This window comes from Miscanthus floridulus, chromosome 5, assembly GCF_019320115.1.
Source record: "Miscanthus floridulus cultivar M001 chromosome 5, ASM1932011v1, whole genome shotgun sequence".
Lineage (NCBI taxonomy): Eukaryota > Viridiplantae > Streptophyta > Magnoliopsida > Poales > Poaceae > Miscanthus > Miscanthus floridulus.
In genome coordinates, this window is record NC_089584.1 from 51,174,863 (window position 1) to 51,453,132 (window position 278,270).

Sequence of the window (278,270 nt, forward strand, 5' to 3'; positions counted from 1 at the left end):
TCATATTTGATCCAAGTGTCTTTTCGCTGCTTAGCACGGCGCTGACGTCCTTGTTTTAATTTGTTCTTTCTCTCTCTAGCTTGCCTCTGATTCTCAGTCTCACCATCGTGCCCCTGGATAAATGGTGATATGTTGGATTTGGATTCATCTAAAGACCTCACGTTGGGTGCTTCTGGGGGATCAATGGTGATCGAGGATGGTGAATCATGAATACTTCTCTAGCGTGAGTTGTTCTATCATCGTCGTTGATTTTTGTACCGCTAGAGCTGTTGATAACTTCAGTAGAGGTTTCAAGGTCATAGACTAAATCTCCTTCTTGATAGGGTAGAATTGCTGTTGTCATATCGTCGACTAGTTGGGTGTCGTCATCCTCAGGAATGGTACCTGGCTAGTGAACGATGCAGTCCTGAGATATTATAGTTAAAACAAGACCTTCCTGGGCTCCCTTCAGTGGCATTCTGAGCATCGGATCGAGGAATCCTTCGGGCCGTGTCTGATTAGATGTCGCCATGTTGTGGGGTCCGAACGGAAGGGGACCCGACTTCTTTGAAGTATTCTGAGTGTACTCCGAGTAGTATTCTTGATAGGTTGACGTCACGTTCCGGATCTTTGTCAAAAAAGAACTCGGTTTTCCGAAAGAACTCGGATAAGACTTCGTTTCGGAAGCGGAACTTGAGTTTGAATCGGATGCGTGAAGTCACGAAATCCGAGTCGGGTTGGACATTACGAGCTGTGCGAATCTTCCGGCCAGTTGATCTGTCGTTGTCGCCGAAATGGAAAAGTCCTGATGATGATCTGGATCTTTGAGGAGACGACCTTGGAGCTTGCCATCGTCGCCTGCCTCGCAGATCCATGAACCGAAGATGAAGGTCGATCCCTTCGAGAAGATCATGTTGTCGAGGTCCATCGAGCTCTTGGATGCAAAGTCACCGAAAGCCCCTACCTAGCGCGCCAGTTGTCGATGTTTTACCACCAATAGCCTGCCACGGGGGTACCCGGGGCAGTATGTCCGAGCTTCAGCGTATGCAGAACTCGATGGTTAACGTAAGAGACAGTCGATTTATCCTGGTTCGGGCCCTCGATCGTAGATCGAGTAATAGCCCTACATCCAGTCGGCGTTAGCCTTTGCGTTGGATTGATTGTAAAGTGTTGTATTGTACAATTGTTGTCTTCCCCCCTGATCCAAGGAGCCCTGCCCTCCTTTATATAGTCAGGAGGCCAGAGTCCTAGTCGGTTTACAATGAGAGTTCCTAGTAGGATTACAGAGTAATACTGCTACTAAGATTACAGGAGAAGGATCCTAATTAGACTAGGTCTTCTCCCTTCCTTACGGGGTATCCCGTGGGTCCCGCACCGACAGTCTCCAAATTCCTCTAAGTCCAAACGGACTCCTCACTTCTCTTTCAGGATCCAAACCTTCTTGGTGCTCTTCATATTTGAAATGATTTCCTTTGGTACTCAAAAGCGTTTGACCCCATTGTTGACTTGCTTGTTCACCTTGATGGCCACCACCTTGTCATTTTTCTTCTTTTTAATAAGTATGGTGTGGAGGCCTTCTTGTCCACCTTGTTGGTGTAGGTGTTAGAGAGCTTGCTTGTTTCCTTTTTGTTTTTTCTCTTTCTTATTAGCTCCTCCCCCATTCTTCACCTTGCACTCATAGGACTTGTGGCCTTCCTTGTGACACACATAGCAAACCACAGTTTGTCCATCATCAAGCTTCTTCACTCCCTTAACGGTGTTATCTTGATGATGTTGGGCTTGTTCTGTTTTGCCTTTTACTTGAGTCAAGTCCTTGGTAAGATGAGCCACTTCTTGCTTGAGTTGCTTATTCTCCATTGCGACCTCTTGTGTGCATGTATCTACAACAACTTTCTTAACACAAACTTGGTTGCACAAGGGTGAGTCTAAATATAAATCATTGTAAGAAGTTGAGGCATCCTTTTTAGGCATATCAAAAATTGAATTTTTCTTTTTAGATGCCCCGGTGGGGGTAGTATCGACGGCTTCAAACTTAGCAACTTTATTAGTTAGCTCATCACAATGTTTGCATATGGTTTCCATTTTAGCAAGCAAACTTTTATAAGCATCTTGTGAGTTAGCTAACTTTTTCTTTAATTTTTCATTTTTCTTTACAAGTTGCTCATCATTGATTGTGCAATTATTTGTCTTTGCACTAGTCTCAAGTTGCTCAATTTTAGTAGATAGCTCCATATTAAGATTGGCAAAAGTTTCATATTGTTCAAGCAATGTAGCATAAGCTTGTTGTGAGCTATCTAGTTTTTCTTTTAATTTTTCAAGCTTCTTTTGTTGACTAGTGCAAACTTTAGTAAAGTTAAGATTTTCTTGCACAATTTCATCAAAAGAAGGTAGCTCATCATCACTATCACTATCATTGTCACTATCACTAGGGATAGGCTTTTTGTTACCTCGTGTCATAAGGCACACACATGAGGTGCTTGATGATGAGTGCTTGTGCCCTCGCCTCTTGTGATGGTCTTCTTCTTCACTTGAAGAATCATCCCATGACCTTATTGATGTGAATGCTTTGTTCTTGCATGCCTTCTTCTTTGTCTTGGGTGTGGGCTTGTTTGGACAAACTTCCACAAAGTGCTCCAACTCGCCGCATCCATAGCATCCTTTCTTTCTTTGCTCATTTCTTTGATTGGTGAAGATGAAATCTTGAATTTAGATGGGCACACCCTTGACATTGAGCCTTTGAATCATCTTCTCCACCTTGTTGATAAGTTTGATTGATTCTTCATCAAGGTCGGAGGTGGAGGGGAAAGATTGATCATCATCACTTGAATCTTCATCATCATCTTCTTCTTCATCTTCACTTGAGGAGTTTGAGCTTGAGCTTGTCTCAACTTGCTTGCCCTTCATCTTCTTTTTCTCACTACATGTGAGAGCTTTGCCTTTGCTTGATGAAGAGACTTCTTCTTGACCCATCTCGCGTGATATTTCAAATGCCACTATCTTGCCAATGACTATGGCCGGGGTCATGGTGCTCAAGTCCTCCATGTTGTGAAGGATGGTGATGATGCTTGCATATTTCTTATTTGGTAGCATGGAGATGATCTTCCTCACGATATCTGCATCATCTAGCTTTGTTAATCCTATTGAATGGAGCTCATTGATAATTAGATTCAAACGTGAATACATATCACGAACAAGCTTATCATCATTCATTTTAAAGGAATCATAATTTTATTTAGCTAGACAATGTTTTTACTCACGGACATTAGTTGTGCCGTCATGGAGCTCTTGGAGTTTTAACCAAATTTCATGTGCTGTATTTAAAGTGAACACTTGGTTAAACACATCCATGCTAAAAGATTCAAACAAGCAATTTTTAGCTCTAGCATTGAAATGAATTTCTTTTTCTTCACTCTTTGTGGGTTTATCGGGATTCTTAATGGGTTTCATCCCGTCACAAGTGACTCTCCAAACACCTAAATCTACCGCCTCAAGGTGACAAGCCATTCTAGCTTTGTAGTAGGGGAAGTTAGTGCCGTCAAAGTGCGGAGGCTTAGAGGTGTCCATCCCGACCACTCTAAATAGCGTCGGCTCAACAGCGGTGAAGCCAAAGGTTCAAATTGAGCCAACCGGCTCTGATACCAATTGAAAGGGGACCATGATGCCTAAGAGGGTGGGTGAATTAGGCAACTTAAAACTCTAACTCTAAACTATGGCTACCTTTTCTATTCTTAGCAAAACCTATGCAAAAGATAAACTATCTAGATGTGCAACTACGGTTTTGCTAGTGTGTTGCTATCTCTACCACAAAAGGAGTTATGCAAACAATGCAAATGCAGAAATTAAAGAGTAAGGTAGAGATATGCAAACTCCTATCGATGACTCCGGTATTTTTACTGAGGTATCGAGAAGTGCGCAAGCTTCCCCCTAGTCCTCATTGGAGCCCCTTACAAGGAATCCCTCGCAAGGGCAAGCTCCTGATCGGGTGACTCCACGGATTGCCCCGGGCCTTCCCCATGTGCAAGTGGGTCTGGAACCTCCGTGTTTTCAGTGTGACTCCATGGACATGCCACCGAATGTGTCCGGTCGCAACTACGCCGCTCTGGAACCTCTCTAGACTCAATCGGACGATGCACTTCGTGCGTCCGGTTGTCCAGTCTGCTGCGTCTGGTCACGCTAAAAACACTGCCATGACGATGAATAATGTCACCGGTGCGTTCGGTCACTGCTTCGCTCAGCGTCCGGTCACTGCTGCTCATCGTCCGATCATAGCTGCCGACGCCTGGTGTTGCTGAGCACCGGTGCGTTCGGTCACTCATAGAACCACGTCCGGTCACCTCTGCTAGGCTCGTTTCTTTGCGATTTTGCATCCGGCTTGGTTCCAATCTTCGTGCTTAGACTTTGCTTGACCTTGTATGTCTTCTATGCATGTTCACATGTCTTTCTTGAGGTGTTGATCGTCGGATCATCACGTCACCTTCATCCAAGTCACGTCTTGTACCCTATTAAACTACAAAATAATCACTTGCAAATTTATTAGTCCAATTTGGTTGTGTTGGTCATCAAACACTAAAATCCAAAGTAAATGGGCCTAGGGTCCATTTTCCTTACATTGGCGACTCGGCGGGAGGCACCCAGGAGGATGACATCGAGTTCCCCGAGGCCGAGCGCTGCCTCATGATCTTCGGGGGCTCCCACGCCTACGAATGCCGCCGATAGTGTCGCATCACCAAATAGGAGGTGAACGCCGTTCACACCCTCACCGCTCTGACATGGCTCTGATGGTCCTAGACGGCCATCACCTTTGACTAGGAAGACCACCCCGATCGCATCCCTCATTTGGGGCGCTACCCACTCGTGGGCATCACATGTCTCACCAAGGTGCTGATGGACGGGGGCAGCGGCCTCAACATAATCTATGGCAGCACCCTCAACAAGATGGGCATCCCCCGCAGCAACCTGCGCCCCAGCATGGCGTCGTTCTATGAGATTTTGTCAGGGAAGGAAGCCATGCCCCTCGAGCGCATCCGACTCAATGTCACCTTCGGGCAGCCAGACAATTTCTACAAGGAGCCACTCACCTTCGACGTGGTTGACTTCCCTGATGTCTACCACTCCCTCCTCGGTCAACTGTGATTCGCCAAGTTCATGGCCGTCCCCAACTACACCTACCTGAAGCTCAAGATGCCCGGCCTGAAGGGGGTCATCACCATCAAGGGCAGCTTCGAGCAAGCCTACTACTGTGAGAAAGACTACGTCACCAAGTGGCCACACTCGTCGCCCCCTGCGCTCTCGATAGTTAGGCGATCACTTGGACGTTGAGCCTGCTGTAGCAATTGGTAGATCTCAAAACTCCAAGAGCTCTGTCCAGCGGTCCCTAAGATTGTTGAGAAGTACTGAGTCAAGGCTCTGGTTTTTGCTTCATGGTTTGCTACCAGGACACCACCAACTTCAATATGACAGATAATATTCCTTCTTAGCCGCTGAGTTGCCTGAGGCCCTGTTTGGTTGAGCTGTGGCTGTGGGAAAAAGCTGCTGTGGGCTGTGAGCTGTGGAAAAGCTGCTGTGGGCTGTGAGCTGTAGAAAAGCTGAAAGCTGTTTGGTTAAACAAGTATAAAATATACCTTTTATCTTTATCTCTCTTGAAACAACTATGGAAGAGCTTTTTATTCCACTAATTTCGAAAAGCAGAAAGCCAAAAGCCAAAAGCAGGGTCAACCCAGCTTTCAAAAATGAACTACGGAAAAGCAGCTGCTTCTGAAAAAGCACCCTCCAAAAGCAGCCCCTTTGGTTGGGCTTTTGGCTTTTGGGGCCAAAAGCCAAAGCCAAAAGCCCAACCAAACAGGGCCTGAGCATGGTGATATGCAGTGTTTGCGTCCCCCTCCTTGATTGCCCTTTGCTTGCTACGCTGCTTCCAGTAGGCTGCACGTGCCTCGATCACTTCCGCCAGGTGTTGGCGAAAGCTGTCTCGAACCTGCATCTCCTCCAGAGAAAGGGGGCGGTTTTCCTCAAAGTAGTCAAACATGGTGATAATGAATTTGTAGTTTTGTATGAAGAAAGGTGGTGCCCTATAACGCCTTGCCCAAACCTTTGCCGCCGCCCTGGTCGACTTGAGGCAGCACGCCAGTTTACCAGCCGCATCGCTCGCCATGGAACCACATGGCCAGGCATCGAGAATGGAAGGAAGGAAAAGATTGTTGTGAAGCCAATAATTTTCAAAACGGAAGATTGTGGACTTCGGGAGGTTGGTGGATAGAGTTGTGAGGATGGGCGTATGATCGGAAGTAGGCCGAGGGAGAGAGGACAGGGAAGCCGAGGGGAAAACAAGATTTAAGTCATTGTTAACGAAGACCCTATCAAGACGCGCAAGAATCAGCGGAGATTGGCTGTTCGTCCAAGTGAATTTCCTGTCTAGCAGGGGAAGTTCCTGAACGGCCAGCGCATTGATCGCATCGTTGAAGGCTTTGACGAGAGTAGTGTTGACGATGCCATTGCTCTTATCATCCGCAGATCGGACAAGATTAAAATCACCCACAAATAACCATGGGCCGGAGATCAATGGAATGAGAGAGAGCAGTTCTTCTAGGAAAGCATTGGTCTTGCGGTGGTCAGCAGGAGCAAAAACATTGGTGATGGAGACTGACAAATCAGATGCTGTAGAGGAGAGCAAGGTAGTTTGGGAGAAACGACGGGCAATTGTGGATTCGAGGGACAAGGCAGAGGCATCCCAAGAGGTTAAGATCCCTCCCCGCGAACCATCACTGCAGTTAAAATAGAAAGAGGACGAGAGATGTGGAGGTAGAAAGGTTTTTGCTTTGAAGGAGGTAATGTCTTGGAGTTTCGATTCTTGTAAGCAAGCAACAGAAGGAGCAGCGGCGTGAATTGCGTCTCACACAATACGACACTTGTCCGGGTCGCCCAAACCACACACATTCCAAGACAAGACCGACAAAGTTCTTGCATTAGAGCTTAACATAAAGCAGTTCACAACACCAATGTGTCTGCATAAGGCCGAGCACCTGAACCAAATAACAGACGACACAACAACCAGTTACTGCAGCAACACGCCTAGCAACCACCCCGGGCTTCGACACAACCCACAAGTACAACAACAGCAACCTACAAGGATTTGACGGCGGCATGAGCGGCTGTAGGGCTCATGATCCGCAGGAGTTTGCTGTGAGGCGATCATTCGGCAAGGTTCACAACCACCCCCACAGTCCGTGCGGCGGCCCAGACTAGTCGCAGAGATAAGTTTGCACAGCTCACTAGGTCCCAGAGGCAACTTGTTCCTGGAGAGGATGTTCGTTTTGTTGATATGTTTCTTGAGCTTGTCAGAACATCCTGACAGTTAGTTGAGGAGTGCCTGTTAGGTTTCTTTTAGTCATGTTCATCAGATCGAGATGTATTGGTAGTAGGAATAGGTGTTCAGGATCACAGAGAGACAGAGAGAAAGGAGGTGATAGGTTGCAAACCATCAAATGCCGTAGTTGTCGAAGCTCCGGCTGGGGTTTCATTGACGGACGCCATCTGCGCGCCGGCAGCGACGTTCGGTGGAGAGGGAGTCGGCGCTGTGGCGTCCTCGGCGGCGGCGTGTACGTCGGGGTGGCGTTGCCGGCGTCGGTGGTGCTTCCCGTCGCTGGCAGCGCCCATTCTCAAGATCGGGTCTAGGGTTAGGATGTTGGTGGGGTGACTGGTGGCGCGGTGAACCTCGTACCACGAGCCCCGGCTCCCACCTTTCCTTTATAGCGCTGTGCGACGGGGCCCACCAACCATATAGGGTTGGGCGCCCCCGATCAGGGCGCGAGGACAAGGCCCAGTTAGGCCGTTGGGCCTAACTGGCGGGAGATCAATCCTAACATTCTCTCCCTTGATCTCTCATCTATTCTTCGTTCTTTAAATTCATACTCAAAACTTTCAATTCATAATTTTCTTGCTTCCATCCTATTTCATCACAGATTAGTGTATAGAACTGTCCCATCGTCACAGCAATTAGTGCCGTTAGACTAACAGCCACAATACACTTCTCCGTTTTGAAATGTAAACTTTCTTTGGGCCCTTCGTATGTTCGGGAATCATAGGCTTTCCCTTAAACCTATGCCGGCTACGTGTTCTCTGAACACGTTGGGTGGTAAGCCCTTTGTGAGCGGATCCGCGAGCATTTTCTCTGTACTTATATGCTCAAGATTTATTATATGATCCCGAACTTTATCTTTCACAACATAGTACTTTATGTCAATGTGTTTGGCAGCACCACTTGACCTATTGTTGTAAGCATACTATACCGCTGGATTGTTATCACAATACAATCTCAGTGGTTCATTTATATCATCAATCACTTTCAATCCGGGTATGAATTTCTTCAGCCAATTCACCTGCCCCGTTGCCTCATAGCATGCTACAAACTCGGCATACATTGTCGAGGATGTAGTCACGGTTTGTTTGGAGCTTTTCCACGATATAGCCCCTCCTGCGAGAGTAAATACATATCCTGACATGGATTTTCTTTCATCTCCCGCATAATCAGAATCTGAATACCCCTCTATCTGCAGGGAATCAGATCTTCTATACGTAAGCATGAGGCCTTTCGTACCCTGCAAATAACGCAGGACTTTCTTCACTAATTTCTAATGTTCAATTCCTGGATTCTTTTGATATCTGCCAAGTAACCCAGTAACAAAAGCTAAGTCAGGGCGTGTACATACTTGAGCATATTGTAAACTTCCAACAGCTAAAGCATACGGTATCGCTTTCATTCGGTGAATTTCATATTGGTTCTTGGGACACTGATGTTCCCCAAATCTATCGTCCTTGACTATAGGAGCAGGTGAAGGACTGCACGCATGCATACTAAATTTCTTCAGGACCTTTTCTATGTATGCCTTTTGCGATAATCCTAGAACCCCTTTTCTCATGTCTCGGTGAATCTCTATTCCCAAAACGAACGAGGCCTCACCGAGATCTTTCATATCAAAGTTTGAGGACAAGAATTTCTTCGTTTCCATCAGTAGATTGATATCACTACTAGCAAGCAAGATATCATCCACATACAAAATTAGGAATATGTACTTTCCATTCCTGAACTTTGCATAAACGCAATTGTCCTCAACATTTTCTTCAAACCTAAAACCTTTTATCGTTCTATCAAACTTCAAATACCACTGTCTTAAAGCTTGCTTTAATCCGTAGATTGATTTCTTCAGGCGGCATCCCATATTTTCCTTTCCTTTTACGACAAAACCTTTCGGTTGTGCCATATAAACATTTTCTTCCAAATCCCCATTTAGGAAAGCCGTCTTTACATCCATTTGATGTAACTCCAAATCATAGTGGGCTACAAGTGTCATTATAATTCTGAAGGAATTTTTACATGAGACTGGAGAAAACGTCTCATTGTAATCAATCCCTTCTCTTTGCGTGAAGCCTTTCGCCACAAGTCGCGCTTTAAATCTTTCTATATTCCCCTGGGAGTCATATTTCGTTTTGTAGACCCATTTACAGCCTACTGTTTTGGCTTCTTTAGGAATATTTTCTAAGTCCCAAACTTTATTGGTACTCATTGATTTCAATTCATCTTCCATGGCCTTAAGCCACTTTGATGAGTGGTCGCTTCTCATGGCTTCTTCAAATAAGGTGGGATCATCCCCCATCTGACATTCTTCTGTTTTATAAACTTCATAGTCATCAGTAATAGCTGATCTTCTTATTCTTTGAGACCTTATAGGTGCCTCCGACACTTGTTCCACATTGGGCTGTTGTTGTTCTTCCTCATGTGCAACATTTGGTTCTATAGGTTCCTCAAGGATAGGTTCCTCAAGGACAGGTTCCTCATGTTCATTTATTGTTGCCATGGGAGAACTTGCAACAGGTGTTGGCACTGCAGTGTCCTGCACTGTCGGTGCAACAGCAGCAGGTAGCGTGAAGAATGGTTCTTCAACCATCGGAGTGGGTACATGTACCCGCTTCTCCTGTAGGCTGATTTCTCGTGCTACCATGCTCCCCCTGATCATGTTATCCTCCAAGAACACAGCGTGTCTTGTTTCTACAATCTTCGTATGTCTGTCAGGACAATAGAAGCGATATGCTTTCGATCTTTCTGGATAGCCAATAAAATGACAGCTGACTGTCTTAGAGTCTAACTTTCCTATGTTTGGGTTAAACACTTTTGCCTCAGCTGGACAGCCCCACACACGCAAATGGTTAAGTGAGGGTTCCCTTCCTGTCCATAATTCATACGGTGTTTTAGGCACCGATTTACTTGGTACTCGATTAAGTATGTGAATGGCGGTTTTCAGTGCCTCCATCCATAAACTAATCGGTAATGTGGAGTAACTCATCATGCTTCTTACCATATCCATTAAGGTACGGTTACGTCTTTCAGCCACTCCATTCTGCTGAGGCTCCCCCGGTGTGGAGTACTGAGCAACTATGCCATTTTCCTATAGGAACCTTGCGAATGGTCCAGGAATTTGGCCATATGGGGTATGTCGCCCATAGTACTCTCCACCTTGGTCTGATCGTACTATCTTGATTTTTTTATTGTGCTGATTTTCAACTTCAGCTTTAAATATTTTGAATTTATCCAATGCTTCCGATCTTTCTTTAATTGGATAAATATTGCCATAACGAGAGTAGTCGTCTGTGAATGTTATAAACGAGTCATAACCATCCACACTTTTCACAGGAAAAGGACCACATATATCTGTGTGGATTATTTCTAAAATTCCTGTGCTTTGTTTGGCATCTTTCTTAATTTTCTTGACATACTTTCCTTTGATGCAATCAATACATTATTCTAAATCTGAAAATTCTAAGTGCGAGAGAATTGATTCCTTAACCAATCGTTCCATTCTCCCCCTCGAAATATGGCCCAAGCGACAATGCCATAATTTCGAAGAGACAGTATCAATTCTCTTCCGCTTCTTAGTTACATCCGTAGATGGGGAATCATTCACATTCTCATCACATACATTGTTCGCATTCTCAGCAAGAGATAATAAATAAAGCTTGTCTTGTCGGAAGGCAAGACCAACACATTTATTATTAACCAGTATCTTACACTTGCCATCACCAAAATGGCAATCAATTTCATCATCATCAAGTTTCGAAACACTTATCAAATTTCTAAGCAAAGAGGGAACATAAAGTACTTCTTTAAGTCTAAGTACAAAAGCATTATTTAATTCTAAAGAAAAAACTCCAATGGCTTCAACATTGGCTTGCACTCCATTTACAACTTTAATCGTTCTTTCTCCTCTTTGCAAGGTTCTCGTCCCACTTAACCCCTGTAAAGAATTTGCAACATGAGTAGTTGCTCCTGAATCAACCCACCAAGTGGATTTATCATAACATAAATACAGGGATTCATCTACAAATGTAATAAATTCATCACCTTTCTTTAGCAGAGATTTCAGGAAGTCTGGACAATCCCTCTTGTAGTGTCCCTTCTTGAAGCAGTGCTTGCACTGATCTTTTTCAGCTCCACCATACTGCTGATTCTCAGAATCCTGGGGTTTCTTTCCCTGTGAACTGGAGGAAGAGGTCTTATCCCACTTAGGTTTCCCTTGTGGTTTAGAATTCTTTCCATTAAAGTTCTTTCTTTTGTTGTCCTTCACAAAATGAGCAGATTCACCTTGTGAGGACTTTATCCTCTCCTCTTCTTGAGCACACATTGAGATGAGTCTTTCTATGCCCCATCTTTCAGGCTGCATATTATAGTTCACAATGAAGGTGTCATATTCTTTTGGCAAAGAAGCAAAAATCAAATGAATCAGGAAATCCTCCTCCTTCAAATTCATTTCTTTTAGCTTAGATGCTGTAGTGTTCATCTTCAAAATGTGCTCTCTTATGCTACCACCAGTGAATTTCTCATTCACAAGCTTCTTAATCAGTGAACTTGCTATGGCCTTGGTAGACCCAGTAAACTGACTCTTGATTTTCTCAAGATATTCTTTGGCAGTAGCACATTCAGGGATTGAGCCTCTTATCTGTTCTTCTATGGTGGCTTTGGCTACCAACAGGCACTTGCGGTTGGAGAGAGTCCATTGCCTATGTTCAAGGTCATATTTCATTCTTATTTCAGCATGATCACGCTTCCGAGAAGCGAAATCAGCGTCAGATTTATTGTCACCTCTCACCGGGTCCTCTGGCTCAGTAGGACACGGTGAGGTGATGGCAAAATCGACCTCTCCCAATGCAAGTTCCAATTTATACTTCTTCCGCCACACACGGTGATTGGTTCCGTTGAGTGTCGGGATGTTGGCAATATTCACAATGCATTTGCCTCCTGAAATCACACCAGAGTAAGTAAGAAACATTTATACATAAAATTCCATGCTTTAACTCAACGTTGGTCAAATTAAAACTTATAATTCATCCATGCAAACATTTTACATCACCGTTGGGCAGAAGTAAAATTAATGCACAATTTCTAATGGATCAAAAATTATAATATTGTTATTAACAACGTTGGTCAGAAAATAACAATATCATAATCGCATCAAAATTATCAGAAATTCATTTCTCTCAAAATTAAATTATCCCGTTGGTTCAAATTTAATCAAAGAGAACAATAATTATCATGCACAGCGAAAACATTAATAATCTTTTCATATTATTATTTTCCAGAAGCACTAAAAAATTCATTGTTTTCTGAGCAAAATATCGTTGGATAAAATTTGCACAGAAAATTGTGTCAAAATCATTCAAATTCATAAAATATGCATTTAAAATTGTTCCTGGAAAATAATAAGAAAAATTTTCTTCTTCTTTCATTTTCAGCCCAGCGCGGCCCAAAACGCGCTGAAAACCGGCTCGGCCCAGCAGCGCGGCCCGGCCAGCAGCGCGCGCTGCAGCGGCCCAAGACAGCCCAACGTCCGCGCGCTCGCCCAGGCCACACCCAGGCCGCAACCTGGGCCTGGGCCGGCAAAGCACCTCGGCAGCGCACCCCTGCCTGGGCCTCGAGTTGGCCCAGCGCATCTCGAGCGTCCGTCTCGATCCGACGGCCAGGCGCACGTTTCGCCGAGTATAAAACCTCAACGCCGCGCCCGATCGAGCAAACCCCGGGTCATTTCATTCGGTCTCTCTCTCTCTTCGCCTCACTGCTCTCTCTCTCTTCTCCTTTCTCAGTCGCAGCACAACCGAGTGACCGAGAGCGAAGGAACGGGCGCTCCATGGCGCCGTCGCCGGCCCCCTCGCCGGCGTGCGTGCTCCCCAATGGGTGAGCACGCCACCATCGAGCGGCCTGGCCGCGGCGCCCCTTGGCCTAGCCCAGCGAGCAGCGAGCCGAATCGGCCCTTCTTCTCCTGCGCCGGCGAAAAAACCGGTTCGGCTCTTCTTCTTCCGCGCCGGTGATGGTTCATCCGACGAACCCTAACCCTAACGCATTTTCCCCTTTCTGATTTTGGGTTTGTTCTTTTCGGGTTTATCCGAATGGGAAAAACTAGGGTTAGGGTTAGGGTTCGTTCTTGCCGATTCGATTTCTTTGCTTTCGTTTCTTTCTTTTCGTTCATCCGAATGGAAAACTGGGATTAGGGTTAGGGTTCGACCCTTCTTTCTTTCTTCTTCCCCTTTTCTCTCTTTCGGATTTGCGTCTAGGGTTCTCGGAATCCGACCCTCCCTTTTTCCTTCTTCAATCCTTTCTTCAGATTTGATTTGGGGAATTAGGGTTAGGTCTTAGGGTTCGGTTTTCTATTTTCTTTCCCGATCCGCATCAGATCGGTCGGTTTCACTTCCCCGATCTGATTTCTTGTCGAACCGTGGCTCCGGTACCATTGTTAGGTTTCTTTTAGGCATGTTCATCAGATCGGGATGTATTGGTAGTAGGAATAGGTGTTCGGGATCACAGAGAGACAGAGAGAAAGGGGGTGATAGGTTGCAAACCATCAAATGCCGTAGTTGTCGAAGCTCCGGCTGGGGTTTCATTGACGGACGCCATCTGCGCGCCGGCAACGACGTTCGGTGGAGAGGGAGTCGGCGCTGTGGCGTCCTCGGCGGCGGCGTGTACGTCGGGGTGGCGTTGCCGGCGTCGGTGGTGCTTCCCGTCGCTGGCAGCGCCCCTTCTCAAGATCGGGTCTAGGGTTAGGATGTTGGTGGGGTGACTGGCGGCGCGGTGAACCTCGTACCGCGAGCCCCGGCCCCCACCTTTCCTTTATAGCGCTGTACGACGGGGGTCCACCAACCATATAGGGTTGGGCGCCCCCGATCAGGATGCGAGGACAAGGCCTAGTTAGACCGTTGGGCCTAACTGGTGGGAGATCAATCCTAACAATGCCGTCCTCTGAATTGCCATTGTAGACTTGTCAACGAACGTGGTAGGAGCACGGGCAGCAGTGCGAGCACTCTGACGCAGCTTAACTGCAGTCACCTTCTTCTGGCGGCCTCCAAGGCGCTGCACCGCTTGGCTCTAAGTGGCTACCACCGGTGACGGGTGTGGGCCATTAGGAGAAACATGCTCAATCTCATACTGGTGTTTAGGCTCAGTCTCAGGCTACTGGATTGCAGGAGACGGTTTTGGAGATTTGTTGACTGTCAGGCTTGGCAAGCTGGCAGTGTTTGTAGTGGTGTTTTGGGATGTCACAACGGACACAGTAGGTGACATAAAGTGGGCAAAGGCAGTTGCTAAGCCAAGGACAAGCGCTGCTAAAGGAAGGTTGCTGCTTTGAGGAGCAGCACTCGGAGGGAAACACCCATGGCTGGGCAGCACAGAGTCAGGCGAAGCAGAGGTTGACATGAAGATGGGGTCGTAGGCGGCGGTCGGGGCGAGGTGATGTTCTGTGGAGGAAGGCGGGGTCTGGTGCGCGGCTCACCAAAAGGGATGGCAAGGACGGTGCGCGACGCCGACACAGGCTTGCGGCGCGAGTTGAGCAGCTGGCCAAGCAACTTGCAGTCACGTGCGCGGTGTCCGGAGACCCGGCAGGTTTGGTAGCGCAGAGGGTCCCTGCAGTCCCGGACGAGGTGGTCGGTGGAAAGGCAGCGGAAACAAGCGCATTTCACTGGAAGCGGCTGAAGCAGCAGGGTTTTGCGAGCCGAAGGTTTGGGGGCAAGAGAGCTGCTTAGAGGTAGGAGCGAGGTAACTTTGACTGTCCAGTATAAACACCCACCATACCGGGATGGGATGGTATGCCTGGGCCTGGCCGGTGGAGACAAGACCTGGCATTGAAGCCGGTACGGGAAGCAAGCCAGCGTGACAGTCAACCGAGTCAAAACCATTCAAGCACAGCGAAGCTGTATCCAGCTGAAAAACTTTTTTCAGGGGTGCCTGGAGAGAAAGCTATCCTCGAGCCTTGTGTGGGTCCAGGGAGGCAGGAACAGGAGTAATAACTGAGGTAGTTGAGCTACAAATAACTGCATCTTCTTCCACCGACGTTTGAAGCAAAGGCAAGCTGCTGAACGCGCGCATGGCGGCCTCCATGGACGAATGGAGGTGAACAAACGAGGACCCAAGCTGCAAGTGCAAGGTGCTCATAACGACGAGGGCATTTGCCACATTCTTGCTAGCGACCGAGACTCTAAATACCCCATGCGAACACATAGAAACCTTAAGGCGACCCGGACTCGTGGCGAGACGAAACTAGAGAGCATTGCGCATGAAAAAGATGTTGAACGGGGTTCACGAGAGGGAGGTGTAACCCAAACTGGCGAAGGGGACGGGGAAGGAATGAGCATGGAAGGGACGATGAAGGAGGGGAAGTCGCGGAGGAAATGGTCTAGAATCGGGATGTCATACCTGGACGTGGAGGTTCCATGTCGGGAGGCTAGGCAGCACGGATACGGATATGCGTATCGGTACTGGAAGAATACGGATACGCAGATACGGTAATTTAAAAAAAACCGATATACGGATACGTTTTACTATTTAAAAAAAATATAATAGCGCATATTAAAATTGTGAAAGACCGAAAGTAGTAAATTACCTTGCAATAGCAATTGCGAGCCAAAGCAGAAGCATCTCCATTCTTCAATTGTCCATTCTCGAGTTCTCCAAGACTCCAAGTCCAGAATTTGCACAGAAAAACCAGCTATCAATCAATTTATTACTAAAACTTGAGTATTCAGTAATCAGTAGTAGTTCAGTACATCACCTTCTACTACTAGTGTACTGGAGTCTGAAGACCCTGAAGTAGACAGGAGAGGAGAGGACAAAGGAGTATTGTTATTTAAAACTGATAACAATAAAACATTGCAATTAACCACTTAAATGTACTATTATTACAATACAACAAGTTCCTATTCCTCATTTGTTTCATTGTCATTCACAACATGAACCTGCGGATCATCTAAACCAAAAGACACAGCTTGCAATTAAGGTTCATCAAGGGACAGGTCAGCCACTTCAAGAATGCCAATACCCCCAAGTGAATCAAAAAGAATCTCCTCCTATATCCCACATCCTTGTCTCTCCTATCTTGCATGCATCAGTTCTTCTAGACGGATGCCTCAGATTTGAGTGCACAAAGACCAAATCTTCAGCACGCTCTAGAGTTAAGGCATTTCTTTTGACACTATGGACAAAGCTATAGGTGCTCCAGTTTCTTTCACAACAAGAAGATGAGGCTGGTTGGCTAAGCAATTTCATGGCCAAACTCATCGATAAGGGAGCAGATTGTCCACGATTTGTCCACCAAGTCATATGGGAAACAACCCATCTATCATGGATTGAGTTAGAATCATTAAATTCTTCTGAACAACTAGAGAACCTTGAGTACTCTTCTTTTACTTTAGCCAATTCTTCTGGCATGGGAAAGAACTTCTTAAAGCAAACCATTCTCATTTTCGATACCTATTTATCCTTATGGGGTGGTTCACGGCCAACAACTTCGTCAAGCCACTTTTTGCTATAATATCTGCAATTTGGCATTATGATTTTAGTGAATGGAAAAAATCTGAATGACACAATTAAATGGACAAAATCTGAATGGCAGTTTGTAATTTTGTACCTTGGATTAAGTGAATGAGCTAAACAATGTAGTGGATTATTTCCTTTTGTCCACCTAACAATCAATATGTCATAAATAACCGAGTACAGACTTGACTCCTCATCTTCTTGCTTGCCCTCATATCGATATATGACTTTCTTGACTTTCTCTATCATTGAATCCCACATCTCATAAACTAAGTGAAGACATGGTGTGTTGGTGTCTGTCATATGAATCATTTCATATATAGGAGTAGTAATCCTAAGAATGTAGTCTATTTTGTCCCACCATACATCACTAAGTATCAAGTCCTTGATAATTTGTGCTGTTGGAGTTGGAGAATCATCTCTAACTTCTCTGTGTACACTCCATTTGTCACTAATCACCATTTGTTGGAGGGTTGTTTTTACCTCAACAAACCGCTTCAACATATATACAACAGAGGCAAATCTAGTTTCAGCAATAGAAAGTAACTTCAAATGACTGAACTCATTGAACATTGAAAGCCGCATGCCATGATTCATTATGAAATTCTTTATCATAGCAGCCTCATTTTTAACATCATGTATAAATTCAAGTTCCCCCAAGCAAATATTTCTTCATCAGAAGGGTTGTTTCCTATTTTAGGTTCACACATACTTTTCATAGCAAGATTGAGGATATGCACAACACATGGTGTCCAAAATATGTTATCATACTCAGATTCTATTATGAGACCAGCACCTTTGCAATTTGCAGCATTGTCTGTAATGATTTGTACTACATTATGTCGACCTACTTCTTCAATTGTACCCCTCAACTTCTTAGCAATGTATTCTTTTGATTTGTACTGACCTTCACAATTATCAGCCCTCAAGAACATAGGTGCCTTGTCAGAAACAACAACAAAATTGATGATTGGTCGCCTTTGAGGATCTGACCAACCATCAGAGCAGATTGTGACTCCCTTCTCTGCCCATGTGCTCTTTGTGCTCTCCAACAAAGTCTCTATGTGCCTTCTTTCTTGCATTAGAAGTCCCTCCCTAACTCTGTTGTAACCAGGAATCACATAACCTTGCATATTGCGGCTGCAAGCAAAGGTAAAGGCTTCTCGAAGATATGGATTTCTCAGAAAATTGAAAGATAACCCTCCATAATATTGCTCTACTTATTAAAGCATCCAAGTGCTTACGGTCTTCCAATGCCCAAGCTTTTTCCAATGCAGAAATAGGCCCCCTCTTGTTCCTCTTGTTGTTGTCAGCAGTATTGCTTGAGGAAGAAGCGATAGGTAAAGAAACAATTCTTGACTTGGATCTTTCCACTAGATTCTTGCACCTTTCAATTTCCTTCCTCATTTCACTAAGCATTTCATATGTAACATTAGGACATTGACCTATTCTCCTTCCTCCCTTCTGCAGCAAATGAGCTTCAACTCTAGTGTACCTACTCAGTTTTTGCATTGGACAGTACTTGCAGCGCCACATAGCATTTCCTCCACCAGTTTTAGGCTTCTATAGAATAGTTACATGACCCCAAAGTGGAGCCTTGATGTCTGTTGTGTTTGTGGCTGTAGATCCTACGCTACCACTAGCACTGCTCATATTTGGAGACGCCATCTACTGCATACAAGCAACAAGAACTCACTAACTGCACTGCAAAAATAGAAGACGAAGGGAGGAAGGGGGAGACGAAGTGGGGATGCGGCATGGGGAGCAAAGAAATCAAGCAACAACCGGCTATGAACTGAAGAAGAAGAGGAGATCAAGAACAGGGAAGGAGATTAACTCACGGGATCCACATCGCAGGGCGAAAACTCGTCGCTGGTGGCCGACGAGTAGGGACGGAGGCTCATCGCCGGCGAGCGGAGGCGGAGGCTCGTCATCGGCAAGCGGAGGTGGAGGCGGAGGCTCGTCGCCGATAGCTGACGACCGGCGAGCAGGGTTGCGGCTTCACTGCGCGGGGATGCAGCGCTCATAGCGGGCACAGCCGTGCGAGACTGCGGACATCGAACGCTAGGGCATCGGGGCATAGGGATAAAGTTATGTCTGCCTGGGCTTCTTACTGGGCTGGGCCGTATCGGCAGGCTAGATATATGTCGGATGGCATATCCAATTTGCACGAAAATAATAAAAAAATAGATACTCCGAGGATACGTATCCTGGGCGTATCGGACATGTATCCGATACGTGATACGTGGCTTTAGGGACGTATCCGTGTAACGTAGTCGGGAGGCGCAATCGAGCTGGCGGCGGCGCTCAGGACAGCCGACGGTTGCCGGTGCAGGTGCAGGGCAAGATGAGTCTGGGTCAGTGGCAGGAGGTGGTGGTGGTAGCGGCAGTGGGGCAGGCGGCGTTTGCTTGCCTACAGCGCTAAGGTCAGGCGAGTCGCCAAGGTCGCTAGGGGCGCTCATCTTGTCCCTCCTGTTCACACAGCTATTCGCGTAGCCTTTAGGACCAGTTGCTGATTTTCTGCTCTTGCCTACATGAGTAGCACAAACAATCTACGACTCAAAATCTTGACAAAGATGGTGACAAGATCCTAACATATGGGTATGTTAAGCCTCGGAACCAATGGTTCCTGACCAAAGAGGAACCCCCGATCGACCCCTTCATGATCACCCGGGGGCTCGGAGGCTATGCCCATCGGACACGCTCACACGCACCCTTTGGCAAAGAGACCCGGCTAAGCCTGACTTGGCCACGACCTCCACCTGGGGCTCGGGGGCTCGCCCGAGCCCTAGGCACCTGATCTATGGCATATCCGGACCCAGCCCTTGGCTCTTGCCCGGCTAAAGACGCTAGCCAAGGCCTAGGCGTAAGAAGACAAGCCCAAGCTACCGATGCTCGGGGGCTCCCTGGTGCCGCTCCCTAGGCGTGGCCCTACCAACTGCTTGTAACAGAACCGACCAATTATACGAAATTAAGTAAGAAAATCATCCACCAGAGCAGACGATTGAACAAACTTAAGCCCGTATAACCCGGTAGTCCGTGAAATCACGAAGGATTTCAAACCAACTCGTGTCCCAGCCATGATCGTAATAAGTTTAGCGGTCACCATCACATATTACATAAAAGTTCGCAATCTCAAATACATCAGAGTTTCAACATAGTTATTACAAACCAGTTCGAATGAAAGTAGCGGAAGTCATTTGTTCAAACCACACACACACACGCGGAGTTTAAATAGAGCGCCAGCGAATGATCATCTCCAACAAAAGCATCAGACGAGACGTAAGGAATGACCACGCCCATGGTCCTAAGCATCACCCATCGCAGGATAAAGGCAGTTGATACAGTAGCCGTAATACATCTGCCCATCTGCAACAAGTGGGAATAAAACCCTGAGTACGAGAAGGTACTCAGCTAGACTTACCCGACATAACCGAAAATAAATGACACCAAGGATTATGAAGGGCTTTATAGTAGGGTAGCTGACTCATTTGCAAAAAGAAGCATTTTTAGCATTTCAAGAACCTTTCTAAAAGCATTATTGCCAAGTTAATTATTATTAACCTGTCAACTAGATTTGCACCTATACTAGAGTAAACATGTGATTAAGCAGATAATGATAACCAATGATCATTAAACAACTTCCATACTATCATATTCATTATAACTGTCCAAGTGTTCCATAACATTTACTACGATGAAGTAACTCAAGTCAAGTGCTCACTATCCAGGAGCGATGGCGATTCGAATCGATTCCTAACCAGCTGGTGATTTATTCTTTACACAAACCTCACTCACCCGCTAAAGTGAGATATTGATCATCGAGTCAACTTTCCAGGAATCTCGAGTTTGCCAGGAACCACATGTACCCGGGGGCCGACCGACTGCACTTTGGTCTTATCATCCCGCCCCCGTGTCCTACCACACCTGCTCCGGCACAGTGCGCTACGGGCAATCTACTCGGCCCGAAAAATCTCCCAGCTTCGCGGTCGGAAGGTACTTTATCCGGCCAGCTAAATGTAAGGCATACGTTCAACATGACTCAAGGCCCAACAACGGTCGGTCCTTAATCGACACAGACGGAAACACTATAGTCCGAAACTCTGCAAGTCTCCGTCCGGTCTCAACTTCATTTAACACTTAGTTATACCATGACTTCATAGTCATCCAAGCAGATCCAGGTAACCACCTATAGCTCGCAGGTGACAGGAAATCACCCGACTTCTACCGGTCTAAGCCATCTAAGCATTGACTCGACTGCGGATACCAGGGTAACAAGGATATAGTATAACAAAGGTAACAAGGTATAATGCAGCAACGGTTGCAAACAACTCCTGAACGTAATGCATCAATTAAAGTAAAGCATTTAATTAAATAATCGCAAACCGGGAGAAAAATGCTCCGGGGCTTGCCTCTCTCGAAGGAGCTCGGACGGTGATCGGGACACTCCGGAAGTTCCTCAACGTCCTCCTCGTCGGCTTCTGGCACTTCCTGCTGCTGCACCTCGAGCTGCTCCTCTGGCTCCTCGGGTATGACGACTAGGTTCTCGGTTTGCGATCCTGTATGATGCAATGCGCGTAAGTGATTATGCAAACGGTGCATCGAAGGAGATAAATGCAATGGATATGTTGAAATGCAAGGTAGTCAACATCATCCAAGAAACTATACTATAAGCACATGTCATCTACTGCATTCTCTTCTACTACTAATATGTTAAGTCAACATATTTTATTAAATGCTTCAAAGATACACCAAAGCTTTACTAATTTCTTAATCACACTTAAAGCAACACTTACTTAAACCCTAATTAATAATAGGTTTGAATAGCAACATATATTTCTGATGCTCCTAAAAATCTGAGAAAATTACAGTAGCATAATACTATCCTAAACAGACTACCATAGAAATTTCATGACATTTGGATAAGTAAACTATCCTACACAAAAATGACAAGCTATAGCATAAAAATGAGCATGAAATTACTTTGTACTATGAAAAGTGTCAAACAACAGAATTAATATTTTTCCTAGGTTCTTCATAGCATATAATGACTGTCCAAAAATTATCACATGCATGTTTTATACAAAATTTGTTCTCTAGCAAAAATAACAAAAATCAGCCATTAAAGGTACTTGAACCACACCTCAAAATTTTCTCACAGCACATGCATGAAACATATTTTTCCTAAGAAGTACATGACACAAGAAAATTAACAAACTTGGAATCATATTTTTCTGAAGCCTATAGATTTTTCTACATATTTTTCAAGTTATCAGCAATATACATGATTAAATAGAATCCTACAGAAAAGTATCCCAAAAATGACATGCAATAATTTTTTCCAAGTAGATCTGATGATAAGGAACCTAGCAAAATTTGTTTCAACAAATTTGGAGCAAGTTTGATCACCCAAACATTTTTCAAACCATTTTAGATTTCAAATAATAAAGAATAAAGGGAAATCAAATCACTTAAACGTTACTGGGCCAGCCCGAACGGCTTAGGCGGCCCACGACTGTGCGCGCACACGGCCCAGAACGGCGCAGCCCAGCACCGGCTTCCTCTCAGCAGCGGCGACTGGCAAATGGGACCCGCACGTCAGCGAGAGAAAACAGGGGACGGAGGGAGACGACGGCGCGGCAGCTGCGAAATTCACCGACGGCGAGTTCTCCGGTGAACCCGACGGCACCGGCGTGCTCCCCACAACTATGCGCACCCATCCATACCTTCATTTCAACCTCTACCGTACCCTAGCAACGACGGCGTCAGCAACGGCGGGTGGCAGCGAGATCGCTGCGGCACTCCGGCGACGGCGAACTCACATTGCCACAACCAAGCTTGGTACAAGCTTTACTAGACTACTACGGAGCTATCTAAGCAACTAGAAGAAGACGTAAGAGTCCCAAGCTACCCCAACCACGGCGGCCTCAACTCCGGTGAGGACACGCGCATGGCGGCGGTGTCGGGAACGGACAATGCGCCCTTACCAAAACTCAGACGGTGCAGCCAAGGGGTGGAGGAGGTAGAAGAGAACAAGGCGGCACTGCGATGAAGATGTAGTGAGCGATTTTGCGACGGCGAGCAAGAGCGAGCTCGTCGGAGTTGCTGCGGCTGCTGCGGTGGAGCTGTGAGTGAGCGAAGAAGGCGAATGAAAACGAAAAACGAGCGGTGAACGGGTCGGGCAGGCGCGCGGGGGCTTAAGGCGAGGCCAGCGGTGCCAGAACGGCCGCGGCGCGTGGCCTGCGCGAGCAGAAGACCGGCAACGCGCGGCATCCACGCGGCGGTGAACTTCTGAACCGGTCGGGTACTATAGCTGCGATTCAGAGAACAACAGTGCTGACTGACAGCGCCAAAAGATGACGCTCGATCTCCTAATCCGTTGAGTGTTAGCGAAAGAAATCAAAACGAAAGTTGTACACCTACATGCCAGCTACAAAACTCATTGAGAGATCACTGTCTAATTCGCAAAGGACAGAGAGTAAAATCATGCCAAAGTCGTGTTTAAGAAACGGAAAACTGGAGTTTATACTTAGAAATTTCTAAGTGTTGAACTCAACACAATTTCTGACTTGTGGGACCATTTTGAGCATGTTGTGCACATTTTCATGACTTGGTCACAAAATACTTTTTGTTCCTCATATACTTTTCTACAACTTTGTTTTAGGTTGCTCAGACATGCAAACATTCTAAGTGGTACTTTTTGAACAGTCAAACCAAAAAGTCCTAGGGTCGAAACAAGTCAAACCATGATTTGGAAATCTTAATTAGGCAAAATGATCAACATGAACATTGTTCCTAATGACTTTCTAAGCATAGCTAAGATGTTTAACAATGTATTTAGCCATACCACACATTGGTCGTACAATAATCAAGCACTAAAGGTACTGAAACGATGAAAAACAATTGAAATGATACTTTTGTTTCAAAGTCATGTTTCCCATGTTTCAAGTGATATATGCTCATGAATGGATGAATGATGCGCATGATCAGGAAATGCAAGTGCAATTAGGCAAGACTAACACCAGGGGTGTTACAGCCCTCCCCCCTTATAAAAATCTCGTCCCGAGATTTGGGTTACGAACCATTTGTTATAAAATTCTTCATAAGCTTTTTGTAGATACTCTCCTGTTTCCCAAGTTGCATCTCCCTCATCATGATGATCCCATTGTATCTTGTATGTTTTTACCACACTATTCCGAGTAGCACGTTCCTTCGTGTCTAACACCCGGACTGGCTGTTCACGATACACCAAATCTGATTTGAGTTGAATACCTCGAGGTTCTATTCTTTCCTCTGGAACACGCAAACATTTCTTGAGATGGGATACATGGAAAACTGGGAAAACGGTACTCATTGTTTCAGGTAACTCTAACTTGTAGGCTACCGGACCTCTTTGTTCCAAGATCTTGTATGGTCCTACGAATCTCGCGGCAAGCTTTCTTCGGATTCCAAACCTTTTCTTCTTCATTGGCGTGACTTTCAGATAAACATAGTCACCAACTTCAAACACAAGGGGTCTCCTTCTTTTGTCTGCATAGCTTTTCTGACGTGATTGGGCCGCTTTCATATTCTGCTGAATAATATGAACTTTCTTCTCGGCTTCTTCTACAAAGTCAATGCCATAATACCTTCTATCACCAGGCTCGACCCAATTCAATGGTGTTCTACATTTTCTGCCATATAAAGCTTTGAATGGGGCCATCTTGATGCTTTCTTGATAACTATTATTATAAGAAAACTCGGCTAATGGTAACCATGACTCCCATGATCCCTTAGAAGATAATACACAGGCTCTTAACATATCCTCCAAAACAGCATTCACTCGTTCAGTCTGACCATCTGTCTGAGGATGATAAGCGGTACTATGAATCAAACTAGTTCCTAAGCCTTTGTGTAAATGTTCCCAAAAGTGAGCCGTGAACTGTGAGCCTCTATCAGATACTATGGTCTTTGGTATACCATGCAACTTCACAATTTCTGCGATATATCTCTCGGCATATTGAGGTGGTCGATAATCTGTTTTGACAGGCAAGAAATGAGCGGTCTTGGTAAGACGGTCCACAATTACCCAGATCGAATCATGTCCTTTTTGAGTAGTGGGCAAACCCGTGATAAAATCCATACTGATATCGTCCCACTTCCAACTAGGGACTGATAAGGGTTGCAACATACCGGTAGGTTTCATGTGAATTGCTTTCACTCGACAACATGTGTCACATCTGACAACATATGCTGTAATTTCTTTCTTCATTTTGGTCCACCAATAACGAAATCTTAGTTCTTGATACATCTTACTACTTCCAGGATGGATAGATAGCTTAGAAAGGTGAGCTTCATCCATGAGTTTATTCCTAAGCTCTCGATCCTTGGGAACCACAAGACGGTCGTCAAACCACAACACGCCCTGTTCATCCACTTTGAAGTGTTGAGACGGCTTTTCTTTTATTTTCTCTTTGATGTGGAATATCCCCTTGTCGGTTTTCTGGCCTTCTATTATCTTACTCTCCAAAGAGCAACTAATCTGAATACTATGTAACACAGCAGGATGCATTAGATCGAACCCATCTTAAAGTAATGGCTGCACATTCAAGTAATGTGACTTTCTGCTCAAAGCATCTGCCACTACATTGGGTTTACCAGGATGATATTGCACATTCAAGTTGTAATCCTTTATCAATTCCAACCATCTGCGCTGTCTCATGTTTAGCTCTGGTTGGGTAAAGATATACTTAAGACTCTTGTGATCCGTGAAAATATTGCACACATTACCAAGTAGATAATGTCTCCAAATTTTTAGGGCGTGCACAACTGCAGCAAGTTCAAGATCATGTGTTGGATAATTGACCTCGTGCTTTCTCAATTGACGTGATGCATAAGCAATGACTCTCCTTTCTTGCATAAGAACACAGCCCAATCCAGTCTTCGATGCGTCGCAAAACACATCAAATGGTTTCTCGATATCTAGTTGTGCTAGAACAGGAGCAGTGGTCAACAGTTTCCGCAAAGTGTGGAAAGCTGCTTCACACTCCTCTGTCCACACAAACTTGTGATCCTTCTGTAGGAGACTCGTCATCGGTTTGGCAATTTTTGAGAAATCTGGTATAAAGCGACGGTAATAACCCGCTAGTCCTAAGAAACTCCTAATCTCAGGAACTGTGGTCGGTGCTTTCCAATTCATAACTTCTTGCACCTTACTTGGATCGACTGAAACTCCATTTTCTGACAGAATGTGACCAAGGAACGGAACTTCCTTCAACCAAAATTCGCATTTGCTAAACTTAGCATACAATTGATGATCTCTAAGTCTGGTCAAGATAGTTCTCAGATGCTCTTCGTGGTCCTTCTCATTCTCGGAGTACACTAGAATGTCATCGATGAACACTACCACAAACTTATCCAATTCTGGCATGAAAACTGTATTCATCAAAAACATAAAGTATGCAGGAGCATTTGTCAAGCCAAAAGACATGACAAGATACTCATACAACCCGTATCTGGTGGAAAATGCAGTTTTTGGTATATCCTGTGGCCTAATCTTAATCTGATGATAACCGGATCTCAAATCTATTTTTGAGAACACCTTGGCCTTGGATAATTGGTCAAACAGAACATCAATATGAGGCAAGGGATATTTATTCTTGATGGTCACAGCGTTGAGTGGCCTATAATCTACGCACATTCTCAACGTGCCCTCTTTCTTCTTTTTCACAAATAAGGCGGGACATCCCCATTCAGACTTGCTTGGCCGAATAAACCCCTTTTTTGACAAATCTTCTAATTGCTTCTTCAGCTCAGCTAACTCATCTGGAGGCATCCGATAGGGTCTCCTTGAAATCAGAACTGTTCCGGGGACTAGCTCAATTCCAAACTCAATCTCCCTATCTGGCAGAAGACCAGGTAGCTCATCCGGGAATACGTCCGGGAATTCACACACTACCGGAATCTGATGAATAGGAATGACTGCCGTAGCACATGTAACACTTATAAGGTCTGTTCTTTGAGGCAATGGTACTTGGAAAGTACCCTCACCCAGGGGATCCTTAAGGGTAAGTACTCGACTTCCCGTATCTATGACTGCTCCCCAATCCTTCATCCAATTCATCCCTATAATGACATCCAAGACTAACCCAGGCATAACTATCAAGTTCACTCAGAACTTCCTGCTACCTAATTCAAGGGTTGCCCCTCGAACCATCCGGTTGGTCAAAACATCAGCCCCTGTTGAACTTATACGGTACCCATAACCCAATTCTGTGCATAGTTGTCCATGTTTCTGTGCAAATGCTTGACTCATAAAAGAATGCGATGATCCAGAATCAAATAGAACAACTGCAGGGTTTTCGTTGATAGGAAACTTACCAGCAGTGACGGGCTCTCCCTTAGGAATCTCATCCATAGTTGTGCTATGCACTCGAGCATTATAGGTCTGTTGCTTCTTCTTGGGTGGATAAGGGCAAAACCTCGAGAAATGGCCGGGTTGATCACAGTTATAGCAAGGTCCTCTTACTGTCCCAGCAGATCCCACAGCTCCCTTGGAACTGCCTTGTACCGCAGTTGCGGCTGCTTTGTTGGGTTGTACTGCCATCTTGTACGGCTTTTGAGGTCCACGGAAATTCTGACTTCTTGGCTAAGGTGGCCTAAACCTAGCACCAGGTGCCGATGGGCGATATGGAGGACGACCTCCCATAGGTGCTCTAGCTTGAGACGGCCCACCTTCGAAGGCTCTCTTGCGTGTCTTGGCTACGGTGCTGGCGTTGTTATTCTTCTCCTGCTTCAGACAGTCGCTGATGAAGTCATTGAATCTGACGCGGTTGTTGGTACCAACATGCTTCATCATTTTTGGATTGAGACCCCTCTTAAAACTGGCTATCCTTTTGGCATCTGTGTCAACCATGTTGGGAGCATAGCGACACAAGTTGTTGAAGGCATGCAGGTATTGCATCACGGTTTTGGTACCCTGGTTCAATGCTAGAAACTCTCCCAACTTCATTTCGGTCAGCCCGGGTGAAATATAGACTCCGCGGAAGGCCTCAGCAAACTCTCTCTAAGAAATCTGAGCATTTGGAGGAAAGGTGGTGCGATGGTGCTTCCACCACATTCCCGCCGGTCCTTGCAATTGAAGTGCAGCATATTCCGTTTTCAGCACCTCAGTCATCCTCAACACACGGAATTTATCTTCCATCGTGTTGATCCATTTCTCAGCATCGAGTGGCTCTGTTGCTTCCTTGAATACTGGCGGCCTGGTGTCCATGAAATCTTTGAAGCTGCTGTATTGGTTCACTCCCATTCCACCACCTTGATTGTTACCACGTTGCACGTTGTTGGCGATGGTGCGCAGAAAATCTTCCATGTTCTTCTGAGATTGTTCCGCGTTGTGCTGACTCCCGAGCAGCTGTGCGAGGAACATCTCGGGGGTAAACGGGGGAGGAGGTGGCAAATGTGGTTCATGGGGAGGTTCATTGTTGTTGCCGTGGTTTCCACCACCACCACCACCACCAGTCCCCGCACCGTTAGCACCGGGCTCAGCGGCCTCATACGTGGTTCGGCGAGTGTTTGTCATCTGCATATTTTAGCTACCGATGCTCGGGGGCTCCCTGGTGCCGCTCCCTAGGCGTGGCCCTACCAACTGCTTGTAACAGAACCGACCAATTATACGAAATTAAGTAAGAAAATCATCCACCAGAGCAGACGATTGAACAAACTTAAGCCCGTATAACCCGGTAGTCCGTGAAATCACGAAGGATTTCAAACCAACTCGTGTCCCAGCCATGATCGTAATAAGTTTAGCGGTCACCATCACATATTACATAAAAGTTCGCAATCTCAAATACATCAGAGTTTCAACATAGTTATTACAAACCAGTTCGAATGAAAGTAGCGGAAGTCATTTGTTCAAACCACACACACACACGCGGAGTTTAAATAGAGTGCCAGCGAATGATCATCTCCAACAAAAGCATCAGACGAGACGTAAGGAATGACCACGCCCATGGTCCTAAGCATCACCCATCGCAGGATAAAGGCAGTTGATACAGTAGCCGTAATACATCTGCCCATCTGCAACAAGTGGGAATAAAACCCTGAGTACGAGAAGGTACTCAGCTAGACTTACCCGACATAACCGAAAATAAATGACACCAAGGATTATGAAGGGCTTTATAGTAGGGTAGCTGACTCATTTGCAAAAAGAAGCATTTTTAGCATTTCAAGAACCTTTCTAAAAGCATTATTGCCAAGTTAATTATTATTAACCTGTCAACTAGATTTGCACCTATACTAGAGTAAACATGTGATTAAGCAGATAATGATAACCAATGATCATTAAACAACTTCCATACTGTCATATTCATTATAACTGTCCAAGTGTTCCATAACATTTACTACGATGAAGTAACTCAAGTCAAGTGCTCACTATCCAGGAGCGATGGCGATTCGAATCGATTCCTAACCAGCTGGTGATTTATTCATTACACAAACCTCACTCACCCGCTAAAGTGAGATATTGATCACCGAGTCAACTTTCCAGGAATCTCGAGTTTGCCAGGAACCACATGTACCCGGGGGCCGACCGACTGCACTTTGGTCTTATCATCCCGCCCCCGTGTCCTACCACACCTGCTCCGGCACAGTGCGCTGCGGGCAATCTACTCGGCCCGAAAAATCTCCCAGCTTCGCGGTCGGAAGGTACTTTATCCGGCCAGCTAAATGTAAGGCATACGTTCAACATGACTCAAGGCCCAACAACGGTCGGTCCTTAATCGACACAGACGGAAACACTATAGTCCGAAACTCTGCAAGTCTCCGTCCGGTCTCAACTTCATTTAACACTTAGTTATACCATGACTTCATAGTCATCCAAGCAGATCCAGGTAACCACCTATAGCTCGCAGGTGACAGGAAATCACCCGACTTCTACCGGTCTAAGCCAGCTAAGCATTGACTCGACTACGGATACCAGGGTAACAAGGATATAGTATAACAAAGGTAACAAGGTATAATGCAGCAACGGTTGCAAACAACTCCTAAACGTAATGCATCAATTAAAGTAAAGCATTTAATTAAATAATCGCAAACCGGGAGAAAAATGCTCCGGGGCTTGCCTCTCTCGAAGGAGCTCGGACGGTGATCGGGGCACTCCGGAAGTTTCTCAACGTCCTCCTCGTCGGCTTCTGGCACTTCCTGCTGCTGCACCTCGAGCTGCTCCTCTGGCTCCTCGGGTATGACGACTGGGTTCTCGGTTTACGATCCTATATGATGCAATGCGCGTAAGTGATTATGCAAACGGTGCATCGAAGGAGATGAATGCAATGGATATGTTGAAATGCAAGGTAGTCAACATCATCCAAGAAACTATACTATAAGCACATGTCATCTACTGCATTCTCTTCTACTACTAATATGTTAAGTCAACATATTTTATTAAATGCTTCAAAGATACACCAAAGCTTTACTAATTTCTTAATCACACTTAAAGCAACACTTACTTAAACCCTAATTAATAATAGGTTTGAATAGCAACATATATTTCTGATGCTCCTAAAAATCTGAGAAAATTACAGTAGCATAATACTATCCTAAACAGACTACCATAGAAATTTCATGACATTTGGATAAGTAAACTATCCTACACAAAAATGACAAGCTATAGCATAAAAATGAGCATGAAATTACTTTGTACTATGAAAAGTGTCAAACAACAGAATTAATATTTTTCCTAGGTTCTTCATAGCATATAATGACTGTCCAAAAATTATCACATGCATGTTTTATACAAAATTTGTTCTCTAGCAAAAATAACAAAAATCAGCCATTAAAGGTACTTGAACCACACCTCAAAATTTTCTCACAGCACATGCATGAAACATATTTTTCCTAAGAAGTACATGACACAAGAAAATTAACAAACTTGGAATCATATTTTTCTGAAGCCTATAGATTTTTCTACATATTTTTCAAGTTATCAGCAATATACATGATTAAATAGAATCCTACAAAAAAGTATCCCAAAAATGACATGCAATAATTTTTCCCAAGTAGATCTGATGATAAGGAACCTAGCAAAATTTGTTTCAACAAATTTGGAGCAAGTTTGATCACCCAAACATTTTTCAAACCATTTTAGATTTCAAATAATAAAGAATAAAGGGAAATCAAATCACTTAAACGTTACTGGGCCAGCCCGAACGGCTTAGGCGGCCCACGACTGTGCGCGCACACGGCCCAGAACGGCGCAGCCCAGCATCGGCTTCCTCTCAGCAGCGGCGACTGGCAAATGGGACCCGCGCGTCAGCGAGAGAAAATAGGGGACGGAGGGAGACGACGGCGCGGCAGCTGCGAAATTCGCCGACGGCGAGTTCTTCGGTGAACCCGACGGCACCGGCGTGCTCCCCACAACTATGCGCACCCATCCATACCTTCATTTCAACCTCTACCGTACCCTAGCAACGACGGCGTCAGCAACGGCGGGCGGCAGCGAGATCGCTGCGGCACTCCGGCGACGGCGAACTCACATTGCCACAACCAAGCTTGGTACAAGCTTTACTAGACTACTACGGAGCTATCTAAGCAACTAGAAGAAGACGTAAGAGTCCCAAGCTACCCCAACCACGGCGGCCTCAACTCCGGTGAGGACACGCGCATGGCGACGGTGTCGGGAACGGACAATGCGCCCTTACCAAAACTCAGACGGTGCAGCCAAGGGGTGGAGGAGGTAGAAGAGAACAAGGCGGCACTGCGATGAAGATGTAGTGAGCGATTTTGCGACGGCGAGCAAGAGCGAGCTCGTCGGAGTTGCTACGGCTGCTGCGGTGGAGCTGTGAGCGAGCGAAGAAGGCGAATGAAAACGAAAAACGTGCGGTGAACGGGTCGGGCAGGCGCGCGGGGGCTTAAGGCGAGGCCAGCGGTGCCAGAACGGCCGCGGCGCGTGGCCTGCGCGAGCAGAAAACCGGCGACGCGCGGCATGCACGCGGCGGTGAACTTCTGAACCGGTCGGGTACTGTAGCTGCGATTCAGAGAACAACAGTGCTGACTGACAGCGCCAAAAGATGACGCTCGATCTCCTAATCCGTTGAGTGTTAGCGAAAGAAATCAAAACAAAAGTTGTACACCTACATGCCAGCTACAAAACTCATTTAGAGATCACTGTCTAATTCGCAAAGGACAGAGAGTAAAATCATGCCAAAGTCGTGTTCAAGAAACGGAAAACTGGAGTTTATACTTAGAAATTTCTAAGTGTTGAACTCAACACAATTTCTGACTTGTGGGACCATTTTGAGCATGTTGTGCACATTTTCATGACTTGGTCACAAAATACTTTTTGTTCCTCATATACTTTTCTACAACTTTGTTTTAGGTTGCTCAGACATGCAAACATTCTAAGTGGTACTTTTTGAACAGTCAAACCAAAAAGTCCTAGGGTCGAAACAAGTCAAACCATGATTTGGAAATCTTAATTAGGCAAAATGATCAACATGAACATTGTTCCTAATGACTTTCTAAGCATAGCTAAGATGTTTAACAATGTATTTAGCCATACCACACATTGGTCGTACAATAATCAAGCACTAAAGGTACTGAAACGATGAAAAACAATTGAAATGATACTTTTGTTTCAAAGTCATGTTTCCCATGTTTCAAGTGATATATGCTCATGAATGGATGAATGATGCGCATGATCAGGAAATGCAAGTGCAATTAGGCAAGACTAACACCAGGGGTGTTACACTGCTCCCTCAACAGGGTCAAGTCCGAGGCTTGACACAAGAAGACAAAGCTTTCCCTCGGCCTCCAGGGGCTCAGGGGCTTTCGGGCCTATGCATCAGCCCCTAGAGCCGACCTCCTTTGCCACCAACAAACTCCAAAAGGTCCACCTGTGGGAGGCCGGTCCAAGCCGACATAGCCTGACACGTAGAGTATCAGAACAAAGCAACCAGACAACGCCCAAGGCTTCTTTAGCTCCAAGACACCGCCACGGTCCACGGCGCACCGCTGCAAGACCCTTCTAGACTCCGGCGCACGTAGACCGTAGACTAGTTCCCCCAAACCGCCATGTAGCTGACCTATCTCATTATATATGGGATAAGGTCGGACCTAGGAGGGGGAGGATCCCAGATCGATCACTAGACACTCTATTCCATTCCATCCACCTCCGCTCTGCACCGAGAGCAAGGCAACCCAGAGAGAGGCACCGAGAGCTCCTCCATCGTACCCCGTCGTCTTCCTCCTCTCTAATAAGGGGGAAGGTTCCACTGACGGCGAGGCATCCTTAGGATTAGCACCGAGCTAACCCCCTACCAAATATCTCTTTGCACTCTGTTGTAACCCCTGATTTTGGGTGTTCTTGAGTATAAGGATCATCAGCCGCTAGACGTAGGGATTGAATTGACCCGAACCAGGATAAACCGTTACGTCTTCTCTGTGTGATTCTTGTGTTCTTGAGTCCACCCGAGCCACCGGTGACCCGTACTCTGACACCGACTCAAACAACTATGCTTGTCGTGGTTCCGACCCCGCGACATGATGGGATAAAATACAGTTCACTTTACTGAAAAGCCAGGCTAAAAAGTATTGTTCGCTGATTTATTGTGAGAAAAAAATATTATACCATAGCTGATAAGTTCAAGCGAACAGGTCGAGCGGTTTTTTAATTTATGACCAGAAACCAGATCCAATCTATCACCTCGAAGCCTCGTCACTTTTAGCGTAGTTACTTGGTCTTGTTCGAGGCCCAGTAATATACGCGAAGCATGGAGATAAAACTATCTATTTTCTTGGCTGTGCACATAGAATAAATAATGGAGCCGAAAATATAAAAACACGTATATAAAATATACAAACAAATAATTGGTATAATCGTATAATATATGGTAAATATGTACAAAGGTACAATGAACATCCATAAAAGTAGGTCAAACTATCGACAAAAAAACTGGCATACATACATACATACATACATACATACATACATACATACATACATATATATATATATATATATATATATATATATATATATATATATATATATATATATATATAGGGAAGCGCTGTCGCCCGGACGTCCGATGGATACGGCTCCATCGGACTGTTCTGTGGACGCACTCCCCCAGCGTGCCCTCCTCCTTCCCAATTCCGCACCACAAGCTACCAGCACACCCTCCCATGATGCACGCAAGAAGTGGACCCGCTGACAATGGTACGAGGCCGGGGCAGCCGCATGGACCGCCGTCGCCGCCCTAAGATCGTGCGCCCGCACGAACTGCCGCTGCTGCGTCTTCGTCGAACGAAGAGCCCCGCTAACACCGATGAACCCACGACCTACGATGCCTACGAAGAGCCCCGCTAGCCTCTATGTCGTGCGAGTCCGCACGCCCCCAGATCGCCCCCGCAGACTGTCGCGTCTGCCCCACGCCGTGATGAGCATGTTGCATGCCCAGCGCTCCCAACGGCCACAGCACCCCACGTCCGCCGGCCCCAGCACCTCCGCTCGCTAGGCCCCGACGAACCACGCACCCCCGTCCATCCCGGCTCGCCCCTCTCTGGCCGAACAACATAGAAAGCTGGAATAAAACACGTGCAACAACACGGAAAACAACTACTGCAACATTAGGCTGAAACACCATGAACATATACATTGCAACAACAAGGAACAACAGCTACAACATTAGGATGAAGAAGTTGAAATACCATGAACATATTATTGCAACAACATCTGAAACATTAGGCTGAAGCAGCTGAAACACCATGAATATATTATTGCAACAACACGGAACAAACTGCTAGGTTGAAGGAGCTGAAATATTTGGAACATATTATTGCAACAACACCGAACAAACTACTGCAACAAATAGATTGAAGGAGCTAAAACATTTAGAACATATTATTGCAACACTGGTGTGAAGCATATGAAACAACGCTCGAAATAAAAACACTTGCAACAACATGGAACAACTACTGCAACATGAGATTGAAGCAACTGAAACGTACTGCAACATCTCAAGTAGTACTATTGCAACATCGTAAAAACATCTGTTGCAACAACAAAAAAAACCAATTGAAACATTCGAAATCATCTGTTGCAACAAAAAAAAATCATTACAACACGGCAAGATCTAACCCCCCGAGAGCTCGCCGGAACCCTAGCCACCGCCGCATCCCCTAGATCTAGAGGAGGAGGAGGAGGAGGAGGAGGGCTCAGATCCAGAGGTGGAGGAGGGAGGAGGGCTTAGATCCAGACCCAGAGGAGGAGAAGCAAGGCCTCAGCTAGAGGAGGAGCAAGGCCTCAGATCCAGATCCCTCCTCAACCTACCTCGTCGGAGCCGCGCCGTCATCCTCGTCTCCGGTGGGGTACGGGAACCGGGTCGCAGGGAGAGTGGGGGTGTGCATGGAGGTCATGGAGGGCGAGGGACGGAGGGAGGAAGGGAGCACGGGCAGTCGGACGCGCAGCGAGCTCACGTGCAGAGGGAGGGAGGGAGGTCGCGGAGGGGCGAGGGATGGAGGGAGGGAGGGAGCTCGCGTGGCAACGGCGCGAAGAGCGGGTAGGAAAGCGGCCCGGAGAGCGAGTGCAGGAGAGAGCGAGGGTGGGGGAACGGGCGGAGTGCAACTGCGGGAGAGAGTGACTGCGGGGCAGCGGGCGGAGCGGGTGAAGTGCGAGTGCGGGGGAGCGGATGAAGTGAAGCGGTGTTGGGCGGGCGGATAAGACGAGGTGCGGTCGGTGAAGTCGTTAATGGTAGTCTGACGCGTGTCCGACGCGTCGGAGGTACGCGTCATAGCATTTCCGATATATATAATATGAAATGAATATTGAGAGCACACAGTAGGTAATATAATGACGATAACTAATGGTGGTGTTGGTGTCCGTGCTTCTTGGCCTCTTTCGTCTTATGGTGCTCGTGGATGGCGAACCCCGCACTGCCGGCGGCAATGGTGGCTGCAATCTCTTCCTTGATCCTGTGCGACCGTGCGTGCTTGGGGTCTTTCTTGGCCTTGTGCTTCTCGTGCACGGCGTATGCTCCGGCGGCGGCGGCGCCGAGCTGGGCCAGCTGCTCCATGTGCTTGTGGTGCTTCTCCTCATTGCGCCATTCGCCGGCGCCGGCGCCGGCGGCCTGCTCGGACTTGTTCTGCTTGTCGTGGTGGTGGTGACCCATTGCTACAGGTTAATTAGCGGTGCAACAACGACGACGACGATGTATATGTCGTAGCGCTAGCAGTATGTGTTGCGAATTGTGTGTTGCGTTGTGATTAATTGTACGAAGACGATGATGTATAGAGAGATGGTTGGGATATGAGATGCCACCCGCATGCATCGATGATCTACTTATATAGGTCCTGTTTGCTTACTTATTAGCCATACCGTTTCAGCGAAATAACAACGTTTTTCTTTCACAACAAATTAGCATTAACATCAGCCGTCATTTTTTCAGCCAGCCGAACAGGGCCATAGCTAATGTTGGCGCAGAAACTATCTAGAATTACTACTCCTGTTAGAAGCGAACGCGGATTTGCATGCATACGGAATTCACACGCATACACCATCGTATCTGCCGGTCTGCATGCCCTTTGCCCTTGCACCAAAGCTAAGTAATCGATCGAGCAAATCGCCACGCGTTTTGTTGACTTAGTCCATCGGGGACGCGGATCACCCTCCACGTACGGCAATTTCCATACACAGACATACTCCAGCTGCGTGCGTACACATACTCCAATTAAATATCAGCAAAAATGATCAAATTTAACTAACCAACTGTTAGCCAAAATAGGATTGGCAAGTAGATGATAGATTGAAAAACGCATATATGTAAACTAAAAAAAAGCAAAAATGATCAAATTTGGAGCGATATGGGCTAATTTAGAGTTGTCCAGGAAACTATCCTAGGCCGGTTTTGGCAAGGTGCTTGTAGTGTTTAGTAGAAATCGGCCTGATCCGGTTTCAGTCTTAAAAAAACTCATCTGATCTCGTAGTAAACATGTAAAATGCGTGTTGAAAAAGTTTTCTACGAGGATAAAATCATCGTCTCTATTTATATGAGAGTTGAGAGGATCGTAACCGATTAAAAGATCCATCTATTCAATTGGCAAAAAAACAAGATACTATATTTTTTTTTACCTTTTTTTCATCTAGTACTGCTGGCTTTTCCTTCTCCGTTGCTGCTGAAGGCTGGTGGTTCAACGACGACGAAGTTCTTGAGCCATCGGGCCGGCTAGGACGTTACATATCCGTCGCACGGTCCCTCCTAGGCATGTGGGGGTTTTAGGTTTCAAGAGAGCTCGTCGATAAGTTTTGCGTATCGCGCACCCAGCAAAGCTCCTCTATTGACGCGTCTTGTATTTGCATATTACGCTCAACACGGGAGGCACCAAGTAAGTGTTTGTGTGCGAACATGCTGTTAGGGGATGACTGACTTTAAAGTCGGCTAGGCTGATCTTATGCTCGTCTCTATGGAGCGATCTAATTCTTTAATTTGTTGTTGTGTGACCTACAATAATTAGCATTAACACTAACAGTTAACAGTTTTTTTAATATTAACTAGCTAATTATTAGCACTAGTATAATGCCCGTGCTAACGCTACGCTGACATTTGGTAATCCAAATCAAACAACAAAAAGTGATTTACCTGCATAATACTTAGTATCCTAGTGGTTAGGTCCCTGCTCTTGCAACCGAGAGGTTCGTGGTTTGATTCCCAGTAGCGGCAAATTTTTTTGCACATTTAGCTTCCTCACCGACAGGTAGGTCCCACCTTCCCTGTTTACATCCCTCACCGACAGGTAGGTCCCACCTGCCCAGCGCCAGCCCCTTGTCTCCCAGTCTCGGATCAGCATGACACGTTGGATGTTGGTTCTGTGACCTCCCACATGAGTCCTTCATAGATGACTACGGAGGTACCAAAATGATCGGTGACGTCCAGCCATGACAATAATTTAACTAATCGTCATATATCTATCACCTTGGATTTGGACCGTCACAGATGACTACATTCTGTTATGATTTGTTGGAAGGTCACGGGTAAACCGTCATGTATAAGGGTATTTCTTGTAGTGTCTCCACGAAGCGGCAAGCTCGCTGCCGAGGGGCAGATCCCAAGTCACCCCTGCCCTGCCGCTGGATCTATTGGAAGACGAGTTGGGCGATGGACGGTGACGGAGGAAAACTAGGGATCGAAACGGAGAAGGAAATCCCCCATGCATGAGCAGGAGGTCCTCAGAGCTAGCGGAGATTGCGGGCGGACAGGTATGCTACCATGGGTACGGGAGGGATCCATGGTGTCCTCGACGCGTCCATCGGCGGCGGCGGTGTTGAGCGTTTGGAGTCGGGCCTTTTCCGTGATCGCCGGGTGCGTGTGATTTCTTTCTTCCGTGATCGCAGCGTGCGTGGGTGAGAAGCCTGCATCACGCATGGAACATTGGCCGTCGGATTTGGTTTGAGTGATTTATTAGCCCGTAATTTTAATACGAAATTCTGTGCTGCGTACACAATGGTCGAAAGCTCTCGGTGGAGGATGTTTTCTTTAGAGGACCTGGTATAATTTTGATTTATCCATCGTAGTAGAGACTAATGAGACCTAACTTTAGACTTCATGGCACCAGTTTGCGGCGAAGCTGTGGAAGTCGGCCGCCACACCTTAAGGACGGAAGAGGTCATGCAAGCACGCGTACACGTACGGTCGAGTTGCTTAACCGTGTCGACCGAACGACCCCCACCAGGCAGGCAGGCACCAGCACGTACGGGGCGTAGCACCTGGATGGCTGATCGGCCGTCACTGATTTGCATACTTTTTTTTTTGTCACCGTTGGACTGAGAAATAAAAGTCTTGTTCAGTCCGTCCGCGGGATTGCTTTGCACACTGACACGTACGTACATAACAGCAAACAGAGCCGTGGACACGCCAAGCAAACCTTCCTAGGAACCTTCCTCCTGTTGGACAGGATGACTAGGATTCGTTCCGAAGCAACCAGCAGCTAACTATACGACGCCTGTGGTGATCCATTTTATCGATAATGACTTGTACAAGCAAAACAAAAATCTTGTACGCGATTACGCGTGAACGAAATTCACCAAAATCCATCTATGAGCCTTCAATTCCGATCCTATATAAACACGAGCAGGTTCCATCCATTTATTGTATCATCAAATACATCCATGCATCAACGCACCGGCAAGCATCAGCAGATCATCATCAAGCAGATCGAACCCCAAGGCAAGCACCGGCCGGCGACTAGCTAGCGCAACTCGATCGATCGAAACAATGGCGCACCACTTCTTGGGCAGCAAGCACCATGGAGAAGAGGCGTCCAAGGTGACCGACTGGCGCAAGGAGGAGAAGCACCACAAGCACATGGAGCAGCTCGGCCAGCTCGGCGCCGTCGCCGCAGGAGCCTACGCCATGCACGAGAAGCACAAGGCGAAGAAGGACCCGGAGCACGCGCACTCGCACAAGATCAAGGAAGGGGTCGCCGCCGCCGTCGCCGTGGGCAGCGCCGGCTTTGCCTTCCACGAGCACCACCAGAAGAAAGACGCCAAGAAGCACCGCCGCCATGGACACCACCACTAGTTATTATTGATTACTTTCATTTACCAGGCGCGCATGCCAAACTCGTTCTATATGTACCGCCGATTCATATAGCATTTTTAGTATACAAATAAATGGGTTCTCCATGTATGACCTATGTTTGATTTTTGAATTTGATTTATTATTGTATATATCTTTTTGTTCGGTTCTTTATGTACACTATGACATAGGTTATTTCATCCTTGCTATTTACTATAACTACAAAATAGCAATCACTACTGGACTATCAATACTGGTTGTATCACTCCCAGTTTATGGCTACGATTGATAGCGATATGGCTACAATTGACAGCGATATGCACTAATAAATCGCTGTTGGTTATAGACTTATAGCCACAAACTGATGGACCTACACTGCCAGTTCGTTGCAAAATGTATCGCTTGTTTTGTAAAAAAAAATCATAACTTTTTCACACGAAGTTGGATTAAGACAAACTTTATATCAAAATTATAGGCATCAAAGAGATCTAAAAACTTGTAGTTGAAAACTTTTTAATTTGAGATGATTTATATGTCCCAATATTAAATATAAGTCCTTGGATTGGATTTGAGATGGCTGACAATCTCGAATACAGATAAAGTCAACATTAAAGTGGTAGTACTCAATGAGATGCATCTCTCGATCTCCCATTGGCATGGCTCGACGTCCCCACGGCATCTCTTGATCTCCCACGGTATGGCTCGAAGTTTCCCGCAGCATCTCTCATTCTCCTATGGCATGGCTCATCCTCCTCGTGACATCCTCAATCTCTCATGCCGTGGCTTGATGCCCCTACGTCGTCTCTCGTTCTCTCGTGGCGTGGCATGACTCGACATCACCATGACATCTATCCGACTATCCCTCTTCCGTGATGTCACTTGATGTCCCTGTGGCATCTCTCGATCTCTCGTGGTAAGAACATTGTTGGGGGCTACACCTAATAAGATGAACTTCAAACAGGCTACATCGTTGGCTACGACCAATCGACCATGTCTGCTGCTACAACCGCTCGGGCACTCCGTCGATGGCCTTCACCGAGTCGGTCATTCTGCCATCGACAATGTCTCCACCTACGACTACTCGGGCACACCATCGACGCACCCCTGAGTCAGTAATGCCACCTCCGGCAACGTCATTAACCACCACAACTCGAGCATGCCATTGATGGGCTCGCTCAAGTCAATCTTGCCACAAACGACCATGTCTCCGTCTACGATTAGTCGAGCACACCGTCGACGGGCTCTCATGAGTTGGTCACACCTCCACTGGCAACGTCCTCGACTATGATTGCTCGGACACACTACTGTCATTCCTGACCTGAATCATCACTAGGTATGCTCGACGCGTGCTCAGAATAAGAAGACAATGAATTCAAGTTTACCCTTCAAATGATTCTCCAATTTTAATTTGTACCATTACTTTGGGTCGGCAATTTGGTTGAGTAAAAATGATGTTGTATTCAAAAGAACCATACCTAACTCATTTTTGCGAGTCATCTTCATGGGGATATATTGGATTAGTCAATGGTCACGGCATTCTAAAGAGAAAGCAAGATTCTGCATTAAAGGACGGATGCAAAATGTTGAAAGTGATGGAGTTGGAGTTCTTCAACAAGTTTGGATGGAGAAACAAGAGCCAGATTGAGGTTTGAGTTTGTAATTCTTGTGTCTGAGTTATATACTTCGGCATTGCCTTTTGGAGGAATGTAGTCTAAGTACTCAGTATTTCGACATTTGTATCAAAGGGCTATACTCATTCCCTAGTGGATGTGGAAAACCGGAATACTTCATATTCCTTAACCTAAAAATATATATCTAGCACATCAAAATACTCTCACTAAATCAAACTTTAAATGTGCATTGATAATAAATTTATTTGGTTTTGTAAAACATATTTGTGTATAGTCTTAGTAAAAAAGACAAATTTGACTTACAACAGAACTAAAATAAATTACAATTTAGAACAGAGCTAGTAGAATCTTACATGAGGGCCCGTGCTTCAAGTTAATTGATAAACTAACAATGTTAGCTAAAATTGTAATCTACAATAGCATGAAAAGGTGTTTGTTGTGTGTGTATGTGTGGAATGGGTCACAAAAGTTTAGTTTTGTGATAGTATTTACCATTGCCACCACTGGTTTAGGTTCTGCATTATTATTTCTTCAATATTTTGTAGTGCTGACATAGCTTACGGCTTACACGCATGCTTAAATAAATTTTGAATTGCTAATATAAGAGTGAAGTATTAGAATATACTCAATGCGTGGCTCCGTTTGTTCATCATATAATGGCATATATTCAGCAACATCCCTGAATCCAACGTGTCTGATCCTTTAGAGCTTGTTTGGATGCACCCATATCTCCAACAATTCACCTGTGTTGGGAGTAGATTAGGGGCAATCATCTACTCCCAACCAAACTACACAAGTGGACTGATGTGCATACATTTACATCCAAACAAGGCGTCAATCATACCGTTACAAACTGGTGGATGCCAATTTTTATTTCAAACAAAGCCTAACTACACATATGGATGCCAGTTCTTGTTTTTTTCAGAGATACCACATGGTATCTAGGTCTGCCAGAAAGTGTCAACACTGTTCTTTCATGGCATGTAGTGTTTGGGCAAACCTCTTTACCAATGTGAGCACAAGTGCACAACCAAACGTTGGGGGAACGATCTGTCCAGATAAAAGGCGGTAGGTAGTATGTTAACCAAAACTGCAAACGATCTCAGTTTCTCGCCAGCTAAACTACCAACTTTCAACCATAAAGGCAAAATAGACATGATCGAACTTTAAAATCTGGAAGTCAAACGAGGCTGGCACTTTGATTCATAAACTTACAAAACATGCAAGGAGGACACATTGCACAGAATAATAGAGGAACCATCAAGCTGGTCTTACGAAGTTGTAGATAACTGGTGACAAGAATGGCAGTTTGAGCTCATTAATCCAGTTCCTGAGCGCACCATTAATGATATACACTGGTCCCTGTATAAGAGGACATGGATACTATGCAGTTGCAATAGTTGCACCATACCATCAACAAAAGAGTCCAGATTTGCACAAATACTGTAGCAGCTCGTTTGGTGTGTCGATTCTGGAACTGATCAGATTATTGTGCGGTCCTTGTGGTGCAGTTGTAGCAGCAACTACACCTATGATCCTTTGACATGTAAGACTAAGTCAACTGATTGTAAAGTTAAAACCTAAAACTGCACCTACTGATCCTTTTGCCCTGTAAGACTAAGTCAACTGATTGCAAAGTTAAAACTCTATAATATTAGTATACAGTTAGCATTTAGCAATAGTAATTGTCGGGTTCATAAACCCGGGGTCCCTCGTGGACCGACTTCCCAACAAAGGCTCGGCCCAAGCAGATAATGCGCAACTTATGAGCCGGCCCAAGTATCTAAACAACAGACCAGGAGGGCGATCCAATCACCGACCGGAAGGTCTGGCCAAGGAGGAACGGCGCCCGTTTTCCAACTCCGGCCCACCTCTCCGACCGGAGCGCTCGTTTCGGTCTCCGGACTCTCCGACCGGAAGGCCTGGCCAAAGCACTACTTCTGACTCTGACCCGCGTCTCCGACCGGGGATGCGACAAGCCCTGCTCACTGCTCTTCTCCGACTGGCGTGGTTAGAGCCGACTGGGACTAACCGACCGGGGACACCAGCTCGGTAAGGATCAGGAAACGGATGGCAAGGTAAGGCAGGGCGCACAAGTCAAACCGTAATACCGGGGTCCGTACCCTGTACACCTGCGGAAACAGTACTCTGCGACCTCCCTGGCACGTTAGAACCCAAGCAGTGTTGTAGGCGCCGACATTTTCCCCTATAGTATTATGGGCGCCATTAACTCCCATACGGTAAGGCTCCCCCACATGCCTCTGGGTATCGACAGTGTTGTGGGCGCCGACATTTACCGTACCAGGCGAACATGGTAAAACCCCTTGTATGCCTCCAGGTATCAACAGTGTGGCGGGCGCCGACGTCTGCCATACCCGAAGAAGACAATACAACCTCCCACGTGCATCTGGCATCCAACAGTGTTGTGGGCGCCTACCATCATCCTGTACCCGGCGGCGTGGGCAACAAGGCTTAGAAGCATACGTACTCTCTCCCTCTCACTTGTAAGGCCATCCCCTTCATCTATAAAAGGGGATGCGCTCTCTCCAAAAAAACTCAGTTCATCCAAGTTCATTAAGCTCGGTCAGATTCATTAGATCGATCAAGTTCACTAGTTCACAACCACAGAACCGCCAGGTTCGAACCACAAGCACACGCTTGAACACTTAGCCCATAACGGGCTCCCATCACTCTCGGCCCTTCCGACCGGAGTCCGAACGGACCTCTTGTACCCCCATCTTCCTCCTTCTCGTTTGTAACCCCATTGCAAACTTCGAGCACCTAGGCTCAGGAATAAAGCCACCAACCGACTCAAATTGGACGTAGGGCACGTTGTCTGAACCAGTATAAACCCTGTGTCATCGAGTGCTAGGCCACCTCCGATCACAACGTACGGCACAACTACAAATATTTACTTGTTGGTCACTTTCTGCACCGATAGTTGGCGCTGTCTGTGGGGAAGACGTTGTACGTTCAACACTTTTTGGTCATTGGATGGCCCATTTTTCCACCACCTTCGCCATGGCGGGCTCAAGCGATACTACTCGCTTTGGCTCACTAGAGTTTCCCGCACTCCCACCTGTTGGGATGTGGGTTCCACCCATGTTCAAACCGTCCCGGGCCTTCCTCTTTGGAAGCCTGGACTTCGTCGCCTATCGGCTCAGTGCACTACACTTCCACGAGGAGGCTCTCGTTCCAACGCCCATCGGAGAGGCGCCCTCCATCGGCTCTGGGACGCACGACGACTTCATTGACGAGGCATCTGCACTTTATTCCAAACAAACTCTCTGCTCAAACCCCACTGTGAGTAATATGCATATTGTTATTTACTCTCTATTTACTATCTCCCACCGATTGTCCGGAGGGACCGTATTGACCGTGCCACGAACATCGTATGATCGGTTCGCCTACGGCCTCACATCTCCCGTGGATGTGTAGGCTCGGGGGCTCTGAAGGATGCTGGCGCCATCCCCCTCACATCCGAATTCGTGGGAATGGTGAGCTATGCTCCTACCACTTTCCACAAACTCCCGGATGACGAGGGTGAGAGCGACGGCTCCAGCATCGGCGACCGGGCACCTAGCCACTGTCCATCCTGGGAGTGTGCTATGGCGGACGCTCCAGGACAGCCACCAGTGGTTGTGGAGTCCGTGCAGACTCACACCCCTCCGGATCCGCGTGTGGGGGCCCTCGCGTTTGTGCAAGAGCACGCCAAGTAATTACAACAACGGCGGCAGAACTAGCCGTCGCATGCGTTGGCGCACTCGGTGCAGCACGTTGCGCCCCATGCGCATGACCCGGCGGGCGGCGCCCGGGGTCACGCCCGCTAGGTCCAACATGACATCGTGAACGAGGGGAATGATCTCCCACAGTTCGCTGGGGTTGGCCAGAACATCACTGCTGCGGCAATGCTTCTACGCGGCGTTCCCGAGCTCGTCGACCCCCAAGAGCGGGCAGTCTACCGAAACCTCGAGGTGCTGGTAGAAGCCGCCGCCGTTCAACAGGCGAAAAGCTCTGCATCGTGACTCTGACACACGCCCTCTCTCCCCACCGGGGGAGTGGGGACACGCCAGACGGATCGTTGCATCCGCTCGCCGCTACAACCGCTGAGTGCAGCTCGAGAGGCAACAGCTAGGTCATGGTATGACCTGGTGCCTACTCCGCACCGACCGCCGGTACACGAATGGCTCGGTCCACACCAAGACGCTCGCAACGTCGTCAGCAACCGGCATCGCGCCCGGCGTGATGATGACGTCCACCGAGCGGTGGTGAGAGCAGGCGACACGGATCCCGGACGAATCATTGAGGGGAGCGATGAAACACGCCCTAGGCACGATCGCCGGCCAGACGACCGGAGTCCCAGCCCTGAGGTCCTAGGACCACGGGCCTTTGACTGGCGTATTCGGAGAGCGTCGTTCCCACAGCGCTTCCGACTACCCACCAACATCACCAAGTACACCGGGGAGACAAACCCTGGTATTTGGCTCGAGGACTTCTGGCTCGCCTGCCGAGCCGGAGGGGTGGATGATGACTTTTTCATCATTCAGTATCTCCCCATCTACGTGGGGGAACATGTTTGGCCATGGCTTGAATTCCTCCCGCACGACAGCATCTGCAACTAGGCGGACCTCAAAAGGGTCTTCGTCGGAAATTTCCAGGGAACGTATGTCTGCCCTGGTAACTCCTGGGACCTCAAGAGCTGCCAGCAGGAGTCCAGCGAGTCCCTGTGGGATTACATCCATAGGTTCTCCCAACGATGCAACTCCCTCCCTGATGTCGTCGATGGGGACGTCATCAGCGCATTCCTCTCCGGGACGACCTGTGAGTCCCTGATCCACAAGCTTGGCTGCCTGAAGCCCTGTACCACCCGCGACCAACTCGACGTCGCCACTAACCATGCCTCCGGCGAGGAGGCTATCGGAGCGGTCTTCAATGGAGGCCAGGACAAAGCCAAGGCAAAGTGAATGGACCAAGATGAGGGCCCCTCCACATAGAGGGGCAAGAAGAACAAAAAGGATTGGTGTCGATCGGACAATACCACATTGGTCGCCACGGCTGATCGCATGGGCAAGCAGCCCCAACAGGGCCTACCGGACCACTTCAACAAGCTCATGGATAGCCCGTGCACCAACCACGCCTACCCTGTCAAACACCTCTACAAGGACTACGAGCTCATCAAACATTTCCTACGATAGGCCGGTGGGCCGAAAGAAGGAGACGGCAAAGAGGCAGCAGCCAAGAAAGGAGGCGCGGCGGGCAAGGACAGAGACGGCTTCCCTGACCCTGAGGAATGCATCATGATCTTTGGCGGATCCAATGCCATCTGGTCTAAGCACTAGCACAAGGTGCGCTATAGAGAGGCATGTGCCGCCGAGACGGCTGTCCCCTCCTTCCTCGGCTGGTCAGAATATCTGATCACCTTCGATCAGAAGAACCATCCCTCCCACCTCACGAGATCGGGACGTTACCTGCTCATCGTCGACCCCATCGTCCGCAATAAGCACCTCACCAAGGTGCTGATGGACGGAGGTAGTGGCCTCAACATCCTCTACGTCGACACCCTCAATGCCTTGTGCATCCCCCGGTCAGAACTCTGCCTGGCAGGCTCTCCCTTCCATGGGTTGATCCCTAGAGTGTAGGCATACCCGCTCGGGCAGATCGACCTACCCGTCATGTTTGGCAACCAAGCCAACTTCTGCTCAGAGGTCCTCACCTTCGAAGTGGTGGAATTCCTAGGGTCCTACCATGCTATCTTGGGGCGGCCATGCTACGCCAAATTCATGGCAATCCCCAACTACACCTACCTCAAGCTGAAGATGCCAGGATCGAACGGTGTCATCACTATGAGCAGCGCTTTTTCTCACGCCTTCACGTGTGACACGAGCATTTCAAGCTCCCCACCGTGGTCATCAACTCGTCTGAGCTTCTGTGGCTCGAGGAGTCATCGACCCCAGCAGTCCTAGACTACAACAAACCAACCTCCTCGACAACCTTTCGCTCGCTCGAGGAAACCAAGGCGGTGGGAATCGACTCCACCGACCCAACCAAAATGGTGCAGATCTAGACCCAGCTCTCGGCCAAATAGGAATGTGTGCTCGTCGACTTCCTGCGCGCTAATTGTGATGTCTTCGCATGGTAGCCTTCTGACATGCTGGGCATACCGTGGGAGGTCGCTGAGCACGCACTACGCCTCATCCCGAGCTCGAAGCCCACCAAGTAGTGCCGGCGTCGCTTCGACGACGAGAGGTGCAGGGCCATAGGTGAAGAGATCGCCAAACTCCTGGCAGCTGGATTCATCAGAGAGGTATTCCACTCCAACTGCCTTGCCAATCCCGTTCTTGTTAAAAAGAAGACCGGGAAGTGGAGAATATGTGTTGATTATACTGGCCTCAATAAAGCGTGTCCAAAGGATCACTTTCCTTTGCCACGCATAGATCAGATAGTTGACTACACCTCAGGTTGTGAGATCCTCTCCTTTCTGGATGCCTACTCAGGCTATCACCAGATCGCGATGAAAGAGTTCGATCAGCTCGCGACCTCATTCATCACCCCGACCATGCCTTTCGGCTTGAAGAACGTAGGCGCCACCTACCAAAGGTGCATGCAGCAATGCTTCGCCGACCAAATCAACCCGCTCGATCAGCTTGATCAAGCCGAGTGGCCAAGACCAACGATCGCCGTCTATGTTGATGACATAGTGGTCAAAGCGGCTCAAGCTTGCGACCTGATTGCAAACTTGGCCGCAACATTCGCAAACCTCTGAAAGTTCAACATCAGGCTAAATCCTGAAAAGTGTGTTTTTGGGGTTCCAAAGGGGAAGCTGTAACACCCCAGGTGTTTGTCACCAGTTAAGCAATGGGTTTAAGCTCAACCTTGACATGTTAAGTGGTGATGGAGATGTTAGGTCAAACATATGAAAATGAGCCACCACTTAAACTTAGACCATGCACCATTGCTTACATGTTGCCTTTTCTAAAAAGTATGCTTGAGTAATGCTAGATGTACTTGTTTCATGTGTCTCGCATCAATATCCATCTGTATTGATCCATGGAAAAGTTTCATGAAGTTTGGAATCAAAAAGTCACATGAAATGATAAGTCATATATTTGCATGAATTGCTTTATCAAGTGGATGGAAACCTATGAAGTCAACCAAACTTTGGTACCTTGCTCAAACAACTCTACTTGCACTCATGAACAAAAGTTATGAAGGGTTCATGTTGAGCAGGTGGCCAGAAAATGCTCCAATAGATCAAAAAGGGTGATTTAAGCTTTATAGTGATGCTACTTTGACTTGGTTTGAGCTGCAGCTTAGATTGTTTGCATGGCAGTGGAACCTAAATCAAAGTTGGAGTCCATGTTATGTACAACAAACTTTATGTTTGGACCAAGAGCTAGATCAGCTTGTAAGCAAGTCAAACCGAGGCTCAAACTTTGAATCAGCAGCTGTTTTCAGCACTTGAAATTTTTCTAAGTCTGGGAACGGGAATTTCAGTTTCAGGTTAGCTTATTTGGTGCTCTGTATATCCCAAACTAGGCCGAACCAGTTCATGAACTTTTAATAGAAGTTGTAGTACTCCCTTAGATATACAACTTGTATTACTGAGGTTTTTGCTTAAACTGCTTGGATTATGGTGTATAAGGGGGCGAAGAATGCAGTTTCAGTCAGCCGGTAACTGAACTGCAGAATTTGGTTTTGAGGTACCTTACTTTGAAGATCCATATCTCCAAATCTAGGACGAGTTAGCTCTTGATCCTTAAAGCAATGTTGTTCAACTCAGAAAGATATACAACTTTGACTCTTGCGCCGTGATCACAGGACCACCGGATCGACAGTTAGAAGATGCGAAATTGGGAGCTTCAGTCGTATTTTTGCGGTGGTATTTCTAAATCAGCCGAAGCAGCAGCAGCAATGTCTGTCCGATCGCATAGGGTTTCGACTCCGCGTGGCTCCCTCGGCTCGCTTCGCTCGACACCTCGCTCGCTGCATGCGCGCCAACTCGCACTCGCTCGTGTTTTAGAGGCCGAGCCCGAGCCCTTGCTCCCTGCGTTCTCCATTCTCCCCCTCCCTCTCATTCTATCTCTATCTCTCGCCGCCATGGACGCCGTAGCCGAGCTCGCCGTCGCTGCCGTTCCCTAGCTTCCGAGCCCCCTCATGACCAACCACGTGAACCAACAGCTTCGCCTATTCCTCCTCTACCCAGCGCACCCCTCCCCGGCCTCTCCTCGCTGCCGTAGCGCACGGCCGCCGGTGCCGTGGCCGCCGCGGGCGCCTGTGCGCGTGGCCAGGAGGCCACGGGCAGGCTCTGGCCGAGCCGAAGCCACCTTCGGGTGCGTACAGGTGCCTCGGACCTCGCCGGCCCATCCTCCGCCGCCGACGAGCCTCCTTTGGCCGGCAACAGCAAGTCTGGCATGCTCCTCTGCTTTTAATTCCGACCAGGGGCCTCGGGCTCAAATTTGACAAAATGGAAGGGTCTAACTGCAAAGTCTGTGACTCAAATGAATAGTGCCAATAAGGACCTATTTGCAGTAAATTTGCTGAATCTTTCGAAATTCATAGTAATTCATAGAAAATTCGTAAAATAGCAAATGAGGACTTTTTCGAATCCTTGTGAAATTCTCTATGCATTAGATCTATAATATGGCATGTTTTAGTTTCAATATTTTGCGGTAAAAATAGATTTGTGCAGTAAGGTTGTAATGCTAGTTGAATTTGTTATTTTCCATAACTGCAGATCTAGGGCTCCAAATGAAGTGAAATTTTTGTGGCATGCTACTTATGTGGTAGTTGATGTGTGGTAAAAATTTCATGAGTATTGGATGAAGTATGAGTGAGTTATTGGTTTATCTTGCTCTCACATGATTTCTTGCTTTAGCAACTTGTCTTTTTCATAGAGGTTGCTATACATATTCAAATGGAGTGAAATTTGTACAGTAGACTATTGAGAGGATATGTGAGCCACTGTAATTTTTGTAGAATTTATTGTATACTTTTGGTATATGTTCATTAAGTCACCTTGTTATCTAAAATAAATTAAGAAATGCATTAAAAGAATTTATTTGGTCATGGACACTAGGTTTTCTGGTGTTCTTTAGTCATGTGTGAAATGTTGGTAAAGTTGGTTTTGCCCAATTATGAATTTGCAACATAAGTTAATAATTATTTTCTTGCCGATGTGGTTTATTGACAGATCTGGGAACTTAGCAAAGTTCTTCATGACAATGTGCTTTGTTGTGAAACTTGTTTATACAAAAGTTGTAGATAATTTATGTATCTAGCTACTGTTAAAATTTGGTATCATTTGGCTAAGTAGTGTTTGAGTTACAACTGTTTAAAGTTAGAATACAGGATTTGTTGCTCTCTGTTTTGTATGAACCAGTTTCTGTAAAGGTATAATTTCAACCTACTTAACTTGGGAATCATGCTGTGATGGTTATAGATGAAATGTAGATAATTTCATAAGCTTTCCAAAATGTCTTCTTGCAAGTTATTTGGATTTGTGTAACTCCAGTTATAGCTAAATCTTGTAGTTGTTGTTTGCATGTCCAGAAATTGGCAGATTCAAATTATAGTGTTTGCTTGTATATTGTTAAGTGTGACTTATGCCTTGAATGATGACTGAGTTAGAGCACCTGAGATCTTGGGAAACTTGTGTCATGCTTGGTGTTGTCATCTTCTTTGCGATCGTGGGATGATAAGTTGTGCGATATTTAAAGTAGGCAATGCGAAGTGCTTGTGCGTGTTAATGTAACCTTGTGCTTGTCTTACTTACTGCATGCGATGCATCGTCTATTGCACTTCTATGTATTCATACACTTGCATATTGCATCTCATCTAGGTACGCTAGATGCACCACGTGAAGGATGAGATGTTGGAGCCAAACCCGAAGACGGTGTTTGGTGGATATATCCCGAAGATGGAAGGACTAAGCAAGTGCTAGGACCTGGGATGTCACCAGGACGGTGCAAGCTAACTGAACTGACTTGTGTCGGATCCCAGGCAAGCCCTGAAGCATATTAAGCCTCCTAATTTCCGAAATGCAGTTAAAGTATTATTGTTACATATATATATTGTTGCATTAAGTTTAGGTGTTGGATGCAAACACTTGCTGCATTGGTTATCTAATCCTTGTCCAGATATTGATACCCTGAATCCTATGTAGCTCAGGCTCATGTAGTGCTTAGTCCTGCTTAAACGCGGTAGAAGTCAGGTGATTTCATGTCACCTGCGAGATATAGGAATATACATATGGCACGGTTGGCTATATTTGCTATCGTGGAAAAGAACCTGTCTTAATTTGAAATGAAGACCGGGCGGAGGCTTGCCGGTTTGCAGTGACTCCGTCTGTGTCGCTTAAGGACTGAATCTTGAAGCCTTTCCTGTTCATGTTGAACGCATGCCTCTCTCTTAGTTGGCCGTGTCTGAAGACCGACCGCGAAGCCGAGTAGCTCACCTCAGACCGGGAGTCGATAAGTATAAAGTGCGCCTCGGAAGGGAGCCGTAGGCATGAGTCCAAGGGCAGGTGATTTAAAAGTCCTGATCGTCCTGGCAGAAGGGTAATCCCTGAGAGTGCTGGCGCTAATCGAACCCGCGAATTTGGTTCCTGAGTTGTTCCAAAGGTGACCCACGGCTACCCTTGCAAAGTATGCCAGGGTGAGAGTTAGGAATACCCCCTCAGCTGAGTTGTAATTCGATTCGAGTCGCCATCTCTCCCGGTTAGTGAGAACTTGACGGGCTTATCTCCAAAGTAGATACACTAAATAACATAATGGTTGAGAAATGATGATATGATGATGACAGCCTTATTATACCTGCTATGGTTAATATTGTTTGCTCCTAATAAGTGAGTGCTCTAGTACAGGTGCTAATCTAGTGGACAGGTAAATGATGATAAGCTTGATGCTAAGTTTTAATTGGTCACTATATTCATAAGCTCTTTTATGCAACTGTGTTAAGCTAGCCCACCTTATAAGCCTTGCATGACCCTTGGTGTCCTTTATTTCTGGTTTTGACGGGTAAGTCTAGCTGAGTATATTCTCATACTCAGGGTTTATCCCACCATGTTGCAGGTGGAGTTCTCGGCCTGTTGAAGATGGTGGCTAACCGCCGATGGGCTCGGTGATTCTATAGTTATTTCTCATCTATATGCTTTTGTCGGATGATGTCACTTATGCTAGCAATGTATTTGGAACATATATTAATGTAATCTTTTGAAAGCTATGTTGTTTTCACTAATCGGTTTTGAAACCCAAACTTGTACTATTATTTGTGAATCCATTTGTAATATTATTTTCCGCTGCAACCCTGTGTATGTGATGTGTATTTGCTTAATCATGCGATCTTGGTTGTGATGTTGATTTACCGAGGTCTTTCGGGACACTCGGCGGACTACCAGGTTTATATGAGTGAAAGTATGTATGTGTCAACGTGTTAGCGGGGACAGCCGTACTTGATCTTGTATAAATTAGGCGGTTCTGTTACAGAAGCTGCTAGGATACATTGTGTTCGAGCGTGGCATCAAGGCCAACCCCAAAAAAATCACGGTCATCTCCAACATGGGCCCCATACGCAATGTCAAGGGCGTGCAAAGGCTCACCAGTTGTCTGGCTACCCTAAGCCGATTCATCTCCTGGCTCGGCGAACGGGGATGCCACTCTACAAGCTCCTCAAAAAGACGGACACTTTCGTCTAGACTCTAGAGAGCCTCAAAGTGTCCTTGACGTCAGCCCTAATCCTCATCACTCCCAAATAGGGAGAACCCCTTCTCCTCTACATCGTAGCCAGCAACCATGTGGTAAGCGCCGCGCTGGTCATCGAAAGGGAGGAGCTGGGACACCATCTTAAGGTCTAGTGGCCCGTATACTTCATCGGGGAAGTACTCACCGACGCCAAGGTCCGGTACCCCCAGGTGCAGAAACTCCTATACGCCATGCTAATGGCAACCCGGAAGCTCCTGCACTACTTCATCGACCATGAAGTCGCGGTCGTCACTTCATACCCGCTCGGGGACATCATCCGCAACTGCAACACCGTGGGATGGATCTCTAAGTGGGCACTCGAACTCATGGGCCACGACATGAGGTACATCCCCTGTACCACCATTAAATCTCAGACTCTCATGGATTTTGTCACCGAATGGACAGAGGTGCAGCTACCGACCCCGGACGTCACCCACGAGTGCTGGACAATGTACCTCGATGAGTCCGTAATGGTGCCCGGCTTGGGGGCTAGAGTGGTTCTTATCTCTCTAGACAAGAGTAGGCTCCACTATGCCATCCGCCTCCACTTTTTAGCCTCAAACAACACCGCAGAGTACAAGGCCCTCATCAACGGACTACGCATCGCCATTGAGCTTAGTGCTACGTGACTCTACGTTCGCAGTGACTCGGAGTTGGTCGTTGATCAGGTCATGAAGGAGTCCTCCTGCAAAAGCCCCCTCATGGCATCATACTATCAAGAGGTGCGCAAGATCGAGGACAAATTCTAGGGGATTGAGCTGCATCATGTCCCCCGAAAGGACAACGATGCCGCCGATTTTCTTGCAAAATTGGCCGCCAGGTGGGATCCATCCCCAAGCGGAGTCTTCATCAACAACGTCCATGAGCCATCCTCCCATATCCTGGAAGGACCGGTCCAGACACACCTCGACACCCAGCCGATGCCCAGGGGCTCCGACCCCGATGCCAAGCCAGCGCCCGAGGGCTCCGACCCCAACGCTAAGCTAGCGCCCAGGGGCTTCGATACTAGTACCTCCATGACGATGTCACCCGCTAACATCACCGTATTGGCACTCGATCAAACCGACTGGCGAGCGCTGCTACTCGCCTATGTCCTCAAGGAGGTTCTCCCACCCGAAAGGACTGAAGCTCGATGGATCGCTCGACGTGCCAAGACCTTCGTCGTGCTCGGTGATGAACTCTACAAACGAAGTCCATCAGGGGTGCTCATGAAGTGCATCCCCACCAACCAGAGGAAGCAACTCCTCCTCGAGGTCCATGCTGGGATTTGTGGACATCACACGGCCCCAAGGTCGCTGGTCAGAAAAGCCTTTCGCTAAGGTTTTTACTGGCCCACTACGCTACAAGATGCAGAGGAGGTCGTCCGCAGGTATGAAGGATGCAAGTTCTACGCTCGGCAAACCCATTTGCTGGCACAGGAGCTCTAGACCAACCCCATCACCTGTCCATTCGCGGTCTGGGGCCTCGACATGGTGGGACCCCTCAAAAAGTGCCTAGGCGGTTTCACTCACCTACTCGTAGCAGTCGACAAGTTCACCAAGTGGATAGAGGCCAAGCCCATCACCAACATCCGCTCGGAAGAGGCGGTCAAATTCTTCCTCGACATCATCTACTGGTTCGGCGTTCCTAACTGCATCATCACTGACCACAGGACTAACTTCACCGAGAAGAAGTTCCTGGACTTCAGTGATGGATACGGCATTAGAATCGACTGGGCCTCGGTCGGACACCCGTGTACTAACGGTCAGGTCGATCGTGCCAATGGCGTGGTCCTCCAAGGACTCTAGTCATGCATCTTCGACCGACTCAACAAGTACGCCAGACGATGGGTTGCAAAGGTCCCAGCGATCCTCTAGAGCCTGAGAATGACCCCGAACCGATCCACAGGGTTCACACCCTTCTTCCTAGCCTATGGAGCTAAAGTAGTATTGCTATCCGACCTCGACCACGGTGCCCCAAGAGTGAAGGCTTTCGACCACGACCGAGCCGCGGAGGCTCAGCAAGACGCAGTCGACCTGCTCGAAGAGGCCCATGAGATGATCGTCATCCGCTCTGCTCGCTACTAGCAAACTCTCCGCAGGTACCACGAAAGGAAGATCAGGGGGAGGATACTTGAAGTTGGCGATCTCGTACTCCGGAGGACCCAATCAACGAAGGAAAACACAAACTTTCTCCGCCATGGGAAGGACCCTATACGGTGATCGAAGTGATCCGACCGGGCACCTACCAACTGGAGGACGACAACAACAACGTTCTCACCAACACTTGGAACATTGAACAACTACATCGTTTTTCCCCTAATTTTGGTTTAACCGCTTTTTTAGTAAACACTTGCTCCTGTAAAGCACCCTAGCCTGAACACTTTCAGCCCGGGTCGCTCGGGGGCTCCATGAGGGTACAACACTAAATACTACCTCTCTTTTTTACTATCACATGGTAAACAACTTTGTCCCCGAATGGAAGTGCATTCCATTCCTTTGATTGCCCTACGTGACTTTGTTCTTACTCCTAACCGAACGCACCCTGCCACGACCTATGGTTACGAGCAGCCGAGCCTCGCGGGCCATGCCTAGGTTCTTAATGGCTGTAGCCTATGGAATTAACGAGTTGGTACGAAAAAGAAAGGATAAAAACAAAAGTTATGCTAGGATAAAAAACAAGGAACGGATAGTGGTTCTATCACAAGAACAGAACTGATGGATTCATTGATACAAAAATTGTTCACACGGGGGCTCACCCACGAACTCAACTATTACATTTTCTAACTACTTCTATTCCAAATACTATTGTGGCCGCTCAACGACATCGCCTGACGCCAAAGGAGAGGCCACGGCCCACGCCGCCGGACATAACCACCACCACAGGGGCCCCGCCCGGTTCCGCTCCCTCGACTTCGATGAGCACAATGGGTACCTCAAGGGACCCACCCGGTTCCGTTCCCTCAACTTCGGCGAGCGCAATGGGTACCTCAAGGGCGTCGCACCCATAGATGCTCAACAGAAGAGCATGGAGCTCCTGACCTTCTCATGCAGTCGAGGCAGCTCCTGGGCAGGGACACTGCTACCAAGGTATGGCAGCCATGGCTGGAAGAGATCTCATCAAACCTTATGAACTAGCCAACCTAAGCAACTGCAGGCACAGAACCCTCCACCAGCACGATCTTGGGCAACTTCCCCTTCGACAAGGCGCACCCGATGTAGGTCCACCGGAGAAAATCCACACACGGCTCCATCCCAAAAAAGGCCTCACAGATGAATCCAGCATGCCACCTCCTTCGGCGAAAGCCGCCCCTGCTCAGGCAAAGATGGCCAGCACCGCCCCGTGCAGCCTCCAGCTTGACATCGCACTCCAGATTCATGAAAGGATCTATAAGTCCTCCCCCTCGCTTACCCTCTTTCTCACTTAGGAACCGCCGTGGCATACATGCACTCTCGGTGAGGAGGAAGAAGGAGGAGAGACAATAGTTGGAGAATAGGCAAAAGACTACGACAAAAAGCCCTCTCCCTCCCCCTATTTAAGGAGGAAACACGACAGCTAAAGAGGGGCAAAAGATCAGAGCCGAAAACTCTCTCCCTTCCCCCATTCAATGCGGATGGGAAACAATGGGACGCACACTGACCGACGGAACGACGCCTGGTCAGACGGAACGCCGCCTAGTATGATAGGATGTGGCCTGGGTATGACCCACCACTACCGCAAGCTGGGCGCAAAAACCAAAGCGTCACCACGCAGGCGGCTCTCCACCTCCCCAGGTGGGACTTGGAAAAACACAGAACGGGATCTCCGCCAGGAGAGACCACCGGGCTTCCTATAGTCGATCGAACGGCTAAGAATAAAACACCGAGAGACAGGTAAGGAGCAAAGGGGTGCCCCATGTAGGCCATGCCGACTCCATCACGAACAACGAGCATGGGTCCCGATCGAACATTTCCAATTGGAGCTCTTCAAACCCCGTCACTCGAGTCACCAAGGTAACACAACCGACCCCGCTATTTCTTTATAATCATTTCATACATCCATACACGCATTCATTTCATACGCCCATGCCCCTTGGGTGATTCAGGCCCTGAACCGCCTAGGGGCTCGGGAACTTAGCATCGCACGTGCAGCGAAATGCATCACAATGCTCAGTGTTGCGTCACGAAGCGACAGTTGCCTCATTCGACATGAGCAACGACCGACTGGGGTTCGAAGGCCGGCCCACGAAGGGCTCAAGGACGCCCCACGTCAAACAGAGCTAGGGGAGAAAACACAGATGAGCCCCGTGCGGCCCTCGCCCCGTCTGCCCAAAAGCAGACATGGTCATCTCAACCTTCTCATTCGATCCTAAGCCTCTGCCAAGCCCATAGAATCTCCATCGAGGGGAGGCCATTAGGCCACCTGGGTCGGTCTCCGAAATGACCCAGGCATCTACCGGGTTGCAGGTAAACGAGTAGTGTAATATCACAAGAGGGCTATGCCGACCCCGTCATGAACGACGGACCCGGATTCCACTCGATCATACCCGTTAGCGAACTCACCGAGCGCGTCACTCAAGCTCGAGCGATTGAGGCAAGCGACAAAGCTCAGCCCCTCCGGTTGTGAGAAACCAAGGACGGGGTAACGCACACAACTCAAACCGACCCCTACCAAGGCCCAACGGGGCTTGGGGGCTCAAGACACCAAAACACCTAGGTCTGCGACCCCGAACTAGCCTCATCCATCGGCTATGCTTCGACTGCACACCAAACGCCTGGGTCTGCGACCCCGGACTTGCCCCATCCATTGGTTACGCTTCGACTGCACACCAAAAACGCTTGGGTCTACGACTCCGAACTCGCCCCATCAGGATCCGCGAACTCCGGCTCGCCCGATCCCTAAACTAACTAACTAACTGTCGTGGCTGCACGGGCTGCACCGAGGCTAGGATCCATGACTCTGACTTGCCCGACCCCACGACGCACACCGACGCCAGGACTCGCGAGCTCTGTCTCGTCCGATCCCTAAACTAACTGCCTCGCCCGATCCCACGGCGCGCACCGATGCCAGGATCCACAAGCACTACTTCCGACTCCGACCCACGTCTCCGACCGGGGATGCGCCAAGCCCTGCTCACTGCTCTTCTCCGACTGGCGCGGTCATTGCCACTACAAAAGCGATGCATTGGTTTAACTTTATCTTATCTGTAACAAATAAGCTGAACATCACACTTCCAACATGAATAAATGTGCACAGGCTTGAACATTTTCTTTTTGTGCCATGACCGCAACTGACAGATGGGATGCTTTTGTGCAATGACCATATTTCACTGAATGATAATACCAACTTGTAAAAACTTGACCTGCGGGGGGTTATGACGGCCCCCGGGTTTCCCTTTAAGAAGAAGATCTTCTCACACAGATCAAGAAAACCCCCGAACCCCCGCCCCCATCCTGACGCAGGAGGTACCGTTACCCTGTGAGAACCGGGTCGGGACCTTCTACTGCGCTTTGGCACCTGGGGACGGGCGAGGGGATTTTTTTAACCTCAGCCTGAAATCCGCTCCCACGGAGAGTCGAACCCAGGACCTGAGGAGTGCCGCTGGGTCACCTAACCGTTTGAGCTAGGCGCCCTTTGGCATAATACCAACTTGTACTCCCTATGTTCTATTTACAAGTCCTTTTGGACATGAACACAGCTCATAAAGCTTACGGCTTATGCAAAAGCTGCAGATGAATTGATAGCATTGTATAATAATTGCAAAATGAGTTGAGTTGAAGGGAAACCACAAAACAGTAATGAGAGTAATTCTAAAGAACCACTTAAAACATATTTCACTGTTATAGGTCAATAGGCATATTCGGATGACTTCAATTAGTTACACATATAGGGTTCAGGTAAATGACTCATGCAAAGTGACCTTAGTTACTACCATAACAACCAAGATTCAACCATTAGTTACCAGTGATTGCAAGAAAAAGTTATTTCAGCTCTAAACTCAAAATTTAAGCAAGCTAGGTAGGGAAATTAAACCATGGGCTGTTACCTGACATGAAAAAGTTTTTAGAAATCTTTATCCAGAGCTTTGATCGTCAATAAAGATTTTCCCTAATAGACCATAGAACATAGAAAGTAATACTGGCCAGTAAGCTATACAAAGTAGTCATATACACATAGTAAAGAATGGATCAAAGCTGTCTAAATTAGCAAAACCTTGCAGTAAAGAGATATGAATATATGTTTGTCCGTTTTCTCCCAAACAAATTTCCAATAACCCATAACTAACTGTCTGGGTTAGCCTTCCAAGGCTTCACATGACTGGTGTAACTATTTTGGTGGTGCACCAAAAGACAGTGCAAGACAGTATGATAGACTTGATGCATGACAGTATTGTGGAAAGCCTCAAGGTAAATTAAATGCCTCAAGCTTGGCAATACAACTTTTACTGATATACATGGATAAGGAACGAACAAATTGTTAAAGAAATAAAAGTAATGAAAAACTGTTCACCATCATTTGCTCTTAGTAAAATTGGTATGAACTTGAATTTTTCAAATTTATATAAAAGTTACTAGTTATTGCTCCTCCATCCACAAAAGGATGCAAGTGCCACTTTTCGAGGAGTCAAACGATTTGAAGTTTGACCAAAGTTATATAAAAAAGTACTAGCATTTATGATACAAAATAAGTAACACTAAATTAATTATGAAATATATTATCATAGTAAACCTAGTTGGAGACATAAATTCTAATATTATTCACTACAAACTTGGTCAAAGTTAAGCTAGTTTGACTTGCACAAATCCCATAGTTGCATACTTTTTGGGACGGAGGGAGTACATGCCCTCATTCCAAATTGTAGGTCATTTTGGTTTTGTCCGAAGTCAAATTAGTCTAGCTTTGACCAAGTTTACCAGAGAATGCAAATGCATCAACATCTAGCACATCAAATTAGTTTCATTAAATCAACCTTGAAATATGTATTGATAATACATTTATTCAGTATTGTAAATGTGAATATATTTATCTATAAACTTGAGACAAAGTTAGAGAAATTTGACTTAGGACAAAACTAAAATCACTTACAATTTAAAACGGAGGGAGTAGTATCTGTGGCATAACTAAGTGTTACAAAAAAGTCAAAAAAAAACACACAAGTGTTTATGCGTGTTGAGAAACCATATACCATTGATGTTAGTGAAATGACAAATAATAATGTCAGGCACAATGGACTCCTAAGTGTTTAATTTAAATTTCAGGCACACCGGACTCTCTTAAGTGTTTGTTAATTTAAAATCCTCCCAAGTGTTGAATTTAAACTTAAGCATACATAGCATCATTCTACACAGAGAGGAAGTGGATAGCGTTATTCTCTATGGATCTGGTTTCTCTATATTGGTAGGAAAATCCTCTATTGATTTGAAGTGTCACTATTTCTGAATTGGTAGGGAGGGAAATGACTGATGATCTGCAGCTGCAAACAGTCATCTACCCAGTGAGTCACCATCCAATTTCAATATACCCAAACAGCAAGGTAAATTGGACTCCAAAGCCCCTAAATGCAACCAAAAAAAAAGGAAGATAATCAATGTGAGGTGTAGTTTGGACAGGTTAATATACATGTGCAACTGTACTCAAAACGAAATGAACATTTTACTCCATTTAAATTAGGTTTGTACAATTATCTTTCAGAATTTGTAAAAGATAGCCAACAGTGAGCTAAAGGATTGAAGAGATATTTAATGTCATTTGCATGGTTCCCACAGTCCAACAATTTGACAGTCAACCTTGAAATTCAAATCAATATGAGTAGTGTTGTCTCAAAGCAGCAAATGGAAATCTGTATCTTCTATTAAAACAAACAATTCATAACTACTTTTAAAATAAATAAACCAACCGAGGAGAAAGGAAGCTTTATATTAAGGACTTAGGGAAAAACTAGACATGCTATGGCAAGGACTAGAACTTAGATCGTCTAGGTGTGCCTCCACACCCTTCACCAACTCAGGCAGGTTCAGTTTCTAAATCCTAATGTGTTGCTACTTATGAAGTAATCACTTCCAAGCAGTATCAAGTTACAAGGCTTTGTTGAACTCTTACCAAAGTTTACCTTTACAACTTTCAAATATATGTATTAAGTCACTTGTTACCAACAGTAAGGAACTGGAGGGAGGAAATAAAAGCATCCCTATCTTCTGAAGAAAAATATAAAATAGTGACCTTAGCAAGCACTTTCTCCTCACAGGCAAAAATAACCATTATGACATACTATATCTCGATCATATAGTAAATGGGAAAAAGAATCAACAGGAACATATCCACATATGAAACATAGAATCTAACAACAGCAAAATTACAGCATAAGATTAACGACTGAAATAGGCATAACACAAACCAGATACAGACTATTTCACGAAAATAAGAGGATGTGAGAAGCCAGTTGCATGTATAGTATCTTACAGCAGGGAGGATATCTAACTGGCTTCTCTGAGCCGCTTGATCAGGGTATCCAGAGATTTCTTCTTTGGGTTCTGGCTGGCACCCCTTGTCCCAAACGTTGAGAAATAACTCTCTGAGGTATCTCTAAACTTCTCTGAGATGATTGCAACCTGTCTATAATCTAGCTTGTTATAGCTCTTTTCACGGATCACTGGATTTAAGAAATTCTCTGGACTATAGCTCATAAGAAGATTCACTAGCTGCCTTGCTTCCACTAGTGCACCCTCCATTTCATTTTTTGCAGATTCTTGACCTGAGTCCACAAACAGGCTAGACATGCCCTCTGCAAATGTCTCAAACATTTTGAGATCAGTATCTATACCAGTGACCGCATTGGCATTGAACCGCTTTACTGAATCGTTCAAGAAGAGCTCGATGACCCTTTCAGACATGTGGGCAAGCACTGCCACAAGTACATGGCGGAGCACGGGAAGGGGAAATAACAGTGTACTTATCAGCCGTACCGTTTCAGCGAAATAACAGTGTTTTTCTCTAACAACAAATCAGCATCAGCTGTTTTTTCAGCCAGCCGAACAGGGCCATAGCTAATGTTGGTGCAGAAACTACTCCTGTTAGGAGCGAACGTGAATTTGCATGCATACAGAATTCACACACATACACCATCATATCTGCCGGTCTGCATGCCCTCTGCCCTTGCACCAAAGCTAAGTAATCGATCGAGCAAATCGCCACGCGTTTTGTTGACTTAGTCCATCGGGGACGCGGATCACCCTCCATGTACGGCAATTTCCCTACACAGATATACTCCAGCTGCGTGCATACATATACTCCAATTAAATATCAGCAAAAATGATCAAATTTAACTAACCAACTGTTAGCCAAAATAGGATTGGCAAGTAGATGATAGATTGAAAAACGCATATATGTAAACTAAAAAAGAGCAAAAATGATCAAATTTCGAGCGATATGGGCTAATTTAGAGTTGTCCAGGAAATTGTCCTAGGCCGGTTTTGGCAAGGTGCTTGTAGTGTTTAGTAGAAATCGGCGTGATCCGGTTTCAGTCTTAAAAAAACTCATCTGATCTCGTAGTAAACATATAAAATGCGTGTTGAAAAAGTTTTCTACTAGGATAAGATCATCGTCTCTATTTATATGAGAGTTGAGAGGATCATAACCGATTAAAAGATCCATCTATTCAATTGGCAAGAAAACAATGTACTATATATTTTTTACCTTTTTTCATCTAGTACTGCTGGCTTTTCGTTCTCCGTTGCTGCTGAAGGCTGGTGGTTCAACGACGACGAAGCTCTAGAGCCATCGGGCTGGCTAGGACATTACATAGTCGACGCACGGTCCCTCCTAGGCATGTGGGGGTTTCAGGTTTCAAGAGAACTCATCGATAAGTTTTGCGTATCGCGCTCCTAGCAAAGCTCCTCTGTTGACGCGTCTTGTATTTGCATATTACGCTCAACACGGGAGGCACCAAGTAAGTGTTTGTGTGCAAACATGCTGTTAGGGGATGACTGACTTAAAAGTCGGCTAGGCTGATCTTATTCTCATCTCTACGGAGCCATATAATTTTTTAATTTGTTGTTGTGTGACCTACAGTAATTAGCATTAACACTAACAGTTAACAGTTTTTTAATATTAACTAGCTAATTATTAGCTCTAGTATAATGCCCGTGCTAACGCTATGCTGACATTCCGTGCTAACGGTACGCTGACATTTGGTAATCCAAATCAAACAACAAAAAGTGATTTACCTGCATAATACTTAGTTTGAAAAGATCTAGATCCAATATTACTATGGAAACACCCATCCCTTTGTCAAAGAGAGCTTTATTACCACGAATTCAACAATATCATTACAAGACTGGAAACAATACTCAGTCTTTGAAATGACATATTGGCAAAGCATGCAGGCTCATGCACAACTTTATTTCGCTCCACTCGAAACTTCTCAATTCTTGAGTGTCGATAGAATATCGTCGGTAGTTCTCCGAGGAGTATCCCACGAAGGTAGATTGATCGGCAGTGGTGCGTGTAATCAAGAACAAGAAGGCACCAGAGACACAAGAGTTAGACATGTTCGGGCTGTTTGCACGATATAAGGAGTTAGACATGTTCGGGCTGTTTGCACGATATAATACCTTACTCATGTGGTATGTTGGTTTGTATTGGCTATCGTATGATATTGCGTGTATTTTGAGGGGGTCCCCTACCCGCCTTATATAGCTAGGGGATAGGGTTACAAGTCGGTTAGATCTAGGAGATAACCGGTAAGTAATAACAGATTACAGGAATCACGGGATATCCTAACAGATCTCATAGCATCTTAAAGATATCGCCATTGACGTCTTGCGGTACACGTTGAGCAGTACCGTACACCGTAAGTCTTCATCTTGTGAGCTGGACCACCTCTGGCGGCGCAGCCCATGTAGTCTGTCGTGGGTATCCGGGGTCATACCCCCCACATTGAGCTTTGCAGCTACTGGCCTTCCTGTTGAGCTCATGGGCGATCGATGCCACCAAGGAGCGATCAGGTTGTACTTGCACGTGTCAACAAAAGACAAAAATAAAGAAAACTCACGAATGGTTAGACTCGAGCATGTTGTAGCTTCTGTTCCAGCTTTCTACCGTATCCCCTCCAAGCATGTTGCAGCTTTTGCTTCCTCAACATCCCTGTGATGTTACACAGATCACGCCACCCAATTAATTTTGGTAGCCCATCTCTTATCTCCAGACTATAGTGTCTATTACACTCAATAGCAGCCAGATAAGCTAGAATTTGTTTGCATTATTTTTGCACTCCATAATTGCAGAAAAGAAAATTCCTAGTTGCCATTTAAAACACTAACAAGTTATCCAATCACACGCTCTACCACAAACTTATACACGCATGAAGGAACCAACTCTCATGTACACGAGCAATTGCACCTTTTACACATAATTTGCTAATTAATGTACAACAACAACAATAAAGCTTTTTAGTCCCAAGCAAGTTAGGGTAGGATGCTAATTAACGTACCAAAGAAAAAAAATATTATCAGAAGGTGTTTTAAAAAAATAGCTAGCACTAGTTTCTACCGAGGAACAATTAATGCAATGGTATTGATTTTGAAAATAGAAACAAACATTACTTTCGCACGGGCGCTAATTCAACAACAACCACGGCAATACTACGTGATTGCACACATTTGTTTCGCATAGAGTAGGGCAAGAGATTATATATTTTGCCAAAGTTCAATATAGGGCAAACCAAAAAAAATACTGCCCCAACGGAGACCTTGCCGTGGAGGGATGGTTAGGCATCAAACCTGTACACCCTCCTCCGCACCACAAGGTCCTCAATTCTTTCTAGGCCTTCGATTATGCAAAAGCTGTACCAAATAAACTTAATTGAGCCTATAAGATAGAGGCAGTATTGAAATGACAGTATTTGGGAATGCCTCGAACTTTCGTGGGGCTCTGTGGACTGTTCCTCCATGACAAGCACCACTTCATCCACGTTAGGATCATTGCAGCTCTTAACCAAAACAACTGCAGATCCTGTGGTTGCATCAGAAGAATCAGCGAAATAAGATCAATGACTGCTTAGGAACAATACCTAGCTGTAAATTTTGAATTAGAGTGCAAAAATAACAGATAGAGTGCAAAAATAAATTTCAGAAAATTTCACCTTCCTCACCCTCCTCAAGTTCGTCATCTTTGTTGTCTCCTTCAAAAACATTCTGCAACGCCATTACCAAGCTAACACAATAGTACTACTATCGAACAATCGATTCTTTTCATGTCATCATTGATCCATTATTTGTGGCAACTCACAAACAAAGTACCAAGAGATTTACCAGTTTCAAAAAACAGCAAGCATTTATGCTCCTGAGATCCCCTATCTACACCTAACGTTACCCTTCCAAGAAAGAAATGAAAAAAAAAATATATCCTCCTAGAGAATTCAAACCATCGAACTACCGTGACTTCAAACAAAAAAGGAAAACCAAAAGGAATTAGCACAAATGAGAACTCACAGCTGCTTCTCCTCGACGACGATGAAGTCGGCGAAGGACCTGAGGTCGGCAAAGGAGCCGGCACTGTCGCCGGGCCCGACTGCGTAGACCACGCTAGAGTAGTCGGATCCAGGCACCAACGGCAGCGGGGGCCGCTCCAAGTACTTGACCTACACCTGGAGGAACGTGGCGAAGTTGAGGCTAGTCGCCGCGACTCGTACTCGTACTCGGACAGCCATCGGCGACGAGATCTCCGGCAACGGGGAGGCTTGAGCCGAACAATGCGGCCGGGGCGGCCCGCGCTGCCTAGGAAGCCGCACGCGGAGGTGGCGGCACGTGGGCGGGCCGGCAAGCGCGGCTCCGCGCGACCTGGAGAGGGCCGCTGCTGCGTGCCCTGGGCAGCCTGGGGAGGGCCGCCGAGCGGCCTGGAGATGGGCGGCGAGCGCCACTAGCGGAGAAGATCCGACGGGGCGGCGGCAGGGAACCCTAGTCGCGAGTCACGGGACGGGGAGGGGAGAGGATGATGTTTCATTTTTTCGGAGACGAATTCATATTGAAATTTTCTAGGTGCACAATGATTGGAGGCTCTCAACGGAGGACGTTTTCCTGGGGGACCTAGTATCCAACAAGTTCTGCCTCAAATACCTCTCCTGTCACTAAGCTTGGCACCAAACTTACATTGGGACTGCAGACGAACCAACAACCTCAAATACCTCTCCTGTCACTAAGCTTGGCACCAAACTTACATTGGGACTACAGACGAACCAACAAACACCACTATAGACATAGATCCTAACATTCTTTTGTCTGAAGCACATAAATAGTCCCTAATGTTGCGTATTAGCATACACATACTGTAATTCTGACCTGCTTTGTTAGGTTCTGACATAACCTCATTATTAATAGTATTCAGCAACTAATCATAAATAAATATTTCCAATGCGATGTAATTCTAAGATGGAAAATTTACTACTTTTCTTCTTGTAATAAGTGCAACAATATGGACTGACATAAACAGTTTGCATCCTAATCAAAGGCCATAGTATCAGAAAGAATGAAAAGAAGAACAAATGATAAATCAAATTCGTAATTAGCAAACAGATATGTTAACGTTGGTCCACAAGCATGAAAAATTAACATTTGCCATAATAACTAACCTACATATGTAAAACCATCCAGACGATAAATAATGGATAACAGTTACCTAAGCCACGGTGGAGTGCTTTGGTCCATCAGTATGCAAGGTTCCCCATCAGTACCTTGTCACCAGTGCCAATCTGAAATTTCAGAAATTAAAAAGCATAAACAAGCAACAAGATCCACTGTGGTCAGTCGACCAACAAGCTAGCAGGAGCAGATGGAGTAGTTGTACTCGGTCGCGCCGAAGAGGAAGCATTCGGCCTGGCAGAACATGGCGCGGAAGGCCTCGAGCGGCCCTGACGGGGACGCGGCGCGAGGACAGGGAGCCGAGCCTGGCAACCTCGACGTAGGACCTCCACCACGGCGCCTGCAGGCCGCCGCCTCCACACTCGCCGAGCGCCGCGGCATTGGGAGGTCTCGAGTCTCCACGAAGCGGCAAGCTCGCTGCCGAGGGGCAGATCCCAAGTCACCCTGCCCTGCCGCTGGATCTGTTGGAAGACGAGTTGGGCGATGGACGGTGACGGAGGAAAACTGCGCGGGGGTGAGAACCCTGCATCACGCCTCCAAACATTGGCCGTTGGATTTGGTTTGAGTGATTTATTAGTCCGTAATTTTAATACGAATTTCTGTGTTGCGTATGTAACGGTCGAAAGCTCTCGTTGGAGACCTAACTTTAGACTTCATGGCACCGGTTTGCGGCGAAGCTGTGGAAGTCGGCCGCCACACCTTAAGGACGGAAGAGGTCATGCAAGCACGCGTACACGTACGGTCGAGTTGCTTAACTGTGTCGACCGAACGACCCCCACCAGGCAGGCAGGCACCAGCACGTACGGGGCGTAGCACCTGGATGGCTGATCGGCCGTCACTGATTTGCATACTTTTTTTTTTGTCACCGTTGGACTGAGAAATAAAAGTCTTGTTCAGTCCGTCCGCGGGATTGCTTTGCACACTGACACGTACGTACATAACAGCAAACAGAGCTGTGGACACGCCAAGCAAACCTTCCTCCTGTTGGACAGGATGACTAGGATTCGTTCCGAAGCAACCAGCAGCTAACTATACGACGCCTGTGGTGATCCATTTTATCGATAATGACTTGTACAAGCAAAACAAAAATCTTGTACGCGATTACGTACGCGTGAACGAAATTCACCAAAATCCATCTATGAGCCTTCAATTCCGACCCTATATAAACACGAGCAGGTTCCATCCATTTATTGTATCATCAAATACATCCATCCATCAACGCACCGGCAAGCATCAGCAGATCATCATCAAGCAGATCGAACCCCAAGGCAAGCACCGGCCGGCGACTAGCTAGCGCAACTCGATCGATCGAAACAATGGCGCACCACTTCCTGGGCAGCAAGCACCATGGAGAAGAGGCGTCCAAGGTGACCGACTGGCGCAAGGAGGAGAAGCACCACAAGCACATGGAGCAGCTCGGCCAGCTCGGCGCCGTCGCCGCAGGAGCCTACGCCATGCACGAGAAGCACAAGGCGAAGAAGGACCCGGAGCACGCGCACTCGCACAAGATCAAGGAAAGGGTCGCCGCCGCCGTCGCCGTGGGCAGCGCCGGCTATGCCTTCCACGAGCACCACCAGAAGAAAGACGCCAAGAAGCACCGCCGCCATGGACACCACCACTAGTTATTATTGATTCCTTTCATTTACCAGGCGCACATGCCAAACTCGTTCTATATGTACCGCCGATTCATATAGTATTTTTAGTATACAAATAAATGGGTTCTCCATGTATGACCTATGTTTTATTTTTGAATTTGATTTATGAGTTAAATGCACCAGAAGTTCATTAACTTGTGAGGAGGTTTCGGTTAGGTGCATCAACTTCTAAAGTGGCTTTTTGGGTCTATAAACTTTGTACGCCATACCACCTACGTCCATACCTCTTCACGTTGGCTTCTCGTGCTGACGTGGCACGATGCCGTAGCCATACAGGTCAGCCACAGCCCCGCGGGCGTGCGAGCAGAAGCATGTGGACGGTGCCGCGCCACTCCACTTTGGAAGCTTGTATCTCTTCAACCAGACCGCATTAGACTTTGACACTTTAAGCAAAGTTGGAGATCTCGCGTAGCTCTACAACATTTGTTACTACCTCTTATGTCAAAACTAAACGGATTCAGAGTTAAGAGAGACAAAGATCGATGTCTCCGTGTATTTTGCGGTAGTACCTTCAGGATTGAGAAACGAAATGGCGCTGCTGTGTTCCCGGAGAGGTCGAGCGCCTTGAGGTCGGACAGCGCTGCGAGCTGCGCCGGGATGGTGCTGGAGCCGTCAGTGTAGTTGACGGCGTAGCCGCACTGACCGCCTCTGGAGCAGCCACTGGCGTACTGAGCACCGAGCCGCGCGCAGGCAGGGGAGCCGCAAGGGATGGAGGCGAAGGTGGACGACTTGCTCGGGTCGAAGACGGCGTCCTTCTGTCAATGAGCACGGTCTGGTGGACCGCCGGCGTGCCTAGACCCACGGTGACGACGTACTCCAGCGTGTTCACTGAGGTTCCAACGTCGTGTAGGTCCGTCGTCTACTCCTCCTCCTGCTCCCGGCGGAGTGGGACGACGACGACGGCGAGCACGGGCCGTGCCAGTGGTGCAACGGCAACCACGTGACGTTGGAGGGCGGAGACGCTGCATGCATTCGTTCGAGTCGATCATCAGTTTTTCGAAGTTAGTTACAACAATTTGAAGGAGGAGTGCGAGCTTCCAATAGCTAGCTAGCAGCATTCTTACCCCTGAGTCCGGAGCAGACGCCGCGTTGCTTGAGCGAGTCTCCATGGCGAACTTCTGCGTGAGCAACCGCAGAGTAGTAACTGGCTGAGGGTAGGAGGAAGAGTAAAATGCGCGCGGCCTCGGCGTAGCCGCCGCGCTCGGCTGCGGCCCGCGCCAGAGCCATGTCCTCCGCCGCCTCCACGCGCACGCACTCCCGACGTCCGCGTAGAGCTCGCCGACGTCCACCGTGGCGTCGATGCGGATCTCGTAGCTGCCGGACTTGACCTCCCGGACGCGCACGCCGGGGTGCAGGCACTCGAGGGAGATGCGCGCCTTCTGCACGGCGACGGAAAGGAGCCCGCCGATGCACTGCGCGAACGCGTCCTGGATGACAGTGTGGTTCTCGATGTAGGAGAAGGTGCCGCCTGTGACCTCCGAGATGAAGTGCATGGCCGCCGCGTCGTGGTCAGTGCCGAACCCGAACGTGTGCACCGGCGCGCATCGGTCGTCGCTGCCGGCGGTGGGCCTGATAGACGGTGGCACAAGGACGTCGTAGGTGTTGGCCGTGTTGAATCTATTGTAAGGACGGAAGCCGGCATGCTGCCTGCTCTGGTTGTCTTGATCGTTGGAGAGGAGGATGACGCTGGCGACGGCGTTCTTGTGCCGGCGGCCGTCGAGCACCATAGCGGCCACGTCGAGTCCGTCGCGGATGTTGGTAGAGCCGGACGCGGCGAGAGACTCCACCGTGCGCTTGGCCGCGGCCTTCCCGTCCTCGGACATGCGCGTCAGCCGGATGACACTGCGCCCGTCGTCTGAGAAGGCGACGACGCTGAGGCGGTCGCCGGAGCCAAGGTTGTCGATGAGGAACCCCATGGCGCGCTTCACCAGCTCCAGCTTGTGGCCCTCCATGCTCCTGCTGACGTCGAGCCATCACGAGATCCAGCGGCGCTCGCGCCGAGGACGACTCCGCCGCCACGGCGGCCGCGGGCGCCTTGGTGTGCACGAGCACCGCGAACTCGTCGCTGCGCGAGCTGAGCCATTTTTGTGTCCGACGAGAGGGAGTACCGGGAGAGTGGCCGAGCTGGGCAAGCTGAGCCAGCGACGCTCCAGCACCACCGGCACGTACAGCTCCGACACCCTCACGATGACGTCCTCCGGCTCCGGCGGCGTGGTCAGCGGCGGCTTCACGGGGCTGTAGCCACTCCGAGCCAGGCTTCTCCGACCCTGACCGGACAGACAGGATCCTCGGGATTGGCGGCGGCGAGTAGTCTCTGGTGTCGCAGATCCGTAGAAGAGTTCAGAAAAATCCCCACCTTCTACGTCGTGATCAAGGTTTTTTTTTAACGGCCGAAATTCACGGTCCAATAAAATTTGACATCGACCAAATTTTTTCCTTTTTTCCTACTTCCACACAGATAACTCAAATTCAGCCGTACGACAATCCCACACTATAATGTTTTATTCTTGTTTTTATCCGTGAACAAGTGATGTTTAATAGCTTAGGAATAGTTTCAAGTCAAATTCTACGGAATTTTTTCAAAACAATTTGAATTTTTTTTGAATTTGGTCCGATATTTCCGATATATCTTGCTTATCCTATTTATCCATGACCTCCGATAAATTTGTATTTCCGATAATGAAAACCTTGGTCGTGATCCAGCAGGCCATCACCGTGGCCGGACGGCGGCTCGACGTGGCCCCCTCCATGTTCTCCGCGGGCTCCATCATGGATTCGGGCACCATCATCACCCGGCTGCCGCCGACTGCGTACAACGCGCTACGGGCGGCGTTCGGGGACGCCTTCTTCGGCGCGCTCGCGGACCAGCAGGACGACGCCGCCGCCGCCGCCGGGGTGGACGGCGGCAAGGGTGGCGAGGAGGACGAGCAGGAGATGCGAGAGGCGTTCAAGGTCTTCGACGTCGACGGCGACGGCTTCATCTCCGCCGCCGAGCTACAGGAGGTGCTCAAGAAGATGGGACTCCCTAAGGCCAGCAGCATGGACTGGGCGGCCGACGCTCTCCCGCCAAATCTAACCTGGATGCCACGATGGACAGCCACATCGGTTAAAAAATTAAAACAAAGCGGTATGGGTCATGCATGCGCCACTAACAAAGATTATGGACCCAAAAACCCACTTTCAGAGTTGATGGATCTAAGTGAAACTAGAGCGCAAGTTGATGTACCACCCATGCATTTAACTCTTAATTTATTATTGTATATATCTTTTTGTTGGGCTCTTTATGTACACTATGACATAGGTTATTTCATCCTTGCTATTTACTATAACTACAAAATAGCAATCACTACCGGACTATCAATACTGGTTGTATCACTCCCAGTTTGGCTGCGTTCGCTGGTCTGGTTTTATCAGACCAGCCGGCTACTCCTCCTCACAACAACCAGCTAGTTTCAGCCGCTACAGTGTTTCTCTCTCACAACAACCAGCCAAGTTTCAGACCAGCGAACGATTGATAGGGATATGGCTACAATTGACAGCGATATGCACTAATAAATCGTTGTTGGTTATAGACTTATAGCCACAAACCGAGGGTGAAAACTTACCTACACTGCTAGTTCATTGCAAAATGTATCGCTTGTTTTGTAAAAAGAAAATCATAACTTTTTCACACGAAGTTGGATTAAGACAAACTTTATATCAAAATTATAGGCATCAAAGAGATCTAAAACTTGTAGTTGAAAACTTTTTAATTTGAGATGATTTATATGTCCCAATATTAAATATAAGTCCTCGGATTGGATTTGAGATGGCAGACAATCTCGAATGCAGATAAAGTCAACATTAAAGTTGTAGTACTAAATGAGATGCATCTCTCGATCTCCCATTGGCATGGCTCGACGTCCCCACAGCATCTCTTGATCTCCCACGGTATGGCTCGACGTTTCCTGCAGCATCTCTCGTTCTCCTATGGCATGGCTCGTCCTCCTCGTGACATCCTCAATCTCTCATGGCATGGCTTGATGCCCCTACGTCGTCTCTCGTTCTCTCGCGGCGTGGCATGACTCGACGTCACCATGATATCTATCCGACTATCCCTCTCCCGTGATGTCACTTGATGTCCCTGTGGCATCTCTCGATCTCTCGTGGTAAGAACATTGTTGGGGGCTACACCTAATAAGATGAACTTCAAACATGCTACATCGTTGGCTACGACCACTCGACCATGTATGCTGCTACAACCGCTCGGGCACTCCGTCGATGGCCTTCCCCGAGTCGGTCATTCTGCCATCGACAATGTCTCCACCTACGACTACTCGGGCACACCATCGACGCACCTCTGAGTCAGTATTGCCACCTCCGGCAACGTCATTAACCACCACAACTCAGGCATGCCATTGATAGGCTCCCTCAAGTCAATCTTGCCACAAACGACCATGTCTCCGTCTACGATTAGTCGAGCACACCGTCAACGGGGCTCTCATGAGTTGGTCACACCTCCACTGGCAACGTCCTCGATTGCTCGGACAAACTACTGTCATTCCTGACCTGAATCATCACTAGGTATGCTCGACGCGTGCTGAGAATAAGAAGAAGACAATGAATTCAAGTTTACCCTTCAAATGATTCTCCAATTTTAATTTGTACCATGACTTTGGGTCGGCAATTTGGTTGAGTAAAAATGATGTTGTATTCAAAAGAACCATACCTAACTCATTTTTGCGAGTCATCTTCATGGGGATATATTGGATTAGTCAATGGTCACGGCATTCTAAAGAGAAAGCAAGATTCTGCATTAAAGGACGGATGCAAAATGTTGAAAGTGATGGAGTTGGAGTTCTTCAACAAGTTTGGATGGAGAAACAAGAGCCAGATTGAGGCTTGAGTTTGTAATTCTTGTGTCTGAGTTATATACTTCTGCATTGCCTTTTGGAGGAATGTAGTCTAAGTACTCAGTATTTTGACATTTGTATCAAAGGGCTATACTCATTCCCTGGTGGATGTGGAAAACCGGAATATTTCATATTCCTTAACCTAAAAATATATATCTAGCACATCAAAATAGTCTCACTAAATCAAACTTTAAATGTGCATTGATAATAAATTTATTTGGTTTTGTAAAACATATTTGTGTATAGTCTTAGTAAAAAAGACAAATTTGACTTACAACAGAACTAAAATAAATTACAATTTAGAACAGAGCTAGTAGAATCTTACATGAGGGCCCGTGCTTAAGTTCATTGATAAACTAATAATGTTAGCTAAAATTGTAATCTATAATAACATGAAAAGGTGTTTTTGTGTGTGTGTGTGGAATGTGTCACAAAAGTTTAGTTTTGTGATAGTATTTACCATTGCCACCACTGGTTTAGGTTCTGCATTATTATTTCTTCAACATTTTGTAGTGCTGACATAGCTTAGCGCTTACACGCATGCTTCAAAAAATTTTGAATTGCTAATATAAGAGTGAAGTATTAGAATATACTCAATGCGTGGCTCTGTTTGTTCATCATATAATGGCATATATTCAGCAACATCCCTGAATCCAACATGTCTGATTCTTTTGGGGAACATGTCTGATCCTTTAGGGCTTGTTTGAATGCACTCGTATCTACATCAATTCACCTGTGTTGGGAGTATATTAGGGGCAATCATCTACTCCCAACCAAACTACACAAGTGGACTGATGTGCATACATTTACATCCAAACAAGGCCTCAATCATACCGTTACAAACTGGTGGATGCCAATTCTTATTTCAAACAAGGCCTAACTACACATATGGATGCCCGTTCTTGTTTTTTTTCAGAGATACCACATGGTATCTAGGTCTGCCAGAAAGTGTCAACACTGTTCTTTCACGGCATGTAGTGTTTGGGCAAACCTCTTTACCAATGTGAGCACAAGTGCACAACCAAACATTGGGGGAACGATCTGTCCATATAAAAGGCGATAGGTAGTATGTTAACGAAAACTGCAAACTATCTCAGTTTCTCGTCAGCTAAACTACCAACTTTCAACCATAAAGGCTAAATAGACATGATCGAACTTTAAAATCTGGAAGTCAAACCAGGCCGGCACTTCTGATTCATAAACTTACAAAACATGCAAGGACACATTGCACAGAATAATAGAGGAACCATCAAGCTGGTCTTACGAAGTTGTAGATAACTGGCAACAAGAATGGCAGTTTGATCTCATTAATCCAGTTCCTGAGCGCACCATTAATGATATACACTGGTCCTGTATAAGGCCAGTCTCAATGGAGAGTTTCACCTCCCAGTTTCCAACACGTGAAACTTTGATATGAAACGGGTCTCTCCCACAGTGCAAAGTTTCATGGCACGGTTTCATCCCTTATTTTACTATTCACGGGTCCCACCTATCCCTATCATCCCTCTCTTCCCCGCGTGGTCCCGGAGAAGAAAAGTCGCGATGAAACGAAGGAAGGGCCTCAGTGCAGGTTTCACGGCGTTTCCAAAGTTTTGGAAACAGTGCGGATAAGTTTCATGGCCATGAAACGAATCTCTTCTCTCTCCTCCCAGTTTCATGCAAAAACTGACGTGGCACCTTATTAATTGTGCATGAAACCCCCCATGAAACTCCATTGAGACTGGCCTAAGAGGACAGGGATCCTACGCAGTTGCAATAGTTGCACCATACCATCAACAAAAGAGTCCAGATCTGCACAAATATTGTAGCAGCTCGTTTGGTGTGTCGATTCTGGAACTGATCAGATTTGCACAAATACTGTAACACCTATGATCCCTTTGACCTGTAAGACTAAGTCAACTGATTGTAAAGTTAAAACCTAAAACTGCACCTACTGATCCCTTTGCCCTGTAAGACTAAGTCAACTGATGCAAAGTTAAAACTCTATAATATTAGTATACAGTTAGCATTTAGCAACACTAATACATGGCAAAACTAAGAGATTTCCACCTTGATGTTGATGTGTGTGCCTTTGTCGGATGAGTTAAAAGCAATACACAACCAAACATTAGTAATGGTTTGTAGTATTGCTAATATGACAATTTCATTGATTTCATCAATTTCAAGCACAAAAAAAAAGTGTCAAAATGTAGAAAATATAGATGAAAATCAACAATTCATATTTAAAGAAAAATTCAACAAATCTTGCCACTACAAAAGCGATGCGTTGGTTTAACTTTATCTTATCTGTAACAAATAAGCTGAACATCACACTTCCAACATGAATAAATGTGCACCGGCTTGAACATTTTGTGTTTGTGCCATGACCACAACTGAAAATTATGTGCACAGATGGGATACTTTAGTGCAATGACCATATTTCACTGAATGATAATACCAACTTGTACTCCCTATGTTCTATTTACAAGTCCTTTTGGACATGAACACAGAACACAGCTCATAAAGCTTATGGCTTATGCAAAAACTGCAGATGAATTGATAGCATTGTATAATAATTGCAAAATGAGTTGAGTTGAAGGGAAACCACAAAACAGTAATGAGAGTAATTCTAAAGAACCACTTAAAACATATTTCACTGTTATAGGTCAATAGGAATTTTCGGATGACTTCAATTAGTTACACATAGGGTTCAGGTAAATGACTCATGCAAAGTGACCTTAGTTACTATCATAACAATCAAGATTCAACCATTAGTTACCAGTGATTGCAAGAAAAAGTTATTTCAGCTCTAAACTCAAAATTTAAGCAGGCTAGGTAGGGAAATTAAACCATGGGCTGTTACCTGACATGAAAAAGTTTTTAGAAATCTTTATCCAGAGCTTTGATCATCAATAAAGATTTTCCCTAATAGACCATAGAACACAGAAAGTAATACTGGCCAGTAAGCTATACAAAGTAGCCATATACACATAGTAAAGAATGGATCAAAGCTGTCTAAATTAGCAAAACTTTGCAGTAAAGAGATATGAATATATGTTTGTCTGTTTCTCCCAAACAAATTTCCAATAACCCATAACTAACTGTCTGGGTTAGCCTTCCAAGGCTTCACATGACTGGTGGAACTATTTAGGTGGTGCACCAAAAGACAGTGCAAGACAGTATGATAGACTTGATGCATGACAGTATTGTGGAAAGCCTCAAGGTAAATTAAATGCCTCAAGCTTGGCAATACAACTTTTACTGCTATACATGGATAAAAACAAACAAATTGTTAAAGAAATAAAAGTAATGAAAAACTGTTCACCATCATTTGCTCTTAGTAAAATTGGTATGAACTTGAATTTTTCAAATTTATATACAAGTTATTAGTTATTACTCCCTCCATCCACAAAAGGATGCAAGTGCCACTTTCGAGGAGTCAAACGATTTGAAGTTTGACCAAAGTTATATAAAAAAGTACTAGCATTTATGATACAAAATAAGTAACACTAAATTAATTATGAAATATATTATCATAGTAAACCTAGTTGGAGACATAAATTCTAATATTATTCACTACAAACTTGGTCAAAGTTAAGCTAGTTTGACTTGCACAAATCCCATAGTTGCATACTTTTTGGGACGGAAGGAGTACATGCCCTCATTCCAAATTGTAGGTCGTTTTGGTTTTGTCCTAAGTCAAATTAGTCTAGCTTTGATCAAGTTTACCAGAGAATGCAAATGCATCAACATCTAGCACATCAAATTAGTTTCATTAAATCAACCTTGAAATATGTATTGATAATACATTTATTCAGTATTGTAAATGTGAATATATTTATCTATAAACTTGGGACAAAGTTAGAGAAATTTGACTTAGGACAAAACTAAAATAACTTACAATTTGAAGCGGAGGGAGCAGTATCTGTGGCATAACTAAGTGTTACAAAAAAGTCAAAAAAAAACAAGTGTTTATGCGTGTTGAGAAACCATATACCATTGATGTTAGTGAAATGACAAATAATAATGTCAGGCACAATTGACTCCTAAGTGTTTAATTTAAATTTCAGGCACACCGGACTCTCTTAAGTGTTTGTTAATTTAAAATCCTCCCAAGTGTTGAATTAAAACTTAAGCATACATAGCATCATTCTACACAGAGAGGAAGTGGATAGCGTTATTCTCTATGGATCTGGTTTCTCTATATTGGTAGGAAAATCCTCTATTGATTTGAAGTGTCACTATTTCTGAATTGGTAGGGGGGGAAATGACTGATGATCTGCAGCCCGCAAACAGTCATCTACCCTGTTAGTCACCATCCAATTTCAATATACCCAAACAGCAAGGTAAATTGGACTCCAAAGCCCCTAAATGCAACCAAAAAAATGGAAGATAATCAATGTGAGGTGTAGTTTGGACAAGTTAATATACATGTGCAACTGCCAGTCAACCTTGAAATTCAAATCAATATGAGTAGTGTTGTCTCAAAGCAGCAAATGGAAATCTGTATCTTCTATTAAAACAAACAATTCATAACTACTTTTAAAATAAATAAACCAACCGAGGAGAAAGGAAACTTTATATTAAGGACTTAGGGAAAAACTAGACATGCTATGGAAAGGACTAGAACTTAGATCGTCTAGGTGTGCATCCACACCCTTCACCAACTCAGGCAGGTTCACTTTCTAAATCCTAATGTGTTGCTACTTATGAAGAAATCACTTCCTAGCAGTATCAAGTTACAAGGATTTGTTGATCTCTTACCAAAGTTTACCTTTACAACTTTCAAATATATGTATTAAGTCACTTGTTACCAACAGTAAGGAACTGGAGGGAGGAAATAAAAGCATCCCTATCTTCTGAAGAAAAATATAAAATAGTGACCTTAGCAAGCACTTTCTCCTCACAGGCAAAATTAACCATTATGACATATTATATCTCGATCATATAGTAAATGGGAAAAAGAATCAACAGGAACATATCCACATATGAAACATAGAATCTAACAACAGAAAAATTACAGCATAAGATTAACGACTGAAACAGGCATAACACAAACCAGATACAGACTATTTCACGAAAATAAGAGGATGTGAGAAGCCAGTTGCATGTATAGTATCTTACAGCAGGGAGGATGTCTAACTGGCTTCTCTGAGCCTCTTGATCAGGGTATCCAGAGATTTTTTCTTTGGGTTCTGCCTGGCACCCCTTGTCCCAAACGTTGAGAAATAACTCTCTGAGGTATCTCTAAACTTCTCTGAGATGATTGCAACCTTTCTATAATCTAGCTTGTTATAGCTCTTTTCACGGATCACTGGATTTAGGAAATTCTCTGGACTATTGCTCATAAGAAGATTCACTAGCTGCCTTGCTTCCACTAGTGCACCCTTCATTTCATTTTTTGCAGATTCTTGACCTGAGTCCACAAACAGGCTAGACATGCCCTCTGCAAATGTCTCAAACATTTTGAGATCAGTATCTATACCAGTGACCGCATTGGCATTGAACCGCTTTACTGAATCGTTCAAGAAGAGCTCGATGATCCTTTCAGAGATGTGGGCAAGCACTGCCACAAGTACACGGCGGAGCACGGGAAGGGGAAGGATCTGCTGTGCAGTTGATGTGAGCGTCTCAAGGTAGATGATGACCTCGTTCGCATACTCATTGCCGCCAGGAGGAGGGTCATCAGCCATCCAGTTGACACCATCAGATTGACGCATAAACTCGTCAGCCTTGGCACGCAGAAGCCGCAGCAGGAGTGCCTCCGCAGCATCACGTGACCTGCGAAGTGGGAAGTCCCGCCGACCACGCTCCACAGCACGCAGCGGCACACCACACAGTTGCGCAGCATGGCGTGTGAAGAACTCGCATGCCCGCTCCATCACAGACATGTTAGCACCAACCTGCATTGCCTGGGACACACTTAGACCACTGCCTGAATCCACAAGCTTTTGAATCGAAGCATCCACCACCTCAGAGAGGATACGACCAAGGTACTTCTTCACTGCTGCATAGGTATCCCCACCACCCCCATGCGCCATGAAGCTCACAGAATCTTCAATGAATGAACGAACAATACGGCAAATGTCTGGGACAGTGCATGAAAACGGTGCAACATATGGGAAAGCTGGGGTGATGTCTGAGCTCTGAATTCCAAACGCAAGGACATTCATTGAGTACTCATACTCCTTTCTCATGAGCATCTGATCAAACTTATCTGCAGCCAGTGCCTCTGCCACCTGCCTACGGCAATCTGCAAGCAGCAAATCATGGTACTTGTCTCTGTGCTTAGCCAGCACATCGAGCAGCATCCCTACTGGATAACCATACCGCCGCATTGTGGCAGAAAGCAAAGCAGCATAATCAGTGATGAGAAGCAAGTGGTTTGCTGTCTGCATCCTGGAGAAGTTGTCTTCCATCACAGAGACCATCTTCCCCACTGCGGCATCCCAAAGTGCATCTACATCTGGCCGAGATGTGAGCCCACCCCCTGTTCTAAACACACGGTCCTCAACAATAAAGAACCCAGCAATCTGCGAGAAAAACACCTGGTGGGACTCGAGGAATGGCGTCGCCGCAATTACATCAAAGTCCGATGTTAGCTGCAGCTTCCTGTTTTCCAAGTAGTACTTCTTGAACCGCTCACCCAGCGCCAGCGTCTGGTTTATATGCATCGCTCGATAGAGCGGTGTAAGGTCAAAAGAGGCCGCAGCAGCACCATCTGCTGCGTCAGCTGTTGCCGCAGCTGCCGCAAAATCATCGAGGTCACCAACTCCATCATCATCCAAGGTGATGCACTCCTCCAGCAGGCGGCGCTTGGAGCGGAGCTCCTCCTGGCGCTGCCTGGCAGCAGCCGAGCGGCCGATGGCCACCTGGCCGAGGTGCCTCGAAGCAGCGCGGATGCTAACCATCCAGTCGGAGAACTCCCTGGAGATCTCGCGCTCGGCATGCGCGCGCACCGCAGGGACGACGCTGAGCAGCATGAGGCGGAGCGTGGGTAGCGGCAGCGGCTCGGGTCCCGAGGCGAGATCACGGTCGATGGCGTCGACGGCGCGCAGGGCGAGGTAGAGCCCATGGTTGCCGGCCTGGAGGTGCGCGTTCGCCCGCGCCGCGAGCGCGAGCAGCCGCACGCACCGGCGGGAGGAGGCTAGCGCGGAGGAGAGGTTTCCCGCTAGCGAGCGCGCGGCGAGGAAGGACTCAAGGGAGGCGAGCAGCGGGGCCGCCGAGGAGAGAAGCGCGGAGTGGGACGCCGAGAGGGAGCCCTTGAGCGCGTCGGCGTCGGCCAGGAGGGACCGGAGGTCGTCGACGGCGCGGATGAAATCGTGGAAGTGCGCGCGGCAGAGCTCCTCGATCTCGGCCTCGCGGTCCCGCGCCGCGCCGCGGAGCGAGGCGAGCAGCGGCTCGGGGCGGCCGCACGCGAAGGCCCGGCGCACGAAGGGGCCCAGGTCCTCCCCGGCCGCGATGGCGGCGGAGAGCTGCGCGAGGTCCGCCTCGGACGGCGCGGATGCGGACGACGCATGACCGGCCCCCACCGCCGACAGCGGCGCGTCGCCGGGGAGCCTGCGCCGCATCGAGATCTGAGGCAGCCAGGCAGGCAGTAGGGATGGTAAGCAACCTGGTTGGAGGCAGCACAGCAGTTGCCGAGTTGTGAAGAGGAAAGAAAAAAATTGGAGATTAGTCGACAGAAACGAACGGAACAGGAGGGGGCGGTCGGAGAAGGTGGGTTGGGTGGCCGGAAGTGGGTCCGGCACGTCGGTGAGTGGTTGGAAGGAAAGCCAAGTGCTCGCGTGACGGTGACGGGACGGAGGAAGCGCAGGTGACTGCGTATCGTTGAACGCACACCGTGGTTACTGGTACGGCATTGGACAGTTGACCCATGAGAGAGCTTCTGGCCGGTCGTCGGCCGGTAAAAAGAGACTGCCGAGAGCCTGAGACCGAGCAGACAGCGCAGTTAGGGCATGCATGTGTGAGGCTTATTAAAGCCGGCTAAAGTTGTTTTGTTGTGAGAGAAAAACACTGTAGATTCTAGCTGATAAGCCGACTGATAAGTTCAAGCGAACAGCCGGACTCTAGGCTTCGTTGGTCCGAGGCATGTCGGACCCTAGGGCAGTGGACCATGTGTCATGCTGGCCGTTGGACGACAACGGCTATATTCAAACGGTCAGTGACACGTGGTAGCTTCTAAGGGCGTTGGGCCCTTCGCCGATGATCCGACGGTGGGCGCGGCCGGTTCAACGACCCCGTTTTCACTGTGAGACACAACGGCTAGTTGGCTTCTTGAGATGTTATAAATAAACATTGGTCGGCATTCGGCCAGCTCTCTTGGCACTCTAACTTTGTTAAACACCCTTTGAGCCTAAGCAAACACCTCCGGTCATCTTTGCCTATTGCTTGATCTAAATTGAGATCGGGAGTGGTTCTAGTTTATTTTGCATTGAGTTGTTACATCTAATGGTGCTAGTGATCGAGTTGAGTTACGGGGTTCTTGTTACTCTTGGTAGTTACCACCACCTAGACGGCTTGGTGATAGTGGAAGATCATTGAGCGGTTTTGGTTATTGTTGCCGGCTCCAATCAAATGATTGTAAGGCCTCCTGCCTCCTAGAGTTTAGATTGAAAAACCTTGGGGTCCATTTGTCAATGTTGGCGATATTTATGGGTGTCATTTTCCTCCTCGAAGGTATGTCATTGTGATCACCCCTGATCCCCAAAGCTCTTTGCTTGTTTGTTACAGCTTGGAAGGACGCCTGCTTGCCAATGCTTTGGTGGCTTGTTGGCCATGTATTATGTTGTGGTTGTTGTTGCTTTGGTGGCTTGTTGGCCATGTATTATGTTGTGGTTGTTGTTTGCCAATGCTTTGGTGACTTGTTGGCCATGTATTATGTTGTTTCTCTCATTGTGATGGTGGTGTTCTTTGTTTTGTTTTGTGATACTATAAGTTGCTTCTTCTCTATTAATACATGTCCGATAAATTTCATGCCTATAGCTTTTCAAAAGAAAATATGCTTACTTAGTGTGCGTTTGGTAGGGTTATAGATTCTCCTAAAAACGTTTTTGATCCAGATTCTCTCTAAAAAATGTTTCTCTGCAGATCTAGACTCACTTTATAGAATCGTTTGGCTCGCTCGCTAAATTCTGAAATTAGAACTAGAATCAGAAGAGACAAGGTGTTACATATTTATCTAGACTAGTAAAAAAACAAGAATTGGTTTCAAGTGATCCTCTCTGAGGTTGTGAGGACTCCTGAACCCCGCGTCGTCTCCTCTGTGAGGTGACTCGGGGGGGGGGGCGACTGGCCTGTGGCAGAACTGTCTAAAATAACATGCTTTTGGAGGCGCTCGTCTTTCACTAGACACTAAGCACACCGAAAGTTATCTATATCGGACAGTTTCGTCGAGTCCACCCCAAGGGAGAACTCGAAACAATCCACGTTTTACATCCAGAATCCAATAATGTGTACGAGCTTACAATACTTAGTCCATTTCATACAACAAGAGTTCTTAGAAATTATTTATTACAATACCAGAGTTCAGAGTGCGATAATTAAACAATGGAATAAAAATAAACATATAGCGAAAACGATACAAGGATACGTCTGTGCCCACTAGAAGAATCCTCCACACAAGAGCTACTCCTCAAGCTGCATCTGCAACAGGGGTAAAATAAACCCTGAGTACACAACGTACTCGCAAGACTTATCCGACTAGTGAGAATAGTTTTCCGGCTCTCAAGGATATGATAGGCAATATGGGTTTGTTGTTTTCTTTTTGTTTGCGAAAAGCATTACTAGGAGTACATCCTTAAGATCAAGTTTTATTAGCAGTCATGATTACTTCATTAGCTAACCATTCTAAGTAAGCACATGTTCTACTTTCAAGCAAAGGTTGAGCAATCAGAACCATTTCACCATCTTTCATCTTCCAGTTCTTACTACGGTGTTAGACCATAGCCAAGTCGTACTGTCTCACGGAAACGATGATTCACGAACCAATGTATCCTAGCTAGGTACCCCAAAACACACGCCTCATTTGTGCTCCAGGCACAAACAAGACCAACCCATTCCACTCCTGTCACGGGGTCCAGGTCCCCGTCCAAACTTGGACTCCAAGCCTCCACACTTGAGACCCGGTCTCAGTATGGTGCTTAGACCTCCACCTTTCCCAGCTCCAATCAGTCGGTCCAGAAAGAGCTGGAACCCATGACAAGAGCGTAACGAGTCTTTCCGCTCCCATAAGCAATTATGTGCTCAGGATAATAAGTCTGTGACCTGACTACCATCCACAGCAACGGACGATCCTTAATCGACACGAATAGGGAAAACAGTGTAACCAAACTAAGCTCCGTTGGCCATGGGACACAACCTGTTACACCAACCAATACCCATACCATATCCCTGCCCTGTCTCCATTTTTCCTTTCATCATTTTATTATGAGAGTAATAATAATAATCACCTATTGTGAGTAATGGCAGGTTACTCACGCTATCGAAAACCTATGCAGAGCAGCTACTCGAACCTGCACTAGTAAGATTCATAGGATAGATATATCTATGCATGTGGTTTCCATAAAATTCCTGTAACGTAAATGCACGTAACATATTGTAACACCCTCGGTGTTACCGCTTGAACAACTTGCTAAACTATGTCATGAGCATCATGTTTATGTGTCAATGCATGAGATAAAGTGTGTAGATCAATTTTCGTAACTCAAAACGATCAACAAAAGTGCTAAATGAAAGTTGATTCAATAGTCATGTTATATCACTTAGGGTTTAAAACCAATTTTTATTAAGCAAAAATACTATAGAACATGTATGTGACACTTAAATAAAGTTGGAAGTACAAACTTGGTAGATGACAATGCAACTTTAACTTTTGGAAAATAGATGTTGTTAACTAGTGTTTTGGGAGCTCTAAAATCAAACTTGACGTTAAGGTAAGCTCTTTTCGTTAAGTCGGCAAACACTTGAACTATTGTTAAAATACTATTTTAGCAAATTATATTGAGCAAAATAGTTAAATAGTGCTTAAATATTTTGCTCCCGCGGGTTAGTATAAGGTATGGACTCTAGCATGAAGTATTTTTTGTTGAGGTTAGCAAGGTTTAGATCTATTAAAAATTGCGACAAAAGAGTTAATGGTTACTTGGTCCTAACCGAAAACCTTAATGTTTCTAAGTATGAAGGATGGTAAACAATTGTAAGATCGAGATGGCGACTAGAGGGGGGGTGAATAGTCATTACTAAAACTTAATCGCGTTGGCTAACCGAAATAAGTGCAGAATTAAAACTATCAGTATAGCCAAGACTACACCCCTCTATCTATGTTCTCTAACACCTCGCTAAGATCCTAATTAAGCAACAAAGGTGCTGGGCTAGCTAGAGCTCACCTAACTAATTCTAGGAGCAAGGTCACATAAACCTATGCCACTAGTACTTCAAGCAAAAAGGGAGCTCCTACACATGCTAGAAGCAAAAACACAAAGCCAACTAAGCTCACTAGCAATGCTCAATAACAAGGCAACCAATGTCAAATTAGAGAGCGCAAATACTTAGCTACACAAACTAAGCAATGTGACTAACAAGGTTACACAAACCAAATTAGCCACACGAGTGAGCCACTTCTATGCTACACAAGCAAGAAGGTAACTAGTGAGCTACACAAGCTTAACTAAATACAAGAGCAACTACACAAGCACAATGTATATGAAAGTTATTACAAGCTTGTGTAATCGAGGATGCAAACCAACAGGAAGAACAAGGTTGACACGGTGATTTTTCACCCAAGGTTCACGTGCTTGCCAACACGCTAGTCCCCGTTGTGTCGACCGCTCACTTGGTGGTTTGGCGGCTAATTGGCATCACCCGCCAAGCCCGCACGTCGGGCAACGCAAGAACCTACCCCGAAAGTGAGGGTAGCTCAATGACACGCTCAACTAGAGTTGCTCTTTGCGGCTCTCGTGGGTCGAGCACAATGCCCCTCACAAAGCTCTTCTCCGGAGCACCGCACAAGCTTCTTGTGGGCTACAACGGAGACAACCACCAAGCCGTCTAGGAGGTGGTAACCTCCAAGAGTAACAAGCACCATCGGCTTGCAACTTGATCACCTAGTGCTACTCGATGCAACCTCATGATGCAATCACACTAGAATCGCTCTCTCACACAATCGGATGATCACAATCAATCATATGTGAGATGGAGGGCTCCCAAGCATTCTCAAGCATGGACACAAAGTCCCCTAAGGTGCTCAGCACATGCCATGGCCGAGGCCACCTTCTATTTATAGCCCCACGGGCTAAACTAGCCGTTACCCCTTCACTGGGCGTTTTTTGGGTTGACCGGACGTAGGACCTCAGCGTCCGATCAACGGATGCTCGCCACGTGTCACCTTCGTTCAACCTCAATCACTTGATCTCAACGGTCAAGTGATGACCGGGCGTAGCTGCACAAACTGACCAGACGCAACAACCCCAACGTCCAGTCATTTCCAATAAGCACCCAGACACGATCGGACGCGTCCGATCGATCATGATCGGACACAGCATCAGCGTTTGGTCCTTCTCCAACTTCTCTGCGTTGCCTACGTCACCGTATGTCAGCCTGACCGGACGCACCCTGCCAGCGTCCGGTCACTTACAGCGCTAGCGTCCGGTCGAAGACCGATGCCTGCATGCTCTCTACCACCACTGACCGGACGCAGGACCCCAGCGTCCGGTCACCACATAACCAGCATCCGGTCCACTCTATGAGACCCTATCTTTTCTGTATAGGGTGCCGGTGGCACTGTCAGACTGTCCGCACTCTACGGACGGACACTCCATTGGTGGAGTTTCAAACCCTTCTCACCTTTGTTCCATCGCCGAGTTGATCCACATCAACTCTAACTTCATCTCCTTTGGAAATGTGCCAACACCACCAAGTGTACACCGCTATGTGTATGTGTGTTAGCATTTTCACAATCATTTTCCAAAGGATTAGCCACTCAACTTGCCACACCACTCAATCCTAGCAATGATGCAAAGTTAGATCACTCGAGTGGCACTTAGATGACCGATATGCAAACAAGTTTACCCCTCTTGATAGTACGACCATCTATCCTAAACCTGGTCATCAACTTCTCTACACACCTATGACCGGTGAAATAAAATGCCCTAGGTTATACCTTTGCCTTGCGCATTCCATTCCATCTCCTCTAATGTCGATGCAACACATGCACCAACACAATCAACAATTATATGATCCACTTCATATCATCACATGATCATATTGGTTCATCGATCTTGACTTCACTTGCTTTTCACCGTTGCCTTCGTCCATCGGCGCCAAGTCTTGCTTAAGTTTCACCATCACGTGGTCCATCACTCTAAAGCCTCCAACTTGCCCTTCACGCTTGCAACCGGTCCATCAAGCCAAGTCTTGTCTTGATCTTCTTCACCTTGATCACATGACTCAATGTCATGTCTCATGTGCAATAAGCTCCTTTATCATCACATGTGTGAGCTTTGCAACATTTCCAAACCATTTTCACCTTCACAGCATATGTTGCTCACACACATGTACTTGTGGACTAAATTACCAAAACCACACAAGGTCCTTTCAATCTCCCCCTTTTTGGTAATTGATGACAACTCTACAAAGATATGGAAATTAAGCTATTTTGGATTCATGTTGCTTGCCCAAGCAATTTTACCATGTGTAAATGATTTTGGACAAGTACCACAAACCCGAGATGGTAGTATTAGCTCCCCCTACATATGTGCTAGAGTGTTTGGTTTGAAGTTCGCACATATGCATAGATTGGAAATGTAGAAGAGTAATTACTACCAAATGATGCTAAGGTGTATAGAGTAAACCTTTGAAGCGTGATAGCAATCGGAGTTGCACCTTTAAGTTCATCCTTAGCACCATGGTTAGCTAGATAACACTTGGAAATAAAAAGCACTAGATACCTCATGAGATCAACATTAAAAATAAGGTACTAGCATTACTTGAAAAGCATACCAAGTGTCTAGCTATCATCCTATGCATGCTAGTTTTCATTTCATCAATTAAATCCTATAATTAGCATACATCACACAAGCATTCATATTTAATTTAAGAACTTATGCAATGCAAACAAGCACATGAATATGCACATATCAAATGCAATCAATCAAAGTTCATGAGCTTGCTCCCCCTACTTGTGTGCTTCTCTTGTCCAAGAATTTTGATCCATCTCTTTTCTTCAATGTTGCTCCCTCTTTGTCCATGTCCATGTCCAACCTCTACTTCTTTGAGCTTTTATATCTTATCTCTCCCCCTTGTACAATCTCAATCTCAAAACTTTCATATCTTTGTACAATCTCTCCCCCTTTGTCATCAATTTTCATAAAATGTGTGCTTCTCATTGATGCAAAGGTATGCATTTGGGGTAGATGGTTGAGGCTTGAATCTTGCATTTTTGATGGACGTCACTTGATTGTTGGAATGACACCATTTGTAAATACCACTTGTAACTTGTACCACTTGTATCTTGTGTAGGGCTTCTTGAGATACCACACATAAGATTTTTGATCTTAAGATCAATTTGTGGGACATCTCCCCCTATGTGATAGCATGGGTCATCCATTTGATACACTTGAGCTCTTGTAGGTGAAGGATGCATTCTTCATATGATGATCACTTAAAGTTGAGGATCACTTGTGGAACCATCGTCTTGCATGATTGATACCATGTGTAGATATGATATCACTTGAAAGAATTTTCTAGTATAGAACCACTTGTTGGATTTATCAATAAAAAACATTTCTTGAACATTTGCTATCTTCATGAGTACCACTTATAGGATATCACTTGTGAGTTGATCTAGACATCACTTGTAGATTCTTGATGAAATACTTGAGTCTAGATACCACTTGTAACAAACAAACTAGATATCCATTTGCATTGTTGTCTTGTGCTTATACTCTTATCACTATCATGAGCTTCTATGGTTGACTTGAATTAAATTGATTTGCCTAAGCTTTCAAGTCCGGTTTGAACCAATGACAAGCTTCTTCACACCTCTTGCAAGGGTTATCTTGCCAATGTTGTACTTGTCACTTGTTAGCAATCCAAATTAAGTCAAGTAATTTGGTTCACTAGCTCATGAACAAATTCATATACTAACCACTAGATCAAGTAATCATTCAAGCAATAGTGGTAGGCTATGAATTTAAACATTTCATTTGTTATGCATGATCCTATGAAGCATGTACTATATGCACTAACCGCATACTAGTAAGGGATGAAATGATCATGCACATTACAATGATACCTTTGCTATGTTGGAGTAGATGATAGTCACATAGATTCCAATTCATTACTCCAATAGCAATGTGAAGTCCAATTATAAGCTTGGTGAAGACTAATAGATACCATGTTGAATTCTATTCTTCACCCATATGAAATGAATACCACTTATGATCAAGTGCACTTTCTTGTTGTGGTTGGCTTGCTTCATCTTTTGATCAATGCTTGCATGAGAGCATCAATTTGAGAATACCACTTGAAATATCACGATTAGCTCTCTTTTTGGGTGTTGCTTGCTTTTCTTGATCAATCCTTTTAATTGCTTCAACTAAGCATCTCAAATGTCCCTCGAATCACCACTTTCATGTTAGCCTTCCAAGTACCACACTTGGTTTACGTACTCATAGGCGGCAAGCCCCTACACTAGGGAGAAGTGACCTCTCTCCAAGAACCATTCTTGACACTCACTTGAAATAACTTGATTGATTGATCCAAGTGATGGACTTAACTTGATGAGTAACCTTGATTCCTTCTTTAAGTTCTTTTCTTTCTACCAAATTATTTCCAATAGTCACTAGAACTTAAATTTTATCTTTATCTTAAGTTTGATCTTGATCTTCTAATTTTAGTACCGAATGTGTGCAAAGTACACTCCACAATCAAATGGCCCTATACTCTTTTCTTGTCATGCTTATAGATCATCTCAAAACCAAACTTAGGTGCCTCAATTACTTATAAATATGTTTCCAACTTGAGGACCTTTCAATCAAATGACTCTAGATCAATCCAACATTTGTCACTTTTCTAATAGATTTTGTACCCTTCAAAGGAATAAGCATATTTCCCAAAGTATAAATCCAAATACCACGAAATTTGGTGGAGGTGTGCATCACTAAGTTATCTAGCAGCTGTAAAAAATTTAGCTTTATTTGACTTCTAGATTGCTACCAGATTTCAATTTTTCCACCACTGCTATATGGTGAAAACTATTGCACTATAGCTGACAAGAACTACTCCAAAACCGAAGCATTTCTTATCCAATTTTCATGAAATTTCTACAGCATCTCATACCATAAGTCTAGAGCATGTACACCAATTTTTATGCCAATCCAATAAGTTTTGATTTCTCAAACATAGCTAAGATCACATCTCACTCAGATTTTCAATATAGGACAGATTTCAATCACTTGAGCTATACTTCATCAAATATGAATCAAACTTGAAACTAACTCATTTGAATACTTTCACAAGACATAAATCCATTCAATCCATTTACTAAATGTCATCTTGTGAACTTATCCAACACAAATTAATCCAAACTTGACTACTAATCAATTATTCATTCAATCAACTCATATGCATCCAAATAAAATGATCAACAAGAGATATACCTTGGTTAGCTCATGATCATCCAACTAGCAAGCTTCAACTCAATTATTTGCAAGTCATCAAATATATCCAATGAATCACCAACAACTTGAATTATAGCACTTGTATGTTGATAGCACTTGGACTTCACTTAATTTTCACTTAGCATTGGGTTTGGATGTGCACTAGGCTTCATATCTTGACTCAACATATGATGATCAATACGAAATCAATTGAATTAAGTCTCCAATGCTGATGGTACCTACAATCAATCATCCACTTTTTGATGGTACCTAAACAAGTTTGGGTCCTCTCAAGTTAGGAGCAACATACTTAGGCATAGCCTTAGTATGAATAGCGGGATATTTTGCAATAGCAACCATAGAGGTACTATTTCCATCCTTCCTAAGCATAGAATCATCATCAATTGAAATAGGCTTAGGAGTGTTACCTAGGGGACATGAATATGACATGTGTCCCCTTTCCCAGCATGAGTAGCTCTTTCTCTTTGATTGAGCCTTCTCTTCCTTGCTCATGTGGTGCTTCTCATTGCCTTGTCTCTCATGGATTGCTTGATCCTTCTTCTCAAGCTTGATAAGACACTTAGAGACAAAGTGTCCCATACTCCCACACTTGAAGCACTTGATGTGAGCATAATCTTCTTCTTATCTTCAATCTTGCTCATCATCTTGGCATCTTGAGTTTGCATTGGATGCCTTGTCTTTCCACCCCTTCTTGTTTTTTTCTTCTTTATCATCAAATCACCACCATCTTCATGGTTGATCTTGATTTGCTCTAGGGGTGTCTTCTCTTGCTCAACTTGTGGCTTTGGTTGGGGCTTCATTTGTTGCTTCACCAATTGCTTGGTTGGGCACATTGAGGTAAGATGACCTCAAGTGCGGCACTTGAAACACTTCACATGCCTTAGCCTCTCTTCTTCTTTCTTCAACTTGAGCTTTTCTTCATTAGGGCAACCATTTTCAAGATGTCCCACTTCATGGCACTTGAAGCACATGAAATGAGAGAGCTTCTCTTGTTCTTGCTTCTTCATCTCTCTTTCATATCTTCTTTTGCCCCATCTTTTGGCCTTGATTTTGCTCTTGTTGAAGCCAATGCCACTTATGTCATTGCGGCTTTCTTGATGATTGACTTTGCTAGTCTTGAAGCCGACTTCACTCTTGTCACTAAAGTTCCTTTGAGTCTTCAACATATGCTCAAAGGTGACTTGAGAGTTGTAGCACCTCTCTAACTTGTTGCTCAATTTCTTCACTTGTTCATTTAGCTCATTGTTCTCCTTCAAAAGGTTAGTCTCACAAGACATAGAAGTAGAACAAGTATCTATATGTGAAGAGCATGGCATATCTAATAAATCATCACAAGAGGTGGATACATGCTTCTTGCCTACATCACAAGGGTTAGCAACAATATGTGATTGATCAATTGACCCATGTGATGAGCTCTCATTATTTTTAAGTTTCTTTGTAAACAATTTAATTAGAGAAGCATGTTGTTCTAATAATTCATCATGAGATGCAAGTAGTGTCTCATGATTCAATTTTAGCTCATCATGTGAAGATTTGAAAGCATCAAGTAGTTTCTTATGTTCTTCACAAGAGTTCTTTAGAAATGAGTTTTTGTTTTCCAATTTTAATATTTTAGCTTTCTCATTTTCTAAAGACATGGTCATGCTAGCAAGTCTACTAACAAGCTCATCATATGAATCAACATGATCAACCACATTATCATTTGATACCTTGGTGTCACCTTGTGACATGAGACAATGCGGTGTAGTTGGAGAGATTGTAGTAGCATCATCATCATGGCTTGAGCATGAACCAACATCACCATCAAGTGTGCATAGGGTAGCATCATCATTTGCAACACTTGTGGCATCATCATCAACCTTGTTAAGTGAACTTGTAGTGAATCGATCATCATCATCATCACTTGACTATGAGGTGGAGCAATCTTTCTCAATCACCAAATTGTGATCATGCTCAACACACTCATGCGCCTCCTTCTTAGGCTCATCCTCCTTGAATTTGCCATCATCCCATGTGGAGGAATCATCGAAGGTGTCCTTGATGGACTCCCATATCTTACGAGCAGTTCTCGTGTAGTTTACTTGTTTCATCAAATCAAAACTCAATGCATCCATTAGAAAACAACAAGCATGTGCATCAAGTTTATAGAGAACTATTTGAACTTTGGTGAGATTTCTATGGTCCAAGACATGAGTGAGACCACTAGTGACAATCCACCAAAACTTAGGTCCCTTTGCACGAAAATGATCAGCCATGTGATTTTTCCAAAGTGCAAAGTTTGTGCCATAAAAAATGTGTGTCTCACAAACATCTAGCCCACTAGACGCCATCCTCTCGGGTCGGTGAAGACCACAAATGAGAGACCTAGCTCTGATACCACTTGTAAGGTCGAGATGGCGACTAGAGGGGGGGTGAATAGTCATTACTAAAACTTAATCGCACCAGCTAACCGAAACAAGTGCGAAATTAAAACTATCGGTATAGCCAAGACTACACCCCTCTATCTATGTTCTCTAACACCTCGCTAAGATCCTAATTAAGCAACAAAGGTGCCGGGCTAGCTAGAGCTCACCTAACCAATTCTAGGAGTAAGGTCACACAAACCTATGCCACTAGTACTTCAAGCAAAAAGAGAGCTCCTACACATGCTAGTAAGCAAAAACACAAAGCCAACTAAGCTCACTAGCAATGCTCAATAACAAGGCAACCAATGCCAAATTAAAGAGCGCAAATACTTAGCTACATAAACTAAGCAATGTGACTAACAAGGTTACACAAACCAAATTAGCCACACAAGGGAACCACTTCTATGCTACACAAGCAAGAAGGTAACTAGTGAGCTACACAAGCTTAACTAAATACAAGAGCAACTACATAAGCACAATGTATATGAAAGTAATTACAAGCTTGTGTAATCGAGGATGCAAACCAACGGGAAGAACAAGGTTGACACGGTGATTTTTCTCCCAAGGTTCACGTGCTTGCCAACACGCTAATCCCCGTTGTGTCGACCGCTCACTTGGTGGTTCGACGGCTAATTGGCATCACTCGCCAAGCCCGCACGTCGGGCAACGCAAGAACCTACCCTGAAAGTGAGGGTAGCTCAATGACACGCTCAACTAGAGTTGCTCTTCGTGGCTCCCGCGGGGCGAGCACAATGCCCCTCACAAAGCTCTTCTCCGGAGCACCGCACAAGCTTCTTGCGGGCTTCAACGGAGACCACCACCAAGCCATCTAGGAGGTGGCAACCTCCAAGAGTAACAAGCACCACCAGCTTGCAACTCAATCACCTAGTGCCACTCGATGCAACCTCATAATGCAATCACACTAGAATCGCTCTCTCACACAATCGGATGATCACTATCAAGCATATGTGAGATGGAGGGCTCCCAAGCACTCTCAAGCATGGACACAAAGTCCCCCGAGGTGCTCAGCACCCGCCATAGCCGAGGCCACCTTCTATTTATAGCCCCACGGGCTAAACTAGCTGTTACCCCTTCACTGGGCATTTTCTGGGTTGACCGGACGCGCCGGTCATATTGACCGGATGCAGGACCTCAGCGTCCGGTCGACGGATGCTCGCCACGTGTCACCTTCGTTCAACCTCAGTCACTTGATCTCAATGGTCAAGTGATGACCAGACGCAGCTGCACAAACTGACCGAACACAGCAACCCCAGCGTCCGGTCGTTTTCAGTAAGCACCTAGACGCGACCGGACGCGTCCGATTGGTCATGATCGGACACAGCATCAGCGCCTGGTCCTTCTCCAACTTCTCTACGTTGCCTACGTCACCGTACGTCAGCCTAACCGGACGCACACTATCAACGTTCGGTCACTTCCAGCGCCAGCATCCGGTCGAAGACCGACGCCTACATGCTCTCTGCTGCCACTGACCAGACGCAGGACCCCAGTGTCCGGTCACCACGTGACCAGCGTCTGGTCCACTCTGTGAGACCTTATATTTTCTATATAGGGCGCCGGTGGCACCGTCGGACTGTCCGCACTCTATGGGCGGACACTCCGTCGGTGGAGTTTTGAACCCTTCTCACCTTCGTTCCATCGCCGAGTTGATCCACATCAACTCCAACTTCATCTCCTTTGGAAATGTGCCAACACCACCAAGTGTACACCGCTATGTGTATGTGTGTTAGCATTTTCACAATTATTTTCCAAAGGATTAGCCACTCAACTTGTCATGCCACTCAATCCTAGCAATGATGCAAAGTTAGATCACTCGAATGGCACTTAGATGACTGATATGCAAACAAGTTTGGCCCTCTTGATAGTATGGCCATCTATCCTAAACCCGGTCATCAACTTCTCTACACACCTATGACCGGTAAAATGAAATGCCCTAGGTTATACCTTTGCCTTGCACATTCCATTCCATCTCCTCCAATGTCGATGCAACACATGTACCAACACAATCAACAATGATATGATCCACTTCATATCATCACATGATCATATTGGTTCATCGATCTTGACTTCACTTGCTTTTCACCATTGCCTTCGTCCATCGGCGCCAAGTCTTGCTTAAGCTTCACCATCACATGGTCTATTGCTCCAAAGCCTCCAACTTGCCCTTCACGCTTGCAACCGGTCCATCAAGCCAAGTCTTGTCTTGATCTTCTTCACCTTGATCACATGACTCAATGTCATGTCTCATGTGCAATAAGCTCCTTCATCATCACATGTGTGAGCTTTACAACATCTCCAAACCATTTTCACCTTCATGGCATATGTTGCTCACACACATGTACTTGTGGACTAATCACCTGTGTATCTCACATAAACACAATTAGTCCACCTAGGTTGTCACTCAATTACCAAAACCACACAAGGACCTTTCAACAATACTATTTTGGCATTTAATTTCTAAGAAAAATGTTTAAACACTAGTTGCATGTTTTGGTGTTGTTGATTCCATCAAAGTGAGTGCTTGAGTGTGGCATGGGTCGATATTGTGTTGGATGTCACATTGTCTGCTCTAAAATTGCCCTAACTTCACTAGAATGCACTGTCGGGGTTGTGTCGGGTTTCGTTCATAAACCAGCATTCTACGCGACGAGCTCATTGTAAGGGACCATGACGCCTAAGAGGGGGTGGTGAATTAGGCAACTTAAAACTCTAACTCTAAACTATGGCCTCTTTTTCTATCCTTAGCAAAAACCTATTCAAAAGATAAACTATCTAAATGTGTAACTACGGTTTTGCTAGCGTGTTGCTATCTCTACCGCAAAAAGGAGTTATGCAACCTAGGTTCCAAACCTATCAACTAGCCTATCACTAATATAGAAAAGTAAAGTACAAACCAAGTTTGCAATGTAAATGCGGAAGCTAAAGAGTAAGGTAGAGATAAACAAACTCCCGTTGATGACTCTGGTATTTTTACCGAGGTATCGAGAAGCGCGCAAGCTTCCCCCTAGTCCTCGTTGGAGCCCCTCGCAAGGAATCCCTCACAAGGGCTAAGCTCCCGGTCGGGTAACTCCGTGGATAGCCCCGGGCCTTTCCCATGTGCAAGTGGGTCTCCGGTGTGCCTTCCAGCAAGCCTCTCCGTGACTTCTTCCCGCCGTCTTCACTATCAAGGTTCTGGCCAAAACACTGTGGGCCTTGTTCCCTCCGGTACACGGTGGCGGCCACACCACAAATGCGGTTGGTGTGATCTCGCAAGACTACAAGCCCCTCTGATGTGCAACAATGGTGCGCGCAAGCACCGAGTGGTAAGAGGTATGCAAACCTCACTAAACAGTAGGCCTAAACCTAGAGCAAGCACATAAGAGGTGGTCTAATCAACCTAAGCACTTCGCAAAGCTCCTACGCTAATCACATAATGAATCACTAAGCACTATGCAAGTGGAGATCACTAAAATTGTGTATCAACACCCTTGGTATGTTTTCTCAACTCTCCACTACTCAAATGGCTAGTTGGAGCGTGCGCGTTGATCGGACTTTGGGCCAAGTCTGGTCTCACTCGATCGGACGTGTCCAGTAATGCTGGTGCCGCTCAGGAACCTTTCTGGACATGATCGGACGCTATTTCTTGGTGCGTCCAGTCGTCCTATCGTCGCGTCCGGTCACGCTGAGAACGTTGCCGTTGACGATGAACAGTGAAGTCCGTGTGTCCGGTCACTGTCTCGCTCAGTGTCCGATCACTGTTGTTGACGCCTGCTATTGTCGAGCAACTGATTAGACCTATTCAGTCCTCATAGGGCCGTGTCCGGTCACCTCTATCGAGCTCGGTTCTTTGCGATCTTGCGTCTGGCTTGGTTCCCATCTTCGTGCTTAGACTTTGCTTGATACATTGGGTCTTCTCTTGTGCTTCTAGGGTCTTGCTTATGGTGTTGATTGTGGGATCATCATGTCACCTTCATCCAAGTCACGTCTTGCACCCTATTGAACTACAAAATAATTACTTGCAAATTCATTAGTCCAATTTAGTTGTGTTGGTCATCAAACACCAAAATCCAAAGTAAATGGGCCTAGGGTCAATTTTCCTTACAATCTCCCCCTTTTGGTGATTGATGACAACATGACCAAAGCAAGCAAATAATAAAAATTTTGGAATTTAAAAACTATTTACTTGCTAGGATGCAATGCAAAGGGCAAGGTTATATGATGCTAAAAGATACCACATGTAAACATCTTTAGAAACTTATCTTGCCCTTACAAATGTCCCCATGTGGTATTATGGATTTAAGCCTCCTCCTAACTCCATAATCCACTATCCTCCCTTTCTCGGATCATTACCACTTGTAAATTATTATGATCGGGCTTGCTTTTTGTCCTACAAATTCTCCCCCTTTGGAATCAAACACCGAAAAGGAAGACATTAGTAGCACAAGGAAGGGTCAAACTTTGTGATCCTTTGTATGTGGAGTGGAATAGGTCATAAAATTTGACTCTCACATTACATAGACTAAGCCCCCCTAAATATATGCATACATATGATGGAGAATGTAGTTTATGCATAATTGGCAAATTAATGCTCAAGGGAGTCTAATCTATATAATGCATGGAGAAAGCATATAAATACCAAAGTGAAATCAACATGATGATATCGGTTTAGAAATACCATATGTGAAAACTAATTTGATTTATACCACTTGCCATAGGTGGTGGATATTTGAAGTATGATGCTTAACTCCGGGGACTCTATTTTCCTTGCAATGAGACTACTACACACATGATAAGCTTGAAAAGGTGTTAGTCTCAAAGCATCCAACTTGTAGAGTAACCTCCCCCTAAATTTGTGCACACAAGTATAGAATACTTGTAGGAGACATGCACATTGATTTTAGAATAAAAATACCACTTGAAAGATGACATCACATGAATGTGAGAATCATTTTTGAAAGTGATATTTGGGAGAAATTATCTACAATTTGGACTTTGGCACATATTAGATGAACAATTGTAAAATAGGCTATGTGCCGTGCTCCTAAACAATTTAAACCAGGTAGGTTTGCTCCAAGGGTTAAGAGTGAAACCAAGCAAGCCTACCATAAGATATACCTAGTGTATGCAAGACAAAAGATTAAACATGTAAATACACACCTAGGCATGAAAAAGAACTAGATGCTAATTGAAATTGCAAGAAATTGAATCTAGTTACATAACATGGGAAGGAGAATTTGGGTCCATAGTATTCACTAACCCACTTGGCAATTACCTTGTCCATAATGATGCACCCCATGAAATGCACCCATACTTTGCCAAGTCTCCAAATTCCTGAAGTCTATCAGACTTATCAGTTCCCTTTCGGGGTCCAAACCTTCTTGGTGCTCTTCATGTTGGAAATAATCTCCTTTGGCACCCAATGCATTTGGCCCCATTGTTGGCTTGCTTGTTCACCTTGATGACCACCACCTTGTTATTTTTCTTCTTCTTCAAGAGATAAGGTGTGGAGGCCTTTTTGTCCACCTTGTTGGTGTAGGTGTTGGAGAGCTTGCTTATTTTCTTTTTGTTTTTCTCTTTCTTCTTAGCTCCTCCGCCATGCACTTATAGGACTTGTGGCCTTCCTTGTGGCACACGTAGCAAACCACGGTTTGTCCTTCATCAAGCTTCTTCACTCCCTTAACGATGTTATCTTGATGATGTTGGGCTTGCTCTATTTTGCCTTTTACTTGAGTCAAGTCCTTGATAAGGCGAGCCACTTCTTGCTTGAGTTGCTCATTCTCCATTGCGACCTCTTATGTGCATGTATCTACAACAACTTTCTCAACACAAACTTGGTTGCACAAGGGTAAGTCTAAACATAAATCATTGCAAGAAGTAGAAGCATCTTTTTAGGCATGTCAAAGGTAGAATTTTTCTTTTTAGGTGCCTTGGTGAGGGTTGTACCGATGGCTTCAAAATTAGCAACTTTATTAGTTAGCTCATCACTATGTTTGCACATGGTTTTCATTTTAGCAAGCAAACTTTTATAAGCATCTTGTGAGCTAGCTAACTTTTCTTTTTAAATTTTCATTTTTCTTTACAAGTTGCTCATCATTGATTGTGCATGCATTTGTTGTTGCACTAGCCTCAAGTTGCTCAATTTTAGTAGATAGTTCAATATTAAGATTAACAAATGTCTCATATTGTTCAAGCAAGGTTGTATATGCTTCTTGTGAACTATCTAGCTTTTCTTGCAACATTTTTAGCTTCTTTTATTGGCTAGTGCAAGCCTTAGCATATTTAAGATTTTCTCACACAAGTTTATTAAGAGAAGGCATTTCATCATCACTATCACTCTCACTAGAGGATGAGCTTTTGTTACCTCATGCCATAAGGCACACACGATAAGAGCTTAATGACGAGGGCTTGTGGCCTCACCTCTTGTGATGGTCTTCTTCTTCACTTAAAGAATCATCCCATGACCTTATTGATGTAAGTGTTTTGTCCTTGAACGCCTTCTTTGTCTTGGGTGTGGGCTTGTTTGGACAAACTTCCGCAAAGTGCCCCAACTCGCCGCATCCATAGCATCCTTTCTTTCTTTGCTCATTTCTTTGATTGGTGAAGATGAAGTCTTGAATTTGGATGGGCACACCCTTGACATTGAGCATTTGGATCATCTTCTCCACCTTGTTGATAAGTTTGATTGATTCTTCATCAAGGTCAGAGGTGGGGGAGGAAGATTGATCATCATCACTTAAATCTTCATCATCATTATCATCATCCTCATCCTCATCTTCTTCTTCATCTTCACTTGAGGAGCTTGAGCTTGAGGTTGTCTCAACTTGCTTGCCCTTCATCTTCTTTTTCTCACTACATGCGAGAGTTTTGCCTTTGCTTGATGACGAGGCTTCTTCTTGATCCATCTTCCGTGACATTTCAAATGCCACTATCTTGCCAAAAACTATGATCGGGGTCATGGTGCTCAAGTCCTCCATGTTGTGAAGGATGGTGATGATGCTTGCATATTTCTTTTATGGTAGCATGGAGATGATCTTCCTCACGATGTCCGCACCATCTAGCTTCGTTAATCCTATTAAATGGAGCTCATTGATAATTAGATTCAAATGAGAATAGATATCACGAACAAGCTCATCATCATTCATTTTAAAGGAGTCATAATTTTGTTTAGCTAGATAATGTTTTTACTCATGGACATTATTTGTGCTATCATGGAGCTCTTGGAGTTTTAACCAAATTTCATGTGCCGTATTTAAAGTGAACACTTGGTTAAACACATCCATGCTAAAAGATTCAAATAAGCAATTTTTAGCTCTAGCATTGAAATGCTCTTCACTCTTTGTGGGTTTATCAAGATTTTTAATGGGTTTCATCCCGTCACGAGTGACTTTCCAAACACCCAAATCTACCGCCTCAAGGTGACAATCCATTCTAACTTTATAGTAGGGAAAGTTAGTGCCGTCAAAGTGTGGAGGCCTAGAGGCATCCATCCCAACCACTCTAAATAGCATCAGCTCAACGACGGTGAAGGCAAAGGTCCAAATTGAGCCAACCGGCTCCGATACCACTTGTATGGGACCATGACGCCTAAGAGGGGGGGGGGTGAATTAGGCAACTTAAAACTCTAACTCTAAACTATGGCCTCTTTTTCTATCCTTAGCAAAAATCTATGTAAAATATAAACTATCTAAATGTGCAACTATGGTTTTGCTAGTGTGTTGCTATCTCTACCGCAAAAAGAAGTTATGCAACCTAGGTTCCAAACCTATCAACTAGCCCATCACTAAGCTAGAAAAGTAAAGCACAAACCAAGATTGCAATGTAAATGCCAAAGCTAAAGAGTAAGGTAGAGATATGCAAACTCCCATTGATGACTCCAATATTTTTACCGAGGTATCGAGAAACGCACAAGCTTCCCCCTAGTCCTCGTTGGAGCCCCTCGTAAGGAATCCCTCACAAGGGCTAAGGTCCCGATCGGGTAACTCCATGGATAGCCCCAGGCCTTCCCCACGCGCAAGTGGGTCTCCGGTGTGCCTTTCAACAAGTCTCTCCCTGGCTGCTCCCCGCCGTCTTCACTATCAAGGTTCCGCTCGAAATGCCGCGGGCCTTGTTCCCTCCGGTACATGGTGGCGGCCACACCACAAACGCGGTTGGTGTGATCTCACAAGACTACAATCCCATCCGGTGTAGAACAATGGTGCGCGCAAGCACCGAGTGGTAAGAGGTATGCAAACCTCACTAAACACTAGGCCTAAACCTAGAGCAAGCGCATAAAAGGTGGTCTAATCAACCTAAGCACTTCACAAAGCACCTACACTAATCATCTAATGAATCACTAAGCACTATGCAAGTGGTGATCACTAAAATGGTGTATCAACACCCTTGGTATGTTTTCTCCACTCTCCACTACTCAAATGGCCGGTTGGAGGGTCTATTTATAGCCCCACAAGTGAGAACTAGCCGTTGGACGTGAGACACAACTTTCCGCTAGTGACCGGACGCTGATCATGTCCTGATCGGATGCATTTGGTCCTGTCGACCATTGAAGAGTGCGCTTTGATCGGACTCTGGGTCGAGTCCGGTCTCACTTGATCGGACGCGTCCGATCGCACTAGCGCGCTCTAGAACCTTTCTAGACATAATCGGACGCTACTTCTTTATGCGTCTAGTCGTCCTGCTGTCGCGTCCAGTCACACTGAGAACGTTGCCGTTGATGATGAACAGTGAAGTCCGTGTGTTCGGTCACTGCCTTGCTTAGCATCTGGTCACTGTTGTTGATGCATGTTGTTGTCGAGCAACTGATCGGACACGTTCGATCCTCATAGGGCTGTGTCCAGTCACCTCTACCGAGCTCGTTTCTTCGCGATCTTGCATCTAGCTTGGTTCCCATCTTCGTGCTTGAACTTTGCTTGATATCTTGGGTCTTCTCTTGTGCTTCTAGGGTCTTGCTTATGGTGTTGATCATGGGATCATCATGTTGCCTTCATCCAAGTCACGTCTTCCACCCTATTGAACTACAAAATAATTACTTGCAAATTCATTAGTCCAATTTGGTTGTGTTGGTCATCAAACACCAAAATCCAAAGTAAATGGGCCTAGGGTCCATTTTCCTTACACTCATGTTGGCATCCTTCTATTCCCCTCTCTAGTTGCTCTCGGGTCATGTCGATGGCTTTGTTGGGTCGCTAGTCATCTTGACTTTAGGATAGGGGATTAGTTGGGCCTCAATTGTGATCGTTGGTAGTTTTTGCTTTGCTTTAAAATGCGTGCACGTCACCTATAGCAGCCATTCAAACTAGGTTCGTGATCACCATGGGCACTGCATGGTGGTGTCGGGGTCATGTTGCGACCATGCCGTGGACGCCGACTGCGTGTGTGCTAGGCCCATGCCTGTGCGTCCTAGTCTAGTGTGGCCCGACCTAGTTGGCAGTGGTCTGATCACCTAGTCGCGGTGTGCGCGCACCAACGCTAGCCATGCGTAGGGCCATCGATGGGGCCATGGTAGGGCGGTGGCTGTCACCGCTTTGCCAACATGGCGCTCGTCTCGCCCTTCATCCTACCTACCACGTCGAATCTTTGGACATGTGCCGCTATCACCGTGCCTCGGTCGCTGTGATGACGAGATGCTTCCCTGCCTTGCCGCTAGCCGATGCTAGTGAGCCCCGCTCGGATGTTGCCGCTCCACTCAAACACGTCGCGCCAAGCCCATAAACCATCATCGCGCGCACGTGTTCGAGCAACCATCATCAAATGGAGCCGCCCCGTCTTAATCCGCTCGCCCACACTCAGGTGCACTCTCTATGGTAGGGCCATGGCTAGAGCTATGCTTTTCTGCCCTCCAATTGCCTAGCGCCAGTGACTTCGCTGTTCAATTCCTCGCTCTCACAGGAAGCTTAGGAAGTAGGCTAGTTGTATACTTCCCCTCAAGCTCAGTTATGCCCTATCGACCGGCAATTTGGTGTTTCGCTCGCCTGCCGGCCATGGGCGCTGTCGAATCGGTTGGTTGGGAGGGTGCTCAATGTCGGTGGGGTGATGCACCGGTGTTCTTCGCGTAGTGTCGCCGCCCCACTCAGTCGCCCGTGGCCAGACCGCCGCAGCGCTCCCCAGCTTCAATCGTCAGTTGGGCATGCACCACGATGTGCTATGGATGCTCCTCCGCCATCTCTACCTTTTTTGTGAGGGCGTAGGCTCACCGGAACAGTCGTGTCACCATCGTGGATCGCCGCTCACCGCTGCAGCCCACGACAGGGCATCTCCAAGTCCCTAACCACCGCATCTCCTTGCGTGTGTTTGCTGTAGATGGTGGTCGGCCACTCACTTCCGTCATATCGAGCCTAGTTTGCCCGGCGTAACCGCCTTGTGTCATCGATCGCTGCGCCGGCCCATGCGGGGATCCCAGGGACCTCCCCATGGTAATGGCGAAGACATCCGAGGGTATAATTGCTAGATTACTGATGGTAGGAATAGTGCTCATAGTAGTCATGTTATTATGTAGAAGCATGGGGGTTTTTTCTGCAAAGCCGCCATCGCGCGCAGGCGCCCCGGCCATGGGCCGTTGCTGGGCCGCCATGGCGCACGCGCAGCCGCGCCGCGCTGGACTGTCGGGCTTGAAGGGTCGTTGCCGGCCCTTTCCTTTTTCTAATTTAGTTTCTAAGGTAAACTTGTAAATTCAATATAAAATTATGTGGTTAACCAAAAATTGTGAAACCAATTTTGTTAGGTTTCTAAAATCATGGCCTATCTGCTAATGTATTTTGTTCATTTAGTTTCATAGAATTTTCAAGAGTAGACTAATTAATTTGAAGCACTTAAAATGGGTAGAACATGAACTTGTAGGAATTATTATGATGAATTGGTAGTAGTACTGGCCCTGAAATTTTTACAGTAGATTCCTAACATTATTAGGTGCTCACTGTAATTTTTGTAGCTCCGTAGGAATTAGTTTGTTAAGGTAACTAAATGAGCCCAAGTACGAATATATATATATATTTAATAAATCAAATATAAAAAATGGGGGTTTGTAGAACAAAAACATTTTCCGGAAACAAGCCTTACTTGGCGACGTGGATACGTAGACTAGTACGTTAGTCATTAAGCTTGCTCGTTAGCTCACAGAGCGCAATCGTATTATAGAGTTGCAGTTACCATTGATTAATTGCGTCTCTGCGTTGCATCCACGTATATCATAATAGAAACAATGATGGATCTTGGAGATGACTAAAGTAGCAGAAAAGATAGTGTCTTGATGATCGTGTCACCATGATGGAATGCTAACTTTTGGTCATATCTTACCCAAGCATGCCCCGGTGCATAATCCCTATTATTCTGCACTTTATTTTATGCTTGTGCATTAAGTTTAAGGAGTTAAATGAAACCCACTTGCATATATATACCCTTATCCTATGAGTTTTACTAGTATGACAGGATTGTGTAGATTACTATGCTACAGGACTTTGGTAAAAGTCGAGTGATTGCCTGTCACTCGTGAGAGATAGGAAAGATATTATTATTGTTATTATATTACTATCATTTGGAATATATATGAATGATAAATGGAGACCGAACAGGGATATGGTATGGGTATTAGTGGGTGTAAGAGGTTGTGTCCCGTGGCCAATGGGGCATGGCTTGGTTACACTATTTTCCCTGTCCGTGTCGGTTATGGACCAGCCGTTGCATTGGATTCTAGTCAGGTCACATACTTATTATCCTGAGCACATACTTGCTTATGGGAGCAGGAAGGCTCGTTGCTCTCTTGTCAAGGGTTCCGGCTCTTTTCGAACCGACTAATTGGAGGCTGGGATGGTGGAGGTCTAAATACCACACTAAGTTTAGGACTCAGGTGTGGGGGTTTGAGTCTAAGTTTGGATGGGGACCTGGACCCCTTGATAGGAGAGTAGTGGGTTGGTCCTGCTTGGGTCTGGGATACAAACGGGGCATGTGTTTTGGGGTACCCAGCTGGGCTATATTGGTTCACGAATCACCGTGTAATATGATACGACTTGTTTACGATCTAGCACCGTAGTAAGAACTGAAATATGAAAGATGGTAAAATATTTCTAATTGCTTACCACCTGCTTAAAAGTAGCATAGGTGCTTACATAGAATGGTTAGTTAATGAACTAATGATGACTGCTAATAAAATTGAATATAAGGATGCACTCTTAGTAATGCTTCCTACAGATGCAATAACCCACAAGCTAGATAGCCTTCCATATCCTTGGAGTATTTTCTTTCCTCATGATGGGTAAGCCTTGTGGAGTACAATTGAGTACTCAGGGTTTGTTCTACCCTGTTGTAGGTGACAGGAACATTTGGAGCTGACGCTTGTATGTGGAAACCTCCTGGTGGGCTCAGCGAGGATTTCCTTAATGTAGCAGACATAGAGTTTATTTAAAACTTCCACCCAAAATGTTTTACAATGGAAAAACTTATAACATGTTATGATGTATATGACGGATCATCATGTTAATGTTTGACTGGTCATTAAATGATTTTATTTCTGCTGAAACTCTAATAACATGGTGATATTCTGCTGTTATAAACAATAAATATTATACTCTGATGTTGCATGAAAATTGATGTAAGAAATGGCTAAAATATTGTAAGCTTTATTCTTCCATTTATGATCCTGTTGAAAAATATGGATTTTCGGGCTCTCCATGGGGTGTGCTCTACTGAACTACCTAATGTAGCTCAACTTTAGGGTGCTTAGTGTTTAGTAGAAGATAAGCACCTCCATAAGTATGTTATTTTGGGTGGTTTGGTCATCGATCGCTGCGCCGGCCCATGCGGGGATCCCAGGGACCTCCCCATGGTAATGGCGAAGACATCCGAGGGTATAATTGCTAGATTACTGATGGTAGGAATAGTGCTCATAGTAGTCATGTTATTATGTAGAAGCATGGGGGTTTTTTCTGCAAAGCCGCCAACGCGCGCAGGCGCCCCGGCCATGGGCCGTTGCTGGGCCGCCATGGCGCACGCGCAGCCGCGCCGCGCTGGACTGTCGGGCTTGAAGGGTCGTTGCCGGCCCTTTCCTTTTTCTAATTTAGTTTCTAAGGTAAACTTGTAAATTCAATATAAAATTATGTGGTTAACCAAAAATTGTGAAACCAATTTTGTTAGGTTTCTAAAATCATGGCCTATCTGCTAATGTATTTTGTTCATTTAGTTTCATAGAATTTTCAAGAGTAGACTAATTAATTTGAAGCACTTAAAATGGGTAGAACATGAACTTGTAGGAATTATTATGATGAATTGGTAGTAGTACTGGCCCTGAAATTTTTACAGTAGATTCCTAACATTATTAGGTGCTCACTGTAATTTTTGTAGCTCCGTAGGAATTAGTTTGTTAAGGTAACTAAATGAGCCCAAGTACAAATATATATATATATTTAATAAATCAAATATAAAAAATGGGGGTTTGTAGAACAAAAACATTTTCCGAAAACAAGCCTTACTTGGCGACGTGGATACGTAGACTAGTACGTTAGTCATTAAGCTTGCTCGTTAGCTCACAGAGCGCAATCGTATTATAGAGTTGCAGTTACCATTGATTAATTGCGTCTCTGCGTTGCATCCACGTATATCATAATAGAAACAATGATGGATCTTGGAGATGACTAAAGTAGCAGAAAAGATAGTGTCTTGATGATCGTGTCACCATGATGGAATGCTAACTTTTGGTCATATCTTACCCAAGCATGCCCCGGTGCATAATCCCTATTATTCTGCACTTTATTTTATGCTTGTGCATTAAGTTTAAGGAGTTAAATGAAACCCACTTGCATATATATACCCTTATCCTATGAGTTTTACTAGTATGACAGGATTGTGTAGATTACTATGCTACAGGACTTTGGTAAAAGTCGAGTGATTGCCTGTCACTCGTGAGAGATAGGAAAGATATTATTATTGTTATTATATTACTATCATTTGGAATATATATGAATGATAAATGGAGACCGAACAGGGATATGGTATGGGTATTAGTGGGTGTAAGAGGTTGTGTCCCGTGGCCAATGGGGCATGGCTTGGTTACACTATTTTCCCTGTCCGTGTCGGTTATGGACCAGCCGTTGCATTGGATTCTAGTCAGGTCACATACTTATTATCCTGAGCACATACTTGCTTATGGGAGCAGGAAGGCTCGTTGCTCTCTTGTCAAGGGTTCCGGCTCTTTTCGAACCGACTAATTGGAGGCTGGGATGGTGGAGGTCTAAATACCACACTAAGTTTAGGACTCAGGTGTGGGGGTTTGAGTCTAAGTTTGGATGGGGACCTGGACCCCTTGATAGGAGAGTAGTGGGTTGGTCCTGCTTGGGTCTGGGATACAAACGGGGCATGTGTTTTGGGGTACCCAGCTGGGCTATATTGGTTCACGAATCACCGTGTAATATGATACGACTTGTTTACGATCTAGCACCGTAGTAAGAACTGAAATATGAAAGATGGTAAAATATTTCTAATTGCTTACCACCTGCTTAAAAGTAGCATAGGTGCTTACATAGAATGGTTAGTTAATGAACTAATGATGACTGCTAATAAAATTGAATATAAGGATGCACTCTTAGTAATGCTTCCTACAGATGCAATAACCCACAAGCTAGATAGCCTTCCATATCCTTGGAGTATTTTCTTTCCTCATGATGGGTAAGCCTTGCGGAGTACAATTGAGTACTCAGGGTTTGTTCTACCCTGTTGTAGGTGACAGGAACATTTGGAGGTGACGCTTGTATGTGGAAACCTCCTGGTGGGCTCAGTGAGGATTTCCTTAATGTAGCAGACATAGAGTTTATTTAAAACTTCCACCCAAAATGTTTTACAATGGAAAAACTTATAACATGTTATGATGTATATGACGGATCATCATGTTAATGTTTGACTGGTCATTAAATGATTTTATTTCTGCTGAAACTCTAATAACATGGTGATATTCTGCTGTTATAAACAATAAATATTATACTCTGATGTTGCATAAAAATTGATGTAAGAAATGGCTAAAATATTGTAAGCTTTATTCTTCCATTTATGATCCTGTTGAAAAATATGGATTTTCGGGCTCTCCATGGGGTGTGCTCTACTGAACTACCTAATGTAGCTCAACTTTAGGGTGCTTAGTGTTTAGTAGAAGATAAGCACCTCCATAAGTATGTTATTTTGGGTGGTTTTGCCATATATATATAAACAATGATTATAAAAAATAAGGGGTTATGCACCGGGGCTTGCCTTGGGCAGGCGCGGTGTCAGCTGAGTCTGTCAGTGGCGTCTCTAGGACCTCCTCCTGCACGAGAATCTCCTCGTACTCCTGGACGATCTCCTCGAACTCATGATCGCCAGTGGTCACTATCTCCACCAACTCATTCTCTACATACATGTGACGATGATGCAACACTTAGTATTTATGCAACAGCAACTCTTAAAATAAGAATACGCATACTAAGCTACTAAACTAGCTCTAATGACTAAGATACTAAGCTAACTATCATTTTCATCAAGCAAGGTGTTGGATTCAACTAACAAACACTTAGCTTTATAAATTAAGGATATATCTTTATTTCTACTAATGATTTAATGTATATTTGAAACAAAGAGCATTTAACTACCCTAATGTTTAGTCTATTCTAAGGCTACAAAAATTACAGTGAGCACATAATAATCCAATAAAGCTACCATAAAAATTTCAGGACCAAATCTATCACTAATTTACCACAAAAATTCTTACAATATTTAACCTAATAATATTGAGCACTCTCAAATGATTTAATAGCTCCTGGTATGAACATGCATATATATGAACTAAATACACTAATAGACATACCACAATTTTAGGAACCAAACAAAATTTGTTTCACAATTTTTGGATACCTACATGATTTTATATGATTTACCAAAGATTAGCTCAAAAATTAAATTAGAAAAATATTTCTAATTCCTTAGGAAAAGAAAAAAAACGAAATCTCCCGCGTGGCCCACTTGCACGGCCCGCGCGACACAGCGCGCGCAGTGGCCCACATGAGGCCAGCCCGGTCGTGAGGCGACCCACGATGGGGAAATCCCGTGCACACTGGCGCTTTTGCAAAATAGACCTTGCACTTCTCCTGAATTACAACTAAGTCCTAACGTTATTTCCCCTTCTCACAAGACTTCTCACCTAACCCCCTAACTTTCATGGAATTCCCCCACACGCACCCTCAGCTAGCCCATGCCCGGCGACACGGTGAGCTATGGCATGGTGTGGCCACGCCGGCCACTAGAGACCCGCACTGGCTTGTCGGTTTGGTCGACACTCAACTATGGTCCAATCGCCTACACTGAGCAACAACACGGGGCGACGGGACGCACTAGAGTGAGCTACGGTGGTGCGCGGCCATCCATGATGGTGACGTGACTGCTCCAGCGAACTAGGGCACCTAAGGACCTAACCGGCTAGTGAGTGAGCATTAGTAGACTACCAAGAACCTAGTCGAGGTGACTATTGTGGAGGATGGCAGAGAAGGGCTGGCCACGTGGGGCCGAGTCATGCGGCGGCGCACCACGGCGGCACAATCGCATCAATGATGACAGGGAGGCGGTAGCGGTTTGGCTAAGGCGCGCAGGGTGAAGAGGGAGTCAAGGCGATGCTAGTGGTGCAGGTGAATTGGCTCAAGAGGGACGGTAGGAGGGCTGCCCACATCCACGACCGGACACAACCTTTTTGGCACGGCGGCGGGGAAACTCCAAAATTGGAGCTTGGCATTGCCTTCTTCATGGTTGGGTGGGGTCGGGTAGCGAGAGCACTGATGGTGAAGATGTGGATGCGCTGAATTGAATGGAGGTGATCGCTCGCTAGGTAATTTGATGGTGTGGCTCATGGCAGTAGCAGAGGGAGAAAGAGAGAAAGAGATAGACAGGGTGCGGCAGGTGGGCTCATCTCATCCTTGCCTTGGCGGGATGTGGTCGGCGTGATCGTGGAGGCCCATGTGTAGGCGCTAGCAGACAGCCGCGCAAGCAGCAGCAACGGCGGGACCGGTGGCAGCATCGCCCGACTGCGCAAGCAGCAGCAGTGGCTCCGCGTGCTAGGAGCCAGCGCCGTCCAGGCCATAGCTTGGCCAAAGTAGCCATGGCCGACCACGCGCGGCAGTACGTGTGTGCGCGAGATAGTCAGCGTGGCGATGCCGAGCGCCCGAGCACGGTGACCGCGCCCACGCGGCCAACCAGCCCCAGACCGTGTCGTACATGAATTTTAAAGCACCTATAAAAACTAAACAGTTACTTCTAGAACTTAACCATCTTCACCATACTCAAGATGGCATATGAGACTAACAAATTGAGCTATAACACTACACAACCCCTTAACCCATCTCAAAATAATTTGCTAAACATAGCAATGTCTAGCTGTGGACAAACTTGGAAATTTTCTAAGTTTTTGAGCTGAACATGATTTCAATTTGCAATTTCTAGGCAAGTAGAAATATTAGCTAGTAATATCATTTTTCAACAGCAATTATTTCACTGTCATCTACAAAGTTTGTACTTCAAACTTTATTTAAGTATCACACACATATTCTATAGTATATTTGCTTAATAAAAATTGGTTTTCAACCCTACTTGATATACATGAGCTATTGAATCAACTTTCATTTAGCATTTTTATTGATCATTTTAAGTTACAAGAAATTTATCTACACATTCTATCACATGCATTAACATATAAACATGATGCTCATGACATGTTTTAGTAAATGATTTATGGTGTAACACCGAGGGTGTTACACGGCCCTCCGCCGAACCCACTCCCCACCACCGGCTGCTCTCGGGCCACCGTCGCTGCTCTCCGGCGGGTGGCGGCGGCGGCCACGGTGGTCCTCCAAACAGGAGGCCATTCGCAGCACCTTCATCCGCTCCTCGCTCCTCTCTCCACCCCTCTAGCCCTGATCCAGTCGTCTTCCTCGCCGCCGGTGTGCTCGTTGCCAGCCACCAGGGGCTAGATCCAGCCATGCCTCCACTCGATCTACCCTTCCTGGTGCTGGATCTAGCCTCCCTCACCTTCCTATGCCTTGGAGAGGCTATACGACGTTTTCCAGTAAGGGGCGACGGCTGGCTTGCGGGTGCCTCGCTACCGCTGCGCTCAGCTCTAGCCGGCGTGGTGGCAACTGTCAGGCTCGCTCATGTCTCAGGTGGCGGTCAGGGGTGCTCCGGCTCTGCACCTCTGCCCTCCACGCACTGGTGACGGGCAGGGGTACGGGCTCGCTGCGTCTGCATGACTTTCGGTCCAAGGCGACGGCCAGCCTGAGCGCGCTCGCACCCTTCACTCGGCTGTGGGCGTCACTCTCCTCGCCCATGGCTGGGTGGCGGCTAGGAGCTGTGCTAGCTGCCTGATTTGCTCGGCCTCATGGCTCCTGCCCATGGCTGTGTCTTGCGCTGGCTGCTAGGAGCATGCCTGCCCCTTTGCTTAGCCTCCTGGCTGCCTGCTGCCTATGGCGCGGTGTCCCACGTGGTGGTTGTTGTGGTCCGGTGGTTGCGCCGGTGTCAACCAGTTCCGAGTCTAAACACGGCTCCTGAGCATCTGCTCGTGGGCTGCGTCTTGGTAGTTGAGTGCTAGGCAAAAGCCTTGCTGTCTAGTCAACAGTGGTGACGTCCTTTGGACGCCATTGTCCTCCTTGGAGGCATATGTTGTTGCACCTTCCTTACCTCCCGGCGTGGATCTACTGGGTGAAAACCTCGTCCTTGCTGGGCAGGTAGCGGCGGCACAGTCCGCGTCCAAGGAGGTGTTGTCTATGTAGTTCCATGGCCCGGCCGCGCTTGGGAGCTACCTTCCCCCTCTCCCTCTCCTCGGTGCTGCACATGGTAGTCGCTATCGCTTGTGCTTCTGTCGAGTCATCCGATTGGCGGTGGATTTTTTGGCTGTGCCTATGCGCGCTTCATGTCCTTCATGGCTTCAACACCCGTGTTTGTCCTACAGTGTGGTCGCTTCTCTGGCGGATGCTTAGCCGCTTCCTTTGTTGCTTCTCCGGTGGATGCTTTGCCGCCAATGTTCATGGTTATCGCTGAGCGGATGCTTTGTCACTTCCTTTGTTGCTTCTCCGGTGGATGCTTTGTCGCCAATGTTCCTGGTTATCGTTGAGCGGATGCTTTCCCACTGCAGCCTGTTGATCGCCCGCCGTGGTTTCGGCTTTCGTAGCCCGCCGCGCTACTGGATCGTCGTCTTTGTGGATGCTTTACCGTTGCACTGTTGTTCCAGTAGATACTTGGTCGTCGTGGTATTCTTCTCTAGCGGATACTTTGCCGCTATTGTTCCTTGGCAGATGCTTTGCCGCCAAGGTTGCTTGATCTTTCTAGGGCGGATGCTTCTTCGCCACTGTTGTTCGAAGCTCGCCTCGTCGCCATTGCAGTTTCACTACACTGTTGGCTACCGTTGTGTTGTCTTCTTGTAATAGGCTCAGTCGGTTGGGGTCTTGAGGTAGAGGGTCTCCCCCACCCTCGTATTTTCTTGTTGTTTGTTTGTGTCTGTGAATTGCGTGGGTAATCCTTGGATTACTTGCGGGTTCTGTGTAACATTTAAACTCTACTTCTGCTTAATGAAAAATGTGCCATAGGGTACGATCTAAAAAAAGTGATCCTCTCTCCAAGCGACTCTAGTGATTCTAGTGAGAATCTAAAACGTTTCTCGTTGCCGAACACGGTCCATTGCCCACAGTAAGTTTTCTTAAGATAGGTTGATTATGCTCCAATCTAACCCATGAGCAACATACAGATTTCTTAGTCTTTAGATAGTTTGCACTAGTTTTACCTTCTATCTTTTGTGCCCAAGTCTAAAGAATAGGACAAACTCCCATCCATGCCTCCATTTGTATTGGTATAATCTTACATTGTTATCATGCATAAGTGCACCTACTAAGTGGACGTGCAAGAAACATATGACCCTTATCTCATGATCTATTGTTGTTGGCTCAGACAAGGATTTCTGAAATTACAATGGCATTATGAATTATTCATTCAAGTATCTGAGGTCAAGATTTCATAGTGCCTAGAGTATCTTTTTAAGGGTCCACAATTTTATGATCTGTTGAAAAACTACAGAGGCCATGTTAGTTTTAGCTTGCGGATAGTTTGAACCTTATTAGGTCTATATGGTTCTTCGGATTTACATGCATGGAACATGTTAAAAAAACTAATACGCCAGTAAATGGAAGATATAAGGCAAAATTTGCTAGAGGACACCGTTAAAACGTGGCTTTTGCTATAGGCCATAAAAAAGCCTGTCTTTGCCAAAAGACATCCAAAATTTAGACAAATATGCTACAAGACACCAAGCTCATTATTATATTTGATTTTAATAGACAGCCACATGATATGACAAATATGCCCTTTTATCTTGTTCCTGAACAACCGTGCAGCCTGACTCGGCTTGAAAAAAAAAGACAGTAGCAAAAGATCATGCGATTATTAGTCACCCTGGGCATTCGGTTAGACCGAACCGATCGGTTCGGTTCCTCGGTCATTTGGTCAGTTCGGTCATCAGAAATCTGGGACCGATCGGTCTTTGCAAAAAACGAAGACCGAGGAAGTTCGGTCTCGGTTAGTTCGGTTCGGTCTCGGTCACGACCGAACTAACCGGACCTGAGTAGCAGCCACAAACAATAGCAGAATCTATAACAATTTTCAACAGCATGCTTGCTATTTGAAGGCAAAAAAATAACAACACAATATATAAAACAAACCACACATTATTATGACAAGTTCTAGCACACAACTTTCTCAGTTCTCACAAATCACAATCACACATTACGAACGAAGTCTACAGAACTACGGTCAGTTCGGTCACTTCGGTTAACCGACACATATGACCGAACTTCTATCGGTTACTTCGATTAGTTGGGAGCCAGGACCGAATTTATGACCGAACTTTTCGGTCTCGGTCTTTTTAGTCTCGGTCTCGGTCTCGGTCTTCGGTCTTCGGTTAATTATGCCCAGAGTGAATTATTAGGTGCCCAGATTAGATCAAATCGAAAGGAGACGAGTCAACAATCCAGACCCAATCCTGCGATGATCCGGCAACTAAGCAACTCACGAGAATGCAGTGGGCGGAGATTCCTGTGACCCTCCTGCGGCCTCCTGTGCACGTCCGCCCACCGGCAGGAGCAGCAGCGTCCTCGCCAACACGTACACGCCGCCGCCCCAAGCCGAAGTGGGGTTGCGGAACGGGTCGCCTGGGGACAGCCCTCGGTCACGCAGCAGTTGATCCTCCGAGAGGAACACGAACAGGTCCCGCCGCCGTCGTCGCACACGGAGGCCGCGGCACCATCGTTGCTGTCGTAGGTGTCAGTGGTAAGCGTGCCTGTTGGCGGTGTGGATGGCCACAACGGAGAGCAAGGGCGTGGAGAGGGAGGTCAGCCTAGAGCTTGCAAAGGCCATGGACGACGAGGCGGTCGCCGGGCTCGCGGGATCACAGTTCGCAGAAGTCAGGTCACACAGGCGTTCGGGAAAGTAGATAAAAGGCAAGGCCACACTCATCATTACTTGTGTCTATCTATTCATATCAAATATAATAATGAGTTTAGTGTCTTGTAGCATATTAGTCCAGATTTTGGATGTCTTTTGGCAAAGACTGTCTTTTTTTAGTGGTCTGTGGCAAGTCACACTTTAATAGTGTACTGTAGCAAATTTTGCCAAGATATAACTACATGGAAGTTGGATTGCGATGGATCATATACACACTCAGCATTAGTCATCAACGGGGCTGGAAGCTTGAAACCAAAATCGAAATGCAAAGACTACCAACTAGCCTGTTCGCTTGGTCGTATTTAGCTTATCAGCCAACGAGCAGTATTTTTCTCTCACACCAAACCAACCAATAGTACTTTCAGCCATGGCTTATCAGCTAAACAAGTCCAAACGGTCATCCTCATTTTCTAAGCAGATGTTCTGCCAAGGAAGATCTCGGCAACACCTTCAGCTCTTTGCAACAGGCCAACATCTACCGTCTCTTGAAGTTGAAGTTAACAAGTAGGACATACCGCATTCTTATCTGATCTACGTTGTACACTATGTACTCGTTGTAAAGCAAACCACCCTGCAACCAGAGAGCAAGTATTTTCACAGTTACGGTGCTTCCCATATGGGATTTGCATTTGGAAATATATAACCATGTAAATGCAGCACGGGAATGTACACACCCTTTTGGTAGGTTCCTGTTTAGGTTTGCCAAGGGGAACAACCACACCATCGTCAGTGATCTTAGACTCGACTATGTCAGGTGCTGTTTGACCAACTCCCTTCGTGCTGCACAAAAATAATTGCAACCAAATCTTGTTCATATCAGCAGCAAGCATAATACTTTCAGCCACTAGCAAGCAATTAGTCCATTCTCTTGTATCGTTTTCATGCAATTTTAAAATTCAAAAAGGAAATAGATGAGGGACGTTACAGTAGTATATATTAAATGGAGCATAAAAAATATCTTCCAATCTTGCGCCATTATATGTACTGAGTTAACATCAGGAATTGGCCACAAGAAAAACACAAGCAAACAATGATTTAGGAAAAATATTGTCTTCCATTCTTGCATACTATCATTTACCATTAGGAATTGGCCAATACATATAGAAAATGATTTAGGGGGAGAAAAGAAGGTGCTATAATCAAAAGAAATTGCATCAGTAACTGACCTTAATTTTCCCTTCGGCAGGTTATTAGCATCGTAATCTGCATTTAGTAGCTCATTCATATCGCCCAATGCAACCTGGTAAATTGAAGTTAAATAGCTCACTCGTAATCTGCATTTACCCTGAACTCAGCAAATACCTTAGCTTTGTCTCTATATGACAAAGCTAGTGTAACAAACAAAATAATTGGGACATGCACATATGACAATCAAGTGATCAACCAGTGTAACAAATAGATAAAATACCACACAATCTGAAGCTAGTAAAATCATGCATGGATACTCAGTAGGCAGCAGACCTCACATAAAAGCAGTACTCCAGATCTACATGCTTCTGAAGCGCAGCAATAGTTTGCACTCTTTGAAAACATGTCAGCAAAGTAAACAACCTTGCCGAACATGTAACCACTAACAAGTGCTTCAGGAGGAGAGATTCGCAGACCTGGGAGATAGTAATTCAAGACAAGAACCATCACCTATCAAAGTGCCAATTCTCAAAGAGCACAAAAGGTAACACAAGCTGAATTTAGCTTTTTCCATATGAATGAACAAACTTTGCTAGACACTAACTACACAAGCGTTAAAAACGTGAAGAAAAGCACCATAACAAATTCTCACAAAAATGAAGCATTCAATTCATGCTGATAAATTTAACATTGAAATTTCAGCAGTCCCACTAGGCCACTACGAACTAGATGCTGATCTTGTGAGCTCCAGGACAAGTAGATAGCAGGAAGTATCTCATCAACTTAGAAAGCAGAGTGAAGCCATGTATAGAAGTGGTAGTAAATAATTTTAGATAGCATGAATTACCCTGAGAAAGGATCCCAGTCCAGTTGCTCAACCGAGAACCATGCCACAAAAGCATCCTATTTCTTGTACTAGCAAACTGCATGCACATGTTGAAAATTAGTCATGTGACACAGTCCAATCTTTTGGGTTGTGCAGATAATAACAGTACAGAAATATCTCACTTTCTGAAATCGCTCTGTTTCACCATGCCTTGAAACCTTAAATATTTGCACTATGTCCACCGTAGAACCAGAGTGAGTTTTTCCATGTGTATTCCTCAAATATGTTTTTATCTGGATAGCAGATATTTTTGTAAATAATTAAAAACTTCAGATGAGCAATTTGCCAAAAACAGCGGACAAGAATAAAGACACCACTCCATGTTGCATAAGAATGTTTTCACACATTTATTTATAAGGTTGAATCCCCATATCCAAAAGAAAATATGTAAGATTGAGATGTAAATATGTTAGCTTGAAATGCGAAAGAATCCTTTTGAGCTACAGACTCGAACGTCCACAATATATGTATGTATATTGTTGGTAGGAAAATTACCATAGAGTACTCATCTGAATCAGCTTCAAGAGGTGTGAGATCACAATGAAGTTGCTTGTATCGAGCATATAGCGGATCAACCTACATTTTCAATCATGTTATGCTTATGTTTAAAAATATGCAAGGGTATGAAGCATGGAAACTATTATTTTAGTTACCCAAACAAATCAAAATGTGCCGCCAACTCCAGAAACAAGTGAAAGTTGCATATTCACGATTAGATTAAATTCACACAATTACACAATTTTCCACATAACTCCCAGAAAACTACACAATTTAGTTCAATTCGATGTGTAAGATTTCAATAAAACCACATCTGAAGATTCATGATAAATGCAACAGAATCTGACAAGTAAGATCCAATATGTAGACTGAGTTCTATGAAGCGTGCAGTTTTCTGATGGTTCACATGATGTGTGTTCGAGGAAAAAAAAAGATAGTTCACATTCACATATATGTATGTTTTTGTAGATTCACTAAACAATAATCAAAATCAATGAAAAATAAATAAATTATTTATTTTATAGTGATATATACTCCCGCCATTCCAAATTATAGTTCACTTTGGCTTTTGTCCCAAGTCAAACTTCTGTAACTTTGATGACATTTTTAGAAAAATATATCAACATATATAACTCCAAACAAATGCTTAATTTAAACATATTCATGACTAATTTGATTTCTAGAGTCAGTGTATTTTTCTATAAACTTTTCTAAGTCAAAAGAGGTTTAACTTGAGACAAATCTAAAGTGAACTATAATTTGGAAGAGATGGTATATAAAAAGGTACAACAAAACATATTTAGGGCATATCTTTTAAGGAAGAGATGGCATCAGCCCAGGCAAATGGAACTTGTGGCCAGACTGTTAATGGCATATAACTGATTCATTTTTTTTAAAGCCAATGAGACATAACATGATCAATTTCCTTATATGCCACTGAGAAAACTCACAATCCCTGATATGCCATCACTGACCCCCACAGTCACTGACAGTACCATATAAAGGATTTAAGGTATAGTCGGTAGCATATAAGGAATTATTCCTAAAAAAAAACTTGACCCATTAGTGAAATGGAATACCTGGTCACTTGAATCATCCTCCAAAAGTTTAGTAGCAATTTCAATCTCACCAAGGGCTTCAACCTAGTGCAAGAAAACAAGGTGAGCAGATTCTACACAAACATCAGCCATAGAGGACAATATACAGTCGTATGCTGCATCATACAAATAAGGGGCATGACTGTGAATCTCCATCAATAAGAGATGTGAATAACAATAATATGAAACTTAAATCAATTCAGCTACTCTGATTGAACTTGCATAAGAATGACAGATATGTTTCCCAATTCGGCATCGCTGGCAATGTCGGAGCACCAAAAAGCGAGGAGTCCCCGGCGTCGCTGGTGATGTTCGAGCACTAAGGAGTTCCCGTCTAGCTAGCGATGTCCGAGCACCGAGGAGCGAGGAGTCCCTAGTGTCACTGGTGATTTTCGAGCACCGAGGAGCGAGGAGTCCCCGACGTTGTTGACGATGATCGAGCACCGAGGAGCGAGGAGTCCCCAGCGTCGCTGGTGATGACCGAGCACCGAGGAGCGAGGAGTCCCCGACGTCACTGGCGATGTCCGAGCACCGAGGAGGGAGGAGTCCCCAGCGTCACTGGCAATGTCCGAGTACCGAGGAGCGAGGAGTCCCTGTCGGCGCTGGCGACGACCAAGCACCAAGGAGTGAGGAGTCCCCGGCGTCGCTAGCGATGTTCGCAAGGTGAAGTGTGCCCAACAGTCTGGTCAACTGATCTCGACAGAATATCGTCGGTAGTCCTCCGAGGGGTATCCCACGAAGGTAGATTGGTCGTAGAGGTGAGCGAGATCAGGAGCGAGATGGTAATACAAGCACCAAGACACAAGATTTAGACCGGTTCGGTCGTCAATATGACATAATACCTACATCCTGTGTTCTGATGTATTACATTAAGATGTATTGATCGTGTCCACTAGGGGACCCCTGCCTCTCCTTATACACTCTGGAGGGGTAGGGTTACAAGGAAAGTAGCCTATTTGGTACTATACAATATCTTGCGGTGCACGCCGAGCAGCGCCGTGCACGCCTTGATCTTATGGGCTAGGCCACCTCTGATGGTGTGGCCCATGTCTTGTCTTGTGGATACCGGGGGCCATACCCCCACAGCTAGTCCCCGAGCCTGACAGTAGGTAATGTAGTCACGTGGTGCCAGGGTTAGAAAGTAGAAGACTAGCTGAGCAGGCAGCCAATCCCTAGGCATAGCCACGAGATGAGAAAAGCACACATTCACCGCAAGGTGAAGTGTGCCCACATAGTCCCTGAGCCTGCTAGAACATGAAGAATGAATCTTATAGCAGGGTCAAAGAAAAAGAAGTCTGAAAGCTTACCGACGTCGTCTGACATGCACGTATCAAGACCCCAGACGTGCTGCCCAAGATCAGCACCTTGATTCGAACAACATGGAGTAGCTTGATAGCACACCGATGAGACATAGCAAGATCCGAGCACCGAGGAGTCCCCGACGTCGCTGGCGATGTCCAAGCACCAAGGAGCGAGGAGTCCCAACATCGCTGGCGATGTCCGAGCACCGAGGAGCGAGGAGTCCCCGGTGTCGCTGGCGATGTCCGAGCACCGAGGAGTCCCCAACGTCACTAGCAATGACCGAGCATCGAGGAGCGAGGAGTCCTCGACGTCGCAGGAGATGTCCGAGCACCAAGGAGCGAGGTGTCCCCGGCGTCACTGGTGATGACCGAGCACCGAGGAGCGAGGAGTCCCCGGCGTCACTGGCGTTGACCGAGCACCAAAGAGCGAGGAGTCCCCAGCATCGCTGGCGATGTTCGAGCACCGAGGAGCGAGGAGTCCCGACGTCGCTGGCGATGTCCAAGCACCAAGGAGTGAGGAGTCCCTGGTGTCGCTGGTGATGTTCGAGCACCAAGGAGTCCCCGACGTAGCTGGCGATTTCCGAGCACCGAGGAGCGAGGAGTCCCCGACGTTACTGGTGATGTTTGAGCACCGAGGAGCGAGGAGTCCCCGACGTCGCTAGCGATTACCAAGCACTGAGGAGCGAGGAGTCCCCGGCGTCGCTAGCGATGACCGAGCACCGAGGAGCGAGAAGTCCTCGGCGTCGCTGGCGATGTCCGAGCACCGAGGAGGGAGGAGTCCCCGGTGTCGCTGGCGATGTCCGAGCACCAAGGAGCAAGGAGTCCCTAGCGTCGCTGGTGACGACCGAGCACCGAGGAGCGAGGAGTCCCCGGCATCGCTAGCGATGTCCGCAAGGTGAAGTGTGCCCACTTAGTCTTTAAGCACGAAGAATCTGAGTGCCGTGGAGTAACCGACGTATCTGGCGATGAAGCACGAGCGACAAATAGTCTGGTCAACTGATTGGCGGTGAAATGAGCATTGAGTAGAAGCGACCGGCGAACAGTCCGATCAACTGGTCGGCGACGAAGTTGATGATTCTAGTGGTCCGACCAGTTGATCGGTGAAGTCCAAGCACTAGGTGATCCGATCACCTAGATAATGATCCTGCAATACAAATATGTAGAACGGGTAGTACATGATGTACAAATATATGAACTCCAGAGAAAAATCAGCAATGGTGATGAAATAGCGTAAGTAGCTCAACGATTAGTTGGTGTGAAGATGCATTTAATATAAACCACCCAAACAGTTAGTATGTAGTTGAGTCTCTAGCCCTAGCTAGCCTATACCATAACGCGGAGCGCGGAGCCCATGCACGTGTAGGAGGAACAAGCATCGCTAAGGAGCCGCTGCCGACCACCCATAACGTAGAGGGTAGACGCTCATGCACGTGTAGGGAGGAGTCAGAGACAGGGCCATCTCTAGAGGCGTCCAAGCATCAACAGGACTATTCGGGGGTTCAGAGAATCGTTTGGAGAGCAAACATGGAGAAAACTGCTCGAAGAAACATCATGGCGATTAACGAAGATTGGAGAATATTTAGAAAAATATTAAAGTGTGACTTAGCTTTAGACAGAACGACTGGTCGGCGGTGTATGGCGTTATCTGGTCGGTGAGAGGATGGACGTCTTCAACCTTGTCGGCGAATCTACCCCTTAGGGCATGTTGGTAAGCGGCGGCAGCGTTGGTGAACCCAAAGGGTAGGGCCGTAACTCCTAGAGTTTCTTGAGCAGCCTTTGATAGATCTAGATCGGAGGTTGGTCGACGCTGAACCAGAGTGTCCAAAGCCAATTCAGCGATAGAGAGGCAATCGGTGAGCTTCAGACCAACCCGATCGATGGATACGATCAGATCGTCGTTGTTGATCTGCCTCCTCTGGTAGCAAGGAAGCGGGCGATGAGTTGTTGATGAATGTGACCTCAGAGGTGGTTTCGAGATCGGATCTGCTATCATGGGGGCTGATGTAGCTAGCGATGAATCGTCGTCATGGACCAGCATGGATCTCCATGAGATTGATGATGAGAACATGCTGTTGATTTGAGGTCCATCTGACTCACCATGGATCAAGTGCACACCCCTACCTGGCGTGCCAACTATCCACAAAAGATGCTCGACAGTCCACCGAGGGGTATCCCACGATGGTAGATTTGTCATAGAGGTGAGCGAGATTAGGAGCGAGATGGTAATACAAGCACCAAGACACAAGATTTAGACAGGTTTGGCCATCAGTATGACGTAATACCTACATCCTATGTTATGATGTATTGTATTAAGATGTATCGATCGTGTCCACTAGGGGACCCCTGCCTCTCCTTATATACTCTGGAGGGGTAGGGTAACAAGGAAAGTAGCCTATTTGGTACTATACAATATCTTGTGGTGCACGCCGAGCAGTGTCGTGCACGCCTTGATCTTGTGGGCTGGGCCACCTCTGATGGTGTGGCCCATGTCTTGTCTTGTGGATATCGGGGCCATACCCCCACACGGATGCTTATATTCTACCGTTAGATGTTTATTGTAATTCCGCTGTTTAAATTCCATACTCTAAACTTAGTATTGTCATAATGTACTTCTAAGAACTCTTGTTGTATGAAATGGACTAAGTATTGTAAACTCATTCGCATTATTGGATCCTAAAGGAAAAACGTGGATTATTCGAGTTCTCCCTTGGGGTGTGCTCGACGGAATCCGTCCGATGTAGCTTGCTTTTGGGGTGCTTAGTGTCTAGTGGAAGATGGGCACCTCTAGAAGCGTGCTATTTTGGGCGGTTCTACCACATTAGGGCCGCTTGGTTTCCAATTGGCAAGCAGATGTAGGAACCTCCTTTTGAATGATACAATTTCTTCACGGCTATACACATAGGAACATATGTTGTCCTATACCCATCATGTTAAGCCCCTTTTGCGCCTTTTCAAGTAACCACTAACAAGCTAGAAAAGGTCCACATACTTGACTAAAGCTAGAGCCATGTGGCCCTCACAGTTGTACTATAAGTCCTGGTGACCACTTACAGATAAGTCCTTAGGGGGAGGAATCTAGAGCACCATAAAACCCAATGCTGGAGCCCTCTTAAGCCAAGTTGCTAAAAACATATTTTGACATTTATTGCATATACCATTAGTCATGTTACAAGATCATGGTTTTAGTTGAGCACTAGCATCACTACCCAATGCAATATCCCACGGGGTATCAAGGAATCCAAGATATCAAACAACTAGGAAGTTTACTATGGTTGCCAAGGTATACACATGCGTATAATTAAGTTGTTATTAAAGTGAATAGGACAACAAGGATGATCCCATGCTATACTTGCCTTTTACTCTTGCTTTCCACTAAATGTATAGCTACTCAGATTCTTTAGGCTTCATCTTCAACTTCGAGTCTCCAGCGCTTACGGACGGTTCACTTCTACTCATAGCAAACACCAGGCACATACACAAACATACAAGCATACAAACAAACAAACTAAGAATAGCACACCACCCAGGAAAACAACCTACTAAAAGAGAGCTAGTTCTACGGTCACAAGATTACAAAACACCAAGAACGAGTCTACGATTAAAAAGAAAACGACCATTGGGAGTTTTATATTATAAAAGAAAAGCCTACATGCTTGATTTATTTGAAGTAACCAAAATCATTTGAAACTACTAGTTTAGACTAGTCAAATTATATATCTAATTTAGAAATATGAGTTAAACTAATCATATTTTAATTGTAAACATGTGTGTATTATTTAATCCATTCAAACTTTAACAACGTAAAAGAGAAAAGCATGTGAGCCTCTAACACGAATTTTGTACATGGAACATGTTTAATCTAAGTATATTATAATTTAAAACATATAAGTTAACATTAATCCAATTAACATTTGCTTATGAAAGGCCAAAGTTTACTTACATTGTTTTTTTAATTATAAAACTAGCCCTGTATAAACTAATTAAATTAATTATTTAATTATATACTAAAAACATGTGACATGAAAAACATTAGTACTGCTGCGTAGAGCGCGATGCTACAAAACTAACGTAACTAAATCGGAATTAGGATGATCAAATAGCAGATACTACGAACAAGTGGCAGAACAGTAAATACGTCACCTTTCTACTTGTGCAGCAGACTGGTGGCAAACTTGTAAATATGTTTTCTTCTTCCTCCATCTACGTCACAAACAAGAGGGAGGGAGCTTGGCTGTAGGGGGCTAGGCGAGGCCAGACTGGGGCGGCACTAGCCCGTATGCTGGTGCGGCGCGGTGGAGCACGACCGGTCCAATCACGTGGGGTGGCGCAGTCACGTACGGGTGCTTGGAGGCACGGCGCTGCAACAGAGCTGTCGCTCCGGTGGAGGTGGCCTGCTACTTGCGCAGAGGCGCACGAAGGTGGCCGAGGCGCAAAACGTGGGCGGCGCTAGTGGCGGAGACACGGGAGGCATTCTTCACGGACACCATGTTGCCGGTTGCGAGCAACAGAGAAGAACAGAGAGCACCAATGGAGAAGCTCACCGAAAAACCACGTCGGAAAAAAGAAAAGCAAGGGAAATAGTCATACGATGGTAGATTTGCAAAAAGGAGAATACCACGGTATAGAGGACGATGAGAAGAACCTTGTGGTGGTGTTCTCGTTAGAGATGCTCTAGCTGACCAGAAAGAGCTCGCCGGAGGAGTCATTGGAGTTGGCCGACGGTGATAAGAAGAGAGAAAATTCTATTTTACTAAACGAGGGATTTACCTAACTAGGAGCTCCCTTTACGATAGTTTTGGTGTGGTTTGTCCGATGGGTTGGTACATATATATATGGAGGACAACTCCCCATAAGTACATCAATTAGTAATACGGTACTAATTGATGTTGCACGCTCCACCTCCATTAATGAGCGTAATTAATCATTAAAGCCCATTAGTAATTAAATGCATAGGCATTTCAGATTTATTAGGATTATTGCACACGGGCTTTGGTGGAAAAAGGAAATATTTTATTATTTTCAAAATTAATTAATTTTGTGAATAAAATAATTCTAGAAAAGTCAAGAATTATTATTTAACCTATGAAAAATACTCCGAAAGCTCTGAAAATTTGGGGAAAATTCTCAGAGACATTTTGAAACATGAGGAACCCAAATAAAATATTTGGAGCTCTTGAAAATATATTTTGGAGCATCTAAAAAAAATTAGATTATACTCATAGAAAAGTGAGAACAAGTTCCAAGAAAAGTCAAAAAAATTCCAGAGAAGTTTCTAGAAATTGATCGACGGACGAGAAGCTGAAAGGAGTGATTTGGGTTACAAAGAAATTTTTTTGAGAGGCTCTAAATGAAAGCTTGAGCTGAGAAATAAGGAATTTGATTACAAAAAACGATAAAGACGTGACGGAGAAGGAAGATCAATCTACTAAACGCATTTTAAAGACTTTGTTCACTCTCACACACAAAGAAACAACAAGCAAACATCACATCAAGCAATATCCCATTAAATTTATTCAGAAAAGTTTGAAGATTCACATTTTTCCTATAACTAATTGACGCTAGCTTAAACTAAACTTAAATTTTTTTATCCAAATATCAAAACATTTATTTTAATTTGTGTTTTCTATGCATAAACCAAAATTAGAAATTTTAGGGTGTGACAGTTTCTCTAAAGTCAAGACCTTCAACTTGAGTGTAACCTTGAGCCACTAATCTTGCTTTGTTCCTTACAACCGTCCTATCTTGATCTTGCTTGTTGCGAAAGACCCATTTGGTTTCTATCACATTATGATCCTTAGGTCTCTCAACTAACTCCCATACTTGATTTCTTATGAAGTTGTTTAGCTCTTCATGCATAGCATTCACCCAATCAATATCCAACAAGGCTTCATCTATCTTCTTAGGTTCAATGAAAAACACAAATGAGAAGTGTTCACAAAATGATGCCAATCTTGATCTTGTTTATACACCTCTTGAGATATCACCAATGATAGAATTCAATGGATGATCTCTTGCAACAGTGGTTGGTTAGAGCACTTGAACTTGATTGCTTCCATTTGATTGATCAATTGGTTGAGATGATGAACTAACCACTTGTTGTTGATCTTACACTTTGTCATCACTAGCACTTGCTTGATCATGATCATGAGAACCACTAGCTTGCATATTTGAGTTAGAGAGCACTTGATTCTTATTATCTTCAACATCAATCATCTCTCTAGGCCTTATATCACTAATGTCAATGTTCTTCATTGCATTGACCAATTAAGTTCCTCTCACATCATTTAGATTCTCATCTTCCTCTTAGGAACTATTGGTTTCATTAAATTCCACATCATGAACCTCCTCAAGTGTACCACTAGCTAAATTCCAAACTCTATAAGCCTTGCTAGTAGTGGAGTAACCAAGAAAGAAACCTTCATCATATTTCTTCTCAAACTTACTCAATCTTGTGCCTTTCTTCAATATATAGCATTTGCAACAAAAACCCAAAAGTATACAATGTTGGGCTTTCTTCCATTCAAGAGCTCATAAGGTGTCTTCTCCATCATGGGGTGACAATAGCGTCGGTTGCTATAGTAGCAAGCTATGTTGATTGCTTTGGCCCAAAATGAATGACTCACATTATACTCACTCAACATTGATCTTGCCATGTCAATCAAGGTTCTATTCTTCCTCTCAACTAGGCCATTTGATTGATGAGTGTACTTGGCCGAGAATTGATGCATAGTTTCAAACTCATCACAAAGCTCATAAATTATTGTATTCTTGAACTCACTTCCATTGTCACTTCTCACTTTTTTTATGGTTGTTACAAACTCATTGTGAATTCTCTTGATGAAAGTTTTGAAGGTTGCAAACATATCACTCTTGTCAATAAGAAAGAACACCCATGTATATCTAGTGAAATCATCCACAATCACAAATCTATTTTTTGTTTCCACCAATGCTAGTGTAAGTGGTTGGTCCAAACAAATCCATATGCAACAACTCAAATGCCTTAGATGTACTCATCATGCTCTTTCTTAGGATGTGTGTTGCCAACTTGCTTTCTAGCTTAACATGCACTACAAAAGCTTATCCTTCTCAAATATGACATCTTTCAAGCCTCTAACTAGATCATGCTTAATCAACTTGTTCAATTGTTTTATTCCAACATGACCAAGCCTTTTATGCCATAACCAACCAATGCTAGACTTTGTGAGCAAACATGTTGACAATTGAACTTCTCTAGCATTGAAATCAACCAAGTATAGATTCTCATATCTAAATCCTTTGAATATCAAGTTAGAGCCATCTACACTTATGATCTCTACGTCATCCACAACAAATATGCACTTGAAACCAAGATCACAAAGTTGAGCTACTGACAAAGTTGAGCACATTGGAAATGCTTAAGTCATTGGATATTACAATCTTACCAAGACCTTTGACCTTGCCTTTGCCATTGTCACCAAATATGATACTATCATTCCCATTGCTCTCATTCTCGTTGATTGAATTGAACATTCTTAAATCACTGGTCATGTATTCTATGCACCCACTATCAAGCACCCAATGCCTTCCTTTGGCTTTATAATGGACCCACAAAAGAAGATCAATTCTTTTTAGGTACCTAAACTTTCTTGGGTCCTTGAAGGTTAGTTACCAAGGTCTTTGGTACCCAAATGGCCTTCTTCTTTGGGCCCATAATTGGTGTACGAATGAACTTATCCTTCACACCATTGGTACCCTTAACAAGCATGTAACAAGAATCAAATTTAATTGAGGATACACTAGGTTGCTTGTTTTTGTTAGTCTTGCAATATTGCTCTATATGCCAAACTTGCTTGCATCTATTACAAAACCGACCATTGCCCTTCACAAAGCTACCTTTGGGAGTGACAAAGGCCGTATTGCCTTTCTTGGGTGTATAGCCCAACCCCTCTTTGTTTAGAAAAAACCTTTGGCTACCCAAGCACTTTAGCAAGCGGGCATCTCCACCATAGGCATTGCCTAATGCACGAGTGAGCTCATTCACCTCTTTCTTGTGGGTCTCATTTTCCACCATTAGTGAGGCATTACAAGTGAAACCATCACTCAAAGGTGAAGTGGAAGTAGTAGTGCTACAAGGGTTAGTGGGAGCAACAATAATGGGCTTATAAAAGGATTCATCAATAATATCACATGTTAGTCCCACATCACATGACATAATCACTTGCTCCTTCTTGGCTTCTTCCTCCTTGACTTGCTTGAGGAGAGATGAGTGAGCCTTTTCAAGCTTAGAGTGAGCTTTGCCAAGCATCTCATGGTCTTCCCTTAGACTCTCATGAGAGGCATTTAGCTCGTCAAAGGTTTGCTCAAGAGATTTGATCTTCTTACGTAATTCTTTGCACTCCTTTCTCTTCATCTCAAAGCAAGTGTGCACTTGCTCACACATGTCCATGAGCTCCTCCTTGGTGTACTCCTCCTCATCACTCCTACAATCATCACTTTCATAATCATCATCACTCACATCATATTTTACCTTGGTAGGCTTTGCCATGTGTAACACCCTAAAATTTGCATCATTTAAAAATAGGTGAATTTGATTTAATTATGCATTTTGTGAGCATTTAAATTTAGAAAAATAATAACTTTGTTAAAATTAAAATTAAATATAAGGTCTACATACATGTATGTGCATACATGCTGCTGCATATTTTTTTTGTGATGCTTTGGTTTGATTGAAATTTGTAAATGAATTTGAATTTGACTTGAAATTGGATTTGAAATTGTCTTTAAGAAAATAGGAAAAAATAATTTTTATTTTTCCTTTCTTTCTCTTGAATCTGGCCTGCTCTAGCTTTCTCTCCTGCCGCTGCCTAGTTGAACTTGCAGGCTGGCCCAGTTCTTCTCCGCCGAACCCGCTTTTCCCTTTCGGCCCATATCTCCACGCGGCCCGCTTCTTTGTTTCAGCCCAGCCGAGGAGCATGCCCGTGCTGCGTTTCTCTCCTTCCACGCCCTATGACGCTAATGAGCCGGTCCTGCATGTCAGCGCTTTCCCCCACCTCTAGCTCGTGGCTGAGTCGGACACCACCGCTGGGACTCTACTCCGCCCACGCCTCCTCTCTTGGCGAGCGCCCCACGTTTTCCCCAGCCATAAATACCAAGCCGCATCGCGCCGTCTATCTATCCCACCCTACAGCAAGTTTTGCCATGTCCCAAGTCATCGCAGCCACCACAAACCCTAGCGCCGCCATCGTCGTCTGCCATCCCGAGCTGCTTCCATCCGTCGTCGACTGCTGTAAGCTGCCTTGGCGAGTTTGTTGTTTTCTTCTCTTGCTCCCTGTGCTTTCCGTTCATCTTTTGATGGCCGGTAGCGACGTATTGACAAACACCGGTGAGGTCTCTCGCTTCTAGCCATGGCACCGCCGCACCGGTTTCTTCTCCGGCCGGCAGGCTCTCTCTCTCCCCCTCCCATTTGATCTGCACCATTCAATCTTGATCCAATGATCCAGAAAACATGATACTGGTTCGACCGACCTTTTTGCTAAAGAGCCCCTCGAGTTCTTTATATTCGAACCCATAGTCCATAGCATATTTTTACAATACGTTTTCCTATTCTGAAAGCGTAGTTTCCTTCTAGTAGATTCAAAATTCTTTGTCAGCTATTTATAGTTTTGCCACTAATCTTGTTTTAGCCATAAAATCTTCGTTTTAACTCCGATTTGATCTGTTCAAGTTATGTTAGGTTCATAATTGAGAAATCTACATGTTCATACTACTGTTAAGTATATTTTAAACTTTTAAAATTCAAGGTTAGATTTAATCTATTATTTTAATAAAGGAAATCTTATTTAGTTCATATTTTTTTTGTTTTAGCTCCGATTTTCGTGATCTTCGCGTCTGTGTGTTCATAGCGAGACGTAGAATCATTTTACAAACTTTTCATCTTGATTATATGCTGATTGGTGTAATGTTCTAATCTATAACTTTTGTTTGCTATGCATGATTGCTTCTGGATGCTTGTATGTTGTTGTGATTATCGAGTATAGACGGTGAGCAATTCGTGGGTGATCAAGAGTACTACTTTGATGAGCGGGATCAGTAGGAACACTTTGTTCAAGGCAAGTATAGCATGGGATTATCCTTGTTTCCTATCAACTTTAATACATTTAATCCATATTTGCATGTGTCACCTTTATAGGGATTCCCTAGAATTGAACTTATACCTTGTCTCCTATGGGATATGCATTGGGTAGCTTTGCTAGTGCTCAACTAAACCATGATCTTGTAACTTAACTAATGGTATATGCAATAAACATTAAAACATGACTTTTTAGCAACTTGGAAACAGGGGGCTGGAGGGTTTAGCTACTTTCTAAATGCTTCAGATTCCTCTTTCTAAGGACTTATTTGTAAGTGATCATCCAGGACTTATAGTATAGCTATGAAGGACACATGGCTCTGGCTTGAGCTCAGTATGAGAAAATTTTCTAGCTTGTTAGTGGTTACCTTTATGGTGTAAGAATGGTTTGACGAATCAGGTATAGGACAACCTCTACTCTTATGTGTATAGCCATGATGGAATTGTGCCATTCGACAGGGGGGTTCCTGTGTTTGTTTGTTGAGTGAATCTAATGCCCCTAACTTGGTAGATGATCCTTTGAAAGGCTTCATAGTGAACCCTGTCTGCTCACCATGGAAGTGTTTTGGGAGTAATTAGCCCAGGCATATGGGTGTCATGACTCACAGTGAAAGTGTACAACCTCTACTTTCATGCACATTAGCCCCAGGGCAATGTGATGTCCCCTAAAGGCTAACTTAAATTGCTCCCATGTGACCTGTGTGTTGGTAGGTAAAGAGGATAGGATTTGGGTCCACCATATTCTGACCGGTCCCTGCAGCTGATGGGACACATATTCTGCCTTCTGATGTTCCGTGACCCTCAATAGATGAAACTTTTGCTTAATTGTGTTTAGCCATTCATCCGCCTGGAGTGGTTCTTTGGCCACCTTAAAGATAGGAGGCTTGGTGTCTAGGAAATCCTTGAAAGAGCTGTATTGATTTGGCTCAGGCCCTTGATGTTGCTGATGGGCGTGAGCAGTGTTCTACATGATGAGGCATAGGGTTTCCTCCATTGTTCTCTGACTACCCAAGAACTGTGCAAAGAATTCATTCGCAGACGGTGGTGGCGGTGGTGGTAAGTCACCGTCGTTGCCACCTTGGCTGTTGCTAGCTTCGGTGTGAGTGCGAGTCATCTGCAAAGTTGCAACAATAAGTGATTATTGGCTGATGTCAAGAGATTGCAGATGAATTGTATAATCATGCCAAACTGAAATTACTAGAAAGAATCTTAAACTCATATAATAAAATAGAGACATAATAACTCATTCTCGCAACATGACATCACCAAGTTGATCACTTATCATGCTCGCAATGTGTTAACATGCATGTCATAATCCACCAGTAAAACAGAACTGGAATTTCATTAAAGTTCAACCCATGGCAAAACAACATGCAGAGTGCCAATATTACGCGAAAGTCAAATCACGGATTCCAAACTCCAAGCTACAAGTCCGTTATATGAATAACAGGGATACATCTAGCACTTTAACTAGTCACTAGGTGATTCTAATCTTCCACGTGTTCGCTATCAAGGTCGGAGATAGGATCGTCCTCATCCTCTAGTTCTACTTTTTCCTCCCAATCGTCATCCTCGACCAACATCTCTAGATCTTCTTCTTCCTCATTAAGGATCGGGTGCAGTTGATTGTTCAGGAAATGCACCTCATGCTAAAGATCAACCACCATGTTCTAGATTTGTGCAAGCTGCTAGTGCAAGTCCCTTTCGACATAGTCCTGCTGCATGCTCAAGGCATGGGTCCGGTCTTGTTCTGCTTCTGCCATAGCTGCACGGTTGTTTGCTAGGATCCGCTGGCGCGTAGCTATGAACGCCTTGGCATGGGCGGCCTCCAGCTGCTCTCGTAGTCCTGCTAACACTGCTTGATCATCTGCTCTTGCCTCTTAGGTGGCAGCTCTCTACCGATCAACTTGCTCCATTTGGGTGTGGAGATTTCCTAAAGATAAGCTTGATCAGTTTCCCATCGAGCCTCACTTGCTGCCTTTTTGTGCTTGTGCACACGCTTCTTTAGCTTACGCTATGCAGCTTTGGCTTTCATGAGCTTATCCATACAAGTGGTATAGGACTCCTGCCAGAAGTCCCTTGTGTCCTGACAAGTGTAGAACATCTTCATTACTACAAATATGGCGCTCATAGCGGGACTAGAACTGTCTGCCCGCTCATCCCGATCTCAGATCAATGCATTGCTATTGCACTGTGCCCATACTGTTGTGGATGGATCCACCCAAGGAAAAGTACCAGCGGCACTGCCAGTAAGCTCATCCCCATGCTGCTGACAAATCTGACTCAGTACCTCAAAGGCTACTACTTGGGCAGCCTCCTAAGGAGTTCTTCCTTCAGATTCCACCTTCCATTCCTACCAGAAAGGTGCTTGGTTACGAGCTAGTATGGTCAGCTATACTTCATACCATGGTTGTCCCTCCAGGTATACTTCATTCCAGTAATAGAGGGGTGGTTTGTAATACCCCGCATAAGGCAAGACTCTCCAAAGTAGGGCAGGAGTTCCAAACATCAACATGAAATTCTCACTTCCAGCCGGTGCTGCCATCTATACCAACAACATGTGCAACTCTCATGAGACAAGGTCATAATGGATAAGAGTTACTTAACCGAGTAAGAGATTTATAAGGGGAGGAACAATGCAAGTATGAATAATGATTTATCATGATGCATGCACATTCCGTACGTCCTTATAAACTTAGGAAAACATATTTCTAACGACATACACGGTGGCATACATACGTTCTCTCATATATAGCGTAACTAGTCAGGCTACATGTTTTGTTGTTAGTGTACCTACACAAGGATTTCATTTCAGCCCAACCCCCTAAGTATATATGCAGAATGTAAATCTAGGCTCTAAGTTGCAATCTAAATACTTCCATATATATATACCCATATATATATACTTCCATATCAAAGCTACCCGAAAGTAAATACGTCCTATATATACATATAAATATGCATACACAGTCGTATCAAAGCTAACCCACAATTAAATACTTCTGTATATATGAGGCATATCTACACTTCAGTATCAAAGCTAACTCTCCCCATTAGACCGCACGCTCACAACTTGTGGTCATGCCACCATGATGATGATTGGCATCTTACCTTGGGCGTAGAGGCATTTGATCCATACATTACCACTCAAATGAATGGCATCCATACAATAGCATGCCGTATGGACGACGAAAAGGAAAACCCCCAAGTTAGTACTTAATTAGCCACCTGAAGTCCTTAACTGGGCATAAAGGAAGTGATCACTAGCACACTTTAGATTCAAACTCTAGGTTTTAAAACATCTATATATATAGGTATAAGTTGCTAGAAACTGGTTTTGGAAAACAAAAACCTTTGTTTTAAATATACATGTGGCAATTAATGTTGAATCTTGCTCTAATGCCAGCTATCGCAGAACCGACCAATTTATAAGAGCACAAGTACAATGGCAGCCCGCAAGTGGTTGTACTATCATACTTGAGCCCATATAAACCTGATAGTCCATTGAGTACAATGACGGGTCTCGATTAACCATCAACATACAACCAAGATCGTACATGATTCAACATACATGTCACATGTTACATAAAGTTCACAAATATAGTTCATTCATCAGAGTACAAATTAAGGTTATTACAAACCAAGTTGAAACTGCACTTCAAGATGAAACTAACAAAATTTGGTTCACCAAAATTGGACACTCCTAGCTTGAGATATGAATTTTTGAAACATGCATTCAAATATGTGAAATAAATCAAAAAATCAAATATTATACACACTGACAGCTGGGGCCTGCTGTCAACGGGGACCCACCCGTTAGACACACAGAAGCAGAGCATGGTGCTGACTGGCCATAGCTCATTGCTAGCGAGGTCATCGACAGTGAGGTCACCACCGACGGCTTCGCCTCGATGTCCCGCATCGATGGGTGCACTAGGTTGGCTTAGAGGCTCGTCGGAGTAGGCTCTACGACAGCCATGGCGAATGACGAAGCTGTGTGGTAGCGCTCCAACAAGCTCTGGCCACGATAAGCACAAGTGAGGCTTGCTACATCTACATGGTGACCTAGCAAAGCTAAAGGATGTAGGTTAGGGTACGGGCTGGCGCCGGTGAGCTTGACCGTGCGTATCGTGCCACGGCGGCGAGAGCATGATGGCGGAAGGCCGCGTACCGGCACTAGCGTGTCGACATTGGCCAGTGGTCAATGACGTGAGCTAGACGTGACTCTAGGATAGCCTTAACATGAGAAAGGAGTGGGCGAGATGGCTCGGTGGAGCATGGCCACGGCGAGCGCAAGCATGGCAACGCTCCAGTGATGGTCACGTTGATGGTGAACACGCCACAAAGCTTACCTTGGCTCGAATGCTGGTGCGAGTGGGTCAGGGAGGTGGAGGAGACAAAGGCAGAGTGGTGGGCATGTAGTAGTGGCCGAAGGTGCAGTGGTGGAGCATGAGAGAATGTGGCAGCGCTCAGCAATGGCGACGGTAGCACGACCCTCCACTTTGGCCTAGCATGCGTGAGAGAGGGTGAGGTGCGAGAGTGAAGTGAGGCGAGCACCGGTGCCGTGCGCCTTATCTCCCCACTCTGGCCTGACCGGCTGGGCCAGGGCTGGCATATGGCCACCACGTGGTGTGCCTAGCCTGCCCCCGGTCGGCCACTGACGCTAGTTCAGATTGGCATCAGGCCCAGATGAACATGACTGATGGAGCAAATTTGAGCGATCGTTACTCCTTATCCGTGGCGAGTTAGTGAAAACCATATTAGTGAAAGTTGTAGAGCTACATGTGATCTACAAATTTGCTTTAAAAAGATTTCCCAAATTCTCAATAGTTTGAGATCTACAAAGCCCTAAATTGCTGTACTTTAAACTGAAATCCTCGTTTTAGAATTAATTTTTTTTTGCAAATCCAAAACAACATTTTCTTGCTACTTGTGAGCTGTTTTTGAGCATGCTATGCACTGAATTAGACCTTGACCCAAAAATAAAAGTTGTTACTCTAGTCAAGTACTACAACTTTGCTTAAGGGTGCACTACCATGCAAACACTCTATGCTATAGTTCAACTTAGGTCAAACATACAACTTGAAAATGAAAGCCTACACTATAACCATGACTTAGAGGCCAAATGGGTCCAAGTCATGAATACCAAAGTTGTTCCATAAGACATTCTAAACATTTTTAAGGTACTCCTAAGGTCCCACAAACATTTTATACATTGGTCACATGTAAATCCTAGCATATGCATGTATATAAATCAACATTTTATGTGACAAAGTATAAGAATGAGATGAAATTTCATATGCTCATGTTCATGAATGCTTAGATGATGCTTGTGCTCATGAAATGCAGGTGTCAAATGCAATGCTTAACACAGAGGTGTTACACTTACGCTTGTTTATTTTCATTATTTGGATAAAAATCTCGGATGGGTAACATATGGTTATGGTAATGACAACTTTCCTGAGGATTATTAGACTTGTGGTCAACCAGTTGATGTCCCTATGATATGGAGCTTCCGCAAGAGATTTTTCTTTATACTTCCGCTACATTTATGTGAAGTGTCTTATTATTCGTGATGTAATAAACACTTGTGATGATACTATTCATATTTTGTCAGCTTATATGTGTGACTGATCTCTGGGCGCATATAAGATTTTGCATCCCATTTTATCCTTAAAATTGGGTGTGACAGATTGGTATTAGAGCCGTGTTGACTGTAGGACGCAAGCCTAGTTAGCAATGGTCATTTTAGCCTCTTTTGCTTCACTCATTTCATGCTTCCCATCTCACTCTTGTTATTTGCTAAATTTTATGCTTCTTTTGTCTCACTCTATTATGAAAATTATTGCTTCTAATCTAACTAAATCTCATTCTATAGATGCCTTGTGCCAATAAGACCGCTCGCATTAGCATCGGAGGCTACTACCCGCCTCGTGGCTTATTTGATTCCATGGAGCCACGTGAGGAGGAGGAACCCTAGGAGCAAGAAGTTGACTCGCCAGCACCTGCATGTACACCTGAGCCATTCTAGGAAGAGCCCAAAGAAGAAGAACCTAAAGAAGTGGAGGTCATTGTATTGTCTGATGATGATGATGAGGAAGACACGGTTCAAGAAGATCAACCTACCCCTGCCATGGGATGGACTACAAAGATCTGATATAAGCTAGGATGTGAATCCTCCATTTCACACCACTGATTTATGGGGATTCTTTAGACTTACTACGCTGATTGAGACGTAGCTGTGGAGTATGTCTGCGAAGAACATACGCACCCTCTAGAGGACACTTATTGGAAGACTAGGGCGTGCATCTCCATCAGGGATGAAGAGAAGGAAACATATCAGTTGGACGCAAGCTATTCATGTCATGCTCGTCGTGCCACCATGGAAGATGGCATAGAAGATGCAGCCACTGAAGCCTGCATGGGTCTCCATGGCCGCCATTTTGAGGATATGAAGGAGGACCAATATCGATTCCTCCCTGACAAACACCCTAAATTGGAGTGGGTAATGATGGACCCTCAGGGCATGGATCCAACTACTCAAGTGATGGTACACTTTGGTTGTGAGTTAGTAGGAAAGATTCAGCGACTGGAAGATCAGTTAAAGGCACAATAGGATACTCTTAAAAGGTACCAACGAGTGATAGATGGCCAAAGGGAGTACCTCATCCTACCAAGGATTTATGAGAAGCTTCCCCATAAACATCGCCCATAGGTGTTGGAGTTCCTTTTTGTGTAATAAGACGTTAGTAGCATGGGTCAAGTTGAGTCAAGTCGAGTCTAGTAGTGTGGTGTGAACTTTGGTGTGCCTAGTTGATTTATTATTATGTTTATGTGTGAGTTGGATTTTGGTAATGAGTGTTGGAACTTTGTGGGCATGTCCGCAAGTTCCATAGTTAATAATATTAAAGTTTGAATCAATAAATAAATAGTTGGGTTTGGTACATCTTGTTCTCTTGGATCTGTTTTTTGGAGTAGTCTGCCCTTATCTTAATGCCAATCTAAATCTACTTGACAAAAAAATATGAAATTTTTATGGGAACATCTAGACTTAAGTATCATTCTAATTCCTCTAGAATAACCCCTATATCTGATCTGGTTTGTGAGATATAGCTATTCCAATTTGAAGTTTCTACACAGTCTGGAATCTAGAATAGATTCGGTTGTGTCCTATCTTTGAGTAACCTAGCGACAGAATCTGGGCATCTGGTCTGAATAAAAGTTGTAGATAATTGCTTAAGATTTCCAACCATGTAGAGCATGCCTCTTTTGGATGTCTGGAACATGAGATATGATAGTTTTATCGAGCTCCTAATGTTGGAACTCGTCTAGAAAATTTTTAGAATGTATTCTATATCTCTATAAGTGCATATAACTTAGAAATCTCTAAATTTTAAATATTTGTGTTGGATGTCAGATGTCTAGAATAGGAAGAGGCCGAGGTCGTGGAGGTGTTCCCCCACATCCACCACCACCACCACCTACTATTGAGTAGCTTCTAGCAGTGCAGACACAGCTTATGCAAGCTCTAGTGCAGAATCAACAGAATGAACCAATTGGTGGAGTACCGTGTGATAAGCGTGGTGAATTCTTGAAGGGCCGCCCCCGGTGTTTTCTCATGCCACTGATCCACTGGAAGTAGATGATTAGCTTCATGCAGTGGAAAAGCAACTCAACATAGCACAGTGCGATGACCAGCAGAAGGTGTTGTACACGTCAGTATAACTCCAAGGAGAAGCTCAAGACTGGTGGAAGGCATTTGAGTATGGACGTCCCACTAATGCTCCTCCTATCACCTGACAGGAATTTAGAGAGAATTTTAGATCCTACCACATACCTGAAGGATTGATAGAGCTGAAGCAGGAGGAATTTAGAGCTCTGAAATAGGGATCCATGTCTGTAGCTGAGTATCATGACAAATTTGCTCAGTTGTCACGTTACGCTCTGAATGAGGTGGCTGATGATGCTGATAAGCAACACCACTTTCTCAAGGGTTTGTATGATGGTCTGCAAGTCCAGCTTATGTCCAATACATACCCCAATTTCCAAACGCTGGTGATTCGTGCTATTGTGATTAACAATAAGCGCAAAGAGATGGAGGCTAAGAAGAGGATGCTTCAGGGATAGGCCTCTGGAAGCAATACTTGTCTATGCACCAACCCTTAGCAAGGCTTCTAGCAGAGGTACCAGGGACCACCTAATTAGTGGAATCGCAACCCAAACCAGCAGTGTCCATCGTACTAGCAGTAGAATGGCAATCAATGTCCCCAGTAGCAGAGTGGTAAGCAGACACCATGATAGGGAGCGCCTAACAACACTCCCATGAAGACCAATGCACCTAGCACCCCAACGTATGCTATCGTTATGGAGAAGCTGAGCATTATACTAACCATTTTCCTAGGAAGCAGAATTAGCTAACACCCCAGGGTCAGCACAATAATCCAAAAGGAATGCCTCAGAAGCTAGCACCCAACATAGGAAAGGTGAATCATGTGTCTACAGAGACAACACTTGCAGAACCAGAAGTCATGCTTAGTACGTTTGATGTTAATTCCACTCTTGCCACTGTTCTTTTTGATTCTAGAGCTTCGCATTCTTTCATATCACAAGCATTTGTTAGAACGCATAGCATACCCTTATGTACCATGCAAAATCCCATATTAGTAAACTCACCAGGAGGTAGTATGCAAGCTTCTTATCGTTGTCTTCTAACTAGTCTATCCTTAAGGGGGTAGAGTTCAAAGTGAGTCCCATTGTGTTGAGAACATATGGCATTGATGTGATTTTGGGTATGGATTGGATGATGCAACAAGCAGTGATTCAGTGTAAGAAGAAGGTAGTTGTTATGACCACACCAAATGGGGATAGAATTAGTGTCAATGTTGTAGTGTAGAAGCAGCCGACAGCCACAGTGAACCAACTTGATCACGTCAACAAGGAGGACCCAGTAGTGGATGAGTTTTCGGATGTGTTTCCCGATGACTTACCAGGTATGCCACCTCATAGTGACATTGAGTTTATTATTGAATTATTACCTGGAACTGCACCTATAGCTAAGCGTCCATATAGAATGGGGATTAATGAACTAGAGGAACTTAAGAAACAAATAAAGCAGTTACAGTAGAAAGGTTTCATTCATCCTAGTTCGTCACTAAATGAGGATGTGTTGATTATCGGTCACTAAATGAGGTTGCTATCAAGAACAAGTACCCGCTACCTAGAATTGATGACTTATTTGATCAGTTGAGAGGTGCTTGTGTTTTCTCTAAGATTGATCTTCGTTCTAGTTATCATCAGTTGAAGATTCATGCAACTAACATACCCAAGACAACTTTTACTATGAGGTATGGTTTGTATGAGTACACCGTTATGTCCTTTGGTTGGACCAATGTGCCTGCATACTTTATGTACTTGATGAATAAGGTGTTCATGGAGTTTTTGGATAAGTTTGTGGTGGTATTTATCGATGATATATTGGTATTTTTCAAAATGGAAGAAGAGCACGTTGAACATCTAAGGTTGGTCTTGCAAAAGCTCAGGGAACACAAGTTGTATGCTAAGCGAAGCAAGTGTGAGTTTTGGTTGAAGGAAGTTTCTTTCCTAGGCCATGTTATCTCTAATGGTGGAATAGCAGTAGATCCAAGTAAGGTGAGAGATGTGTTGAATTGGAAACCACCAACCAATGTGGGAGAGATTTGAAGTTTCTTGGGATTGGCTGGATACTATAGAAGGTTCATAGAAGGGTTTTCTAAACTTGCCAAGCCTATGACAGCTCTATTGGAGAAGAATGCTAAGTTTGTGTGGTCTAAAAAGTGCCAGGCTAACTTTGAGGAATTGAAGAAAACATTGACCACAGCCCCAGTATTGGTTTTGCCAGATTTGAGCAAGAACTTTTCTATCTATTGTGATGCATCTTGTTAAGGTCTCGGATGTGTTCTTATGCAAGAAGGAAGAGTAGTGGCCTATGCATCCCGACAGTTGAGAAAGCATGAGCTAAACTATCCTACTCATGATTTGGAGTTAGCAGCAGTGGTTCATGCTCTGAAAATATGGAGGCACTATCTTATCGGACATAAGAGTGATATATATACTGATCATAAGAGTCTGAAGTACATTTTCACTCAAACATATCTGAACTTGGGACAACATCTATGGTTGGAGTTGATTAAGGATTACGATCTGGAAGTACATTATCATCCTGGAAAGGCGAATGTTGTTGTCAATGCTCTTAGCAGGAAGAGTTACGCCAATGAGGTGCAAGTGTCATCTATGTCAAGTGAGTTGTGTGCTAAACTTAAGCAACTAAAGTTGGGTTTCGTCACTTATGTAGTATAGTTGGTGATAGAGCCTACATTGGAGCTAGAAATAGGCAAGGGTTAGTTACAGGATAAGAGGTTAAAGGAAATCGCGGAGAACATAGTGATTGGTAAGGCACCAGGTTTCAGTATGGATGATAATGGAACTCTATGGTTTGGGAAAAGACTATGTGTGCCTAAGAATAAGGCTATACGAGATGCAATTCTTCGTGAGGCACATGAGTTTGCTTACTGTATTCATCGCAGGTGTACCAAGATGTACTTAGATTTGAAGGAGAAGTATTGGTGGTATGGACTTAAGAGAGATGTGGCTGAATATGTTACTATATGTGATACATGTTAGAGAGTTAAAGTGGAACATCAAAGACCTATAGAATTATTGCAACCAATGAAGATACTAGAATGGAAGTGGGAAGAAGTTAGTATGGATTTCATTGTCAGGTTACCACACACTCAGGGAGGTTATGATTCAATATGGGTGATAGTGGATCAGTTAACTAAAGTTGCTCACTTTATACCGGTGAAGACTACTTATAATGGACCAAAGTTGGCCCAATAATATATGGAGAAAATAATGTGTCTACATGGAGTTCCCAATGTAAGGAGAATGGACTCTAGGCCCATTTACTTTGGATTTTGGTGTTTAATGACTAACACAACCAAATTAGACTAATGAATTTGCAAGTAATTGTTTTGTAGTTCAATAGGGTGCAAGACGTGACTTGGATGAAGGCGACATGTTGATCCCACTATCAACACCATAAGCAAGACCCTAGAAGCACAAGAGAAGACCCAAGAAATCAAGCAAAGTCCAAGCATGAAGATAGGAACTAAGCCAGATGTAAGATCGCGAAGAAACGAGCTCGACAGAGGTGACCAGATGTGGCCCTAATAAGGACCGGATGTGTCCGATTAGTTGCTCGGCAACACAAGGCATCGGCAGCTATGACCGGACGCTGAGCGAAGCAGTGACTGGATGCACCGGTGACACTGTTCATCGTCATGACAATGTTTTTAGCATGACCGGACACAGCAGACTGGATGACCGGACACACAAAGTGCAGCATCCGATTGAGTCCAGAGAGGTTCCAGAGCGACGCCAGCACGACCGGACGTGTTCAGTCAATGATGACCAGACTCAGCCTAGAGTTCGATCAGCGTGTGTGCTCAACAATCGGGACGACCGAACGCGTTCGGTCAGGACGTGATCATCGTCCGGTCAGTAGCAGAAAGCTAGGTTTCGTCCCCAACGGCTACTTTCTTAGTGGAGCTTATAAATAGACCCCCCAACCAGCCCTTTGAGAAGAGTGGAGCTGAGGAACCATACCAAGGGTGTTGATACACCATTTTAGTGATCTCCACTTTTATAGTGCTTAGTGATTCATTAGGTAATTAGCGTAGGTGCTTTGCGAAGTGCTTAGGTTGATTAGACCACTGCTTATGCGCTTGCTCTAGGTTTAGGGCTAGCATTTAGTGAGGTTTGCATACCTCTTACCACTCAATGCTTGTGCGCACCTTTGTTGTACATCGTAGGGGCTTGTAGTCTTGCAAGATCACACCAACCGTGTTTGTGGTGTGGCCGCCACTGTGTACTGGAGGGAACAAGGCCCGCAACATTTTGGCTAGAAGCTTGATAGTGAAGACGGCGGGGAGTGGTCTAGGTGAGGCTTGCTAGAAGGCACACTGGAGACCCACTTGTGCGTGGGGAAGGCCTAGGGCTATCCACATAGTTACCCAACCTAGAGCTTGGCCCTTGCAGGGTATTCCTTGCGAGGGGCTCTAATGAGGACTAGGGGGAAGCTTGTGCGCTTCTCGATACCTTGGTAAAAATACCAGAGTCATTGATAGGAGTTTGCATATATCTACCTTACTCTTTAGCTTCTGCATTTACATTGTTTGCATAACTCCTTTTTGTGGTTGAGATAACAACACACTAGCAAAACCGTAGTTGCATATTTAGATAGTTTATCTTTTGCATAGGTTTTGCTAAGAATAGAAAAAGAGGCCATAGTTTAGAGTTAGAGTTTTAAGGTGCCTAATTTACCCCCCTCTTAGGCGTCACGGTCCCTTTCAATTGATATCAGAGCCAGGGTGGCTCAATTTGGACCATTGGCTTCATCGTCGTTGAGCCGACGCTATTTAGAGTGGTTAGGATTTATACCTCTAGGCCTCCGCACTTTGACGACACTAACTTCCTATACTATAAAGCTAGAATGGCTTGTCACCTTGAGACAGTAGATTTGGGTGTTTGGAGAGTCACTCATGATGGGATGAAACCCATTAAGAATCCCAATAAACCCACAAAGAGTGAAGAAAAAGAAATTCATTTCAATGTTAGAGCTAAAAATTGCTTGTTTGAATCTTTTAGCATGGATGTGTTTAACCAAGTGTTCACTTTAAATATGGCACATGAAATTTGGTTAAAACTCCAAGAGCTCCATGATGGCACAACTAATGTCCGTGAGCAAAAAATTGTCTAGCTAAACAAAATTATGATTCCTATAAAATGAATGATCATGAGCTTGTTGGTGATATGTATTCTCATTTGAATCTAATTATCAATGGGCTCCATTCAATAGGATTAACAAAGCTAGATGATGTGGACATCATGAGGAACATCATCTCCATGCTACCACAAAAGAAATATGCAAGCATCATCACCATCCTTCACAACATGGAGGACTTGAGCACCATGACCCCAGCCGTCATTGGCAAGATAGTGGCATTTGAAATGTCATGGAAGATGGGTCAAGAAGAAGCCTTGTCATCAAGCAAAGGCAAAGCTCTCACATGCAGTGAGAAAAAGAAGTTGAAGGGCAAGCAAGTTGAGACAAGCTCAAGCTCAAGCTCCTCAAGTGAAGAAGAAGAAGATGAGGATGATGATGATGATGAAGATTCAAGTGATGATAATCGATCTTCCTCCTCCACCTCCGACCTTGATGAAGAATCAATCAAACTTATCAATAGTGTGGAGAAGATAATTCAAAGGCTCAATGTCAAGGGTGTGCCCATTCAAATTCAAGATTTCATCTTCACTAATCAAAGAAATAAGCAAAGAAAGAAAGGATGCTATGGATACGACTAGTTGGGGCACTTTGTGGAAATTTGTCCAAACAAGCCCACACCCAAGGCAAAGAAGAAGGCATGCAAGGACAAAGCCCTCACATCAATAAGGTCATGGGATGATTCTTCAAGTGAAGAAGAAAACCATCACAAAAGGCGAGGGCACAAACACTCATCATCAAGCACCTCACGTGTGTGCCTTATGGCATGAGGTAACAAAAACCTATCCCTAGTGATAGTGACATTGATAGTGATGATGAGGTACCTTCTTATGATGAAATTGTGCAAGAAAATCTTAACTTTGCTAAAGTTTGCACTAGTCAACAAAAGAAGCGTGAAAAATTAAAAGAAAAACTAGATAGCTCACAACAAGCTTATGCTACTTTGCTTGAACAATATAAAACTTTTGCCAATCTTTATATGAAGCTATCTACTAAAATTGAGCAACTTGAGATTAGTGCAAACACAAATAATTGCACAATCAATGATGGGCAACTTGTAAAGAAAATGAAAAATTAAAGAAAAAGTTAGCTAGCTCACAAGATGCTTATAAAAGTTTGTTTGCTAAAATGGAAACTATTTGCAAACATTGTGATGAGCTAACTAATAAAGTTGCTAATCTTGAAGCCATTGGTACTACCCCCACCGAGGCACCTAAAAAGGAAGGTTCTATTTTACATGCCTAAAAAGGATGCCTCTACTTCTTGTAATGATTTATGTTTAGACTCACCCTTGTGCAACCAAGTTTGTGTTGAGAAAATTGTTGTAGAAACATGCACACAAGAGGTCACAAAGGAGAATGAGCAACTCAAGCAAGAAGTGGCTCGCCTCACCAAGGACTTGACTCAAGTGAAAGGCAAAACAGAGCAAGCCCAACTTCATCAAGATAACACTATCAAGGGAGTAAAGAAGCCTGATGAAGGAAAAACCGTGGTTTGCTATGTGTGCCACAAGGAAGGCCATAAGTCCTATGAGTGCAAGGTGAAGAATGGGGGAGGAGCTAAGAAGAAAGAGAAAAACAAAAAGGATACAAGCAAGCTCTCCAACACCTACACCAACAAGGTGGACAAAAAGGCCTCCACACCTTATCTCTTGAAGAAGAAGAAAAATGACGAGGTGATGGCCATCAAAGTGAACACGCAAGCCAACAATGGGGCCAAACACATTTGGGTGCCAAAGGAGATCATTTCCAATATGAAGAGCACCAAGAAGGTTTGGATCCCGAAAGGGAAGTGAGAAGTCCAATGGACTTCGGGGAATTTGGAGACTTGGCAAAAGTATGGGTGCATTTCATGGGGTGCATCATTATGGACAAGGAAATTGCCAAGTGGGTTAGTGAATACTATGGACCCAAATTCCCCTCCCCATATTAGGTAACTAGATTTGAATTCTTGCAATTTCAATTAGCATCTAGTTTCTTTTCATGTGTAGGTTTGCATTTGCATGTTTAATCTTTTGTCTTGCATACACTAGGTATATCTTATGGTAGGCTTGCTCGGTTTCATTCTTAACCCTTGGAGCACACCTACATGGTTTAAATTGTTTAGGAGCACGACACATAGCTTGTTTTACAATTTTTCATCTAATATGTGCCAAAGTCCAAATTGTAGATAATTTCTCCCAAATATTACTTTCGAAAATGATTCTCACATTCATACGATGTTATCTTTCAAGTGATATTTTATTCTAAAATCAATGTGCATGTCTCCTACAAGTATTCCATACTTGTGTGCACAAATTTAGGGGGAGGTTACTCTACAAGTTGGATGCCTTGAGACTAAACCTTTTCAAGCTTATCATGTGTGTAGTAGTCTCATTGCAAGGAAAATGGAGTCCCTGAAGTTAAGCATCACACTTCAAATATTCACGACCTATTGCAAGTGGTATTAATCAAATTGGTTTCCACATGTGGTATTTTTAAACCGATATCATCATGTTGATTTCACTTTGGTATGTATATGCTTTCTCCATGTATTATATAGATTAAACTCCCTTGAGCATTAATTTGCCAATTATGCATAAACTACATTCTTCATCATATGCATGTATATATTTAGGGGGAGCTTAGTCTATGTAATGTGAGAGTCAAATTTTGTGACCTATTCCACTCCATATACAAATGATCACAAAGTTTGACCCTCTCTTGTGCTACTAATGTCTTCCTTTTCGGTGTTTGATTCCAAAGGGGGAGAATTTGTAGGACCAAAAGCAAGTCTGATCATAATAATTTACAAGTGGTAATGGTCTGAGAAATGGAGGATAGTGGATTATGGAGTTAGGGGAAGGCTTAAATCCATAATGCCACATGGGGACATTTGCAAGGGTAAGAAAAGTTTTCAAAGATGTTTATATGTGGTCTCTCTTAGCATCATATAACCTTGCTCTTTGCATTGCATCCTAGCAAGTAGATAGTTTTTTAAATTCCACAATTCTTATTATTTGCTTGCTTTGGTCGTGTTGTCATCAATCACCCAAAAGGGGGAGATTGTAAGGAAAATGGACCCTAGGCCCATTTACTTTGGATTTTGGTGTTTGATGACTAACACAAACAAATTAGACTAATGAATTTGCAAGTAATTGTTTTGTAGTTCAATAGGGTGCAAGACATGACTTGGACGAAGGCAACATCATGATCCCACGATCAACACCATAAGCAAGACCCTAGAAGCACAAGAGAAGACCCAAGAAATTAGGCAAAGATACGAACCAAGCCAGACGCAAGATCGTGAAGAAACGAGCTCGGCAGAGGTGACAGGATGTGGCCCTAATAAGGACAGGATGCGTTCGATCAGTTGCTCGGCCACACAAGGTGTCGACAGCTGTGACCGAACGCTGAGCAGTAGTGACCGGACGCTGAGCGAAGCAGTGACCAGACACACCGGTGACACTCTTCATTGTCACGGCAATGTTTTCAGCGTGATTGAATGCAACAGACTGGACAACCGGACCCACAAAGTGTAGCGTCCGATCGAGTCCAGAGAGGTTTTAGAGTGGCGCCAGTGCAACCGGATGTGTCTAGTCGATGATGACCAGACTCAGCCTAGAGTTCGATCAACGCGCGCGCTCAATGGTTGCAACGATCGGACACATCTGTTCAGGACGTGATCAGTGTCCGGTCAGTAGCAGAAAGCTAGATTTTGTCCCCAACAACTACTTTTTCAGTTGGGCTTATAAATAGACCCCCAACCGACCCTTTGAGAAGAGTGGAGTTGAGGAAACATTCCAAGGGTATTGATACACCATTTTAGTGATCTCCACTTGCATAGTGCTTAGTGATTCATTAGGTAATTAGCGTAGGTGCTTTGCAAAGTGCTTAGGTTGATTAAACCACCGCTTATGCGCTTGCTCTAGGTTTAGGCCTAGCATTTAGTGAGGTTTGCATACCTCTTACCACTCGATGCTTGCGCGCACCATTGTTGTACATCAGAGGGGCTTGTAGTCCTACGAGATCACACCAACCGTGTTTGTGGTGTGGCTGCCACCGTGTACCGGAGGGAATAAGGCCCACGGTGTTTCGACCAAAAGATTGATAGTGAAGACAGCAGGGAGCGATCTAGGAGAGGCTTGTCGGAAGGCACACTAGAGTCCCACTTGTGCATGGGGAAGGCCCAGGGCTATCCACGGAGTTACCTGACCAGGAGCTTGGCCCTTGCGGGGTATTCCTTGCGAGTGGCTCCAACGAGGACTAGGGGGAAGCTTGCGTGCTTCTCGATACCTCGGTAAAAATACTGGAGTCATCAATGGGAGTTTGCATATCTCTACTTTACTCTTTAGCTTCAGCATTTACATTGTTTGCATAACTCCTTTTGCGGTAGAGATAGCAACACACTAGCAAAACCGTAGTTGCACATTTAGATAGTTTATCTTTTGCATAGGTTTTGCTAAGAATAAAAAAAGAGGCCATAGTTCGGAGTTAGAGTTTTAAGTTGCCTAATTCACCCCCCTCTTAGGCGTCATAGTCCCTTTCACCCAAGAAAATTGTGTCTGATCGAGGTACTCAATTTACATCTAATTTTTTATAGCAAGTACATAGTTTTTGGGAACAAAGTTGAATTTTAGTACCGCATATCATCCTTAGACAGATGGACAAACTGAGAGAACTAATCAGATTTTAGAGGACATGTTGAGAGCTTGTGCTTTGTAGTTTGATACAAGTTGGGACAAGAATTTGCCTTATGTAGAGTTCTCGTATAACAACATTTATCAGAAGAGTCTCAATATGGCACCTTTCGAACCTTTGTATGAACGAAAGTGTAGAACGCTGTTGTTTTGGAATCAAACGAGAGAAACTCAAGTGTTCGGACTAGATGTTTTAAGAGATGCAGAAGAGCAAGTAAAGATGATTAGGGAAACTTGAGAGTGGCACAATCTCGATAGAAGAGTTATGCTGACACTCGGAGAAGAGAATTGGTTTTTGAAATAGGGGATTATGTTTACCTAAAAGTGTCACCTATGAGAAGTGTGAGAAGGTTTAACATGAAAGGAAAGTTAGCACCAAGGTATATTGGGCCTTTCAAGATTTTAGAGAGACGTGGAGAAGTAGATTATCAGTTGGAATTGCCTGAAAGTTTGTTAGGTGTACATGATATGTTCCATGTGTGTCAATTAAAAAAGTGCTTGCGTGTACCTAAGGAGTAGATACCATTAGAGGAGCTTACAATTAAGGAAGATCTCACCTATGAAGAATTTTTGGTAAAGATTTTAGAGACAGCAAAAAGGGTTATGAGGAGCCGAATTATAAAGATGTGTAAGGTTCAGTGGAATCGATATACAGAAGATGAGGCTACTTGAGAAAGAGAAGAGGATTTGAGGAAACATACCCGTAGCTTGTTGAGTAAGCATCGTCCGAATCTCGAGGACAAGATTCATTTTAAGGGGGTAGAATTGTAACACCCTAAAATTTGCATCATTTAAAAATAGGTGAATTTGATTTAATTATGCATTTTGTGAGCATTTAAATTTAGAAAAATAATAACTTTGTTAAAATTAAAATCAAATATAAGGTCTACATACATGTATATGCATACATGCTGCTGCATATTTTATTTGTGATGCTTTGGTTTGATTGAAATTTGCAAAAGAATTTGACTTGAAATTAGATTTGAAATTGTGTTTAAGAAAATAGAAAAAGAATTTTTTTTCCTTTCTTTCTCTTGAATCTGGCCTGCTCCAACATTCTCTACCACCGCTGCCCAGCTCAACCTACAGGTAGGCCCAGTTCTTCTACGCCGAACCTGCTTTTCCCTTTCAGCCCATATCTCCGCATGGGCCGCTTCTTTGTTTAGGCCCAGCCAAGTAGCACGCCAACGCTGTGCTTCTCTCCTTCCGTGCCCTATGACGCTGACGAGCCGTTCCCACATGTCAGCGCTTTCCCCCACCTCTAGCTCGTGGTCGAGTCGGACACCGCCGCCGGGACTCCGCTCTACCCACGCCTCCTCTCTTGTTGTGCGCCCCATGTTTTCCTGGCCATAAATACCGAGCCGCACCACACCGCCTCTCTATCCCGCCCTACAACAAGTTTCACCTCGTCTCGAGTCATCATAGCTGCCACAAACCCTAGCACCACCATCACCGTCCACCATCCCATGCCGCTTCCATCCGCCGTCGACCGCTGTAAGCTGTCTTGGTGAGTTCGTTGTTTTCTTCTCTTGCTCCCTATGCTTTCTGTTCGGCTTATGATGGCCGGTAGCGTAGTATTGATGAATGTCGGTGAGGTCTCTCGCTTCCCACCATGGCGCCGCTGCACTGGTTTCTTCTCCGGCCGGTAGGCTCTCTCTCCCCCTCCCATCTGATCTGCACTGTTCAATCTTGATCCAACGATCTAGAAAACGCGATACTAGTTCGGTCGACCTTTTTGCTAAAGAGCCCCTCGAGTTCTTTATATTTGAACCCGCATTTCATAGCATATTTTCACAATACATTTTTCTATTCTAAAAGCATAGTTTCCTTCTAGTAGATTCAAAATTTGTTTTCAGCTATTTACAGTTTTGCCACTAATCTTGTTTTAGCCATAAAATCTTCGTTTTAACTTCGATTTGATCCGTTCAAGTTGCGTTAGGTTCATAATTGAGTAATCTACATATTCATACTACTTTTAAGTATATTTTCAACTTTTAAAATTTGAGGTTAGATTTAATCTATTATTTTAATAAAGGAAATCTTATTTAGTTCATAACTTTTTTGTTTTAGCTCTGATTTTTGTGATCTTTGTGTCTGTGTGTTCATAGCGAGACATAGATTTGTTTTACAAACTTTTGATCTTGATTTTATGCTGATTGGTGTATTGTTATAATCTATAGCTTTTGTTTGCTATGCATGATTGCTTCTGGATGCTTGTATGTTGTTGTGATTATCGAGTATAGACGATGAGCAATTTGTGGGTGATTAAGAGTACTACTTTGATTTGTAGGATCAATAGAAACACTTTGTTCAAGGCAAGTATGGCATGAGATTATCCTTGTTTCCTATCAACTTTAATTCATTTAATTCATATTTGCATGTGTCACCTTGATAGGGATTCCCTAGAATTGAACTTATACCTTATCTCCTATGGGATATGCATTGGGTAGCTTTGTTAGTGCTCAACTAAACTATGATCTTGTAACTTGACTAATGGTATATGCAATAAACATTAAAACATGACTTTTTATTAACTTGGAAACAGGGGGCTGGAGTGTTTAACTACTTTCTAAATGCTTCAGATTCCTCTCCCTAAGGACTTATCTGTAAGTGATCATCCATGACTTATAGTACAGCTATGAGGGACACATGGCTCTGGCTTTAGCTCAGTATGAGGACCTTTTCTAGCTTGTTAGTGGTTACCTTTATGGCATAAGAATGGCTTGATGAATCGGGTATAGGACAACCTCTACTCTTATGTGTATAGCCGTGATGGAATTGTGCCATTCGACAGGGGGGTTCCTATGTCTGTTTGCCGAGTGAATCTAATGGCACTAACTTATTAGACGAATCTTTGAAAGGCTTCATAGTGAACACTGCTTACCTTGAAAGTGTTTTGGGAGTAATTAACCTAGGCATATGGGTATCACGACTCACAGTGAAAGTGTACAACCTTTGTAGAGTATAAAATTGGTATATCAGTCATGCTCACGGTCATGAGCGGCCTTGGAACCCTTATGGAATAGATGATCACTATTAATTATCTGTTTATGCTATTCATTATTCATGTTTACATTGATCATGTGTTTTAATTAGGATTATTACAACTTGTTGCTACTCTTATGCTCAAATTGTGACAAATAAAAGTTGAATGTTGTTAAACCTGTGTCAAGCCTTTTGAGCCTCATGAACCCCATGTTATACTTGTTGAGTATGACACGTACTTATGCTTGTTTATTTTCATTATTTGGATAAAAATCCTGGATGAGTAACAGATGGCTATGGTAATGACAACTTTCCTAAGGATTACTAGACTTGTGGTCAACCAGTTGACGTCCCTGTGATATGGAGCTTCCACGAGAGTTTTTTCTTTATACTTCCGTTACATTTATGTGAAGACTCTGTCTTATTATTTGTGATGTAATAAACACTTGTGATGATACTATTTATAATTTATCGGCTTATGTGTGTGACTGATCTCTAGGCGCACATAAGATTTTGCATCCTATTTTATCCTTAAAATTGGCTGTGACACCATGAGACATGTCGATGGAGTGTCAAAGATGGAAGGCTTGTTATTGATGGCGATGCTTGCTATTGCTTTCTTGATAGATTTCTTGCCATCATCACTAGAGCCATCACTATCTAAAGATCTATCACTATCCCAAGTGACCACATAGCCTCCACCCTTCTTCTTCTTTTAGAAGGTCATCTTCTTCTCCTTCTTCTCTTTTTTGTCCTTCTTGTGCTTCTTCTTCTCATCCTCATCATTGTCACTATTGTAGGGACAATCTGTTACAACATGATTGGGCTTCTTGCAATTATAGCATCTTCTCACATATTCTTTGCTCTTGTTGTTGTCTCTTCTCTTTCTTGCACCATAGTCCTTATTCATGAATCTTCCAAACTTGCATACAAAGAGAGCCATGGCTTCATCATCAATGTCACTAGCATCTTCATCATCACTTGATTCTTCTTTCTTGGACTTGCCCTTGTTCTTGGATGATGGGCTAGCCTTGAATGCCACACTCTTCTTCTTCTTGTCTTCATCTTCCTTCTTGTCATCCTTGTCAACCCCCTCCCTTTCCACATGGTATGTCTCTTGTATCATGACATCACCTAGTACTTGGTTAGGGGTGAGTTGCTTCAATCCTCCTCTAATGATGATCAATCTCAATGTCTCAAATCTAGGAGGTAAGCACATCAAGAACCGATGAGAGACATCATCATCATTGATCTTCTCTCCCAAAGCCTTCAAGTCATTGACAATTACTTGCAATCTATGGAACATTTCTGGAATGCTCTCATCATCCTTCATCTTGAAGCTTGTCAACTTGTCCTTGAGGATGTATAGCTTTGCACTCTTCACCGCCAGTGTGCCCTTATAGGTCTCTTCCAATCTCTTCCATAGTTCATTGGCTTTCTCACAATCCTTGATTTGCTCAAACACCTTGGAATCAATGGCATTGTAGATGGTGTTGAGAGCCATTGTATTGCATTGCTTGTTGGCCTTGTTGGTGTTGGTAAGATTGTTTGGATCAAGAATCACATAGTCACTCTCGGTCACATCCCACACTTGGTCATTGATTGAGCCAAGATACATTTTCATCTTTTTCTTCCAATAATCATAACATGTGCCATCAAAGAATGGTTGGTTTGTCCCCCACATGGTTGAACACAACTTGAGCCATAATTTAACTTTGAGGTTATTAAGCCTTCAATCAAACGGTGACCACGGCTCTGATACCACTTGAGAGGTCTTAAATGGCTAGAGGAGGGTGAATAGCCTATAAAAATTTCTACAAATACACTAGAGCAAGAGGTTAGTACACTAAATGGTGAAATGCAATTTTGCTCTAGCTCTACGAGGGTTGCAAGACACCTATTCAAAAATTCTAGTTACTATGATCACTAGGCACAAACAATGGCTATGTCACTACTCACTAAGAGCTCTCAACAAGTCTACACTAAAGAGCTCCACTAGGTGATACTAAACTAGCAAGCAAGACAAGCTCTCAAAACTAATTACACTAAAGAGCTTAACAACTAGTTTACAAGGAATGTAACAGAGTGAGTATGGTGATTATACCGCTACATCAAGGAATAAACCAATCACAAGATGAATACCAATTCAATCATTAGGAGAATACCAAAGGGTAAGATAAACCAATTTTTCTCCTGAGGTTCACGTGCTTGCCAGCACGCTAGTCCCCATTGTGTCGACCACCACTTGGTGGTTCAACGGCTAATATGTATCACACACCTAGCCCACCACAAGAGGCACCACAAAAACCAACCCACAAGTGAGGTAACTCAATGACACGAGCAATTTACTAGAGTTGCCTTGTGGCCCTTCACCAGGGAAGGTGCAAGACCCCTCACAATCACCGGAGCCGGCCACGAATAATCACCAACACGTGTCGAAGCTCCTCCGCTGCTCCAAGCCATCTAGGTGGCGGCAACCACCAAGAGAAACAAGAAATCCGTAGCCACAATGATCCCTAAGTGCCACTAGATGCAATCACTCAAGCAAATGCACTAGGAATCACTCCCAATCTCACTATGATGATGAATCAATGATGGAGATGAGTGGGAGGTGTTTGCTTAGGCTCACAAGGATGTCAAGTATATCAAAGTGCCAAGAGAGTGAGCCCCAAACCGACCAAGAACTATATATAGAGCCCCCTTGGCTCAAAGAGCCGTTAGGAGCTCACAGACATGACCGGACTCACTGATCGAACGCACCCCAGTGTCCAATCGGCTGCGTCTGGTCAGCCGATGCCTGCCACATGTCCTCCCTTTAAATGTCATCCATTCATCTCTAACAGCTAGCTCCCGATCGTGCGAATACTTGAGTTAGGACCGAACTCACTCCTTGATTGACCAAACTTTGGAGTACACGGCGTCAGGTCACGAACAGAAAGGTTCAAGAGCTGATTTCCATTAACCGGACGCGTCAGCTCAGAGATGACCTGATGCACCTATGCGTCCGATCACGCCACCGTGTCGCCTTGCAATTTGTGATCGGACACGCCGGTCGGTCCTGAGCCAGCATCCGGTCCTTCCACCTCGCTCTCGGCCAGAGTAGCACCCATGCTTATAATTGACCGGATGCTGCCTAGGGCCAGGTCCCGCATTCGGTGCAGCGTCCGGTCAGTGACCGACACTGCCTTTTCTTTTTCTATCTCCTCAACCGCTTCACCCTTGCTTCCAACTTGCTAACCACAAAGTGTAGAACTTGTGTGCACATGTATTAGCATTTTTCAAAGCATTTTACAAGGGTCAAAGTTAGCACACTAGGTTCCTAAATGCAATGCATGAATCATGTTCCCTAGTGGCACTCGATAAACCATTTAGCCAAAGATGTCCCCTCTTTATAGTACGGCTATCGATCCTAAGTAAACTCACACCCTCTATGGTGTCTTGAGTGGCAAAACAAAAACCTATTTGATACATTTATCTTGATCAACCTTGTTTTTATTTTTATCTTTCTTCTCTTGAAGTTGGAGTTTGATCATCTTCAACACATATCCATCTCCATCTCCATGGACTTCATCACTATGTTCCATCACTTGGTATGTACCAACCTTGCTCACATGACACTCATGACAAATGTTAGTACTTAGGTTTCATCAATTAGCCAAAACCAAACTAGGGCTTTCACGGTCAAGTCGGCGGAGCACGCGTGCTGTAGAGCTCGTGCCCCGTGGTCTGTGGCTAAAGGCCTACGCACATAGAAGCTCGTCCATGTCCATGGCCGAGGCAGCAGCAGCCCACAAGCACCTCAAAGCACCACCGCTTCACCACCGTCCATGATTCACAACGAGGTCTTAGAGCCTCGCACCGTCGATTCCCTCTTCAAGCTTCGTGGCGTCGCCACTCATGGCAAGCTTCAGGACCTTGACGCTAGCGCCACTCGCAGCAAGAATGAGAGGGAGTTGTATAACAGAGCTCAGTGTAGGATGAAAGGAAGACGGAGAACTCACGGTGTTGTCTCCAAATGTGACGGAATTCTACATCTAGTTAATGGGCTATCCTTTCAGTGGTATTTTACGTGTTGGATATCTTTCAATGGTATTTTATGGAAACAGAGTTCTTTCGGTGCTACAGAACCAGATGGTATTTGGTTTGGTTCCATGTATCCTTATCTGTTTACGCCGTTAAGGGTTTGCGTTAGATTACGGTTGTTTCCATCTCAAATGTAATCAAATACCACGTAATCAGATACCACAACATACAATACAAAATCGATACACCTCCGATGGTTGCATAATCGTCTAATTGGATAGCTGGGACCCATCGTCTTCGTTGGTTCGTCACCGCCCATAGCGCCGTGCCGCCATGGCCCCTCAACACCCTTCATCTTCATTGCTAGAATTCACACCTCCTGTTGTGTCGCACCGCCGCCACCCCTCGGGAGTCAGGACCCATAATCGCCGCCACCCATCGGGTGTTGCCAAGTACTGGATCTAATCGATGCATGTAGCACCACGCTGCCACTGCCGTCGCCCCTCTCGCCTTGTCTCGGTGCTCGTGTGCTCAAGAAAGCCACACATCGTGAGACGGCGGCGGCAACGCTCTACTGCCCAAGGGCAGAGCATGAATTGAAGCTCCTCACTACTGCAGTGGCACAATCCTCTTGAACCAAACAACACTTTAAGCTCAATCAATCTCCAATCTTTCTATATACTTCTTTTTTTAAAAAATTACACAGTACAACGTAGACGTCCAAAACACGCACGCGCATTCACCCCTATGAACACGTACGCAAATCATACCCCTATGAGCACCTCCAAAGGACTGAGCCGGCAGATCTCAAAATTCACGAAGTCACCACTAGCGCCTCGTTACCGATGAGGACATCACCTCCCACTGAAAGCATAGCGCCGTTAAATTCTGAAATAAATCTAGAAAAATATGAACACCTATGTTAAGTCGAGAACTTAAACCGGGTGGGTAGGTTCCACCACAAGAAACCTAATCAACTGATCTATGACCAGTTCGCTATCTATATATTGTTTTATATCTATATCATATCTATTACCGTGAATGTAGACATATGCATGGCTTGGACACAAGTTTAAACTAACTTAGGACTCATTTAGATGTGAGAAATGGTTTTGTTTCTTATGTGAATCACCAGAAACGATTTTTTTTTCTCGGATTCGGAATAGAATCGTTCCGCACTTCATCAAACTTGGAAACGGGAAAAGGGTAGTTTCACACAGAAACGTTTCAGTTTCTTTTTGAATGCCTAAACGTTTCAGTTTCTTTGCCTCACCTATATTCTAGCAATCCTATCTTTTCAGTTTTAATCCTTTTTTATGCAACAAATTAAAATAGGTTATATTTAAGTTGATTTTCGTCCACAAAAAGTTACTAATTTTTTCAAAGCATATTTTTATTATATGATTTTTTAAGAAAATAAAATCATCCTGTGAACAGAATCCTGCCTACTGGCCAAACGGTTTTAAGTGATTCTGATTTATCACCTGAAACGTTTCTTGAAATAATCTGGATGCGAAATGTTTGTTAAAGAATCTGGGTTGTTTAGATCCTAGCAGGTAAATTTAGCCACTTAAAATCTAGTTGGTGGACACAGTGTTGTAACACCCCTGGTGTTTAGCTTCCACATTTGCACTGCATTTTATGAACATGAGCATCATGCATCCTTTCGTGAACTTAGATCACATGAAACATGATTTCGAAACACTGCAACGTTTTGTATATTTCGTGTGTGTTGTTCTTTTATGAAATGTAAAGTGTGCAACACTTAAGTGCAACATGTGCCACTCACTTAGTGAAACAAGGTTAGTTAGTGCTATGCAACACAATCATGAAACAAGTGAAACATGACTATGAAACAGTTGCAACATTTCATGTGTTTTTCATTGTTTCAGTACACACCTTGCTTGATTCATGTGTGACCAATGTGTGGTGTGGCTAATAATCATTCTAAGTAACTTAGTTACACATAGAATGTCATTAGGAACAATGCTTATGTTGATCACTTTGGCTAATTAGGTTTCCCAGTCATGGTTGACCAATTTGGACCCCTAGAGCTCCTGTGTTTGACTATTTAAAAAGTGTAGCTTAGGATGTTTGCATGTCTGAGCAACCTAAAGCAAAGTTGTAGAGAATTATGTAAGGAACAAAAGTTATTTTGTGACCAACTTGTGAAAATGTGCACAACATGCCCAAAAAGGTCCCACAAGTCAGTTTTGAGCTCTATTTAGAAACTCTGAAATTTTCTAAGTGTTGTAACTGAATTTCAGTTTCATGACCTCAACTTTGGCATGATTTTACTCTCCATCCGTTGCGAATTAGACTATGATCCTTTAAAAGAAATTGTAGCTGGTATGTAGGTGTACAACTTTCGTGTAGACTGTATTCGCTAATGAGCAACAGATTTGGAGCTAATCACTGTCTAACGTCGCCCGTCAGTCGGTCATTTGCTGCCGATTCAGAAAAATTCAGACGTGCTACAGTGGCGACCGGTTTCAGAGAACAACGGCCGCGTGTACGCCGCGCGTCGACGGCCGACTGACCGCCCAGGCCACGCGCCGTGGCTGGCCTGAACCCGCTGATGGTGTTCTCCACTTGAAGCCGCAGCGCGTCCGTGAGCCCCCACCAGCGCCACCATTCCATTTCTTGCTTTCTTCTTTCTCCTCCGCTCGCCGAAGCACCGCAGCAGCAGCAGCGGCTCCGCCGTCGCCATTGACGGCACGAGATCGCGCCTTGCCACTCTTTCGCCACCACAACAGCTCCTTAGCACTCCCATTGCATCACCGAGCTCTCTCTGGCTAGCCTGGTGCGCTTGGTAAGGTCCAAACGCCGCGCGCAGTTCACCGGAGTGTCGCCGCCGTGCCCTGTCATCGTGGCCGGGGCACTTCCGTCGGCCTTTCGCCGTGTAAACTTGTGCGCTAGCTTCGTAGTAGCATGTAGGAGCTCGACGTGTTGGTTGATTGGGCTATCATGGCCGGCTCCGGCGTCACGCCGTCGAGCCGAACCCACTCGCCATGGCTGAGCCGCCGGGCGCCATGGCCGGCGTGCTTAAGGGCCGCTAGGGTCTAGTATTAGGGTATCAATCGACGCGGGGTAGCTTAGGGAACATGCCGGTGTCCTTGATTTGGCCGGAGACCTCGCCGCCGGCGAGCTGCGCCGTCGTCCGCGCATCGCAGCCGCCTCCTCTGTTCTTGGCTCACTGACCGGTGGGGTCGGCTGACATCGGGACCCAGTGTCAGTGGCTGAGCAGTCTTAGGGCTAGTTCAAATTTTCAGTTTTGAATGCTGATTTGTGTTTTTTGTAACTCCTAATTGGTAGATCCAAATTGAGTGATTCCAATTTTGTTAGACTCACAGTTAGGTCTAGTATTTAAGAAAAATATATCTTGAACACATTTTGTAGAAATTTTGGGTGAATTAAATAGGAACTTGAAAAGTGTTTTTGAGTGCATGCAAACTTGTTTAAATCATATCTTGAGTTTCTGTGATCCAAAAATTATGAAATTTTGTGGGTAAGCTAGTCTTGTATAGTAGAAGCTCTGGTTAAAATTTGAGAGTCATTGCATGTGTAGTTTTTGAGTTATAGATTTTCCTTTTATCATCAGGTGATTCTTGTGTAAATTTTAGTAATTAATTTATGAATCCAATGGCCATGAAAATTGGTAGGTAGTATCCTAGTACCCTAAGGATGCTAGGAAAAATATGAAATCTGTTGCTTGACACTTTTCATTAGGGTTTCCTAATTATGCCATTTTAAGCCATTCTGCCTTACCATTTTTGTGTAGGTTGTTGTACTTACTAAAATGGTGTGAAATTTTTATGGTAGTCTACTTAGAGCATGTAGTAGCTACTGTAATTTTTGTAGAATTAATGGGGTAGTTTTCATATATGTTTACTATTTCCCCTAATTAATTAAATAAATTAAGAAAGGTATTAAAAGAATTGTTTTGGTGATGAACACCCTACTTTCTGGTGTTCATGTGATATGTGTGATAAGATAGTAAAGTTGGTTTTGTCTAATTATATGTTTACATCATAAGTTGCTAATTAATTGTTGGCATTATGTCCCTCTGGACAGATCTGGGGACTTTAGAAAGTTCCCCATGACATTTTGGGTTTCTGTGAATGTGATGAATACAAAAGTTGTAGATAACTTATGTATCTAGCTCCTGTCAAAATTTGAGGGCATTTGGCCCAGTAGTTTAGAAACTACAGCTGTTTAAAGTTAGGTTGTAGTTTTTGCAGATTCTCTGCCTTGTGAGGATAGACTTCTGTTGATTGATGAATTCGACCTAGTAAAGGTGTGAATCATGCTTTGAGGTCTGAAAATGTTTTGTAGACAATTTTATAAGCTTTCCAGATTGTCTTGTTGCATATCATTTGGATTTATAAATCTCTAGTTATGGCTAGTTTACTGTACCGATACATAGTCTCCATTTGGTAATACAAATGCTTGAGTGTATGCTTGTGCAATGTTCTCATTGATTGTTTAGGGGTTAGCCTAACTTGAGAATATACTTAGGTGCAGGTGCTAGGTCATTAACTGAAGATGAGCAATTATACATTAGGTTGTATAGACTTGGTAAGTAAAGTGATTTGAATAGGGCTTAAGTTGGAATATGCAAACTACAGCGAACATGTGCATTCCCCGAGCATCCCCGACATTCATACATGTGCATCCATGATATTTATCTTGCGCATTCATGCAATAGGTGTGCCGGAGGGAGTGACGTTGCTGGAGTTCGAGGGAGCCAACCAGGAGGAGGAACCCGAGGTGCAGGAAGCCGACGAAGCAGTCGCCGCGGAGGAACTGCCCGAGTGCCCTGACCACCAGCCTTCCTCGTTCCTGAAAGGCAAGCCCCGGAGCATATTAAGCCTCCTATGTTTTCACAAATACATTGAGTATCTTTTATTGTTGATGATGCATTAAGTATAGGAATTGGTTGGAACCAATTGCTGCATTATATATCCTTCCTTGTCCAGATATCGCACTGGAATCCTATTTAAGTTCAGGACGGGTTAAATGCTTAGCCATGCTTAGTGCGGTAGAAGTCAGGTGATCTCCTGTCACCTGCGAGCTTTAGGATGAGGTGGATCACGGTTGGCTATATTTGCTATCGTGGAAAAGAACCATGTGAAAAATGAATTAAGACCGGGCGGGGTCTTGTGTAGGTTTGAACATAGTGACTCCGTCTGAGTCGTTTAAGGACCGATACGCTGTACGTCCTCATGTCATGTTGAACGCAGCCTAACACTTAGCTGGCCGGATAAGTCGTTCCGACCGCGAAGCCTAGTAGCTCGACTCAGGCCGGGGACGCGAGCAGTGGCGACATTCTGGAGGTAGTAAGGATGTGCGGAGAGCCATTGGCATAAGTCCAAGGCGGGTTAAAGTCCCGAACGACCTTGGCAGAGTGGTTCTCTGAGAATGTCGATCTGTTCGGACTCGCGACTCCTGAATCGTACCAAAGGTGACTTGTTTGCGACCCTGACGGGGGAAGCAGGGTTTGTGTTTAGGAATACCCCTCCAGCTGGATAGGAATCGATTCGAATTGCCGTCTCTCCCGGATAGTGAGAACTTGACTGAGCAGCGGCAACGTAGATTCAATTAATTTAACGATATGGTTAAATGGATGATGATAAGGTTGCCACAATGAATACCTGATATGGTTATTAATGTTTGCACCCTAATAAAATGATTGCTTAGTACAGGTGCTAATATAGAGGACAGGTTAATGGCTAAAAAGTCACTGCTAGTTCAGGTTAAGAGTTGATCATTATTACTTATGCTTTTCTGCAAAAAGAAAGGGTCAGCCAGCTCCACTACATTAAGCTATGCATAATCCTTGGTGTCATTTGTTTGGTTTTCGACGGGTAAGTCTAGCTGAGTACATTCCCGTACTCAGGGTTTATTCCCTCTTGTTGCAGATGACCTCCTATATCAGGGATTCTGCAAGTACTGTCTCCACCCGGCGGGTGATGAGGACTAGATCATGGGCATGATCTCCTCTCTCTTATCTGAATGCTTTTGCGGTCTGTGATCAACGAACCAGTATGTGTATTTGAACTCGGTGTGTGAGTTAAACTATTTGCTTCCGCATGTTTTACAAGACTTGTTCTGTAATAACAATGACTCTGTGATGATGTAATCTATTTGCGAACATCTGTGAAATGTTGTAACGTACGATATGTTATGTTGGATTACTGTGATCTTGGTTGTATGCAAGTTGGTTTGAAATCCTTCGAGATTTCGGTTGACTACCGGGTTTATATGGGCTCAAGTTCGAGAATTTGATCGTTCCGGCGATTGTTTTTGTACTTGTGCTCTTATAAATTGGTCGGTTCTGTGACAGCTGGTATCAGAGCTAGATTCAACATTAAACATGTCTTACGGCTATTTAAAATAAAAGCTTTTGTTGTTAAAATGGTTTTCAAACTTATAGTTATATATAAGTGTTCAAAAATCAAAATTTTTATGGTATACTGGTGATCACATCCCTTATAGCCCACTTAAGGACTTCTAGGTGGCTTATATATAATTACTAACTGGGGGAATTGATTGTTTCTATTTCGTCGTCCATGCGGCGTGATATTGCATGGATGCCATTTATTTGAATGGTAATGTATGGATCAATTGCCTCTACGCTAAGGTAAGTGTGAGTTGCGAGAGCATGACCGTCCAACCGTCGGTCTAGGGGAGAGTTAGTTGTGGTTACTGGAGTATTTACATGTTGCATACATGTATATATGAAAGTACTTAATTGGGGGTACATTTCTCGGGTAGTTTGGATACCGAAGTATATATATCGGGGGATGTATATATGGAGAGTATCTTAGTACTACTTGTGTAATTAGCATTATATCTTGTTGGGTTGGGCTACAATGAAGTTTTTCTGCAGGTACGCTAACAACGCACCGTGTAGATCGACTAGTTACCGCTAATTGAGAGAACGTATGTATGCCACCGTATAGTCCGCTAAAGCTTAAAATTTCTTAGGTTTGTGAAGACGTACGGAACGAGCATGCATCATATTCACTCATGACATTCATATTGCATTACTCCCTTCCTTATAATTGCTTATCCCAAGTTTAAAGTGAAATCTCTCGGCAAGAAGTTTGAAGGAGAGGAATACCCAGAAGAAGTCCAAGGTGTCTCCAATGTGGACAGTAATCACTTTGACGAGTAGTTCGTTAGCAAGTCTCCCTAGTTAAGCTTTTGCAGTCATACTTGTGAAGTACCTCAATTCGCTCCCTTGGGGATGCGTATTGTAATGGTGAAGTTTAAAACTTGTCATGTTGGAATGCACTGCGTATAGCGCTAGTAATTTACTTGATGATGTGGTGATTGGAGAATGAATTATTGCCTCTGTTTATTGTATGAAGTTTTCATTCTCATCAGTAAATTCAGTTTGGCACGATTATATTGTTCTTCTCCAATGTGCTGACATCATCAATAATTACTGGTTGCGCATTGTGCAGATGCCTCGTACTCGTTCCACCGGTGCGAGTGATGATGATGATCTTCCGCCACCACCACCCACACCCACGGAACTAATAGCAATGCTTGCGGAAGGACAGCGCACTATGGCCGAGGCCCTCCGTACGATTGTGAATCATGATGGCCGTGGTCCACGCCAAGGACCGGATCCAAATCAGTACAGTGATTTCAAGGATTTCCTTGACACGAAACCCCCAATCTTCAAGGAGGCTGAGGAGCCTCTACAAGCTGATGAGTGGTTGAATACTCTCGAGCAGAAGTTCCGTCTGCTCCGCTTGACTGAGGTGCTCAAAACTGAATACGCATCGCACCAACTTCATGGGCCTGCTGGCATTTGGTGGAGTCATCATCGGTCCACTATGCCTGCTAATGCCCAAATCACATGGGATCAGTTTAAGTCTGCTTTCAGGGGAAATTACATTCCTCCTGGTCTTATGGCGATCAAACATACAGAGTTCATGAAGCTGACGCAGGGAAACAAGAGCCTGAACGAATACCTGCAAGCTTTCAACAACCTTGCAAGGTACGCTACCGAGTTTGTGGACACAGATGCCAAGAAGATTGCAAGCTTCAAGCGGGGACTTAGCCCCAAACTGATGAAGACCATGGGAAATTGCAAGTGCGCTCATTTTAATGAGTTTGTGAGCGATGCTTTATCGCAAGAGAACAACAATGCTGTGTATGCTGCTTCAAAAAGTCGTAAGAGGGCCTATGAGGCGGTTGCCTCACAATCTAAGGCTCCCGTCGCACAAAGGGCTCCATTCCGTCCTCCAGCATCAGCCGCCAAGTTTCGCCCCCCGCAGAAGAAGAATCCCGTCAAGACTTGGTTTCGCAAGGCATTTACAGTTGCTCTTCCCAAGGGCACTACCAGTCAGGGCAGTTCCAGAGCTCCACCAAGCAACATGCCGTGCTGGAATTGCAATAAGACAGGCCACTGGGCAAGGGAATGCCCTTACCCTAAGAAGAATAATTACCAGGGTGGCCGTCAAGGACAAGTGAACCACACAAATATTACTGAGATTCCTTCAGGTGAGGTAGTGACTGCCGGTAAGTTTCTGATTGACCAACACCCCGCAGTTGTACTATTTGATTCAGGTGCTTCGCATTCCTTCATTAGTCCATCATTTGCATCCAAGTTTATGCAGAAAACATATACTGTTGAGGGTGAGGGTTATTGTATAAGGGCTGCTAGTGGTATTATTCCAACCAAGCTGGTAGTTGGGAATGTACAGTTTGTGATAGAGGGGCGAAGTTATCAGGTTGATCTGGTAATTTTACCGGGGCTAGGTATCGACGTGATATTGGGAATGAACTGGATGAGCCGTCATGGAGTGCTTATCGATACATCCACTAGGGTAGTTATGCTCAGAGATCCGAGCAATCAGGAGGGTTTTCTAGTACAGCTACCCAAGGATATCAGTCTTTCTTGCACGACCAATGCGGTGCAAGCAAAGTCCCTGGTAGATATCCCTGTCGTGTGTGACTTTCCGGATGTTTTCCCCGATGATTTGCCTGGATTGCCCCCGGATCGAGAAGTAGAATTCAAGATAGAGTTGCTTCCTGGTACAGCTCCCATCTCTAGAAGGCCATATAGAATGCCTCCCAATGAACTAGCTGAACTTAAGACCCAGTTGAATGAACTGCTAAAGAAAGACCTTATCCGCCCTAGTTCATCTCCGTGGGGGTGCCCAGCCATCTTTGTGAAGAAGAAGGATCAATCTTTACGCATGTGTGTAGATTATAGACCCTTGAATGCAGTTACAATCAAGAATAAATATCCTCTGCCACGTATAGATATCTTGTTTGATCAGTTGTCTAAAGCAAAAGTCTTTTCCAAGATTGATTTGAGATCTGGGTATCATCAAATCAAAATTTGGCCTGAGGATGTTCCAAAAACCGCATTCTCTACAAGATATGGTCTATATGAGTACCTAGTTATGTCTTTTGGATTGACCAATGCCCCCGCACATTTTATGTATCTGATGAATTCAGTGTTTATGCCCGAGTTGGACAAATTTGTGGTGGTATTTATAGATGATATCCTGGTCTATTCTGAGAATGAAGAAGATCATGTTGAACATTTGCGGGTGGTTCTTACTAGATTGCGAGAACACCAGCTGTATGCAAAGTTCAGCAAATGTGAATTTTGGCTTCGTGAGGTACCTTTTCTTGGACACGTGTTGTCCGATGGTGGAATTATGGTTGATCCCACCAAGGTGCAAGAAGTATTGAACTGGAAGGCTCCCATCTCGGTGCACGAGGTTCGGAGTTTTCTGGGGTTGGCTGGCTATTATCGTCGCTTCATCCCGGATTTCTCTAAAATAGCCAAGCCTATGACTCGATTGCTGCAAAAAGACATGAAGTTTGTCTGGACTCCTGAGTGTGATGCGGCTTTCCATACCCTGCGAACTCTTCTAACATCGGCTCCGGTTTTGGCGCAACCGGATATCGAGAAACCTTTTGATGTGTTCTGTGATGCATCAGGTATTGGGTTAGGAGGTGTTCTTATGCAAGAGGGTAGAGTCATCGCTTATACCTCTCGCCAACTTAGGAAGCATGAAGTGAATTATCCAACGCATGACTTGGAGCTCGCTGCAGTTGTTCATGCTTTGAAGGCCTGGAGACATTATCTACTTGGTAATGTGTGCAACATCTACACTGATCATAAAAGTCTCAAGTACATCTTCACTCAACCAGAGTTAAATATGCGTCAGAGAAGATGGCTCGAGTTGATCAAAGATTATAACCTTCAAGTGCACTATCACCCGGGCAAGGCAAACGTCGTCGCGGATGCCTTAAGCAGAAAGTCTCATTGCCACTCGTTGATTGAGAATGATGTCCATTTGTCAAAGCTCCTTCATCCTGCAGTTCTGCACAACATCACTATCAGTTGTACTCTACAGAGTCGAATTATCGAGCTACAGAAGACAGATGCAGGTGTGTTTCACATCAAGCGCAAGATGAAAGAGCAAGAAACCAAACATTTTCGAGTCGATGAGGAAGGCGTGTTATGGTTCAAGGATAGGTTGGTAGTTCCGAAGGATAGAGAGCTCAGAAACCAAATCATATCCGAAGCTCATTCCTCTAAACTATCTATTCATCCTGGTAGTAGTAAAATGTATCATGATTTAAAGCCTCGATTTTGGTGGACCAAAATGAAGAAAGAGATAGCCGCTTATGTGGCTAGGTGTGACACTTGTTGTCGGGTCAAGGCGGTACACATGAAAGCTGGATTACTTCAGCCACTCTCTATTCCAGGTTGGAAATGGGAAGAGATAAGTATGGATTTTATAGTTGGACTCCCTACCACTCAGAGGAATTTTAACTCAATTTGGGTAATTGTGGACCGACTGACCAAGTCGGCACACTTTATTCTTGTCCGCATAGACTTCCGTCCAACCGACTATGCGGAGTTGTACTTCAACCAGATAGTCCGACTTCATGGGATCCCTCGCACTATTGTCTCAGATAGAGGACCACAGTTCACTGCTCGCTTTTGGGAGCACTTACACGGATTATTAGGGACTAAGCTCGTAAGAAGTTCTGCCTATCATCCGCAAACCAATGGACAAACTGAACATGTGAATCAAATCTTAGAAGATATGTTGAGAGCCTGTGTCATCTCAGCGAAGGGATCGTGGGAAAAATGGTTGCCCCTAGCTGAATTCTCCTATAATAATAGTTATCAAGAGAGTATAAAGATGGCACCGTTCGAAGCTTTGTACGGCCGAAAGTGTAGAACTCCGTTGAACTGGGTAGAAGCCGGTGAAAGGAGATATTATGGAATTGATTTTGTTCAAGAAGCCGAAGAACAAGTCCGTACCATCCAAACTCACATGGCCGCAGCTCAAGCTAGGCAGAAAAGTTATGCTGATCGACGTAGAAAACCTATTGAATTCGAAGTTGGAGACTTCGTTTATCTGAAAGTCTCACCTATGAAGAGTGTCCAACGCTTTGGTGTGAAGCGAAAGCTTGCGCCGAGATATGTTGGTCCGTTTGAAATCATTGGACAAAGTGGTAAAGTGGCGTACAAGATTCAATTACCTCCTGAGATGAGTGCTATCTTCAATGTCTTTCATGTATCCCAATTGAAGAAATGTCTTCGCGTCCCTGAAGAGAGAGTTCCATTGGGGGATATCGAGTTAAAATCGGATTTGACCTTTGAAGAAAAGCCGGTTTGAGTGATTGACACTCGTGAGCGAGTGACTCAGAGTCGGGTAGTCAAGTTCTATAAAGTCATGTGGAGCAATCAGGGTAGTGAACGCGATGCAACGTGGGAAAGGGAAGACTATTTGAGGGATGGTTATAAGGAATTCTATCAACAATGGTACGCTTTTCAAATCTCGGGACGAGATTTTTATAAGGGGGGAGGGCTGTAACACCCCTGGTGTTTAGCTTCCACATTTGCACTGCATTTCATGAACATGAGCATCATGCATCCTTTCGTGAACTTAGATCACATGAAACATGATTTCGAAACACTGCAACGTTTTGTATATTTCGTGTGTGTTGTTCTTTTATGAAATGTAAAGTGTGCAACACTTAAGTGCAACATGTGCCACTCACTTAGTGAAACAAGGTTAGTTAGTGCTATGCAACACAATCATGAAACAAGTGAAACATGACTATGAAACAGTTGCAACATTTCATGTGTTTTTCATTGTTTCAGTACACACCTTGCTTGATTCATGTGTGACCAATGTGTGGTGTGGCTAATAATCATTGTAAGTAACTTAGTTACACATAGAATGTCATTAGGAACAATGCTTATGTTGATCACTTTGGCTAATTAGGTTTCCCAGTCATGGTTGACCAATTTGGACCCCTAGAGCTCCTGTGTTTGACTATTTAAAAAGTGTAGCTTAGGATGTTTGCATGTCTGAGCAACCTAAAGCAAAGTTGTAGAGAATTATGTAAGGAACAAAAGTTATTTTGTGACCAACTTGTGAAAATGTGCACAACATGCCCAAAAAGGTCCCACAAGTCAGTTTTGAGCTCTATTTAGAAACTCTGAAATTTTCTAAGTGTTGTAACTGAATTTCAGTTTCATGACCTCAACTTTGGCATGATTTTACTCTCCATCCGTTGCGAATTAGACTATGATCCTTTAAAAGAAATTGTAGCTGGTATGTAGGTGTACAACTTTCGTGTAGACTGTATTCGCTAATGAGCAACAGATTTGGAGCTAATCACTGTCTAACGTCGCCCGTCAGTCGGTCATTTGCTGCCGATTCAGAAAAATTCAGACGTGCTACAGTGGCGACCGGTTTCAGAGAACAACGGCCGCGTGTACGCCGCGCGTCGACGGCCGACTGACCGCCCAGGCCACGCGCCGTGGCTGGCCTGAACCCGCTGATGGTGTTCTCCACTTGAAGCCGCAGCGCGTCCGTGAGCCCCCACCAGCGCCACCATTCCATTTCTTGCTTTCTTCTTTCTCCTCCGCTCGCCGAAGCACCGCAGCAGCAGCAGCGGCTCCGCCGTCGCCATTGACGGCACGAGATCGCGCCTTGCCACTCTTTCGCCACCACAACAGCTCCTTAGCACTCCCATTGCATCACCGAGCTCTCTCTGGCTAGCCTGGTGCGCTTGGTAAGGTCCAAACGCCGCGCGCAGTTCACCGGAGTGTCGCCGCTGTGCCCTGTCATCGTGGCTGGGGCACTTCCGTCGGCCTTTCGCCGTGTAAACTTGTGCGCTAGCTTCGTAGTAGCATGTAGGAGCTCGACGTGTTGGTTGATTGGGCTATCATGGCCGGCTCCGGCGTCACGCCGTCGAGCCGAACCCACTCGCCATGGCTGAGCCGCCGGGCGCCATGGCCGGCGTGCTTAAGGGCCGCTAGGGTCTAGTATTAGGGTATCAATCGACGCGGGGTAGCTTAGGGAACATGCCGGTGTCCTTGATTTGGCCGGAGACCTCGCCGCCGGCGAGCTGCGCCGTCGTCCGCGCATCGCAGCCGCCTCCTCTGTTCTTGGCTCACTGACCGGTGGGGTCGGCTGACATCGGGACCCAGTGTCAGTGGCTGAGCAGTCTTAGGGCTAGTTCAAATTTTCAGTTTTGAATGCTGATTTGTGTTTTTTGTAACTCCTAATTGGTAGATCCAAATTGAGTGATTCCAATTTTGTTAGACTCACAGTTAGGTCTAGTATTTAAGAAAAATATATCTTGAACACATTTTGTAGAAATTTTGGGTGAATTAAATAGGAACTTGAAAAGTGTTTTTGAGTGCATGCAAACTTGTTTAAATCATATCTTGAGTTTCTGTGATCCAAAAATTATGAAATTTTGTGGGTAAGCTAGTCTTGTATAGTAGAAGCTCTGGTTAAAATTTGAGAGTCATTGCATGTGTAGTTTTTGAGTTATAGATTTTCCTTTTATCATCAGGTGATTCTTGTGTAAATTTTAGTAATTAATTTATGAATCCAATGGCCATGAAAATTGGTAGGTAGTATCCTAGTACCCTAAGGATGCTAGGAAAAATATGAAATCTGTTGCTTGACACTTTTCATTAGGGTTTCCTAATTATGCCATTTTAAGCCATTCTGCCTTACCATTTTTGTGTAGGTTGTTGTACTTACTAAAATGGTGTGAAATTTTTATGGTAGTCTACTTAGAGCATGTAGTAGCTACTGTAATTTTTGTAGAATTAATGGGGTAGTTTTCATATATGTTTACTATTTCCCCTAATTAATTAAATAAATTAAGAAAGGTATTAAAAGAATTGTTTTGGTGATGAACACCCTACTTTCTGGTGTTCATGTGATATGTGTGATAAGATAGTAAAGTTGGTTTTGTCTAATTATATGTTTACATCATAAGTTGCTAATTAATTGTTGGCATTATGTCCCTCTGGACAGATCTGGGGACTTTAGAAAGTTCCCCATGACATTTTGGGTTTCTGTGAATGTGATGAATACAAAAGTTGTAGATAACTTATGTATCTAGCTCCTGTCAAAATTTGAGGGCATTTGGCCCAGTAGTTTAGAAACTACAGCTGTTTAAAGTTAGGTTGTAGTTTTTGCAGATTCTCTGCCTTGTGAGGATAGACTTCTGTTGATTGATGAATTCGACCTGGTAAAGGTGTGAATCATGCTTTGAGGTCTGAAAATGTTTTGTAGACAATTTTATAAGCTTTCCAGATTGTCTTGTTGCATATCATTTGGATTTATAAATCTCTAGTTATGGCTAGTTTACTGTACCGATACATAGTCTCCATTTGGTAATACAAATGCTTGAGTGTATGCTTGTGCAATGTTCTCATTGATTGTTTAGGGGTTAGCCTAACTTGAGAATATACTTAGGTGCAGGTGCTAGGTCATTAACTGAAGATGAGCAATTATACATTAGGTTGTATAGACTTGGTAAGTAAAGTGATTTGAATAGGGCTTAAGTTGGAATATGCAAACTACAGCGAACATGTGCATTCCCCGAGCATCCCCGACATTCATACATGTGCATCCATGATATTTATCTTGCGCATTCATGCAATAGGTGTGCCGGAGGGAGTGACGTTGCTGGAGTTCGAGGGAGCCAACCAGGAGGAGGAACCCGAGGTGCAGGAAGCCGACGAAGCAGTCGCCGCGGAGGAACTGCCCGAGTGCCCTGACCACCAGCCTTCCTCGTTCCTGAAAGGCAAGCCCCGGAGCATATTAAGCCTCCTATGTTTTCACAAATACATTGAGTATCTTTTATTGTTGATGATGCATTAAGTATAGGAATTGGTTGGAACCAATTGCTGCATTATATATCCTTCCTTGTCCAGATATCGCACTGGAATCCTATTTAAGTTCAGGACGGGTTAAATGCTTAGCCATGCTTAGTGCGGTAGAAGTCAGGTGATCTCCTGTCACCTGCGAGCTTTAGGATGAGGTGGATCACGGTTGGCTATATTTGCTATCGTGGAAAAGAACCATGTGAAAAATGAATTAAGACCGGGCGGGGTCTTGTGTAGGTTTGAACATAGTGACTCCGTCTGAGTCGTTTAAGGACCGATACGCTGTACGTCCTCATGTCATGTTGAACGCAGCCTAACACTTAGCTGGCCGGATAAGTCGTTCCGACCGCGAAGCCTAGTAGCTCGACTCAGGCCGGGGACGCGAGCAGTGGCGACATTCTGGAGGTAGTAAGGATGTGCGGAGAGCCATTGGCATAAGTCCAAGGCGGGTTAAAGTCCCGAACGACCTTGGCAGAGTGGTTCTCTGAGAATGTCGATCTGTTCGGACTCGCGACTCCTGAATCGTACCAAAGGTGACTTGTTTGCGACCCTAACGGGGGAAGCAGGGTTTGTGTTTAGGAATACCCCTCCAGCTGGATAGGAATCGATTCGAATCGCCGTCTCTCCCGGATAGTGAGAACTTGACTGAGCAGCGGCAACGTAGATTCAATTAATTTAACGATATGGTTAAATGGATGATGATAAGGTTGCCACAATGAATACCTGATATGGTTATTAATGTTTGCACCCTAATAAAATGATTGCTTAGTACAGGTGCTAATATAGAGGACAGGTTAATGGCTAAAAAGTCACTGCTAGTTCAGGTTAAGAGTTGATCATTATTACTTATGCTTTTCTGCAAAAAGAAAGGGTCAGCCAGCTCCACTACATTAAGCTATGCATAATCCTTGGTGTCATTTGTTTGGTTTTCGACGGGTAAGTCTAGCTGAGTACATTCCCGTACTCAGGGTTTATTCCCTCTTGTTGCAGATGACCTCCTATATCAGGGATTCTGCAAGTACTGTCTCCACCCGGCGGGTGATGAGGACTAGATCATGGGCATGATCTCCTCTCTCTTATCTGAATGCTTTTGCGGTCTGTGATCAACGAACCAGTATGTGTATTTGAACTCGGTGTGTGAGTTAAACTATTTGCTTCCGCATGTTTTACAAGACTTGTTCTGTAATAACAATGACTCTGTGATGATGTAATCTATTTGCGAACATCTGTGAAATGTTGTAACGTACGATATGTTATGTTGGATTACTGTGATCTTGGTTGTATGCAAGTTGGTTTGAAATCCTTCGAGATTTCGGTTGACTACCGGGTTTATATGGGCTCAAGTTCGAGAATTTGATCGTTCCGGCGATTGTTTTTGTACTTGTGCTCTTATAAATTGGTCGGTTCTGTGACAAGTGTCCCGGCGGCTTAATGACACATCCAGTCTGAGCGCCTGCAGGCTTCAAATGGTGACAAGCATGGGTGACTTGGAAGCCACAATTATGTATGGATGGTATGTGTGCGATCTCCAATTCTCGGTTGTTGTTTTCTCAATTCAGACTCCACTAGAAAAGGAAGTGCCCTTCTGGGCACCGTGGCCTCATTGTAAAGTAATAGTATAAATACATATGAAGAAACTCGTATAGACATATTTATATTGACAATGGAGGAAATGTGCAGGGGAAGCGAGTATGCTAATAGTTTGGTCAGATGCTGTCTCATTGGGTTCAATCTCTTACGACCAGGTTCTAATCAGTTCATCTCTCTATGGGATCTTGTGCCTTCCCTTATATACTAGGTAGGCGACGAGTTACAAAATGGTCGGTTCATCCTAGGGTTTCTCACCCTAGGCTTTCGTTGGGTCCTTGTTTGTCTTGTACCCGAGGGCTGACAAAACTGTAACAACTCCCTGACTTCTCTGCCATAGCCTGATGCTGTCTGCTGCAATGGCACCTTCCTTGGATGAGCCTTCTCCTGGCTTCTGTCGCACTCCAAGCTCCTCCCCTTTGGCCGAAGGGGCTGCCAAGCAGGCCTGGAGCGTCCCGCTTCGTGGGCCTAGGGGAGTTCCTTGTTCCTAATGCGTCACGTTCTAGGTGTGACCTTGCCGTGGGAGTGGCCAACAATACCTCGCGGCTGTGGAACAGGATGGCAGTGTGATGCTTCTACGCCTGTCAGGCTCTGAGCGCCTGATAGATTCCAGAGCTGGTTTCTGGCCTAGCTCGGGACAAGTGTTCAACCCGAGCTAGAGTTGGGATGACTGCATGGGCAGTGGCTCGGGCGGGGCTCCCTTTGGGCTAGGAATCCCTGCATCTTGACCGAGCCCCCGAGCTCCGAGCAAAGAGTGGGGGCTTTGCCTTTCTTGGCTCATCCCTCTGATACCGGAGCTCCCTCGAGAGAGGGTCATCTGCGGGCGGCCGAGTCATCTCTTGTTTGCCAGAGGGTGAGCGCACCCGATGGTTGTAGCCCTTGAGACCCCGATTGATTTGGAGAGTCAGTCGGGGTGTTAGTCGAGACTATCGCGTTCTTAACCCGGGGACTTAACGTATCCCTATATTAGACTCTCATCAGTTAGGATTAGGTTAAATTTGAAGGTTTTTGCCATGCCTTACTATTTTGATACATTGTTATGTATATGTATGTATAACATATTCTGTTCTACGTCATAGGAGCATACTAGATGTTTGTGTGCCGTGGATCGGACATCCGACGGCAAGAAGCAAGCGACGCCAAAACAGAGCGCACCCGTCGGCCCTGGTGCAGCGACGCGGCCCAAACCAATTGAAGGAAGGGAACTCTCTCTCAGAATAAAAATGGAAGCGAGGGGGGAAACAGCGGGAACGCTGGGAAGACTAGGAAAAGGGCGCGTTCGGCGGCGAGGGAATCCATCGCCGGAGCGGACGAGAGCACACTAGCTTCTCAGCTCGTCGGCCTTGTGCGTAAGTACTCCATCTTTTTGCTCCTGTCGTCCGCATGAATGGCTCACTATAACTGATCGAACTTCCATTAGAAACCTGATCGAGCTTCTCTTTTTCTCATGGAAAATGCAGACGATTGATGTTGTTTCTGTACTACCGAGATTAAAGGAGAGGTTGAAACACAAGAAGCATGGATACACTAGTTCAATTAAAGTTTTTTTTTTGCTGTTTTACATGTGAGCATTCTGGTAGCATAACGCTTATCCTGCAACTCTGTACATATGCTTGTAATATGCAGTAGTTAAAGCAAAAGGATAGCACTTCTGAATTTCCACATGGAATTGATTTTGTTTTGCCACATTCAAGTCTCAATCTCTTTTGCCATATTGAAGTGACATCAAGAAATCGAGATAATTACAATCTTACATGTTTAAATTGACACAACAAATTAACAATACATTGTCTACATCCACGATCTCAATTCAGTAACAACCTTCAATCACTCTGAAACAAACATTCAGATCACATTCAGTCCACGGGACCTTGTGTCGTGGTGCGGACTTGCCACAAGCGTTGGATGGCAGCTCTGTGACAACAAAGTGAAGATGTTGCTGTTGAACCAAGTGCAGTAGAAAGCCGGCAGCGGCAGTGCAGACCTCGACTTCCATAGTTGCATGTCAGCAGCAGCAGCATGGTTCGTTCCTGCGGAAGGGAGAACGCGAGGAAAGAGGGGAACGGTGGTAGAGGAGGCTAGTTCGGGGACATGCTCCGCCCCTCCTGTGCACATGCCGACGGAACTCATTTCACCTGCGAGCAACTTTCGGCACCGAGCGGCGGCTCCTGCCCGCCAGAGTCTTGCGATATTTTTTTTGAGAAACACTTACGAGCTAATAATGGGTCAATGACAATGGGGATTGGGGAAGAATATGTCATCTGATATTGAACTGGGCTGTTATGGGCCGGGCGCACATGGCTACTCATGAGCAAAGGTTGGCCTCTTCCTGGCTTGTCGTCCGATACGTAATCCACGCTCCAGCTGAACCTACGTCCTTCAGAAATAAAGCAGAATATGTGAGGATCGCGTTCCCACGGGTAGGGATGGCAACGGGACGGGTTCGGATCGGGTGGAGCCTCTGTGCACCTGAATCCGAAATTCGAAATCAAAACCCAAAATCGCACCGAACACCAATTCGGGTGATAATCCGTCCCCAAAACCGAACCCGCGGATACCCGAAACCCGAATGGATACCTGAAACCCACTTTGTATGACAACATAGTAACAGAAATAAGGACTTTCTATAAACATATGCATGATATATATACACATATTCACATGTATAAACAAGAGGCAACAAATAATAAATATTTTCATGAGTCAACTTAGAATAAATTTAATAATATAAGTAAACAAGTTATTATTAGTATATTATAAAACATGAGTTTTAATTCCAAATGATTTATTTCGGATATCCATTGGATATCCACAGGTGAAAAACCAAACCCGAAACTGATCCCAATTGGTTTCGGGCCCCGAACCTGAAAACCGTGGGTGAGAAATCATCCTCAAACCTGAACCCGCAAGACCTGAAATCCGCGGATATCCGACCTAAAACCGCCCCGTTGCCATCCTTGCCACCGGGTGACCCTCGTCGTGCCAGTTGCATGCTCGACGCTTACGTTGCATAGCTCCTTTACCATGGAGTTGATACACATGTTTGGCTTACAATTCAGTTCCATATATAGGAATTACAACTTTTTGTAGAATAGCCCCTTATAACCGTTGGATTCATATGCAATTATAAAAACAATACTTTTCGAACGTTATCCAAAAGATTTACAATATATAGAAGAGAAATTTAGATGGAATATTCTTTACGGGTCAAAATGAAAGAAGCCATGATCATAGACATGTAGCCATGGCGGCTTCGTCTTCCTTCCTTGGCTGACGACCAGGAAAGGAGTTGGCTAGGGCAGGGCGTGGGCATGGGGGTGGCGGCGCATTACGCGATTGATATGATCTAGATGGCTAGAGTGGGGTGAATAGCCTATAAAACATTCTTCTACAAAGACACAACATTAGCTAGAGCAAATGTAATTAGTATAACAAAATATCATAATATCAACTACTTGTTCTAGCTCTACAACACCCAAGCAAACCCCTACACAATTCTAGTAGCAAGAGTTTTTTAGTCTAAAGCACAACACCACAAAGACTACTAGCAACACTAAGCAACTCTGGCTAGCAAAACTAGTGAGCAACTAAGAACTAGCTACTTCTACTACTAAAGCTACACTAGCTAGAGGCTACACTACCAAAGCAACTACCACACAAGCAATAGATATAAAAGTAAGTGCAAGTGAGAGTAGTAGCAAACCAACAAGGGCAAGTGATTGACACAAGATTTATCTTCGATGTTCGGTTGCTTGCTGACAACTTACATCCTCGTTATGGCGAGTCCCACTACTACAGGAAAGCATTGTAGGGGTGGCTGGTGATGGTTTGTAGGGGCGGCTCGGCAGCCGCCCCTATTATACCGTCTCTATGAATCATGGATTTATAGGGACAGTTTCCAAGCCGCCCCTGTAAATCATATTTGCAGAGGCGGTTGATAACTTGAGCTGCCCCTACAAACATTTTTGTAGGGGCGAATGGTAATACAAGCCGCCTGTCGACGAAATATGGTCGGCAGTCTACCTAGGGGTATGCCCAAGGTAGTAGATTGTCGGCAGACAGATGCGCAAGCCACAAACAAGACGGTGACGCAAGACAGACATGAGGTTTTATCCAGGTTCGGCCGCCAAGAAGGCGTAATACCTACGTCCTGCGTCTGATTTGTATTGCTGTATGTCAATGAGAGATGTTTTTTAGAGGGGTCCCCTGCCCGCCTTATATAGTCCGGGGGCAAGGTTACAGATCTGGAAACTAATCCTAGCCAGTTACAATTGCCATACGTGGCCGGATAAGGATTCCTATTCTAACCGACCAGGATCTTGCCTGATCGCCAAATCTGCCTTGACTCCTTACGCGGGACTCCGAACAGGTTAGCCGGGCCACGCGTCGTCTTTTGGTGGACCGGACCCACCGATCCGGGCCGGCCCAAGCTTAGCTGTAGGGGTATAGGGGTTAATACTCCGACAGCTAGTCCCCGAGCACCATGTATTATGCTACGACACGCCATTTTAACCTTCTCTGACAAGTAAGGCTTGAGTCCTTGATATCTCTGACCACCGTTGTCGCTGGAGAAGTAGGTTGTCCGAAGAATGTATGGTGCTCTTAAGAAAAAAGAAAAAGATTTCCATCCTGGGAAGTGTGTCCACTTGTATTTCTGAAAAGAAATGTAAGTGCGTCTTGAAGCGTAGCGTCCTTGATCATCAGAGGCGTAGGGGTCGAAAAACAAACACATTCACCACAAGGTGAAGTGTGCCCACTTAGTCCCCGAGCCTGGTAGTAGGTGACGTAGGCACGTGGTGCCAGGGTCTAAAAAAGAATTCCCAGTTAAGTTGAGAACCCAATTGTCGTATAAGCAATACGAGATGCATCGGCAGGTGCATCGTACCGATGTAGTCCCTGAGCTTGCTGGAAGGCGAAGTATGAGCCTTGTAGCAAGGTCTAAATAAATGTCTCTGAACTGGATGTGAGTACAAATCACATGTAGCCGAGGAGAACGATCTCTGAGCAGTGGTCAGGACAGTCCCCGAGCACGATAGTAATCCTTACAATCAATCAAGGCGTAGGGGTCGGTTAAATAAACACATTCACCGCAAGGTGAAGTGTGCCCACTTAGTCCCCGAGCTTGCTGGAAGGCGAAATATGAACCTTGTAGCAAGGTCTAAATAAATGTCGCTCAACTGTATGTGAGTACAAATCACATGTATTCGAGAAGAACGATATTCGAGCAGTGATCGGGACAGTCCCCGAGCACATTAGTAGTTGTATTAGTCCCCGAGCACGGCAGTGGTCGGAGCAGTCCCCGATCACGGCAGTGGTCTGGGCAGTCCTCGATCACGGCAGTGGTCTGGTCCTTCCTTGAACACAAAACATGCAGCAAAAAAACGAATGCCGCTTGTATTATTATTTGGTGTATTTATTTATCTCTTTACTCTGTCAAGTCCAATCTGACACGTCTGGTCAAAAAAGCAGACGGGTATAGCACGTCACTCTGTCTTCTTGCTCTTTCTGACAAACAGTCACTTGGCACCTGTATAGAGGTGCGTCAGTGTGGGCCCTCTCACACTATCAACGAAGAGGCGCGTACACTGGTAACGAAGGGGCGCGTTTATTGGCGTAGATCTCGAGGTTGTGAAAACAACCATCTGTGGCGCGTGCGCATGTCTCCCAAGAATCTCGGGTGGATGAAATGATGGAGCTCTTGGTTATTTATAATATAGAACTAGTAAGTTACTTTTACCAATCCCCATTGTCATTCGCCGCCGCAACCTTCTTCTTCCTCTTGCCAAACCCTATTCCTCCGAAAATCATCACCAATCCCCCCTCCACCGCATCCACCCCTTTAGCAAGGGCAGATTAATGGTGAAGAGAGACGCCCAGAAGAAAGGCGGAGTCATGGCGAAGGAGTGGTGGAAGTCAAGGAGCAATGGGCAGACCATTGAAGACCTCATCACCATGGGAGTGCTCCACAACAAGGCCCTCGCGGGATGGCATGCGCCGGAAGGAGAAAGCTTCCCCGATCCACAGCCATGTGAGATTGTGGTTTTCGAGGATTTCTTCAAGCGGGGTTTTGGGGTTTCAGTGCACCCTTTCCTTCAGGGGCTCTGCTTGTATTACGAGATTGGGATTTGCAATCTGCATCCCAACTCGATTCTTCTTGTCTCCACCTTCATCCATCTTTGCGAAGCTTATGGTGGCTTCCAGCCCCATTTCGACCTCTTTCACCATTTGTTCTGTCTACGGAAGAAAGGGAGCGGGGCTCGAAGATAGCCGGAGGCATATACCTCAATCTGCGTGATGGTATGAAGGCCCAGTACTTGCACTACCCCTGGAACACCCACTAGACGAATGGTACAAGAAGTGGTTCTACATCCGCGAAAGAGCCAAACATGATCACCCTATGCGACGTGGGGTTGATTTCGGAGAAGAAGAACAGCTGGTCGGAGAAGCCCGAGCACTTAGAGCAGATCACAGAACTGCTCGAGATGATCCCGTGGGGAAAGCTGGATGGCCCAAGCGTGGTCGGGAACTTCATCAGCTGAAGGATCCAGCCCTACCAGAAGAGGGTACATCCTGGCTTCGAGTACCAGGGGAGCGCAGATCCAACGAGGACCAGAAAAGAGGCGCTCGACAAGATAGAAGTCAAGGCCAGGATTGGGGAGCTATTCAACCTAGCCGATCCCAATTATGTCAGGTTAAACGACATCGAGCACGCCTTCAAGCTGGCCCGACCTCCCCCAAAGGTAAATGATGCTTCCTTGTACCTGTAGAATTATGTTGTAACAAAAAATGTTGTCTCCTTTATGTTTCCCAGAGTAATGGTCATGACCGGGCAGCAGTGTTCGTGTCTCCACCCCCTGGTGTGGATTGGCCGCAAATTGCCGGTCCAACCGCCCAGACCAGTGCCAGGACCGAAGACGTCGACTGAGCGGTACTCGGGGTTGGGGAGGATGCAATGGCCAGGGCTGCTGGCAAGCGGCCGGCGGCCAACAAACATCGCTAGGCCATCTTCCCCCTTTCAGACGATGAAACAGAAGATGCAGACATCTTTCGACTCATCCCTCGAAAGAGGAGGAGACAAATGGAGTCGACAGAACAGGGTGGCTCCTCTGTGCCAGCAGTGATCGCATCACCGACCACTGCAACATAGAGGACAAGCGGGGGAAGTGTCGAGCACCAAACCCCGGCGCCAGTACCGGTCGTGGAAAAAGACCTGGTGGAACCCGCCGAGCACGTGGAGCAGGCGTGGTCGAAGAGACGCTCCTTCGCCACGTCATTCCGTGCTTTCAAGCTGTAAGTATCTGTAACTGTGATGTAAGCTTATAATTTGTATTGAATACTATTGTCTTCTGAACTTTTCTCTGGTATATTAGGTCGGCGTCCACTGAAAATCCTGACTAGCTAGCCGGGTGTGGCATGGCTTCGCCAGTACTGGCGGAAAGAACTACTCAGCAGCCGGCTGTGGAGGAACCTATAGAAGAAATTCCGCTGGAACCTCAGCAGACGAGTAGCCAGACAATAGTCCCCGAGTAGCTAGTCGAGAAGAGAGCTGAGCCAAGTACAAGTGCTTCGAGCACTAACCCTGCTGAGGTGGATACCTTGGCGCTAAGGGAACCATACCAAGCCGAGGAGCAGCAACCAGAGTTGGCACAGAGCACGCTTGCCAACGCTATGGCTCGTGGGAAAGCCATAGTGGTCGCAGAGACTACAGACTCTAGACCAACGCCGCCCCATGAACAAGAGGCCAAAGAGGACAAAGTAGAAGAGATCCTGGGCCGTCCCCAAGACAAACGACAACATGTATATGTGTCGCGCTGGCGGAACGACGAGTGGGTTATGCATGAAGAAATCCCAGAGGTCGAAGAGACCCTAAAAGTTGAACGAGCGGCAAAGCGTCTGGTGACAGAAGTCCAGGTATGTTTGGCTTGACCACTTGACCCTGTTATGTAGTCGAACTATCTGACTTAGCTTGTTTATATGCATGACTTGATGAAGACCGCAAAGTACCGAAAGAGGTGCTTCGACCAGATTGAGGGAATCACGGCGAACAATAGAGAACTAGCGGTCGAGGTGGAACGCTTGCGCCGCCAACTTGAAGCCGCCGACCAGGAGAGGACAGAGCGAGAGGCACAGAACCAGAACCTGGTCGGCCAGCTTAATAACAAAGAGCGGGAAAAACAAGTAAGTTGTCATTTTATCACAGCAACTGTATGACACGTGTTGTTGCGTTGTTGGTAGTGATAGCTGTAATGCAGGCTTAGAAGCTGAAGTAACCCGCCTCCAAGAGGAGAATAGCCGCGTGACCATAGAGTGTGGTCGCCTAAAGGAGGACAACAAGAAACTGGCGTGCAACCAGTCTCAACTCTAGGACCACACCACCAAAATGAAGGAGGAACTGAAAAGTATGTATTCCAGACCACCTTTCTCATTCTGTTGCCCGCCTTATCATGTCGTGCCGTTACATTTGATGTCTTGTACGATGTGCAGTTTTAAAAGTCAATGCCAAGAGGCATCTAGAAGCCGTGATGAAAGAGCATGACGGCTGGAAAGCACGATGCCTCAAGGCCACCGAGGATCGGGACACATGGAAGAACCGGTGCTAGGAAGTGGCAACTGGCATTTTGCCCGTCCTCGACCTTATCGACTCGGCGCTCACAGAGGAAGAGCCAAGGAAGCCCTAGCTCGGACTGGTCGAGAGATGTAGACAAGCATGGGGATGGTTCCAAGAGTTCGTGAAGGAGGCGGGTGAGTACATGGGTGCCCATGTGCTAAGCATGGTGCGTGCCCACTACCCCCTGATCGATCTCAAGCGCCTGGAGGCTGGATACCCAAAGGAGGTAGACCTAGACAAGGCGGAGGAGCTTCGGATGGCCCAGCTGGACCTATCGTCAAAGATAATTGGCGACATTAACCTGTGTGGAGGTGGGACAGCACCTGTACAGGGTACGCCATCGACAAGTCAGCTGGAAACGCCATCAGTTGCAAGCCAACCGACGAAGCCTGCGGTCTCGACCAGCCAGGCATTGGCAGGGCCATCCCCTTCAGCTTGACTAGCACAAGAGTCCCCGAGACTCGAGTAGGATATCAAAAGCAGCGAGGAGTAGGTGCCACGCGCCCCGACCAGCCAATGTAATAGGCTTAGAGCTGTAGAAGGAGGACATAGTTGTGTTATTGTAAACTTGGGCCTCTTCAGGCAAGCTTGTAATAACATAACTGTATATCATTATAAGCTTGTTTGCTTTGTATAAAATGTATTTAAGCTTGAAACTTATGTTGGTGTAACTAAGTGAGAACATGTTAACGTTCTGTTTAGTTGTACCATTTTGCTCGACACATCATCCCGAAAAGTTTGTGCGGCCCTAGTTTGCCATGTGGTCGGAGTGTGAGGTGCGTGACCTATGCACACGTAGACGCGGACAAGTCAAACCAAGGGGGACCTGCCGATCACCCATAACGTAGAGAGCGGATCCCATGCACGTATTGGGAGGAACCGGAGACAGGTCCTGCTCCAAAAACCATAGAAGGAGTGGTGGTCGGCTTTTACTGGCTAAGTTAGAATAACCATAAAATTCGAAGTGACACATTAGAGTGGTCAGAGAAATCATAATAACTTTATTGAAGTAAATCGAAAGTATAAGAGGGGTACATATCTTAGTAGTTAAGCATAGAAACGTCTAAGCTTGTCGATGTGCCACGAGTTTGGTACGTCCGTACTGTCCAGGTGAGCTAACCTGTAAGACGTTGGTCATGTGACTTCCTTGATCATGAAGGGCCCCTCCCATGGGGTTGCGAGTTTATGGACACTAGCCTGGTTCGTCTTCCACTTCAGGACCAGGTCCCCGACCACAAAGAACCGCTCTTTAACGTTCTTGTTGTAGTACCTACGCAAAACAGCAAGGTATTTGGCCGTACGTACACAAGAATCGAGCCGCTTCTCTTCTGTGCTATTCACTTCTAGCTCCCGTACTTCATTGGCCTTGCCTTCGTTGAAGTTCTCTACCCGTGCTGATCTGAAAGCTATATCTGCAGGGAGGACTACCTCAGCACCGTAAACCATAAAGTATGGCGAGACGCCGGTGTTACGACTGGGCTGAGTTCTAAGGCCCCAGACCACGACTGGTAACTCTTTGAGCCATCTTCCGGGAGCTTTGTCATTTTCTCTATACATCCTCTTCTTCAACGCATCCAAGATCATGCCATTTGCCCGCTCGACTTGTCCATTAGCTCTAGGGTGCGCCACCGAGACGTATTTTACTACTATGCTCCTTTCATCGCAGAAGTCCCAAAAAGCGTTCCCGGTGAACTGAGTACCCAGATCAGTGATGATGCTGTTGGGTATGCCGAAACGATGGATGACCTGGTCGAGGAATGTGACAACCTTTTCTAAGGATGCCTGTATCAAAGGCATGTATTCTATCCACTTAGAAAATTTGTCGATCAGCACAAAGACGCATGTAAATTTCCCTAGAGCCGGTTTGAAAGGCCCGATCATATCCAGTCCCCAGCATGCGAAAGGCCAGGAAGCTGGTATTGTCTGGATCTCATGTGCTGGTACGTGGATTCTCTTGGCGAAGAACTGACAACCCTCACAGTGGCGGACTAGCTTCTCGGCGTCGGCTACTGCTGACGGCCAATAGAACCCTGCTCGGAAAGCCTTACCGACCAGCGTTCTTGAGGCTGCGTGGTTGCCATAGGAGCCAGAGTGGATTTGGTCTAGGAGATGTTTGCCATCCTCCTGGGTTATACACTTCATCAAGATTTCCTCTTTTGTGTTCTTGCGCCATAGCTTGCCATCGACGAGCAGGTACTGCTTACTACGATGCATCAGGCGCTCGTTTTTCTGTCCGATCAGTGTAACCACTGCCATCTGTTAGGTACTTGATGAAAGGTATTCTCCAGTTGGGCTCATGAGTGGCCGGAGGCGGCTCGGCGGTGCTTGATGCCGGAACTGTAGCCACCAATTGCTGGTCTAGAGGCTTGTCTGCCGTGGAATCTTCCTCTTCGATGGAAGGTGTGAGCAGGTCTTGGACGAATACGCCATGTCGGATTTTTGCTCGGGATGATCCTAACTTTGACAGTGCATCCGCTGCTTGATTCTTGTCCTAGACCACGTGTATGTACTCGATGCCATAGAACCTGCCTTCCAGCTTTCTAATCGATTTGCAGTATGCATCCATCTTTTCACTGGTTGTGTCCCAGTCCTTGTTGAGTTGGTTGATGACCAGAGCAGAGTCTCCATAGACGTAGAGACGTTTAACACCAAGCTCAACCACAATGCGCAAACCATGTAGGCATGCTTCATACTCAGCGGCATTATTAGATGCTGGGAAATAAATCCTGAGGACATACTGGAGCTGCTCCTTGGATGGTGACACGAAAAGGACTCCTGTTCCTGCACCATTGATGTTGAGAGAGCCGTCAAAGTACATCGTCCAATACTCATCTGATCCGGGAGAGACAGGCGTGCTTAAGTCTATCCACTCGACGATGAAATCGATGAGTGCCTGAGACTTGATTGTAGTGCGGCTTGCAAACTCCAAGGAAAAGGGGCATAGCTCCATTGCCCATTTGATGATGCACCCATTCGCATCCTTGTTGCTAATGATGTCTCGCAGAGGGTACTCAATCATGACCACCACACGATATCCGTCGAAGTAGTGTTTCAACTTTTGGGATGTTATCAGTATGGCGTAGATCAACTTCTGAATCTGTGGGTACCTGGTCTTGGACTCATTGAGTACCTCACTAATGAAATAGATTGGTCGCTGTACCTTGTAGACGTGGCCGGGCTCGTCTCGCTTGACCACCATGGCCGTGGAGACCACTCGATTAGTAGCCACAATGTAAAGCAGGAGTGTTTCATCTTCTCTTGGAGCAGTGAGGACCAGAGGTGACGTAAGGTATTGTTTCGGCTGTGTGAAGGCAGCGTCTGCTTCCTCCGACCACTCAAACTTTTTGGATGCTTTGAGTAGTTTAAAGAACGGTAATCCTTTTTCACCTAATCTTGATATGAAATGACTGAGGGCGGCCATGCATCCGGTAAGCTTCTGAACATCCTTCACCTTTTTGGGCGGCTTCATGTCCAAGACAGCTTTGACTTTCTCTGGGTTAGGGCGTATGCCATCGTGACTGACGACGTTGCCGAGTAATATGCTAGAAGGAACACCAAAGATGCACTTCTTTGGGTTTAACTTCCACTGGAATGTGTTAAGGGCTGCAAAGGTGCGTTCCAGGTTGTCAACAAGGGTATGTGCTTCCTTGGTTTTGACAACTATATCATCAACATAAGCCTCGACGAGGTCATCTTTTATCTCGTCTTTGAGGCAAGCTTGTATAGCGCGTTGGTAGGTAGCCCCGGCATTCTTGAGCCCGAACGACATGGTCGCGTAGCAGTAGGCACCGAAGGGCGTGATAAAAGATGTCTTGATCTGGTCGTCCTTTTTGAGAGCGATCTGGTGATAACCAGAGTAGCAATTGAGAAAGGAGAGCAGCTCGCAACCGGCGGTTGAATCTACGACCTTGTCTATGCGAGGTAAGCCAAAGGGGTCCTTAGGGCAGTGTTTGTTGAGATTAGTGTAATCAATGCACATTCTCCATTCATTATTCTTTTTGCATACAAGAACCGGGTTGGCTAACCACTCCGGATGATACACTTCTTTGATAAATCCGGCTGCCAAAAGCTGTGTAACTTCTACCCTAATCGCCTCCTTTTTGTTGTGAGCGAACCATCGTAGCTTCTGCTTGATAGGTTTGGCCTTGCCGTTGACATTCAAGGAGTGCTCGATCAAGCTCCGAGGTACACCAGGCATGTCAGCAGGTTTCCATGCGAACACATCCACGTTGCTCCTCAAGAACCTGACGAGTGCGGCTTCCTATTTGGGATCCAGGTTGGCCCCGATAAGGGCCGTTTTGCTAGGATCACCGTCGACCAGCTGGATCACCTTGTGCTCCTTGGACTTGATGTTCTTGCATGGAGCCTCGAGCTCTGGGATCTCTAGGTGGTCGGTCGAGGTCTTCTTGGCATTGAGCATGGTCTTAGCCATGCGAATAGAGAGGTTGTGAGCCTCTGCTATTTTGAAACTATCGTCTTCACAGGTATAGGCTGCGTACACGTTGCCTTGGAGGGTTAGAACTCCTTTCTCGGTTGGCATCTTGAGCACCAGATACCTGTAATGAGGTATGGCCATGAACTTGGTGAGCGACGGTCAACCAAGAATAGCATGGTAGGTGCCGTCGAAGTTAGCGACCACGAAGTTGACGTAGTCGGTGCGGAAGTGGTCCAAGGTCCCAAACTGTACAGGTAGCGTGATCTGTCCGAGAGGTGTAGAGCTCTATCTGGGGAGAACACCCCAAAACTGTGCCTCGTACGGCTTGAGGTCCGCCTGAGCTATCTTTAGGGTAGGCAGACTATTCTTGAATAGTATATCGATGGAGCTACCGCCGTCGATCAGTACTCTGTCGAACTGAACCTTGTTGATACAAGGATCGAGGACCAGGGGAAAATGCCCTGGCTCAGGTATTGCGGCCCATTGGTCCTTTCTGCTGAAGGAGATTTCGCGGTGAGACCACGGAGGGAGCCGCGGATCGGTGAGGAGGTTGTCGGTGTTGGCCACGTTCAAGCATGCACGGGCGAGCAGCTTGCGTTCTCGTTTGGTCTCGATGGACACTTTGCCTCCGATGATGGTGTGTACGCGATCGGTTGGCTTGACGTACTTGTGACGAGGGTCCACATTATCGTCGTTGTTATCCTTGGTGCACTGTTCCCCTGCGTCGTTAGGCTTGTCGGACGTATCCGGAGCCTATTGACGCGTGTAGATAGACTTGAGAACGCGGCAATTCTCCATGGTATGGTTTGACTTAGGATGGAGCTGGCAGGGCCCTTTCAATGCTTTGGTGTAGTCGTCTTCATAGTTACGACGTCCGCCACCCTTTTTAACGGTGTTGACCTCGCCGTCGTCTTCCCGAGCATGCTTGCTCCTGTAATCGTCATGGCAGTTACGTCGCTGATTACGTTGGTCGCGGTGGTCGCGGGAGTCATTGCGTTGGTTGCGGCGGTCAAAATTGTCGTTCCGACCACGGTTGGCACGGTAGTCGTCGTGGTGTGGGGGGTGGTCGGAGCGTGGAACCCTTGCTGCTTCTTCAATAATTATCTTTTTAGCGTCATCGACATCCGCATATTTCTTAGCGGTGGCCAGTAGCGCTGTAACCGATTTAGGTCTCTTACGGAGGAGCTTGTCCCTTAGGGCATTATGGAAACGGAGGCCAGTGATGAAATCCTCGATTGCCTCGTTATCGGAGATTGATGGGACCTTGATGCGCATCTCCGAGAAACGCCGGATGTACTCGCGCAGTGGCTCATCTTTCCGATCTCGAATCCGTTGCAGATCGTATTTGTTTCCCGGTTGCTCACAAGTTGCAATGAAGTTGTCGATGAAGGCTTGCTTGAGCTCTTGCCAAGAGTCAAAGTAGTTCGCCGGCAAGCTGACCAGCCATTGGTGACCTGCATGGCCAACAGCGACTGGGAAATAGTTAAACATGATGTGCTCGTTAGCCATGGCTGATCTGCACGCAGTCTCATAGAGCATGACCCATAATTCAGGGTTTTCCTTGCCGTCGTACTTCTGAAGTTTCTCGAGCTTGAAATTCTTAGGCCATATGACTTGGCGAAGGTGTGGAGTAAACTGCTTCAAACCCGGTGGGCCGTGGGTAGTGTCATATTCAATACGGCGATAACTTTCGTGGGATGCTCGATCGTTGGCTCTCTGGTTGATGCGAGCGCGTAGATTGCATCCACTGAGGTAATGGCGGAGATCGTTATTGCCATCGCGGCGATCTCGATTGCCATCTGGATTAGCCCTACGACCGTGGTTATCACGGCAATTGTCGTGGTTGTCCTGGCGGTTATCATCCCGGATGTCACGGCGGTTGTCGTCCCAACGGCGGTTGTCATCCTGGCCACCATCATGGCCGCCGTTTCCGCCTTGACGGTTGTCTAATGGGTCATTGTTGTGTGAGCCACGTTGGTTGAGTGGCTGTGAGCGACTTGGGTGCTGGCGGCTGTGGCTTGACTCGACTGAGACGGATGGAGCCCGAGCTTGATTTACAATCTCCGCGGTCTGGGCCATAGCAGCCGTCAGATAGGCTTGTATTTCATCGCGAACTGCTTGGCTTTCTGGGGTGTTGGGTAGCCATTGCATTGTCGCCATGGCGACGGCTACGTTGGCACTTGGAGTCCTAAAGACCTGTTTGTCCCCCACCCTATCAAAAGCATCGTTGAGGTCACGTGGCTGGACCCTTATGCGTCGTGCCTCCTGGTCTGCTTCGGCTTTGATTTGTCGGCGATTAAACCGGTCAATATTGCGTGCTTCATGTGTAGTCCTTTCTTGTTCTGTTTTGCCAACTGCTGGTGGTTCGTCATTGCTGACAACATGGATCAAATCCCCTCATCTTGGCGAGAAAGACGGAATTGTGAGAACCCCAGGCGTGGTCTGGGATATCTAGATCGTACTTGACGCCTTCATCTTCGTGATGCTGAAGCTCAGTGTGGACAGATGCATTAGATGCGATGCCAGACGAGGAGCTGGAGTCGCCCTCTTGGACTGTGTGGATGGATCCTTCTTGATAATCTTCAATCCGGATCATGTTGACGAAGTTGTGTGGCTTCGGCCGAGGTCGGTGCATAAAACACAGATCCAATCGACGTTGTAGGTTGTACACGTAGTTGGAGGCAGCATTTCGCAGGCCGTAGGGCTAGACCTGGTGGTTCTCCATCGAGGCTTCATACTCAGAGAGCCAGAGACCCATCGCGAAGGCTGGCCGATGACGAGCAGAGCGCCCTTTAGGAGTAGATGTGACCACGACATCTGTACCAAGTCATGCAGGAAGACTGGTCCGAGCTGGTCGGGTAGATCTGTTGTGGGGAGCGGTTACCTGCTCATTAGGTTGACTTTGAATCATACTTACCAGAGCTAGGGTTTTAGCAAGTTTGGTGCCGACCCGATCGATGGAGTCGAGCAGGTCGGTGTTGTTGATCTGCTTCCCTTTGTAGCGGGGAAGCGGATGACGAGTTGTTGGCATGGATGAAGGTGATGTAGGCATGGTCGGAGCCAGATGTACCATGGTCAGAGCCAGATCCATCGTGGTCGGAGCCGTATCTGTCGTGGTCGGAGCCATATCCATCGTGGTCAGAGCCATATCCACCGTGGTCGGATCCGTAGCCGATGTAGGTGAAGCAGTGGTCGGCGCAGACTGAATCCACGCCTCCTCTGGGGTCATGGCGATGAAGTCGTCGGAGCCGGTGGTCCAGGTGATCTGGCCAACGGTGAACGTGAGGCCGTTCGGCGTAGCCATGGAGCCGGAGATGATGACCATCTTGTTTGCTTGGAGAGCAGTACGCACACCCCCTACCTAGCGCGCCACTGTCGACAAAATATGGTCAGCAGTCTACCTAGGGGTATGCCCATGGTAGTAGATTGTCGGCAGACAGATGCGCAAGCCACAAACAAGACGGTGACGCAAGGCAGACATGAGGTTTTATCCAGGTTCGGCCGCCAAGAAGGCGTAATACCTATGTCCTGCGTCTGATTTGTATTGCTGTATGTCAATGAGAGATGTTTTTTAGAGGGTTCCCCTGCCCGCCTTATATAGTCCGGGGGGCAAGGTTACAGATCTAGAAACTAATCCTAGCTAGTTACAATTGCCATACGTGGCCGGATAAGGATTCCTATTCTAACCGACCAGGATCTTGCCTGATCGCCAAATCTGCCTTGACTCCTTGCGCGGGACTCCGAACAGGTTAGCCGGGCCACGCGTCGTCTTTTAGTGGACCGGACCCACCGATCCGGGCTAGCCCAAGCTTAGCCGTAGGGGTATAGGGGTTAATACCCCCACACCGCCCCTATTAAGTTTTTGTAGAGGCGGCTTGAGTTACCAACCACCCCTACAACCTATTTTCTCGCCAAAAAGGTTTAAAATTCAAATTCACAATTTCAAATGTGACCATATAATTCTTATAATTGAAAACATTATATTCACAAGTCACAAATGACATAATACATATATTCAACGTCCACAAACGACTAAATAAATTGTATAGAGGAAATCAGAAATTCTAGGTAGCAGTCATATAATTCTAGGCAGCAGTCATATTCTAGGAACCACTGCCACCACCACATGATAAACAAAAAATGCATTTGGGCACTACACATAAATTGCATTTGAGCACTACACATAAACAACATGGTAACCACTAATCTAGATAGAGAGAGATGGAGGCCATGCCACTAATCATGGCAACAAGATATAAATGAACATTTGAATGTCATTGAAATAGACAAAGTACCTAGCAAATACCAAAAATACCATGGTAACCACTAATCTAGACAAGCATCCAATCTTCAAATGAATATCATATCATGATCATCATACTATATATAAACAAGAACAAGCCAGTGGAGACCAAGGGATGGATGGAGGGAACCACTGCCGCCACCACATGCTAAACAAAAACACTGCCATGCAAGTGTAGGCAACAAGATAAACAATACCATCTAAGCTGCCAATGTGGAGGATCATGTAAACATGTTAACATGCATCAACTATATGCACCAGTTAATTTTTAAGTTCCCATCAATTGATAAGATACATCTAGCATCATATGTTCTTCTTAGTATTCATGGACTAATTCATTTTCACAAGCATCATCTGTTCTTCTCAGTAACTCATCAGTGCAGCAGTCATGGAGGTTGGAGGAGAAGTGGTTGAGGCATACCTACTGAAGAACGGGGGAGGGAACGCACAAGGGCCGCCTATGCGCATGGACACTAGGGCCTCTAGGGGAGGGAGCGTGGACACCAGAGTGCACAGGCAGTAGGGCCACCGGGGGAGGGAGCGCAGACACCGGAGCGCACAAGCATCGGGAGAGGGAGTGCGGACGTCGGTCGAGGTCGGAGACAGGGCGGGGAGGCACGGCGATGGTTGTTGAGGTCACTGACGGAAACCTTAGCCGCCATGCTAGCACAAGGAATGACGCGCGTAGGGCAGGAAGGCAGACCGGGGGCAAGAGGTGGACTAGGGGAGGTAGGGCATGGTGGCGACAAGGTAGGGCAAGGAGGCGGTGGCGGTGGCGACATGAATAGCTTGCCGGCGTCCTGGAGGAGAAGAGCGCCCAAACACTTAACCAAATTTTGGCTCCCGCACGGTCCTCAATATATATTGAGGACGATTTGTAGGGGCGGTTTAAAACACCAGCCGCCACTACAAATATTTTCCAATTTTTTTTGAATTATTAATTATGTATTTTGTATATCACAAAAACACAGATTAATGTATATAATATTCTTTATTTATTCTATATATGTATAAATATATATATATATAAATAATTTGCTGATATATATAAGTATATACTTTTTTAAAAAAAATAAAAAAAATGAAAATTTAAATTTCAAAACTTCGAATAGAAAATAAGGATAGTAAATCATCTAAAATGAAACAATCATAAACATAAAAGTTGTAGAACTCACCTAGATGTACAACTTTCGTTTTGGTCTTATTTTCATGTGACTAAATTTGAACAATTCAAATTTTGAATTTCAAGAAATAACAACTTAAACAACATTTTGAAACACCAAATAATTTGAACTGAAAAAGTCGTGAAAATAAAAGTTGTAGAACTCATCATGATCTATAACTTTTATTTTGGTCATTTCTTCATTTGATAAAGTACCAAAATAAAAGTTAAAGATCTTATGAGTTCAACTTTTATGTTCATGACTTTTTTAGTTGAAATTATTTACTGTTTCAAAATATTGTTTGAAGTTGTCATTTTTGAAATTCATAATTTGAATTGTTCAAACGAAGTCACATGAAAAGATTGCCAAAATAATAGCAGTAAGAAAACAATAACTTGATAGAGCATGATTTTAGAAAATTTTAAGAAAAAAATCATTACATTTGGAGTTAGTATGAGAGAGAAAAACTAGTTAATAGTTTTAGCCACTAATTAAAAATAGAAATCGCACTTGTTCATCACATATGAACAAGTGCGATTTCGCTTTTTAATCTCTGGCTAAAACTTGTAACTAGTCTTTCTCCCTTGTAATAACTTCAAATGTGATGATTTTTTCCTATATTTTTCTAAAATCATTCTCTATCAAATTATTTTGGTCATCTTGTCATATGACTTTGTTTGAAGAATTCAAAATTTGAATTTCAAAAAACGACAACTTGAAACACTAAATGATTTTGGCTAAAAAGTCATGAACATAAAAGTTGTAGAACTCATCTAGATGTACAACTTTCATTTTGGTCATATTTTCATGTGATTAAATTTGAATAGTTCAAAATTTGAATTTTAAGAAATGATAACTTCAAACAATATTTTGAAACACCAAATGATTTGAACTTAAAAAGTCATGAAAATAAAAGTTGTAGAAGTCATCATGATCTAAAACTTTTATTTTGGTCATTTCTTCATCCGACAAAGTGGTAGTATAAATTGTTCATAAATTGACATATCTCTCACAAATTAATATATCTTTCACACATACATAAATATAGTCTCACATATACATAAAGGTAGTCTCACACACATACATAAATGTAGTCTCACACACACATAAACGTAGTCTCACACATACATATATGTAGTCTCACACACATACATATATGTAGTCTCATTGATACACACACATACACAAACACTCCATCTTGAACAACTAGCCCGTGACAACTTTCCCCTCAACACCTTTTTGTTCTCATGGCAATATGACTTTGGGTAGGTTCTTTTCCACAGCACTGATCTTCTTAGGAAAGTATGTGAATAGCTGCATTTCATCATAGTTATTGTACTCATCAACATCATCCATGCCATCAACTCTGATAATGTGCTGTTTCCTAGAGGCAATCACATGCTTTGTCTTCTTGTTGACATTTCTTAGCATCACTACTAAGAATAGAGTTTTAAATCTACTCCTAGCAACACTACCAGAAATGCATGTTGGTATTTACTTGTGACTTAGGAAGAATATATATATAGAAGGTTATGCAAGCATAGATAATATACCATTATAGCATTTCACCCATGAGTATACTAGATATCGTTATTTATATTTTTCCATAGGGAGGAGCGATGGCTAGAGATATTGACAAATATGTATACTTATGATGAAATCATTAACTAAACACATACTCTAATAGGGGTAAGCCAAATGATATATAAATAATAGGTGTAAGGCAATAATAATAATCTAGAGATAGAAATAGACACTCATAAATGTAGTATGGCTAGGCTAGAGATTAATTAGGAGATAAGATTCTTAAGACATTTCTTATTTACTAAGTCTTTTGTACACTCAAGTATATATACTTTCATTTATAGCATAATTAACTCTTCATCTAAGCATAAGGAATGTTACTAAGGAAAATCTAGAATAGAGCTTGACTCCCTTCGCAATTAGATCCTACTTGTTCTACAGACGGGGAGTGGACTACAAAGGACTCAACGAGAGTGTCACACTCACGATCTACCACATGGCCTAGAATGTAGGGTGCATCAGCAGGTAAACAACATATAAGCACCATGCTTACATAATGTTGACCACTTAACTCACTCGAGTACTGAGCTAAGCGCTTTGCGAACTTATGCATAAATTCATTATCAATCATGACTATATCAAGCATACTACCAAAGCAAACTAGGAACATAATAGATAGAAACATAGTATTGATAAAGCACAAAGTCATGAAATATAGAGGGTACAATGGCTATACCAGCCTCCACATGACAAATCCAGAATCCTGAGCAGTAGCCCAACTCTACTTGAATCTTGCTAGCTAGCCTATACTAAAACTTTGAGGAATTGGAGACCTATTCTATTCTCTCTGGTGGATCTTCTCAAATAATGAAGATGAAGATTGATTCTAAAGATCGATATCTCAGGGGGTAGGGGCTAATATATATAGGGCGTAGCATCAATTCTGAGCCCTCATATCAAACCAACTTAAAACAATGGCGTAGATGTAATCTTTAAGGCGGTGGAGAACCGTGTGACAGAACCACCCAATTTATACAAGATCAAATACAGCTACCCCGCTAACACGTTGGCACGCATATACTTTCACTTATATAAACACGGTAGTCCACCAAGTGTCATGAAGGACCTTGGTAAATCCACATCACAACCAAGATCGTAATAGATTAAGCAAATACACATCACATACATGGAGTTTGCAGCGGCAATAATATTACAATTGAATTCACAAATAAATAATACAATACCGAGTTCAAAACTGATTAGAGAAAGCAACATAGCTTTGAAATAATTATAATAACATGAGTCACAAATACATTGCTAGCATAAGTGACATCCTCTAACAAAAGCATATGGATGAGAAATGAGTACGGAGTAGCCAAGCTCATCGGCACTTAGCCACCATCCTCGATAGGTCGAGAACTACACCTACAACATGGTGGGATAAAACCCTGAGTACTAGAATGTACTCAGCTAGACTTACCTGATAGGAGAGAAATAAAAAGACTCTCAAGGATATGCAAGACTTATTTGGTGGAGCTGGTTGGGTAGCATAACTTTGCAAAGAGCATTACTACCATAAGTCCTTGCTTTCAATATTTTAGTTAATATTTTAGCATCAAGTTCAGTGAACCTTATTATGGATAAATTTACACTTATTATATAGCAATCACTTGATTAACATTAATAAGCATCACAGTAATAACCATATCTAGTTTATCATGATAATCAACATAACCATCATGTTCCATCAAGAGTTACTATGAATGCTGGATAATGATCAAGTTTCTCACTATCCGGGAGAGACGGCGATTTGAATCGATTGCAACCAGCTGGGCAGAAATCCATAACACAAACCTAGGCATACCACGCGAAGGTAGCCTTAGGTCACCTTTGGTACAATTTGGAAATAGTCGTGGGTTTGATCTGAGCCGCACACTCAGAGACCAACCGGAAGCTAGGATTTTTAGACAACGGTCTGCCCAAGGTCCTATCCGTGTCCCCACACATACATCCTCCCCTCCTGTGTGTGCACCATACATATAAACTCCTAGCCCAAATTGAGCTACTCGGCTTCACGGTCAGAACAATTTATGTGTCCAGCTAAGTGAAAGGCGGTGTTCAATCTCGACCAAGATCCAACAACGGTACTGTCCTTAACCGACATAGAAGGAATCAACATAAGTCATATCACCATCAACATATAAGATCCCACCTGGTCTCCATTTATATAACATCCCATGGTTCTTTTCCATGATAGCAAATATAGCCAACTGTGACTAGGTAATCACCTATATCTCGCATGTGACAGGAAATCACCTAACTTCTATCGGTCTAAGCATAGCTAAGCATAAATGGACCTACACATACTAGTAAGGATTCAGGTATGTATATCTGGTGGACAAGGTAAGTCATGCAGGAATGGTTTCATCCAACTCCTATCAACCTCATGCATCATACAAAAAGTTATACTCAAGTGCATTTGGAAAAAGAGAGGGTAGAAGGCTTAGAATGCTCCAGGGCTTGCCTAGGATCCAACACTAGGTCAGTGTTTATTAGATGACACTCGCTTGGTGAGCATCTCTTGTCCTTGCACTTGCTTAGTCCTTCTATCTTCGGGATAGGTCCACTAGACACCGTCTTCGAGTTTGGCTCCAACATCCCATCCGTCAGCTCCTCGTGTCAAGCATCTAGCGTACCTACATGAGATGCATCACATAAAAGCTTTCAAGATAAGCGCAAGGTTACAAGAGGGTTCAGGTATATTAATTTAACACCATCAAAGGCATGAGCCACACTTAGCAACACACCAACAAGGCAAGGTGAAGCAAACAACCAAAGCAAGGCAAGTTCTGGACTGCAGCATGATAGTCACTTGTTTTAATCATAACTAGAGATATAGACATCCCATAAAGATGATCTTACACTTTATGGAAACCTAACGAAATTACCTACAACTTTTTTATTATCATCTTGAGCTGATTCCACAGTTAACTAAGCCAACCATTACAAAGAAGCAATTCTGTGTCGACTTGGACAGAATCTGACGTTAAACTTTAGATAGCTATATCTAGAGTTATATACCACCAAAATGGGTGTTCTTTAACATTTTGGAAATATTATGAAAAGTTCTACAACTCTTTTATTGTCACCAAGAGATGATTCAGAGGTTAACTTATTCAAAAGGCATATCATAGCAGCACTGTCCAAAACACAAACAAAATCTGATGAGGTATTTGTAAAATCTATAACTCTCAGTCCTGTTGTCCTAAAATCATGAAATTTTAGAACAAGATATATAAGGAAATTATCTACAACTTGTTTAGTTAATCAAGTTGCATCATGCATAAAAGGCTAACCACTTGTTTAGTTAATCAAGATAGCACAATCATTCATACCACTCAAAGCACTCTTGAATTATCTAAGAAACAGGTATGTACTTGCAAGGTGAACAAAGTACCAACAAGGATCAACATGCTCACACTTAACTTTTATCTTCTAAAAGTTCAGTTAACATTTGCACTAGCAAAAGAGTACACACACATGATCATACCACGCTTAGAACTGCTACTAGCATGTTGATCATCATCTAGCTAACAACCAACAAGTATGATATCACAAACATCATAGCTATAAACATACATTACTATTAAACTTCCACTAATACTTTATATATATCTATCTATTAAATTTTAAGTGCTGTGACAAAAATCTAGTTTAGAGTAGAGAATTTTATAGTTGGAAGAACATAACAAAACATGGCTACTGTTAAAAGATTACATGCTCAGGTTTTATAAATTAATTACTATAATAAAAAAAGTTCTAATTATAAGATAAATCTAAAGATCAACATTTTTAGTAAACACATGGCCATATTAAGGTTCCTTAGGTTACAACAACATCATACAAAGCTAGTGGAACCACATTTTCCATTTTTACACATGTATATTATTTTTAAACTATTTAACAAGCATTAAACAAGTTAAATTCATAACTCAGTCATACAACATCCAATGAAGCTGAAATGTTTACCACAACATAAGCATCAAATGTGTAGCCTACCATAAAAATTTCATAGCAATTGAAGCATTACAACAATAGATATGAATTTAACACAGAAAACCCTAACAAGGCATAGACATAAATCTACAACAATATTTTGCTCCTAAAACATGCAAGATTATACATCCACAACATAGATCTACTTACAAGGATTTCAAAACATCTTCATTTGCTATTTTATGATTTTCTATGATTTTCTACACATTTTAGAAGTTTTAGCCGATTTATATGCACAACAGAAAAGATTAAACCAGAAAAGGAAAAACACTTTTGCATCAAGAACCTACACTTTCCTCTAATCAACTAAGTCCATATATGAAAACTATTCTCTCTAGGTATTTAGCATCTAGAACCAAGAAAAAGTTTCTATTCTCATTTTCTTCCTTCTCTCGTCTTGAACGGAGAACAGAGGAGCATGATGGTGGTCGGGGCCAACGATTTCGGCCGTGGAACAGGGGGCACCAATGGCATGGAGGGGTGGCATAGCACCCCTTGGCCACGCTCACCCATGGAGGGGCGCAGCTCCGCCCATGATGGCCTGTGACCGTGAGACCACGACATTCGGTGGCGGTGGCGAAAACTGCTCCGATGGTTGGGGCTATAGGCGACGGCATGGCCTATGAAGCAGCACGACAAAGGCAGCATGGCACAAGGAAGGGGATGGCAAGGTTGGCTTGTGTGGAGGTGGTGGAGCTTTGCTCATCTGCCATGGCGGGCGAGAGAGCGAGAGACCGAAGGTGAGAGAGAGCGAATGTGTGTGTGTGAGAGAGAGAGAGAGAGCAGCGACCGGTGAGGGTGCTCGGGTGTTGGGGACCAATTATTGGGGTACCCAAAGAGGTGGAACTAATAACCATCAAGCACTGATGCTTCTGAACAGGCAAGAAGGCAACTACACTGATGAGGACATGACACCCATGCATATTACCATGTTTGGTGCATGGGATAGAGGGGAAGGAGGCCAGCAAGGGTGTCCAAGTCAAGAAGGAGGCCCGAGGCTAATTCGGTTCGAGTCCCCGAGGTGGAGGCCCAAAGCAACTCAAGTTCGAGTCTGCCTCGGAATCCAGGACCAGTCTGCCTTAAACTGGTCACCCAGGACGCATCCGGACTCCGTTTTTGATGATCCACATATGGATGGAAAGCTAATTTGATAAGGGAGCCAATCCAAGTGGTTTCACATCAAAATCTGTTTGAAATCAACAGGAATCGTCAAAACAAGTCAGCATCCAGAATCTGCCAGGGTGCTGCGACACCGTCTTTTGGTCCGTTGGACCATGTATCGAGTTTGGGCCCATTAGGGGCGCGTCCAGGGGTCTTGCATGACCCTAGAGTCTTCATAACCAGCCGCCGCCCCTCCATTAGGGTTCGGATTTTCCTTAGATTATTCTGTCAAGAATAGTTTCGCCGTTCATCGGTTTGTGAGAGCCCAACTCGTGAGATTAATCATTCATCTGCAATTTAGTTGCTTTCTTTCTTGTTCTTGCTTGTGTTCTTCGTTGCGCAGGCAGGGATTAGCCTTCTTGGCGAGGTCAACCGGATCCATGTCTTGGTTGATAACCAGAGGAGTTGTGGTTCTAAGATTGCAGGATTCGATCTTTCGATCTGAAGCCGGATTGGTGTGTCATTCTCCGCCACAACGATAGTTACAACTCCTTTGGTTATCCCTGCTCCCCCTTGGTCTATAAAAGGGAGGGCAGGATGCCCCACTAAGGGGATGGATCAATTTGACACACATCACACATACAACCAAGTAGCAATCGAGCTCTTGGCATCCTTTTGACCTTTCCATTAGAGACTTGGGACCTGTCCCTCTCTTGACCATTTGTACCCCCTACTATGAACCTTTTTTGGTGCTAATAACATGAGCAGCAGCAGACTAGATGTAGGGACATTCTACCCAAACTAGTAGAAACCTTGTGTCATTTAGCACACCATCCGGGCCTAACACGCATCAAATATAAATTGACTAGTTGTTGTTTATTCAAAACACTGATAGTTGGCGCGATAGGTAGGGGACCTTTGCGTGTTCTGTATTAGGCCTCAGATGGCTAGCCACGCAATCAGCTAGGTCCTAGGCACCCACATGCATTTTGGTGACCTGGACTTCATCGTCATGGTGGGAGGAGAGTTGGTGTTGGCTCACCTTGCAATCCAATCTCTCCCCTCCATCGGCTTCAACCATAGGAGGCTTGAGCACCAGCCTAGCATCTCCCTTGGACCCCAGTGGTCTAGGGAGGACCCTCGCTACCTCACCCTCTCTCCGCAACACTCCATGCGGAGCACCCCGACGGTGCTTCCGTTCAGACTCCGCAACACCATGGCAACCATTAGCCACCTTGTGGCACAGCGCGTGATCCCATTCCCCACGAACAACAAGTTTGTGGGGATGATCGAAAGTGTCACGTAATCCCTCCATGGCCTCCTCGCTAAGGAGCTAGGGTCAAACTTTGGCTCTGACTCCATCTAGGGGAGCCATCACCCATCCCGAGAATGCTTCATGATGGGTACCCTCGAGGGACACGTCGAAAGCATCCATGTGGAGGAGGCTACCCTAGTGGGCAACCTCAGTGATGAAACTGAGGGGGACACAGTAGGCCCACCTTGCATGGGGGTGGAGTAGCTGAGAGCCCAAAAGCGAGAGATCGAAGAAGCTGGAATCTAGCTTGTGCAGGAATGCGCAGAGCTCGATTGGGAGATCAAGCACCGTGGAGACGGTGGGTGCACAGACGCCATGGCCCATGATGTGAACTGAAGGATCATTGCTGACGATGAAGCCCTTCCTCGCTTCACTCAGGCGAGCTAGAACATCGCCGCCACAATGGCCTTGCTCCATGGCCTTCCAGAGGCCGCGGCGCCTAAGGATCGTCAGGCCCACCATGAGATTCGCATGCTACTCGAGCGTGCAGCGGCGCAGCAGGCAGAGAGCTCATTGTCTTAGTGACACAAGCTCAACACCAACTAGCGCATGCCCTCGGCGCACCCTACCAGGGATGCGTCAGTCCATCAGGCACTGCAAGGTGGTAGGTAGCATGCTGCAGTCCCGGTACATCAGCGTCTTGGCCGCAACCGCGATGCATGCAGCACCCTCGACACCCGTAGACACACCTACAATGACCTGAGAGAAGGAGCCCACCGTGGCTATCATCCTTGTTGTGGCGGACGCTATGACAGCGGCGAGGACTGGATCCCGAGCCCTGGTCTACCAGGCCCTCAGGCCTTCGGCCAGCACATCCTCAACGCTGCTTTCCCGCCAAGGTACCAACCACCTACCAATATCCCTAAGTACTCTAGAGATAAATCCCAGACTTTGGCTCAAAGACTATCAGCTTGCCTATCAAGCCGGTGGTGTGAATAATGACGACTTCATTATCCGCAACCTTCCACTTTTCTTAGCTGATTTGGCACGAGCGTGGTTGGAACACCTACCGGCCAACGTAGTCTAGAGTTGGGCAGATCTAAAGCAGATTTTTGTGGAGAACTTCTAGGGCACATACAAGCACCCTGGGAACCCATGGGATCTCAAGAACTACTGTCAGAAGACCGGTGAGACCCTCCAAGGGTACATTTGGTGCTTCTCCTGGTAGTGCAATGAGCTCCCTAACATCGCCGACGCCGACATGATAGGAGCCTTCCTATCTAGGATGACCTATGAGTCTTTGGTTCATAAGCTAGGATGTAAGGGCCCACGAACCACCAAGGAACTCCTAGACATCGCCACTAGCCATGCCTCAGGAGAGGAGGCAGTCAGAGCGATCTTCGATCGCCTCGACGGCAAGGAAAGGCGGGGCGAGGGTGCCGGCGAAGGCACCTCCAATTGTTCCACCAAAAGGAAGAATAAGAAGCAACGACGTGATGACTCGCTCGTGGCCACTACTAACCGCAAGGGTGTCCGGAAGCCCATGGAGGGCACTTTGAACCACTTTGAAAAATTACTCATGGGGCCATGCCCGAACCACACCTTTCCAGTTAAGCATCTGCTCAAGGACTATAGCGTCATGTGGTGGTTCTTGTTCGGAGGCTCCAACAAAGGGGAGCAGGGAAAGGACCCTGCCCCCACTATGAACAATGTCGAGGAGAAGGATGGCGGCTTTTCAATGCTAGATGGCTGCCTTATGATATTTGGAGGATCAACGGCCTACGACTCCAAACACTGCCAGAAGGTCACGCGCCGCGTGGTCTATACGACCGAACCGGCCATGCCTGCCTTCCTCCGGTGGTCAGAGTCTGCCATAACCTTTGATCAAACCAACCATCTAGATAGCATCCTGCACCCAAGGAGATATCCACTCGTGGTCGACCCGATCGTCGGCCTAAAGCGACTCACCAAAGTACTAATGGATGGGACAGTAGCCTCAACATCATGTACGCTAAGACGCTCAACGAGATGGGTGTCGATCGGACACGCCTCCGCCCAACCTGAGCGCCTTTCCATGGCATCATGACTAGGAAGCAGGCCATGCCACTTGGGCAGATTGATCTATCCATTACCTTCAGGGATCAATTCAATTATAGGACTGAAACTCTCACCTTCGAGGTGGTTGGGTTCCCTAGAACTTTCCACGCCATCCTGGGACATCCATGGTATGCGAAGTTCATGGCCATCCCCAACCAAGCTGAAGATGCTAGGCCCCCATGGGGTCGTCACCGTCAGCACCTCCTTCTAGCGGCCCTATGAGTGCGAGGTCGAGTGCTGCGGCCATGCCGCAGCAATCGTCACCTCTGGGGAACTCGCCGCCCTTAGGGAGGAGGTCACTAAAGAGGCACCCGATGCCAAGAATTCGACTGGGTCGATTGAGTCGGTCGAGGGCTCTAAAGAAGTCCTCGTAGATCCTAGGAGCACCGAGGGTAAAACGGTGCAGATTGGTACCACGCTTTCCTCTAAATAGGAAAGCGCGCTCGTTGACTTCCTCCGTGGCAACAAAGACATCTTTGCATGGAAACCCTCGGATATGCTAGGCATTTTGAGGATGGTCACCAAGCATACCTTTAAGAACCACCCAGGCTCCAAGCTAGTGAAGCAACGCCTACATTACTTCGATGAGGAGAAACGCAGGGCCATCGGTGAAGAGATAACAAAACTATCAGCTGTCGGATTCATTAAGGAAGTATACCAACCAGAGTGGTTAGCTAATCCTGTTCTTGTATGAAAGAAGAGTGGGAAATGAAGGATGTGTGTTGACTATATGGGTCTCAACAAGGCGTGCCCAAAGGATCCATTTCCTTTATCATGCATAGACCAAATAGTCGACTCTACCTCAGGGTGCGAAACCCTTTGCTTCCTTGATGCGTACTCTGGCTACCATCAAATCATGATGAAAGAGTCCGACCATCTCATGACATCTTTCATCACCCCCTTTGGATTGTTCTACTATGTCTCAATGTCGTTCGGTCTGAAGAACACTGGGGCTATGTACCAGCATTGTATGCTCAAATGCTTTGGGGACCTCATTGGGTGGCCGTTGAGGCCTACATTGACGACATCATGGTTAAGTCCAAATGGGCTGACCACCTCATTGCTGATCTCGAGCAAACCTTTACAAAACTCTAAGCGAATGGCATCAAACTCAATCCCTAGAAATGTGTTTTCGGGGTCCCGAGGGGCATGCTGCTCAGCTTCATCGTATCCGAGCATGGCATCGAAGCCAACCCAGAGAAAATCTCAGCCATCACAAGGATGGGCCCAATTTAGATCATAAAGAGGGTTCAGTGAATCATAGGGTGCCTTGCCGCGCTTAGCCGATTCATCTCCTGCCTCGACGAATGAGGTCTCCCCCTTTATCGACTCTTGAAGAAAGCCAACCGCTTCGAGTGGACATCTAAGGCCATGAGGCACTTGACATGGTCAAACTACTTCTTACAAGGGCCTCAATCTTGATTCCCCCGATCGATGGAGAATCCCTTCTGCTATACATAGCAGCCACCATGCAAGTGGTCAGTGCCGCCCTGGTAGTGGAGCGGGAAGAAGAGGGGCACGCCCTCATGGTGCAGTGCCCTGTGTACTTCATCAGCGAGGTATTATCTGACTCTAAAACCTGCTACTCCCAAATCTAGAAGCTCCTGTACGCCATCCTCATCACCAAGAGGAAGCTACACCACTACTTCGAATCACACACCGTGATAGTTGTGATGTTGTTCCCCTTGATGAGGTCGTCTAGAGCTAGGATGCCATGGGAAGAACCGCAAAGTGGATGCTCGAGTTGATGGAGCAAGGCATCATGTATGCCTCCCAAATGGCGATCAAGTCCTAGGTGTTGGCTGACTTCATCACGGAATGGACCGAGGTCCAAACACCATCGATAGTCATCGATCAAGAGTACTAGATGATGTACTTTGATGGATCACTGATGAAGAAGGGTGCCGGCACGGGGCTGGTCTTCGTATCACCCATCGGGGTTCGCATGAGGTACATGGTTCATCTCCATTTCCCCTCATCTAATAATGTGGCTGAGTATGAAGCGCTCATCAACGGCCTATGCATCGCCATTGAGTTGGGCATCTAACACCTCGACATCTAGGATGACTCCTAGCTGGTCATCAACTAAGTCATGAAGGAGTCGAGCTGTCATGACGCCAAGATGGCTATGTACTTCCAAGAAGTCCGATGACTGGAGGATAAATTCAATGGCCTCAAACTCAATCACATCCCAAGGCGCCTCAATGAGGCGGCCGATGCGCCTATAAAAGCAGCATCCAGCCAAGAGCCGGTGCCAATGGGTGTCTTCACCAATGACCAACACAAGCCCTCGGTATGCTACGAAGGGTCGAAACGGGCCGACGATGGTTCGTCCGATCTAGCCTCGGGGGCTAACCAACCGATGACACCGTTTGGCCCCGAGGTCATGGAGCTTGAAGAGGATCCAGCGATAGAGTCTGACCGTCTGGTCGACTAGAGAACACTGTACCTCGACTACCTCCTCCATGACACACTGCCGACAGATAGGACGGAAGCTCGATGGCTTGCACGTCGCGCCAAGTCCTTCATTCTTGTGGAGGGCGAACTCTACAAACGAAGCCACACTAGGATCCTATAGCTCTGTCGCACCCAATTTTGCATAGCAAAACCAAGTACTCATATATGTGCACCCAGGATGTCCAAACACACACATATATCACAAATTGCAATAGTATCAAAGTAAAGTACTTATTACATCGCATATCTCATCATAAAGTTAATACAAAGTTTGCTCAAAGGCAATATTATTACAATCACAGCGGAATAACTAGCCCAACTACCACAGGGACTCCTACTGGTGAACATCTCCCTAGTAGTCCTGGACATCCTCCGGGAACTCTTCATATCCATTATCTGTTACCCATCCGGGATTTTCATTGGATGTAAAGCAAGTGTAAGCTCACCATGCTTAGCAAGTATATCAAAGGGATCTATGAGGCTCAAAAAGGCTTGACACTGTTTGACTGTGGTTAGCAATTTTAGTTGATCAAATTTTAGCATCCTAAATCACTACTTTAATGAACAGTCCCAATTCCCAAGCGATATTAAAGTATAGTCATATTTATCTCAATTCCCAACCATCCACCATCCACAGTACCACTAATCTTGAAGGATCCAGACCGCTCGTATCCATGAGCATGGCTGTTATAATAGGTTAATTATTTCTGTAGAAATTGTACATCTTTACCCACAGAGCCATGATTCCCAATGCCGGGGTTTGTGAGATCCACTACATCTCTTCCTAGGAAGTGTGGCAAGGTTTCACTATGAAACCCTTAGCTAGTTGCACTAACAAGTCATAGCTACAAAGGAGTGGCACACGTGGGCATCGTAGCACGGTACACGCCCTAGCAGAAAAAGGAAAGATGCCCTCTTACCCCTTACTGGAGCTACAGACGAGCTAGTACAATCTAGTTAATAGGTTAAAGTTAGAGCCATATGACACTCAGGGTTGTACGGTCCCTCCTAGGTTATCGCTTCAGGATTAAGTCCTTAGGGAGAGGCACTAGAGTACTCAACCCCGTACTCTAGCCCCCTATCTATTGCTAAAAGAAACTCCATTTTATCACATTGCATATAGCCTTTAATCATGTTTAACAATTATTTTATGTTAAGCACTACAGCATCTATCCAAAATGCCTACCAAAAAACCTCAGGTATCAAGGATGCGTGGTATAAGAAATCACCTAGGTAAAGTCCTTAAAGGCATTTTAGATTAAACACATGCATGAATATGTATGGTAATAGTTCATAGGTAACAAGGGGCCTTTGATACACTTGCCTTCCTCAAAGTTGTCCTGAAAGTACTGCTGATCCTACTGTGGGTCTTCAGTCACCTCAAATGGCTCACCCTCTAATCGTGTTCCAATCACCAATCAAGCATCATACCAATCATTACATGCATACAAGATAGACTTCCATTAGAATAGTACACCAAAGAGTAAAAACATAAGTTGAAAATCTTATAAATCTATTCTACGTACTGCTACGAACACATGAGCGAAAGAATCACTCAAATCGGACTTAAAACACGAAAGTTATGCATGAAATAAGATGTAATGGCATTCCTGTAAATAAACTGAACCTATTTTTAAATTAAAACAATTAAAAATATGAATATTCATGGTTATAGGACTGCGGGTACTAAATCTAGAAAATACGGGGTCTAAAGTGAATAAAAACAGGACTGAAAAACAATTACTTTGAATTAAAATGGACTGCGGGTTGAATCTACAAAAACAAAGGGGTTTTTCTGCAAATCTGCAAGAGGCTTGACTGTGGTTTGACCCGGCGGCTGACTGGGTGAACGCGTGGTGCCCTCTGGTTGGCGCGGCGTGGCACGTGGTGTGGGCCTGTGCTGACGCGGTAGGGTGGACCGTGTCCACGGGTCCACGGTGGACCGGTTACACACCCTGAACCGATATGTAATCTTGGCCATTCAAAATAGATCCGTCGGCGTGGGATGCACGGGACGACCTCCGCCGGCTACACAGCAACTCTGGCAAGCCCACCATGGCTGGCGGTGATGCAAGCACAGCGGCGAACACTGGTATAGTGTTCCAAACCGTCCCGATCAAAATCAAATACACGAAAATGGACTACAGGCGCTCGCGAAGTCGCTAGGGTACCAAAATGGGGACAAGGAGCACGTCAGGGCAATGGTCCATGGTGGCACCATGATCAGTGGCTCGGGTGCTCGCTACTACGGTGCTCTAGGGCACAAAGCGATGAACAAAAGGCACAGGAAGGGTTAGGAGCTCACCGCGAGTTGACGGGAAGATTTAGTGGCGTCCGAGACACGCTTTAGAGGCGAGGTCGACGGCGGCGGTGCTCTAGAGAGAGAGGGCATGCAGGTCAGGTTGAATCCAAGCGTAGGGTCACCAATTTGACGAGATAAAGGTACCTTCGGCTATGGGAAAGCACGGCAGGTCTTCGAGTGGCGTCGGCGTCGAGCTCCGAGGCGTGGGCGAGGGAGAGCTGTGGTGGCGGCTACTGGAAACCGAGAGCAGAGGATGGGAGAGGGAGAAGGGACAGCGCAGGGCTTTATAGGCTGGATAGTGAGCACTAGAAGGAAAGGGAGCAGGAGGATTTGGGCATGATTGGCCGCCTGCCATAGGTGGCGACGGTGGTGGGATTCCCTACTGGCAGTGCCAATGGTGGGCGCTGAGGAAGGAAAGTGTCAGGGGGGAAGAAAGGAAACTGAGGAAGAAGAAAGGAAAGGAAGAAATGGGCGCTGATAGGTGGGGCCGGAGGTGCAGTGAGTGAAGGGAGAGAATGGATGGCAGCGCATGCTACGGGAGATGCCGAGCGGGCTAGGGCGCCAAGCTAGGCCGCACGCGGTAGCAGGCCGGTGCGGGCAGAAAAGGAGAAGGGAGGAAGGAAGAGAAGGGAAAGGCTGCTGGGTCACCGATGGGCTAGCGCGGGAAGGGGAAGAAGAAAAAAAGACTAGGCCAGAACTAGGGTTAGGCCAGAATGGAAGAAGGTAAATTTTTTTCAAAAACAAAACCTTTTCCAAATCTATTTTCAATTCTAAGCCAAATTCAAATAGAATTTGAATTCAACTTCAAATCATCTAGCCCTACACTCAACCAAAAACCATATGCTTCAGCATGAATGCAACAACAATTGTTTCTAATCCTTATAGTATATTTTATTTATCCAACATTTATTATTTAGCCTAAGTTAAAAATATCTAGAAAATGTAATAAAGGCTAAGAATTAATTGCTAATTTGTAGTAAAATTTTTGGGTGTTACACTTTGTATCCCCATCGATCAGGGGAAGCTTTTGCTGAGTGATATCCATGGTGGGGTCTGCGGTCACCACGCCGCACCTAGAACCTTGGTTGGGAATGCATTCCGATAGGGCTTCTACTAGCCCACTACAGTAGCCGACGCCGAGCAGATCATATGCACCTGCGAAGGGTGTTAGTACTACGCCCGACAAACTCACCTCCCAACCTAGGAAATCCAGATGATCCCTATCACGTGGCCTTTCATGGTCTGGGGGCTCGATCTGGTTAGACCTCTCAAAAAGGTGCCCGGAGGATACACCCACTTGCTTGTCACCATAGACAAGTTCACAAAATGGATCAAAGCTCGGCCGATCTCCGTGATCAAATCCGAGCAAGCCATGCTGTTCTTCCTTGACATCATCCATCGCTTTGGGGTACCAAACTCCATCATCATGGACAACGGCACATAGTTCACCGGTAGGAAATTCCTTCGATTCTGTGATGAACACCACATCTGGGTCGATTGGGCCGCCGTCGCGCACCCCCGAATGAACGAGCAGGTTGAGTGCGCAAACGGATGCCCCTATAGGGCCTCAAACCCAAGATCTTCAACCGGTTGAACAAGTTCAGCATGCGGTGGGTCACCGAGCTCCCCATGGTACTTTGGAGCCTAAGGACAACTCCAAGTCAGGCCACTGGCTACATACCTTTCTTCATGGTCTATGGTTCCGAGGCCATCCTCCCAACTGACCTCGACTATAGAGCATCAAGAATCAGAGCATACAATGAATAGGGAGCCAAGGCATCCCATGAAGATGCCATGGACTAGCTAGACGAAGCTCGCGACATTGCCATCCTCCATTCGGCCAAGTACCAGCAGGCGCTGTGATGGTACCACAACCGATGGGTGCGGGACCAAGACTTTAGTGTCGGGACCTAGTTCTCCACCTCGTGCAGAGCAACAAGGACCACCACAAGCTCTCTCCGCCCTGGGAGGGGCCGTACGTCATTGCAGAAGTACTCTAGCCAGGCACCTACAAGTTGAAAACCATCGATAGCGAGGTCTTCACCAACACCTAGAACATTGAGCAACTACATCGTTTTTACCCCTAAATAAACACATACTTTCTCTTATCAGTTTTTGCCATCAAAATCCTCGATCTTTTGTGACATCCGACCCCTGCAAGTGTGAGGGGTCGGACCTCACTCGGGGGCTAATATAAGTACGTTTATCTTGCAAACATTCTCTGTGCTTTCCCTCTTTTCTCATAGTAAGTTCTAAGTGCTAGGATTTTGGGAACAAAATCTAGGTATAACTGGTAGGACTATGGGAAACCCATGCCCTAGCGGCTATAGTCTCCTTGCTCACTAGCGTGATTAGAATTGGCTCACCGGCACTCCAAGTTTTTTGCGACCTTAACTACAGGAAGGGTCAGAAGGCACTAAACCTCTTTTACAAAGAGAGGGAGAAGAGATGAAAAGTTGTTTGCCGTAACGAAATTTAAGAACTTGTTCATTTTTTGCACAAACTCATCGCTCACAAAGTGATTTCATCACGAAAAGGGACTGATATATTCATGAATACAAAAGGCTGTTCCCATGGGGGCTCCCCCCACAACTTAAATGATTACACTTTCTGACCAGATCTACTCTAAGTACTACTATGGTCGACGCGCCACGCTCTCCATCGATAACATCCTACTACTCTGCAGGATCCCTAAGGGTGCCATTGTCTGCAACATTGAGCACCATGTTGGTGACCGTGGCACCTTCGCCAGGGCGTCTAGGGACTACGCCATTGTGATCAGCCGCAACCCTAATAATGGCATCTGGATGGGGGCGCTCCCCGCCGAAGGAAGGCCGCCAGGGCTGATGGATGTCACTGACATCTCATCAAGCTTCATGAATTGGCCGATCTGAGCGGCGGCAAGGGCAAAACCCCCATCAGCGTAGTCCTAGGTGGCTTCCCCACCAACATGGCTCGCTCGGAGAAGATTCGGTAGAAGAGGTCCCCGTACGACTCCATTTCGACAAAGGCCTCGTGGATGACGACAAAGCCGACGACGCCCAGCACCCTCTAGTGTGCCTCCTCCTTTGGCAGAAGTGGCCCCTTCTTGGCAAAGGGGGCTAGCACCATCTCATCTACGTTGGATGACCTCTAGCTCAACATTGCACTCTGGATTCATGAATAGATCTGTGAGTTCTCCTCTCCCTCGCATTACCCTCTCTCACTTAGGAACCACTGCGACATGCAAACACGCTTAGTGAAAAGGAAGAAGGAGGGGAGGCGGCAGCTTGAGAATAGGTGGAGGAATGGGATGAGAACTCCTCTCCCTCCCCCTATTTAAGGAGGAGATGCATCGGTTGGAGAAAGGCAAAAGGTTGGCAAAAAAACCCTCTCCCTTCCCCTATTTAATGCAGATAGGAATTCGATGCTGATGTGAATTCGAGGGGATGTGCCTGGACCGACAGGATGTGCTCTGCCCAACAAAATGATGCCTGGTCAAATGGGGCATGGTCTAGGCATGGCCCACCACTACCGCACGCCGAGTGCAAGAAACAAGGCACACCCGCATACAGGCAACTCTCTGCTTCCCCAAGCTGGACCTAGAACGACCCAACAATGGAACCTCTATCAAGGGGAGCCCAACGAGCCTCTTGGGATGATCGGATGACCCAGGTGAACGACGAACGAACAGCCACCGAAAGATAAGCACCTTTGTTTACTTGCTTTGTGTGTCAATTCTACTACTGAGCCTCCTACCCCAGCAATGGCAGGGGCACGAACATCGCTCGGGGGCTATCGAGAGTGTCTACTCGTTTAGACATCGTCTTCGCCTGACCCCTCCTTACGTTAAAAAACTAGACCCACGGTGTGCGGGTGTAAAACTTTGAGTAAAACTGGACGAACCACTAGACCCTATGCCCCAGCGGCTATAGTGTTTTTATTCTCTAGCATAATCGAATTCACAGTTCCCCGCACCCTAAACTTTAGCATCTGCCTTCTCAAGAAGGGTTTAGAGGGGTCTGCCTATAGAATCTCCTTCAAGGAGAAGCTGTCAGGCCGCATAAGTCAATCAAACGGCTTGGATCGCCGTCGAGAGACAGAAACAAAAAATTGCAATGCTCGTGCAGGTTACATCGGCCCCATCACAAACGTCAGACCTGAACCCCACGCGGACATGTCTGGTAAGAGGTTCTCATTGCTCATGCCACCAAGGTAATATCACCGCCCCCCACTTTCATTTCAATTAAATCGTACATGAATCCCATACATCCAAACGCTGCATATGCAATTGCTGCATCTCAACGCTTCATGTCGCGTCACAAAGCGGTAGTCACCTCATTCAATATGAGCGACAACTGACCGAGGTTCGAAGGCTGGCCCGCAAAGGGCTCGATGCTACCTCATGTCAAATCAAAATTTCATTATATTTCTAGAAAGTCTAGGGTCACTCTTGTTGGATGCTTATATCTCCAGTTATGGATAAAACAAGTGACTGTTGTGCTGCTGTCTAGATTTCTATACATGTGCTAGGTGATTGCCTTAGCTTGCTCTTGTTTTGGCTAAACATGTTGGTTAGTTCTTGATTAATGCATGTGTGCAATGTCTGAACTTAAGTTCACTTGTGTGCTATGCCTAATATGTTTACTATCCCTTTATAATAGGTTGTGTGATGTTTAGTTAAATAACTCTAGGTGCCTATGTCTTGCATGGTTTTATGTTTGCCTTGAATGCTATTATGTGATGCATCTCATATTACCATTTTTCATATTCATGCACTTGCATCGTGCATCTCAATTAGGTACGCTAGATGAACCACGTGTCGGATGGGATGTTGGAACCGAACCCAAAGACAGTGCATGGTGAACCTATCCCGAAGATGGAAGGACTTAGCGTGTGTCGTGTAACAAACACTAACCTAGTGTTGGATTTTAGGCAAGCCCCGGAGTATTCTAAGTCTCCCATGTTTTTACAAATATCTTGAGTATCTTTTATTGTTGATGATGCATTAAGTATAGGAATTGGTTGGAACCAATTGTTGCATTATATCCTTACCTTGTCCAGATAAAATCCTATGAATCCTAATTAAGTGTAGGATCGAATGATGCTTAGCTATGCTTAGACTGGTAGAAGTCGGGTGATTTCCTATCACCTGCGAGATGTAGGATGTGCTCTAGTCACGGTTGGCTATATTTGCTATCGTGGAAAAGAACCATGTGTTAATAATGAAAAGAGATTGGACGGGATGATGGTAGTGCAGCAACAAGGCATGGAGGTCTTGGGTGTGAATCTATCCCCATCTATGTCGTTTAAGGATCGATTCACTGTACGACCTCATGTCAGGTTGAACGTAGCCTAACACTTAGCTGGCCAGATAAGTTGTTTCGACCACGAAGCCTAGTAGCTCAATTTAGGCCGAGAGCGCGAGCAATTGGTCGTATTCTGGATGGCAGTAAGGATGTGTGGAGAGCCATTGGCATAAGCCCAAGGGCGGGTTAAGTCACCGAGCACTCATGGCAGAGTGGTTCTCTAATTTTGCGGCACTGATCGGACCCGCGACTCCTGAATTGTACCAAAGGTTACTTGTTTGCGACCCTGATAGGGGAAGCATGGTTTGTGTTAGGAATACCCCTCCAGCTGGATAGGAATCGATTCGAATCGCCGTCTCTCCCGGATAGTGAGAACTTGACTGATCAGCGGCAACGTAGATTCACTAAATTTAAAGATATGGTTAAATGATGATGATGATGATTATAATGATAATGAGCCATGAAATACCTGATATGGTTATTATTGTTTGCAACTTAATCAAGTGATTGATTAGTACAGGTGCTAATATAGATGGTAGGAAATGGCTAAAAGTCGCTGCTAGTATAGGTTAATAATGCTAATGATTACTCAAGCTTTTATGCAAAGTGGTTGTCTAGCAACATACACTGATAAAGCCTAGCATAATCCTTGGTGTCACTTTATTTCTGGTTTATGACGGGTAAGTCTAGTTGAGTACATTCGAGTACTCAGGGTTTATCCCACATGTTGCAGGTGGAGTTCTCAGTCTGTTGAAGTTGGTGTCTAACCGCCGGTGGGCTAAGTGATTCTATAGTTACTCCTCATCTATATGCTTTTGTCAGATGATGTCACTTATGCTAGCAATGTATTTGGAACTTATATTAAGGTAATCATTTGAAAGCTATGTTGTTTTCACTCAGCGGTTTTGAAACCCAAACTTGTACTATTATTTGTGAACCCATTTGTAATATTATTTCCACTACAACCCTGCATATGTGATGTGTATTTGCTTAATCACATGATCTTGGTTGTGATGTTGATTTATCGAGGTCTTTTGGGACACTCGGCGGACTACCGGGTTTATATGAGTGAAAGTATGTGTGTATCAACGTGTTAGCGGGGACAACCATACTTGATCTTGTATAAATTGGGCGGTTCTGTTATAGGTTGACGGCGAAGAGATACTACCATAGGTCAAAGTGGGGACTAATCCCCAAGAACCCCTCGCATAGGGTGACGAACACCGCAATGTGCTGGACCCCATTGGGAGTGAGGTGCTGCAGCTCCACCTTGTAGTAATGCAGCAGCCCCTGAAGGAACTTGTGGGCATGGGTGGCGAATCCCCGCTCATGAAAGCGAGCGAAGGACATGACGTAGCCTTCAGGTGGCGATGGCATGCCTTCATAGCCGGGCAACTGCCACTCGTCAATGGCGGTCCATGGGCAAAGGAGGCCACGGTGAATGAGGCCCACCAGGCGCTGAGGGGTGATATCGAATCTACACCACGGCTCCATTGAACGATTGGGAGGGGTGGTTGGATGCGAGCTTGATGGTGGCTACGATGCGGGTGCGGGAGGCTTAGGTGATTCGCAATGGAAGATGTAGATACAATGGTGAGGAGGCAAAGTACAAAACCCTAGGGCAAACCCCTTGGTTTTATAGGAGCGACAGATGTGAGAAGGGCAACCGTCTGCCTAGATCTCCATGCCTGCCACAATATGCCACCACATCACGTCGTGGGATATGCATCCATGATCCCTATCCTTTCCCACCAAAGTCGCATCGGACGTTTTGCCTTCCTAGATAGACCAGGACTCTTTTCCCGTAGAGGGGATATGGGTCAAAAAGCATTTCTTCAGCCCGCCTAGGCCCAGGAGTTCGAGGGATGGCCCAATAGTTTTGATGGCCGTCCCAATGAGGGATCCGCAATCGAGTCTCAACCGAACTGACCCTGGATGAATCCCCACGAATAGGATACCAAGGTTCCCTTTAAACTATCCAATTATCAAAAACACCAAATTTTGCAGCCATACCTACAAAGGGTCCGAATTACCCCTGGATGATTCTATCCGAATCACCTAGAGGCTTGGGGGCTACACCCGTCGGGTGCGCTCATGCGGACCCTCTAGCGAATTGAAATACCCCTTGGGCGATTCTATCTGAATCACCTGGGGGCTCGGGGGCTACACCCATCGGGTGCGCTCGCGGGCACCCTCTGGTAAGTCAAAACACCCGTAGGCGATTTCATCTGAATCAAGGAGGAGCTCGGGGGATACTCTTGGGGACCGATTACTGGGGTACCCAAAGAGGTGGAACTAATAACCATCAAGCGCTAATGCTTTCGAACAGGCAAGAAGGTAACTACACTTCTTGCCCTACGCCTCGCCTGACCTCGAAGGGTTGGCTCCGCGTCGCCCAACCCTTGAGGGCTGGACTCTACCTTGCCTAATGTCTGGTGGCAGACTATGCCTCGCCCGATGGCTAGGGGCAGACTCTGCCTTGCCCGATGACCAGGGACTAGCTCTACCTCACCTGATGTCTGAGGGCTGGCTCCGCCTCACCCGATGGCTGAGGGCTGGCTCCGCCTCACTCGAGGTCTAAGGGTTGGCTCCACCTCACTCGACATTTGAGGGCAGGCTCCACCTCGTCGGACGGCTAAGGGCAGGCCCTGCCTCACCAAACGGTTGAGGGCAGGCTCCGCCTCGCCCGACGACTGAGGGCAGGCTCCGCCTCACCTGATGTCCTAGGGTAGGCTCTACCTCGCCCGACGTCTGCACCCTGCCCCTTCATAAATGATGAGCACATGGTAAGATAGGACACTCAGGACAACCACAATACTGAGGACCATGCCCTGTGTGCCTGCGGGAAAGTACCATCAGGGTATGATGGGACGGGTGGTTTAAGCCCTCCCAGGCATGACAGAGCCTGAATAGTGTTGTAGGCGCCGACTTTTGTCCTATGGTGTTGTGAATGCCGCCATCATCCCTCGGGCGTGGATCCCAACACAAGCATATGACAACCACTACAGTCTAGGAGGGAACTCACATCATCAATAGTAATGAATGTATGGTCACTTCCCATCTGCTCCCCGTAGGGTCACGCTCGGTACCCTGACGCGCCGCATCATCCGCTAGAGTAGGATGGGACATGACCACTAGCTAACCGAAGCTAGGGCATGGCCCTATTAGGATCAGCAAATGTGCTATCCCTAACATAGTCTGCCATGACATCAGGGTAGGCTCAAGGAAAAAGGAAGACCTGGCACCTTCGATGGACCCTATCTACCTCTATTTTTTTTCTCTTTCTCCCATCTAAAATCTCTGCTCCCCCTTGGTCTATAAAAGGGAGGGCAGGATGCCCCACTAAGGGGATGGATCAATTCGACACACATCACACATACAACCAAGTAGCAACCAAGCTCTTGGCATCCTTTCGACCTTTCCATCAGAGACTTGGGACCTGTCCGTCTCTCGACCGTTTGTACCCCCTACTATGAACCTTTTTTGGTGCTAATAACATGAGTAGCAGCAGACTGGACATAGGGACATTCTGCCTGAACTAGTATAAACCTTGTGTCCTTTAGCACACCATTCGTGCCTAACATGCAACAAATATAAATTTACTACTTGGTGTTTATTCGAAACACTGACACTGGGTGTCCAAAATGGGGAGAGCAAGGCAAGGTGGTGAGCATGTGAGTGAGCTGGGGCACCACATGGCACACACAACCTGAGGCTGGCCAGCCACAATGTTGCCTCTGCCAATCTGAATTTGCCTAAAAACCGACTGAAACTCCGATTTCTCCTCTATCTCCTAAATGTCGCACCCAATTTTGCATAGTAAAACAAGGTACTCATATATGTGCACCCAGGATGTCCAAACACACACACATATATCACAAATTGCAATAGTATCAAAGTAAAGTACTTATTACATCACATATCTCATCATAAAATTATTATAGAGTTTGCTCAAAGGCAATATTATTACAATCACAGCGGAATAACTAGCCCAACTGCCACAGGGACTCCAACTGGTGAACATCTCCCTAGTAGTCCTGGACATCCTTCGGGAACTCTTCATATCCATTATCTGTTACCCATCTGGGATTTTCATTGGATGTAAAGCAAGTGTAAGCTCACCATGCTTAGCAAGTATATCAAAGGGATCTATGAGGCTCAAGAGGCTTGACACTGTTTGACTGCGGTTCACAAATTTTAGTTGATCAAAATTGAGCAATCTGAATCTCCACTTTAATGAACAATCCCAAGTTCCAAGTGATATTAAAGTATAGTCATATTTATCTCAATTCCCAACCATCCACCATCCACAGTAACCACTAATCTTGAAGGATCCAGGCCACTCGTATCCATGAGCACGACTGTTATAACAGGTTAATTATTTCTGTAGAAATTGTACATCTTTACCCACCGAGCCATGATTCCCAAAGCCGGGGTTTGTGAGACCCACTACACCTCTTCCCAGGAAGTGTGGCAGAGTTTCACTATGAAACCCTTAGCTAGTTGCACTAACAAGTTGTGGCTACAAAGAAGTGGCACACGTGGGCATCACAGCACGGTACACACCCTAGCAGAAAAAGGAAAGATACCCTCTTACCCCTTACTAGAGCTACAGATGAGCTAGTACAATCTAGTTAATAGGTTAAAGTCAGAGCCATATGACACTCGGGGTTGTACGGACCCTCTTGGGTTGCCGCTTCAGGATTAAGACCTTATGGAGAGGCACTAGAGTACTCAACCCCGTACTCTAGCCCCCTATCTATTGCTAAAAAGCTCCATTTTATCACATTGCATATAGCCTTTAATCATGTTTAACAATTATTTTATGTTAAGCGCTGCAGCATCTATCCAAAATGCCTACCCAAAAACCCCAGGTATCAAGGATATGTGGTACAAGTAATCATCTAGGTAAAGTCCTTAAAGGCATTTCAAATTAAACACATGCATGAATATGTATGGTAATAGTTCATAGGTAACAAGGGGCCTTTGGTACACTTGCCTTCCTCAAAGTCATCCTAAAAATACTACTGATCTAGCTGTGGGTCGTCAGTCACCTCAAATGGCTCACCCTCTAATCGTGATCCAATCACCAATCAAGCATCATACCAATCATTACATGCATACAAGATAGACTTCCATTAGAATAGTACACCAAATAGTAAAAACATAAGTTGAAAAGCTTATAAATCTATTCTACGTATTGCTACGAGCATGTGAGCGAAAGAATCACTCAAATTAGATTTAAAACGCGAAAGTTATGCATGAAATAAGATGTAATGGCATTTCTATAAATAAACTGAACCTATTTTTGAATTAAAACAATTAAAAATATGAATATTCACGATAATAGGACTGTGGGTACTAATTCTAGAAAATACAGGGTCTAAAGTGAATAAAAACAGGACTGAATAACAATTACTTTGAATTAAAATGGACTGCGGGTTGAATCTACAAAAATAGAGGGGTTTTTCTGAAAAATGCGCACGGCTGACCGAATGTTTGACTGCGGCTGCTGACTCATCCGACATGTGGTGTGAGCAGACTGGTGCGGTGCACCACGTGGCATGGGCACGAGCTGACTTGGCGGGGTGGACCGGGTCCATGGCTCGCTGTGGACCGGCCACTTAACCCTGAAGGGGTACACAATCTCGACCGCTCATTCAAGATCCAATGGCGCAGATGCGAAGGAACAGAAGGTCACCAGCGATGACGGCTCCCACACGGCGCCATGGTTGGCATGACTGGCTCTCGCCGATACGGTGCTCCAGTGCATAAAAAATGAAGAAAGGGCACGGGAAGGGTCGGGAGCTCACCGCGAGTTGACGGGAGGCATTCACGGTGTTTGGGACGGGCTCTAGAGGCGAGGTCAATGGCGACGGTGCTCTAGAGATAGAGAGAGCATGTGGGTGAGGTTGAATCCAAGCGTAGGGTCACCAAATTGATGAGATGAAGGTACCTTCGGCTGTGGGAAAGCACGGCGCATCTCTAGGTGGCGTCGGCGTCGAGCTCCGAGGCGTGGGTGAGGGAGAGCTATGACAGCGATGGGATTTGGCTACGAGTAGAGGATGGGAGAGAAGGCAGGGGCCCAGCTCAGAGTTTTATAGGCGGGCGGGGCAGCGGTAAAAGGAAGGGGAGTGGGGCGAGGGCGAGATTGGGTGCTTTCCTTGTAGGAGCGCTGACGCGGTGGCTTGCCGTACATGGGCGCGCCATTACCGAGAGCAAGAAAGGAAAGAAAGAGGCGCAAGGAAGAAAGGAAAGGGCCAGCGCTGATGGGCAGGACCCATGGGGCAGTGAGGGAGAAGGGAGCGGCGTGCGGCGTAGGCGCGTGGGTGGTGAAGGCTGAGCGAGCCGGGGTGTTGGGCTGGGCCACGCGCACGTGCGGTGCAGAGGAAGGCGCGAGGCAGGCCGAGTAGTGGGCCGCACAGGCGAGGTAGAAGGCCAGGCGCTAAAGAAAAGGAGAAAGAAGGGGAGAAAGGGGAGAGGAGGCTGATGGGCCACTAGCAAACTAGAGCCGAGGAGGGAAAGGGAGAAGAGGGTTGGGCTAGAATGGAAGAAAGGTAATTCTTTTTTCAAAAACAAAACCTTTTCCAAATCTCTTTTCAATTCTAAGCCAAATTCAAATAGAATTTGAATTCAACTTCAAATCATCTAGCCCTACAGTCAACCAAAACCATATGCTTCGGCATGAATGCAACAACCATTGTTTCTAATCCTTATAGTATATTTTATTTATCCAACATTTATTATTTAGCCTAAGTTAAAAATTCCTAGAACATTTAATAAATGTTAAGAATTAATTGCTAATTTGTAGTAAGAATTTTGGGTGTTACAAACCTACCCCCCTTAAGATGAATCTCGTCCTCGAGATTCGGATGGTTCAAAGAGATTGGGATAGTCAGTTCTCAGATCTTCCTCTCTTTCCCAAGTTGCCTCATCCACAGAGTGTCTGTTCCACTGAACCTTGCACATTCTTATTATCTTGCTCCTTGTGATTCTCTCTGCTATTTCCAAGATTCTCAATAGATATTCTTTGTATGATAGATCCCCTCGGATATCTAGTTCCTCCAAAGGTAGTTGTTCCTCAGGTACTCTCAAACATTTCTTAAGTTGCGACACATGGAAGAGATCATGAACACCTGAGAGCTGCTCCAGTAATTCGAGCTAGTAAGCAACTTCTCCTCTCCTGTTGATGATCTTGAATGGTCCCACATACCTAGGTGACAACTTTCCCTTGGTATGAAATCTCTTGACTCCTTTCATAGGTGAAACTTTGAGATAAACAAAGTCACCGATTTCAAACACCAAATCTCTTCTTCTCGTGTCTGCATAGCTTTTCTATCAAGACTGTGCAACCTTCAAGTTTTGCCTTATTGTTTGTACTTTTTTTCTGCCAGTTGCAAAACATCTAGTCCAAAGACTTGACTTTCCCCTATTTGATTCCAAAACAATGGGGTTCTACACTTTCTGCCATACAATGCCTCAAACGGTGCCATCTTAATACTCTTTTGGTAGCTATTATTATAGGAGAATTTGGCATAGGGTAAACTCTTATCCCAACTTGTCCCATACTGCAGAGCACAAGCTCTTAGCATATCCTCTAAGATCTGATTTGTTCTCTCAGTCTGCCCATCTGTCTAAGGATGGTAAGCTGAGCTAAAGTTCAATTTTGTATCCATGGACTCATGCAATTTCTGCCAAAAATGTGATGTGAACTGTGTACCCCTATTCGAAATAATCTTCTTTGGTACTTCATGTAAACATACAATCCTTTCCATGTATAACTCTGCCAACTTTGCACCCGAATAAGTTATCTTGACCGGAATGAAATGTGCCACTTTTGTCAGACGGTCCACAATTACCCAGATAGAGTCAAATCCTCTCTGTGTATGGGGTAATCCTACTATGAAGTCCATTCCAACTTCTTCCCATTTCCATTCAGGTATCTTCATAGGCTGTAGCAAACCTGTTGGCCTCTGATGTTCTGCTTTTACTCTTTGGCACATGTCACATATGGCCACATGTTCAGCTACATCTCTCTTTAGTCCATACCACTAGTATCTCTCTTTAAGATCAAGATACATTTTAGTACTCCCTGGGTGTATGGAATAGGCTAAGTCATGAGCTTCCCTCAAGATAGACTCCCTAATAGATTTCACGTCTGGCACACAAATCCTTTTGCCAAACCATATTGTCCCTTGATCATCCATGTGGAATCCTAGGGCTTTACCAATCACTATATGTTCTGCAATATCCTTGATCCTCTCATCATTCAGCTATCCCTTACGAATTTCTTGTTCCAGAGTAGGTTCTACCTCTAACTCCATGGTGTTAGCCACAATACCCAAATTCAGGTATTTGAACTCCTCACATAACTCTTTAGGTAGTTGAGTTGTATAGGCCATGTTCACATAACTCCTACTCAAGGCGTCTGCTACAACATTAGCCTTTCCTAGGTGATAGTGTATATCCAAATCATAATCCTTGATTAACTCTAGCCATCTGCGCTGCCTCAGATTCAGATCTCACTATGTGAATATATACTTTAAACTCTTATGGTCCGTATAAATCTCATACTTATGACCAATCAGGTAATGCCTCCATATCTTGAGAGCATGCACCACAGCTGCTAATTCCAGATCATGAGTCATACAATTTAACTCATGTTTTCTTAGCTGTCTGGATGCATAGGCAACAACTCTGCCTTCTTGCATAAGAACGCCACCTAGACCTTGCCGTGAGGCATCACAATAGATAGAGAAGCTTTTGGTGAGATCAGGTAAGATGAGCACTGGGGTAGAAGTCAATCTCTTCTTCAACTCCTCAAAACTGTCCTGACATTGCTTAGTTCATACAAATTTGGCATTCTTTTCTAACAAAGCAATCATGGGCTTTGCTAACTTAGAGAATCCCTCGATGAATCTCCTATAATACCTAGCCATACCCAGAAAACTCCGAATCTCACTAACATCCTTAGGTGGCTTCCAACTCAACACATCTCTAACCTTCTTGGGATCTACTGCTACTCCTCCATTAGAGATTATGTGACCAAGGAAAGATACTTCTTTTAGCCAGAACTCACATTTGCTAAACTTGGCATAAAGCTGATGCAATCTAAGCTTCAGCAACACCAACCTCAAATGTTCTTCATGTTCTTCTTCATTCTTAGAGTACACTAATATGTCATCAATGAACATGATGACAAACTTGTCAAGGTACTCCATGAACACTTTGTTCATCAGATACATGAAGTAAGTAGGTGCATTTGTCAGACCAAAAGACATGACTGTGAACTCATACAGTCCATATCGGGTCACAAAAGTAGTTTTGGGGATGTCAATATGTCTTATCCTCAACTAATGATATCCAGATCGAAGGTCGATCTTAGAAAACACATAAGCCCCTTTCAACTGGTCAAACAGGTCATCGATTCTAGGCAGTGGGTACTTGTTCTTAATTGTGACCCCATTAAGTGACCTGTAATCTATGCACATCCTCTGTGTACCATCCTTCTTCTCTACAAACAGTACTGGTGCACCCCAAGGTGAAGAACTAGGTTGAACATAGCCCTTATCTAACAATTCCCTTAATTGTTTCTTAAGTTCGGCTAATTCATTCACTCCCATTCTATAGGGTCTCTTAGTTATGGGTGCAGTTCCAGGTAAAAGTTCAATTATAAACTCGATGTCTTGATCAGGTGGCATACTTGGCAATTCCTCAGGGAAGACATCTGGGTACTCGTTTACTATCCTTATATCTTCTAAGGTTGTGCCCTCCAATTGATTAACCTGGTAGATTTCTGCAGCTGACTGAGTTGCCACATACTCAACTTCCTCTCCAGATGAAGTGGTAAGATTCACAAAACTATTGCCACAATTAATAACTGCTTTCTGCAACCTTAACCAATCCATACCCAAGATGACATCAATACTAGATGAGTTTATGACTACAAGATTTGCTTGAAATTCTACCCCCTTATGCTGAGACTAGCAGCTAAGCATATCCACTCTGCTTTCATTACCCCTCTAGGTGAGCTTACTAACATGTGTTTCTTCATAACACTTACTGGAATACCATGCTTCTTTATGAATGTATATGCTATGAAGGAATGCGAAGCACTAGAATCAAAAAGTACTGTAGCTGAGTTTGAGTTGACCGAAAACGTACCGATCACCACATCTGGTGCCTCCTGAGCTATTTCAGCAGTCACATGGTTCACCTTCCCTCGAACATAATTCTACTGCATGTTAGCCATCTTCTTGGGGCATCTGTTGGAGTAATGTCCCAGCTCTCCATAATTGAAGCATTTATTATCATTAACTATATTTGGCGCTTTTGGTGCGCCATTCCTCTATGGAGCATTAGGGGCATTGTTCCTCACAGGTACATTGTTGGGCTGCTGCTGGCGCTGAGCTGGTGCCTTGTATTGCTGTTGCTGCTGCTGCTGTGCATGCTAGGGTTGCTTGTTGCGGTTGAGACCTATCAGACCTTGATAGCGCTGCTGAGGTTGAGCTTGTTGAGGGTTGGCACGGAAGCGAGAGTTGCTCCTAGATTGTTGTCCTTGAAATTTCCTCTTTTTGTCCTCCATCTGGCGGCACTTGTTCTCGATCACTAAAGCCTTATCCACCAGCTACTAGAAGTTAGCAAAAGTATGAGACAACAGCTAGTACTGGAGACCATCATTTAAGCCCTCCATAAACAGCTCCTGCCTCTTTCCATCCTCATCTACCTCAGTCGGTGCATACTGTGACAATTGTATGAACTTGTCACGATATTCAGCAACAGTCGTGCTCCCCTGCTTGAGAGCTAAGAACTCCTTCTTTAGCTTCATCAGTCCCGCAGGCACGTGATGAGAGCGGAAGGCACTGCAGAACTCGGCCCAAGTGATGGGATTAGCTTCGGTACGGCCAAAGCGGAATGAGTCCCACCAATCCAGTGCAGCTCCTTGCAACTGTCCAGAAGCATATAAAACCTTCTCCTTATCATCACACTGGGCAATCTCTAGTTGCCTCTCAATGGCATGTAGCCAGTCGTCAGCCTAGAGTAGGTCGACGGAGTGCTTGAATACAGGTGGGTGTCCTTTCAGGAACTCTCCCCTCTTATCTCTAACATGAGGGGGTGCATTTCCCATTCCCTTGCCCCATGTTCTGCATGTTTTGGGCCATCTGCTGAAGCAACTATGTCTACATCATCATCGGCTGCTCCATGGTGACTGGGGGAGGTGGTGGTAGTTCCTCGCCTCCCTGGTTGTTCCTCCTGGTGTTCACCATCTGTAGATGCATTATATAAGTCTCACATGTCCTAGCATATAACTCTTAAAAGATACTGGTGTAACAAGAGTAGGTGTATCAAGACAAGAGATATATGTAGGGTATACAAGAAGATATTTGTTCTGATTTTTTCGGTGAGTTGGACAACAGCAGTGCAGTAAAATGAGCATATCTCACTCTCTGTTTATCATCTGATTGCGTATTTTACCTTTATGGAAATCTTATGAAATTCTCTACAACTTTCATTTAGAACACTTTCAGATTCTGACGTTTACTTAGTCAAATATAGACGACAAGCTGTACTATTCCATAATTCTGACAGCACAGAAACCTCAACTTACAACAGCTGTATCTCACAATTTATAACAGGTATTGAGGCGATTCCAGAGCCAAAAGAAAGATGTTGAAGTCTACTTATCTCCATAAAACTTTTATGACCATTGGACATCTAGATTATGAGATATGAACTGATAAAGATAGACTACTCAGAACGATATAGAATGGATAGCATGATAAAATGAAACCCAACTATTTATTCATAATATCCTTAAACCTTAACTTTAACTAAATGACCGTGGACATGCCCACAAGTCATCACAATCATATCAAAGATCCAAATCAAACATTGTTCATAATGATAAACATCCAACCATGCAAGTAACACTTGTTCAACCATTAAAAGAAAGAAACTAAACACTCTCTCGCGTATCTATGCGTGTTTATTACATATTTTTAAGACTCTCCTATGGGTACGGGTCGATGTTGGTGCTGGTGTTGGGGTCTCCAAACTCTCCTCTATTCCTCAGGGGCGACTGAGCAGGTACACCTGGAGTTTCCACATCTGGACCTCCTTGCTGCTGCTTCAGTGTAGCGTTCTCATGGGCAAGCTGTAGATAGGCCTTCCCCATGACATCAAGCTCGTCCAGGGCTTGATCCAAGTCGGTGTTGGTCTCAGCCAAGCACAACAAGGTAGGCCTCAGCCTCAGGTTTGCCTCTCCAAGTGGTGTAGTGATGTTGCATGTAGAATGGCCGCTCCGACGGCGGGAAGATATCGGTCGTCCTCCCAGGCGATGTCGTCGAAGTGGCGGTCGCGATTGACCATCAACGCTTATCGAGATGCATCCCTAATGACGGTCGCATGTGTGAGCCGTGTAGTGATGGCGTGGTGGATGTAGCACACCTGAGTCCCCTCTCGGATGTACACTTCTATCTCCCAGAAGCCGGTGTAGTCGGGGTGGGTCCAATGCTCCGTCCTATACTAAACAGTGCCTCCGGGGTGGTAGCGATGTACAAGTGCAAGAAGCTTGGGGTGGTAGTAGGCATCACCCTCCAAGTCATAGTGGATCTCCGTGGTCCACCCCTGAGCCAACAATGCATTGTGATCATCATCACTATCATTACCCCCATTTCCATCGTCTCCTCCATCATCACCACCATCACCACCATCTCCACCATCTCCACCATCATCACCTCCATTAGCATCAGAATCATCAGAGTCATCTCCATCATCGGGGTCACCAGCTCCCTCCTGGCAACCTTGTTCATGCTCCTCCATAGGATCCTCCTCAGACTCCTCTATCTCAATGGGCTCCTTGAACATGGGCCCCTCTTCTATTTCTTCATCCATTGGATCTTCCAGCAAGTCCTCCAGAGGTTCCCCCATGGGCACCTCCACAGGCGGTTCCTCCTCCTGGTTCCTCAGAGCTTCCACTAGATGTGCCGGGACATGCTTGCCCAATGTGAACCTGGTCCTCCTGGTGGGCATCATGATGGTCCTCTTGCGTGGGGTCTGCTTGGTGCAGGCCATCTATAAGAATGAAAAGGTTGAGTATTAGAACAAAATAATTTTTGGCAACAGATAAAGAACAGAATATAAGCAAAAATTTTATAGCAATTAAAGGTAGTAAAATAAAGATAATGTGATCCTAGAAATGTCCATTTCTAACTAGGTTGTTCGTCCTATAGTCAGTTATAGCTCTGATACCAATTTGTCGCACCCAATTTTGCATAGCAAAACCAGGTACTCATATATGTGTGCCCAGGATGTCCAAACACTCATATATATCACAAATTATAATAGTATCAAAGTAAAGTACTTATTACATCACATATCTCATCATAAAATTAATACAGAGTTTGCTCAAAGGCAATATTATTACAATCACAGCAGAATAACTAGCACAACTGCCACAGGGACTCCAACTGGTGAACGTCTCCCTAGTAGTCCTGGACATCCTCCGAGAACTCTTCATATCCATTATCTGTTACCCATCCAGGATTTTCATTGGATGTAAAGCAAGTGTAAGCTCACCATGCTTAGCAAGTATATCAAAGGGATCTATGAGGCTCAAGAGGCTTGACACTGTTTGACTACGGTTCGTAAATTTTAGTTGATCAAATTTTAGCAATCTAAATCTCTACTTTAATGAACAATCCCAAGTTCCAAGTGATATTAAAGTATAGTCATATTTATCTCAATTCCCAACCATCCACCATCCACAGTAACCACTAATCTTGAAGGATCCAGACCGCTCATATCCGTGAGCACGGCTGTTATAATAGGTTAACTATTTCTGCAGAAATTGTACATCTTTACCCACCGAGCCATGATTCCCAAAGCCAGGGTTCGCGAGACCCACTACACCTCTTCCCAGAAAGTGTGGCAGAGTTTCACTATGAAACCCTTAGCTAGTTGCACTAACAAGTCGTAGCTACAAAGGAGTGGCACACGTGGGCATCATAGCACGGTACACACCCTAGTAGAAAAAGGAAAGATACCCTCTTACCCCTTACTGGAGCTACAGACGAGCTAGTATAATCTAGTTAATAGGTTAAAGTTAGAGCCATATGACACTCGGGGTTATACAGACCCTCCTGGGTTGCCGCTATAGGATTAAGTCCTTATGGAGAGACACTAGAGTACTCAACCCCATACTCTAGCCCCCTATCTGTTGCTAAAAAGCTCCATTTTATCACATTGCATATAGCCTTTAATCATGTTTAACAATTATTTTATGTTAAGCGTTGCAGCATCTATCCAAAATGCCTACCCAAAAACCCCAGGTATCAAGGATATATGGTATAAGTAATCATCTAGGTAAAGTCCTTAAAGGCATTTCAAATTAAACACATGCATGAATATGTATGGTAATAGTTCATAGGTAACAAGGGGCCTTTAGTACAATTGCCTTCCTCAAAGTCATCCTGAAAGTACTGTTGATCCTGCTGTGGGTCCTCAGTCACCTCAAATGGCTCACCCTCTAATCGTGATCCAATAACCAATCAAGCATCATACCAATCATTACATACATATAAGATATATTTCCATTAGAATAGTACACCAAATAGTAAAAACATAAGTTGAAAAACTTATAAATCTATTCTACGTATTGCTACGAGCATGTGAGCGAAAGAATCACTTAAATCAGATTTAAAACATGAAAGTTATGCATGAAATAAGATGTAATGGCATTTCTGTAAATAAACTAAACCTATTTTTGAATTAAAACAATTAAAAATATGAATATTCACGATAATAGTACTGCGAGTACTAATTCTAGAAAATACAGGGTCTAAAGTGAATAAAAACAGGTCTGAAAAACAATTACTTTGAATCGAGGTTGGCATAGATGTGGAAGTCTAGGTGAACCTCGGTTTCACTACTATGACGATAAGTTTTCATCACTGAAGGAGCCAAATTCTATGATGATCAGTTTTTGTCACTGAAGGAGCCAAATTTGTTATAATTTCAGTTTTATGACGAATTTATAACAAAAAATGGTTCATCATAGAAGTCACGTCATTCTTGCAATTCTATGATGATTGTAGAAAATCATCATGGAATTGGATAGATCTATGACGAAAACTGATCTTCATAGAACTGCTTTGGCATGCATGGCAGGGGGCAGCCACACTAGCGGTTGCTTCCGTTGGAGATGCTTTCCACATATACCTGCTATAGCCGGTTGCATTGGAGATGGTTCGGGTATGTGTCACCTTGTTATTGGACAACATGGCCATCTCAGGTTCTTGCATGTTTTAGGTTCTTAATGGACCACGTGTCGGACCCCTATTGTTCCACATGCCTATTTTCTATTGGCACACGTGTCGTGTTGTAGTTGGGTCACGTATCATTTCTTCATTGGACCATGTGTCTTATTTTTATTGGTCCATGTGGCCATTTCCTATTCGACCACGTGTCACGGTGTTGTCCGTCCATGTTTAATTTTTTTATTTGGCCACGTGGCTTGATGGCTTCCTTCCACATGATGGATTTTTATTAGCCCATGTGTCATGCCATGGCTATTTCACATGTCATGCATTGGTTCATCCATGTGTCACATTTTTATTTGATCACATGCCTGCCCAGGTTCTACCACGTGCCCAACAATCAATTTGTCATAAAAGTAATTAAAGATCATCACTGCTACATATATTGACTACATAATTATTCAACAATGTCTACTAATTATTCAGCATGACAATCAAATACAACAAATTACTGTTTACACATCAGCAGCAAACCACTGATAGTTTCACCACATCAAAATAGTACACGAGTACACACATCAAACCACAAATGTTCACTGCATCAAGCCAACAAAGTTGACGACTGAGAGTTACCAGAAGAAGAACTGAAGCACATGATATCCTCACATAGCTTATTGTACTCCTCCTATTGTTGTATCTTGAACTCCTCAAACTCCCTTTCAGTCTTTTCTGTCTTCCTCTTTAGTTCATCCACTTGTTCGATGAGGTTAGCAGAACTTTCCAATTTAACAACAAGCAGTTCCTAAAGCATTCTCTCTGCTAATGTCTCTGTTCTGGCAGAACTTGTTGGGATACCAGTATTCTTTAAAAAAAGGGTGTTGACACCGACCTAGGAGTGTACATGGCCATGGGAGAGGCAAAGGACCATGGGAACAACATCAACACTTGTCATTGGTTCATGCCCATTAGCAACAAGTTCTTCTTGCATAGTTTCCATAGCTTCCTATGAAATTCATGCAATAAACATTAGGTTACACATAGTGGAAGAGGACTTTAATTGAAAACCCAAGAGATTAGTTCATAATAAGTAACATAGGTTTCATATTGATATGGATTATGGGGCTATTTGGATCTTGGCCACACATAGCCATGTTGTGGAGAGTTGTGGCGGTGGTGGGGTTGTCATCTGCCACACTCTTGTGGCTCATTCTCTACTGAGTAGAGCTATGGCAGCCTCATTTAAGTCAGCAACCAAACAACTCCTTCGGTTCCTGTGGCGAGCCACATTTAGTGGTGTGGCGGCCGATGGCCCTCAACCAAACACTCTACATAAGCACAACACACAGGTACTAATATGGATTACATACTATGAAATTCAAGCACTAAACAATATGTTACATAAGCAAAATGCATAGGCATTGCACTTCAAAATTAAATGATGATGCCAAATTTAGGGCCCCTTTGGTTCATAGGATTTCTAAAGAAAAAATGTAGGAATCAGTAATCCTATGGAATCAGCACCATAGAGGCATCGGCTTCACATGAAGAAATGGGGGAAGGAAAACCATAGGAAAGTTTCCTATCCTTCAATTTTCATAGGAAAAACAAAGGAAAAAACATCCAGTGAAGCCTCATTGTATTAGTTTCCTATGTTTTTCCTGTACAAAACCAAACACCCCTTCTAACAAAATTCCTCTATTTTTCACATGCATTCCAATCATATTCCTATTTTTTTCCTATTCCTATGTTTTTCTGATCCTGCATTCCAAAGGGGGCTTAGGCTCCTGCCACTATTGCTTCTATTAGTAGTGCACATGAGTTTCTATTTATACAAAGGCTACAGTAACAATAAAACACAACCATCACTCACAAATGATTGCAGCTGTATAGCATAGGAGCGAGATCCTATAGCCTGGTGGCACTTCACTTTTGCACGGTTTTGCTTGTTCTTCTCAGATCCATGAGTCTACTCTCCAGGTCATGTTGACTACACTCTCTTGGACTGCCTTCCCCTAGGACTGATATTAGCGCTGCCTTTTGTCTTGCTGGTTGTAACACCCTAGGTGTTGGGCTTGCATAATTTGACTTGCATTGCATGAGCATGAGCAAAGTGCATTCATATATAAGCTTTTACAATTGAAACATGTGATTGAAACATATGAAACATGCTTGTTATTTCATGTCTCCTTGTATCTATGCATATGATCATGAGTGAATACATGTAATGGTTTATGTGAGTCACTAAAGCATATTAGCTACACATATGATGACTAGTGGAACAATGGTTATGAAGGTCACTTTTCATGATCAAGTCCTTAAGTGATGCTATATATGTTGACCTGGACAGCTCTATGTGTAACCAATGCAAGAAATGATTGTGTGACCTTGAAAATAGTTTAAACATGTTTAGAAGATCATTATGAACAACTTTGGTATTCATGGTTAGTGCTAAATTGGTCACTAAGTACTAGTTCATGTATAAGCCATCTTTTGAATGTAAGGTGTTTGACCAAGTTTGAACCATATGATAGAGACCATGCATTGAGGTGGTCAGTAAAGCAAAGTTATAGTATTTGATAAGAGGAATAACTTTTATTTTTGGGTCATAGACTGGTTTAGCTCCTAACATGCTTGAATTAGCCTCACAAGAATAATCAATTCCCTATTTTTAACACTTAGCAAAATTTTCCAAAGTCATATACCCTGACAGTGCTGACAAGCTTGACTTTGGGATGAAATAACTCGAGTTTGGTTGAGAATTAGGGCATGAGTTCTAAATAGAAATTGTAGCTGGTACATAGGTCTATAATTCCCATTTAGGTTGTTTGCACGATGGAGCTGCGGATTATCTGTTTGATCGCCGTGAAATCACGTCGTTAGGGCTGTATCGGGGCACTGATGTCTGAACCAGCTCATTCTTCAGTGGCCGATCGGCCACAGAGTCTGGCCGCCGTGTGGAGCCAATGGCAAGCCGCGCGTCATCGCCGGTCTATCTAGCCAGGCAGCGCCAGGCCCGAGCACGCCTTTATCACCCCCAGTGTTCGCCCGTCACGCCTGCACTCACCATTTTCATTTTCTGGCCTCCTCCTTCATCGTTCGCAGCATCGCAGCAGCCGCCGTCGCCATCGCAGCCCCATTCTCCAATCGGCCACACTCACAGCTCCGCCTCACCCTGCTCCACCCTTCCCACCTTGTTGCGCCCACCGTCATGCCTTTGGTAAGTCGTCGTTCACGTTGCGCCACTACGGGTGCATCCTTGCAGGAGCTCCGCCATGGCCACCGCTGTGGCCTTGCTTCGCCAGAGCACCTCTAGCCGCCTAGGTCGCATAGATGTATTCACTCGGTCACCGTGCCGCCATGGCCAGCGACGAGCATGCTCCGCCACACCTTCACTGCCACCACCTAGGTCATTAGACGCACACTGCTCCGTAGAACATGTAGGTTCACTTGTCTCTATCGGCGAGTTCACCGGCGATGAGCTATGGCTGAACCACGTCGATGCAGCGCCATGCCCTATTTTTGTTTCACTGACGTGTGGGGTCGACTGACAGTGGGTCCCGCCTGTCAGCGACTGTAGTGCAGTAGGCTAGTTCATTTGTTCCTGTTTTTGTGTACAACTTTGAAAATTGATAAGTTGAGCTATTGAGATCCAAAATTTGTGAACCAAATTTTGTAGTGTTCCTTAGGAAGTGTAGTATTTATGAAAAATATGATATTAGCTTTTGTAGTAGAGTTTCTGGAAGATTCAAAAATGAAACTTGAAATGTGTTTTTAAATGTATGTAAACTTGTTTAATTTATATCTAGAGTTCTTGTGGTCCAAAAATTATGAACTTTATGTGGTAAGCTGCTCTTGATAAGTATAAGCTCTGGTAAAATTTTGAGGGCCATAGCATGAATAGATTTCTAGTTATAGATTTTCCTTTTATAATTAGGCGATCCTTGTATGAATTTTTATAAATTAATTATGACTCCAACACTCATGAAATTTATTGGAGGTTGTCCTAGTACCATATGGATGCTAAGAAAAATATACAATCTTTTGCTTGATACTTTTCACTAGGGTTTCCTATTTATGCTATTTTAAGCCTTTATGCCTTGTCATTTTTGCATAGGATGTTTTACTTGGTAAAATGGCATGAAACTTTTATAGGGGTCTATTTGTAGCACTAGTAAGCCACTGTAAATTTTTAGAATTTATGATGCACCTTTAGTATATGTTTAGTATTTCCCCTAATTATTTAATTAAATTAATAAATGCATTTAAATAATTAGATTGTAATTATGCATGATGTTTTCTATGGTTCTTATGATGCATAGTAACTGTTGATGTCAATGGTAAGGCTTAGAAGCCATTGATTGTATACAAATAACTAATTATCGCTTTATCATTCAAATACAAGACTACATGTATAGTTTTGATTTTGTGGATGATTTCGTATGGATAATGGTCTCTGCTGTAAAAATTGCTAATAACAAAGTTGTAGATAACTTACTAATCTACCTTGTGTTAAATGTTCACAACCATAGGACTTAGGGTTTTTGAGTTCTAGCTGTTACAAGTTTGATGTCCGAAAGGTTTAATTTCTGGATAGATTTGATTGAATGAATTGTTTGCCCTATATAGCTCTTGAATCATAGTAAGAGTATTAAAGAAAAGTTGTATATAATTTTATAAGCTTTCTAGAAAGTCCAAGATCACCACATTTGGATAAGTAAAACTTTAGTTATGAGTAAAACAAGTAGCTGGTGTTTTGTGATATAGTAAATGCATTGTTGAAGTAGTTGATTAAATAATCAAGAAGAGATATGCACATACTCAGTAAAATGTGATGCACTTATTATTACTTTAACACCATGTTGTTAAGAATGCTTACAAGAATCCATTCATTATGTATCACCATACTATACTTGTCAACATGTATTCATTCACAATATCTTATGCCATACTCATGCATCTAGGATCGATAGAGGAGATAACATTGCCGGAGTTCAACGAAGGAGAGGAAGGGGACCAGTAGGAGATTCCTCAAGCCGTAGCTCCTGAAGGCGAGGAGCTGAACCTAGAGGAGCTTCCAGAGTGCCCTGACCACCACCCACTTCCTTTCTAAAAGGCAAGCCCCGGAGCATTCTAAGTCTCTGAGTATTTTACAAAATATTACTCAAGTCCTTATGATTGATGCATTAGGTTATAAGAGTTGATTGGAACCACTTGATGCAAATGATTTTCTTGTCCAGAAATACTTCCTTTAACCCTATATAGGTCCAGGATTGAATTTATGCTTAGCCATGCTTAGACCAGTAGAAGTCGGGTGATTTCCTGTCACCTATGAGATATAGGTGGATACCAAAGCACGGTTGGCTATATTTGCTATCGTGGAAAAGAACCATGGGTTAAAAGTAAATCAAGGCTAGGCGGAGTCTATGGTAGGTTGACTCATGTGATTCTGTCTGTGCCGATTAAGGACCGTACTGTTGTTGGCACTTCTGACAAGATTGAACGCATGCCTATCACTTAGCTGGCCGGATAACTCATTTCGACCGCGAAGCCGAGTAGCTCAACTTAGGCTAGGCCCCACTCTATAAGAGTGCGCACTTTGGATGGTAGTAAGGATGTGCGGGGAGCTAGACTAAGCCCAAGGGCAGGCTGGGACTGAACGTCCTGGCATTTGGTTGTCCCTGATTATGCGGCGCTGGGCGAACCCGTGAAATGTGTACTTGAGTTATACCAAAGGTGACCTAAGGTGACTATTGATCTAGTCTGCCTGGGTTTGTGTTAGGAATAAAATCCCAGCTGGTTGAAATCGATTCGAATCGCTGTCTCTCCTGGATAGTGAGAAACTTTGCTAGCCCCAACATCGTAGTAACTATATTATGGAATATGATGGTTCGGATAAACATGGAATTACAATACCTGCTATGGTTACTATTGTATGCTCTTAAAATGAAATACCACATGTTTGGCATAGGATAGTTGCTAATTTAGAGATGGATAGTCATAATTAACTTGATAACTAAAGTATAATTGTGTAATTGAGTTACTCGCTTTTTATGCAAAATGTTGTGAAGCTACATCCACTTATACAGCCTTGCATGATCCTTAGAGTCATTTTATTTTTGGTTTATGATGGGTAAGTCTAGCTGTGTACCTTCTCATACTCAGGGTTTATTTCCCATTGTTGCATATGTCACTGTTTACCATGGTTATTGCAAGAGTTGCTTCTATCCCGCTGTGGATGAGGAGTAAGCCTTGGGCAGGCTTCTTATTTAATCCTTCTACATGCTTTTGTGTGGATTGTGATCATATGTTGGCACTGTATCAAACTATGTTGGCAAATGCTACTTTCAAACTTATTTTGCTTCCACTTTTATCTATCAAACTTGGTTTGTGATAACTTTGTTTCATACTCTGATGATGGAAATGTATCTATGAACTTTATGTAATATGTGACATGTATGTTGAATCCTGTATGATCTTGGTTGTTGCAAATCATTTATCGAGACCCGTCGTGGTACTCAACGGACTACCAGGTTTATATGGGTTCAAGTATGATAGTGCGACCGCTTGCGGGCTGCCATTGTACTTGTGCTCTTATAAATTAGTCAGTTCTGTGACAGCTGGTATCAGAGCAAGGTTCAACGTTAATTGTCACATGTGTATTTAAAACAAAAGTTTTTGTTTTCCAAAAACCTTTCTAGCAACTAATAGCTATATAAATAGGTATTTGAAATCTAAAGTGTGCTAGTGATCACTTTCCTTATGCCCAAGTTAAGGACTATAAGGTGGCTATTTAAGTACTAACATGGGGGTTTTACTTTTGTCGTCAAATATGTATGGATCAAATGCCTCTACGTCAAGGTAAGTTGATGAGTGGCATGACCGCAAGATGTGAGCATGTGGTCGGGGAGAGTTAGTTTTGGTATGACTATGTTTGCATGCTTGCATGTGTATGTGGTGCGTATTTAATTGTGGGTATAAACTGTTATCGGATAGCTTTGATACGGAAGTATATGTATGGGTATACATATATGGAAGTATTTAGAATTACATTCTGCATATTTAATTATGGGATGGGCTGAAATGAAGCTTTTATGCAAGTACGCTAACAACGAAATATGTAGCTCGACTAGTTACGCTATATATGAGAGAATGTATGTATGCCACCATATATGTCGTTAGAAATAATTTTTCCTAAGTTTGTGAGGATGTATGGAACGAGCATGCATCATGATAAGTATCATTCAAATAATTACATTGTTCCTCCCCTTATAAATTTCTTACTCGGTTATGTAACTCTTATCCATCATGGCCTTATCTCACAAAGTTGTACATGTTGATGGTACAGATGGCAGCGCCCGTTAGATGTGAGAATTTCCTGATGGTTTTCAGAACGCCTACTCTACTGTCGGGAGTTTTACACTTTGCGGGGTACCATGAACCGCCCCTTTATCATTGGAATGAAGAGTACTTGGAGGGGTAGCCATGGTACGAGGTGCGGCTAACTATACCAGCCCACACACAAGCACCCTTCTGGCAGGAGTGGAAGGCGGAATTGGAAGGGAAACACCTTGGGAGGCTGCCCAGGTAGTGGCCTTTGAGGTTTTGAGTCGGATCTGTCAGCAGCATAGGGATGCACTTACTGGCAGTGCTACGAGTATGTTTCCTTGGGTGGATCCATCCACAGCAATATGGGAACAACACAACCAAAATGCATTGATCCGAGATCGAGATGAGCGGGCAAATAGCTCTAGTCCCACTATGAGTGCCATGTTTGCGGTGATGAAGATATTTTGTACACGCCAGGACACCAGGGATTTCTGGCAGGAATCATACACCACTTGCATGGACAAGCTCATGAGAGCTAAAGCTGCACAGCATAAGCTCAAGAAGTGTGTGCGCAAGCAAAAGAAAGCCGCAAGTAAAGCCCGATGGGAATCTGACCAAGCATATGCAGCTTTGGGCACTCTCCATGCCTAAATGGAGCAAGTGGATCAACAGAGAGCAGCAGCCCAAGAAGCGAGAGCTGATGATCAAGCATTGCTTGTAGGACTGCGGGAGTAGTTGGAGGCTGCCCGTGCTGAGGTGTCCACAGCTAGACGCCAGCGAGATGTAGCAGAAAACTGTGTTGCTACAGTAAGGATAGAATAGGATAGGCACCGCGACATGAGTAACGCGCAGGACCGTGCTGAAAGGGGCTTACGTCAGCAGCTTGCATAGGATCAACTTCAAGTGATGAACCTTTAGCATGAGGTGCACTATTTGAACAACCAGCTGAACCCAATCCTTGATGAGGAAGAAGATGGTCCAAATATGAAGGAAGATGATGATGAGGACGAGGAAGAAGTGGAGCCTGAGGAAGGAGATGATCCTATCTCTGACCTCGATAGTGATCATGATGAGGATTAGATCGCTTAGTACTTAGTAGAAGTGCTTGATGTATCATCACTATTTATGTAATGGACCTGTAGTTTGAATTTGGTGTTGGTGATTGGACTATCATGTAATATTGTTAATTGCATGACTATCGCACGTTTGGTTAAACGCTAATGCAAATTCCAGTTAATTTATCAGTGATCATGATGTGAATGCTAACGTGCTATGAGTCCGATAAGTGATCAAATTGGTGGTGTCATGGTGTGAGAATGAATTATTATGCCTCTGTTTTTATTGTAAGAATTTGAGATTATCTCTAGTAATTCTAGTTTGGCATGATTATGAATTCATTTGCAATCTTTTGACATCAACCAATAATCGTTTATTGTTGCAACTTCGCAGATGACTCGCACCCGTGCAGGAGCTAGTAGCAGCCATGATGGCAACAATGGTGACTTACCACCACCGCCACCACCATCTGCTCAGGAGTTCTTAGCCCAATTCTTGGGAAGCCAAAGGACAATGGAGGAAGCTCTGCGCCTCATCGCGTAGAACACCGCTCGTGGCCACCCACAGCAACAAGGGCCCAAGCCTAATCAGCACAATACCTTCAAGGAATTTCTAGATACAAAGCCTCCTATCTTTAAGGTGGTAGAGGAATCACTATAGGCGGACGAGTGGCTCAACACCATTGAGCAGAAGTTTCGTCTACTAAGAGTCATCGAGCACCTGAAGGCTGAGTATGCGTCCCATCAGTTGTAGGGACCAGCAGGGATCTGGTGGACACATTTCTTGTCCTCTCTACCTGCTAATGCGCAAGTAACATGGGAGCAGTTCAAGTTGGCTTTTCGGGGGCATCACATTCCCCTAGGCCTAATGCGCATGAAGGTGGCTGAATTTATGAGGCTCACCAAAGGGACAAAGACCCTCACAGAATATATGCATGCGTTCAATAACCTATCCAGGTATGCTCTAGGTTTTGTGGATACCGAGGAGAAGAAGATAGAGAGCTTGAAGTAGGGTCTAGGCACAAAACTGATGAAGACCATAGCAAATTCCAAGTGCACCACCTATAACAAGTTTATTAGCGATGCTCTGACCCAGGAAAATCATAACAACATGCATGCGATAGCTAAGGGTCGCAAGAGGGCATTTGAGGCAGGTGCCTCTAGATCTTCATAGTCCAGAGCTCCTATCACAGCTAGGCCACAGTTCCGCCCACTTGCACCGAAGTTTAGGCCTCCACCACCAAAAGCTCAGAATAGCAGGCCTCAGAAAGTGTTCCATAAGGCATTCACTATTGCCTTACCTAAAGGAAATGGCGGTCAAGGAAACTCCACAGGACCTAGGAGTAATCAACCTTGCTACAACTGCAATCAAGTGGGTCATTGGGCCAAGGAGTGCCCCCACCCAAAGAAGAATGCCAATCAGAATCAGAACAATCAGAGGCAGACAAACTCAAGGGCACGTCTGGGATACGTGCACTATACCGCTATTGAGGAAGTGCCCGCTGGAGAAGTTGTCATGGCTGGTATATTTCTTGTCAACAAGCATCTCCCTATTGTCTTCTCATTCATTTATGAGTCAAGCATTTGCATCTAGACATGAATAGAAAATCATTGAAGTAAGCAAGGGTGGTTATAATATAAGTTCGGCTAGGGCTACTATTTCTACAAATAAGATAGTCAGAAACATGCTCATCTCTATTTTAGAGAGGGAGTATACAATGGATTTGATAATATTGCCCGGATTATCCATAAGTGTAATCTTAGGCATGAACTAGATGAAGGATCATGGTGTTCTCATTGACACTAGCACTCGTACTATTATGTTGAGAGAATCCAAGGGAGGAAATGCTTTTCTAGTACCACTCTCTTGAAATTTTGAACTCCAACACCTAGCTTGTGCTATCCAAACCACTACCCTTTGTGATATCCCCATGGTTTGTGAGTTTCCGGATGTATTTCCAGAGGAGTTATCAGGTTTACCACCTGATAGAGATGTGGATTTAAGATTGAGTTAGTGCCAGGTACGACACCTATCTCAAGAAGACCTTATAGGATGCCACCAAATGAGTTAGCAGAACTTAAGATTTAGTTACAGGATCTATTGGACAAGGGTCTCATTCAACCTAGTTCATCTCCATGGGGATGTCCAGCATTGTTTGTAAAGAAGAAGGACAAGTCCCTGAGAATGTGTGTAGATTACAGACCACTCAATGCTGTGACCATCAAGAACAAGTACCCGTTGCCCCACATCGACATCTTGTTCGATCTGTTGGCAAAGGCAAAGGTATTCTCCAAGATTGACTTGAGATCAGGCTATCATCAGATAAAGATTAGGCCAGAGGATATACCCAAGACTGCTTTCTCCACTCGGTACGGCTTATATGAGTATTTGGTTATGTCTTTCGGACTAACGAATGCTCCTACCTACTTTTTGTACCTGATGAATTCGATATTCATGCCCAAGCTTGACAAGTTCATGGTCATGTTTATCGTTGATATATTGATTTATTTGGAAAATGAGGCGGATCATGAAGAGCATCTGAGGATTGTTCTATCCAGATTGAGGGAGCATAAGTTATATGCGAAATTTAGCAAGTGTGAATTTTGGTTGAGCAAAGTACCTTTCTTAGGTCATATCTTATCAAGAGATGGAATATCGGTAGACCCATCAAAAGTACAAGAGGTCATGGATTGGAAGGCCCCGACTTTGGTTCATGAAGTTCGGAGTTTTCTAGGGTTAGCAGGATATTATCGTTGTTTCATCCCAGATTTCTCAAAGATAGCTAAGCCCATGACTAGGCTACTTTAGAAGGATGCAAAGTTCAATTGGACACTAGAATGTGAAGCAGCTTTTCACACCCTCAGGACTCTGTTAACTACAGCCCCTGTCTTAGCACAACCCAACATTAAGAAGCCTTTCGATGAATTTTGTGATGCATCGGGTATAGGTTTGGGGTGTGTGCTCATGCAAGAAGGAAGAGTTATTGCATATGCTTCTCGACAGTTGAGAAAGCATGAAGTCAACTACCCCACGCATGATTTGGAACTTGCAGCAGTTGTTCATGCATTAAAGATATGGAGACATTATTTGTTGGGCAATGTATGTCATATATATACTAACCATAAAAGTCTCAAGTATATCTTTACCCAACCAGAGCTGAACATGAGACAGCGAAGATGGCTAGAACTGATTAAGGACTACAATTTGGAAGTACATTACCATCTGGAGAAAGCCAATGTTGTAGCCGATGCACTCAGTCGGAAATCTCATTGCAACACTGTCCAAGCATTGTTGGAAGATGGCTTCAATTTGTTACATCCTGTTGTACTGCACAATATCACTATTAGTTGCTCACTTAAGAGCAAAATCATAGAGCTGCAGCAGACAGATATAGGTATAAGTCACATCAAGAGAAAGATGAAAGAGCAAGAAACTAAGCATTTCAGATTGGACGAAAGGGGTGTGCTATGGTTTGAGGACCGACTTGTGGTACGAAAGACCGTGAGCTTAGAAATCAAATTCTAGAGGAAGCTCATTCATCCAAATTGTCTATCCATCCGAGTAGTAGTAAGATGTATCAAGATTTGAAAACCTATTTTTGGTGGACTAAGATGAAGAAGGAGATCGCAGCCTATGTCACTAGGTGCGATAACTGCAGTAGAGTAAAAACTATTCATATGAAATCTACTGGGTTACTTCAGCCATTGCCTATTCTAGGTTGGAAATGGGAAGAAATCAGTATGGACTTTATCATAGGCCTTCCAATGACACAACAAGGTCACGATTCAATATGGGTCATTGTAGATCGTCTCACCAAGTTAGCACATTTTATACCTGTGAACATAAGGTATCACGTGGGGAAGTACGCTGAGCTGTATGTTTCTCAGATCGTGAGACTACATGGAGTACCTAGGACCATAATCTTAGACCGAGGACCACAGTTCGTAGCTCGTTTATGGGAACATTTGCACCAAGCTTTGGGAACTAAATTGATCAGAAGTTCGGCATACCATCCACAAACTTTAGGACAAACTGAGCGAGTGAACCAGATCTTAGAAGATTTGCTGAGAGCTTGTGTTATATCTTCCAAGGGTTCATGGGAGAAATGGTTACCTTTAGCTAAGTTCTCCTACAACAACAGTTATCAAGCAAGTATCAAGATGGCTCAGTTTGAAGCCTTGTACGACAGAAAATATAGAACTCCGTTGAATTGGATTGAGCCCGGTGAAAGGAGATACTTTGGTATTGACTTTGTCAATGAAGCTAAAGAGCAAGTGTGTATTATGCAATAGCATATGAAGGTAGCTCAATCTAGATAAAAGAGTTATGCTGATAAAAGAAGAAGGCCACTAACTTTTGAAGTGGGCGACTATGTATACTTGAAAGTATCACCCATGAAGGGGGTGAAGAGGTTTGGAGTGAAAAAGAAGCTTGCGCCTAGATATGTAGGACCATACAAGATTATGGAATGGAAAGGGAATGTCGCTTATAAGTTACAACTTCCACCAGAGATGAGTGCAATATTTGATGTCTTCCATGTTTCTCAGTTGAAGAAATGTCTTCGTATACCTGAAGAAGCTATTGCACCCACCAACATAAAGTTTCAATTATATTTGACCTATGAAGAAAAGCCAATCCAAGTGTTAGAAAAGATGGAAAGAGTAACACGGAGTAAGATCATTAAGTTCTATAAGGTGGTGTGGAACAATCACAGTGAACAAGATGTTACGTGGGAGCGAGAGGATTATTTACGAGAGGTTTATCCTGCCTTTTTCCAAGAATGGTAGGTCTTGCAAATCTCGAGATGAGATTTTTATAAGGGGGAGGGGCTGTAACACCCTAGGTGTTGAGCTTGCATAATTTGACTTGCATTGCATGAGCATGAGCAAAGTGCATTCATATATAAGCTTTTACAATTGAAACATGTGATTGAAACATATGAAACATGCTTGTTATTTCATGTCTCCTTGTATCTATGCATATGATCATGAGTGAATACATGTAATGGTTTATGTGAGTCACTAAAGCATATTAGCTACACATATGATGACTAGTGGAACAATGGTTATGAAGGTCACTTTTCATGATCAAGTCCTTAAGTGATGCTATATATGTTGACCTAGACAGCTCTATGTGTAACCAATGCAAGAAATGATTATGTGACCTTACAAATAGTTTAATCATGTTTAGAAGATCATTATGAACAACTTTGGTATTCATGGTTAGTGCTAAATTGGTCACTAAGTACTAGTTCATGTATAAGTCATCTTTTGAATGTAAGGTGTTTGACCAAGTTTGAACCATATGATAGAGACCTTTCATGGAGGTGGTCACTAAAGCAAAGTTGTAGTATTTGATAAGAGGAACAACTTTTATTTTTGGGTCATATACTAGTTTAGCTCCTAACATGCTTGAATTAGGCTCACAAGAATCATCAATTCCCTATTTTCAACACTTACCAAAAATTTTCTATGTCATATACCATGATAGTGCTGACAAGCTCGACTTTGGGATGAAATAACTCGAGTTTGGTTGAGAATTAGGGCATGAGTTCTAAATAGAAATTGGAGCTAGTACATAGGTCTGCAATTCCCATTTAGGTTGTTTGCACGATGGAGTTATTGATTATCTGTTTGATCATCGTGAAATCACGTCGTTAGGGCTATATCGGGGCGTTGATGTCTGAGCCAACTCGTTCTTCAGTGGCCGACCGGCCACAGAGTCTGGCCACCATGTGGAGCCGGTGGCAAGCCACGTGTCGCCGCTGGTCTGTCTAGCCAGGCAGCGTGGGGCCCGAGCGTGCCTTTATCACCCCCAGCATCCGCCCATCATGCCAGCACTCAGCATTTCATTTTCTGGCCTCCTCCTTCACCGTTGGCAGCAACACAGTAGCCGCCGTTGCCATCGCAGCCACTTCGCTGAGCTCGCCCATGCTCACCGCCGCCCCATTCTCTAATCGACCGCACTCGTAGCTCCGCCTCACCCTGCTCCACCCTTCCCACCTTGCCGCGCCCACTGTCGTGCCTTTGGTAAGTCGTTGTTCACATTGCGCCACTATGGGTGCGTCCTTGTAGGAGCTCCGCCATGGCCACCGCCGTGGCCATGCTTCGCTAGAGCACCTCCAACCGCCTAGGTCGCATAGATGTATTCGCTCGGTCACCATGATGTTGTAGCACACCTCGCCTGGCTTCGCTATGGCCGGTCATGACCGGCGCACCGCTGAGCAGCGCCGCCATGCCACCATGGCCGGTGATGAGCATGCTCCACCACACCTTCACTGCCACCACCTAGGTCATTAGACGCGCGCTGCTCCGTAGAACACGTAGGTTCATTTATCACCGCCGGCGACCTCACCGACGATGAGCTGTGGCCAAACCGCATCGATGCAGTGTCGTGCCATGTATTTGTTTCACTGACATGTGGGGTCGACTGACAGCAGGTCCCGCCTGTCAGCGACTGTAGTGCAGTAGGCTAGTTCATTTGTTCCTGTTTTCGTGTGCAACTTTGAAAATTGATAAGTTGAGTTATAGAGATCCAAAATTTGTGAACCAAATTTTGTAGTGTTCCTTAGGAAGTGTAGTATTTATGAAAAATATGATATTAGCATTTGTAGTAGAGTTTCTAGAAGATTTGAAATGAAACTTGAAATGTGTTTTTAAATGTATGTAAAATTGTTTAATTTATATCTAGAGTTCCAGTGCTCCAAAAATTATGAAATTTATGTGGTGAGCTGTTCTTGATAAGTATAAGCTCTGGTAAAAACTTGAGGGCCATAGGATGAATATATTTCTAGTTATAGATTTTCCTTTTATAATTAGGTGATTCTTGTATGAATTTTTATAAATTAATTATGAATCCAATACTCATGAAATTTATTGGAGGTTGTCCTAGTACCATATGGATGCTAACAAAAATATAAAATCTGTTGCTTGACACTTTTCACTAGGGTTTCCTATTTGTGCTATTTTAAGCCTTTATGCCTTGTCATTTTTGCATAGGATGTTTTACTTGGTAAAATGGCATGAAACTTTTATAGGGGTCTATTGGTAGCACTAGTAAGAGACTATAAATTTGTGAGAATTTATGATGCACCTTTAGTATATGTTTAGTATTTCCCCTAATTATTTAATTAAATTAATAAAGGCATTTAAATAATTAGATTGTAATTAAGCATGATGTTTTCTATGGTTCTTATGATGCATAGTAACTATTGATGTCAATGGTAAGGCTTAGAAGCCATTGATTGTATACAAATAACTAATTATCGCTTTATCATTCAAATACAAGATTGCATGTATAGTTTTGATTGTGTGGATGATTTCGTATGGATAATAGTCTCTGCTGTAAAACTTGTTAATAACAAAGTTGTAGATAACTTACTAATATACCTTGTGTTAAATTTTCACAACCATAGGACTTAGGGTTTTTGAGTTCTAGCTGTTACAAGTTTGCTGTCTAAAAGGTTTACTTTCTGGACAGATTTGATTGAATGAATTGTTTGCCCTATATAGATCTTGAATCATAGTAAGAGTATTAAAGGAAAGTTGTAGATAATTTTATAAGCTTTCCAAAAAGTCCAAGATCACCACATTTGGATAAGTAGAACTTCAGTTATGAGTAAAATAAGTAGCTGCTGTTTTGTGATATAGTAAATGCATTGTTGAAGTAGTTGATGAAATAATCAAGAAGAGATATGCACATACTCAGTAAAATGTGATGCACTTATTATTACTTTAACACCATGTTGTTAAGAATGCATACAAGAATCCATTCATCATGTATCACCATACTATACTTGTCAACATGTATGCATTCGCAATATCTTATGCCATACTCATGCATCTAGGATCGACACAGGAGATAACGTTGCTAGAGTTCAACGAAGGAGAGGAAGGGGACCAGCAGGAGATTCCTCAAGCCATAGCTCCCAAAGGCAAGGAGTGGAACCTAGAGGAGCTTCCGGAGTGCCCTGACCACCGCTCCACTTCCTTTGTGAAAGGCAAGCCCTGGAGCATTCTAAGTCTCCCAGTATTTTACAAAATATTACTCAAGTCCTTATGATTGATGCATTAGGTTATAAGAGTTGATTGGAACCACTTGAAGCATATGATTTCCTTGTCTAGAAATACTACCTTTATCCCTATATAGGTCTAGGATCAAATTTATGCTTAGACCAGTAGAAGTCGGGTGATTTCCTGTCACCTGCGAGATATAGGTGGATACCAAAGCACGGTTGGCTATATTTGCTATCGTGGAAAAGAACCATGGGGTAAAAGTAAATCAAGGCCGGGCGGAGTCTATGGTAGGTTGACTCATATGATTCCGTCTGTGCCGATTAAGGACCATACCATTGTTGGTACTTCTGACAAGATTGAACGCATGCCTATCACTTAGCTGGCCGGATAACTCATTTCGACCGCGAAGCCGAGTAGCTCAACTTAGGCCAGGCCCTGCTCTGTAAGAGTGTGCACTCTAGATGGTAGTAAGGATGTGTGGGGAGCCAGACTAAGCCCAAGGGCAGGCTGGGCCTAAACGTCCTGGCATTTGGTTGTCCCTGATTGTGCGGCGCTGGGAGAACCCGTGAAATGTGTACTTGAGTTGTACCAAAGGTGACCTAAGGTGACTGTTGATCTAGTCTGCCTAGGTTTGTGTTAGGAGTAAAATCCCAGCTGGTTGAAATCGATTCGAATCGCCGTCTCTCCCGGATAGTGAGAAACTTGGCTAGCCCCAACATCGTAGTAACTGTATTATGGAATATGATGGTTCAGATAAACATGGAATTACAATACCTGCTATGGTTACTATTGTATGCTCTTAAAATGACATACCACATGTTTGGCATAGGATAGTTGCTAATTTAGAGATGGATAGTCATAATTAACTTGATAACTGAATTATAATTATGTAATCGAGTTAATTGCTTTTTATGCAAAATGTTGTCAAGCTACATCCACTTATACAGCCTTGCATGATCCTTGGAGTCATTTTATTTCTGGTTTATGATGGGTAAGTCTAGCTGAGTACCTTCTCGTACTCAAGGTTTATTTCCCATTGTTGCAGATGGCACTGTTTACCATGGTTATTGCAAGAGTTGCTTCTATCCCGCTGTGAATGAGGAGTAAGCCTTGGGCAGGCTTCTTATTTAATCCTTCTACATGCTTTTGTGTGGATTGTGATCGTATGTTGGCACTGTATCAAACTATGTTGGCAAATGCTACTTTCAAACTTATTTTGCTTCCGCTTTTATCTATCAAACTTGGTTTGTAATAACTTTGTTTCATACTCTGATGATAGAAATGCATCTATGAACTTTATGTAATATGTGACATGTATGTTGAATCCTGTACGATCTTGGTTGTTGTAAATCGTTTATCGAGACCCATCGTGGTACTCGATGGACTACCAAGTTTATGTGGGTTTAAGTATGACAGTGCGACCACTTGCGGGCTACCATTGTACTTGTGCTCTTATAAATTGGTCGGTTCTGCGACACTGGTGGAGCTTCCTCTACGGCTTCTTCGAACCAGATGCTGAAATTGGAGAAACAAATTTAAGCAGGAAGCATGTACAAATTGCATTGCTATCTGCACCCCCAACCCCTGCCGCATCCCACCCAAACTCAATACAAGGTAGAACAAGCACATCAACTACAAGGGCCACTGGCTCATCTTGCAAATCTGAATATGTTTCATCTGTATCACCAAATCCCTCAACAACCACCCCTAGTTCTTCTATCTTCCTATGAATCTTTGTGACTTGTGCCTCCCGCTCTCGTTCAAAAGCAGTTAGTGACTGTTCATCTAGATTACAAAGGTATTTATTAACTAAAGCTTCTAGTGAATGTCAACATAACAGAGAGCAAGAGTATGCAAATAAGCGCCTAACTAGTAACTACAACTTATATGAAAGTCATTAATCCAATAAGCACATGTCAGCTACACTCAACTATAGGAAATATGCAACCCCATCGCTATCTACATATCCCAGGTTGAACCACTACAATACAACACACATCATAAAAGGAATTTGGGTACCTCTTCCTCTACGTACCCTAGCTATGCTTCATCGTTGGCACAACCGTCTTGTCATCATGGTCATGGAACTGGTATGGCCTATGTTGATAAAGGGGTACCAGATATGACTCTGGCTAGGGTTTAGATCTAACTAGTCGTGACAGGTGCTGAAGTAGGGGATCTAGATCTGGCCTATACCATCATCGAGGCAGTCCATCCACCATCAGCTGACCTACTATTGATGAATTGAAGGGGATCTGGCTCTAGCTAGGGTTCGAAAAGCTATGAGAGAGGGTGGCACTAGAGAGTGGAGATTGATGAGTTGATCTATTGTACTGATGGCGCCTAGGGTCCAGAGAGGGATGGTAGATGGGGCGACTAGATAGTGGAGAGGAAGGCCATGGGGCTAGGATTTAGAGCGGGAGGAGAGATGGTGGTGGCTAGAGGATGGAGATGGAGGCAGATATGGTGACTCCTTGCACTTTTATGTGGCCATCATAGTACCACAAATGCCCTTGTCTAAAATTGATGGCATGGTAAACCTAATTTCCACACGGAGGGCAAAAGAGAGACATCTAATCTTTGGTGCGTGTTGGCAGGACTACTCGGCGCGGTGCAAAATTTTCACCTAAAATCAAATTTTTGCATGGGCAGATCTCCCCGTATGTTCGGGGCCCACCAACACTGCAAAATTGAATCCTGAGAAATGGACAAAAAACTCAATAACTTTTGGCTCCGTTGGAATGGAGGAGAAACATGAATTTTGAAGGATCCAAATCCTATAGGGAAAAATCCTATGAAGCCCTTTGGACCGGTAGCTCCGGTGGAAACCCTGGCTCCACCGCATGCAAGTTCGCATATGAATGGAGGTGGGTGGTGGCCAGGGCTGACGTAGCCCCATGGCAAAAGCCATGCGTCACTACCTCCCGGATCCGCGATGGTAGAGCATGGATGCGCTCAAGGAAGTTCGGCCCCACCGATAGGACGAACACGGCATTTAGCTGCTCCATGATAGCTGAAAGAGCAAGAACAAGAAAACCATACCAATTAATAAGGTGTGGTGCCACACAAAACAAGAAGATACAATAATGACAATGCCTTACCAATGAGCTGCGCCTACGCTTAACCCGTTGTGGCTTCAGCCGCGGCCATCTCCCTATCGGCTACGGTGAGTGCCATCTCCATAGTGGAGAGGGACGACCGTAGCCACTCCGCCTCTCGGTTTTCCACACGGAGAGCATGCCTGGTCACATCCAACTCCCATGCTATCATCTCCTCACTTGGACGCTTCTCCGCCAACATGGTTTAAGCTTGAAGAACGAGGTCCTAGGGAGGAGGAAGCGAGCAGGAAAGGTGACTTCACAAGGTTACAAGGCAACTGTATTGCCTCCCCTATTTTTCCTCTATTTTTATAACAGGGGACATGCTCGGCCGATGGACCCAAATTCCACCAGATGTCGGGCGATAGCAGGAGGTAAGGTGAGGCCACATCTCCCTGATCTCTGAGGAGCATGCCTTCCAAGAAATACACATTGAGAAACAAGCTGCCAAAACAGAGTAGCTAGATAGCTATTCATATTTTACTGCACTCACAAGAAAGTTCGAATGCAGCACATTTGATCTCGTTGGACACTATACAGTTTAGAGCTATGAGTAAAACTATTGCCAACGGAGTGCACTCGATCATAACATTTGTATCAGTAGTAGTAGTCATGAGTGGCTTTGATCTACGTTGAACCCAAGTCATCTTATTTTCATGTAGTTGATAAGATTTTTTGAACTTGCAAGAACCATACATCAAAGTTAATTTTATTAAGAATTTAGTTTTTATAATGTGATGCTTGCCTCTGCAAACCAAGAGAAATTAAAGCAAGTCCTCTGTCTGTCCCTCGACTATCGTGACTACTTGGATTAGAACGGACTGTCTATACTTCATAGGATCACACAAGGTCTGGTTGTCTAAAATGTTGACTACTAGGATGACATGCTCCTACATTCCCATGTAGGCGCGCGTGCATGGGTGGCGTCAGTAGCCTGTTATAGTAGGGGATGTCACCTCCTAACCCATCACATTCATAGGATGGGGCGAAGCCCCACAGCCCACCCACGCAAATGTCTCAGTAGTGGGGTGGTCGATAGCCCCCAAACTATAGTAGTAGAGACAAGGGCGTGGGAGGGAAGGTTATCCCTATTGCCTTCTTTCTCTAGAGCTCCTGATTCCATCCCAAAGCTTTTGCATTCCACCCTACTGCACTACTGGCACCTCTTGCCAGGACCATGGTGGAGTGGATAAGGTGGGTTTGTTGACTGAGCTGAGTTTGACCAGTTGCTAGAGAGGGGGGTGATCCTAGAGGCCGCCAAGGAGCTCGGGTGGAGAGTCACAGCGAGAAGCAAAGTGGAGCCGGGGCCAAAGGAAAATGAGGTCGTCTCTTTTGTCCCTTTCCACCTTCTTGGGTTTGGGCTATCGATGCACCCCTTACTAAGGTGGTTGCTCTACTACTACAGGCTCCACCTCCATGACTTAACCCCAGAGAGGATCCTCCACCTCTCAGTCTTTATCATGCTATGCGAGGTCTTCCTAGGAATACCTGCCCATTATGATCTATGGCGGTTTCTTTTCTAGGTGGTTCCATTAGCATCCTCCTAGCACCATCATTGTCCAATGGGGGGTGCCTTGATCGAAGTTCATCCTAGATTGGAAGAGCGCTACTTGAGCCTTGACCACCACTATGCCATAGACCTAGATTGGGAGCATAGATGGCTCTATGTCCCCAACAATGAGCAACCACCGTTGCTGACTTTTTCTCATGCCCGGCTATGTCCTAACACACTGAAATCATGGTCAAGGCCACCAACCTTGTTGGAACCACATCATTTGTGCTTATTGCTAGATGCGATCGAGGATCTAAAGGACCGAGGACTAACGGTGCCGAGGGTGATCCATACCTTCTAAAGCCATCGAGTCCTCTCCTTGAAGATGAGGGGCCACCCCTAGTGGGAGTTCCTAGGCACGATGGACCCTACAATAGAGTCGAGCTTCCCCATTTGCTTGGAGGAGGTAGATGATCTGATGATGATAGCAATTGGAGTGTCCACGTAGGATCGTGGTGATGGGGAGGCCCTGGATGCCTTCCATGCTAGCAATCCTCCTCTGACAGATGGATCTCTCATAGGAGTGGTCTTTGACCCACCCCTAGTTCCTCCTTCAAAGGTGGATCATCACTATACCACTGCTCATGTTGTTTATCTTCATTTAGCTAGAATATGCAAGCAATGCTCACACTAGCTAGTAATGTGCCTACTTTCTCAATAGGTGAACATGGGCATGATGGCGACCCAAGCCTCATTGGCCCTAGAGCCTGGTTCTTCATCTGTGGTCATGCTCAGAAAGTGTCCCCATGAGGCATCCACCGATGGGGGCAGCCACCTATGATTCCATGCCATGCTACGCCGGCCAGTTTGGTATAAGTCGTTTGCATTCTCAAAATGATTGCTCTCCCCCTTATCCTATATGGGATTGAACTTGGCTTGCATTATGCAGCACCTTCTGTATGATGATACCATCCCTGGTCATGGGCTTCCCCCTAGTGTTGTAGGAGAGTCGTCCCATCGTCGCTTGCCGCCGTCGAGCCCATGTGTCCTCGCATAGCCTTCTGGTTTTGAAGTGGGCGAATTGTTAGAAGAGCGAAAATACTCAGACGACGTAGACTACCATCAATTATTGAAGGATTATTGCACGGTCCAAGTGTTGTTGTCATCATCTAGGCTAAACGCTGAGATGGTGCACGGTGAGCCGGACACCGTGCGTGACGCACTTCAAGTTTTTGAGAATGAGGCCTCCTAGGCATGAGCCAACTAGGCGATGGTCAAGGAGCAGGCCCATAACATGATGAACCTTCTTATGGAACTAAGGACCTAGGTCCAGACCCTACAGCTATACATGCAAGCCACCTATGACATGACCTTCCCTGTGGAAACATCAGACAATCTGGTCGCCACAGAGGAGCGCCTCTAAGCTCTACCGGTCTGCCTTTGAGCCGTGGTGACCGAAGCCATTTTTTAGGGGGCTGCCACAGCATTGGCTGCTGCCCAACTTTAGATTGGCGTAGTGGTGAACGTTCGAGTGGTATAGTAGGATTTTCCACTGGGATCGAAGGACGATGACATCGCCGATCTGGTCAAGAGTTCAAGCCAGTCGCCAACGTGGAAGGTGGACGTGGAGCTGATCCTACATGCTAGCCTTGACCCTATCTATGGGACATATTAGTAGTATTAGTAGTCATGAATAGGTTTGATCTGTGGGATGCCTTGCAAATATGTGAACTCTTATTTGCGTGTTGGTGTTAACTTTTGTTGAACTTTATATTAGGTGGGTCAAACTCTATTGAGCGTGGTGTTGCTTAGGTCCTTTGGTTATTTTTGTAGCTGGTATGTTGCCCCTGTTGATTGTTTTTCGCTATAGATTTCTTTCTAGTTGTCTTTGATCTAATCTATAATATGCTAAACATTCATGAGTGCCTTTAATCTCTATTGAGGCCAACTTGTGTCTTCGATACAATTTGTTGACCTCAAAACAAACATGGAGCGATGAGTTCATCTGAACAAGTCTCGCCTTGATCTAATGCAGAACAGAGGAGCCATAGTTGTTGACTTTTACTTCGAACGCAAGAAAGTCTGCCCACTGAGTATTTGATCTTGTAGGATAGAATAAAGTGTCGTATGGAGTAGCAATCAGTCTGCCCCTCGTCTGTTGTCATTGCTTGGATTGGAGTGAAATAAGTATAGAAAAGACCTATCACAACCTCACTAGGCATTTAGGTGTCAAGCATGTCATGGTGGTCAAAAGCTCTTTCTCTCGATTCACTTCTTGTGTCTAGCTTTCCTACCGTATTCACTTCACTCTTGTCCACTTCCCTCATCCAATAAAATTGCATCAATTGCCTACCTTCTGGCTCCCCCTTCCCTCACCCGTTTGCATTTTCCCAACCTTCTGGCTCACAAATTTTCCCCCAACCACGTACCTCTATGATTTTAGATGAAATGGCATTTACCTATTTCTTGTAAACCGTATGTTCGCCTAATAGTCCAAGCAGCGTAAATTTGAATGGGCTAGACATGTAACTCTTATACTTAGCTATGAGTAGAACTTTTGCCTGATCGACTATGCTACAAACAGGAGCTACACCATCTGTGGCTACATGCATGAAGTAGTAAGGTATTGGATTCCTGAAGCGGCAGCTTCAAACAAAGTCGAGGGTGTGTAGATGATCAAAACCTATGAAACCATGTAGCCATCTCTAGCCAGCTGTTGCCCCTTGGCTATCGTGAGCCTATGACTGCTTGGAATGGACTACACTGTATACTTGTACAGATGACAGAAGGTCCGACCATCTAAAATATTCACTACTCAGATAGTAATACTAATGATGAACGTCATATGGTCACACCAGAAGCCTGTTCCAGCCCTAGCATCCCTGTGTTTACAAAGCCTAGCATTGCACTGCCTTGCAAAGTCCCCACTTTTGCCTCTCCATCGGTTCCCATGAAGGCCGTCAACATGAAGTGCTCTAGGTCTTCCTCAAGGAACTATGGCTAGGCTCCAGTCCATGCTTCCTCCAATGCGCTAGTGTACCCCACTTCAATGCCTATTCGTACCCTTCTTGACCGCTGGTACCCATCGCGCTCCCGCACACCATCTCCTAGGCTACTATTTGTCTCCTAGTCGCCCACAATGATAACGTTGACACCACCGGCAATGGTGGTTCACTCGCCACCGCTGCTCCTAGTGTGATCCACCTCATCATCATCGCAAGCACCATTGTGGTCCTACACACCATCCCCTAGGTTGGCATTGGTCTCCCCCTCACCCACAATGATGATGTTGACATCACCGGCACCGGTGGTTCACTCGCCACCGCCGCTCCCGGTGTGGTCCACCTCACCATCGTCGGTGGCACCATCGTGGTTGAGCTCACCGTCGCCGGATCCGCTCCTAGTGCCCCAAGGTGGGAGTGAGTCTCCTGCAACATCACGGTCCCGCTCACCATCTACCGAGGACTTGTTCGAGGGCTCTATAGAGGTGGCCCAATTGTGGTCTAGCTCGCCTTCGCTAGATCGACTCCCGGTGCCCCACGGCGAGAGCGGGTGAAATGATCCTCTAGTTAGACATGGCGGAGTGGTTTGCTGGTTTCAACCCAGGCAGGTTTACCTTGTAGGCATTGGATTTTGATCGTGCCTATTAGTACCCTTGTTGCATGACTTGCTTAGAGCCTTGGGATGGCACCGCTCATTGAATTAATTAGTAGTTTCAAGTCATGTAAACATTTGTAGTTAGGATGAGTATGCTGCCTAGTGCTCATTACAACTAGTATGTTTATGTAGTCGTTGTATGACTAGTGTGGCACATTTCTCCTCTTATTATGGTCGATGAAGGCATGGTTATGTAGTCTAAACTCATATCGTTGTTGTACTCCACATATATATATGAAGTCCGGTTTGATGTTATGTTATCTTTCTAGTAGCGCTGCTCTCCTCTTATTATGCAAGTAGCCATGCCTAGCTCTACAAAACCAACCTAGGAATAGGTGCCTAATCTTTTATGCCACAAAAGCATAGTCCAGCCATGTTGTATTAGACGAGGCCAGACCATATATAGGTGTCCGGCCACCTCTTTTATCTTGGACATGCAAAATCAACAACCAAAGGATAGTCTGCCCCCCTCATTTTGCCATAGGCCAGACATGCAAAAAATGGTGCAGAAGCAGAAGGGCAACAAGATGAGTTAGGTGATGGTTTGACCTTAGTTAATTGTAGTATGTATCTAGATGTCAATAATGCTGATGTATCTCAATCTGTAATTGGTAGTGCACTTGTTTATTCAGTGTTTGTTTAGTGTTTATATCAATTTGTTCATTTCATCGCAATGTTGTTCACTGTTCAAAGAAATCCATTACCTGTGCGCCCTCATCAAAAGCGCATTCCAAAATACATGAAAAACACTCAAAAATAGTTAAAACCGTCATTATATTGATTCCTAATTCCTAATATTTATCTGAGTACATGTGGCCATTCGAAATAGACCAAAAGTGCACTAAAACGCACCCGCCATTGTATTACTACTAGTTAGTACTAGTCCTACTGCTATTGTACTAATTAACAAAACCTACTTATCAACATCGTTGCCCCCACTGTCGCCGTTGTAGCCGCCCTCCTCATCGTCATACTCTAACAAGGAGTCATCCTTGTCCTCCACAATCGTGTTGGGGGATGGACGGTTGAGCCTACGCTTCTTATTGCTCTCCTCTGGCACCTCCTCCTCCTCCTCTACCGCCTATGGTACCTCCACCTCCTCGTCATTGGCGGGTTCCCCATCATCTTTGATGGGCTCTTCCTCGCGCTCGGGGCTCGGTGGCGATTGATTCACCTCCTAGTCGTCCTCGTATTTGTAGTCAGTGAAATACTTGTCGGATGACCAGTGCCCCATTGCTCGCTCTATGTGCCACCAATGAGTAGGGATCGGCTGGTGAGTAGGGATCGGAGGGGGTGATCTGATGTGTACTAGTACATATGTATGAGAGAATACCCTAGTCGGTGGTGCTCCCTATAGCCTACTAGTCATTTTAAAGAGGAGAGCAAAAATGTTGCTCTCCCATAGCATGCGACAATGCTTAAAGAGGAGAGCCGAATGGTTGCTCTCCCATAGGACGTGACGATGGAGGCTTCACAGTTAGATGGCATCCCCCATTTCACATTTTGACTCCTAGGATTGGAAACAGTGTACACTCAATGCACCCAGTTGATTGCCCACCCGGTAATCTAAACCGTGTCGTCATTGCGAGTTTCCATGCTAGTTCATAGAGGGTATTTAGAGAACTCCTATTGTAACCATAGTTTGGCGCCTCCCCCACCTCCCCCTTAGTCAATGCATGTCAAGCCACTCCACCTCTCTAGCCCTCTAGCTCACCACTGGCCACACGCCGTAGCTCCATTCAACTGGTAATCATGTTGCTGACGACGCTCCCTGCCGATGTGCTAATTGAGATCGCTGGCCACCTCGCTATGACCTCAGATTAGCCCATGTATGACCACCATAGCCTATGGGTGACCTGCTCATCCATGCGCCGCATCTACGATGACCCTGATGTTAGTCAGCATCTGGCACTAGATTGGGTCAGACGTAGGAGGACAAGGGCCAACCCTATCAACAACTACGCCCTCCTTGCTAGCCTGACCCAAGTTGGCAACCCAGAGGATTGCTTCCTGACTAGGATACAGACCGTATTCAAGGAAAAGTGCAGCCCCCAGCCATGCCTCGATGATTTCACTCATGCCGCCGATGGCAGGCATAATCTGGCGGCCTATTTGGTCGCCATATTGCTCTATAGGCACAATGGCGGTGCCGATGATGACAATACTGTGAGGCGGTGCATGAGACAGGTCGAGGGCGGGGAAGAATCGTGGGTGGCGGTGGTGGATGGTGGTGGTAGACCAACAAGTAGGTGGCTAAGCAACATGGGGTGTGTGCTATGCCGCCATGCAGCCATCAAGGTGATCTACAATACAACGTGGGGATGGTTATCGCTGCAACCACCGATGCAGGTGAGCGGTGATCTTACTTGCGCAGGTGGCGCTTGTAGCGATACAGATGGATGGGAAGCAAGGGTTGTGTATTGCAGCGAGGACTATAGGCTTCATCAATAAAATCCATTTTCAAATGGGAATTTGGAATAAGAGACTAGTCCTTTCACTCTCTGAAATGTAGTGTATTCTAGCATTTGAAATTTATCCTCAAATATAGTGTATTCTATAGCTTTTGATTTCCCGTTGCTTTTGCTTTTCTATTGTTTTGTTTCAATTATATTTGTTTCCTTATTCAATGAAAGTACTAGTATGAAATAGGTTTACAATGCTTGGACTTTCTTGCGTGTGCAATAAAATTTGAATAGCAATGTGGCACCTCCGTTAGGCATTATATCAACGTGAGACTAGATCGGATGAATTATGTATGCATGCTTACCACACTATAGATCAGAAAGGGAACCAGGAAGAAACCTACAGGCAAAACCAACCAACAGGGTCTAGAAACTGGCTACCACATGACCCTTGGTTCAGTGGTGGTAGTAGTCATGAGTGGTTTTGATCTGTGTTGAACCCAACTCGGCTTATTTTCATGGCTGCTTTAGTCTTCAGTCTATAACTCTTCAGTCTCCAGCCTTTAGTCTACCCCTTAACTGTTGTGACTACTTGCGTGCTCTTGCATTCCCACATAGACACGCGCGTGTGGGTGGCGTCCGTAGCCTGTTGTAGCAGGGATGCTCGCATTGACGTGATGCGGCCAAGCTACACCCCAAACCACGCAAACATCTCATTGCTCCTTGGTTGTGAGGTGGTACTTTGTATTTGGTGGGTTGAACTGTGGTTAGCATGGTGTAGCTAAGGTCATTTGTTTTCTATTTGTTTTTTTGTTGCCTGGTGTCTTTGTCAATCTTTGTTGAACATGCAAGAACCTTACATTGAGGAGCAAGTCTCACCTTAGTCTAATGCAGAGCTGAGTAGCCACTGGTGTTGAGATGTTATTGCCCACATAAGAAAGTCTGACCTCTGTACATTTGGTCACGTCTGACAGTTTCCTCCATAGTTTTTTCCTCATTTGGACGCATCTAACATGTAAGAAACTACCAACCCCCCAACATAAGATACATCAAATGCAACATGACATAACATCAAATGGAACTTTATTTACTCCTCTGGTAATGACTCCAAGAACAAGGGAACATAGGACTAAAGTTTAACAGTAAAGATCCTAGGGTGTTTGGTTTAGGTGACTAAAGAGACTAAAGTAGTTAAAAAAGACTAGAATGCCCATATTAATTAACAAGGATCTTTGCTGCTACTGCAGTGTTGAGGGGTAGGGGTATGTTTTTTGGTCCTCTGCATGTCTATGTTTACTTTGTTCAACTTTGTATTAGATAGGTTAAACTTTGTTGAGCATGGTGTAGATCAGGTCCTTTGGTCATTTGGTAGCCGGTTTCTAGCCCCTGTTGGTTAGTTTTGCCTACAGGTTTCTTTCTGGTTCTCTTTTGGATCTATAGTATGGTAAACATGCATAACGGAATTCATCCGATCAACTCTCGCATCGATCTAATGCTTAAATGAGGAGACACATGGCTATTCTAATTTTACTGTACACACATGAAAGTCTGAGCATATTTAATCTGACCAGGCCGAACACATCTCACATTATACAGATAAACCTATTTCGTACAAGTACTTTCATTGAATCCCTAAAGGAAACAAATAAAATTGAAACAAAATAACATAAAATCCAAAGCTGCAGAATACACTATATTTGAGGAGCTCGAACTACTTCAGTAGTACTTTTCAATGAACGCACAATGTTTTCCTCTCACAACAAATCAGGATAAGCATAAGCATAAGCCAAATTTCAGCAAAATGAGGCCCTTTTTGTTTCGCTTAAATTTGGCTTATGCTAATTTGTTGTTAGAGGAAAACACTGTGTGTTCGCTGAAAAGTACTACTGAAGCCAGAATATAATATATTTCAGGACAGAGGGAGTAATTCACTCTTGCATGTAAAGAGTGAACTTCTAGTTTCTTATTCTAAGTTCTCATGCGAACAACTCAAATTCGCGGTGAAGCCTATAGTCCTCGCTGTAATACACAACCCTTCCTTTCCATCTGTCTGCATCACCACAAGGGCCGCTTACGCATGGAAGATCACTGCACACCTATGCTGGCGATAGCAGCGACAACATGCCCTAGGCCCACCTCATTTTGTAGATCACCTCGGCGGCCACCACGTGGTGGCACAACACACACCCCTTGTTACGTAGCCACCTACTCGTTGGTCCACCGCCGCCGCTCGCCACCGCCGCCCATGATTCTTTCTCGCCCTCAACCCATCTCATGTACCGCCTCATAGTGTTGTCATCGTTGGCATCGCCATTGTGCCTATAGAGCAATATGGCGACCAGATACGCTGCTAGATTGTGTCCACCATCGGCGGTGCAGGCAAGATTGTCAAGGCATGGTTGGGGCCTATGGGTTTCCTCGAATACCATTGGTATCCTGGTGAGGAAGTAAGCCTCTGGGTTGCCAAGTTGGGTTAGGCTAGAAAGGAGGGCGTAGTAGTTGTCGACATTGTCCCACCCTAGCCCACGTCTACACTGGTCTAGTGCCACATGCCAACTGATGGTAGGGTTGCTACAGGTGTGGTGCATGGATGAGCCGGTCGCCCATAGGCTATGGAGGTCATCCATGGGCTGCTCTAAGGTTGCAGCGAGGTGACCGATGATCTCAATGGCTAGCTCATCAGGGAGCGCTAGCAAACATGACATGGGGTGCCGCCTCACCACCATGATTGCCGGTGTTGATGTAAGGAGAGGTAGCCAACTAAGGGCTTGCATGGTGGCGTGGATGGAGCTATGGTGTGTGCGTAGATGGAGCTATGGTGTGTGGACGGTAGCGAGATGGAGCATTGGAGAGGCGGTGTGACACGATCAACTTACATTGACTGAGGAGGAGGCAAGCGACGTAGCCAAGCGGGGGTTATAGTAGGAGTTTTAAATACCTCTTGAATTGGCATAGGAATTCCAACAATGAACGGTTCAGATTACCTGGTGGCCAGGCGACCTAGCGAATGAGATGGTCAGATTATCGGGAAATGCAAAGTTTTGTAGTTCTCTTTCTAATCTGCATGTTTCTTTCTATTCACATTTTTACTACACACATAAGAAAGTCCGCCCACTGTACATTTCATCTCGTAGGACAATATATAGTGTCATCTGTACATTTGAAAGTCATAGCAAGTTGAGTGCATTTGTTCATACTGCCTCTGGGCCAGTTTGTTAGGCGCACAGGATGAAATTTCAGATACCCAGGAGCGGAGGAAGACTATGAAATTGCATTAATTAAAAATATCACATCCAAGCCTCTATTGGAGCCATCTCCCTAGCTTCCATGCATATGTATGTATGCAGCCTTTAATTGGAATGAACTAGACATGAGCTCGGCTTCCATCGGGAGTTAATTGTAGCCTTGTTTCTAGGATACGCCTAATAATACAGACTTTTTCTAAAATCCACAAGCCCCTATTAAAGAGGCAGCATCAACCATAGCCCAGGGAGTGCAGTCTATCAAAACCTATGAAACCATGTAGCCATCTCTAGCTAGTTGCTGCCCCTTGGCTACTATGAGCCTATGACTGCTTGGATTGTAGTGCACTGTATACTTCACCGGATGACAAAAGGTCTGACCACCTAAAATATTCACTACTCAGATACTAGTAATGATGAACCTCGTGCAATCATGACAGAAGCCTATTCTAGCCCTGGCATCTCTGTGTGTACAAAGCCTAGCCTCACTCCTATTATATATCCATCTCTAGCTAGCTGACTGCCTTAGTGCCCCTCGACTACTGTGAGTCCTCTTCATAGCCGCACTAGGCTTTCAAGTCTCAAGCGTGTCATGGTGGTCAAAATCTCTTCTTCTAAGATACACTTCTTGTATCCAGCTTTCCTGCGCATTCACTTCACTCTTGGCAACCGCACAAGGTCTATATGGGAGGAGCATCCCCCTTCCCTCAAACATAAGGTAGATACATCAAATGCAATGTGAGATACATCAAATGAAACTTTATTTACTCCTATACTCATCATTAGTATCACTATTCTCATCCTTGTCCTCCTTGTTGGTATCAACGTCGTTGTCGTCCTCATCAACGGTGATGCAGTTGGCCACCTACTTAGCATCAGCACGAACTAGGTTGTGCCAGCGCTTCTTGATGTTGTGGGCGGTGCTGATTCCCTGTGTCATGATGCTAGTGTCAAAGCCATCTATCCGGCTCTGGTAGCAGGTGAGGATGTACTTCATGTTGTCCGTGCAATTCTTGTTCAGGTAAGCTGGCAGTCCTTCTAGGACATCGACGAGTTGTTGAAAAATAAAGACATAACTGCTCACCTTTTCCTCCCATGATAGGTTGAGGGTGCCTAGACCAATGTTCTATAGCGCATGCCTAATCTTTAAGAAAGCCTTACTCATGATGCCAATGGCCCAATCGTCTCTATCTCCAAAGGGATCCACCAGAGCTTCATCTTGATTCACCACGGGCATGGCGTCATCCTGCTTCACCACAGGCACGGTGTCATCCTCCTTCACCACAGGCACGACATCATCCCCCTCCCATGCATGCTTCACAAAAGGGTCACCCTTCACCATGGCGGTGGCTAAGAGTGAAGTAGGTTTGGAGAAGGCAACCGCAAGTTCCAGGCGATTTTAGATCTACAGTGGGAATGGGAGGGCTCGGGAAAGGAAGGAAAATAAGCGGAGTTGTGAAAGAGATCATGGCGGTTAATATATCACTACTACAAAGAAGCCATTAGTGTTTTTTATTTTTTGGTAACAAAGAGGATCCATTGGTGTTGAAATGCTACTACACACGCAAGAAGTCCGACCTGTATAGGTTTGAATGTGTCTAACACACTGCACATACCTTAACTTACATTACAAACAAGTTAAAGTTCCTACAAAATAATGACAACATCCATCCAAGACAATCAAACAACATTGATCCATTTAAACATGTCATGATAGAGAGATACATCAAGGAACTTTATTTACTCCTTTGCTAATGACTCCAACTCTGAGAACAAGGGAACATAGGGAAGATAGTAAGGTCTGCTGTTGATTTTTGGCAGGATGCTATAACACCCCAGTGTTAAGAATTGCATTTGGCACTTGCATTTCATGAGCACAAGCATCATCCAAGCATTCATGAACAAGAGCATATGAAATTTCATCTCATTCTTATACACTGTCACATGAAATGTCGGTTATATATATATGCTTATGCTTGTAATCATATGTGACCACTGCATGAGATGGTTGTGAGGTCACCAAAATGCCTTAGACACATCTAGAATGATATTTGGAACAATGTGTATATTCATGACTTAAGCCAATTTTGCTTCTAAGTGTTGGTTTACTTTGAAATGCCATTTTCATGATGCTAGTTTGACCAAAGTTGAACAGTAGCTTAGATTCTTTGCATGGCTATGTGACCTAAATAAAAGTTGTAGTTTACATCAAGGGTAGCAAACTTTATTTAAGGGTCATGAGCTGAATCAGTGCCTAACATGGTCAAATAGAGCTCACAAATATCAACAAAATGTTGTTTTCAAAAGTTGAAATTTCGCTGTCTTTAACTGAATTTTAGTTTCAATGTAGCCCAATTTGGAGCAATGTAGTTTGGAAACCATTTCGAATTAGACCATGATCATTAAAGCAAAGTTGTAGTACTCACATAGCTCTACGATTCCTATTAACAAAGTTTTTGCTAAATCACCACGGATTAGGAGATTTAGGAGCTCAAAGTAGCATTGTCAAACAGACTGAATCGGTGCTGCGCCCATGTCATGGCCGACCGGTTTCGAGATGCGGCCACTGCATGGTGGCCATATGCTAGTGTCGGCCCCACCGGTTAGGCCAGAGCAGGCAGAAGTAGACTTCGTGTCGTGCTCACCCTCTTACTCACGCTCATTCTCTCTGCCTCGCCTCGCTTTCGCTCTCGTCGCGCCCGAGCAAAACCGTAGCGCCGCCATCATCGCTGCCATCATCACCGCCGAGCTCACATGCCACCACCGTCACGCCATTGTTCTATTCCTCACACCCATAGCTCTGCCGCACCGTGCTCCACCTAGCCGACTCACCCGTGCCACCATCCGAGCTCTGGTGAGGTCATAGTTCGCGTCGTCGTTGTCGTGGCCAACACTAGAGCACCGCCAAGCTTGTTCTCGCCGTGGCCGTGCTCCATTGAGCTATCTTGCTCACATGTTCCTCTCATTAGGGTTAGGTTAGAGCTAGGTCTAACTCAAGGCAAGAGCCTAAGGCCAATGCCAGCCTTGTCGAAGTGGAACACCATCGTGCTGCCATTGCGCTTGCACCGCTATGCTGCCATGCAGCAGCCAAGCTTCGCCGCTGCTCCACCTAGACCTAATCCATGCCGTAGAGCTTCGCTAGGGTTCCTAGGTGCCGTAGTAGTGCTCGCCTAGGCTCACCATCGCTGGAGACGATGGGCTCACCGTAGTGCGCCGCTGCCGAGCTGCCATGCTCATCGGCGAGCTAACTCCGGTGATCCACCGAGCCAACCAAGAGTACCAATGGGTGTGCTAGGGTGTGGAGAACACAACGGTAGTGACCTCGTCGTCAGTGACCTTGCCGACGGTGAGTTCTCGCCGGTCAAAGCCGGTGCTCTGCTCTAGTTCCACTAATGAGTGGGGCTGAGTTGACTATGGGACATGCGTGTCAGCCACCGTGGGTGTAGTAGACCAGGTGTACATAGCATTTAGGGTTTAGTTGGTTTTTGAATTAATTTCACAGATTTGAATACAAACATAAAAAATTCATATCTAGAGCTAGGAGTATCCAAATGGTAGCTGTACATACCATATTATTTGGATGTGTATAACTCTAGTTATGGTTAAAACAAGTGGCAGTTGTCTTGTAGTCTAGAAAATGATCTACATAAGTGTTTGTTTAAGTTACTAGAGAAGATATATGCACCTACTCAGTAAAAGAAAATATAACTTGTTACCACCTTAATGCAATGCTGCTGAGAACACCTATGAGAATGCATTTAATCATACCCCACCATATCATACAAGTCGTTATATATGCATCCATGATATCTTATTCCATGATCATGCATATAGGATCGTCCGAGGGGATAACTCTTTTGGAGTTCAATGAAGAAGAAGAGGAGGAACAACAGGAGACACCTTAGGCCATAGCTCTAGAAGGAGAGGAGCAAACTCTTGAGGACCTCCCTGAGTGCCTAGATCATAGGCCAACCTCTTTCCTCAAAGGCAAGCCCAGAGCATTTTAAGCCTCCCATGTTTTATAAAATATCACTTGAGTCCTTTCATGTTTGATGCATTAGGTTATAAGAGTTGATTGGAAACACTTGATGCATCGAACTAACATGTCCTGATATATATCTTTAACCCAGTGTAGGTCTAGGATCGAATATATGCTTAGCCATGCGAAGACTGGTAGAAGTCGGGTGATTTCCTGTCACCTGCAAGATATACGTGGATACCAAAGCATGGTTGGCTATATTTACTATCGTGGAACAGAACCATGGATTAATGTAACTGGAGGCCAGGCAGAGTCTATGTGTGGGTTGGCTCATGTGATACTGTCTATGCCGATTAATGACCATACCGTTGTTGGTGACTCTATCAAGGTTGAATGCATGCCTCTCACTTAGCTGGCCGGATAACTCATTCCGACCATGAAGCCGAGTAGCTCAACTCAGGCTAGGCCCTATTCTGTAAGAGTGCGCACTTTGGATGGTAGTAAGGATGTGTGGGGAGCCAGACATGAGCCCAAGGGTAGGCCAAGCCTGAACATCCTGGCAGCTGGTCGTCCCTGATTGTGCGGCACTAATCGAACCTGTGAATTGGACATGAGTTGTACCAAAGGTGACCTAAGACTACCTTGGTGTAGGTATGTCTAGATTTGTGTTAGGAATAAATTCCCAGCTGACTGAAATCGATTCGAATCGTCGTCTCCCTCGGATAGTGAGAAACTCTAACTCACACCAACATCGTAGTAACTATGTTATGGAATATGATGGTTCAGATGAACATGGAATTATTATACCTGCTATGATTACTACTGTATGATACTAAATGATATACCACATGTTTGGCATAGGTTAGTTGCTAATTTAGAGATGAATAGCTAAAATTAACCTGATGACCGAATTATAACTGTATACTTGAATTGGTAAGCTTTTTATGCAAAATGTTGTCAAGCTAGCTCCACTTATAAAGCCTTGCATAATCCTTGGAGTCACTTTATTTTTGGTTTATGACGGGTAAGTCTAGCTATGTACCTTCTCATACTCAGGGTTTTATTTCCATTGTTGCAGATGGTATAGTTTATCATGGCTATTGCAAGAACTGCTTTTATCCCACCATGGACGAGGAGTAAGCCCTGGGCAGGCATCTCTTATTAATCCCTCTCTTGTGCTTTTGTGGAAGTGTGATCATGAGCTAGCACTCTATTTAAATAATGTTGCAGATGTTGGTTTCAAACTTTTAATTTGCTTCTACTACTATCTTACCTGAATGTGTATTGTAATAACTTTAATTCATACTCTAATGGATGAACTGTATTTCTAAACTTTATGTAACGTGTGACATGTATGTTGAATCATGTACGATCTAGGTTGTATGTTGGTTGAATCGAGACCCTTTGCGATACTCGATGAACTAGTAGGTTTATATGGGCTCAAGTATGATAGTGCGACTGCTTGTGGGCTACCATTATCCTTGTGCTCTTATAAATTGGTGGGTTCTGCTATAGCTGGCATCAGAGCAAGATTCAACATTAATTGCCACATGTGTATTTAAAACAAAGGTTTTTGTTTTCTAAAACTAGTTTCTAGCAATTTATAGCTATATATATAGGTGTTTAAAACCTAGAATTTGAATCTAAAGTGTGCTAGTGATGACTTTCCTTTATGCCCAGTTAAGGACTTTAGGTGGCTAATTAAGTACTAACTTGGGGGTTTTCAATTTTGTTATCCATACGGCGTGCTATTGTATGGATGCCATGCACTTGAGTGGTAATGTATGGATCAAATGCCTCTACGCCCAAGGTAAGATGCCACTCATCATCACAGTGGCATGACTACAAGATGTGAGTGTGCGTTCTAAGGGGAGAGTTAGCTTTGATACTAAAGTATATATGTCTCATATATATGGAGGTATTTAATTCTGGGTTAGCTTTGATACGACTGTATATGCATATTTATATGTATATATGGGATGTATTTACTTTCGGGTAACTTTGATACGGAAGTATATATATGGGTATATATATATATATGGAAGTATTTAACATACAACCTAGAGCCCATATTTTCATTTCTGCATATATACTTGTGGGGTTGGGCTGAAATGAAATTCTTGTGCAGGTACACTAACAGTGAAATGTGTAGCCTGACTAGTTATGTTATATATGAGAGAACACTTGTATGCCACCGTGTATGCCATTAGAAGTTTTAAATTTTCCTAAGTTTGTGAGGACGTACAGAACGTGCATGCACCATGATAAATCATTATATTACACTTGCATTGTTCCTCCCCTTACGGATTTTTTACTCGGCTATGTAACTCTTATCCATTATGACGTTGTCTCAGGAGAGTTGCACCACTTTGTTGGAATAGATGGCAGCATCAGCTAGGAGTAAGACTTTTCCTGGAAATGTTTGGTAACCCTACCCTACTTTGGAGGGTCCTGCATTATGCGGGATATATTGAACCGCCTCTCTATTCCTGGAATGAGGTATACCTAGAAGGACAACCATGGTATGAGGTGCAGCTAACAATACCAGCTCAAACCCAAGCAACCCTATGGCAGGAGTGGAAGGTGGTTCCGAAGGGAAAACTCCTTGGGAAGTTGCCCAAGTAGTTGCTTTTGAGGTGTTGAGCCAGATATGTCAACAACACGGGGATGATGCTATCTCTGACCTTGACAGCGAGCACACTGAAGAGTAGAGCAGTCTAGTGACTAGTTCAATGTGCTAGATATATCCCTACTATCTTTGGAATGGACTTGTAGTTTGAACTTCAGTACTCGTGATGTAACTTCGGTGTAATATTGGTACTTTGCATGTTAATCCATGATGGGTTGAACTTTGATGAAATTCTAGTTTTATTTTACTAGTGAAAAATGACATGAATGTTAACGCATTGCGAGTACGATAAGTGATCAAATTGGTGATGTTATGTTGCGAGAATGAATTATTGTGCCTCTGTTTTATTGTGTGAATCTAAGATTCTCTCCAGTAATTTTAGTTTGTCATAATTACACAATTCATCTGCAATCTTTTGACATCATCCAATAATCACTTATTGTTACAATTTTGCAGATGACTCGCACTCACGCTGGAGCAGGCACCAGCCAAGGTGGCAATGATGGTGACTTACAACCACCACCGTCACCATCTACGAATGAGTTGTTCACACAGTTCCTAGGAAATCATAGAGCAATGGAGGATACACTGCACCTCATTTTGTAGAACACTGCTCACGCCTGTTAGCAACATCAAGGGCCTGAGCCAAATCAATACAGCTTTTCAAGGATTTCTAAGACACCAAGCCTCCTATCTTCAAAGAGGTCGAAGAACTGCTCCAAGCGGATGAGTGGCTAAACACGATTGAGCAGAAGTTCGGCCTGTTAAGGGTTACTGAGCATCAGAAGGTTGAATATGTGTCCCATCAACTGCAGGGACTGCTAGGGATATGGTGGACTCATTTCCTGTCTTTTCTACCTACAAACGCATAGGTCACATGGGAACAGTTCAAGTTAGCCCTTAGGGGACATCACATTCCCCTAGGATTGATGCGTATGAAAGTAGCTGAGTTCAGAGGCTTACTCAAGGGACCCAAACCCTTACCGAGTACATGCATGCCTTCAACAATCTTTCTAGGTATGCCCATAGTTTGTCAACACAGAGGAGAAGAAAATAGAAAGTTTCAAGAGAGGCCTTAGCACCAAACTGATGAAGACCATGGCCAACTCGAGGTGTGCTACTTATAATGAGTTTGTCAGCGATGCCTTAACCAAAGAGAATCAGAACAACTTGCATGTAGCAGTAAAGGGCCGCAAGAGAGCAGCTGAGGTAGGTGCCTTAGGATCATCTTAGTCTAGAGCTCCAGTGGTAGCTAGGCCACAATTTCATCCATCGGCGCCTAAGTATAGGCCTCCTCAGCCAAAAGCTTAGGCTAATCGCCCCTAGAAGACATTTCGTAGAGCATTCACCATTGCCATACCTAAGGGCAATGTAGGCCAGGGAAGCTCAGCAGGACCAAGGAACAACTAGTCATGCTTCAACTTCAACCAGTTGAGTCATTGGGCTAAGGAGTGCCCCATCCCAAGAAGAATGGCACTCAAAACCAGGGTCAATCCAAAAGCACATCCTAGATACATGCATTATACAGCCATGGAAGAAATTCCCATGGGAGAAGTTGTGACTGCCAGTATGTTTCTTGTTAAGAAACATCCCACCATTGTTTTATTTAATTCTGGAGCTTCTCATTCATTTATGAGCCAAACATTTGCATCTAAGCATCGTTAGAAGATAATTGAGGTAGACAAGGGAGGTTATAGTATAAGCTCAGCTAGGGCCACTATTTCTACTAATCAATTAGTGAGAGATGTGCTCATCTCTATACAAGAGAGGGTGTACACTGTAGATCTTATAATATTGCTAGGACTAGCAATAGATGTGATTTTGGGAATGAATTGGATGAGGGGTCATGGAGTTCTCATTGACACTACCACTAGAACAATTATGTTGAGAGAACCAAAGGGGAGTAATGCTTTTCTAGTACCACTTCCCTAGAGTTTTGATCTTCAAAACTTGTCTTGTGCTATCCAAGCCACTACTCTCTGTGATATTCCAGTAGTCTATGAATTTCTTGATGTATTTCCAGATGAGTTGTCAGGTTTACCACCTGATAGGGATGTGGAATTTAAGATTGAGTTAGTGCTAGGTACAACACCTATCTCGAGAAGACCATATAGGATGCCACCAAATGAGTTAGCCAAACTTAAAATTCAGCTACATGAACTATTGGACAAAGGTCTCATTCAACCTAGTTCGTCTCCAAGGGGACGTCTAGCTTTATTTGTAAAGAAGAAGGACAAATCCTTGAGAATGTGTGTGGATTATAGGCCACTTAAGGTTGTGATCATTAAGAATAAGTATCCTTTGCCTCACATCGATATCCTGTTCGATCAACTAGCAAAAGCAAAGGTATTCTCTAAGATTGACTTGAGGTTAGGCTATTATCATATTAAGATCAGGATAGAGGATGTACCTAAAACAACTTTCTCCACTAGGTATGGCTTGTATGAGTATTTGGTCATGTCTTTTGGACTGACAAATGCTCTTGCCTACTTCATGTATTTGATGAATTAAGTATTCATGCCCGAACTCGACAAGTTCATGGTCGTGTTTTTCAATGATATCCTGATTTACTTAGAGAATGAGGAAGATCATGCAGAACATCTGACGATTGTCTTATCTAGATTGAGGGAGCATAAATTATATACCAAATTTAGCAAATGTGAATTCTAGTTGAAGAAAGTACCTTTCTTGGGTCACATCTTATTAGAAGATGGAATTTCTATAGACCCATCTAAAGTACTTCAGTTCATAAAGTAAGGAGTTATCTAGGGTTAGCAGGCTACTATCGTTGTATCATTCTAGATTTTTCCAAGATAGCTAAGCCCATGACCAGACTACTCTATAAGGATGAAAAGTTCAATTGGACTCAGGAGTGTGAAGATGCTTTTCACACCCTACAGACCTTGCTCACTATGGCTCCTATTTTAGCACAACCTGACATTGAAAAGCCTTTCGATGCGTTCTATGATGCATCAGGTATAGGTTTGGGGTGTGTTCTCATGCAAGAAGGCCAAGTTATTGCCTATGCTTCTAGGCAATTGAGAAAGCATGAAGTCAATTATCCTACACATGATTTAGAGCTCGCAGCAGTTGTTCACGCCTTGAAGATATCGAGACATTATTTGTTGGGAAACATATGTCACATATACACTGACCACAAAAGTCTCAAATACATCTTCACTCAACCTAAGCTGAACATGAGACAACGTAGGTGGTTAGAGCTAATCAAGGACTATAATTTGGAAGTGCACTACCATCTAGGAAAAGCTAATGTTGTAGCAAATGCACTTAGTCAGAAATCTTATTGTAACACCTTGGAAGCCTTGTTGGAAGATGGATTTAATTTGTTACATCCGGTTGTGCTGCACAATATCACAGTCAGTTGCTCACTTGAGAGCAAAATCATAGAACTATAGAAGACAGATGTAGGTGTATTTCACATTAAGAGAAAGATGAAAGAATAGGAAACCAAGCATTTTAGGTTGGATGAAAGAGGTGTGCTATGGTTTGAGGATCGACTTGTGGTACCAAAAGACCGAGAACTTAGAAATTAAATTTTAGATGGAGCTCATTCATCCAAGTTCTCTATCCATCCAGGGAGTAGCAAAATGTATCAAGATTTGAAAACCTATTTTTGGTGGACCAAGATGAACAAAGAGATCGCCGCCTATGTCGCTAGGTGTGATAATTGTAGTAGAGCCAAGGCCATTCATTTGAAATCTGATGGATTACTACAACCTTTATCTATCCTGGGCTGGAAATTGGAGGAAATAAGTATGGACTTCATCATAGGCCTCCCGCTGACACAACAAAGTCATAATTCCATATGGGTCATCGTAGATTGCCTCACCAAGTCAACACATTTTATACCAGATAAAACGAAGTATCAAGCTAGGAGGTACGCCGAGCTTTATGTTTCTCAGATCATGAGGCTACTTGGAGTACTAAGGACCATAATCTTAGATTGGGGCCCATAGTTTATAGCTCGTTTTTTGGAACACTTGCACCAGGCTTTGGGAACTAAACTAATTAGAAGTTTAGCATATCATCCACAAACTTCTATACAGACTGAGCGAGTGAATCAAATTTTAGAAGACATGTTGAGAGCTTGTGTTATATCTTCCAAGGGTTCATGGGAAAAATGGCTAACTTTAGCTGAGTTTTCCTATAACAATAGTAATCAAGAGAGCATTGAGATGGCTCCTTTTGAAGCCTTGTACGGTTAGAAATGTAGAACTCCCTTGAATTGGATTGAGCCCAGAGAAAGGAGATATTATGGCATTGACTTTGTCACCAAAGCTAAAGAGCAAGTACGCATTATCTGACAGCATATGAAAGCAGTTCAATTTAGACAAAAGAGTTATGATGATAATAGAAGAAGACCACTAACCTTCAAAGTGGGAGACTACGTGTACTTAAAAGTTTCGCCCATGAGGGGAGTGTAGAGATTTGGAGTAGAAAGGAAGCTAGCGCCTAGATATGTAGGGCCGTACCAGATTATTGAATGAAAGGGAAATGTAGCTTACAAGTTACAACTTCCCTCATAGATGAGTACCATATTCAATGTCCTCCATGTTTCTCAGTTGAAAAGATGTCTTCGCATACCTAAGGAAGCCATTGCACCCACCAACATTAAGCTCCAACCGGATTTGACTTATGAAGAGAAACCAATCCGAGTGCTAGAAGAAATGGAAAGAGTAACCCGAAGCAAGGTCATTAAGTTTTACAAGGTGGTGTAGAATAACCACAATGAACAAGATGCCACATGGGAACGGGAGGATTATTTGTGTGAAGTCTATCTCACTTTTTATGAAGAATGGTAGGTCTTTCAAATTTTGGGATGAGATTTCTATAAGGGGTGGGGCTGTAACACCCTAGTGTTAAGAATTGCATTTGGCACTTGCATTTCATGAGCACAAGCATCATCCAAGCATTCATGAACAAGAGCATATGAAATTTCATGTCATTCTTATACATTGTCACATGAAATGTCGGTTATATATATATGCTTATGCTTGTAATCATATGTGACCAATGCATGAGATGGTTGTGAGGTCACCAAAATACCTTAGACACATCTAGAATGATATTTGGAACAATGTTTATATTCATGACTTAAGACAATTTTGCTTCTAAGTGTTGGTTTACTTTGAAATGCCATTTTCATGATGCTAGTTTGACCAAAGTTAAACAGTAGGTTAGATTCTTTGCATGGCTGTGTGACCTAAATAAAAGTTGTAGTTTACATCAAAGGTAACAAACTTTATTTAAGGGTCATGAGCTGAATCAATGTCTAACATGGTCAAATAGAGCTCACAAGTGTAAACAAAATGCTGTTTTCAAAACTTAAAATTTTGCTGTCTTTAATTGAATTTCAGTTTCAATGTAGCCCACTTTGGAGCAATGTAGTTTGGAAACCACTCTGAATTAGACCATGATCATTAAATCAAAGTTGTAGTACTCACATAGCTCTATGATTTCTATTAACGAAGTTTTTGCTAAATCGCCACGGATTAGAAGATTTAGGAGCTCAAAGTAGCGCTGTCCAACGGATTGAATCGGTGCCGCACGCGTGTGTCTTGGCCGATCGGTGTCAGGCCGCGGCTGCCGCGTGGTGGCCGTACATCCGCATTGGCCCCACCGGTCAAGCCGGAGCGAGACGAAGTAGACGCCGTGTCACGCTCATCCTCTCACTCGCGCTCTACCTCGCCTCGCTTTCGCTCTCGCTGCGCCCGAGCGAAACCACAGCGCCGCCATCATCGCCGCCGAGCTTGCACGCCACCGCCGCCGTGCCATTGTTTGATTCCTCGCACCCATAGCTCCGCTGCACCCTGCTCCACCTAGCCGACTCACCCTTGCCGCCATCCAAGCTCAAGTGAGGTCGTAGTTCACGTTGTCGTCGCCGCGGCCATCACCGGAGCACCACCGAGCTTGCGCTCGCCATGGCCGTGCTCCACAGAGCCATCTCGCTCATGCGTTCCTCTCATTAGGGTTGGGTTACAGCTAGGTCTAACTCAAGGCAAGAGCCTAAGGCCAATGTTGGTCTTGTTGGAGCGGAATGCCGCCATGCCACCATTGCACTTGCGCCGCTGTGCTGCCATGCACACGGCCAAGCTTCGCCACCGTCCACCTTGACCTAATCCACACCATAGAGCTTTGCTTGGGTTCCTAGGTGCCGTAGCAGTGCTCGCTTTGGCTCACCATTGCCGGAGACGACGGGCTCACCATAGTGCGCCACCGTCGAGCCGCCATGCTCACTGGTGAGCTAACTCCGGTGATCCACCGAGCCAACCAAGGGTACCAATGGGTGCACAAGGGTGTGGAGAACACAAGTTTGGTGACCTCGTCGCTGGTGACCTCGCTGATGGTGAGTTCTCACTAGTCAAAGCCGATGCTCTGCTCTAGTTCCACTAACGAGTGGGGCTGGGTTGACTGTGGGACCCGCGGTGTCAGCCACCGTGGGTGTAGTAGACCGAGTGTACATAACATTTAGGTATTAGTTGATTTTTGAATTAATTTCACATATTTGAATACAAACTTCAAAAATTCATATCTAGAGGTAGGAGTATCCAAATGGTGTCAAACAAATTTTGTTAGATTCATCTTGAAGTGGACTATTTGATAAAAATATGAAATCTACTGCTTACATTATTTTTCTTGGAGAACTAAATTTAGTAAGTTGAGTGCTTTTAAATGTGTGTATATCTTGTAAATTGCATAACTTGAGCTAGGAAAGTGATAAAATTGTGATTCTAATTTTGCTGCTCTTGTGTTAACATGCTCTAGCTAGGAAAAAAATATTAAACCTACAGTAAACATACTTTTAATATGGTCTTCCTATTTAATCTTAATTAATTGCTAGATTCTAGTGAAATTAATTCGGGTAAAAATACATAACATATGATCATACAAATTTTTACACAATATTATCATTCCAGGAGGAAAGTAAAAAAATATTAAATCTATTCCTTGACACTTTATAGTATGCTAAACTATTTTTTTGCTAAAATAAGTATATGTATCTTGTCATTTTAGTAGAGATGGCTATACTTATCCAAATGGAATGAAATTTATACAGTCGACTATGAGGGTCATATGTAGGCTACTGTAATTTTCTTAGAATTTATTGGGCAATGGAAATATTTATCCTTTAAATCACCTTGATATATAAACAGATTAATAAATGAAAATAAATAAATTAGTTGGGCTTAACCAAGTTATTTTCTGTGGTGTTTGTGATTCATATAGCCTGTTGATGTTATCATATAGGCTAAGGAATGATTGGTTGTAGACAACTAGCTAATTATTGTTTTGTAATTCACTTAGATGGCTACATGTGTAGTTTCTATTGTGGTAATAATTTCATGATGATAATGACCTTTTTTGTGAAACTTGTTAATAACAAAGTTGTAGACAACTCGCTTATCTACCTTGTGTTAAATTTTCAAAGTCATAGTCATTATGGTTTAAGAATTATAGCTGTTAGAAGTCTACTGATAGAAATGCTTGCTCTTTGGACAAATCTAAAAGATTGAATTGTTTAACCTAGATAACTGATGAATCACATTAAGATGATTAAAAGAAAGTTGTAGGCAATTTCAGAAGCTTTCCAGAATGTCCATAACCATATTATTTTCATGTGTATAACTCTAGTTATGGTCAAAACAAGTGCCTGCTATCTTATAGTCTAGAAAATGATTTACGTAAGTGTTTGTTTAAGTTACTAGAGAAGAGATATGCACCTACTCAGTAAAAGAAAATGTAACTTGTTATCACCTTAATACAATGCTGCTGAGAACACCTATGAGAATGCATTTCATCATACCTCACCATATCATACATCTTGTTATATATGCATCCATGATATCTTATTCCATGATCATGCATATAGGATCATCCGAGGGGATAACTCTTTTGGAGTTTTACGAAGAAGAAGAGGAGGAACAACAGGAGACACCTCAGTCCATAGCTCTAGAAGGAGAGGAGCAAACTCTTGAGGACCTCCCTAAGTGCTCGGATCCTAGACCAACCTCTTTCCTCAAAGGCAAGCCCTGGAGCATTTTAAGCCTCCCATGTTTTACAAAATATCACTTGAGTCCTTTTATATCTGATGCATTAGGTTATAAGAGTTGATTGGAAACACTTGATGCATAGAACTACCATGTCTAGATATATACCTTTAACCCTATGTAGGTCCAGAATCAAATATATGCTTAGCCATGCGTAGACCGGTAGAAGTCGGTGATTTCCTATCACCTACGAGATATAGGTGGATACCGAAGCACGGCTGGCTACATTTGCTATCGTGGAATAGAACCATGGGTAATGTAACTAGAGGCCAGACAAAGTCTATGTTTGGGTTGACTCATGTGATTCCGTCTATGCCGATTAAGGACCGTACCATTGTTGGTGACTCAGCCAAGATTGAACGCGTGCCTCTCACTTAGCTGATCGGATAACTCATTTTGACCATAAAGCCGAGTAGCTCAACTTAGGCCAAGCCCCATTCTGTAAGAGTGCGCACTCTAGATGATAGTAAGCATGTGCTAGGAGCCAGACGTGAGCCTAAGGGCAGGCTGGGCCTGAACATCCTGGTAGCTGGTCGTCCCTGATTGTGCAGCGTTGATCGAACCAGCGAATTGGACTTGAGTTGTACCAAAGGTGACCTTAGACTACCTTGGCACAGGTATGTTTGGGTTTGTGTTAGGAATAAATTCCTAGCTAGTTGAAATAGATTCGAATCGCCATCTCTCCCGGATAGTGAGAAACTCTAACTCACACCATCATCATAGTAACTGTGTTATGGAATATGATGGTTCGGATGAACATGGAATTATTATACTAGCTATGGTTACTACTGTATGATACTAAATGATATGCCACATGTTTGGCATAGGTTAGTTGCTAATCTAGAGATGAATAGCTATAATTAACTTGATGACCGAATTATAACTTTATACTTGAATTGGTAAGCTTTTTATGCAAAATGTTGTCAAGCTAACTCCACTTATAAAGCCTTGCACAATCCTTGGAGTCGCTTTATTTTTTGTTTATGACGGGTAAGTCTAGCTGAGTACCTTCTCATACTTAGGGTTTTATTTCCATTGTTGCAGATGGTACAGTTTATCATGGCTATTGCAAGAACTGCTTTTGTCCCACCATGGACGAGGAGTAAGCCCTGGGCAGGCATCTCTTATTAATCCCTCTCTTGTGCTTTTGTGGAAGTGTGATCATGAGCTAGCACTCTATTTAAATAATGTTGCAGATGTTGGTTTCGAACTTTTAATTTGCTTCTGCTACTATCTTACCTGAATGTGGATTGTAATAACTTTAATTCATACTCTAATGGATGAACTATATTTCTGAACTTTATGTAACATGTGACATGTATGTTGAATCATGTACGATCTTGGTTGTATGTTGGTTGAATCGAGACCCTTCGCAATACTCGACGGACTACCGGGTTTATATGGGCTCAGGTATGACAGTGCAACCGCTTATGGTCTGTCATTGTACTTGTGCTCTTATAAATTGGTCGGTTTTGCTACAGCTGGTGTTGGGTTCATAAACCCAGGGTCCCTCGTAGACCGGCTTCCCCACAAAGGCTCGGCCCAAGCAGACAGCGCGCAACTCATGGGCCAGCCCAAGAGTCTAAAACAATAGGCTAGAAGGGCAGTCTAGTCACTGACCAGAAGGTCTAGCCAAGGAAGAACAACGCCTGCTTGTCGACTCCGGCCCACCTCTCCGACCGGAGCGCTCACTTCAGTCTCCAGCCACCTCTGGATGGTCTCTCCGACTGAAAGGCCTAGCAAAGTGCTACCTCTGACTCTGACCCCACGTCTCCGACCGGGGTAAGCAAAGACCCTTCTCACTGCTCTTATCCGACTGGTGCAACCAGAGCCGATTAGGACCAACCGACCAGGGACGCCCGCCTGGAAAGGACCAGGAAACGAACAGAGAAAGCAAGGTAAGGCACTCAAGTCAAAGCATGATACCAGGGACCATACCCTATCACCTATAGGAATAGTACTCTACAACCACCCTGACACAAACAGTATTATTGGCGCCGACATTTTCCTCTATAGTATTGTGGGCTTCGTTAACTCCCATACGGTAAGGCCCCCCACATGCCTCTAGGCATCGACAGTGTTGTGGGTGCCAGGATTTACCGTACCGAGTGAACGTGGTGAAACTCCTCACATGCCTCTAGGCATCAACAGTATATGCAGGTGCCGACATCTGCCATACCCAAAACAAGAAGACATAACCTCCCACATACAACCAACATCCAACAGTGTTGTGGACACCTACCATCCTCCTATACCCGTTGGCATGGGTAACAAGACTTAGAAGCAAACAAACTCTCTCCCTCTCACTTGTAAGGCCATCCCCTTCATCTATAAAAGGGGATGCGCTCTCTCCCAAGAGACTTAGTTGATTCAAGTTCATACAAGCTAATCCAGATCGATCAAGTTCACTAGCTCACAACCATAGAACCACCAGGTTCAGACCTTGTAACACCTCTAGTGTTTTGACCTAGCACTAAAACTTGACATGTCATCATATGCATTGTAAAGCATTCATAAAGTAGAAAAATTTGAATGCATTCACTAAATAAGCTTTATTTCATAAGTTGTTATTTTATATGATGTGATTCAAAACTTTAAATAAAGATCATGACCACAAGGGTCAAATTTCATGTGATCATGTGAGACCATGTGTCAATTGACTCAAATAACCCTAATGGGCCATGTTACTGGTCAAAAATCAAAGTTAAGTAAAAAGGAAAGCAAATCAAATTTGAATTCAAATTCAAACCATAAAAGTCCTTTTTGCCCCTTTTGTCTAATTCAAAATCCATTAGGAATTTGGGGGTGTGACAAAAAGAAAAGTTGAAGCTTATTTTATAAGGATCAACTTTGGTATTCAAAGTTTTTAAAGTTTACATATAAAATTTGGAGTAATTTTGAAATGATTTAAATGCTCAAATGCACCCCAAATTCAAATTTCAAAATGGAAGCAGAATTTGAAAATATTCATTTAAAAAAGTTGTAGAACTTTGAATTTTGAGCAACTTTTATTATTGGAGATTTTCAACTTCTTTAGAAATTTTGAGAGTAATTTGTAAAATGAACTCAGTGGCAATTCTGTAATTCTTGTGAACAGTAGCACGACCACCGCCCCACCGCCGGCGTCCTTTCTCTGGCCTTCTAGATGCGCCCGTGGCCGCCCTCGGCTTCACGCTGGCATGAGCGGCTCACTGCGTGTCGTTCCCTCGCTCTCCTGGCCACGCTATAAAGCTCCGACGACGTTATCAGCTTTTCTTTCTCTCCTCTGTTTCCCGACGCCGCCGCCTCAACTCCGGCAAGCTCCCCTCGCCTCTTCAGCGCAAGCCAGTCCCGGCAAAGTAGTGTCCCAGTTCTGTCTACTCCTTGCGCCTCCAACCGACCTATTGTTACAGCATGATTTCGCCGAGAACTCATTGTCCACGTTATTCTTCCTCGCGGCCGGCGACCTCGACCGAAGCTCCGTTTCACCATGGCCAACATCATCTGGTGAGCCGATGCCCTTGATTGTTGTCTCTACAGCTTTATCTCGATGTTGTAGTGCTTAATCTGTTCTTGCTTGGTCGTTTTGCCCACTGCAGTTGCCGAAACACCGTCGTCGACAAGGTCTGCTCCGCCGTGATCACTGTCACCGTCGAACCGCATCACCGTAGCTTCTCCGGTCTCGCTCGTTGCTTCAACACATTCGAGGTGAGCTACTGATGCTTCCTGGACTCTTTGTTTCACCTTTACTAGCCTTGTTCCGCCGGCGTAGCGTTGCCGTGCTGCCACATCCGCCATGGCCGGTGTCAGTCTTGTTCCGTGTTGTAATCAACCTCCGTAATGCCACAGATCAATGCGCCTAGTCCTTGCGAACGTTTTGGTACTTTGGCCGTCGCCGTTGGGCTCACCGTTAGCAAGATAGCGTCGGTCAGCGCCGTTGTCGTCGCGGTCAAAGCCAAAGGTTAGGGATGACAAGTGGGTCCCGTATGTCAGCGACTGAGTAGTTCAAATGGAATTTTTCTATTTTTAGAAATGGATGAATAGTGTCTATTTTTGTTATTTTTGTGTACATTTATTTAGAGCTCCAAAAATTATGAACATTTTTGTGTGACCTCTCTGTGATGAATATTATTTAGAAAAAATATGAAATATTGATTTACAGTAATTTTTGAATGTGATGAAAATTGCTCAATTAATTGATAAATGTAAATTCCATGATTTTTGTAGGCCACTGTATAACTTCAAAAATTATGAATTTTGCTTTGGTACACTAATTTGTCATTAGAAAGCTTACATAAAATTTTGAGGTCATTTGGAACAAGTTCATTTTTAGGCTTATTTCCAAATTAATTCAAAAATGAATAAAAGTAAACCCTAAGTGTTAGGTTAGAGTTTGATCTTGTTTTGGTCATGTTTTATGACCAGTAGGGTTTCAAGATCAATTTGATCAAGTCACTTGTGTGGTCCTTGATGGTAGAATTGCAGGTTGGTTTTGTTGGCTTGCAACTATATCGTGAAGGAAAGTTGTATTCAAGGTGTTATTATATTTCATGCACCATGAAAGCATCATGTTTACATTATCATCATGTTGAAGCATATGTTATTATTTCATGTAGAATCTGAGAGTGAACCGATCCTAGTTGAACAAGTTGTGGAAGAATCCCTAGTTGTCTCGAGATTCGATATTTGTGGTACTGATCCGGAACCCGAGATCGTCAACGAAGGCAAGCCCCGGTTTATGCATTAAACCATTACCTTGTTTACTTTGAAAAGTTTATCGCCTATGTTACTTATTGCATTAAATCGATTTATTCAAATGTTACCTACTTGATGCATTGCCTACCTTGATAATTGTTTACCATCCTTGAAGATGATTTCATTTACAAAGGCGTAGAATGCTTAGTATGCTTTATGGTAGGCTTTCAAAGTAAAAGTTTTGATACAATCAAAGATGGCATACTGGCCAAAGAAAGAAAGAAGGTAGAATGAACTAAAGACTAGTCAGGTAACTTATCTTGAATGTTGGGTAATGTTGCCGACTATGTCGCTTAAAGGCCACTCATTGTGGATCTTCTGAATGAGACGCTTTGTAGTACTAGTCACATACTCCGATAAGCCTACTTCGGCTAATCTGATACTAAGACGAATGCCCACGCATTGGGAGTGGAGAGATGGTGGGAGTAGCGTGTACCCTCTTGGCTAGAATATGGCTAGATTTGAGGTGTGTTGTGCTCTCGGGTGGCGTGAAGACGGCTTAGTATAGGAGGATCCGGTAGCGAGGTTGATATATGCAAGATTAAGTTCTACATATGTCATGTGATAAGGAATCCCCAGCTAGGACTTGAATCAATTCGAATTGCCGGTGCTCCGTGGATATGGAGACTCGTTTCATTACAGAAGCAATGCAGGATTGGTGAATTACTAAAATTTGAGAAAAGGAATGGAATGAGAAGGATTGGAACATGGGATATGAACACTTAGTTTGAGATAATGAACTAAGAAGACTTAGGGGTAAAACCTAAAAATAGGATCAAGAATAGTAAGCTTTTGGCAAAGAACTTTTGAATCTTGCTACATCCTTACCTTGTCCCAACACCTGCATCTCTAAAGTCTTTCACCCCTTTTATGTCAGGTCAGTCTTGTTGAGTACTTTTGTACTCAGGGTTTGTTAACCCTTGTTGTAGGTGAGTCGCATGCGCAGGTTTGTTTTGGTCCCTGCTGCATGTCAGTGTTTGAAGTCGATGATGATGAGGAATAATGAATGGCCTTTGGACAAGGCACTAGTTTGTATGATAAATAATGTTAATGTAATATTATCCCGCTACTATGGTTGTATGACACTTATGGTTTTTGTAAGTTTGAAACAACTGGTTTGTAAACTATGTTATCGTAAGACTTTCGCTATATTTTACTCTGATGTATATATTTAAATAAACTATTGTAATCTACAATGTCTATGATTGGGATCCTGTTCAGAAAAGATTCATGGATGATTCAGGTTTCCCAAGGACACCCGACAGACCTGTTAAGTTGTTGGGAACTCGTGTATGCTATTAGAGGTCTGTTGAGACAACGATAGATGCACGTGGGCCCAATTTCTTAGGAGGTTCTGCCATAGCTGGTATCAGAGCAGTTCCTATCTAAGATCATTGTAGGTTACTTTGGAAAACCTTCAAATTGATTTGGATCAAAGAAAGTAAACTTGATATTTTAAATTTCAAATTTCTTTCTTCTTACCTATGATCTAGCCTCAATCCTATCTTATTTGAAAGTTCGTGGTGGATAATATGATTAGGTTTGTCCTATGTATTAAAAATCTAGTACTTTTGATTATATAAATCTTTTGTACCTAGATTCGTAAGATCGATTCATGCATCATGCTTGAACACCTTGCATAATAATTCTCCTTAAAAGTGGTTGGGTAAGTAATGTCAATCCCATTCTTGCTAACCTCCATTATCCTCAAGCTATCCTTATAGTCCTACCCTAACTTCTACAGGCTATCGCAAAGACCAAGATAACCGCACACAAGTCCACCGGACCTCACAGAGTCCCTCGTCACCAGTTGGCACCGCGAAACCATGAGCTTGGTGAAGGAAGTTCCAGGACCTTAGGAGAGGAAGGATCTTCAAGCAATCCCACCAACATCGAGAACCTTACCACGGAGCTCAACACTCTTCGTCGAGCTCATGCCAAAGATCAAGAGGAGCTAGTTGAAATGCGAAGGTACATCACCATGAACACCGAGTTGTGGAATGAAGCCTGGACACAAGAGGATGCGGCCAATGAACGCATCCATGAGTTGGAGTTCTACGTAGAAGACCTGGAGATGGACAATGCCATTCTTCATGAGAATGTCCACATGATGTACGCTCAACTTCATCCTCCTCATGGGGATGGTGAAGTTACAGATGAAGAAATGATTGTAGATCCAGGAGAAGTCCATGATGAAGAAGAGGAGGAGGATCCTAAGGAATTAGTGTACTTCTTAGATGAAGATGAGGTTTCATCCGGTATGGACACGGACACCGATGACTAAGAGCTTGGAGTAGTAATAGTTCCTTTACTGCTTTTCTAGTAAACCAGGGTTGTCTTGTGGGATACAAGACATGTAATATAAATAAGTAACCCTTTGTAGCATGAAACCTTTTAACTGCTTTCAATAAATAAGAATGTAAATAAACGTGTCTCTCTAATAGATGCCTCGTCCTATCACTCGAGCTAGTGCAAGTACCTCGCATGACAATGATGACATCCCAAATCCTCCACCAATGCCTCCGACTATGGCAGATGCCATAGCCGCACTCGTCAATGCAACGGGAGAGAATGCTAGGTTGTTAAGGGAATTGGCTCAGAACCAATAGGCACCACACCCTAATCGTGGCCACCGTAATAATGGAAATGACGAGTCAACCTATATTGATTTTATGGACACATGTCTGCCTATGTTCTCTAAGGCAGAAGAGCCTTTAGAAGATGATGATTGGCTTTGGATAATCGAGCAAAAGTTTGAGCTAATTCACTGTACCAAGATTCAGAAATCAAGGTTTGCGGCACAGCAACTCCGAGGAGCTGCTGGTGCCTCGTGGGCAAATTTGGTAGCAGTACAGCCCGCTGGTCACCAAATCACCTGGATGGAGTTTAAGGATGCCTTCAGGGCACACTATATTCCAGATGGTGTGATGACCATGAAGTTAGAAGAGTGTTTGGCTCTTAAACAAGGGGAGCACCCGGTGATGCACTATGTTGGGCGCTTCAATCACCTGTCACAGTATACTATAGAATATGTGAATACTGATAGGAAGAAGAAGAATCATTTCCTAAGAGGCCTAAACACCAAACTTCAGACCATGATGGCAACTTGTGGCAATGCAACTTATCATGAGACAGTCAACATTGCTATCGCTTTATAGGAGAATTACCGCCGACATAAGGAGGCAAAGAAAAAGAGAGTATCTGCTTCCAGATCGTCGAGTGGAAAGCATCAAAAGATAGTCTACCATCCTCAGAATCATGGTCGTGCACCATTCCTCCCATAACAAAGCCAAAGCAGGCAGCAAATCTTTATTCGCCCTGCAACTAATACGTCTTATCCTCATCAAGCACCGCAGCAGCAAAAGAATACAAATAATGCAAACCACACTGCTACTCCCTAGAATCACAATTATCCATGTTATAATTGTGGTAAACCTAAACACTTTTCCCAAGAATGTCCGTATCCCAGGAAGAATAATCTTGATGCACCTAAAGCCCCTATTCCTCAAGCTCAGAATCAGTACAAGGGCAATGCTCTGAACAGTCAGAAGGGTCAGGCTGAGAAGAAAACTGGAAGGGTCTTCTATACTTAGGTGGAATCTATTCCAGAAGGAGAACCAGTAATAATGGGTATGTTTCCCATTGCTAAGCATCCTACAATTACCTTATTTGATTCTGGTGCATCACATACATTCATCAATCATACATTTGTTGTGAAGCATGGGATAACTATTGGGGAAACAAAAGAACCATATCATATACAGTCACCCGGGGGATGAATCTGTACAAGGGAGGTAGTTCAGCATGTACCTATTGATTTGGGAGGTTATGAGTTCCTTACCAATATGCTGATATTAAAGGATCAAGATATAGATGTGATCCTTGGTATGAACTGGTTAACTCAACATGGGGCTGTCATAGATGTCATGCGTAGAACCATAAGGGTAAATGTACCTGACAGCAAAACTCAACTTCTCATCCAACTTCCCTTTCCTAAGAGTATGGTCGGAACAGTCTGTGCAACTACTATTGAAGAAGCCGAGAAAATTCCTGTGGTATGTGAATTTACGGATGTCTTTCCCGATGATCTGCATGGTCTGCCACCAGACCGAGATGTAGAGTTTAGAATTGATCGGAAACTAGGAACGACAGCTGTGTCCAGAAGAGCATATAGGATGCCACCCAAAGAACTAGCAGAATTAAAAATCCAACTACAAGAGTTGTTAGACAAGGGTTTCATTCAACCTAGTTCATCACCTTGGGGATGCCCTGCTATCTTCGTGAAGAAAAAGGACCAAACCTTAAGGTTATGTATTGACTATCGGCTGTTAAATGAAGTCACCATAAAGAACAAATACCCCTTACCCCGAATTGATTTGCTTTTTGATCAACTTACGGGAGCTAAGGTGTTCTCGAAGATAGACTTGAGATTAGGCTATCACTAGATTAAGATCAGACGAGAAGATGTGCCGAAGACAGCGTTTACTACCTGATATGGTCTTTATGAGTATCTAGTCATGTCTTTTGGGCTGACCAATGCCCCGGCTCATTTCATGTACCTGATGAACTCAGTTTTCATGCCTGAGTTGGATAAGTTTGTAGTGGTGTTCATTAATGACATTCTTATCTATTCTAAGAGCAAAGAGGAACATGCGGAACATCTCTGCATTGTTCTACAACGATTAAGAGACCACCAATTATATGCCAAATTCAGTAAATGTGCATTCTGGTTAGAGGAGGTACAATTTCTAGGTCATGTGTTATCTACTAAAGGTATAGCGGTTGATCCGAGCAAGGTAGAAGAAGTCCTTAACTGGAGAGCACCTACCACTGTTCATCAAGTTCGTAGTTTTCTAGGGTTGGCAGGATATTATTGTCGGTTCATCCCTGACTTCTCTAGAATTGTGAAGCCGATTACTGAACTGCTTAAAAATCAAACAAGTTTGTCTGGTCAATAGAATGTGAGAAGGCCTTTCAAACATTAAAGAAGTTGCTGACAAC

General features: G+C 44.7%; 6 protein-coding genes and 1 pseudogene across 6 annotated transcripts; 2 read left to right on the top strand and 5 right to left on the bottom strand.

Moving 5' to 3' along the window:
- Positions 1-16,203: 16,203 nt before the first annotated feature.
- LOC136452168 (uncharacterized) lies at positions 16,204-18,487 on the bottom strand (annotated as a pseudogene).
- A 17,168-nt stretch (positions 18,488-35,655) lies between these two features.
- LOC136454632 (abscisic stress-ripening protein 2-like) lies at positions 35,656-35,964 on the bottom strand. The gene has a single exon (XM_066454994.1). It carries the CDS (start codon positions 35,962-35,964, stop codon positions 35,656-35,658), a length of 309 nt encoding a protein of 102 aa, XP_066311091.1.
- A 2,990-nt stretch (positions 35,965-38,954) lies between these two features.
- LOC136452169 (abscisic stress-ripening protein 2-like) lies at positions 38,955-39,519 on the top strand. The gene has a single exon (XM_066452809.1). It carries the CDS (start codon positions 39,064-39,066, stop codon positions 39,367-39,369), a length of 306 nt encoding a protein of 101 aa, XP_066308906.1. The 5' UTR covers positions 38,955-39,063; the 3' UTR covers positions 39,370-39,519.
- Positions 39,520-60,792: 21,273 nt separating this feature from the next.
- On the bottom strand, positions 60,793-64,896 carry LOC136454633 (exocyst complex component SEC15B-like). The gene is made up of 4 exons (XM_066454995.1): positions 64,833-64,896; positions 64,610-64,702; positions 64,471-64,558; positions 60,793-61,642 (listed from the first exon to the last, which is right to left on the bottom strand). Exons 1-4 carry the CDS (start codon positions 64,894-64,896, stop codon positions 61,168-61,170), a joined length of 720 nt encoding a protein of 239 aa, XP_066311092.1. The 3' UTR covers positions 60,793-61,167.
- Positions 64,897-67,522: 2,626 nt separating this feature from the next.
- On the top strand, positions 67,523-67,949 carry LOC136452170 (abscisic stress-ripening protein 2-like). Its single transcript, XM_066452810.1, has one exon. The coding sequence runs from the start codon at positions 67,644-67,646 to the stop codon at positions 67,947-67,949; it is 306 nt and encodes a 101-aa protein (XP_066308907.1). The 5' UTR covers positions 67,523-67,643.
- Positions 67,950-74,648: 6,699 nt separating this feature from the next.
- On the bottom strand, positions 74,649-80,530 carry LOC136449961 (exocyst complex component SEC15B-like). The gene is made up of 2 exons (XM_066450199.1): positions 77,978-80,530; positions 74,649-74,665 (listed from the first exon to the last, which is right to left on the bottom strand). Exon 1 carries the CDS (start codon positions 80,422-80,424, stop codon positions 77,992-77,994), a length of 2,433 nt encoding a protein of 810 aa, XP_066306296.1. The 5' UTR covers positions 80,425-80,530; the 3' UTR covers positions 74,649-74,665; positions 77,978-77,991.
- Positions 80,531-112,897: 32,367 nt separating this feature from the next.
- On the bottom strand, positions 112,898-243,267 carry LOC136454634 (poly [ADP-ribose] polymerase 2-like). The gene is made up of 10 exons (XM_066454996.1): positions 243,093-243,267; positions 242,889-242,980; positions 117,006-117,068; positions 115,924-116,004; positions 115,551-115,661; positions 115,390-115,465; positions 114,876-115,018; positions 114,581-114,654; positions 114,089-114,194; positions 112,898-113,985 (listed from the first exon to the last, which is right to left on the bottom strand). The coding sequence occupies exons 1-10, from the start codon at positions 243,265-243,267 to the stop codon at positions 113,890-113,892; spliced, it is 1,017 nt and encodes a 338-aa protein (XP_066311093.1). The 3' UTR covers positions 112,898-113,889.
- Between the last annotated feature and the right edge of the window lie 35,003 nt (positions 243,268-278,270).

Excerpts from the sequence above, each read along its gene's own strand:
- LOC136454632 (XM_066454994.1), bottom strand. The coding sequence starts at position 35,964 with ATGGGTCACCACCACCACGACAAGCAGAACAAGTCCGAGCAGGCCGCC.
- LOC136452169 (XM_066452809.1), top strand. The coding sequence starts at position 39,064 with ATGGCGCACCACTTCTTGGGCAGCAAGCACCATGGAGAAGAGGCGTCC.
- LOC136454633 (XM_066454995.1), bottom strand. The coding sequence starts at position 64,896 with ATGGCGTTGCAGAATGTTTTTGAAGGAGACAACAAAGATGACGAACTT. Across the intron at positions 64,703-64,832 it reads ACTTGAGGAGGGTGAGGAAG|GATCTGCAGTTGTTTTGGTT; the intron begins GTGAAATTTTCT and ends ATGCAACCACAG. Across the intron at positions 61,643-64,470 it reads GTGCGGAGGAGGGTGTACAG|TACACTGTTATTTCCCCTTC; the intron begins GTTTGATGCCTA and ends ACGGCTGATAAG.
- LOC136452170 (XM_066452810.1), top strand. The coding sequence starts at position 67,644 with ATGGCGCACCACTTCCTGGGCAGCAAGCACCATGGAGAAGAGGCGTCC.
- LOC136449961 (XM_066450199.1), bottom strand. The coding sequence starts at position 80,424 with ATGCGGCGCAGGCTCCCCGGCGACGCGCCGCTGTCGGCGGTGGGGGCC.
- LOC136454634 (XM_066454996.1), bottom strand. The coding sequence starts at position 243,267 with ATGTTGGCGGAGAAGCGTCCAAGTGAGGAGATGATAGCATGGGAGTTG. Across the intron at positions 117,069-242,888 it reads TACCATCGCGGATCCGGGAG|GTTGAAGCCCTTGGTGAGAT; the intron begins GTAGTGACGCAT and ends TTCTTGCACTAG. Across the intron at positions 116,005-117,005 it reads AGGATGATTCAAGTGACCAG|GTTGATCCGCTATATGCTCG; the intron begins GTATTCCATTTC and ends TTGAAAATGTAG.